Raw genomic sequence first — 288,358 nt, forward strand, 5'->3', positions numbered from 1 at the left:
TGAAAACACACAACTAAAATTTTTTTCAGAAAATTATTCTCCCTAGAGTACAGCTGACAGAGTAGTTAATTCTTATACAGCTGATAGCCAGATCTTCCCATGCAAAATCTTACATCACAGAGCTGACATTTTCATGGGGGCAAGACTGTGAAACCTGTTATTTACTTTCTTCTCCCTTCCACCATACTGTGATTACTGACTATTTCAGGTGTGAGGAAAACTCCATTCTCCGTTTGTCTGAGCTCTTCTGTGTCCCATGAAAATAAATAGGGCAGTCATGCAGTTCAGTAGCTTGTTACAATTTACAAACCAATTTCTTGTTTGTATTTTAAATCCCTCTCCAAGACTCCAGTGTTGTGGAACAGCTGGCAATATACAGTGGCCATCTGCACTACCTTCATCTTTTGAGAATTCAAATTGATTTTCTTCAGCCTAGCATGCGGAGTTAAGGGGTGCTCATTGCCTGATGATGTGCATTCATACCATCCAATGTATCTGGAAAGATTATTTTAGTACGAGACCATCAGGATGAACAAACTGCACTGTGGCAGATGAACTCTGGAATCAAGCTGCTTTTGCCCCTTATGTGCAGGGTAAAAGTTTTATCCATGTTTCAAGGCTTTGAATATAGAACATTTCTAGAGCTGTATATGTGAAACATAGCCCAATGCCACTGATCCACTTTGCTGATTGATGGCACTTATCCTCAGAGACACAATAGAGTATGTTCATATAGTCAGCAAGGATTTCTAGGACTTGCACAAAACACTTTCAATATAACAGGTGCTGATATAATTCAAATGAGAAGTAAAAATGGGTATGATGCAGACAGACAGTGGTGCATAGAAGTCACACACAGATCTGAAAAGGGAAATATTGATTAATGTGTCTTCTCAAGAGCGACTTAACTAAACTAAGCAAAACTATGGAATATTCAGAATAGTCTTTCATCTTCATTATTTTATAGTAAGTAATTTTTAGACCTACAGGGCATTGCTTTACTTTGCTTGATTTATGAAGACTCATCCAGCAAAATATTTTATCATGTTCCTAACTTCAAACTTCATGAGTTCTATTAAGTTTACTGGAATGACTCACATAGTTAAATACATACTCAGAGATTTGAAGGAGCTTAACGTAAATGTTAAGTGTAGTGACAAAACTGCTCAGGATAAATAAATCCAAAGGATAAGCTGATACGCATTAAATAATAGAGCAAAAATATATGAACTCTGCACCAAAAAATATTTCAAACATCAAAAAGTATATCCCACTCATACAAAGGATATGTGAGACAATGGAAAACAACAGAAAATATGAAAAGGATTAGCATGTAGTTTAACTTATTTTCCAGATTAATTATGTTAATAGAAAAGTTCAATAAAGTGAAGGTGCACATTTCACAGAAGTTTATACTAAAGAATTTTATTTACATTTATTTAAAAATTGATATAACTTAACTTGTCATACTTCACAATGTGATAATACATTTACTTCTAAAAGGGAATAATACACCATTTAGAAATTTTTCTTTGGAATGTAAATACTCTGTCATTGCAATAGTCTAACTGAAGTGATATTTGTTACACAAACTGTACAGTGTCAAATTTAATTAAATGTTTGCTTGCTAGATTTCCTAAAAAAAGATAGGAAAATTGCCTAAATCAGCTGAAATTATAGTGTTCTGTAAAATGTGAGACAATGTGATTTAAATGTATTTTTCCCTTTCAGTTCTCAAAGACATATGGCCATTAATAAAGTTTTGTGGTTTAGATATATAATTTAAATCTCTTAAAAAGTACATAGTGTACTAGAGTTAAACAAAAAGAGAAACCCCACATTATGTTAAAGCCATGCAAGATTTTGGAAACTGGAGGTAAATAAAAAAATCATTTTAGGAAGCAGCTCCAGGAATCTGGTTAATTGTTTGGTGACTTGTTCACAAATATATGATAACATGCATGAGAAGAGACATTTATTATCACAGCACTATAGAAAGGACTGGTAGGGTGTCCTAGACTTTCCAAAGGAAAATGAAAGTATCAATAGTTTAATATTAGAATTTTAGTAGGTCTATTGTAGTCCAGAAGTTTTTGCTAAGGAACTTGAAGATGAGATGGCAATAACCATCATAGAGAATAAATACCCTTATGTAAAATTTGCACTGCGTATGATCTAATTCATAAGTAGAGATATAAAGTATTTCTTTACAAGGTGCTATAAGAGGAGGACTCATCTGGGCTCTAAATCTGTGAAATGTGATGTGGGTAGACATAAATGTATTATGTGCTTAAAAAACCTCTACACAAACAAAAGCTTTCACCAGTCCAGTTTTTTAGCTGGTGGATCTACCTTTCATAACACAAGAAAGCTGCTGTTGTTTCTGAAATCCTTGTAAGTAAGCCTGTTTTTTTATATATTTTTGTATATGTATCTACATTTCTTGAGTGCTGTGAAACAAATCACAGTAGAAGTCAATGCTTGCTCCCAGATGCTGTTTGTAAAAAAAAAAAAAAAACCACAAAAAAAAAGTAAAAAAAAAAGTAAAGAAAATAAAAGTAAAAAAAGAAAAAAAAAAAAGTACCTTACAATCCAGACTCTTACCTCAAAAAAAAAAAAACCTCAAAAGAAAAAAATCCCATTAACCTATACACTATTGTCCATTTCCTAACTCTTGTTCCAGCTATTTTCTATTTACACTGCTGTAGGCTAATGTAAGCCTCAGTGACTCCCTTCTTCTTCCAGGACTGTCCTTTTATATATAAAACATTCTGTCTTCTGTATAGCTTCCATAGCTTATAGGATCCACAGCTGTGCCTCTCATCACAGCCAGAGTAGCAACAAAGGTTTTCTGAGATTGTCTGTACTATCTCTTTCTTATGAATAGTACATTTCTGGTCTTGGAAATGATTTCTGAATCAAAGATATCCTAAAGCTTTTCCTCTTCTTCCTGCACTTTGGGCATGATATATTTGATAAGGCCAGAGAGGTAAAGAGAAATTTTAACACAAAATTTTTGTCTTTAAACTGTAAACCTCTTCTTATACATTGTCTCTTTCTCCCATGCCTTTATCTTATTGCCATGCTCTTTCTCTGTTTAATGTTTTGGTTGTATGCTTTCTCCCCCCTCATTTCACTCCACTGTAGCAGTAACGATTATCTCAAGCAATAACCCACTCCCTGCAGCAACGAATAAGGTCAGCTTTAGTAACTTCTCAGATTTTTCCCTCCCCTTTACACTTGGAAATATGAATTATGGTACTGTGCAACAAAAATCAAGCCCAAACTCCAGTGGTAAGGATTCATTTCCCTAATTTAACTTTCCTGTAGAGGAAAGAAGGGAAGCAGCATGGTCTGCAGTCTCTTTAGAAGTGACTGGGAAGATCAGGAATATCAAATCTATTGCTTCCAGAAACAGCACAACTCTTCCACTGAGAGAAGAACACTGGGTCAAAATATGAAAAAGCAGTGGCCCTTTTTTTAGATGTTTTTTAACATTTTTTTTATGACTAATTTTGGACATCTCGTAATTTTTTAATTCAGTTTTGACAAATGAGTGAAGACTGAATAATCATTTCAAGCTCTCCTTCTGGGGGAGTTAAAGTGGAACCTGTAGTTAGAAGTGGGAACAATTTTCAGAGGGAAAATAATACTAATGTTAATGATGCATTTTAGAAATACGATGTAAAAAGTCATGGACCATGACATGCTTTTTGCACAAACTTCTAATGAACATTTAAAGACTAACCCAAAGACATGGAATTTGTCAGCATTTCCTATTCTCTTTACCAGTGTTTGAATCCACCCTGGTGTACTGGCTCCTTCTGCCATAAACAGAGATACACATGCAAACAGAGAGTTCACTGTCACCTTCTATTTGAGAAGCACAAAATTTAAACCTAGGTTACTGCTTTTCTCCTTTCCAATGGTGTTTTTAAAAAGAGTCAGGAAAAGAAAGTTCCATGGATATAAAGACATCAAAATTATTCATCTCCACCTGCTTTCTATCCATTTCTCTAAGTTACTATTAGGCCTAGGGAGAAGTCTGTTTTTTCACTTAAAAAAATAAAATCCAGCTTTCATCTGTATTTCTATTGCATATTGTTGCAACATGGCTGATCTGGATTTACTGCCTACACACCACTGTCCTACCCACTCCTATGCAGATCAAAATAACCACTGCCTTTCTGTCTGTCTGTTCAAGGTTACTGTAATGCTGTGTCTCATTCACCCTGGGAAGCACAGACCTGAAAAGCATTCTGGCTGTTGTCTTTGCAACTTCAAACTGCTGCAGGAGGCCCTCCCACCTAACATGCATACATGTCCCCACATCTTGTTCAGGTCCACTGTAGCATGGGATATACTATCACAGGTGCTTCTTCTACTAATATATAGATACCCTATTTCCTCTGTCATCAGGGGCTCCCAATCTCCCAAAGATCACACAAAAAACCAGAAAGGCATGCCACTGTAAAAGAAATCAGATTCTTAATTTACCTAGGATGAATGAGAATGTCACCCATGAGCTATAGGTACAATATTCTGTTATTATAGGGGGTTTTAATAGTTGGATTTACACTAGTTAACATTTTAGGTCTTTTTTTTCTTTCAAATTTGTACAAGTAAATAAATACATTAATAGACAGGGACAAATAATGAGCTCAGTGACTACTTTTCTATTTTCAAAAAATGAAAAATGTAACAGGATAGACTGGTTCACATATTTATTTTATGGCATTTTAAATACATTCACTGAATGATAAAACTTATGAAAACTTAAAAGTTAGTAAGAAGTTTATAGTCCAAAAACTTTCACTGTTCATTCTAGTAAGTCAGACTAAAATTGATATTTACCTCTGTGTGTTTTCCTTCTTATATAACTTCTGTTTTCACAAAGTAAATAATCTTCCTCTTTTGCAGAAGTTTCCCCTTAGATACAGTTCCAGGAAGTTACACAGGAAAGAGCCTGATAAAGAGACAGCTAAATCCTTTCCATTATCTATTCTTTTGTTATTTGGGAAGCAAGGAGGAGGCTAAGGGGACAACTGAAGCTCATCTGAAGAAGTAATAGCGGGTGGGAGTTAAGGAGCAGGATTTTACTTTCACTAACTGCTGTAGTGTTTGGATTAAGAAAACTGAGTAAACATCATCTATAAAGAAAACAATGATGCATTTTTTCAGAATAGTTCTGAAAAATATGCTTAGAAATAAGTTATTGTGTTAGAACACAGATCTCTCAGTGGTGAAGAATGACTGTATGCAAGCTCCCGAAATACCATAAAGCACAGAAAACAAAATGTCTTGCCTTTAGGAATGCTTCTGTAATGCTGAAGTGCTAGTCTTCATTGCACTCTAGATGATGCTGGAAGCTGAACTTCTCCCTCACAGGTCTCTCAAACAAGGAGGTATACATGTGATTAAAAGGCATCTTTACTTCTCAGATCAAGTCATGCATTAAATGAACTTGATTAAGCCAAAGGCCAAGTTTTTTAATATAAATTACTCTCAGTGCTTAAACATTTGAGAATTTGAGACACTGGAAGAGCTGGACAGTCCTTAAAAAGGTCAACTCCTCTTAAAGATTTAAGTTTTCCCAAAACTGAGGGAAACTTTCTGATTTCAACTGATTTATTTTTTCCGAGGTAAGTAGGCTAGGATTAATTGTGGTTATTTGACTCTCATCAGACCAGACATACAATATATGCTTTTACCTTGGCTTTTTTGAAACTTTCCTGGTCTTGGCCTGTATAAGAAATGTACTGGTTAAAGACCAAATAATACATTCAAATTCAAACAACATAATCTAAAAGTCAGTTAAAAGTTTCAGAGAAGACCCTATTTTACAGAGAGCTTGTATTAAATTCTAGTCTCACTACGGAGTGTGTTCAATCAACACAATGTTTATAATGGATTTCTTTTCACTATACTTTCTATTTATCTTTTATTGTCATTAGATTTTCCCAGATTGGACTAATTCAAGTCTGAATAAAATGGCTAGGAGTAATTTTTCTTGCTTGTCACTTGAGATTTAGCAGAACCTACATTACTGATAGTTCTATATAACTTGCTTTTGTACAGAAATTAAGAGGTTTTTTTAGGCATTACACAGCTAGCTACTGTCTGGCTACTGTGGATATTGCTGAAATCGTAGCATGGCATCAAGGAGCTCAGTGCAAACAAACCACCCAAATACTCACCCTGCTTTTTGCCAGTTCTGTGCAAGGCTATGCTGTTAGCAGAACTGACACTACCCAATTTAAAGATACAGAGGTTTTGTTCACATTGGAGACATCACCACAAGACCTTTTACATGACTGCGTAATTGCCAGGTGGCTTGTAAACTGGTACAGTTTAAACATAAACATACAGTCTATGCTTATTCTGGCAAGGTACAAAGGAATTTGAGTCATGTAATATGCTTTTACAGTAGATGAGAAGCAGCACACTAATTTTAACTTTACTAATGTTGATGTAGAAATAAAACTTATAGTTCTTTAAAATTGGATTTTCTTAACATAAGTAGTGCATTTATATGCAGTATCTGTTGTTTCCAAAAACATTTTTTGAAATAAAACTCTAGTACAGTGTGCGAGGACAAAAAAATGAAACCCAAATTAAAGCTATTACCATATGGTGAATTTAGACATGAGTAAGGAAATTCATACTAACAAAAAAATCTATCAAAAATATACAGAAAACCTAAAGATTTCTCATCATTACCCTACATCTTTCTCTAAACATTAGAAAGTTTCCTGCTTGATTATTCTTGAAATGAGTTCTGATATGTTTCTTATTTTATGTATCACATTTATTTATGGTTATATGGTAGTACCAGATGAAAATGCTAAGACCAAATGAAAGAAGTACAGGAGAGATTTCAAACTGACTGTGTTAATTACATGCTGTAAAAGTTCTAGCTTTGCAAGAAAAAGCAATTTCCAACTTCCAAAACCTTGCTATTATTTCCATAAAAGAAAAAAATCCAAGGAAAATAAAAAATCTTAAAGTTGCAGTGTACTGCTTTTGAATAATGTTATCTACAATTATAAGACAGGCAGTCCATTAAATAGAAAAAAGATTTGTTTTACATAAAGCAAGGGAGTACAAAAGCACAGCTTTTGTAATTTTGGTAATATTGCAGTTTTACAAACATATTGCATAGTATGTGTAAGAAAATAGTTCCCATCTTTTTTATATATTTATATACACAAGAAAATCATTAACATGAAGGTTACAAAACAAAAATGGTTAGCAGACCTTTACTGAGTACTGATTGAAACAATATGACACTCAAACTTCAATCCAACTTACATATGCATTACAGTGAATCAGCTTATAACAATTCCATAGTTTAATGTTTGGTTTTAATTTTTTTTATTTAGACAATGATTTAGAATCTAAAATAACCCATTAAAAAATACATGGTGTTAGCAACCGAATATCTTAAACATCCTTCATTAAATCCTTCTAGACATTTATGGCTGTATCTTCAATCCATACTTAATAGCCCTCTGCGCCTAAAATGGTTTAAAGTGATTTCCATTATCCAGTCAAGCCACTGTTTTGCTTGCAAAACAGTATAACTTCAGTTGAAACAAGCAATGTCTTGGCACATTTTGGAACACATACTCTTTCATTTTCTTAGGAATACCAAAAGATCTTCATATGCATGAACAGTAATGTAATTGCACCACTGACAAAAAATTTAAACCCTGGAAAAAAGTGAACAAACTACAGCTCAAAATGCTGCACAAATCTAAACTATGTTACAATTTCATGTTGTAATTACAACTTGTCATCTCTTCATTCCAACAGAATTAGTAGAAGCAGCAGTGTCATAGTGTTAGATATAATAGAAGTGTCAGTCTTTGGTCTTATCACTTAACCAATGAATGAACTGCAATACAAAACCATACAGCTAACAGTGCTCAGAGAGGCTGGCTGATGCTTTTATTTTTCTTTTTTTAAACAAGAAAGAGACAGTATCCTATAATATGACATAGATATTTTTACAGAAGATAAATCTTTTGTATATATTAAATACATGTAGCTAATAAGATCTTTTCATACATTTCATTGTTGTCAGAAGGATAGCCCTGAAGAAGTCAAATGGCTGCAATACTGTCTTGGTGGTTTGTTTCCATACAAACATTCTAGTACAAAAAGAAGCTTTATTTGATACATGTATTCATATACTATAAAAAACCTCAGAGAAATATTTTAGCCACTGTTCGGTGTTTTATTTTTTTTCTTTAAATTGCACTAGTATTAATGCTTAAAGATATCCTAAGGTCTTCAATCTTTCCCTGTGATTGTCACAACAGTGATTTGTTAATGGGAAACTCTTGCCTTAACCAGAATAAAAAGTGACATCTCTTTTCTGAAATACACAATCAAAATATTCGGTCAGATAAGCACTCTGCCTAGAGAAACATTAGCTGGGGCTTAATCATCACCTGAATATTAGATATTATAAATGGCCAACAAAGACAGAAATAACTTGGGAGACAGGGCCAGGAAGGTGACAAAAAGGATCTGAAAATTTCCTATGGCTTTGCACACAATGACCTCAGTATTATAAAACCAGCACTGAAATAGCACAGCTATGGCTCCATGTTTTAATATGGTATTTGTGCTGAGATCTAGTTTCCTTTCATCAGAAATGATCTTGTGGGATTAGGCCATTTTTCTGATATTTTGGGGGCGTACTATAAGCAGAAGAGCTCGACTATTGATGTTTTCACTACTGCCAGTTCCAAACATTCAAAACCACTGGGTGTGTTTCTCCTTCCACTCAGGAATGATGACACTGCTTACAGTTTATTGGTGTTTTATTTTTTTACTCTGTAAATGCATTGAAATCACTTTTCCAATACTCTCTGAAATCATGTGGGCTAGAAATATTCTTTAAAATAAAAACTGAGATTTTCCCCTTCTTACAGTTTTTAATGGATTTAAAGTAAAACATCAATATTATGAAACTCACCAGAATATTGAGACATTATGAGAAATCATAATGATATCTCATAGGTTGCTGAAGCTCTCAAATACTCTCTACTTCAGACTGAAGGGACTCCAAGCACGAAAATCCTGACAGTGCAGAGCTATGTGGATTTACTGGCTTGGTTTTGTTGAGTCCAATGTGTCATTTGCACCTCTACCCTGAGTTTTCTTCACACAAAGTGGTGGTAAATTATTCCAGCCTTGTTGTTAAAATGAAGCTAGTAACAAAAGATTTTTTTTTTTTACCTGCCCATTCCCACCTAAGTTTGTGTAAAATTTATAAAGGTTGGGTCTTTCTATCCAGTGGGCGGAAACCTTTTTTGTATGTATTACAGGTAAGCAATTGCATAAGGTAAAGAGAAAACAAATAAGAAATTCTCAGTGTAAAATTCATGACAAAGTATCTGAGCGATCCATTGGGTTCATTTGAGGAGAACAGAAAAAAATCTTAGTCTACTTTTGTGCAATTTGTAAGAAGCCACAATTTAATTCACCAAATAGATTAGTCACTATAATCTGTTTGTTCATCTTTTAAGCAACCAGTGTATGTAGGTGTGCACAGATAATGAATAGATATAGGTGTGTCCTCATACAGATCTATATACTTTTCCTCCTGAAATACTATTTATCCACGTGACTTTCACACTACCATTCTATTACTTGTGTGCATAAGAAAAAAACATCTATTTCCCTACAGTTTTAAGGGTATTGTATGGCTACACTTTCTAATGTTTCATTATCACCTTCTTTCTCATTTGTATCTCTTTCTGTCTCTCTTACTAAAAATCCTCAGGCTTCTAATATATTTTCTTTCAATATTTTTTAATATATTTTCTTTCCAAGTGAAAGAATAAAATTCTCAAAGAAACAAGAATTCAGCTGTTAACAGCCTTCTTTTGAAGAGATAAAATAATCAATTTAAAATTTGCATTTAACTGGTAGAAAGAGCAAATATAGAAATCTTGGTGTGGGGTGAAATTCACACCTCTGAAGAGGGCCAGTAGAAAGGCAAGCAACCAGTTAAGCCACGGGCACTTTTTGTGCTGGTCTTCTGCATAGGAGTGAATTTCACCTGAAACGAAAACAAAATAAACCTTATTAGGTGCTAATACAGTACAAAGGTAATCACAGTATTAGTTTGCTCATTTTATTTTTTTTCTCTAAGAAAAAAAATAGGATAGAAATACCCACCTTGCACTGTCTGCCCTGGCTTTAGAGTTACCTTGCAAAAGCTCTCATTACATTGGTGATCTTACATTCAGAAGCCTCTAAAGTTACATGCCAGGTGATGTAATTTAAAGGATAGAATTAAAAAGCACACTTACCTCATGTAATCAAGCCATCTTCCACAATAGGAAACATTTTTATACTGTTTTACATTCCTGGGTTCTGCAAGTTTCAAGATACTCTTGTTAATCAATGTTGCGATAAAGTTACTAGCAGCATACCAAAGTATTTTTTATAAGATTTCAATTACCAACCAAGCCAAACAAGTATGAACATTGATACAAGAAAGAAATCCCACATCAAACTTGTCAAAAAAGGAAGCCAATAGTGAGATCTGAGTGCAAATGGGGCTGCATAATTTAAACACAGACCTGATAAAGTCAATGTAATATCAATGCACTTTTTACTATTGAATGTAATTTCATATGTGTTTTTATATATATTACTATTTGAAAAACTTAGCAGCAGATGGTGAACAAAAGAGAGTAATAAACATGAATGTCATACCAGTCGTTAGTGCATTGCTTCTCAGCATTACACATTACATTAGTACTAACGTTTGTACTGTGTTGAAATGGCAGCAGTTAGACACAGCTAGAAAATGGACAAGGTGTACCTTTGAAGATTTTATCTTGGTTTTGCATTTGCCAATTATAAATACCTTTTGAAGAGCAATACACTGATCAACAAACATATCATCATTATTTCCCTCTTTACCCTGTTCTTTTCCAGAAACTGTATGTTCTACGTAATCACTTCACATGCAGTAGCCACAAAAATACTATATAAGGCCATTCAGATCCGACAAACAACAGCAGATGTCTTTTTAACTTTGAAAGGTAATATTGCTGAGCACTTCCAAAATTTACCTAGTGTACAAAACCCTAGACTTAGTAGACAAAGAGTAACAACACACTTTTAAAGAAACCAAACTCAGGGAGGGATTCTGTCTCTTTTTGTGTTAAAAACCATTTACTGAATTTAATTGTTTAGTAAAGCAAGCATCACACAATGCTTCAAAATTTTAAAATTCAGGGATAAAAGTTTACATCCAAAAAGATGAATGGAAAATTGTGCTTTCAGACAGTAAAGTTATTTATCGTACAGGGGGAACCAATTCATCTCACCATCGGATTCTGGGCAAAATTATGTACTGTATATATATATATATATGCAGTTCATATCCAGGTCCTGCAAAAATCTAAAACTATGTGCTTCACTTCATGTAGCAAAGGCACCTGTGTTATTCTCCCTTTTGGACAAAAGGTGATATTATGTTCCAGGTTTCCTGATGAAGAATACATTGATTTCTGAATATCTCACTCCCATCTCTACGTTGAGTGGCAACACAAACCACGAGAGAAGGCAGCGCTGTATTCCTGCTTACACGGGAAGAAGTTGCTCTGCAGGCCGTTTGAAGCGTCGAACTTGTCACATGGGAAACCGAGCAGAACTGTGAAGCAGAGGGGTAGTAACAAAAGGCTATTCTGGTGTGAGGATAAATTGGAGTCTTTCTAGCTCCACAAGCAGATGTTGCTACTGGATTGACATGTGGAGCCTGCTCCTGCTGGGGACAGGTAAAGTTTACCATTGGGACAGACGCAGAGCTCATAGATAGTCTGGCGAGGAGCTGAAGAGCTGGGTGAGGAGGAGGAAGAAAAGGAACCCACTGGTAGATTTCCCAGGCGGATTGTATCTGCATTTAAAAATATCTACAAGAAGGGAAAGAAAAAAAAAAAAAAGTAGTAAATTTCTTTCAGCATTGTGGCATATTTTACAGAAGTGTTTTGAGGCAGTCATGAGTTTTTTTAGAAATATATGAAAAAATTTAGAATTATTTTATTAGAAGTATTAGAAAGATTATTAGAAATATTATAAATATATATTAGAAAGAACTATTTTTAGAAATAAACTAACTGTAAACATTTCTTGTTATTCAACTCTGTAGTTTTATACCCATTAATACTCATTACTACAGTATATGCAAATACTTCACCCAACACGTTTATTCAGATCCAAGCAGTGTCGTACAAAACCATTTTGACAATATTCCTGAATAGGCTGAATTTTCACTTGTACATTTTATTCATTCATGGCAGTAGCATATCCTTTCTCTGGAAGAATTCATATTTTAATAAGTGTGAAATGATATTAAAGCACATTCCCCAGTGTGTTCCTGTAAGCAGCTGGAAATATGTACTGAACTGTGCTAAACTGTAGGGGCTTAACAATAGCTACATCCAGAGAATATTTAAGTAAGGGTACAGAGTCATACGCACAAAATAAAGAGCTTATTTGACCTAAATTAAGAAGAGAAAATATTTCAGGTTAAAGTCTTATTAAGAAGGTCATCAAACTATTCCCATTTGTTTCTGAACATTGAATGTGATTAAAAAATATTGGGTTTTTTTTTTTAATCTCCTTCCATTGGAAATAGTATGAGTCGGTATGAAACTGTAGATACTGGTAGTGTTCATGAATCTGTATTGAGTTCTGCAATATATATACTTATGTTACATTTTCAGGGTGTTGAATAAACAATGTCATGAAAATAGGTAACTAAAGCAGGAAATATTCATGTCTTTCACTGGCACAAACAAACAAGTCCCCAGCTGCTTAGAATTTATTTTTAATTTATGGAAGGAGTAAATGAAAGCCAAAGTAAGATCAGTCATTACCTCAGGTGCAGACTAGGAACTTCTAGAAGACAGGTATCAAATCAAAATGGCTTTAAGCCCTGCAGATAGCAGTCCGAAGCTTAGGAAAAGGTGAGTTCTTAAATACTTGCTAGTGTTTTTTATAAGGTATTGAAAATCAACAAAGCCAGCTTGACACCATTACATAACAACGTTGGCAGTTCTCTGTAAAGAACCTGGGGAGATATGGCAGGTATTGCTTTTTTCTACAGGAGACAAGTATTATTTTAAAATAAAGTCAGCGGTATATGGCAGAAAAGCAGCACAGAAGCACTACTAAGCCTCTTCTGGAGACAAGTGGAGGAGAACAGGCTCAGAAAAAATTAAGACTGGATAAAATCCCATATTGATGCACAGTCATGTTACCATTCACAGCAGAAGTATTGTAAATGACTGGGATCACCAAAGGAAATACAGGCTGAAAACCCCAAACAATATAACTACCCATCATTGTGAGTTCTCCAGCTCCCAGAGAAAGATATTGTCATTGGTGGGAACTTACACCAAAAGGGACAGAAAGGGAGAATCTCAGAGGCACAGGCAACAACTCCATGGCACAACGCCTGTTATAATTCACATCCTGACTGATAGAGAAATTGATTACAAAACTAAAATGCAGCAAATTATTACATTTGTTCTGCAAATTATATGACAAAGGAATGATGTATTTACAGACACATACATGCATTGCTGCTTTAAAAGTCCAGTATCATAGACCTGAAATAATTAGGAGTCAAAATCCCCACGGAAATAATTTAGATGGAACAAATGTGGATGGTGTTGGGAACAATTTAATAATGTGCTGCTAGAATTACAACTGAAAAAAAGTAAAAACATTCCAGCTAGGAGTAACTATAGCAAGAATAATAAGAAAACAAAATAACAGGGGAAAAAAAGAATTTGATAGCAAATAGAAGCTAAGAATTGGTAAAATGTAGGAAGGAAACAAAGGACATAATCATCAGTCAGTGGAGTGATGAGTAATAAAAAGCACTCTTTCACTTCTCCTATCAAGAATAAAAGAAATGTTAACAAGTCCACTATTATTGTAGCACTGGTGGAGTTATCAATAGTATTGCAAAAAAATCCAGTAGCATTCAACAGTGTAAGCTCTATGTAACTGTAAGTCTACCTTTTATACTAAATAGTGCTCAGCACAGTTCTGTACTTGGAGAAAGATCAAGTATTGATGTCAGAACATGACTGTGATAAAATACTTTCAATTTCAACAGTCACTCAACAGGATATTAAACAGCAGCCAATAATGTCTTATAACCAGCAGCTCTTGATAACTATTAATGAATAGATCTCAAAAAAAAAAATCTGAGTAACCTTTTGGACTTTTAATACTGATATTTAGTAAATCCTGATATACTTGGAATTTCAAAGATAAGAAAAATACTATTTCTATTTTTACAGAAGCAGGAGATATTAGACTATTATATATGTGATAATAAAACACACTTCAGTGTAGAAGACATACATGTAAGAAAATCCAACAGCAGTGCAAGATTAGCCATTTGTACTTTTGACAGATTGTGTGACTGGCCATTTTAACAGTTTAACTGCAGTGGTGATGGGGAAGGATCATGAGAAATCTGTAAATCAAAATTAAATGGGTTCTAAAAGACAAGTCTTGATTCAAACAAGAATTAACTCAGAAAAAATCAGAGGCCATATGTGTCAGAGATCAGGCTAGATTAAAATCTCTTGAACTTTAATATCTTTTTTCTAGGAGCTCAATATTTTTATGTGTTTGCTTACATCAGGACAGATACGCTTCTGCAACTCCTCATTGCAGATGTTCTGTAGTGTACTGCTCTAAGACCAGTGGACCTTAGTCCAGTGTGCATTAAAATACAATGTAGCTCAGATATTTTGCTCATTAAATTAAACGATCTTTTTAAGCATATCTGTACATGCTTTTCCATTGGTGCTTACAAATTTCACACTGTGATATAGATCAATTCAGGTTTTTCTGGTGTCATAATCCTGAGCAGTACCTATGAGGTCCTGTTCCAGCACACATCCCAGAACACCTGGTGAGTAATGTAGATACCAGTGTATGGTGTCTGAGAAAAACTGAAGTGGCTTCTTGTGAGGGTGTATCTGCTGTGGTGAGTCTAACAAGCTCTATGCCTTTGCAGAAAATTGGGAAGGCTGTGCAATTTAACCAGACTCCTATAGATAATCCCTGGGGAAGCCTGAGATGAAGAGGATTAATAAAGATGGCTTAAAGCTAGCATTGAAATCTACTGTGTACTTATGCTGTCAAGGTTATAAATAAAAGACTAAATTCACAGATGCAACATTGCTATTTATTAGTTAAGCAGGGGTCCAAATATATCATCGTAGTAGCCCAGTACATAAGGAATTTCAGAGGAACATAGTCCATATTTGAAGATATAACCTCTCCCCTCCTATCATCTATTAATAATCAAAATTCATGTTGAAAAGTCCTCTAACATCAGTAAAACTTAAACTACTTACCATTTTATGCCTGATGTTATGTGTTTAAAGAGAAAGAAATAAGTTGCAATACAACAAACCGAACAGTATTATGTTCCCAGGGAACACTGTTGCTAGATGACAGAGTTAATGGAAGTGCCTGTATACATGGTCTTTCTCTACTCTTTTGTGCTGTGAAAGGTGTGAGATAAGCCATTTAATACTTCATACGCATCAAGGCCATGCAAGCCAGTCATGCTCTTTCTGAGTCTCACATCTCAGCAGATAAATAGGCAATGATAAAAACAAAACTTTCATCCATTCTTGAAACATTGTAGGAGACTGACTGAGATTACAAAATGGAAAAGGCATCAGCTACTCAGAGAAATGCTATTTCACAGAGAACAGGGCACTGAGCAGCATCATTCCCTCTAAATACTTAAGGTTTAGAAATCCTAGATGACTGCTTTGTCTTGTGCGTCTTAGTGCTGAGAAAAATATATTAGCCCTATAATATTTAAAAGTAGACCTGATTTCTGACTAATTAAAGTAGCAAATGGAATCAGCGTGTAGGGCATGTGATAGGAATGGAAAAATTGTACTACTTTTACATACATTTTTTGCTAACGGAGATGTGCAAGTCATCTGCTCATCAGACCGTGTTGTTAATCTGAACAGTGAGAGGGAAAGGGAGAGTAAGGCAAGCCAGAAAATATAGATTATCTGTACCAAAGAACTAAATTGAAGGAGAGAACTTTCAATGGGAAAGATATAGGCCTGAGATAAAAATCAAATATTCCTACAAGCCATTTCATACAGAAATATGAACCTGCCATGTATAAAAGTTCTCCACTGGGTCCTTGACTAAGTCTTCTCAAAAGAGGAGATCATAGGCTAAGTTGATAAAGCCAAATGAAAGAGTTAGGATTTATAAACATTGAATAATTTTCTGTATTCATGTACATTTGATTAGGCAGGTAATTCTACAGACTGCAAAGGCACATTTCAGGGTTAATGTAGATCAGAAATGGCAGAAAACTGAAGGAAATGTAGAAGAAAAGAAGGAAAACTGAAAGGGTGGTGTTCATGAACCAGTATGAGAAGATAGCGTAATGACATCTCACTAGATAAACCTTTTGGATTCCCTTAGGCTCTTCAGAATCAATCTGAATTATAACAATGCAAGATTTTGTCTAGTCTTTTTGCTCTTCTGCATATGCTATCATAAGCACACATACAAAGAGGATTACACAGATTGGGTAACTAGACTCAAGTATATAACTTTCATATGCTGGTATGTTTTAACATTCAAGGTGAAGTTGAATTATAGGACATATTGCAGTACTTTGGTTCATGTGGGCCATTTGTTCTAACAGTTATCTGTGCTTTTGACATTTATTTTAAAAACATTCCCCTAAACTAGCTTTCATTAAATCTGAAAAGCGGTTCTGAGAAAAATAAAAAAAAAATCATAATGGAAAATTAAAATATTAAATTGATAGCATATCTATTGTAAAATCAAAACATATGCCAGCACAATGTCTGGAACAATATCTGTCATAATGATTAATAGTATTGAGGAACACTTAAACAGTGAAATGCATGTGATGAGTAGGATGAAACTGATTATATTCAGAGAAGACCAAAAGATCTAATACAACTTGTGTATTGAAAATGTATTCTCTACAGGAGTAGGATCAACTGACCACAAGACAAATGAGACTTTTAGGCCATAGAGTGGTCTGCTGTAGTGAATGTTCTTTTTCTAAAGAGTATACCCGATATGCCTGGACAGAGCCACCCTGGCAAATTTCTTCTTTTGTTAACATCGCTCCTACTCCCACCTCCATGTTTTGCCTGGAACCACTGACAACAGAAAGTGATTTGAAAAACATATATATATGTTAAATAGAACATTGTACATTAGTGAAGTGAACAGTTCCTGCCTGAATGGGAAAATTTATGTTTTGATTCTTCAGTATTGAAGTGGTGTTTATGAGAGGCATGTTTCATTGTAAGTACACATTTTTGTAAATTCTTGTTAAATAAACACAAGCATGTATTGTGACTTCTTAGTTATAACGCCAGTGAAATTTTTATGGGTGGCTACTGAAGCTAAAATTTTCTGGTATATATATTTTTTCTATTAAGGAAATAATTTTCAGGGATGATCAAATGGGATTGCTGTGAACATTGACCAGCAGAGGTTTACAATCTCCAGTGCTTATGAAATGACAATGGTAGTCTCATAAACAAGAATTCCCAGAATCAAATTCTACATAATATTAGAAGTCTTTGCAAACTCATTCAATCAGGGGACAGATGTGATTTCTTTGTGATTGCTGTACACGACCCAGAAAGAGAAATGTATTTGGAATATTTTTGCTTAGCCTACTGAGTACAAAAACTTATTACTTGATTGCCATTCAAGTCAGAACTAGATTAAAATGTGTTATTAATGGAAAAAATATTTTATTTATATAATAAATTATTCATTGTCACTTCTTTTTCTAATAAAATGGCTTATGGTGTTGGTCTTCAGGATTTGCCCATAAACAGTTCAAAGATGGGCGATGTCAGTTAAAACATTTTGCTTTTGTAGTTTGGGAACACTGTATTTTGGTTGTAGACTTCTACATAAAGTGGTTTTTACTACAAATTAACTTACACATTAATAACTGTTTTAAGTTGACATTGAAAGGTTTTGTCTAAAAATACCATGGTATTTTAATAATTTTATATATCTGTCAAAATATCTTAAGAGAATTATTGAAACAAATAATTTAAAAAATACATAAAAATTTCCCTTCATTTCCACTAATCTCTTTCCTCCCAGACAACAGTGACAAGTCAACTGGTGTTCTGCTGTTCGAGGATGCCAATTAAACTGAGACCAGTGTGAAAAGAGTAGGCTTATTTTACTGTTAATAATTAAAGGATACAACCAAGTAATACAGAAAATAAGCAACAAGAAAAAATACAGAATAGTACACTTAATTATTACTACATATAGTTAATTAGAGAAAATAAGAATAAACAAGGTAATGCACCTAATCATTACTACACGATGGGGAGAATAGTGATTAAGAAAGATACATCACCACTTGCATATGTTACCAACATCCAGATCCACAGTGACTGGGGAGCCCTGGCTGCAGCGAAGATTTGGAGAGCCTTTCCCTGCAAGTGGGAAGTCCTACGCGATGTGTCCATCCATAGGTGAGGCATCCAAAGTCGCAGCAAGAGGGTCCAGCCTTATATACCAAAAATCAGCAAGTCAGAATGACTTGCACTTTCCTTTGAGTGGAAACATCTGGTTTCATCCTCCTGTTGGATTCCACCCAAAGCCTGGCCAGGGCTCGGTGGGAAGAACCAAGGGAGTTTCTAACAAGGCCAAACACTTGGGTTCTCAGCCTTGAACAAGGCTAAATGAGGGAAGTTGGATACATTCTCATGACATTTAATCCTCACTGCTGATTATATTTTGCCTAAGCTAGTGAGCATACATATTTCATTAATGATCAGATACTAATAATAAATGCTAATGATAATACAGATTTTACTAATTAACAGATACTAATAATGTTTGGTTGTGAGGTTCATCTAGAGGTCAACTTTGTTTCAGGGCCTATTATTCAGGCCCTAGCACTACAACTGGTTAATATCATGAAAAATGGCTGTGAAAACAAAATGCACCACACATTTGTTAGACTATTTTTGGTGAATAAACAGTGAATCTTTGAGCTCTAGAGCTCATTTTGTATTGAACTCACTTCATCCATATCAAACATTTTAATTTTTTCTTGCAAATTTTTAATCTCAGACAAACATAACTCATCTGAATTGAACTCTAGGAAATATTGTTGCCTTTGATCAGCCATTCCTCTGTAGTCATGGCAAGCAGCTTGCAGAACAAGGTAATTCCATTTCAGTGTATTTAGATAATTTAAAAAATCCCTTTTTTTTTTTTTTTTCTGTTTCAGAATAAAAACCATCCACAAAAACCCCACCAAAACCAAAGCTTTAAAATGATACTGTAGGTTGGGTTTACAAGTGAAGATTACTCCAGTTTTCGTAAGTATTAGTCTCCGTGTTAAATGCATCTCCTGGATTTAGAGAGAGAACCAGATAGGATTATACATCAAATGTTAGTACTATATTCATTTGTTAGTCTCTACAAAATAATATTTGGTGTCTGCTTCATAAACTGTGTTGTGCTAAAATGATAAATATAAACTTGGTCTCTAGCCTGCTACACTGATTTTGAGTAAATATTGTCTGATAAAGAGTATTGCTCATTTTTAATGTGACAGCTATAAGTGTCACCAAGGGATCAGCCTCATTATGCCAGAAACAACCAAATATAGTCTACAAATGATTCTATGAAGGAGTGTAATTTGGCAAGGAAATACAAGGGCATAAAGAAGTAAATAGGAAAAAGGTCACAGAGTGACTAATAGAAATAAGTTTGTGAAACTGAGAAGCCTCTGTGCATCTTTCTCCTTTAAAGTCTAAAGACCTTACTTGGTCTTTGATTGTCAATGGGATGCAATGCAAGTGCAGAGTCTAGTTTAGATAGAAGCTTCTTGCAAAAGTACACAGCAGCTGCACAAGACTCAGGAGCTGAGGCTAGTTAGCAGCCTTCTCCTTCAAAGGGTGATGTATTGCCAAAACCATTAAAATTAGTTGTTAGATCAATGAGTGGACAACATCAAATAATCCTTTAAGCTTGTTCTCATGATATGATAATGTGTTTCAGGTTCGATTCTAACATTTTTATGCTTAGCAAAATCTAGTATCTACAGAATTCAAAATTGATCTGTACTTTTGCATTGTCTTTTTATGTGAAAGAAGCAGTAGTCAACTAGCATTTGTGCTGAATTTCAAGACAAGAAATGTTATCTTTCTTCTTAGGTGAGCCAATAGATTCAGCTAGAGCCTAGAGCTTCATATTTCATTTTCCTTGTAAACGATTGCTGCTTCAAACCATTGGTTATGGTTTATTTATAGAATAATACATAGTTCACAATTAAATGCCAAGCTATAATTGAATCAAAGGATTCTGCTGATGTCTCCACTCACAAGGGTACAGCTCAAGAGCTTTATAAAGGGCAGCAGAATCTGAGTCTAATTTACAGCCCCCAGTATTCAGTCCGGGATCATGCATTATAATGCTTAATAGGGCTAAAAGGATTATTATAATACTGCAGTAAATAAAAAGAAAATGTATCAAACAGCAGAATTCAGAATGCTTGCAGAGGTTTTCAGTTTATGATATAGAGATTATACTGCATCAGAAATAAGGCTAGAGTAAAAGTATTTCATAAACACATTTATGTTCCTAAAAAAAATATTCTGAAGTTATTCTTAAATAAAAGGAAAATATATGTTTCATAGATTAATCCACAGTAAATTAATAATGTTCTGCTGCATGGATATAACTGGTTCATTCCAGAAGCCACATAGCTACTTTCTGGCATAACAGGGTAATAATTATGCTATAGAAGGAAAATATTAACTCACATAACTTTGATGATTTTTTGAATAAGCTTACAAACATTAAAAAGTTAAATTTAGTTAACTAGTGTGAGAATAATACAAAAATCTTGTATATTTTCTAGTATAAAAAAATGTCCTAGCACAAAAATGGTTCATAGATCCAGTTCACAAAGACAACATTCTTTTATTCGCGAAAGAAACGACTGACAAAGCATATATTTTTAGGCTAAAATGAAGATTATTTTTTAACATTGATTGTTTTGTTTTAGAAAGTGTTTTCTTAAAAATGAGTAATGATAATCCCTTCACACTTTTTTCAGTGCTGTCTGTTAAATTGTGATGTATCTGTTGGGCTGTAAGTAAGGACACCAATCAATATGTTGTTATGTAGACATTTTATCCATGAGATGTCTATCCTGGTTCCTCATACCAGGCTGTAATTAGTCCAGAAATTCCCTGTATGACTTCCAAAGTGTTTCTGCATTTTTCTCTGACCCTCTCCAGTGTAAGATATAAAATAGAGAACTATAAAGGTATTGGTCATACCTCAGGATGGAATTTCTCTGTGGATTTGGGGTACAGTTCTTTACAGATCTTACTGGAATTGCAAGTATTCAAGGGGTAATTAGACAATTTGAACTTTGTTGGATGTATGTTTATAAACAGCTCCTTGGGAAAGGGTGGGAAAAGGTTGGTAGCTTGTTTTCTGATAACTGTCAGTCTAACATCTACATGGGAAATCACAGATGTGTAAAGTCTAACTTAACATGTAGAAGAATATGATGATTTTTAATATGAAGTGAGGCAAAGTCTACTTCACACTGGCATTTTTTTCCTACAAAGCATACTGAATTAAATCCCAATTCTGAATAATACATAATATAGTCATGATAACTTTTCTGGGGTTCCCATTCTCAAAGTTCAACTGAGGTTATAGGACATTATTTCCAAAACTACCTTCTCAATAAGTTGTAGTAAATACTTAAGAAAAATTAGAATTCATGCAATAAAGTCATAGTGTTGATATAGACAAAATTTCCTGATGAATCCACGGATTAAATATTTGTAAAAAGCACCACAGAGATATACAATACTAAACGAAGACATTATAGATACAACCATTGCTTCAGGGATCATGGGGGATTGAGGTAAGGTAACAGTCTCTTTGTTGTTTGGTTTTGGGTTTTGTTGGTGTTTTGTTTTTTTTTTTTTTTTTTTTTTTTTTTAAATTTTCATTTGAGTATTACTTTTTCCCTCTGGCAATATCATGAAGGGAAAGAATTTTATGTGAAAAATTTATGTTAACAAATGGAGGAAACATACTAGATTGGGCCAGGTAGGGATTTATGGAAAGGAAGCAGGAAAGGTTACAGGAAGCTATGGCCCCTGCAATAAAAATACCCACAGAAAGAACAAGGGTGAGGGATGATGATATTTACTATTAAAGAGGATTAGATTGTCCTTCATGCTATCTCAGCAACTTTAGGAAACAGTAACAAAGACTTCATATATAGCGAGGTGGTAAGTAAAGAGAGACCGTGGGAAGAGCTGGCTTTTGGAGAAACTCAGAAATAAGATGGGGCATGTGGTATATAAATATTTGAGGCTCTGAATTAGGAAAATATTGTGCTTTAATTATGTAGGTCAGATACTTGCTTCAGTATCTGCTTCAGTATCTTGCTTCAGTAGAAAAATGTTATCAAAGTAGGCCTTTGATGCAGTATATTGGCCAAAAATATTCCTGTCTGCATTGCAATACAAAGAGTGTGCATTGCAGGGGATTATCTGTCACAGATGTGAATGCTGGTTTTGTTTGTTGTCATTTATTTGGCTAGTTTGTAAAGTATCAGGAAACATTTGGTAGAAAATACACTATACATAAAGAGCACCATTCCCAATTAGATATTTACATTAAACAACTGGTTTTCCAAAAATGCTGTAACCTGGCAAGTCCCACTGAGAGCAATTTGAAAATCTATCAGTTTCTCCAAAGTGCCTAATAGAAATCTGAGCACTTGCACAAGTTTTTTTAATGTTCTATAATTTTAAGGATTGAAGATGAAAGGACTCTCATACCAGTAATCTTTCATGCATTTCTGCAATACATGGATTGCCTACCAAACCAGTGACCCAATTTAAATTCATTTTCATGAGTTCGCACAGGTATACACATGAAGAATCTATACCAAAATCTTTTTATGTCAAGCTGATCACTGAAACAAGATACTGATGAAACCATACAGTGAACATACCATTGAAGTACTCTGTCACTCTTACAGAGATAATGACAGTTCAGGGAAATAAACCACATGTAGAGCAAATTTGTTAAACCTCTTCATCATGGTTTAATGAAGTATTAATCCAAATTAATCCAAATTTCTCTTAGTTTGTCAGATTAATCCAAAGTAATCCAAAGTAATTTTCTATCACTTAGCTGTCTGTCCCACAGATGTACTGAAGGACTGGGTAGCATTTCCCTTGACTCTTAGATTAAAAATAATTTAACTTTTTTTTCAGTGTGAATGAAACCTAGTGATTCAAATATCTGAAAAAAAGAAAATAAGTATTAATAATTGAGCAAGATAAACCAAAATTACTTTAAAGGCAGACGCAAAACACTTCTTGTGACGTTTACCTTGCTGCTGAATAAATTATCCTCACATTGTTTGCGTTATGCTGGGCAGAGCTTACCTCCCCTTCTGTGGACTGTAAGTGCAGTTCTTTCCTACAGGTAGCCTTTAAGTCTCCTGCAGCTGCATTGACTTGCACTCCCCTGGGTGCTTCCATCACCAAAGATCTAGTAGGAGATTCAAGTCTGAAAGACAAAAACAATCACTGAGAAAAAATGCACTGAAACAAACCACCAAAACTCACCCATCCCCAAAACCCACATTGCATGTAGATATACATGCATTTTGAAAGATAAAGAAGTAAAAATTAGTTATACATGTGCTTCTCTAACTACTCTATGGCCTCGAGAAGAAAAAAAATAAAGTATACGTTTAAGTATTCTCATTTAAGACAGCATTTAAGCATATACTGATATAAGCTTGTCTGCTTAGTGATGCTTTCTGGAATTAGTACCTAATTTACTTGATTGTACTAATACTGAAATATAAGTACTTAAGAATCCACACGTCTCTGTGAGCGCTTCTGTAATGACAGGTTAATAACTAAAGTTTGCTTAGTGACCTATGACAAATATTCAACTAATTAAAAAGAAAACAAAATGCTTAAAAAGTTTTAAATAATGATGTAAAACTGATTAGAATGACTTTGCCTTTATAGGCTCATCCTTATTTTGGGTAGGTATAACAGCATTATGTATGAAGAGAGGAAAAGAAAATCTATCTGTATTATTGTGGGGGTTTTGCATGCCTTTTCTGTTCTGCAAAATGCTCATTATAATCTTTAACCCTGTTATAATAGGGTTAAGACACGTATCATTGTGTCTTGGTATCTTTCCTCAAAGCAACTATTCTTCTACTGCCAGTTCTTCTATTTCTCTTTATCCTATACTCAAGATCCTCCATCAACCTTAATGCAGAACTATGATACTTTCTTAACTATGTTATCTCATAGTATTTTACAGGTTCCTCTTGAAAGGGAAGTACTAAAGCAATGATTTCATAGAAGTCATGCTCACACACTGAATAGGAAAGATGATTGGATGAAAACTGTATGGAACTAGGAAACAAAAATTTGGATTCTGGTTATGTTCAGCTGTAGACTTATTGCATAGCCCCATTAAGAGGGAGACAAATCTTTTAATCTATTTCTATTCCAATAATACAATGACAGAACACAGTTCCTCTTTACCTGAACAAAGGTTTTTTGTAAAATGAAATATATTAATGATAGAAATGTCTAGAATGAGTAGCTTGAAGAAAACATTGTATTTCCCTCTTCAACAAATTGTATTTTGCGTGTTAGGTCACATCCATCCAAAAATATAATGAGGTACTAGATGTATAAAGGAAAAAATAGTCTGACAAAGAATTTGCTACAAAAAAGCCAAATGAAAGATCTGTCAAGCAATGGAACAAGAGAATTCCAGTGTATTTCAATGATTGGATTTTTAAGTGTACAGAATAGTGATGGATTATCATTTTGAAACTAAAATGCCACATTTGCATGCAAAGTAAGTAAGTCACTGAGATGGTGTCTGTGAAATATTTGTTTGTTACATGTCACTGACACTCAATAGGGAAAGGGGGAAAAAAAAAAAAGCAATTATTTGGCAACACAAAAAGAAACTTAAAAAAGCAGGTGTCCAGATAGAGGATAACACTCTTTTTATATAGGTAGTTACCTATATAAAAAAAGCATACATGGGTTACATACAGATAGGAGCAGTAGAAAAATCTGTGTTTCTGTTAGTGCTAAACCATTTTCTTTCATGTTTTTGACACTCTGTAGGAAGCAGTTAAGAATGTTCTGCAGTTCTTTGTACCAGGGAAAAATCTAAATATCATGAATTATTTAATCATATACATCAGTGCTTTTCAGGTGGTGGTTTGCAAACTTCTAATGGCTATAACAGCAGAAAAGAAGCTTCCAAGACCTTTTAGAAACCATATATAGCTTATAAATTAGGTTTTCCAAAGTATTCTGTGGCCTTAATTAGGCCTTGAATTGAAAAGGAAACTCAACTGCATAAATGTTTGGTGACTGGATACTTCCATTCCATATTTTTCAGCAGCATATTTTTGCGATTTATAACCTACTTTCCAGGAATATTAATGTTTCTCAGTGGTTTCAACTGCCATTTCATAATCATGAAGACAAAAGTGCCCTTAACTACATTTATTGCATCAAATTGATGGGTATTACCAAAGTCACAAATACTTCTGGTTTCATAGCATCAAAACCACACTCAGACCTGACAAAATTTTCAGCAGGTGTACAATAAAAATCTATTTAGGAATATCTTTCTAGAAACTATGATTTTGTTTAAAGAGTAATATTTTTTTTTTCCCCAAACACATGAGACAGTGTATAGCTCAGAGTTGCTTCATCTAGCTTCATCATGGTTTTTCATGAACTACATTAACATAAATGATTTCTAGTTTGTCTAGAATAAAGACATTTGGGCAACTAATCTCTGAACTTCAGAAGAAGTTGTTAATATCAGGCTTCTACACACTGTGGAGAAGAAATTTCTTTTTCAGACAACAGACCTTTTTTAGCAGTTTCCTGAAATCAAATAAGGTGATAGAAATGTCAATGAATTGTAGATGACCAGCAGAGTAATATTTAAAACGTCACCCATCTATTAGTAAAATTGAATGCCTAAATCTGTTTTACAGTTACTAATTTACTTCTCTTCTTATTATTCTTTGGATGATCTACATCTGAAAAATGACTTAGCTATGCAATCTGCAGCATGTTACTGGAAATGTAAAAGTCTGTATACATATAGAGATTATCTTCTCAATGTTCTGAGATAAATTAAGTTTGATATGCAGCCGCTTTATAATATTTCTTCATCATATTTCTGAAAGCTTTAATCTCTACTATAAACTTATTGTAATAGTCCACATAGTAATCTTCATCCCTCCAAGGAAAAGTGCATTATTACAATAACATATTAAGAAATTGCTTTCCTTTCAGATTTACTGATAGCCTGTCACAGTGGCATTTACATCTATAGGTGAATCCTATTCATATAATTTCATTTTTCTTCCCCAAACAACAAAAAGCTATGATGCAGAAGATAACTACTGCTATTATTAGACAGAAAATACAATACTGTATGAAAGACAAAGAGGCTTTTAAAAAGAGGCTTTTAATTAATATAATCTGTCAATTCACTATATGTGATGCAGACAGATGATCTATCCGGAGAAGGGCTTCTTTCTTTTCAATTATCAATGGTTAATTTGTGAAAAAAGATACATTTCAGAGGATCAAAGCTATATGAATTTGAGTTGAATTCATTAAGGAATTATTGCCAAAAAGGAAACATTTCAAATATCTTGAATATGTTGCTTTGAAGGTATTAAAATATTTCTCATCAGAAATGCAGAAACATTTATTTTTCTTTTCATATTTTCTGTTTACAAGCTGACCTAGATTGTATTAGAGAAAAATAATTTAAAAAATGAACCAGAAGGTTTTATTTTGGGTTTTAAGAAATATTTTAGATTTATCTCTTGCATATCCCTCATACTCACATGGGATATAATTTATCTGTGTTAATTTTGCTCTGTTGGCTAGCAGAAGGTATTTCTTAAAAGAGAAGGAAATAGAAGACTCCCCTGTGCAGATGTGAATAATTTATTTGCTTCATGTCTATTTAAGCACTGGATCCAACCCATGCTACTTAGTAAAACCACTGATATGAACCTCTATTAAGGTGGAATTTGTATTCAAAACAGGGGATTAAAAAATATATTGTTGACTAGAGATCGCACATGTAAAGCAGATACTCATTTCCCCATTACTGGCATCTCTATACCTGGGAGTCAAGAAATACTTCAATACTTCAAGTATTTAACTTTATATATGATGGTCTTGCCAGCATACATTGTTGAGGCTTTTTTCAGGTAGTATAGGAATCCTGTGATTAAAAAAAGAATTTTTGCAAATATAAACCCAATGATAAACCTACACATTGACTTGGTAACATTTTTGCAGCTTTCTATAGATTAAAATAATTGTGACATCGATCTTGTTGCCTGTAGGTAAAGAGTTGTGGCAGACTGGGGCTGTAGAGAGCAAATGAATGCACCAAGCATCTCTCTATCCTTCTTCCTATTTCTTCCTTGTAAACTAGCACTCTCAACTCCAAAACCCCATAGAACACAGGGCCTTCCTCTTCCACAAGTGAAATAATTTTGTCCCAAATTAGAATTAAGTATTTAAAAAAATAAAAAAGAAAATGTTTTTTTCCAGAAACTTCAAACAATTTTAAATATATATTCTTTCCATTTATATTATTATGAAAAGAACAGCTGGCTTCCCCGATGCTCAAGGAAACTGTTTTCAAGAGTCCTCCAGTTACATCAAGAGTCCTTAAAGGAGTCCACTGAACACTGATGGTTCTAGATAAAATTGGGGTTTCCATTCAGTCCATTTCCTGTAAGTCAGGCTGAAAACTCCAGTAGAATCCATAAAGAATAATCAGGGTCTTCTATGATCATGGTGACAAAAAACCTGGAAGCCTTTTTTTAAGATATTGTATCTATTCAGACATAGGATTCTTTATTACTTGCATTTAATATCACATTGGGAATGAAAATAAAATTACTATTCACTATTTTCAATCTCATATTATTTACAAGATTATACATGCACTTTTTGACATTTATGTAAAAGTGACCAAAAATCTCTTTTTGACACATTTACATGTGCATCTCTGCACATGTGCATCTCTAAGATGCATATGAATCATTGACAGAATAGTTATTTTTTCTGAAGCTTGTTGTATTCTTATACGTTTAACCAAATGCTTATATTTTCAGGATGAAATAATTTTTTTAATTGAAATGCAAGAGTAAATGTGCAGGCCTCATGAATCCTTAATATTGTTCACTGATCATCAGCTATCCTTTATCAAAAAGCAAAATTCTCATATATTCATGGGAAGCTCTCTGATTCATATGGGAACATAACCTTTAAGGGCACAATATGGTTCTCTATTTTGTGACTTCCCAATGAGAGTCTTAAGTAAGAGAAAGTTAAATAAATGTTTTATGGAATAGGTAATGGCCTAAACCAGTAAATATTAACATGACTTCCCCCCCCCCCCCCCCCCCCCCCCCCAATATCCAATTTTGCAACTCATGGGCAACATATTTAAATAAAGAGGAAACTTTGTTGACTTAAATCAGAACAGTAGAATGGCATTCAGTATATCATTTCATGTTATGCCCATGCTCTGCATGTCACTGACTTTGGCATGTATCAGCACACCCTTATTATAACTCCTGAAGTTCTCATTAACCCAGAAACCACCTCACTGAGCTCAAATCTGAGTTCTAATTGCCCTGTACATGCCACTGGTTTCAGTTCAGTGGGTCTGCATTATCACAGAGACACCTGAAACAACTGAATATTTTAATGCTATTTGACACAGATGATAAATCAGAAAAGCAATTTCCCCACACAGGGAAATAAAGGATCCCTTCTGACAATATAAAAAATATTAGCTACTGATGAGGAAAAGTTTTTCCGTTATGTTATTAAAGGACTAGAACAAGTGAAGAAGCATCAAGAAAAGGTGAGGAGTGCTGGAGAGAGCAAATGTTTAAAGCAAGAGCTTTACAAAATAAGCAGGTGATGTGAGGAAGATTAAAGAGAACTTAATGCATGACTGTTTCTTAGAGCGGGTGAGCACAGCCAGAAGAGCTAAAGACAGGGAAAATATCAAAATCAGGAATAATATTAAGAACATAACAAACCAAAAACCTAACTGAAATCTCAGGTAGTAAAAAAATCATGCATTCTAGAATGTAAAGTCCACTAAAACTCAAACCTTTGAAAATCAAGAAAATTAGTAGAAATGTAAGGTTTAGAATGTGAGCTTTCATTTCTTAGAGAAATACCACAACACGCTTGAAGTCTAAACTTTCAGGCTGTGAGACAAAGATCTGCATATGAGACAATCCAAAATAGTCTCTTAAGGAAAGGTACAGGAAAATGATTCCTCATAACCCTGATATCTTATCGCTACCCGTATTCCACCCAAAACACGTTCCTCTTCCCATAACTTTCTTTACTTTTGTTCTGACCTCAAACCCCTTCTACATGTGCCCTGCCACTCTGCTAAACATCCTTACATGAAATTTATTTTCTTTCCAGAAATAGCTCCATTACCTGAGTTGTCTTTCAGAATATATTTTCTTAAAATAGGAATCTATCTTGTCAGACAGAGATTGAGGCGACATGCCCACAGAAAATGCTCAAGTGGCTGTCAAGAGTAAGATTTGTACATAAAGTGTCTGGGGGAGGCTGAAGAGCCAAACTGGGCTCTTTGAACAACTGGAAACACATTAGAACTGGTTGACATAAGATCTCAGTTTTGAAAACCATTAGCTTCCTGTGATTAGGAAGTGACAGTCCAGACCACCTGTAATCTTCTAATTTGTTTCCCTAAAGGGCCTTAAGCTGATATTATATTTTAGCTGAGATAAACTTCGACATAGTTTTGATCCACATCTTGAGGAAACTGCATCTCATGTGGAAAATTGTTCTGCTGAAATTCCTTTGACAGGTGTGCTTCAACCTCTGCAGATGAAGCATAGCATAGAGCTTGGAATATAATCTCCAGTGGTTTGGACTTGGACTGTATCTAAACAGTCTAAGAAGAAAACAGCCCATCCAAAAAAAAACAACCCAAAACCCAGAAAAAGTTTGGTGAGTTTACTTTCAGTAGTACCTTTGTTGGGGCAAGCACCATTTTGGAAAGAATGAGAGTTTTTTTACTGTCTGCAATACAAAATAGAGTGGCAGACTATGAAGAAGTCAAATAGCTTTTTTGTTTCTTTTTGGCAGTGAATTCTATCTTGAAATACAACCGAGGATAGAATGAAAATTGCAGGATAAGACATGTAAAATCATTAATTTTTCTCTATTGATTATGCTATCTCTGGAGTTCTCTGTATAATTGTAGATATAAGCAATAGGAGCTGTTTGGTGGACTGTGGAACTAATAGTTTTATAAACACATGTAGTCATCCACCACACAGCCTCCATCCTCTGGACCTCCATTTTCTTGTAACCAGCCTGCACAATCTTCAGATCCTTTGTTTGGCTCCAACATGGTACCCAAACCATACTCTCTGCACCCACAACCACAACACTCCTAGAAACTCCACGTTCTCCGTGTACGATAACCATGAGTTGACCATGAAGTGAGGTATGTCAGAAGTTGAATGTAGTCTGAAGCCATGTGTATACAAATGGGTAAACTGACAGCAGCAAATACTAATAATACTAGCTGATCTTCTGTTAGCATCTCTAGTCAGGCATTGGTTTGCAGAAAACGCATAGAAACTTAAGGATGTTTTGCCCTTCTATCAAACATGGATGAAACTGCCTAGCTGCTTCACAAATTATCAGGGAGATGAGGGAAAAGAATACATAGATAGACAGCAAAATTAAGAAGCCTTGTTTGCTTGGGAAAGTGGCTAAAGATTGGCATAGAAAATGGAGATATTCCTGGGGAGGGGAAAAAGAACAACTAGAGTGAAAAAATCTCTGGGGAGAAATTTAGTATAAGGAAAGAATAAGGAAATTAAATGTTGCTCAAATGAAAAAAATATAAATAGCAATTTTTATTATTGCAGTAGTAAGCTTATTCACTTAAAATCAGAAGAAAGACAGGAAAAAATATTATGGAAGTTACAGCAGCATCACTTGGCTTTAATGATGTATAGTACAAGTTTTATGGACTGTTTCATCAGAAAAACTACAGCAAAAAGGAGTATGCAGGTATGGTAGAAAAAGACTGTATTTGGTTAGAGTCCAAAGCATTTCAGAAATGAGTTCTGGTGTCACTAACATCAGCCCCTAGTCATAGACTATTGTTCAATTTCTATTAAAAAATTAGTCAAACACTTCTACCTGGAATATCTCTGAAAATGAAATAACTTGGCATTTACTTTTGTATCTAGTTCTAGGCCGGAACTATGTGGAACTAAAATTTCTTGAACACACAGCACCAGCTTGGGTGTGAAAGTGGTGTAACAGCCCTGGGGCAACCTCAGATGTAACAAGCCTTGCTGGAGCCAAGAGCACGAAGCAGGGCCCCACTGAAACCCTGAGCATCTCCTCCTGGGACTCAGCACCTCTGCCAGTCACAGCTGCTGTTAGACCTGAGTGGGCTTCATATAAAGAAAGATCCTCAGCTGCCTTCACACTAATCTGCAGAGTGTGAAGTTTCCTTGTCTTTCATTAACTCAGCACTGTGCAGATGCTTTCTATTGCTCCAAGATTTATATGGGGTTTGAGATAGGATTCCTAGGATATTACATTTACATCCATAACCATGTTAGCCTGAGACAGCTATGCTTGGAGCCCGTATGTGTGCTCCTGAAACCATGGTATGGCATAATCATAAAGCAAACATAATCCAGTTGCTGATAATAAAGAATTTTAGTTGTTCCCGTTGTTCCTTTTGAAAGGCTATTCTAGAACCTCTTGCATCCGAGAGGCAGAATGCTAATTTCTATTTCACCCAATATTCACCATCATACTGTTGAGTTTCACAGTACTTTTATTCTAGTACTCAAGATCTGATTGCCAGTGCTTCCAAACCTGTGTACCTCTTTCTAGCACAAAGAGAGTTATTAAAATTGAAATAAGATCCATCCTGAAGAAACTCTCCTTGCAATTTCCCTCCAGGCTGAAGGAGGGATTTGAACAATACATGCTTATTACGTACTACTTAAAATTTCTTTATATACACTCTTCTCTGCCTTTTATTTTTCATTAAATATAGCACTATATCAAATACTTTATTTGAACTCCAGATGGGCGATCTACCTGTTTTCTGTTTCCTAGAAGAACAGGTTATCTTATCAAGGGAAAAACATTTCTTTGGATTGGCACAGTCTATCTACCTTCTATTTCATCCCAATTTTTACTTATCTTCAAGCCCTTAATAATTCTTTTCTTTAATGAATCTTTCAAAATAATATTGTAAAGCATTGTGTACTAGTGAGTTCAGACTAAAGGGTCTAACATACTAGATTACTCTTTTAATCCATTTTTTTCATCCATTTCACTAGAAGTGCTACTTTTACCAAACCATCAGTCTCACAGTGTCTGTTTTCCAGTTTGAAAGCTTTATTATAAATTTTGGTTATTTGACCTTATTTTCACATTTAGTTCAGTCACATATCAGGGATAGAGATTATCTAGTCCCCTAAATTAATGACACGAAACTCAATGAATTTTGCTATCTATTGGGATAGCAATACCTTTTCCTTCCTATCTCACTTCCTACTAGAGCCTTTTCCCCTCTACAGTGTCAAATATAATCACCATCACTGAACACTAAAGCAAATTATTCTTTCAGTTTAAGAGCCATACCTAGTTACCTTTTGTTCCCACTGTGTCCTATCTGAATAATAATTATAACCTTTTATTACTGACTTTCTTCAATGTCTTTTTTTTTTTTTTAAATATATATATGTAAAAAAAGAAGTTTGACTTTTGGCAATTTTTCAAATTTGTACTACACCTATCTCTATTTTTGTATTAACATGTATGTTAAAAAAAAAAAACAACCACATTTTCAACAGCTAGGGATAAGACTAAGCAGTTTCTTTCAATACACAAGCCCAAACAGTGAAATAACTATTTAAACACCAAAGAGAAATTCTGAAAACATAAATAGTAAATATTTCCACTTTATTAAAAAAGAATGCTGAGAAAGTAACTAGAACTTGACATCATTAAAACAACATGGGAAGGAAGCTGGTTTTTTTTAATCTACTGCATCTTCTCCTCTTTGATGAGGTTTGGTTTATTATTTGATTTCTGGGTAAAATAGATGAACAGAGTCCCAGTGCTTTTTTACTCTCAGCCTGCTCAGAAGACTTACAAGTTAATGTCAAAATTCCTTTCTGATGCCTTCTCTGGCTCCAGGCTTTTATAGAATAGATATTTTGCACTATTAGTAAACCATCCCTTAAATGCCAGAAAAGATCAGACAACTCTGAGTGAAACAGACCCCTTGTGCAAGATATGTGCATTTTTAATTCTTATCAGAGATAAAGTAGGATCCGAGCAGCTTGGGTCGTTCCTTGCTGCTTCATCAATTTTCAACTCATTACACCCAGCATTAGCTTGCAGGATTAGCTGATAGTCAATGGTATGCAAGGCTTGACATAGAGGAGAAAAAACCCTATTAAATTTGATCATGCAGTAATCCCCAGAGAACAACAATAAATTAATTTACCCCCTTATTAAGGAGGTTATTGAGGGCAAAGCTATCTGCATTTAACTACTGTCTGCCTCTTTTGCGCATGGATATTTCCTATTAGCGCACCATGTTTTAATGCACTATTAGCCTAAAACAAATATTTGGGGACCTATTATATTGGTAGTTTAGTTTTCCTAACTGTGTTCCTGCGAGAAAAAGTAGCGAGAGAAATATGAAGATTAAATTATTAAGATATAATTCATTTTCCCGATTCTAAGGCATGATTCTTTTATGCCGCTTATCCCAGCTAATGAAAGTCAGATTTAATTAGTTTTTTGAATTTGACACAAAAGGGCTTACCAGCTTTCACAAAAGATTGTAGAAAAACATTTTCTGAAAGCAAAACCTCACTATCTATTATTTGAAAACGTAAGACAGGAGAAGGATGTGACCAAAGTGGTTAGGCAAATAGGAAGGAATTATTTTAAATCTCAACTGAATTTTATTTTTACACAACACATTTTTAATAGCAAATATTACAGATGTTTCTCTGTCTGAAGACCTCAAGATCTGGTTATAGAACAAAGAGAAGCTGAAGCAAACTTTAGGTATGTGACACTAATATGAGTTTGACTTTTTCTTTTTGGCTCCTTGTCCAGAATACATTGAGCTAAAATCCCAGGACATTTGGGATACACTATGAGTCTTGTGACTATCAAAATCTTAGTCCAAATTTTATAGTTCAGTTTCATTCCCAGTAATCAAGGTGGTCAGAATTCCGCTTTTCAAATTCAGTAGTGAATTGTGTTACATATCCAAGGTTGTGAACAGTTTTCCAGTATCTTTTTTAAAAAAATAAATAAATATGGGTATTATTTAAATATACTCTTGATGCCTGAGCTTTATTACTTGACCACAAATACATATTCCAACATGAAAAATATGGGATCATTTATATTTTAATTAACAAGTCTTTTATCTTTCAGCCCTGTATACAAGTATTTACTTGCTGACAAACTAATCACCCGTGTCCACTGAAAAAATGAACTTTAATGTCAACTCAGCAAACTCTCCACTCTCCCATGTTTCTGTTAATTTCAAAAGTCCCAAGGCACAGGGATGCAACATTTGGAAAAATACATTATTTTAGGACTGCCAGTATGGCCTACTAGACACTTTGGTTAAGTTTATACTAAAACATTAAAAGTGCTAGGACCCAGGCCGGACCACTGGAACTCAATCATCTATGCAGCTCAATAGTCATATCTGAGAGTCAATCGAGAGTCAGTTACGACTCTCCCAAACAATTTGCAGGTGCTATTTGGAGGGTAGTATGAGTGAAAGACCATTTCCACGTGGCATTTAGGATGCAACTATTCTGTTTTAGAGGATAAAATGATTTTACAATATCAATGTAGTTGTATCAGTTGGGCCTGAGGCTAGAAAATGGGTTCTGGTATTTGTTTTGTTTCTGTGACAGAGGTAGCTTCTGAAGCCACAGGGAAATGTCATATTAGGGTTGGTGACCTGTTTGTTTGGGTGTATCTGGCAATCATCTAAATGAAAAATCACTGCTTTCTGACAACATTTTTAAAATAGAAAAAAAAAAAAAAGCCAATTTATTTTTTGGGAAAATGAATGCAGGGCTTGGACTTAAAAAACACAACAGTTTTGTTTTAACTCATTTGAAGTAAGATTAAAAGGCATATGGTAACTGGAATTTTTAAAGGGATGTATATGGTCTGAGTGTCTAACTGTATTTTGCTGTCAGAAAATATCACACAAAACCACAATTTATAGTTCTTTCAAGCTACAATGTTAAAAAGGGTCTGCAGGTTACCTTCCAGAAAGACTCATGCCAAAAGCCAAGAAATCTGTCTTAATAGCAGTTGTCATCATTTTCAAAACATTAAAATGACTTGAGAGTTTTGAAAAATATCACTGAATTCTAGCTAATATATAGGAGCACATGTGTACAAAAACTTGAAAAACACAATATAAACTGAATATATTAAGAATAAAATCACTTACACATAAGCTAATGCTGCTTGAACAAACAGCAAGGGTTTCCATTTCACCAATTTTTTTAATAAAATTTTGGTTAAATTCATTATTAATGAGAAGGCAGAAAGTTGAATTAGTGAAAATTCTCACTAATTTAAGTCCACTTTGGAAAAATGAGCTGAAGGAACAGTGGATTTGGAAAACATTAAGCAACAATGAACACCATGGTAATGAATAAAGCCAAAAGACAGGAGAGGTGAATGCCTGATATGTAAGTTTCACAAGCAACATGAGGGGATTTTAGTGAAATTAATCCTGAAGACACTGTTTTATCTGGTTTCATCTGTTTTACCCTATATTTGCATTCTGTTATTATTTAATTATTAGAAAGTAGACAAAATAGTGTTTCCACATTCTTTTGAGTGGGACAAGTTCCACCCTCTTACTCAAATTTTTGGGCCCCTGAAAAAAGAACAGATTATGTTTCCACTTTGATTTATGTTGAACTCCCTTTGATTATAAACCATACATCTTGGTGGTCATCACTAATAAACACCTTTACAGCTACTCTCAACAAAGGACTGACAGGAGTCTTGGCAGGGGATAGGGAATTTTAAGATAAAAATCTAATGAGTAGGATCCTCTGCAAGACTCCAAACCAATACACTACCTTAAAATGTTTAGTGTAAATAATCAAACACAATCATTTTCTTCTTACACCCCACATACAATGGTCAAACTTGTGCACATGGGCAGCTTCCTGCACATGATTTCTGCATTGTCATTACTGATCAATGATTCTAAATGCTTCTGCAAATACAGGGAAGGGCACTTAACAATGCTTCATTGTAAACACTGCTGGGTAGGTAAAGGGATAGATATATAATGTTTAGGAATCATAGTAGAATTTAAGCAAAGTCTATACTGTTTCTCACCAGTTCTATTGAGAGAAACACAAGGAAGGACCTTTTACTTTCTGTGATTGTTACATATTCTCATCAGTCATCCTTATAAATTATAGATTAGTATTTAGTGCTGCACATACATGCACTTCAGGAAAAAGCTTTCACTATAAACCTTTCTAAATATTCTCTTTCTCAGTCTATAGATGCTTTAGTAAGTTTTAGACTTGATCTTTTATTACTTACTCGTTTCTCCACTTTTGTTACTATGTACAGAAAACTTTAGATTTTTACATTTACAAATGCAATCTCACTTGGTAATGAAATTTTGAAGGGTGTGTGTAGTATTTAAAAACCCCAACAACCCAGAAACACCACTTGAAATAAAAACCTGGGACTGTTTACTTTAACTTGACTTACACATTCTGTAACAGCTCATAAAAAAATAAAGATCTGGATCTGATGCTATTAAACAGTACTCTACTCATTTGACCTTAAAAATGCTTGACTGTTCCAATCTCTGGGTAAAATATACTTCTCAAAGATTCTGCTACAGGAGGCAAGTCACTTATAAAAAGTAATGTATTTAACATTTTGTGTGATAGAATTTTGTGGAGTTTTTTTGACTAGTTAGAACAAATTGGAGTCTACCAGTGTTTTGGATATATATGAGTCATTAAGTAGGCAGTATATATTATTATACAGATATTTGCTTTTAATCAAGACTTAATTATTTTTGAGAGTACTTGATTTTAAAACAACTTTTTGAACAACACCTACTTGAGGTCTTGGGAAGGTTCTGCTCTGATATGGGGTGTCTCCACAGAGTGCCCAAACACTGCCCCTTCCGTGCCTAAAATACATAAATAAAATACAGTACAATTACTTTGGAAAATAAAAACACATTGAAATGTATGACCACAAACTGACATTTTTAGGACAAAAAATATCTGATTGAATCCTTTATTAATGATTATCAGTGTTTCTTCATATTTATGTTTGCATTTCTATATAAAAATCTGGACCGATATCATGTGAAACTTTAGAGTTCTGCTTATCAGTAGATGAATTTCACATACAATGTGAAAACACTTACAGATCCAGACTTTTCATCACTGACTTGCCTGAATGCTCACTTCAACACTTTAGAGATGGATTGTTCTACAGATAAGGAAAAGAATATCATAGGTTTGTTTGACAAAAACACATTTTAGAAATGTCTACAATTTTTTTGCATGATGCTCTTTTTAAGTAAATTGAGATGCCAAGCCTTCAAAAGTTTTGAAATAACAGTCTGTCACCTGAAGTTGCTAGCCTGAATCTCAATAACTGACAGCTTCAGAGTTTCCTTCCATCAGACCTTTCTCATTGAAAACTCCTGTTCTCAAAGAAATTAGACTTATCTGGAATGTCCTTTGGTTTTAGTGTTGTTAGTGGATGCTCATGTATCTCGTACTGGGCACTCAAAATCAAGGTAAAGAAAATGGGTAACTATTTCCTAAAACTGAATTGATTCTCTATTGAATTTTTATTTCTATAACTAAGTCCAAGTTGCATATGATAATTCCACATTTTGAAATACATGACCAAGATTTTTCATTGAACATCTCCTTTTATATTTACAGTAGCTTTGTAAGAAGTGCTCAATAGAACAGAGGCATCACACTAATTGTTACAATATTTTAAATTCAATAAGGTATTTTCAATTATTTAAATATTTTATTTAAATATTTCACAAGCATTTTCAGAAATTTTGGCTGTTAATGGAGATAAATATTTAGATATTTTTGCAGTTAACCAATAACATTTAGTAAATGATCTTACCGGGATTTGAAAGCAGAATGAGGCTATAGAATGTTTAATTGATAATACCATTTTCCAGAGTTAAAGAGAAAATGTCCTGAGCAAGAAGTCAAAAAGGTCTAATTAAACTAAATTACTGTCAAAAATTCATCCTTGTTAGTAATCTTCTAAACTCCACTTTCATTTTAAAACAAAACAGACACACATGCCCTGTCTCCCCCCACTTCATTGTAAAATACTCTACTGGTATGGAGTATCCAAGAGAGGAAGAGAGGATTTCTGAGAGTAATGAAGTAAAGTCCTAGTTTTTTATCTCTAGAAACCTATAAGCTTTATAAATATCTTGGCAAAGCATACTGAAAAGAAATTCATTACAACCCCTGCTTTAAAGATCTCTCAAAAAAACAACCAAATCCCCTTTCTAGAATCAAAATTTGCTGAGTGTTATGGAGAACCACAAGAAGGAAAAACCAGCATATCTTTTTACCTAAAAGTATTCACAGAAGTGCTGTGCATTGCAAGTCTGCTACCTTTAAGGGACAGGAATAGCCTGTAAGAGTCTCTATAGCCACGCTTTCTATCACTCAAAATAAATCTCACTCCCATTTATAATGGCATGCAAGAAATTTTATGGGAGCTGAATATCAGAAATCAAAGAGTGCACTTCCAGATCCTGTTCATCTTTCATCAGCAAAATTAAATACTTGCAAGGCCAAGGCTTTTCTGTATTTTTGAAGGTGGCAATGGGATATGAAGACGTAAATAACTGAGCAGGATGCAGTATTCCCAGTCTTTACTTATGAGAAGACCACAGCTGGAATGTTTGAAAGATGCAAAGATGTCTAAAACATCACTGTAGTATGGGTCAGACACTAAATCAATCAGAAGTGCCAAAGATGATATCAGGCAAAGACTAGTAATGAAAGATAAATGACAGCTGGTTCTAAGCCAGCATTAGTATTTCCTCACTTTCAGCAGCATTTGTTTAAAAGATGAGGTGGTGTTTCTCCCCTAACAAGATAGCAATTTGGAAAGAAAGACCTAGTTTGTCCAAGTAGACTGAAAATCCAGGCAGGTAGCATTAAGGATAAACTGATATAATTAAAGAAAATATAACTCAAAATAAACCAAACATGCTCCTTTTGCTATTTGAAGATATAATCCCATATGTATTTTTCTTCTCATACAGCCTCAAAAGGGAAAGTTCTTGTGGTTTTATCCTCAATAAATACGTTATCAACAAGATCAACAATATCTCCAGTTCCTTTTATTTTATACTGGAAGAAAAGCAGGCACTAACAACTATCTTGTTTTTACTAAGAAAGGTGAAAAAGATCAGCCAGCCGGTATTTACTGATGTGTTTCCACCAGTTAAAAAGCAAGATCAAGAAAAATGGAAAGGGATTGTACAGCAAATAAAAGACATGGATCAGCATTACTTAAAACTACAGAACAGAATGAAAACTATAGGAAAGTATGCTGTATTTTTTAATGTCCTGTATGTAAATCTGTAGTGCTTTGATGAGAAGTTAGATCATGTAGTTCAGTACTGTTTGAGAAACGGCACTACAAACATACCTTTCTATGAATAATAAATATAACTATAAATCAGAATTCAAAGTGAATAGCATGATTTTTTTAATGAAAGAAATATACTTTAGGTATTTATTAATTTACAATGTTAAACCACTTATTTCTTACAGAAATAAGACAAGGATTTATTAACTGTATTCCCCGACTTACAGAATCATAACTAAAAGCTACTTTGGGTGAAATTCTAGAGAGATGAATGAATACAAAAAAAGAATAAAAAGAAAAGACTTGAGCCTTCAAGCCCTTTCAAGTACAGCCCAAATGGAAGTAGTTAGGAAACTGAATTCAAAGGAACATGAGTTAGAATGGATAGCTATAAAAAGTGAACCTTTCAGAGGAAATAAAAGAGCATGAAGTATGTACAAAAGATGTAAAATCAAAACCGTAAGTGTAACTGAATAAAATTACTCCCACCTCCAGCTTCCAGTGGAAGAGAATGAGTTAAGTAAAGACTTTGCTAAGAAAGAAGCACCTATGAAGGCAAACTACTGGTCAAAGAATACCAGTTGCTATAGAAATTGCTGCAGAAAATACCGTGAGGCAAAAAGGCCAAAACTACAGTTCTGTATTTATAGAGAAACCTCTTTATGCATAACAGATTTATAAACACTAGACCTTTAAAACATACTTCTTTGACCCAGACCAAATCAAAGTGACACTTTTGTTACAAGAAAAACTAGTCACACGTTCCTGCTTAAACTGAATATTCAGAATTCAGAGACCAGTGTAAACCACTCATTTCTGCTCAATTTACTCGTTCCTGAAATTTAGCCTTTGTGAAATTACATTTCATAAAAACAGTGGAAGTACAATTTTGATATTTGGTGCCAGATTTTATTTGCTTACGTATGTGCTTGCTGAGGAAATTTTGTCATTTATTTACCAGCAAGTAATTATTTTGTAATTTATGATTTAGCTCACACATCAACACTGGTACCTTTCAGTGACTTAATAACCGACTAACATGAAAAGTTCAGCACCTGAGCATATTGATTAGTAGAGCTAATTTTTTGTGAAAAGAGTGCCAGCTGAAGAGTTGATGAGACAATAATCAAAAAGTAATAAATTATATTGGTGCGAAAAATGAGCCAAATATCAGCATTACTCCCCTCCTTCACCTCATTCTGGTAAGCAAATCACCTCAAATGTACTGACAATGGAATTATGTAGCATTTTGATGTATACAAATTATATGGCATTGCAGCATCACAGGTGCAACTGAATCTTACTGCCTTGATCTTTCTCTAGGTTTTTCAGAAATGTCAAGTAACAATATGATGAAATACTAAGATTATGCAAGTATTAGAATGTAATGCCAATTTGTCCTCCGAATTAGAAAGTTTAAAGAAGAGTTTGTAAAATATTTATCATTTTTACAGCTTGCAATTTTACTTGTTCCAATTTCATTGTTAAGTTAAAGCAGCTACAGTTCTCACAGAGAAATATGAGTAATTAATCAAGATTGCTTTACCACTGAAGAGACCTTGAAAACATAGACTTTATGTTTTAAAAGTTTCATTGTAATTTAAAAAAAAAAAAAATCCTTAATTCTTTTACCATGTGTACATAGCTAAAATTTAAAAGTGCTAGTGTGAGATGAGTTAGCTGTTGTTCAACACTAAGACCTTGCAAGAGCTGATCACTGCCAGACTGAAAAAAACCCAGAAATATTCAACTAAGCACATCAATGATCATAAAAAGACCACAGAAAATGTTTCCTGCTTCTTTTTAAAAGCCCAGTTATTATAATTTATCTTGGGCTGATTAGAAACCCAAAGGAGTCAGAATGCAGATTCTGGACCACATGTTGATTGCACAGCTCTTCAAGACTCAATTTTAATAAATGTCTTGAAACGTAATTTAGCTAAGTAGTTGCATTAAAAAAGCATGATGTAACTGGATTTTTACTATGGAGGTGTACATAATTAAAATGAAAGTAAGTAGGTTATTTTATGGAAACATGATTGGCATGATTGCTGGGATTTCAATCTTGCTGAGTCCCACAGCAGCAAAACTGTCTATTGTTAAATAGTGACATTTTCAGGTATGATAATGATGTGGCCATACTGGAGGTATATTATCAGTAGGAAACTGTAGTATGGCCTAACTAGATGCAGCTGTTCTCTTGTAAACTAAAGCATGAGCATTGAAGTAATCAGATTTATTAAAAAGTAAATTCTAAAATGAATGACTTGGATTCATTACTCAAGGCCCTTGAACATGACTAATGTTTGATGCATATTTTCTGTACGACAACCTTACTAAAACAAGACTTCTACTAACCCTTTCATTTAGATAAGAAGAATGAGTTTCCCAATAAATTAAAATTCATCATCTTCAGTGTGATGAATTTTGATCAAAGCAAATTACGACTCCAGGAAATACTTGCAAAATTGCAAGTCAGTATTTATCTTCCTAAATATCATCTTAACTTTTATTAACTAAAAACATTTGAAACATTGCTTCCTAATGGTGGGCAGTTAAGACACCTCTTGTCTTGCAATGAAAATGAAACTGGATTATGCCTATGTGTTCAGCTGCTCATCCACATACTTGTTTGAAGGTTCATATCCAAAATCTATGTTTGGCCACCACTTGGTTTACTCTGCTGAAAAAGTGAATCTATTCAAATACGATTTGAACTGAGCATAGTAGTAACATAATTCAATTAATAATTGGAAATGACTATTCTAAATGCTATTTCTGGAATTAAAAAAGTCAATATATTTAAATGAAACTGCTGAGAAGTCACATTAAAATTGAATATTCAAAACATGAATGAAATTGAAAAATATATAAGGGGTTTACAAAGAACAAGTTTGAAAAAATAATAATTTTCATAACATCTTTTAGTTTTTTCCCCTATGATATATGACAGATGGAGATATACATGACAACAAAAATGATTAACTACAACCATTTTCTGCTTGAATTGATACAGTCTCCTTGAAAAGTTACAACAGCAGATATATGAATAGATTTAAAGCTTACATTTAGATTTCACAGTAAATAACTCCTAAAAATAAAAAATAATCTTTGTATATCTATATATGAGAGTCTGGATTTGTATTTTTCTTAAAATGTTGTAAATGATTCTGGGTTCACAATACTGGAACACAGAGCAAAAATTGTCCTTGTCTACATTCAAATAATTGAATTTTAATGGAATTATTTTTGTATTTAATAAATCAAAAAGACTGTATTTTCACTGTGTTGTAGAAGATAATCTTAGGATTTGGAACACTCAGGCTTATGTTCTAATGAATAGTTAAACATTACAAAACAGAATTGCTGTTTCCTTGATGAAAAATGAATGAATCAATGAATGAGAGGACTATCAAACAACAGTCAGTAATTTCATAACCAGGGGACTCACCTGGGATGTAAAAGAATGGGACATGAACTTGGATATCCCGAGTACAAAATGAAGTCTTTAAATTCAAAGCTAATTAAATTACCTTATAATTTTATCTTGATTTTTACTAAGAGCAAAAGGATCATGTATTTGTACAGAATATTGTAAAAATACTGGAAAAATAGAATCTGAAGGGGGAAAATGTGAGAGTGAGAAAATTGTTTCTCACCTAGTTTCAAGAACAATCAGCAATAATTCCCCACTCTGAAGCTTTCTGAAAATTCTATAATGTACTATTGCCCACCTACAAACCTAGCCAGGAACGTCTATCCAATTTTCTTCAGAAAGCTCTAAAACAAAAGAATTAATGATTAGTTTTTGATAAAAGAAAAAGGCATTTGCCTTCAGTTAAGACATTCCATAAATAAATGGTTTGATTTTGAAAAGTCAAAAGCCCAGAGGAATTTATCAGGAGGTCCTCTATTGAGTCTAGACATATCACTAGTTGCCTAAATTATGAATACAGATCATTTATATTTTGTCCATAGCCAAAAAAAGAGAAATTAGCATCTCTAGAGGTTAGTTAACTACTGATACTGGTCAAAAACTAGAGTAAAAATGCACACAACCTAAGCACCTTGAAGATTTGCCTTCAGTATATGGTCAGCAGCTGACGAGTGAATTTTATCTAAATTGGAAAAGCTTGTTTGGAAATCTCACTTTAACTATATTAGAAGTCATCTAATTTACCCTTAGCATTAAAACTGATTCCTAGGATGCCTTATATATGTTTTAGTGCCCAGTTCTTTATGCCATATGTAAATGTGCATTTATTTCTGTTCTCTACTTTGCCATTACTACAGCATACTGAAAATTTGTTATGATTATGTGATAACTACTGCTGCATTCTTACAATTTAGTAAATTGTTTTATTTCTGCTAAAGGAAGCCACAAAGCAGCAGGACTATTATCCAGATTTTTGAAATAGCTCTACTTTAGCATTTTTACTGTATAGGGATTAGCATGCCATTGATAAATTATAAACAAATATTTAGATAAGTGTATTTGTGCACCCTGTAGAGGGCACTAATACACATATAAAAAGTCCATCATATGTAAGTATATAGTATGTACTTTGAAAGTCACTGTAAAAATGCCTTCAAATACTTTTGAATTCATGAAAAACCGAAAATGTGAGAAGAATCCACACATGTATTTCTACAATGCTGAAATGGAGATATGTTGATATAATGCATTTTGGTGCTTATTAGACCAAAATGAAAAAAAATGCTAGTATCTCCAATTATTGAAAGTCTTTTTTTTTTTTTTTTCAGATACGAGAAATAAAATGAAGCTATATCAGCTGCTCACAAGGTTGTTAAAAACTTTATATTTGATATTACCACTAGTTATCTTGATTATCACCTATTATGACTGTCTTTATTCCTGCTCTTTGTTAATGTTCTGGTTTTCTCTCTAGAAGTAAATTACACAGATGAATACAGCACATTCAAACCTGGCATTACCGCAATGCGAAAGGGCAAATGACTTAACTTAGATAAGTCTTTACTGCAGTTTTAAATGGAAATTCTGCAGCCGTGAGAGAGAGGGTGAATGTGAAACAGTAATTTTGTCACTTAATATTCTCACCTTCAAGTCAGCATAGCAGTGAAGCAAGCCTTTTAATTTAGCAACAAAATGGAAGCAGGTGTATTTCAAATCAGTTAACTGCAATGACTGTAAACTACCAATGGTCATGCTAGCAAATGTGTGCCTATGTGTGATCTGTAGTAATCACAGGAAAGACAGCATATTTTCTGCAGGAAAGGACAAGATACTAAAGCATACTGCAGTATGCTAAAATTAGCCAAAATACACATATTTTGCCAAAGACTCAGATGTTTTTGCAGGCAAGAACAAGAGAGTTGCCACATACCTTGTAGAGGCTGTGGGAAGCAGGTTTATGGCAGTAATTTACTGCTAGATCTGCCACTCCATTTTCAAGACAGGACTGAGCTGGTCACAGAGTAATTTATCAGTGCCAGCCTCAATATTCCCTTCCATGTCACCAAGGAGCAGTATCAGGACTCAGATTACAACCACAATTCAGATTACCTGGCAAACCTTGTAACAGCCCAGCTCTGCTGAGAGTCTTGTGGCATAACCCTAGTCTATTCTTTGCTCTTTTACTGCTTGTGGTTCAGGAAAGACTCAAAAATCACACTCTCGTCACTGCTGCAATACACCTATCATAAATTCACTGTAAGACTTTTTAAGTTTAAGCACTTTTCATTGCCTTGTTACATAGCAAGGCATGTCTGCTTAAATTAGTAAAACGGGTTTTACTTCTGCATGAAAATTTGGTGTGATCAGCTGGCAGAGAAACTTGTTGTTCATGTCCTCTTAGACATTAAACTATGTTATGTTCAGGCACTTTCAGAACAGAATACGAACACCAGGCACCAGGATTAACATGTCTAGGGAACAGAACATCATAGAATTTGACAGTCATTGTGACATAAATTATTTTGCTTTACCATTTTTAAATTAAAATTACAGAAAGAATCCAACCTTTCAGCTTTCACTGGAGAGAACCTTACTTGCAAAGACCCCTATTCTTATATTCTTAAACCTTCCAAAGGAATTTATTTCTGTTAGATTCAATCTTCCTTGTCCTTTAGTCTCCCTCTGGCCTCCAGACATCTTATCACTGTAAGTAATAAGTTCGGTTTATTTCAGCAGGATATTCCTTCTGCTCCTTTCCCTGGTTTGTATTAAAAGTTCCTTTTACTATCTATACTAATTTTTCCCATTAATGTTTTGCCAAAATAAAATTGTTTTGAGTTATTGTTAGTTTTGCTGTCATGAAGAGAAAAAAAAGTATTTTTATTAAAACCTCAAATTCAGAAACTCTAATTGGTCTTTTGCTTTCATCCTAAATCTAAATATAAACCAGGGAGGCAAGGCCAAGAATGACAGTGAGAAGAAAAAAAATTGCAACTATAAAAAGCCTGAAAACAGTCCTGACAGCTAAAACATGAAACAAAATTGTTGATAAATACTCTTTCTGCACAGTATGCTTTATCTATTGCATTTTCTCTGCTTCCACACTGAGAGTGTAAAAACACATTAAAAAAGCAGTCCATCATTTGGTAATGCTGCTAAGATAAAAATAGCAAAAATAATACAAGTGGTTTGCTTGATATGAAAATAAGTATTTTTTAAAAAGGTATTTCCCTTTGATGTTTAATGAGAAAAGACTTTCAGACGTAACTACCAATCCCACCTCATGCTTTTGACCATAAATCGGGAAAGGAATTTTTCAAGGGAAGCTAACATTTGACTGCTGCCAGTATTTTGCTTTGTTGATCTTGGATACATCTTGTGTCTTAGCATGATATGCAGGTACTTTGAAAGCTTTACATCTGCTGCATCTAGACCTTTGACCACCATAACATACTTGCTTTGCAGAAAGTGATGCAGAAAAAGGACACGAAAAAGCACTTTTCCTAGCTACACGGTAAGTGGTGTAACCTAAAGTACTTTCTGTCACTTCTGTCACGCTTTATGTACCAGATTGCTTTAGAATGATGATGACTTAAGGGGAAAGTCTCCACTTGAGCTAAATGACATTTTGGCATTTGTAAAGGAATAAGGCTGCCTGAAAGAAGTGAAAAGCATTTGTGTGTGCATGTATGCATGCATCTGTGTGCTTAGATCTATACTCTAGCTGTCTAGCATGCTCACAAAATGTCTTTCAAATGTTTTACAAACCTGCTATCTAGTAGCTTCAATGAAAACCCAGATACTTGCTAAAGACCAGTTACCATAAAACTGAATTCTAATGCTTTCTAAGTAGGAACAGCTAGATAAACATATCTCACTATACCCATTTCTGATATTAGTGTTGACAGGATCTATACAAGTGTGCTTCAATTATCAAAACAGTAAAATTTATGGTATGCATATTCACTTCAGTTTATCTATGAATGTAACATAAAACATCAGGAAACATTGACATCTGGGTTTTAGTGTAGGTTACTAACTATGGTATGATGATTTCTGAAAGGAGAGGTCTCTAGTTGCTTTACCTTGCTGAGCTCATTCATCCTGTCCCTTCTTGTGAAGAGGTGTGGTTATTCATGCAGCTTTCTCATCTTCCCCTCACGGTACAGAATCTTACTTAAAGTGAAACTGAAAATATGTACCAGAAGTAACTAACTTCTAAAACAGAAGTATGGGAATACACTATGCAAAGAGGAACTGTACACAGAAGGAAATAAAGGACAAGAGAATGGTCCCTTTTTATGGCCAAAGCCAAAATTTTTTAATTTTCTCTCCAGTAAGATGAAAGGGTAGCTGTATAGTGTTATTTCAGAATGTCAGCGTGGTTAACCATGGATGCTTTAGTTTGCCAAGATATGATCAAAATCAGCCACATTTATTGTGTGTTCTTCCATTCATACAGTTCTAGTGCCATTTTGTGAATTAATCCTGTGAAGTGTTTTGTAGTGCTGCTCTTTTTTTCAAAATACTGCAGTTTGGCACTAACTTTGCTCAGTATCATACCTAGGAATGCCCACCTCATCAAAACACACAGTTTGGACCAGTATACTTGATTGTGACAGCATTTATTCAAACAGGAACCAAGAAGTCTGCATTCCTAGATTAGCACTTATTTCCTAGGTTTGGAATGGAATATCCCAAAACTCTGTATCTTGGTTCAATTAAACCAAAAATAGTTAATAAGACCTGACAGGAGATCATTCAAAGAAAAAATATATAATATTAAATGCACAGTGTATTATGCACAATTGTACAGTATGAAATAATAATGTAAAAAAAGAATAAATTAATACTTCTGGAAAAAATAATAAAAATTAGAAATGACAGTCAATGAAACTAATGAGAATTACTTTTAGAAATGTATCAAGCATAAGTATATGCTAGTGAAAGTAGATTAATTGAAAAGCAGAGAAGGAAAGTGAAAAGATAAATTTTCCCCAAGGAATTTAAATACGAAATAAGAAGAGGTCCTTGTTAAATTATTTATAAATTAATAAATGGGGATGCTAATTAGTGCAGAAGGAAAACCAAGTAACTCAATAAAATCTCAGACATAGTCCAAGATCCAAAGAATTATTTATTACTCCAGTCTTGCAGAGTTCCTTATTGTATGCTTTAGCTTCAGTGGTACAACTCACAGGACCAAAATTCAAGCACGTATTTAAATGCTTTGTAGGATTACTGCCAGAATGCTTAGCTATTGGCCTGGCAAATTGAAACCCAAAGGATGGGCAATGTAGCTCTGAAAAATGTAAAAGAGCTCAAACCAATGAGGAAACTAAAATGACAAGTCAAGGGTGAGAAAAAATTTATATTTTAATAATCTATATAATTCATAGCTGCTTTTAAAAAACTTTGGTGAACTTAAGCATCAATTCAGTTTATTCATTTAGGAATCATTCTTGCTCCTATACAATTAAAAGGCAAACCTTACACTGATTTCAAGCTCCAGGCTACTAGTTCCAGTTGATGGGGTCTGGCAAGGATGGAGAAGAAGCATCATCTGTTTTATATTAGCTTTCAGTAAATTTTCTATAGAATGAATTTACTGACAAGCTTGTTTGCTATCACAATGTTTTGAAAATGAGTATGGCAAAATAAATCTTGGCATTTTAGTTACAAGTTTGGTGCAGGCCACTAAATTCCAAGGATTAAGTATATCCAGTAATGAAACAAACATACTTCTGATGTATGTCAAAAAAGCTTTGATTTCACAAGTCACAAAAAAGTAATCATGATCAAATCACCATCACAAATTATTTACTGAAATTCTAACAATTAAATACAAGAGAAATGCAATTTATTCACAGATGCTTTACAACTTTACTTCTTTAGCTGCTTTACTTCTACAGTGGAAGTGCTTAACATAGCTTTTGAAAAATGTATTAGTTCTGTTCTTAGAAAGTTGTCTGAGTCTGGTGATATTCATACATTTGGAGAGGCTAGGCTGTCAGGGCCCCTTAGATCAGTCCTATGACTATGAAATTACTGTCCCTGTCATGTTCAATTTATCTGGACTTAAATAACCAGGTGACACCCAAATTTAGGAATTAAAGTCTAAGAAAGATGTAAGAGGAAGAAATAAGTTAATTCCTTAAAGAAAGAGATTAGCTAGGGTCTGAAGAAATTCAGAGGGATTCACCAAGAAGGATGCTTACTCTGATCTGGGAAGCCCATTTGAAAAGCTTCAGGGATTGCTCACAACAGATGACAGAGAAGGAGAGGGTGGTCTACAGAGGATATATTTCTAAGCCAGGAATATCTGACCAGGTGTAAACCCAGTATCACATAGCTGCTGAGAGTCAAGGCAAATTCAGTCAGACTAGGATCCACACCAATGCAATTAACAGTTTCAAGACCACCCATGCTAGTTTGTATCTAGTTAGATTTCAAGAGGAAAACTTGTTTGCATCCACATACAGTATGCTATTTAGACTTACCCTGAGATTCTTGTCTGATGATCAGATCTCAGAAAAAGTAGGCTTCCCCATGGAGAAGTGCCTGCTTGGGAAAACTGGTTTGGCTGGTACATGGAAGAATTTTGAATAGGAGTAGTAGTACATAATGAAGTTCTACTCTATCTGAAAGACTTGTTCTCATTTTAATGACAGGTCTGCCAAGAAACAAAAATATTAATGGGGTAAAGTGCTAAAGTTGTTGACAAATCACTAGTTGACAGAAATGGTCAACCTGTGACTAGTCAACAGCCATGCGGAAGGGATGAGAACTCTGAAGGACTTCCCTGAAACAAGCCAGAGCAAAGGTGTTAAGTGTATGTGAAGAAGTGCAGACAGTAGAGCTGGCAAATGGCTTGTCTGTCTCTGAAAGCACATGCTGAAAGGCAGCAGGGAAAGCCAAGAAAGTAGGTGCTGGTTCTATGGCTGTACAAACAGTACTTGCTGGACCTTGGCTGGGGATGCATGACCTTCCTTCTATAAGCAGAGGAGTATTTCACTTCTCTCATAATGCCACATTGTGTTATGACTTGCTCAGGATTTATGGAGAAACTACAGTGTACCTCTGCTTAATGAAAAATCTTAAGAAAGGAATAAAATTATTTGCTATTGTTTTTCTTTTACTTTGTAAAAAAGAGAAAAGGAAGTTTACACTTAGCTTGAACAGAAACACTTTTGTACAAATGTCAAAATGAGAGTTTTGTAACTGATAAATTTAATGAATGATTAGTTAGAGATACAAATGTAGAGCTAGGTGCAAATGCATATACTGATCTCTGTTTCTGGTCATGCTACCCACCTGTTTTTTCATACTAAACACTGTATTATAGCTAAAAAAACCCCTCAAGGAATATAAATAAAACTACAATGAAGAGGACTGTATCTAACACATGGTAGCAAGAATTATTCTAGTGTAAATTTCTGCCAGAATTCTGACTCTTCTATCTGTGTTGCATGTAGAAGAACAGTAGTATATTGATATACTGGCACCTTCTATACATTATTGAAACTTGATTGACCTTGAATTGTCTGTAATCTCCATCTAGTCTTGCTAAGTGTTTTACAATAAAACCTCATATAATCTACTAATTTCACATTTTCTACAAGGTCTTAGTAAATAATATGCACTTTACATTTATCAACTTTAAATGATTCTCCGACAACAATATTCTTTTTCTTTATGGAAAGAAACTTGTAAATTCTGGTATAAATTCAAGTGTCAGGTAGGATTCCTTTAGTGACTGATTGTTCTGATAAATAAAGCTCAAAAAGCCCAAAATATTAGTTACTCATAAAGTATTAAAATACAATCATAAATAATATGAAGCATTTAAAAGTATTTAAAATAATAAACAATTCTATGTTAATAATACAGCTACATGTGACATTTAAAATAAAATTAATATAGAGAAGGCTTCTCTTAAAAAAGCAGAAACTTATGAGAAATGTGCCTGCCTATAATAGTGACAGCTGCAAAGAGTAGGACATTACTCCTAAGGTTAGAAAGAACAAATTTATTGAGTTTATATTAGTTAGCTTGTGACTAGAGATAAAAAGAAAATATCTGATCTCCTCTAAGGCTCACTTCTTGCTGTGATCATTAAGTTCAAAACCAAATCAGGATCAACCAGCTCATCTTCAACAGATAGTTGAAGATGTACATTCTCTACAGCCAAACAATTCCAGTGTTTCACTATTCTTTCCATTAAAAATTCTTGGTTTTCTTTTTTTTTTTTTTTTTATTTATTTTAAATTGACAGAGCATCCCTTGTTTTTCAACAGGCTGTTTCTCAAGGCCTCAAAACTTATATCATATTCCCTTTGATATTTTTTTCTTCAAGCTAAACAGCACCATTTTTTTCTCTCTTCCCTCAGAGATCATGCTTCTGGACAACTAATCAGTCTTGTGACTCTGGATTCTATCCAGTTGTTTACTGAACAATTGTACACCAAACTGGACTAAGAACTTTGGAGAGGACCTTGACAGTGTTGAATAGAGCAGAAGATCTGCAGGCTATTTTACTTTCTTTTATCACATGATGCTCTTCAACTCGTGATCCAAAATCCTTCCTAACTTCTTCTGAGTACTCCTCTGAGTCTTATGAATTCTTTGAGGTTTTAAAATTGATCTCTGAAAGTCAATTTGATTTTGTTTTGCTGTCTTTCCATGTAACTTTCAATCAGGGGATGTTCTTATTACATGGTGATTGCCCTCTCTCAGATTTCCTTCCACCTTCACATTCTCAGTTCCTCCCCACTGATCAGCAATGCTCCTTACATTACTTTTGCAACAGTGTGTCATCCTTATAATCTATAAATCTTTAGTACAGTCTGCATCTTGATCTTTTTTGTTTTCCTAACAGATGTCTGTCTCTGTAGTTAAAAGAAACAAGAGGCCCCCAAACATTCCAAAATGTCACCAGGCCCTGTGCATTAGATGAATCTTTTTGTTTATAAAAAGCTTCATGTGTATAATCTTTCTTGATTGGTGGTAAACATTGCCACATAGATTCTTTGCCCTTTCATCAGTACCCATGAAGTATAAATTGATTTGCATTTTGAATCTTAGAGCAGTTATACATTCTGCATCCATTTCTGCCTGGATATTGAGGTTTTTTGCTTCATTCTCTTTTTACGAGATGATTCTTACCACATATATTCATTTATTTTATAGAATATATGTTGATTTTTGCCACTCTTCCTTCTAGAATTTACAGAATTCTGAATTAAACATTTCCTATCTACACTTCTACACTTCTTAATCTTCATACACACATACTTCTGTACTTTCTGAACCTTGAGCAAAGCCACATTGTTATATACTTTTAATTCAAATACGAAGGCAATGATGATACATTGATGATATTTTTCTAGAGCCAAAATGATGGCTTATTACGTTTGTGTCTTGGCGTGCTGAATTTAATGCTGTCAGACACTTTGAAATATAAACTTGTGTGGGAGTGTCAGCCCTGCACAGCTGTGGGAGATTCAATATATTAAGAGGCAAATTGACATCGGCCTGTGAGCTCTGCGCAGGCCCGGAGAAGGAGCAAGGCTTTGATGAGAAACAGGCCTTAGAAGAGAGATAAGAAACTGCCAGGCTGTGCTAAGGTGGCAGGGAAAAACAACGGACAGCTGCAACGCTGAGCTGTGGAAAAGTACGGAACTGTCTGATGGGAGAGAGGGTTGATGGCTGTCTAGTTGCTGATTTGCTTTACCGAGGTAAAGAGCTTTAATGAGGATATAAGTATGTATTATTGTAAGGAATAAAGAGAATAAAGGAAATAAACAGCCCCTGCCCTGCAGAAAGAAAGAAGAACACTTTAACTCGTGATTTTGGCCGCTACAACTGGTGACCCCGACGTGCAAATTATTTTGGTCGCTACAAACTTGTCATTAGCCACAATGAGGACAGGAATTTAAATTCACAACGTAGGCTGAAGGCTGCAGGCCATATATTCGTGGGTGATATAATTTTTTTTTCTAGAGTTGCTTCCTGTGGGTGAAATTATTCCTAGCTTATAGGAGTCTGCTATGAATAAGCTTTGAGATGTATTTCAGGGCAGAAATGATTTGAATCTATGTTTTCTACAGCTTTGACTGCATACCTGCTTTATAAATAGATCTACAGATAACAGTAAAGTCCAAGATGTTACTGGTGTAAATCTGCTAACTTTTCCTCTGAGTAAAGCTTTGTTTCAAACTGTGACTGCCATGAAATCAAACAGTACCTTCCTGTAAGGATTTCTGCATTTATTCTTTCTGCTACTTTCTACCTTAATTCAGTGTTGATGTCTTCCAGTTCGTTCACAGGAGTTTTGAAAGTGTGATGTATGTCATGACATATTCTTCTATAAGCTCACCATGGCTAATAAATGGCTACTAAATACATTAGCTTGTACTGCAAGTTGGGTAAAAAATTTGCCTTAAGACCAGATAAAAATAAAAAAGCCAATTTATAGTGGTTTCAGGTAGGATTCAGAGAAAACAAAGTGCAGGTCTGACGTATTACATGGCTCAGAGAAAGAGATACATCTGTATATGGTTTGGGAAAAGTCGGATGACTACAATATTTCCTAAAAATGTACTAGTATTTGTTCTACTCTGAAGGCTTTACAAATTGAAATCCAAATGATCTCATCTTCTAGCATCTAATGAGAATACTGTTCCAGGACAAAGCAAGATATTTTTGGCCTGTAGTATCATCATTATAGGATGAGTAATTGGAGCTGAATACTCTTTTCATTCAACCTAAATCCTATAGTGCTTTGCAGCCTGACCCTTATCTCCAACATTAGAATTTTGTTTCCAGGCAGAAATAAATCACAAGCAACTATTTTAAGACAAAAAAAGAAAATGGGGGTGCTGGAGCACCTTTATGATTCACCTTTCCCTCCTGTGAATAGCTACATCTTAAAAATAGATATGGGTCTGACTGCTGTAATTTAAATGTGCATTTTCAAAACTACCAAAGCCTGAAGACATGTGAGTGTCAGGCTTAGCTCAGGTTTTAAAGTTAGAATTTTACTACAAAATCTGAACCCAATTCATATCCAGTTTCTGCATGAAAACCTGAATGTTTAGTGTGTGTTTTTTGAACAAGCTGGTTTGGTTTGATTTAAGAATTACCTCAGCTTACTAATAATGGGGCAATTTTCCACTGGGCTTTGACCCTTACATAGGCCATATGGATTTGACTGGTATCATGCAATTCAGACCCTTCAAAACTAGAACTACTTTAAATTACATCATCCTTCAATAGGGAATGTAACATATCATTTGGAATATGATGCAGATATTGGCAGGTTTTCCTTAAAAGTATTAATTCTTACATTGGTCACAAATTCAATAACTTAATCTTGGTGTCAAAGGTTTAACCTGAAAACCAGATTCAATCTGGAAGTTAGATTCAGTCTCTGGATCCATACTGCCCTGTACCAGTACAGAGCAAACAGTCTCTTCACTAACTTTGGGAAGCTGCTGGCTGTGCCGCTCAGACAAGTACAGAATCAGCTCAAAAACATAAGCCCTATTTAACAGAATTAAAGAGCTTACAGCCCAGAAGGAAAGGATTAAAATCTGTTTTCTCTTATAACTGATATAATGAAATAAGGAAAAAAAATATGGAAGGAGAGGCATTCAGAAAGCATAGATTGTAGAAAGGTTGACTCTCTAGGTAGAGGGTGATTTTCCTCTACCTAAACATCAAAATAGTGTCATTTTGCTGGTTTTTTTTCCCCTTCTTTTTCCTTCCTCCTGCCTGAGTATATGCTGGCTCCTTCTATGTCTCTGTCTATAGAACAGCTTTGTTGAGTATTTTTCAGTGGAATGGCTGTAAGAAATTGAACATATTTTCCTGGGCTGGCAGAACCACTTGCATGTTTCTCTGCTTTTGTGTCTATTCCCATTTCAGAAAAGCTTTTCTCAAGGCTTATTTCTCTTTACATACATTCCTAAGACCAATCATTCTGTTCCTTGGCATGCTTTTGTTCATGTCAAAAATCAAAATCTTTCTTTTTCAAACAAACAGTTACTATCCTTAGGTCAATGCAGTCCTCCCACAATCTACAGTCACCTGCAGGCTGATGTAAGTACACACTGCTTGCAATCTGGGCTGACTGGATGCATTCTACCCTTAACTAGAAGATATAAACCTATTTGTGCAATGTCCCGGATAAGAAATTTATTTGTTTAGTTTCACCACTTTTAGCCTGCCTATAAAACTTCTAGTTTGTAGACAGCTTGGAACTCACATATATATGCTTGTAATCAGCTCTATAGTTGTACCTCAAGAGTAATGCTCTGACAGGTTGCTCTGTTGCCAAGTGGTTAGACTCCTGCAATAATATTATCTTTCAGTCAGAGCTCTCATACAGACAAGTCTGACATAGAGTGCTTTCTTAAGATCTAAAGCTTATCAGAAACCTTATTCACCCAGTACATTTTGGGGTACATATTATGTAGTCACTACTGAGGAAACACAGGAATTCTATATATGTAATGCATTTTTGTTACTGACAGAAGATGATAAAAGAATTCTGGTTCATTCAGTGTTCAGGGTACTGAGTCTGGCATATCTACTTAAAGGTTTAACTTTTTATTACAACATCAAATACTGTAGTTTTACGAAGCCAAATTATGTGACCACAGCAAGTCAGCTTAAAGTGATTAAGTGCTTCCCTTCATCTTCTGCCACTTCACTCTCCAAACTCCATCTGTCCTGAATGACAATCCACCAACTGAACGTGTCAAATCCAAGATATTTTCTTTCCCATTCATACTGAAATTCCTATTCAGTCTCTGAAGGCACTAGAAATACACCTACTGTAATAACATCATACATCAAATAATCATTTATTCTTCCATGTTTCAGTACTTGTTATAAATATTTTATTTTTACTTTTCCAACTTAATTTGCAATTCACATATATTTCCTCATATTTCTGTCATATTTCCTTTTTATAGCCATAAGCCATATTTCTATTTTATCATTTCCTTTTAACTACTCTGGAAGACCTTTCTATATTTCAATTACCTGCAGACTCACAGTCCTACAGCATAATCTTAAAATCAAAACTGAGGTACTGATGCACTCCTCTGCATGTTAATTCTGGATATTATTAGAATATTATTAGAATATAAGTATGCAGGTATCTTCTGAAGTTTCCTTGATACATAAGGGCTCTCATCTTTCCTCTAGTGAAGTAAATGGCTTTGATCAAAGCCATACTGAACCCACTATAAGCATTTACTTTAGTGTAATGAAAAAGATACTTTCAGCCCTTCACAGATTTTTTCCTGACACTGTTCTGGAGTCAAAGTAGATTTGACCTACACATCCTGCTATTAATCTGAGAAAGTTTTCATTAAACTGAAGTATGCTAACTCCTCTTCTTCTCTGACTTCTGTCTTTCTACATAACTTTGCTCATAGGAGGTCATAATGATCTGCAAAATTTTTGTGCCTCTTCTTTTTGTTTCTCCTACTACTGCTAGCAACCATGCACAAGCCTTATTACAATTGCAAATCCCATGATGAGATCTATTATTATGTTTGAAATATGGAAACAAAGTGATCTTCAGCTAATTATATCAGCTCACACAATACAGACATGGAGCTCCATATATCTGAAAAGTTTTGTGTTTCAATAAATTATGGAAGCAGTTGGACTGTAAAGAACTATTACAAAAATCTTGGTAAAACATTAACTGACAAGTTTTTAATTAGCTTCTCATTTATTTTTAGAAGAAACGTATGACTGTTAACATATTAATTATCATTATAACAAATCCAGAAAGGACTTCAGGTCCTGTGCTAAAACAGATTATACTACTCAGACATGCAGCAATAAGGTATGAAAGAAAATAAGCCAGCAGTTAAGAAAGTATTAGGAAAAAAAAGAAATTAGTTCTTCATAAAGGTGAGTAATATTTTCCAAACAATCTAGACTGGGTTATTTAGCAAAAGTGATACAGCTTATTTGCTGCATCTAGAAAACATAATTGGATTGGACTGCAGAACAGCAATGGCTTTTGATGGAAGACCTATGTGGTTTAATTTGCAAATCCATTTTTGCCTTGCCTTTTTTTAAATACATTAATAAAAAAGCCATATATGCAAGTACAACTGATATAGAAGAAGGTATCTAAGCCTGTAACAAATCAAGTTATGCTATTGTTTTTATGACTCTTGGAAGAAGGATCAGAGATAAAATCATGGTTAAATAAAGAACACTATAGCCAAATCTGAATGAAGAATATAGATCAGAAGAACATGTAAGAGACAATATAAGAATTAAATTTCAATCTCTTCTCCTTCAAAACTCATAGAGAGAAATAATCTTTTCAAAAAAGAAAAATGTTTGTATAATTTGGTAAAACATTGTGAGTTTAATGGAAAAAAAAAAGGGTTTCTGATAATGGCTTTTTAGCCTTAACTGAGCAAACCACCTCAAAAGTCAGAAGAGAAAAAAAACTGTCACATTGTTCAAAAAATAGGTGTTTTGATTAGAATATAACTAGACAACCTCCACTTTGCTTAGTACTTCTTAGACAGCTGCTAACTACAAGTTTGGTTCAAGAAAAAAGAGGAAGACAAACTGTACTAACAGAGACGTACAGTGAATGTTCTTATAGAAAACATTACAACCTTCTTTCATAGCAGTGTCTCAGAAAAATGTATATTGAGCTAGGCCTTCTTAATCTGTTTTCTCAAAAGTCAGGATAAAGCTTGAGTCAGGATATATGCTTATGCTGTCACCCATAAGTGTGACCAATACAGTGTTTTCAAGTTCTGCTACAAGAATACCTTAGAGAGATTGTATTGCAATTAAAAGAAATATGAAATAAAAGCATAGGGCAGAAAACTTTGTATTAAGATTTAAATAACAGAAGTAAAAGTCAGACAGATATTCTTGCTCTGTAACTGCAGAGGGAGTGAAGAAGACTCCACGATACTATAGATGCTGCCTATTCATTGGGACAGGGTGAATATAATATGGAGAAGAGTTTAACCATGTGCAGAGAGGAACCTGTGAGCCCACCAGAAACTCAGTTCTTTATTCTTACTTGTTTCCCAGCATTTTGGCGGTATGTTTACTTCATCATACTTTTCTCTTCCCTTCCTACAAACGTCTATGATACATGTTAAACTTGGTGGTAGGAAGCATCCCTGCACAGAGGGCAATAGGCAGCTGCAATTCTAAGAGCTCTGTCTAACAAATCAAAGGTTGAATCTTTTTTTCTTCTTTCCTTCAATGATAAAGTAGAAAAGAGCTAACATAGTTAAAAGAAAAAGCAACAGTAATGATGGAAAGAAGAATAAGAAGTCTAAATTAAATCAGCTAACTGCCTAATTTTAGAGACTCTTAATAGGGAAATATATAGCTGCAATGTCTCTAAAACAAAAGTACTACTTCTGACTCCATATTTTTCTTATCTGGAAAATACATTGATATCTGGATTACTAGCCTGTTTCTACTATACTTTTCTCCCTGGAATAGGCTGCCTATATAAAAATTTACAATAAAAATGCTACAAAAAAATCAATGGGAAGCTGTAAACTTAATCTTTCAAGTTTTTACTGATCAAGAATTTATTATACTGCTTTACAATAGATAGCTTTTTTAAGCTGTTCATTAGGAAAGTATTCTTCTGAATTGAGAAAAAAATCATATAAAATAAATCTCACGTTATCCTAGTGGTTTATAGATGCCCATGAAACGGGCACGCTTTAGAAAATTAATTAAATTACCAAAATGCATCATTTATTGGACCCATTCAGAGTGAACTGTTTCCAAATGGACACTATTCATAGCTAAGCGAGAAAAGAAAATCAGGTTTTCATTGTAGTACTACACTTAAATGACTACATTTGAGAGTTTCATCTCCAAATAAGCACAGCTTATTTTTGCTTTTTGATATTAATTTTCTGTTTTCTCTGTTCTTCCGTAACTCCTTTCTTATATTCACCCCAAGGCACCATGATTATCAAAACACAGCCTTGAGAAAAACACACTAAAAAAAATTTCTAGTTGATGTTTGACATCATGATGCTTTGCCAGGTTTCATCAGTCATATCATGTCATATAGAGTAATGCAGTCTGATTGATGCAACTCACAGGGACTCATCACCTTTCATGTGTTTGCTGAAGAATGTAAAGGTATCACCCAATCTTTGGACAGAATTCAAAGTGCTACTAAATGAAAGAAAGATTTTGCTATTTTATCTTTCCATGAAGACAGAATTATTTTTTTTACCCCGTTGGATATTTTTTTATTTTAAAATACTTTTCTTGAGATTGCATGGATCATACAACTTTTAGTCTCCATTGGGAAATCTATGTTAAATTATTTCAGCTTTAGACTGAAGTCAAAATAAAGCATAGATGTCTCATTATAGCTTTATTATTTGGCTGCAGATTAGTACCTATGCTGCAAAAAGGGTTAGGGTTACAGAAATTGGGATATGAGGTTATTCTGTCTAAGCCTTTCAGAAATGGTCATTCATTTAGAAATGTAATACTCTTCCATTCATTCTGTGGGATAATATTCTTCTTCTCTAACATGATGATGGAAGAGTTAATCTAAAGGGGGCCCTAGGGATTTAAAGCATAAAATTTTGAAATTAGCTTTTTATAGCCTCATTATAAGATAGTTTACTAATGAAATCTGATTTCAAGACACAATGATTATCCAGAGATTAGAAAGAATGATCCCAACTTCATTAAATTACTTTTGAATAAACACAAAAGAAGACAATTTTCAAGTGATTTTTGAAAGTAAATTACTCTTTCAAATTACAATTACAAAGTACCTTAACATGATTTTCTAAAGAAACTTCCCAAAGTGTTGGACACTAGGCTATTTAAGGGAACACAATTTGTAATTAACTTCATGACCTAAATGATAACACTCGGAACCTGATAAATCTTCCAACATGCATATTTTCTTTGTGATATTTAAATGATGCCTACATCTTTCTTTTTGTGTGTGTGTGTGTGCAAGGAATTAAAGTCAATGTTTTTATTGTTTTAACCCTAAAATATTTTTTTGAGTTCAATGAAAGAATTTCTTTGAAAACTCAGTCCTAATTCTTGTTTATTTTTCATTTTAGCCACAGAAGGAAAATCAATTACTTGTACAAACAACTCTAGTAGTGAAATATTCTGGTAGGACTCAACAGATATACAGTAATCCCCAAAATTTAGATGATTATGTCAAAGCAGCATTAACTTAGGTTTTCATAGCCTTTAGGGTTGTGTTTGTTTTTTTTTTCTTTTTTTTAAATTTAGTCAGGAGAGCTTAATATAAATACAAATACAGTCAGGTGTATTTCTAGAATTAAGGAGAAAATCCTGTTCTTTTCACAAGGAACAATCATATATACCATGCTAAGCATCGCTGAATAAATTTTCATTAGTTGTTCTGCTTTCTATACCACTGATGTCAACAGGTGCTGTGGGAACTCAAGCGACTTCGAAGTTAAAGCCAGTTGAGCACTGCTTTGCTTTTGAAGTAATAAAAAAAATTACCATGACATCTACAATTTGTGATTACATTTCTTAATGGCAGGAAATTTAATCCTCAGTGTCATTTGTAAGATGTTTTAATTTTTAACTTATGATAGATACTTTGAAATCTCCTCTGTTGAGATTTCTCTGATGTTTAAGATTAACTTTCTCGGTATTTAATAATTCAGATCAATTTTGAATTTTACCAGGATTCAATATGATTCTCTTTTTTCTTCTTTTATCATTCCAGTTATTGTCTTAGGTTTTACTGTGGTAAAATTCTTGTACAACTACTACCTATGAAGAATTGCTGCTGACTCAACAGAACACTGATGTCTCCCTCTCCTAATCCCAAATTTGGTAAACAGATACAATTTAGGGTATTATACTGGTTAGAGCAACTTCACTAAACTGCGTGCTTTTAAAAGCCTTTCCTTTTGGTTTAGCAGTATTAAAACACATTGCTTGGCTAGAGAAGATAGACAGAGATCAGATAGGAATGAAAGGGGAAGAAAAATTATCCCTCATGTACTGTCAAGCAACAGTCTCAAGGCTTATGAAGAAAGTTCAGTCATAGCTCAACTCTAGACATCCTGGATCTATTTTAATGATATATCTGGCATTACACAGAAGTAGAACTACCTAATATTTTTTCTAAAAGGTCTAAAGTTGCTAATAAGGGATTTCTTAGTTTCACAGACCAGTAAGGGATATCTTATCATAACCACCATAAACCAGAACCATCTTATACTTTCTACACAATTGAACTTCGAAACCAGTAGGTTGATTTCAAGATCTGTAAAGCAGGCATCCCCAGATACAGACTGACCTAAAGCTAAACACCCCAACTGGTGAAGAAATTCAAGTTTTGTATCTTATTCTAGATTATGAGTGGATACCTCAAATCCAGCCTAAATTCAGGTAAGATTTTATTAATCAGCCAAAGTTAAAGCATTTATCTAAAACAAACTTAGGTAACCTTTTTTTCTACTTACTACACTTCAAATGAGCCTCCTAAAGTAAAGCAGAATACCTACCCTTAATTCACATGGAAGTTAGACTTGATACTTTGTATGCAGAAAAAACTAAGGCCATAGTATAGAAAAATAGTTTTTATCATTGTGAAGGGGCGTTACTAAACAAGTGGCACAGGTACTATGAAACAATGCTTAATGGTAACATATAAAAGCCAATCACTGTGCAAAGGGTGACTTGTACCATACATAGTTGGTCTTGCAGAGTTTAAATTCAAATCTGCCTTTAGAGGAATTGATTTTTAGATGAAGCAGTATCTTTTGGTTGGTCAAGCAATCACTGATGATGAGAAGACTTCTTACTCTCTAGTGAATGAAAAAGTTGTAGAAGACTGATTAATTATTACTAAGGGTATTATTTTTTTTTTTTTTTTAATTTACATCCTGTTAGAAACCTTCTTATTACTGTACCTGTTACTTTTAGTCTGTCAGCTCCAATGACAATCTCATCTTCATCTGCAGAAAACAATACTTTTCCACCTCCACTCGCCCTCACTTCAAATCTCTTACACTGGGCCTCCACAGCATCAGCTCCTGAAATCAAGGAAGTGAATGTTTCATCTAAAATATTTTGTAAGAATAAAATTCATCAGCAGCATGCATGGAATATCCAAAACATATCGAAAACATGAGGTTTTTATAAAATACTTTCTTCAAGCCTGGTAGGTAACTTGTATTATAAAATACTGTTAAATTAATTTACAGAATAAGTATTTCACTATTGCATATCAGAATTTAAAGTAACTATGAAAAACATCTATTTCAGTGTTATGTGCAGAAGTCAACACAAGAATTTAGAATATAATTAAACTCTGAGATCTTTAAATGCCAATTCAGACAGTGCTTTCTGGGGTTTGCTCAGTTTAAATTGCAATTTCTTGCCAATGGAAAAAAAGATAACATATGAGCCTGTTCCATAAAGACCAACAAATCAACACAGCAGAAAAGGGTATTTTTCTTTCAGTTCTACTGCAAACTTGAACAGTGGAATAACAAAAAAACCCACAACAAAGCAAAAATAATGAACTGAGATATCACAATTTCTCTCATATTCTATGAAACAAAACTCCCAGGTGTTTCAAAGCTTCAAAACTCAAAATAATTCTGAAATCAAACAGACCTATGGAATTGTATCAGTGCAAAAAAAAAAATGTTTGCAGATACCAAAACTCTGTTAAGTTTACTATGCTCTTCCATTTACAGGTCTTACCGTTATTCAGTGTTTGGTCCTCTGAATAGTTTCTGAAATTTTTTATTTTATTAATAAATAAAAGCAAAACTTTAGTTCTGAAAATGGTGCTGAAAAGCAATGAACCTCATATAACACAACCAGCTGTAAGGGAATAATTATCTGACAATTTTCTCATTGATCCCTAATTAAATTTCTGATGTACACTTGGAATGACCCATCAATCTATATGGGTAAAAATTATGGGGAAGGCATTATGGACAAAGAAATCCATACATGCAATTTCAGTTTATGTATCTGGTTTATAGGTTTGTAAAAAAACCACCTGCTTCCATTATGTGGAAGTTTTCAGTTTAATATACAAAAGCATATTATCAAAGTATATAATAAGAAATATAAAAGCTGTGATAACTAATTTTGGATGAGGAATTGTCATAGCAGTCCTTAATTTCCAAAATCAGCTATAACATCAAAACAATAATTCTTCTTACCTTGAGATGAATTTATATTTGTACTGTGAACAATTTCTGGTTATTTTTAATTCATGAATGTAAAAATAAAATTAAAAGGAATTATAAAAATATCTGTGATGTCCCATTCTCTTGAAGCTAGACATGTTTATTCTGTTGTAAAAGTGTAAAATGGTATTTTCTTCCTTTCTCTGTACTGTTGAACTTTATTTTAAACGTGATAATCAGGTGGTTGGCTTTGTTTTGAAAAATACTAAATTTTTGTAAAGACAGACAGGGACAGATCTCAGATAACCTAATGTTAGCCATGGGATAATTGCTACATCTCACAAACATTTCAGGATGCTCACTAATACAAGGTATAACAAAGTCTAATTGTCTATCAGGATAAATGTAATCACAATTATATTCACACATAGCTGTCTTACTGAATTCACCCATTACTCTTAAATATTTTCCAAAGGTCAGTGGTGGTATCCTTGACAGTGCTGCCCCCAGGCACATCTGAATTATTTGTTTAAAATGCTAGCATTTAGCTAGCGATGCATGCTAGGAATACAGTTGGGTAGGATACTCCATTCTTCTGACATTCTTCTGACTCCTGTTAAATTTGTATTTATATTTATTTGTTATATGAATGCTTATTTTATGAAGCCCAGTGAGATGTAGGCTTTAGCAGGCCTCTGGTGAGTTCAACAGACTGTTGTGTATCAATCCAGTGGCAGAAACACAAGAGAAAATTAGAAAGTCAATTTATCAATTTTTTCAATTTTATTTCTTAGTTCACAAATACATTAAGCTTATATGTTGTTTTGTAAAACAATTCCATTACAAAATAAATCATACTTTTGTTGACTATATCTAGTTACTCTATGAAATTAGGATGACCACATGACTCAGATTACTGTAAGAATTGTAAAAAAACAGATGATATTACTATTTAATTCATTTGGAAGAGGGAAAAAATATGATAAATTATAGACTGGCTTAAAATACTTGCAGAAATTATAGATGACTTTTTATAGATGACTTTAAGGCCAGGTTGGATAGAACTTTGAGCAACCTGACTAGTGGAAGGTATCCCTGCCCATGGCAGGGGGGTTGGAACTAGATAAGTGTCCCTTCCAACCCAAACCATTCTACGATTCTATTCTGTGATTCTATGATTATGTGATCCACTGATAATTTACACACAGCTGTGACTCAATGCTCAAAATGGTATATGATAGTCATGAGCAAACATTGTTCATAATAATAAAACCAAGGTGTAACCCTCTTTAGATAGCACTGCACAAAAATGTTCATTCTAGAATGTTTCTCATGGTTCAGAACAGGAAGACCTACAGAGGCTAAAAAGATCAGTGGTCTCTTGTTGAACATAAGTGCTTCCAGAAACATTGTGGTTTGAAGGAAGATGTCTGAGATAACATCAAAGTTGTTGCTAAAATTATTGATGACAAAATAAGTGGTACAATTCATATTTGAAATAAGAATTCATGCTGTTATTGAGCCATTTCATTATAGTTGGAAGAACAATTGTGTCCTCTCTGTATACCATTTATATTTTACCACTGTGTTTTCTGGAGCGGAAAAAAACAGGTCTGTTACTAAGTTGTTTAGGTGGCCATAATAAAATCATACACTGAAAGGTTCAAAATCAAATAGCCTTACTATGGTAAACAGAATCCATTTAAATTTTATATAAGCTTTTTACAGTGTCTATTTTTTACTCATTGATATATGGTTTTTTACTGCTTCTGCTGATATTTTTTCTGAATTGAAAAAAATTCTGATGCTATCAAAACATTCCATTTTGATACACTTTTGAAATAGTGTTTACTTTTGATTTGGAAATGTTTGCTCTTAATTTTGAAATATTTAATAGGCATACAATTAAAAGGCACTAATTTAATGCAAAACTTATAAAAGCCATATTAAAATTGACCTAAAATGTATTCTTTTGAGGAAAAAATGGAACCAATCATTTTTCCTGTTTTAGTCACAAGTTTGATTTCAAATTCTCAAAGCCCTTCTGGAATTGTATATTTATTTTTCTTCTCAAGTCTAGTTTTCAATCATTTTGTAAATTTAAGACCTATCTTAGAATAGAATGTATTAAACTTCATGATGGTTGCATTTTGAATTATTATTGGAAAACATAGGTAAGAATTCTGTTGTAGAAGTAAATGCCAGTTAACAAGAAATATGAATTGTATGTTAAAACAATAAGCTCATGGTTTCAGTTTGCTTAACAACTACCATAATATTCTATGTGAAACTCACGCATAGCAGAACATTTTATCAAAAAATAGCAGTAATAGACTACCCCAATAATCAAGAAGATCACACACTTTTAAACACCACTATATACAAAGCATGGTATTCTTATTTCCCCCATTTTGCAGAAGGATAAGATGGGGCACAAGACATAAGGGTACCACCAGTCCCTAAAATGCAGACAGTTCCTACCGGTAAGTGCATACTGGTGCTCAGTATATGATCCCCCTGTATGTGCACAGACCTGGTGTGGCATCACCAGGACTGGTGTACCTGCCGCGGACCCTGCCTCAGTGCTTGCATTTCTTTTGGAGGGAAACTGCAGCAAGGAGAGGAGGAAGAGCCCTTGAGTCTCACCTTCAGCAGTCAGAGAGCATACTTCAGTCGAGTTTTGGGGAAACAATCTGAGGACAAAAAGTGGAAAATCCCTCCAACATCTAGATAAAGGTCAGTCAGGATATTTGTGCTGTAACAAGTAATAAACCTAATTAGACAGTACATTCTGCTTTACATGAAGCATTGTCTGGAGAGTTGTTTGCAAAAATAACATGTGCATATTTATTGAGACAGGTAATGAGAACATAACAAAGGGTTCAAACTTTTTAGTAGGGCCTGTTGTGGTAGGACAAGAGGTAATGGTTTTAAACTAAAAGAGAGTAGATTTAGACTCGATGTAAGGAAGACATTTTTTACAATGAAGGTGGTGAAACGCTGGAACAGGTTTCCCAGAGAGATGGTAGGTGCCCCATCCCTGGAAACATTCAAGGTCAGGTTGGATGGGGCTCTGAGCAACCTGATCTAGTGGAAGATGTCCTTGCTCATGGCAGGAGGTGTTGGACCAGATGACCTTTAAAGGTCCCTTCCAACCCAAACTACGATTCTATGAAAACCAAAACACTCCACTCAACTGATTAGGAAAAAAAAACCCACAAAAAAACCAAAGCCAGTGTTTATTGTCATGACCCAGGAGACTTGTTTTTTAACAGCGATGGGTTGCAAAGCAAGAAGTCCACCACAGGATGCTGCCTGCCTGACAACAGCAGCAACATCCTGCACGGACAGGAAAGCAAAGCTGAAAAACAATGGAAGGCTGGACCTGTCCTTGTCCTGCAACCATAGTTATGGGTCAGGAAACCAAAGGATAAACACAAATAACTTATTACTAACTAGTTTCATCTTTATTTAAGAGCTGATGATTTCTCAGCTGCCTAAAAGTGGCATTATAAGTATTGTGAGGCTGTTAATTTACACACATGAAAGTTGTTAGCTCTGTAAAAAGGGATTAACAGAAAACATGAGAAATCAAAGAGAAAAAAGACCTGCCACATTCTTTCTCATTATATATCACTGCAAGTGACAGCCCATGTTTCAATAACTGCTTTTTAAAACTTGCAATGTATTTACAATAGTATAGCTTTTCATGAAGAACAACTTACAGAACAATGATCTGGAATTTCTACAAAGAAATGCATATATTTTAGATGCTCAGCATTTGGGCTTCCTCAGCATCATGTTTTATAAAAGTACACCTAGAATTCAGCTAGTCCAAAATATCATTACAGGATATAACTCTACATTTTTATGCTAAAAGAAATGGGTTTTTACTTTATGTTGCACTCAGGACTTAACAGTGCATCACTTAGTATTATTCACTTATTGCTGAAACAGTGGTTAGTGTATTCAAGCCACTTGAGAGATCACTTACAAAACGTAATACATGTTAAGTTTGTCTCTGACATAGAACCAGATGTGAATATTATGAAAATGGTTTTGAAAAGTTAAACTGCCTACAGAGTAATCAATGCTATCAAAATGGAATTCTGTTTCATTACATCTTAATTTCCCAGTTGAAATAAGAGTAAGCACTTGCATGTGCAATGTATTTGTGTATTATCTTAGCTGTAATGCAAACTGCTGTGTTCCAAAAGCACTCTACATACACACAGTCTGAATCTTTAATAGCACTACTAACAAAAATGTTGAATTAGAATATTGTGCATGAACAAAGCAAATTTTAAAAAATTTTTAGCTCAAATTTGTAGAGCAATCACACTACCCACTATGCTTATTTTCAGCAAATCGGATCTGCTTGAGTAAAGCATACTTCAGTCCAGAGCAAACATGCAAGAAAATCTATCTTGCAAACTCTGTTTGGAAAGGTAATTTCTAACAAAGACATGGTTATCTGAAAAGCTTTCTAGCTGTGCCACTTTATAGTATACTAACCTACTTCACACTAGAGATGCAGTCAGCTTCTTAATAGCTTTAATTAGGATCGGGGGATGTCACTGGCAAACTCTCTTGTCATTTTGTGTCCAGGAAAATTATTTACTTATAAATTCAGATGTATAATACTGAATTAAATTATTAGGTTTCTGTGAAATTCCATTCATTTAAAGTATATAGATGAAAAATGTACACTTCATATTCATCCACACATTGCATATAATAGTGGTTTATAACGCATGCTAGTTGCACAGCAGTTGCATAATCAAAACTATCATTAAATCAGCTATGTTAAAACTGGTACAAAGCATAAAATTATTCATTTTAGCTATAGTGAAGATGTGTTAAATGAAAATGTTAGGCAGTACATACAATATGGATACAGAAAATTATAGCACTGTAACCCAGACTAACACTAATAAAGATTAAATTTCAAGACAAGAAGTGTGTCTTTTGAATTTATGCCATGTGTAGTTTGACTTACTTATTAAGTAATACGATAACAACAACCATGAAGAATGTATTCTTTCAACATTTTGCTTTTTAAAGTCAATGATGCCTTGTACTACTTTATTATTATTCAGGAAAAAAATTATAACCACTACTTGGAATTATAATAAATATTACCAAGAACTCACCAGTCTTCCAAGGTTTAGATATGATTATAAAGATACAATTTTAAAGATGGAAGGGTAAACACTCCATTTACCAAATATGATTTAATGTTGATCAGGTAAAAAACTTGATTTGTATAACACTGTAATCATATGATAGAAGTGTAAACTGTCGGTGGTTGTTACTATGATACGAGATCAAATTTTCTGTATGTGATGCATAGGTAGTTTGGGTGGGGATTTTTTTGACATTACTACATCACTTATTGCTGTGGAAATTCCTGCTCATCCTGGGTAGCATATAGCAGGTTTTTTCACTGTTTGGAGAGCATTACAGTCATTATGGCTTGCTGTCCAGTTCATATTTCCCCTACCAGCATATTGATTCTGTGGTTATGCATATTTTGCTTTATAATGATGATTTTTGCTGTTGAAATGGACCTTCAGGTTTGAGGTCTTTTTTTTTTTTCCCTGAGTATTCCTGAGCAAGGGAGTTAATCTCCCTTCCAATTTTCTATAAAATGATATAATAGAGGTAATAATGCTTTCATGATACTTGTGAACATAAGAAGTTATGTAGAAAGTCATTACTGCTGGTAGGAAAACTGAAAGTCATAATTTCCCTAATAGCAACACTTTCCACCCAAACATTACTTCAGACAGTTTTAGAATTTTGGGAATATCTAATACTGCTCATTACTCATTTAGCACACAAAATATGCTTGGGACTTTAACCCTATATATTAAGAAGATCATATGTTCTTTTATTCTTTGCAATAAAGTGCTCCAGTCCCACTTTTATCAACAACAATGAAAGTAACAGAAACATTAAAACCAGGGTGAAGCTAACTTTTGTTTTGCTTTGTCTTCTGGTCTGTTTCCAGCCATCTATAATGCATTGCCATTCATTCTCAACTTACTGAAACATAAGTTGAAACTGAGATGCATGAAGAATAGTAAATATCAACAATACTAACTACACAAGAAGTTACATTTTTTCTCTTCTGTTGATAAATTTTGTGTGCTTATATCAGATGTAGATGAACACTAGCAGTTGTGTCTTTTTCTAAATCACCTTCCATGTCCACCTGGCAGACAACAAATTCAGACATAGAAATAGATAACAAATCAACCACTTTAAATATAGGGCCTAGAATTCAAAGGGAATTACCATGAATTTATGATCTTTGTTAATGACAAACATAATGAAATTCAATGTACTATCTCCTGATTCTTTAATGAAAAATGGGTTATTTAAACATTTATTAAATGCAGGGTATTTTTGGATGACAAAGTTACTTTTCTGAGAATGTGTTGATGCTTCTGAGAATGGAGATAAAAGAGATACAGCATTTTTAATAAAGACTCAACATCCAGCCAGGTCTAAAATCGGTATTTGTGAAATATATACCTAGAGAAAGTTTTGTTAATATTCATAGAAATGTTAGATATTATTTTGGCCACCAGAGGTCTCAGAAAATTTTCAGTGAATGTAAATGCAATAATGCAAATGAAGGACTCATACCAACTGAATAGAAGCATTGAGGAATTTGAATAAAGAGTGCTTGCAGCTGAGAGCGAGACATCTACACAAGTAAACATTCACGTCAGAATGTATTCTGTGTTCTGTTTACTGAGGAAGGGAAGGGACCATCTTCTTTCTATCAAAAAAGGGTGAAAGTAGCAGTTAAAAGAAACCCTATCTGGGTCCATCAATAGATGATGGCAACGCTATGGAGATGTCAGAAAGCTACTACTTTTAGGAGAGGTTGACCTTTAAGATGTCCTGGTCTAAATGATTACCTTCTTAAACAAGGGAAACTGGAGCAAGTGCTAGACCACAAGAAGCAGTGCATGTATTTGTTACCTTTTTTAGCATCAGACTACAGTGAATAATACCAGTTGTCAACATAAATTATTAGCATAGGGATAAGCCACACATTTATATAAAAGAAATATATATGAACAAAGAAAATTAAGTAGCACCATCCGAATCAGACAAAAGGTATGGTGGTAGCATGACTCTTCCTTCTTCATGATCTATAGACGCACTGCTATCCATAACAGATTAGTGTTATTACAGGTTTAGGACTCGGTCAAATGGAAGCTCACATGAAAATTCTGCCCTTCTGGGCAGATTTTACTTCTAGGAACTTTGTGAAAAGACACACCTAAGATATTGACTGTCACCTTTGCAATGGATAGAACACATCCTTCCCTCAGTGTGCCTTCTTGGTGCATCTTGATGGTGGAACCCCAGGTGTGAAAATATACATGAAAGTTGTCTAAAAGTTGCAGTAGACAGCACTCTTTATGCTACTTCTATACAAGGCCACAACTGCACAAGAGCAAACCTGTGCTTTTCCTCCTACTATCCCTGTCACATGGCATTTTCTATTGGAGACTTTCAAAAATTACATGTCTACATCAGACCTTTGGTCTGATATGATACAGCTGTGCACAGGTTTCAGAAGCTATGAGCAATACATATAGATGAATGAAAGTAAAACGTGTTTCCTGAAAGTTCCTTGAGCTTTAAGTTAAAGCACAATTATTTTGCTTCTATAATGGCTAAAAGCATGTGCATTTTCTGCTCCTGTGGCTCAGATGACAGGTTGTAGTTTTGGCTATAGTATCTTAATCACTTATACGGGTCCTTAGATAAGAAAGCTAAGCAATCCAAAGGAAGATATGCCAGGCACCAGACTTCAGACTGTATGTTTTGCTCTATTTATAATCTCATTCTTCAGTTTATTCAAAACATGAGCTAGATGGTTGAATTGAGGCTTGTGGCAAGTATAATGAGTTTCCTATCTGACTGATTTTTCTCACAATACTATAAATATATTATAAGCATAGGTAAATAATATATAATATAAAGATATTTAAAATAAATAGCAATACATAGAAATGGCTAAATTTAAAATTAAATTATTAAATTAAATATATTTAAATGTAAAGTAAATAATAAAGAGAATAAACTATAGATAAATATATATTATTTTTTATTACCAACCTTATTGCATTATCTTACCCATGGATGTTTTCCTCTATTGTCCAGGTATCTTTCTTTGTGACATCAGTAAATAGTCACACTATGTTAAATTCTTCTTATATCTGCCTTTATCAACTTAGCTTTCACTGACAAGCTCAAATGTCCAGCTCATGCAAATGAATTATAACTCTAATGTATTTTGGAGTACACCAAAGAGTGAATGGGAATAGAAAATTTATCAATTTTTCTTCCTCATGATGAATGCAACCTGAGTAGTACTAAATCCTAAGAGAATTTTCCAAGTTTTCAGCATTATCCTCAACCCTGGAATTTTTAGCTTTCTGTGATGTAATTGGTTTTTATGACTGAAATAATTTCAAAGGTGATCATCTACCTTTTGGAAGCTGAGGCTTACTAAAGAAGTCTGTGCATTACTTTTCCATACAAAATCAGTGCGAAAGTTTCCATTGTCTTTGTTAGCTGAGTTAGGCTGTAAAGTTACTGTTACATTGTTTGGCCACTACATGTTTTATGAAAATCCAAAGTTGCCTGCTAAGTAACTGAAGTATATTATTTACAGTATATTCCACTGAAAAGAAATTCGAGTTAAAAAACCACAGAACAATACAGAGTATGAGATACCTTAATGAACAGAACATTCTAATCAAATAGCAAGAGCACACACAAGACAGTAAGGGGAGTATGAAATTTCTTCATTACATAGATGAAACTCAGAGACAAAACAGGAATGTTGCATTTCTCCTTGGGAAATATAACATCTTGCAGATCATAAGGGCACTCATTCCTCTCTCAAAAAGTTTCTATTTATCATTATATAGTTCCTTTAGGTCAGACTTTTAGTCTGACTTTTCTATTGAATGTTCTAAAAATTTCCCAGAAATTCTACTGAAAAATCACTTATCTGTAAATCTCTACAACCTTGCTTTTTTCTTTTCTTAAAAACAGATCTGATGTTTGACCTGTGCGCATCCTTTGAGACCTTACCTCTCATCCATGTACTCTCTAAAATAATTGCTAATAGTACATGTACCTTTCTGCTGCCTGCTTTATCATTCTTAGGTAAACTGGACTGGAACTGAAATTGAATGAAGTGAATTGCATTCATGTCACTTAATGGTTCGTTACTTTTTCCCTTCCTGATTTTACCCTGTGACCTTTTTTACTAACTGTTATATATCTTGCTTTGTGAAGATTTAAAAAGAAAAGCATTTCAGTTCTGCCTTTCTTACTGGTAATATACTCTGTAGGCATTAGATAGAGAAAATCTGAAATTTGTTTCTACTCTGTAGGTATTTTGAAAATTTTTGGTGGTTTGTTAATATAAATTAAAAGTTAACTTAAATATTTTTACCTGTATCCTTTATATACACTTATTATTCAGAGATTAGTTTTCAATCTTCCTTTTTTTTCCTCCCCCCACCCCCCCCACCCCCCCCACCCCCTTTATTAAAGAGATACAAGTTATTTTTCCAGATGCTTTGGCAGTTTTCCATGGACTTCAACTATAACCTGTTGTAACTACAAAATATTGTATAATATTATTCACAATGTATTGAATTAGACCATTAAAAGGTTTCTGAATGCAAATTAAACTTTTCAGATAAATAATTGAATTAACCACATTTTGAGAGAAGGAGACTGAAACAAAAGATACAAGCTACCAGAGTACTTGGAAGCTTTCTTGGAAAAGGAATATTAAAAAAAAAAAAAAAAGGCTTAAATTTTTATAAAATGAACTCAACACTGACAGCTATAACATAGGGAGGACTAGAAAATCTATTTTTCCAAAGTGACTGTTTGTCATATTATTTGTTTTAGATAGAGAGTACAAATATGCTGAAGTTATCTATGCAAAAGGTGTTAGCACTTCATATAATCATGCTTTATCTGAGAAAGATTTATTGAAAGGATGTACAAAATATTAAGATACATAGGATTCATCTACAAAAAGGTTACCACTGGGTACTACTGGGTAGTAAAACAAGAGTAAAAAATTATACCCTGTTGACCAGAAAATAATAACTTTAAAACCTTCTGCTACTTGATAGATCAGTGAACTACATTTACAGATTGCTGAAAGAACTAGCATCCATTATCATGATAAGGACAAGATGATGACGACTTAGGAGCTCTCAGGATTTTTATATTATCCATTTAGGAAATTACTTGTCTCCTTGCCCTTGACAGTGGGACAAGGGCCAGGAAAGCTGCAGAAGCAGGCTAAAAGCAGATTTGGGCTCTTAGCTTCTGAAAGTGTCTCTTCTGATTAATGTTGTCAATAGAGTTCATTGTTGACTTGTAACGCAGAAGACACAATTCAATTCACAAATGAAGACATCCACCTCAGATTTCTACCCTGCTGACACTTAAGTTTTGTGTCTTTATCTGTGATTTGAATCACTCTCAAATTGTCTACCTTTCAAATACACCACTTAGGCTATATTGATGCCCTTGGGAGTAGGATTTTCTGGTAATGGAAAAGTTTTAGTATCATGGAGAAATCTGAAGTGTCCTCAAAGGAATGTATGATCTTGTATCCGGAAAGAAGTCTAACCTAGATGCAGAAGGATGTATAAATTCAGAAGTAAGATCTGCAGCATAGGTGGAATTTTTGTCCGGACTCGTTGAAAGATTTTGCTTCAGCAGTATGACAAGCCAATTAGAATCACTTCATCACAGAGAAAAATAGATGTGGTAAATTAGCATCTGGTTCCATATATAAATTCCACACAGAAAAGAAGTTAAAACCAAACAAAAATGCCCCAAACAAACCAAACCCCAAACCAACAAATGAATACCCAGAAAAGACCAAACTAGACACAAAAGATTAGCAAATTTCCCTTTCCTTCTTAAAAGACAGGTGAACGTCAGAACCATGTTGTCATCGTCTCCATTCCAGAAGCAAAATGGGTAGGAATCTTTTAGTGTTTGATAACTTTAAGTTGATAAAGAGTCCAGGTGCCTTGGTAATACATACAAGAGAAGAAAAACAAAAGAGCTTGTCCAAAGAAAACATCTCTCAAAAATATCACAAAAAGATACTCATGAAGTTTTGGGACTCTAATGTTGCAATAACATATTTTAAAGGAAATGTAGTGCTTAATTTTGATTTGGAAAAAATGTTCATTTTGTATTATTTTGATCTCTAACTGATGTTAGTGATTCAGTGAGTGACAACTATTCCCAGTGACTAATTAATTTCAGATTTATGGAATGCTTTTCTTAACAGGAAGAAATCTAGTCAAAATTTTAAAATATTCAGCTAATCATTAATTCAGTGCCATCTGTTCATAATTCAGCTGCAGCTGCAATATTTATCACCCTAAGAATAACATAAGGAAAAAGAAGATATTTTCAGAGATATATTTATATATTATAGAAATCAATATTAAATATACCTTTAAATGGCCTGTACATACTCGTGCTTGAGACAAATTACATCAAGACAGTTCTGCCCATCTACAAATGACACAATTAAACATCTCTAGTATTGGCATATTATGGAATTTGAAACTCCATACTCATCTTAGAGATCATATATATTATGATATAGAGGTAAAATAATTAAAAGGCAAATAAACATAATTATCTTGATAAATAAGCACCTCAAACCAGCTGTGTTCTAGTTATTATTAACTAGTATTTTCCATTGTGTTATTAAAGTTTTAGTGTTGTACATTGAAATTGGTTTTGGAAATGCATATTTTTACAGGACTCAGACAAAGCAGTGCAATAAATAGAAAGTAAACTTTAATATTAGTGTGTTTTTAAAAACACATAATAATTGTAACATAACAGTGAGATGCAATTTTTGATAGTCTAAAGACATGTAAGAGGAAATTCTAGAAAATATGAGGGTTTTATTTATTTGTTAATACTAGTCATCTAATAGGTACAAACTAGAACTTGTGATCTAAGAGGTTCATGATCTTGTATGGACAAATAATTTTCATGGGCAAACAGACAAATGTTTCCAAGCCTGACTATCCACCTGCAAAAATCTCTTTCACACATGGAAACAGCCTAATTTCCCATAGCTGGCTTAGTAAGATAACTGAAAGAACTTGGACTTTTTAAAGACAATTTAGCTGACTAAAGACCCTTAAGTCTACAATCATATTAGTTTTCACCCATATTTTTGAAAAATCTCTTTGCTGTCACTTCAACATCTTTAATAGCAGCAGCATGGTCTTGAGTTTCTTCTTCCAAGTGTTTTCTGTAGCTCTGAAGTAAGTAGAACATCAGAAAGATCTCACTGCTCTTCTTTCTCCTTTTTTCTTTTTTAATTACATTTTTGTATTTAATTAAAAAATGGCTTTTCTATTTGCCCTTATTTTGTCCTTCAACTAAGCCACTCCTATTAAAATAATATATTCTTACCAATATTAATGAGGTGTCTGAACATCAGGGAAAAAAAAAAGGGTAAAAATAAAATCTTAATGTCCTGTCAGGGACTTTCTAAAGGTCCAGATGCTGTAGGTAATTTAATAATGCTTAGCACCCAGCAGCAGCCTTGTGAACATCACAATGCATGCATAGCACCTGTTTTTGCAGTTAAACGAAGTATTAGCAGTTGATAAAGCTAAAGAATTAGAACCATCTTTTGAAGATGTACGCTGTATTCCTCAAAACCTACTTAAATACCTCTGAATAATGTCTATTTCTTTGACTTTTGGGATCTCTCTCCTGCAAAAGGAAATTACTTCTCTTTCCCTGCCCTGAATATTTGAGTAGTAATTATGCTGTCTGTATTGGCCAACAGCGTGTGGGTAACAACAGCAGGACAGATGGCAATGGATTAATGTTTAAACACTAACACTTCTGTACCACCATGCAAACCACTAATGACCTCTTCCCACTCAGACTACTTCTACAGTTAAATCCAGTCACTGCTCATAGTTCCATGTTCTCTGGTATGATACAGGGAAAAAAAAATAATAAATTTTAATATTGAGGATAAAATATTTAAGAACTGAAACAAAATATCCTTTTTCTTAGATTTCAGTGCCAATTTTCTAGAAACAGTGGAAACATCCAAACATGCATTTAAAATACAATGAGGTAAAATAAAAAGTCTATAAAGCAGAAAAGTAAGCGGAGGACTGATGTACCACTGGCAAAATAGCTGTTGATAATTGAAATCTACTTCAGCATATGTCCAGTCTCACTACAGATACTCTGGAGTCAAAGTTAGCTTTGAGATGAAATACTAAGGCACTGAGCTGAGGCTCATACCAAGTGTATGGGACACCCCTCTGCACAGGGTCACCACTGCACTCTCACTCCCCCTCCACAATCACTGTCTGGAAAACACTGATTTAGTGTTTCCTTTCATCCTTTTCCCATCATCTCTAAAGTGACAGTGGATACAGAATATTAACTATTGTCCTCTCATGAGAAAAGAGGTCTGTGGCTGCTGGTTTTCCAAAGGTTATACTGCAGGAAAAGTCAGCATGCGTCCAGTCCTTTGCGTGCCCAGCTGTTCCTGCCAGCACCAACTGTCAGCAGCTGGGACCTGAGGCTTCACTTGAAGACTGGCTTCCAGCAGGCTGCCTGAGGAAGACCTGCTACTTGTCCCTCTTCCTCCCCCCCACAGTTTTAGTCTGTACCTCTTTGAAAGAACTATAGCGTATCTCAAGTTGGAAGGGACCCATAGGGATTTTTGAGTCCAACTCCCTGCTCCTCTCAGGACTACCTAAAACTAAAACATATGACTGAGAGCACCGTCCAGGCCCTTCTTGATCTCTGACAGGCTTGGTGCTGTGACCACTTCCCTGGAGAACCATGTTCTAGTGACCAACCACTTTCTTGGTGAAGAACCTTTTCCTAAAGCTTAATCTGAACTTCCAGTGACACAGCTTCATACCCTTTCCATGTGTAAAAGAAGAAACGTCCAATTTCATAACAGCAGCTCAATGAAAATTAAAATTTATAGTGAATATATACAAGAAAATTGGAGTGGTTGCAGAAGAAAACAGGAAGCACACTGCACAATAGCTGCATACGGGTTGGAGGACTTCTAAAGTTCAAACTCAAGAATGCATATTCTGACTTTGAAAAGTCATCTTTTCCTCCATGTGCTTGTCCTTTCCAAACCAGTTCTAGATTATGGAAAGAAAAATACATCAAAAACCAGGTACTGGACCTCAAATTCCTTCCAAATATAGATGATGAATGAACTTAGAAAAAGAGAGAGAAATTAACCTGCATGTATTTTGTCTATGCTATAAATATTATAGACAGAAGTATCAGACTCGTTATAAAAATAAAAAGTATGTTTTTCTTTTTGTCTGTCAGTTACAGAGAGCAAAAGGTGCTCTCCACATTAGATCAATACAACTTCAGACATGAACTAACACAAGCTGTACATTGTATCCAAGGTAGAAATAGTCTTCCTGAGCTCAGACTGAGGGAAAGAAAAAGAAAAGAAGAAAAATTGGATCAGGACTCAAATGTTGAAAAATTTGGAGTCTGAAGAAGACAGAAAGAAATAAAAAAAGAGACTGCAGAAATAAGAGGAAGAGATCTCAAGACCCCAGCTCTGGAAGTACTGACGCAGTGGTTAAATAATTTAACAAAAAGTCATTATTTTTAAGATTCAAAGAAGATTATGTATATCATGCCAGTGAGGATGATAAAACTTAAAGCAAGAAATCTTATATCCACAGCACAGACCTTCTTTGCTACACTGTTTAGAACCAACAATGCACAAGCACTCTCACCCCTGAAATAACCATGCACAAACTGCACATAATTTAGTTATTGTCCTACTGTTACTTGCATTTGTGTTTATTTATGGGGGAATTTTTAATTCTGGACATATCAGCTGACATGATATGCTCTTGTATTTCAGGAAGGAGGTTTCAGGTTAAATAATGGCCATACATATCAGAAAGAATTACCACTTGGTCCTAATAAGTGACAGAGAAATAGCTTATTACTCTTTATTTTTATAGCATGGTTGTCATGTGGCAGTTCGCAAGAGAGATGTAAGATATATTTTACATCACAGGGTATTTCAAATATTAAACAGCAATGTAGTGTTACGTCTGCACATAACATATAATGAGAGTATCATAAAGATATGAAAGTTCTCGCTTAAAAATTGAAAACATACCTAAATGATTAAAAGCAATCTGAAGTACTTGTGTAAAGTACTTCAAAAAGATCTTGTTAGCCAAGCACAAAGTGGATTACAAATGTTTGATGATACCAAGTATATTCAATAGTTTTAGGAGTTAATGATGTAATAGATGTATAAAAAAGTATTATTTTTCAGTACAATTAATGCAAGGGTTAGTCAGAAGAGCCACTGCTGAATGTCAAATGTACATATGCAGATTAACACAGAGAATGATGCAACTAATCTACAAGCGTAAGTAAAAACTAGAAAAGAGTTGTTTGCAACTGTTCTTTACTAGTCCATTAACTATTACTGCCTCTTGATGCTGAATCAAATCAAGAGGATTTCTATTATTGGAAGATGACTGAAACAGAGGATTGCAGGATGAATATGGATGAATTTCAAATAAATAACATTTAAAAGGCTACTTTGGCAGACCCATCAAAGTGCCGGCAGAGGTTAAAGTTTTGACCGGTTTTCAGAGTTTCACTTTTTCCTAATATCGCACTTCAAGATAACTAATTAATAGGAGTAGATTCTCATGATAGCTTATCCAAAGTCATTAAGAATATATCTGAATATATTTTACATGAGCTTCTATTGCAGAACCTGTTATACGCAGATGGTTTGTAAAAAAGACTTTTCCAGGGACTAGAAAGACAGAAACAGAGGCAACGTCACATTGCACTGTAAATTATGAGAAGGGATGAGTCTCACATTCCAGCTGGACATTTCAACTGTTATAAGCAACATGGCTTACTTTCTGACTGCCTCTTGGCTCATCTCGCGCACTTTGCCAGGAGGAGACATAAAGCCATATGGCCTCTCAGGCACTGCTCCATTGTACCTTCTGTAGAGATTCCTGAAGCTGAAAGAGATCCTTTAACTCTGCAGTTAAGTAAAAGGTAGCTAACCCGTACTGAAAAAAAGGCAAGATTTTCTCACATTTACCTCTGTTTAAAAGATCTGACAATGGATTTGTACCACAGAGTAGCACATAAGCTGTATTTTCACCTCCTGATAAACTGTTTATATTCCTATACTTGGAAAAAGTGTTTAGCTGGCTATAAAACTTTGGTAAGAAACATTATACTGTAAAACTAGTATACTCAGAATGTGTAATATTTTGTTGTGTAGGTTATCTAAATATTTTCTGAATCGACAAGTAACTGACTTAGAACAAGAGAAAACATTAGACAACTGAGTAATTTTCAACAGAAAATTCCATTTAAGGTGCAAACACATCTGAAAAATTGTAAGTGATGTAAGTAATTGAGCACAGAAATTACAGATTCTGTGTTCCTTTTTTTTTTGGATTAGAAAAGGAAGAGGGAGTGAATTAACTATGTTAAAAACCTTTAAAAAGGTTTAACTATGTAAAAAACCTTTAAACCTTTAAAACAATAAGAAGAGCCAGATTAATGATAAAATGCTCCAAAGGAAGATTTTAAGCTATTGCATATTCATTCTGAAGGTCAGTATGAAATAATCTTGTTTGTACATCACTGCAAAAGTTGGACTTCTAATTCATCTAGCTATGGTAGAAGTGAATTGCCTGCATTTCTGATTTCCGTACTTTAAAGTGGTTTTAAGGACCAGAATTGGGGTTTCCTCAGTCTGTATTTCAGTCAAGGAATACAAATTCAGAGAATGCTGAGAAATGGATAACTCATTTACCTGACTGTTTTTGCAACATGTCTTTTTAGCAATATTCCTAATCCTGCTGCACCACAGTGGTTACATAAGCAATTGCTTTAATATGAAAATTCAACTAGCAAAATGTTTAATATATTTTAGATTTTTGAAATTTCACTATAGTTTGGGACTACAGTTAGGCAAACTTCCCTATAAGGGAAAGGAGAAAGGCTTTATTTTACATGTTCCTGACAATTAAGTACTGATCAATATTTGCCCAGTCGAAGGGTAGAAACAGCTAACAACAGATTGTAAAACAACATCATCCTTTCTCTCCCTAGCACCCTAGTATCGACAATACAAGAATAACCATACAAATAAGAGAGGGGTTGAGCTCTTTTGTTCCTTTTTCCTAATGTGAGAAAAGGGCATATGTGTAAGACCACTCTGAAACTACCCTCTTCCTGCAACACTTAGGAGAAAAGACCTTACATTTCAGACTACTATGTATGCAAAGAAGATTAAAAAATATAGAAATATTTCTCGTCCATTGTTACTTAAGCATGTTATTATGTCCATTGTCTTAATTGATACTTATTTCCAGTTCACAATAATCTTAAATAAGTAAATGTCCAACAATAGATATCAAAGATTTAGAGCCGCATGTGCACACATATTATTACAAGTTCTACCACAGTTAATTCTAAACACAAGAATGCTTGAAATGTCTCTTGCTTCAGATCTTCTTTGATATCTAGATATTGCAAAGGGAACATCACAGGCAACATTTAGGTAATGAGTACTTTGATCACCTCCGAAATGAAGGTGTAGCAGGATGTGTTATCTGGTAAGGTATCTGTAGGTACAGGCACAGGCGATTAGCATATGTGATATAGGCAAGAATGATGAATAGGACTATTTCCACTCCCACAAGGTTATATACCTGTAGTTTCTAATGGCCAATAGTTTCTGCACTATACCCTATGTACTCTTGGTGGAATACAGCAAGTAAGCAAGCACATTTTTAAGAAAATATCTTGAATACACAAAACAAATTTTCTGGCAAATAAATGGAAAGTGTCATCAAGTTTGACAGGTTATTTCAGTAGCTATATCTTTTAGTACTCTTATCAGTCTTTACCAGTGCTATAACTGAAAATTATACATCTGCCTGCTATTTTCAAAAAGTAATTGCAAAATTGTGATATAACTTTCATTGGTATTCAAATAATTTTTCTCAATTTGCATGGCTCTAGAGATCTCAGTGAGTAGAGCTGCAAGTTCAGGAGCTCTTTAAAGGTGTGACCTGTACAGTTCCAGACCTCTGTGAGAGTTATGACACTGTCTTAAAGAGCCCAAAGCTTAGCAAAAATGAAGTACACATTGTTGCATGTTTCAGATATCCCCAAGGATCTTTATGAATGGAAAAGGTCAAGCACTAGCAGAAATACCTGTCAGAAGCAATTATTGCAGCAAGAAAAAAGGAAGGAGAAAAACCCTCATGAATAAACGAGAAAGTTGGTGAAGTAATAATCAGATCTGAAGATGAAGTTACAGTAAGTACAAACATGGGTTTCAAATGTCTCCTTTCAGCCATATTTAATTTTGATCCCTTTAGCACTGTCAGCCTAATGTCCTCCACTCAAAACCAGGCAGATGAACGTATGATCTGTGCAGACAGAATGGAGACCACAGACTTCTGACTTGAGGTGAGCAACTATTGTGCATTTCTAAGATTGGCAGAAAAGAAGTAGATCTTTCTCCATATAGTTTTAAACTATGCAAACATTGACTAAACAGAGAGAAAAGGTTGTGTCAAGGTAATTTAGTAGAATGCATAATGCAAAGTGTATTGCTAAGTAATGGTTGGGAGGGGAGAGATATGATTACTTGCTCTTATCCAGCTTAGATCTATTGATTTTTGTATGGTCATCTTTACATCTTTATTTTATAGATACACTTCATGTCTGTGCTACGTCTGCTCTGTTGGTCTTAAATGGCATGTCTAAAAACTGAAGGCTGTGGAGTGCTTTTGGAGATGCAGATACAAACTTGGCAGTTTCCCAATCATATGTCATAAGTAGACTGGAGCACGAGCATTTCTAGCTCAGTTGGTATAGATCCCAACAGGAAGCATTGCTACACTTGTGATTTTCTCTCCGTACAGTTTTCAGTGTCAGTATAAATATATTGTACTGTAATAATGGATGCACCCTTGTTATTGTAAGACCTAGAGTCATGACTTGACTTTACACCACTTAAACATGTAACCACTGAATCATCCAGTACTCTTCACTATCTTTTTTATATATATATACTTTTTCTTCACTCCTCCTAGATTAAGGTATGTTCCAAGATGTTTTAATGATGCACTTTACAGAAATATTTTGTCTTCCATAGTCACTCACAGAACTGAATACGTTATCAAGAGTTTCACTGTAGTTTTTCCATCTCCCTGGGTGATCATATAGCCTTCTTCTGGCCCCACTCCCACTTCTTTATATTAATCTATCTTCCAGTTACAGTTTTAATTAGATGTTCTTAAGGCTGTGTTGGTCTTCTGTGGCACAATTCCAAATACCACAGAAAGAATTTTCAGTTGTTCTAAAATTTGACATGACCAGCAATTTGAATGTCAAAGACAAGAGACCAGCCTATTTGTTGCCTTGTAACATTACTTATGTCCTGTGAAATACAGATAAAATGCCAATGATATCACATGTATAGGAAGTGCATTTTCATTCACCTGAATGCATAGGCATCCTTCTTTCTTTTCAGAATGCTCCTGCCATGCATATAAATTTGTAGTGTTTAAAAAAAATTATTACTAAACTTTTTAAATAAGTTAACAGATAAGAACATTTCAAATTTGTTAACTAGATATTTTTTTCCCCAAGGCATAATAATTTACTCTATTTGTAGTTTAAAAATATTTCTCCTCACTGTTTCATCCACCATTTATTTTCATCCATTTCATTGGGCAACCACACACACATAGCTGCTTCAGCATGAAGCACCAGTGAAGGGACAAAGACCATTTGTGAAGGAGGCAAGGACTTTCCAGAGCATATTTACTGCTAATAGGAAGAAATATTTTCTGATGTCAACAAACCTGGTATAGAAAGTCCCCTCCCCTTCTCCCAGCAGATGTTTCCATGTTTTTACCTAGACAAAAATCACAAATTTCTCTGCTCTACCTTACGCAACAAAAATTTTTAGAAGGGAGGGCAGGAATAATACATTTTGAATTTTAGGTGCCTGTTCATTTCTTTGATTTCTGATAGTATAATGTTCAGGTCTTTACTGATTGTACTGGTAGCTATGAGTGCCTCTACTAAGTAAGAAATATCAAATAATAAATAAGAAAATAAGGAATATTTTAATATGCATTCAATACTGTATGAGGAATTTATAAAAAATAAAGAAGCAGATTTTCATATTAATATTAGAAAGAATAAAGACCGTGTAGACATTCTGAAAAAGAAAAGGAAGATAAAGAATACAATATTGCAATTTAGCAAGCTTCCACTCTGCACCAGCTGCACACCAAGAATCTTACAGGTATTCACTGCAATGATGGTGACATAAGAACACATGTTTTCTTCAGGCCTTTATGTTTTTAGAATATTAACCTCTAGTGTGATGCCTTTAAATAGGTCAGTATCAATACACTCACATACATTTTCAGTGATGGATTCACTCAGCAGGAATGGTGTCAGCAATCAAAATATCATAGCTATTTCAGCCAATGTGAATGTTTGCCATGGGCAACTCACCTTTTAGCAATTACCAGCTGAAGTGGAAAGTTTTAATAATACAGCTACTAGATGAAACAGAACTGTGTTCCATAAACACACTGGGCAAGTACAATATGGCTAGAACAGGTGTTAGCTTAATTTTCCTCATCTGTATCTGCTAGCAAGTCTGGTTACCTTTGCACACTCATTTGACGTGGTCATTCAGGGAAATCAGTGCAGATGGTATGTCACTTGCCAAAGATTTTTGACAACTTGAAGCCTCTGTCTCCAGCCAGTATGAAAGCTCAGTGTCAATTACAACTAGAGTTTAACTTGAAAGTGTTTGTGAGTATATCCTCAGCACATGAGGAAAAAGAGTGGAAAAAACACAGCTTAATTCAGAAGTAAAGTGAAAAAAATGAAAAGACGTAGAGTTTAAGGGCCGTCTCTTCAGATTTATATATACATTAGTATCTTATATGTTTGTGTATTTTTCATCCCATTCCCAGTCAATATATGTTGTTTTATAAGAGATCTAGAACATTACTTTGTACAGACTTTTTTGGCCAATATTCTTAAAAAGCACTGAATATCTTCACTACTATTCTAGTACTGAAAATATAGAAAAATATTACTTCATATTTACTAACACAGTAAGTATGATTTGTGTTAAAAACACAGTATAACATGGTAAACTTAATAAAAGCAGGGAAAATATATGAAAAGAGGAACAGATAAGTAAAATAATTTTATTGTCATTTCATTTAGAACTTTGATTTGCAATATTTTATACTTTGCAAAGTATCAGACACCATTTTAATGAATGACTGGCAGTATGATAACTTTCCGTTTAAATTTTGGAGTGACTAGGAAAGCATTTGGATTTTTGTTTTGTTCTGGTTTTTTTACATGTTACTCCTACTGTTTTCAATATATGCTGATATAAATACATTGCAAGAGTACTGGGGACAAATCAATTCCCACTGATATAATGGAAGACTGACAGAACTTGTAAGAAAATGATGGTTATTTTCCCACTGAAATTGTTGTTGAAACATGTTTTGCTGAGTGGGGTATTTTTGGTTTGTTTTGTTATAGCTGTCTCAAAAATAATAATTTTTTATTAAGCTTTTTTAACTATTTTGAGACACTTCTACTCTCTCTACCTTTAGCTAATGCTGAATCACTTTCTTATGATCCATTGTATGCATTGTTTTTCATTTGGGTATGGTGATGAGATTTTTTTTCCTGACTATTCAGCAGTGTTTTATCTTTAATGGTAATTAATGAAGCCTATTCATAAAGCTAAACTGATAGACATAACAGTCAATAAAGAACACTCACCTACTGTCAGTTGTCCAGTTAACTGTCCCATGTGATTTCTTGCATTCACTGTTACATTTCTGTCAGACTGTAACACCAGTGGGCTATCCTGGGAAACATGTATAAGACAATAAATGAGAGAACAAAAAACTGAGGTAGAATTAAGTTAAAACTACATATAAACATGCATGCTGAAAGGGGAGTTCTGTCAAATATAATAGCTTTTTTAATAATTTCATAAAGTATTTTACAAGTCAATTTTTTATATAAAAGAATAACAATACTATTTTAAGCTTAAAACCTTGTGCATAGAGTCCCTGCTTTAGAAATCAAAGTTGAAATTAATTTATATAAATTGGGCTTTATTTCCTGAGGATATTACAAAGTTGAAAATTCAAACAGCCTTAACGCAAACCTGTTTCATTAGCTTTTTCCATATATTGCTAACATACTTTTCTAACTACCTAACCAACACTATATTGCATTATTATTCTGTATAACCTATAGTATTTGGATTGCACTTACTAAAACTTTAAAAGCACAGCTATGCATTTCTTTGAAGGTGAAAGGTATCATCATTCTCAAAAAGCAAAGAAAGAGAGCACTGAAAGGAGGTCATATAACAGACACCCCTGACCCACTACTATTAGTGATCAAGCAGATGTAACATGAAGACAAATATTGTATGATGTTAAATATGGTCTTAACATTTTTGGAGTCAGTTTGTAGCATCACTACATTGCTATCAGCATCTTACTAGGTTTAAGCTTTTGAGGAATGTTTACATATATACATGTAGGCTTATCCTGCATCCAAAGCTAGTTTAAAGAATATCAGAAATGAAGCCAGAATTGAATTTTGTTTCTTGAAGAATGAGGAGCCAGATCCACTCCTCCAGGGGAAGGAGAGATGCATGGGAAAGGGGAAGAACTTCAACAGAGAGCCATGAGAAACCCAACCTAAAAAAAAAAAAGAAAAAGAACTTACTGATCATGCTCTCATTGGAGGGGGGTGAGTGCATGAGAGAAGGGAAAATTATGCTGGTGGTTGCTGTGGCAGAGAGGAACTTTCGTCCCTGGAATCACCTGATACCACACTGTTCTTCCCCTGAAGCTTGAAGTGACACCATGGGTATATCAATGTTTCTGGCAGTTTGCTAGCACTTACCTATGCTTAGGTAAGTTTAGCCAAAACCAGTAAGACACCTGACAGAAATAGATGGGAAGGTGCCTTAGGTAGGAATCACTAAGGGCTAGGAAAATATTTCTGAAAATTATATACTCATTTTATTCTTAGATTCTTCCCTGAACATCCACTATTGGTTATTCCTGGATCGAGCATACTAGGTTAGATAGACTTCTTGTGTGTGTGTGTGTGTGTGTATGTGTGACATATATGGGTTCTTCCTGTTCTTGAAAGTTTTTTAAGAAGAGAAGGGAAGGAGTTAAGGAACCATATATAAAGATTTAATTTTACCTGAATCGTGCATTAGGCTTGCACTTAAATTTTCTATACCTTACAACCTTTTCCTTTGAATCCAGGGCTTTCCTCTGCAAGAAACACTCTTCCTAGTTGTTTTCACTATGATTATTAACTGTAAATGATGCTCAGTTCCCTGGGAAGTCTGAAATTATTCTGAGCTAATTTCTAAGAGTTCAGGTGTGTTTCATCTCTCACTGGACCACGCTATGACCTTTCTAACATCCTGCCAATTAGCTCTGCATCACAAATCTGGCAGATGAAAGTCACTGTTTGGCTTGTCCATCTTTCTAGATAAAAAGCTATAATTATCAGTGAGACACTGTGTTCAATGTGACTGGTTTGAGCTAAACATGTGATGTAATCAAGGGAGCTTCTGGCAACAAAAGCAGCTGCTAAGGACCTTTTCCTCAACACTTGATTTGATTTCTACTTTCCTTATAGTCCTTTGAAGATCATTAGTCCAGGCAACTGCTGCTCTGGGAAAGAGAGCTGTCCTGACAGACAGCTGCATGGCCAAAGTATATTTTTAAGGAGTCCTTTTCACTTTTGCTTAGTTGGTATTTGGAGAAGAGTCTTCTCAGTAGAATAATCTCAACCTTAGCAAGGGAGGGTACTGCCATGCCTATTTTTGCCTGCTCAGCTAAGGGTTTGGTAATTTACACTTCCAAACACTGTTCATAGTTCAATCTGAAGGTTTCTTTCCTTTCACCTTAGGAAAATACTTAACAAGATCCTCAGGCTAAAATCTGTCTCTCAGGTTTCTTGTGCTGAGGCTCTAATTGTAAATGAAGACCTTGGGTATCAAATTCTCAGGTACAGGATGATGAAAGTTTAGGTACCAAGCCTTCTTTCTTCTCCTTTCCTTGTCTTATTTAAAAGATAAAAAGAGGGATGAAGAAGTTAAGAACTTAAAACTATATTCGCTTAGTTCCTGAATGTCAGATATAGAGCTGCAAGCTTAAATTCTGGACCAAAGAAAAGCCAGTGGCAAAACTACTATCAATTTAACCACTCTGGCATTTTATCTACCCTGTTTACCTGTACTTCTGTTTTCCACAGAAAGTGCCTAAAGGCAAAGGTTCAAGGAATTCAAAGGTAGTCTACTCAGAGGAGCTAGCAACTCAGAGAAGACTTAGCTGAAATCAGTGGAATTATAGATCTGTAAGATGACTACAAAGTGAGATGAGTGTTAGTCATCTGAATACAAGTATATCTACAACATAAAAATGTTGGATAATTTTCTCTTTGGATCAACAGATCTGCTACTCTTTTGATGGGAACCTCAGCTTGCAATTTAATAGACTTGATAATCCACAAAATACTTTACATTCAGATTTCAGAGGGAGATAGAAGTATGTCACCACACTGTTTTCCTGGAAATTTGAAATTTAAAAAAATGTTTTGATGAATACATAAACACAAAGAATAAATAAAAGTTGCATGATTAAGCTCTCCATATACCGTGAAAGTATTTGGAAGTACAGATCTGTTCTGAAGTCAGACAAACCTAGGAACAAGTGTAGTTACTTTCTTGATATAATTTTCTAGGCTGATGTCACCCAACAGCTGAAAAACTATAAAAAAAATCAGTTTGGTATATTAGTAAATAATTTTTGTATATTTACTTAATGCAGAAGGCTTTAGGTTATACCTGACAAAAAAACCACACATTAGAAAAGGGGCAAAGTTCTATTACTTTTGTTGCTGACATTATGCAGCTATATATCAGATTTTCCCTTTAGAGGTGAACGTAAAGAACATTTTCCCTTGCACGTAATAAAGTAACATAGTGTTATTTTTCCCTTGCATGTAATGAAGTAATGTAGTACTATAAAATGAGCTCCGTGTATTTCTGTACCTCAATGTTATGAATATCAGGAGCAGACATGCTCCATATTTAGAATATAATTATATACATGCAGTGTAAAAGTTATCATGAACAACTCCAAGGAACATCCTTGAAGTTCCTCATCACCTAATATTATTTCTTGACACTGAGTTAATTTGAGTGCATGAGAAAAAGAAATAAAAAGGTAGGTCTCTCTTGTTCATCCCAAACTTTCTAACCCTGGAAAAGGCCATGTCATATTGCAACCCCTGTCCCCTGAGTTCAGAAGCTGTTCTTGCTGCCTGAACTTGCAGTACAGGACACTTGAACACAGAGTTTCCTGAGGTACGGGAAACAGATCACTTTCAGATTGCCAGTATTATTTGGTCTTGGAACACAGTAATCCCTAAAACCCAATACTACAATCTGAAATTTATATTATGAAATTATTTATATTGTGAAAAGTGCACGCACAAAAATTGTAACTGGAAAATTTTTCCTCCCCCTTTCTTGCATGGAAATTCAGCTCTTTCTCTCCTGTTTCTTCATTTTGTATAACATACATACAACCATGGCTTCTTTCTCACTTCTTATGATTCTAACTTGAACTGCAAGAATGTGTGATGAATTAAACACAGCAGTTAGTGTGCTATATGAATTTGCTCGGAGATTACCTCTATTTGTTAAGCATTTACAAGAATAGTTTCATGGATACAGCAAAGCCAGTGAAAAATCTTTAAGTGGAATAAATCATACTGTTCATGTGATGATTTTGTAAGTATTCTTCATGCACACCAATGGCAGCCAGTTCCTTAATGGAAAGCTGCTCTCCTTCAGCTATACTGCCCATTTACAGGACAATTGAAAACATGCTTTGCAAACATGTGAAAAAACAAAAAGAACAAAGAATTTCAGATAGTGGGACTATGTTAATTTTAATTTGTCTGGAAATGATTTCTGAACTCATGTTAATAGGGAACACTTTTCAGCTGTGCAAAATAAAATAACTGAATCTCATGTCTTGAAAATGTCTATTTTCTTTTTAAGCCAAACCTTTTAAAAGAAAACATCTGAGGCGAAAGATTTTATTTGGGGAATGTAACTTTCTGTATTTTTCCCCCATCTTTAATGAATCACATGTATCAGAGTAAGAACTTTTCACCTCAAATATAATTTCTTCTGACTTAAATTCTGTACTGACGTATAATCTTTTATATCTGATGCATGACACATTGACACAGAAATGTCTTTGATGTTACTAATTTGTTAATAATTTCTTTAAAAATGGATATAATTTTATATGAAGCGTAGTAGGCTCTATATACACTGCATTAACAAAACACTTGAACTTCTATTTCTACACTGCTATGTAAAATGTGATCTTCAAAAAAGAGGTGGTAACTTATTTGTGATGCTATTTCAGAAATTATGCTGTAGGTAACAAAAAGCAGCATAGTAAGAACATTCGTACAGTTACATAGAGGTTTTAATAATAACAACATGCTAATAACTAAAAATACTGTAGAGGGATGCTCTCAGGGCCATGAGGACACCACTAGCCCTTACTGGCACTGCCCAATGTCCCCAGGGCCTTCCACACCCTTGGGGGTCCCATTTCAGTTCAGACCCATTTGATCCCCTCCTGGCAGGCTTGTCCTGCTTGGGTCTCCCCACTCCTTAGGGAGCAGTCAGCCCTCACTGCTCCCTGGCAAATATGAGGATCTCAGGAACTAGCTGATGCTCATGATACTCTATGAGATGACTCCTGTTGTAAGACCCAAAGTGTTACAACTTCAGAATTTTCAGTCACTTATAGTCACTTTGCAACTGGGATTCATAAAGGGAAAAATACACAAATTAATTTAGGGGATATTTTCAAAAAGCTTTCTTGAATCTGAATCCAGTTATAAATAGAATGGAAATTTTGGGGGAAAAAAAGGTTGGGTTGTGGGTTTTTTTTAGAGTAAGGATCACAGTGCAGTACTAATAACTATCTTTTATTTTTAGAATTAAATGAGAAGATTACTGTAAGTATATGAAAGACCGATAGATTGCTTTATAGTCATTTTACTAAAAAACATTCTGCATGAGCAAGCATCACAAAACTCTAATTTTTACAGATAATTCAATTATTTTTAACATATTTTGGACAAATGTCATGCCTTTTGTACACCATTCAAATAAGGAATCCCAGCTAATTATCTCAGTTTTGAAGAGTATTCCAAAATGCACCCTTTAAATTAGAAACAGTTTAAATGAAGCAATTTGATTCCAGTTTAATACAACATTAATTTAGTCTAGGTAAGATGGTACACTATATAATTAAATATAATACCAGGCTTATGCTCAGAACATAGTTAATTATGATTACACCACCCACTTTGACACTCTTAGGAAGAGTAGCAATATGTATACCATAACTTATAGTGCAAGCATTAACTCTCTTATGATTTGATTCCTGTGCTTAGGCAAGCACAGCACTTCAGGTTTCTGGACCTCCCCACAGTGTCATATGGAAGTAAAAAGTAATGCAATAAGTAGGCAGGATTCTGTCTGCCACCTCTATCTGTTGACAGTTTGTGAAAGGATGTAAAGTTATATACTACGCTGTTATTTGAGCCCATCCCCAGCATGGGCAGGTAATATAGTTACAGCAGGACTTTTACTTACAGGACTCTTCTAACAAATCTACCCTGATAAACGAGTGACTAGTGATAAACAGAATGACCATTGTATTTCCAAGGTACTTTTGCATTTAATAAAAAATTTTTTAAAAAAATCAGTATTAGACTTCGGTTTCCTGAGAAACTCAACATGACATTCCCCACATCCAAGCACACAGTGGCCATGCATCACAAGACTTTAACAAAGACAAGGAATGTGTTTCCCCACTGCTGCATAGCACCACAATCTGTCTATTGCTTTAGAGGCTCATACTGTGGGTGACAGTGATCAACTCTGGTCAATGACCCAGACAGAAGCACCAACGACGCATGAGTTATTTGACCACACCATAGCAGCAAAATGGGAACTGAAAGAAACAGAAAATACTCAGTCCTCTAGTCAGCTCAGAAGCCCAAGGGAGTCAAAGACCAACTGAGTAGTTTTGAAATAACTACATGGACAACTGCAGCACAGGCAAACGAGGGATAACAGGCGTGAAGAGTGCCTTGGAGGAATTAAGTGAAAAATATTTGGAAGGAGAATATGGAGGACACAGTGTCAGTCAAGAGGGGTAGAAAGCAGAGCAAAGAAGTTGTGAGAGGATGGAGAGAGCATTTCGTAGATGTTTACCCATTGTCCAGAACCAGAACATCAGCACATTTCTTAGCAACCTTCCTTGCAAATGGTGAGGTAATAATGGAGGTGGAAGAAAAAGTTCCAGGGACTCAAAAAACACACATCTGTAAGGCTAGGAGTCTCAGAGCCAACCTTTCTATCATTAACTTTATGATTAGCACTAACAAACATGAAGGAACTTGAACAAGGAAAGATTTAGAAGAAACAGACCTACAAATGCCAGCAATTGCTGAGTACTTTTGAGTACTTAAAAAGATTGAAGTCTCTGTTAAAACTGTTGGAAGCTTGTCAGAACTTGGGAGTGTCAAAATAAAGAAAAATATTCTTCATTAGAATATTCCCAAGATATTCTTTCCAAGAATATTTTCAATATTCTTATCTATCAATATTTATCAATATTCAGTATTTCCAATAATATTCTCAAGAATATTCCCAAGAATCTTCCCAAGATGTCAGAACAGTAGTGTCCCCAATACAGGGGTACTTCAAATAGGGAAAAGTGAATAATTTATTGTGCAAGTTATTTCTGGACAATTCTGAGATGAGAAGAGAATATACAGATTGATCCAATTAAATTAGATACTTTACATATATTTTATTTTTCTGCTTTCCCTAAATAAAGTTCCATATTAGATTTTAGTGTTCTTTGTTCTGCCCAATTGTTCTTTCTAACCTGAGAGTTACAATTTAATCCCTAATAATTACACTCAGAATCAGGAAACTGTCTGCAAACTCACAATAAACATCTTTGGAATTTTGTTTTAAGGAAACATTCCACATATCTTAAAAGTTTGACCAGATGTTACTGAAAATCAGTATTTCTTTTCCCACATTTTTGCACATTAGGAGGTTTGGAAAGTATTCAAGTAAACTATTAGGTCAATGCATTTCATTCGTCCATGATAACACTGATTTACAAATAATTATCATCAAATTCAAGCAGAAGAAAAATAATTAATCAACTTTTTTATGTAACACACTGGTAAAATGAGTAGCAGATTGATTTTATGTCAAAACCAATTTGGTAAAAATACCCCAAATACTGATGTAGAGCCATATTTTCAGTCAGATACAAACTATTTTTCTGAATCAAGGAGAGAAATATACCTCACTTCATTGACTCACCAAAGAAATGAAAAGCTGTGGAAGACAGGTAAACAAAGCACAAGGAAATAGTTTGAAAAAAAATATACCCTAGTTGATGCTGAAAGAAATCTCATACTTGAGATTATTGACAAGGTTCCAAGAAACATACTTTCTAGACAACTCTTGTTCATCAAAGGATGTTATCTCAGTTCCCGACTTCTGCTCTGTTTCCATGTCAGCCGCCTTATATGCTAAAGGCAATCACAGATATCATCCACCTTCATGACACAGCAAATCTGAACCCAAACGTGGTTACACCTACCGAAATAGTATAGGTGTAGCGAATGAGAATCATACGCAGTACTCTGGAGAGCCACATGAACTGGTAAAGCTGCACAGTGATCATGGCTATAATCTCCAGATAGAAACAACCTCCTTGTTTTACTTCCTCGTAAAATGCACCATGAAATTTTTATTACAGCAGAATTCAGTCATGCATAGAAATATATACTGATAAAGCAGAAGTGGATATTTAAATAGCAGACAAAAGATGTGACTTTTCTAGAATTGATTTAAACATCAAACAACATTTCAAATGGACTTTAGATATAAACATCACAACTAAAAATAAAACAAGCCTACAAATGTACTTGGAGGAAGCTTGTTAAACACCCAAAGCTCGCTCTTTAGTCATTAAGCTTGTGACACAACAAGTGAAATTGTGTATTACTGAGCTGCAAAGCCCCTGGAAAACTTTAATTAGGACAGATGTAGAAAAACGATACAAGTCTTAAAATCTGAAGCCAAAACATTAAGGGTGGAATCACTATACTTCACTCCTTTCAAACCATCATTTCTTGCGGTGTGGTATATCAGTTATTGAATGGATTTTTGCCATTAAAGTTAAGCCCAACTGTAATCTAACAGTCCATTATGCTATTTTAAATCTTGGAAAGCAGTCTTTCAGTTCCTGTTTGTGTGCAGGCTTCAACTATGATATACCATTACAGTGACGAGACTGTGTTTCTCATGCCTTTTTAACTTAAAGTGCTAAAACTTGTAATGTAGCAGCAATTAACTCCAAGAGGTTGAAGACATTACAGGAAAATTTATACAAATCAAAATATATTCATAGATTTAAAAGTAATTTCCCACCATTCCCTACTGAGGGACCATTTCTCTACAGAATTTGAATTGCATTTATTTTAGACTGACTAGCTGAGAGAAAAAAAAAAAAACAAAAAACATGCTGTAGTCAGTGATCTGATAACCTGGATACGCATAAATCTTTTACCACATTCCCAGTTTCTGAGATGTTTATGACACAGAAAGTGTCAACCCCTGTTCACTTGATGCATATTAGGAAATATATATCAATTTTACACGTTGATAAATGAAAAAACAATAAAATGAAGAAATAGCCAGAATAAACTTATTCCATTATGTTTATCTAATCCTATGGAAAATCTGGCATAAAAGCTCTGAAAAATGTGAACTCTCCAGCATATCAATAGGTTCTGGGTTCCACTTTTGTGGTACCTCGCAGACATCCAGCAAAGGACTATATGGAAATAATATTTCCATCACCAGCTTTTATTTCACTATGTTTTCTATGACAGATCTTTTTAAATTCTAAAGATGAAGAAGGATAAACAAATTCTAAAGAAAGGTTAAGGTACAAAATTGAATTTCAGAACTACAAAAATCACAGCAGAAATCTGGAATTAATAGTAGAGTTCAGATAAAGCAACAAAGACTAGTTATTAATAAAAAGTATTAAAAAGTCTAGTGCATATTAAAATTAATGTGTTAAAAATATAATATACAAACATAAGGCAAGACTAGTCATTAATTTTAAAGATGTTTAGTTTGAAGGTTTATTTTAGGTGAGTATTAAGTTTATTCTTTTATGGAAAGTTAAGGTGGTGGCAACCTATATGATTAAATGCCACTAGTATTAGCAGCAGCTTCAATAGCAAAAGTCAGAAATGCTTATCTGTATTTTTTATTTCTTCACATAGCTTAGTTTCTAAAATGCTGATATTTCCTGAGAAGCCTTCCTTTAAGAAGAATCACTCATTGCTGGATCCTAATTACCTTGGCAATGCTTTCTGCACTGCTAGTTCTCTCTACTGTTCCTGTATTAAATGACCAGAAGCACACAAATCTCAAATGAACTCTGAAACACCCTACTGAAAAGAAGGGATATTATTATTGTTACTTTACTATGCCTTCCCCTGCGTGCATCCACTGCTTATTATATCAATTGTTAGATGCTTTCAGGCTTCATTATTGCACTTGCTTAATGCAATCAGTATCAATTCCATGGATGTTTAGCATGAGGTATAATGAGGCTTTGATCAAGGCACCAAAAAGAATGACAGTAAGAATGGCAATTACAGGAATTACAGATAATCCACTGATTAGCTTTAGTAATGCTTATAATGAAAAGCATACTTAAGTTTCCAGAAAACATCCTGATCATGATAGCCCAAGGCTGAGGACTTCAACATTTATGGCAAAGGTCTCACCATGTATTTTATCAGTTGCTAAGCACAGGAATTCAGTCCAAAAATGTCTTTGCAGCATTTCATTCATGAAAGTAACATCTGTGGGGTTACTGAGAAAATTCACTTTTGGGTGTCTAACTAGAAGAGTCAGATATCTTTTCACATTCTCTGGCTTTAAGAGAGGAGGAGAAACTAATTTTTAAGTCTTCTGTTTTAATCATAGAACCATAACTTAGACCTTTCCATACTTCCTGAAGTCAATCCCAGTCTTCTTTTCAGGACCAAAAGTATTTGGATCGAAGAAGTCTCCTATCTTCTCATAAGAAAGGATCAATCTCCTTATTTATTATCATTTTCCTTGGTCATTAAGCTTTCCTAGGCGATATTGCACCTGTAAAACCTCTTCTTCCTCCTCCTTTCTCTACTACACACCATTCCCAATTTTATGATTACGGCTGCTCTGAATCTCCCAGAAGAAACGACATCTTCTGGCAACTTTTCCTCCCACCCTAGGGAGTAGAGTGTGGTTATCTCATATTGAGAGACAAGAATAAAATCCTCTATTAACAAAGATAGCTGACATAAAAAGGAATTCAGATGCTTCATATCTATTCAGTTGGTACATTCTCCTCAATTTTTGAATAGGTATGTGAACAGCTAACAAATAAGACAGAATAGTCTTTGATTTCCAGTTCTCCAGGCAGAACCACTATAAAATCTTAAACTGAATTATTATTTTTTAATAAAGTATATATCTTTTATCACCATAAATTATGAAGAATTAATAAAAAAACCTACATTATCTTGAACACAACAGATACAAGATAGTATTTCATGATTAAAAAAACCCAAACATCCCCTACACATCATGCATTTACCTTTAATTCTGACATACCAACAACAGCTAGAAAGTGACCTTGAAAAGTATTACCTCAGGTTTTGCTGTTGTATGTTCTTTAACCTTGAAAAATATTTAATAAGAAGCTTTGCCATTAGTATGACACAAACTTGGCCAATATCTGAGCTCAGAATTTGTTTCATGTCTCCCCTAAAACTTATAATCTCTGGAAAACAGATATTCATCCCCACCTTTATTGTAGGACATGACTTAGTGGTTCAATAAATTACCTTTCTGTTTGAAAATTTGCTTTGAGACTTGCCAATCGCAGACTAAAACAAGTCACCAGCCCTGTTCTGAAGGTCAAAACTGAGGAACTAAAATTCTGTAGAGAGGATTATTGTTCAGGGAAAGAGACAGCATATGCCCCTCAGAGAAGTATATTATTTTCCAGTGGGAACAGTACTAGTGTCGACTTTGCAGTTGTAGATAACTGACATCTTTTAATATCACAGATCTCTTCCAAAGGATATAATTAACAATTTATCTTTCTTTTTTACTCTCTAGCTATTCAGAATTTATTTCTGCTTATGTAACTGGCTAACTTTTCCATATCACTTTTACACTGCAGATATTAAAATATTGAAGAAAATTTGCCTCCACTGGACAGAGACAACAAATACAGTTCCATGACTTTGCAGTTTTTCACAGATGACATTTAGATTAAAACATCATGAGAAAAACTATGGACCTGGATCACTTGTGCATCCTGCAAAATTAATCAGTAAAGTTCTAAAGACTGAATTTCTCTTAAATTCAAGATCATAGAGCAATATGGGAAATTAAAAATGGTTGTACTTCCTTAGCAACAGTGCTAAATTGCCAAAAATATCTCATTCAGGCTTGCATTAGTCTTTGAGTACTTCTCATACTTCTGCATAAGGAACACAATGCACATGGCATACCAAAACATTAAGAATTCTTTCTGCATATTTATCTTCATTACTGGCACAATAGTGGTTTTAATATTTTATGTTGTGTTCCTGGCAACTAGTCAAACTCTCCTAAATGTAAAGGGATGACCAAACAGTTTCAGGTAATTCTGTACCAGAATAAAACAGTAATTGTCACTACAAAACATTATACTTAAGTTTCCATTATAATCTGATTAATATTCTTCTACAACCTCATTAAAATATCTGTAAAATATTTCCAGTGCACTTTAGTTATATTCAGTGAAACTTTATTTTTTTTTCCCCACATTTATCCTGAAGGGTAGTGAAAAAAAGTTCTGGTTTGTGTTTTGACCTCTGACTTTTGAACAAAGGTAATTACCAAAATACAGGCTTGGTTCATGCTTCTCACAGAATGCTTCCTCTAAAGAATAAAGTCTTTGGTTTAGAACTGTCAAAGTGTTTGAATATATGAAAATTATGCCAAAGTTGTCCAAATGTACTCTAAAAGCTGTATATGCAACATTATAATAAATTAAAATATTTAACAGTGAATGTTTTCACTAAGATCTTCAGGACCTTAATCCTTGAATCTTGTCACCCATTCCAGGATTGTGGAGCTTTATGCTCATTAAAAATCAATGTGACTTTAAACATTTTATCCTTAAATTCAATCCTACAATTAAAATAAAATCAAGAAAATTTGTCTTGAGAATTTAGCTGATATTGAACTAAGTAAAGATATTGTTCAATCTACTAATTCACATTTTGAAACATATTAAAATTAGTAAAATTCCTACTCTTAGTATTGTAATTAAATTAATGTATCTTCCTATTTGATTCTAAAAGGCAATAAAAAAAATTTACTAGTTTGTCATAGTTTCAGTTTTAGTTTTGTTAAGCTGCTTTTAACATTAAAACAAACAAACAAAAATAATCTATCAGTTGATCTACATTTTCAGAGCTAATTAAACCAAGACTCAGACAAAATCTTTCCTCTCAGTAACAGACTTTTATGGAATATTTCGTGTAGGGAAGTGGCTTAGTGACTTTTTAACAAAGATTACTGAGCAAATGACAAGTCTCAAGAATTTTAAGGACAAAATATACTCCAAGGAAAGTGCTATAGAGATAATAATAAAGATTGAAGTACCCCTCAGAAGCTTAAAGATAATTAAAAACATGAAAAAATTGTACTGAAAATGATTCAGAACTTTTTTATTTATTCAGCTGAAATATAAAAATAATAAAGGAAACAAAACCAGAAAGACATGGCCTCAGAACTGAAATAAAAGCCATGTATATCTCCTGGCATTTGTTTCAATGATGTAAGACTGCATTTTCAGCTTCTCCAACCCAAATAACAGCAATGAAAGAAATAGTGTTTTATCTTCTCTTAGGATGTACTTTTGCATTATCTTTTCCTTCAGAGCAAAGAAAAACCTTGCATTAGTTCTACCTCTAGCCTTCATCCCACCACTCAAATGATCTGGCTTACCAAAAAAAACCCCAACAGACAATGACAAAAAAATAGAATTTAAATAATTTACTTAGAAAATTTAATTGTTTCCTAAAATACAGCTCGACTAAAACCATTGAATTGATAGTAAGAGGGAAGTCCTGCAGTATAGGATAGGGTTGACCAACTAGGACTAGCAAAGAGTAAAGACTTCTCAAACTATATTTGAGAATAGAGATATATTTCTCTGTCAAAGGATCTAACATGAAACTGTGCTGCAAATCTTCCAATATTTACATCATTTCTGTCCAAGTGATTTATGGCAAAGTGGGAGAAACTCGATCATGACGTTTCTTTGTTCAGAATGTGACCACACGTTCATTTGTCTCATTCGTTAATGATTTAAACGAACTTCAGATAGTAAGTACTCAAAGTAGCAGAGATCAACAAAATAATTGATTTGAAGGGTTCCAGTTTCCCTTCAGATAACAACATACAATGTTAATTTAAACCAATGATAATTTTGTAGTTTTGTATCGGAGTGACATTTATAGTTAAGTCCTTATAGACTGTATAAAATAAAATTTATTTTTGCACGACACTGTAACTAGTGAACTGCAAAGACTTTTGGGCTGTCTAAACTGCAGCGCAGTCTTTACAAGGCAAACTGTTCTGTCAGTCAAACTCAGTCCTGTTGGACTTCAATATGTTTGTAACTGCCTCTTAATTGGTAACTGGCTGCGTGATAATTCCTCCCCTGAAGAGCATATTTCTTTTGTTTTCACTTTATCCATTTTGCCATGGGGGATTATGCAGATGGTTAGCACCCTGAGTACATGAGATTAAATGGCTTTCCACTTTATTGCCTGGCAAAGTCAAATTTTGTAACCAGTTCTCACTCTACAGTTAAATATTCTTTCTTGTAAAAAATTTACAAAGCATCTCTTTGAAACAACTGGTTTGCCATCACTAGCAAAGTTTAACTCTTTTAAAGAGAATCCTAGCTAATTGACACAAATATAGCATTTCAATTTTTTCTTTTAATCATCCTTGCTGTTGTATTGTGTCAGTGCCATAGGGGTGGGGGAGGAAGGTTAAATGCATTATTTCAAGAATACAAGAAAATGTTCTCTGCTTACATGTCTATCTAAAAATCAATTTCAGCTAATTTTAGCTATATTTCTGCTAACTTATAACCTTTACATAAGAAAATCGGAATTGTTCAATTTTCATCCTCTGAAAATGCTATATTTATATTATATTTTGAATTTATTAATCTTTTATCCAGGGTGGTAACATTTCAGTGAGTGATGGAAGATATCCTTCTATGTATAGATGATATAATGGATGGATCAGCTTGCACCAGGAGACCTTTGAATGAAAACATATATAATCATGTATATAGCTTGAAAATTATTTTTGTTCCCCTAATAGCCTGGCAATAAATCTACAAAATATTCTCCAACATGATCTTGATACCTTGAAAAAATTATGTTCTTACTCAATTATTATCTTATTCAATAACTCCAGTAACTGTGCTAACAGTAATGAAATGCAATGTTTTGCTTTCATTTAATCAAAAATAATAAAAAAAAAAAAGTAGAACTATGCATCAGATGTGGGAAATCCACACCAGAATTAGTTTTGCTTCATCTTGATAATATTTGCTAGTAGACTTTTCTTCCAACCAATACAATTACAAATGCCATGATGAAACACAGTTGCATTTCCCAATTTCCTGAACTTGAATTTAATCTTACTTGTTTTTTGCACAGCCATCAGCTAATAATCCTGACTCAGCCAAAGGCTTTGAATGCTAGTCATCTATCAGTTTCTCTTTTGAGGGCCTATCATAAAACTGTATTTTAGCAGTGTGCTCTTTCTAGATCAGCACTTATGAAGTATCAAACATCCTGAGGGAAAAGGAAGAATTCTAGCTGGGAACAATTCTACCCTGAGTCAGCATTCATGTGGCTTATTGTGAGAAAAGCTCAGGCAAAATTTTTTAAAGAGAATGCAAAAGGCAAGAAAAAACATAACCATAACCTACATTATCATCCATATTTTCATGTCTCATAAATTATGCAAAATGAATTCTAGCAGCAGAAGTACAATACTAGTCAAAGTTTATGTAGAAAGAAATTGAGATTGTCAAAACCTATGATATTCCCACTGTGTCATATGAGACAGAGTTACATACTGGTTTCGTTTTGACACAAAATCAGGAAGGAGACATTCAATTTCATTATCTTTATCTACAATTCCTTTTGTATGTTATATTAATAAAAGAAAATGAATATCTCATTTCAAAAACAGGAAGGCTGTATTTTCAAAACAGCACCCTGCCAACAAAAGGTTCCCCAAACAGAAAATTCCCAGCAGTCAAAATAAAAAGAAATTAAATGCTCTCCCACATAATTCTCTCTCCAGTTGTTGTGATATGATGCTCCTTTTAAATGCCCCAGCTAATTCCTGAACAGTCAGGGACAGACATACAGCTTTTAATCTTGCCATCTCTCAGCATCCCTTTGGGAATATAAACCCTTTTTATGTCATGTGTAAGCAATAAGGTAGGTGCTCTACATGGCAGGCCTCATAGCCCTGGCTCTCTTTCCAAGGTATCATTAAAAGCAGCCACTTCTTCGCTGGCCCAGGCATCTGGATTTCTTACTGCTGGAGGGTGAGCAAGGAGGGGCAGATGCAGTTCATCTGGCTTTCATGCCAGTGTGAAGTCAGGAATGGAGAATACCAAAACCCAAGAGCTGGGACGTACTCCGCATCCCGCAGTACATTTCTCTATCAGCTTTTTCTCCTGACAGGCTGAGCTGTAAGGTTGCACTGCATGTTGCAAGGGCAGATTCCCAAATTTGTTCCAGACTCCCATGGAATTTCTTCCCAATTTGACTCCAAAGGAAGCATATGATTTATACAGCTTGATATCTTTTGCACCAGGGTTCTAAAAAGGCTAAGTCAAATACTCTGTCCATTTTTACTCCCTTAATCATTCATTCAGGTGCCTAAGCTACAATTCCCATGAGGCGGACAGAGATCTTGCCAAGGGAATTCATCATCAAGGTGAAGTCCTTCATGGTCGTGGAAGTCCCCTTCTCCTTAGCCAAAAATGATGCATTGTCTAAGGTGATTTTCTCTAGTTCATTCAGCATTTAAATCAATTCTCTACCACCAGTTCAGTATCAACACTTAAGAAATGTTATCCTAAGGTAAGGGTAAAGAAGCAAAAACCAAATTCATGTTCCAGATGAAGTTTGCTGCAAGAGAGACAGAACACAGTACCAAATTATCAAACGTTATCCACTACACAAATATATTTCCCAGGTTGTAATAGTTTTTCCCCCCTTTGTTTTTTTTCTTAACACAGAAGATTGAAGGCTTTTTCTTCACTCTGCCATACATGGGTCAGACATCACTTTCATGTTTTTTTCACTAACTGCGGGCCTACACTCAAAAGAATTCACTTCCAGTGTTGCCAGATCCTAACACAGATTTTATTAGATATGAATGCAAGAGGCTTATTCTGAGATGATTTTAAAACAGATTTCCACAGGAGAAGAGGATTGAAATCTAACCCATGTAGACAGTTTACCACCTCCTGCACAACTGTCTTGTATAAACTGTTTCAGCCTTTGCTTTAACTTTGTAAGATGCCATAAATGCCACGGCTTCCTTTTAAGGTTGAAATATCTCTGTCTTTTATTGTCTTATATCTTATTTTCTCTAATGCATTGTAAACTATGTCTACCGGTACTCTTTTATTAATATAGATTTATTTGGACTCCTTCAATTCTACCATGTTACCAGTGATTCCTGATATCTGGAGGCTCTTCTAAAGCCATAACTCACAGGAATGATGGAATTTCTTCAAGTGTTGTAGTAGAATGATAAATAGAATGGAAATTTCTTAGTATTTAAAAGTAAATTCAAGTTTTCCACAATGTGATGAATTCTGAAGTTCCCTTACAGAAATGTAAGTAATCAGTTTTGTAGTGTTAATTACAATGGATTACTAAAATTTAATTTAATTTTCAACTTTAGATTGCTTGAATGAGAAGTCCAGTCACCAAGTGATAGACTGCTAATAACTTAAAATGTTTTCCTAGGTCTTTCATTCAGTTCCTGACATAGATTAGATCACAATATATTTTATCATCTCTGAAAGTGGAAAAAAAGCGCTGGCTTTGCTTTGCTGATGTTAGAGATTAGTCAGTCAGTAGTCAACTTACAAAAATTTCATACAGATATTTCATTAACCAGAGGTTATTTTGTGCTCAAGTATTACACAGCAATTCTGATGGATGTAAATAGCTAATACCAAATGTAGAAAGACTGCTGCTAGAGATGACATAGAATTCCTTATGTTGATTCAGGTACAGTGGTCTTGTGTGTACACAGGATCACTATGCAAGGTATTTCTGATGGTGTCTTCTTACTACAAAATGGCCTTTCAGTATCTGTATGCAGCAGTAATCTATCTGTACTATCTACGTTTCATTCTAGTCTTCTTCTAGTTGAGCTGGGTGCTGGATCTGAGAGACCCTTCTTCTGTACCACTAACTGATTCTTGTATTTTCAACACAAATATGTGTTCTATACCTTTTGTTGCCTAAAAACCTTAAATTACCTTAAATTTCTTCATTCATTAATTCAGAAAAGTGGCAGTATTATTTCTAGTTCATTACTGAGGTTAAAAAACAGGTTTGTTTTAAATAATAATAAATAAAAATTAGCAGGGAATACAGGTGTGGCATTAGGAACTAATCTGTGAAACACTGATTTGGGGGAAGAAACCTGGATTCATACCCATTTTAATCATGAAAGGAGTTAAAACTTCAAATATTAACTCAGTGAATGACCAACACTTTAGCAAATTAACAAATGACCATATTTTAGCTCATTTAGCATTTTCAGGCAACAATAAGGAGAGAACACAAATTTGTGTTTGAAACCATGGGTGTCTTGCATTTGAGAAAAAGAACAGGTCGAATAAGGCTGTAAACACAGATACATGGACTTAAAGGAAATCAAAACAAATCCCAGAATTTTTGACAACTTCTCCCATAGCCTTTTTGGCCAGATCCATACTGCGTATAAGAATCATTTCAACAAGGACAAATAAAAGTGTCCATCTATTCTGGCAGTGTTTCAGGATCTTACAATTCCCATAGGTGGCACAGTGCATAGGAAGGACCCCTTTGGACCTCTCTGAAACAGGCTCTTCCCTTTGTCCAGCCACTGACTAACCTAGGATACATGTAAAACATAATGGCCAAGTACAAGGAACTCTGTCTCATTCCTGAAGTAACGAAAATTGTTTACAATTGTTTTCATTTTGCTAGGTGTCAGGGCTCGCAAAAATGTCTCCGAATTATTCAAATCATTTCATTACTGAGAGTGAGATAATAAAGAATTCTATTTCAGACCAGTGTCCCTGAGCTGCCATTGCTCCAGCTGTTCCGTATGCCCACTTGTACATGGATTTTGAAAGGTTAAGACAAAATTGTATGGCATAATGACAATTCATATTTATTCTAATTGCCACAATTTAGTAGAAAATTACTTTGGCCTATAAATCACTTTCAAGCATTCTTTCTCAAGACAAAGCCAGGCTTCATCACAAGGCCAGTTGTAAGGGATTGTTTGTTCTTTAAACCTACAAACTTTGGACTTATAAAAAACAAAATGTCATTGTCAGTGTAAGAGTCTTTTAGAAGAGTAAGATAAGTTGATCTGTCCAACAAAGAAAACACAAAAATAACATTGAATTCTTCAATTCCTATGATTCGTATCTGTTTTCACTTTCAAGAACTTGTTTCATTCTATACCTATTGAAATGAAACAATACACGTATTTCACATCTGTAACACACACGATTGTCTAATTTGGGACTCAAAATTGATATTTTTACATCGTGAAATATTATCAGAAAGAACAGATTATATGGCAATTCAATTTCTTTTATCAGCTAAAGAATGGAAGTAATTTTCTCTATGGCCGATCTGTTCAGAAATTTATTTTAAATGTTGTGTCCTGATTCTCCTACCTCGCTTCTCTTCCCTTAAAGAAAGGCCATAAAACCCCTAAAGTAAACAAAGTGTTCCTTTCTGTTGTACTAACGAGTACATTGAAACTACACTGGTTGTCCTGTCACTTAATTTTTAAATCATTGAGTTTATGAGTCATTATTGTCTAATATGTCAAAACCATTTCAAGGGGGTTTAATGCTCATGTATCTTGTATATACCATAAATTGAATGTCTCTTTGGGTTCTCTCTGGGTTATGCAATAAATATGTAAACTGAAATGTTACGAATTCCTAACCTGTAGTCCACAGACTTTTTTTTTTTCTTTTATCAGGTGTGACACTGCTCCAGAGAGATTAAAAAAAAAAAAAAAGATCTGAAAAAGCCCATTTTCTTAACATTTCAGTCCCTGAAAAGTCTTTTTCATTTTTCATCCAGGGTTGTTCGTTTTTAACAGGTATTCTTGGACTTCTCCTCGCTGCTCAAATCTCTAAAGTATAACTAGCTAAAGGTAGTTTTTTCATTTGCTCCTAGCTTATTATTTGTAAGATCTCCTGTTAGGCTGAGACCTTCCCAAAACAATTCTGGCATTTATGATATCGTTGTTGAATTAAATTTGCTCTACGGGGTCCTGAAGCTGAAACCACAATAGCAGATTGCATCTTCCCTTCCTTTTATCCTCAAGGTACATATTGCATTAATTTTAAATTGGTTTACTCTCATCTTCTGAGCACAATACATGGTATTGTTGTAAAACTGTGAAGTTCTATATAATCTGGAGACCAAAATTAAATATTACATAGGGTTTCTCTTCCTGTTTGTCATGACAACATTACGTATCACGAAGGATATCCAAGAGCAATAGTGCATCTGTAAGCCGAAAGTTATTAAGAAGGAAAGTCATTTCTCTTAGTCTAAAATTAAGTAATCTATCTTTCAGTATGATGTAGACCACAGAGCCTTAAACCAGTAACTTCTGCATTGATTTCTCTTCTGCAGCTCTCAGGCAAACCACCATGCTCTTTCCCAACTAACCATAATTAATTATGTGTATTAAAATATCAATACAGGCCAAGATTTCTGAAAGAACTAATTTCATATATAAGAAAACTAAATACAGGCAAAGTTGAAATTCAGAAGATTTATTTATGAAGAGCAACCTTAGTTACATGAGTAGCAACATGTAACATTCTCATACATATTCAAGGATTTGTAAGTTAGTGATAAACTCTAAGTGGCTATCAGGTGAGAGAATCTATGGCTGTTAAGTTGAATACCTCTACCACAAATAGCTTGATGGTAAAATTCTCAAATAAGGAAAACTCCCCCTTGCATTTAACAAGATTGCTGTATTCAGAGAAACTGTAAAAGATCTCTAGATCAGTTTTACAGTTGAAATTAATTCTTGATGTAACTTCAAGTTTCAATATACTAACTACAGGTACCACATATTCACATCATTTTCAATGTCTTTAGGAAGAGAACACATTTCAGGAAATATAGAACTGAAAGTACCAAAGTAATGCAGAGAAGAAAAACAATCTGTATCCTTCCCTGGCATTTCAGAATATACTTACTAAGAACTAAGAGCTGATATTGCCTTAGCTTAGCATTTACTGTACATATTAACATTTAAAGAGCTATCAAGAATTAAGTATCACCATTGTTATTATTATTTGATGAGGACAGGGCATAGACTGAATTTTACTGCTAAGGCTGTTGCCTTCCCTGTTATTCTAGTCTCTTGAATTACATAAAACCCTTCAATCTGTTAAATGACTCCATTCTATATCACAGATTTGCCAACCTCTACAAGGACAGGGTCTGGTTGTTTTCCAAACAAGCCTGAATATCCTCACAGAAAAACACATGGACAGATGGCTTTCTTCCCTGCTGATGTTACATTAGAATGTAACATGCTTGGAGGGAAATTCTGTCAACATCTCTTGTGTTATATTTTTGCCTAATTTATTTTGAAATATTATCTAATGTGGTAAAGTTCATTAATACATTTTATATTAGTGTCCAATATAATGTTATTTGATTGATAAAGAATGTTCTACATATCTCTTTATCTTCCTCTGGGGAAAACAAAGCATGCAACAATCTACCAAGTAAAAAACTCCAGAGGAACACAATTTTTATAAATATTTCTTAATCTATTTTCTTTGATTTAGTTCACTTAGAATAAACATCCTCCCCCCCGCCCCCCCCCCAATACTTAGATGGTATTGAAGGACTGCACCCTTGAAACAGTTTTAGCAACCCCAAGTTGATGATCGAGAGTAATCAGCATGGATTTATGAAGAAGGAATTTCTGACCAAACTGACAGCCTTCTACAATGAAATGACTAACTTGATGAATGAGGAGAGACCAGTGGATGTTGTTTAGCCTAAAGCTTTTGACCCTGTCTCCCATGACATCCTCATAGAAAAACTGGTGGTCTATATAAAATGACAATTAAGTGGACTAAAAACTGGCTAAACACCTTTGTTCAAAAAGTTGTGATCAGTGGCACAAAGCCCAGCTGGAGGCCAGTCCCCTAGGGGTATACCTCAGGGATCTATAATGGGGTCAATAGTGTTTAATCCCTTCAATAATGACCTGGACAATAGCACAGACTTCATCCTCATAAATTTTGCATATGACACAAAACTCAGAGGAGCGGTTGATATGCCTAATGGTTGTGCTGTCATTCAGAGGGACATCAACAGGCAAAGAAGGTCAACAGCTTCCTGAGCTGCATTAGGAAGAGCATCACCAGCATGTCAAAGGAGGGAGCTTCCTTTCTTCTTTGTGAGAACCATCTGGAGTGCTAGGACTAGTTCTGGGCTCCCCAATATAAGAAAGACATCAACATACTGGAGCAAGTCCAGCAAAGAGCCACAAAGATGATGAAAGAATTGGAGCATTTGTCATAAGAAAGGATGCTGAGAGAGCTGGGACTGTTCAGCCTGCAGGAGAGAAGGCTCAGGGCAAAGGATCTTAGTAATGTCTATAATTACCTGATGAGAGGGAGTAAGAAGATTAAGCCAGAGTTTTCTTAGTGGTGCCCAGTGACAGGAAAAGAGGAAGTTGGTGCAAACTGAGGTAGAAGAAATTCCATTTAGACATGAAAAAAATATGGTCTGAGCATGGTCAAGCACTGCAACAGGTTGTCCAGAGAGCTTTTGGAGTCTCCATCCCTGAAAATATTCAAAACCTGACTGGACTCAGTCCTGGACAACTTGCTCTAGATGACCCTGTTTTGGGCAGGGAAGTTGGACCAGATGACCACCAGAGGAACATTCCAGCTGCAGTGATTATGTGATTCTATGAATATAGACAGGAGTGCTAGTAAGTTCTGTTCCTTAGGTCCCCACGTGACTCCCGATAACGCTGATAACATTTTGTTTCCTCAGAAGCAAATTAATGACTGTTACGATAAAAATCAATCCAGATCAAGAAGAATTCATGTATTTGTTCATGCCTTTTCTTGAAACCTGATATCTCACCATACCTCAGTGAGAAGCTCTTCAAAAACATACCCCTTAGAACCTTACATGATCTCCAGGTGGCAAACATGGACATAAGTTTTCCTTCAGAACTGCATTAGAGACTCTCAGACAGTATATATCAGTGTAAAAAGACCCATGGATTAAACTGACATTTACAACTGCACTCAGTAAGAACATTCAGGTTGTTCTTGAACTTGATAATGTTCACAGAAACAGACAGCATCTTACTTGGTCCAGTTAAACATATATTTTACTTGTAACAGTTGTAGGGTGAAAAAGTACTTTGACAAAACTTAACTCTCCTTTTCTGAAGAATAAAACAGACTGGTAATTTAGAATCGTATCACCTATATTGTCATGCTGTCATCTAAATCAATTGACAAGAGTGCATTATTTATTAAAAGGAATAAATTAACTAATATTAAAAGTATTAATTTAGTGTAGCTTAGCCATTTGTTCTAATGTTTCTCGGTTTTAAATATCAGTACCTTAATGCTATATCTGGGTCTTCCTGAAGAAGTTTAAGTAGATTTATTTACCAAAGACTCCTCTGAAATAATATTAATTTCTTGGCACCAGTAGCAAATATTCAAAAGATATTCCCCATTCAAGAACAGGGAAACAGTGAGACTAACCTGAAGTGGAAATCAATTATTTGATTTTCAAAATACCTTTGTCTCTTCATTCTTTTCATTCTGTGGGCTACACGAAAATTTCCAGTCTTGCTTCAAATCAGGTATGCTTTAGTTGTGCAGACTGACTGATTGAGGAGATACATTACTGCACTCACTATGTATGTCACCAAGAAGGAGCAAATGAACACTTCTATGAGCAGTCATCCAGTGACATGGAAACTTTTATACACAGGCCAACAACAAAGTAATTTCTTGCTTTCAGCATGGTATAAAAAGAGAGACTTTTTTGAAGTAAAAATCCATGGAGAAATCCATGCCAAATTAGTCCTGCAAAATCTGAATCAGTGACCTACAGCAAATAGCACAAATAAGAGAATCTTTAAGTCAGTACAGAGAGACCAGATTGCTACAGGTTGTTACCAAAATCACTGGGGTAACTAAGGTAGCTTCAGGACATATTCCTACCTACCATATGTTTTCACTGCAGATACAAAGCACAGAATTTTGTCTTAGGTATCTTTTTCAAAACATTGATTCAAATACAAAAAAATGCACTGTTCGTATTTAAATATATCCTCCTATCATAACATATGAAACCCAAACTATATATCACATAAACTTTGAGTCATTATTGCAAAAACACTTATGCAGGATTTGATGCAACTATGTTTCCAGCAGGAATTTATTTGGGCTTTTACTCTTGCTGAGAAATCTCTATGATTTTTACAGAAGGGAACAGAGGCAGAAAGACTGGAACCAAAACTGACATCATGGAGAGTAAGGAAAGATAACAGGGTGTGAAAGACTGGCTATGTTCAGGTATTTTTGTAATTTTTTTTTAAGGCAAATCAACTATCCTACATCTGTCAAGGAAATTGTTTATTTGTTTTTAATTGATTTGTTTGTATGCTGCTGATTTATAAGCAGTGATAAGCCACCAAGAATTACCATGAAAGCAAGAACTAAAAGAAATGGAGGGAAAGTCACTGGTTCTAAAGGAGCCAGGTGTGGTTTCTATAGGAATAGTTAGAGAATAAAATAGAGTTCTCTTCTTAAATTGGTACCAAACACATTAAAAAAAAAAAAAAATCATTCAATCCTTGTCAATCTGTGTTCAAATTCATCTAAGGATTTAAAAGTGAGGTCCAAAAAAAGCACCAAGGTGTCTCATATGAGGGCTGATTTGAAATAAAACCTATCCTACAAAAATCTATTTAATCCACTCTGGTACCTCAGGTACCTTCAGTGCTTTCCTTTTTTAAAAAAAAATACTTAGGTGTTAAAATTTTTGGTCCTGTCCGTATATAAAAGTAACACTGTCTTGTTTGAACTGAATTATCTAACTACTTCTGTCCTGACAAAAAAAAATTTGTTAACTACTTGTGATGATTCCTAGTATCAACCCACAAATACAGCACTGAGACCAGATGTATTGATTTTGTCACTGCTGCCACCCAGTTTTTTTACAGTTGTTTAATAGCTACAGCATTTGCCCAAGAAGTAGGAGGTATGGTCTAATTCCCTTTTCAGCCCGAGAGAATTCAAATGTCTCTCTCTCTCTTACCCATCAACTGTGCCAACCAGGCTATGAGCAAGAAGATAATGACAGTTCTGTTCCACTCTAAAATAAAAGAAAATCATGCTTCATTGTGGGAGGATAGGAATTGTAATTTTATAACCTAATAATTAGAATGATTTCCAAGTTCCATTGTGTCACATCCTCAAGCCTCCAGCTGGAACATCTATGGCAAGTCCAACACAATCTCATAAAAATACTATGCAGACAAACAATATTTAAGCACCAGACACTTCAGAAAATACCAAACTCCTTTCTCCTTCCAAAACCAAGCCTGATGTGCAGTACTGATGGCTTTTGACTTCCACTAGAGGCACGGTTGCTGCATACGCTTAAGACTGGCCTTCTAGCCTCATCTGAAAAAAAACCTGAAACAAGATTTTAAAAGGTTTACTAATTTATTTAAAGATTTTTTTATTTCATCTTAAATAAACACAAAAAATGAACGTTTGTATTTTTATCAATATTTTCTTCAGTTAATTGATATATGCCTAACAATAAATATTTAAGGTCTAACATTGAGAGCAGAACTTCTTTTGTTGTTGGTTATACCTAACCTCTCTGATATTTAATTTAGGTGTTCTAATGCATGCATACAAAATTATAATTAGTAATATCATAGAATCATAGAATGGCTTGGGTTGGAAGGGACATTTAAAGGTCATCTAGTCCAACCCCTCTGCAATGAACAGGGACATATTCCACTAGATCAGGTTGCTCAGAGCCCCATCCAACCTGTTTCCAGGGATAGGGAATCTTCCACCTCTCTGGGCAACCTGCTCCAGTGTTTCACCACTGTGATCAGAAAAAATTTCTTCCTTATACCTGAATCTACCATCTTTTAGTTTAAAACCATTACCCTTTGTCCTATCACAACAGGCTCTACTAAAAAGTCTGTTCCCATCTTTCTTATAAGCCCCCTTTAATTATTAAAAAAGCCACAACAATATCTCCCTGAAGCCTTCTCTTCTCCAGGCTGAAAAAACCCAAATCTCTCAGCCTTAGATATCAATTAATATGCCTATTAACTGCACTGCTGATATTGATTTGAAAATAGCAAAGACTGAAAAGTGTCTCTGAAAGTCATGGCCACGTGCTATGACCAACCGTAAGCTTGGTAGCCATACGATTTAAAGCTTGCTACTACAAATATCTATAATGAACTACCACTTCAAGTTCTGCTCTCTGGGAAAAAAAACAAAACAAAACAAAACAAACAAAAAACCATTGGAGTTCAGATTATAAAATAATATAAAATAAAGATTCAGAGCACTTGGATTTCTGTTCCTATTACTTTGCCTGACAACATTAATGTATAAATACCTTCAAAAAAATCTGTTTTGAGTAAAGAAAAAGTTAATAAAGCAAAAAAACAGACCAATGTAAAAAACATGGTTACATTAGTACAAACTAGCAGACCCAGAAATCTCAACTACAATTTTATATTATAGTCCACTGCAAAACCAGTAATTGAATTTATCTGAAACACAGGAAATTGTAGGAATGCACAAGTATGTTGTCATCCGTTTCAATCCCTTTACAACACAAAACCGAATAAAAAATTTATTTTGTTCCAAATTTATTATTTTTCTTTATAATTTAGTTATTTGTTACTATTATTTATTTATTCAATCTCAGATTTCTATATTTTTGAGAAATAATGAATCCAGTTATCAGTCGTACTCACTAACCTTCTGTTGGATAAAACTGAGAAGTATTATTTAACTGAAGCCCTGGAAATGAAACAGTGTGGTCCACTATGAGTTTACTGTCTGGCTGCATTGCAAAATCAGAGCAACCATGAGTGGATGCTCTTAGGAAGAAACCAGGAAGCACTTTTATGGCCATAGACTGAATAAACTGCCTCCTCGAAACATGTGCTCACACTGATATAGAAGACAAAGTAAACATGCTTATGCTGCAAGTATCCAATAATCTTCAGATACTGTGGTGATCAGTCCAGTAGAGACAAATTTTCCTTTCTATTTATTTAATCAAATAAAAGGCTGAAAACGGGGAAAAGCAAAGATATGTTGGTTTCATGTTTCTCTTTCTTACCATCTATTCAAAAAGAATTAATGTTTCATTGAGGGCATTTGTGGGTTTGCTCTATGGCTTGGGATCTCATCCAATAGATGTGTGCACTGACCTGGAGGGACAGTGTTTCGCAAATATGTTATTGTGATGTCTGTTCAGTCTTTATCTTTACTTCTAAGACAAGCTTAAGTAACCACTGTAGCAGTGTTTATGGATTACGAATAACATAAGATTGAAATATTGATGAGTCCAATCCTTCAAGGGCTGAGACTCGCAGAAAAATTACCTTGGAGGACTTCCCTAAGATTTTTGTTATGTGCAGCCAGATGGAACATGTCTACAGTATAAAGCAGATCTCTTGAAAGCTGTTTAAGCGATGAATGATGATGGAGCACCACAGGGTACGAAAGCTTGCTTCACAGAGGTCTCTGCAACTCCCTAAAAGAAGTCAGTTTAGTAGATTTCTATGTCTATACTTTGCAAGCAGAGAAGAGAATTCAAAAAAGAAAACTGAAGAGAAAGAAGAACTGAAATGAAGACCACTATGGACATTACATCATTATCTCTCCCTGAGCCTAATTTCAAGCTTCAGATGTTTAACCTCATATTCTTTCTCTTTTTATAAAAGAATTATATTTATTTAAAGGCTGCAGCCTTAATCTACATAACCATTTCTTCTTAGTTACTGTATCTAGGAAAGCATATTTCAATTCTCAGCAGACTTCTATCTGAATCAGTGCACATTTTCCAAACTATAATGACTCAGTGTAAATGTCCATAGGTTTCTGAGAATCACAGTTTACTGTATGTTTTACCCAGCCAATATTTAAAACTGTGATCAACATGTAAATTATATAACAGTATCATCCCTACTGTTCTTGGTCATCATAGCACATCCTCTCATTTTGAGGAGCAGACAGATGAAAGTCATAATTAAAATTGCAGTAAACCACACAAAATGCACTTCCAGTTCTGGGGAAATAGGGTGTACACACACATCCAAATAAGCTTATGAGTTTAGCAATGTTTGTTAGACATATATTATCTTTATTTTGAGCTCAAAACATCAAGACATCTAGCCAGGCTTGACTACATAATATTCTAAATTCCCTGGGAAGCACTCCCATTAGCAGATGTTCTTCCATGAAGGATGTGAACACAAGGTGTGCAAATCACCTGTGAGTTAATCATATATTTTTGTGGTATTAGCAGGCAGTTGAGAAAGGATAGGCAACTTGGGAAATCTCTACTACAGTCTTTCCTGTTTTGAAAATGCTCAGAAAAAAACAGAGGGAGCACTCTAAACATGTGACACTTTGTAAAAATTGTCCCAGGGAAGGGAAGAAGCAGCTGCTAGATTACAAAAACAGCATTCTTATTTGGTTGTTTGATGAGAGAAAATATCTGAAACTTATGATACACAATTTCTTTTGAAATTAGTAAGAACTAGATATTATAGAAATACAGAATTAGAATCCAAAAATATCATTCAGAGGAGAGGTTGCCCTGGCTGGGAATGAATTCTGCCACAAGAATGGATGGTACTAGAAGATGTGACATAACAGAAGGCAGAGGACCTCTGACCTCTAAAACACATTCTCTCTAACATAACGTCAAATAGAACCAAATATTCTAGAGTCTATATAGCAGTTATGCTACTGCTGTCATCAAATTACCAGAAAACACACTGACATACAGTTCTTGCTGTCTGTGTCTACTGGCAGGTCTATAGAGAGGTCAAAAGCTTATTACATGTGTCATTTAATCCTTTTGCTCAAGTGGCAGAAATTGAACTGAGAATCTAAGATTTATCCCTGAGAATGACCTTGCTAAATTAGGTATGATTTTGTATAATAAAATTCACAGAACCCTTTTCTCATTTTGCTTTTTTGTTTGTTTGCTTGTTTAACTTGGAAATCAAACTAAAGTAAAATAGTGTTAACATAGAAAAGTCAAGAAATTACAAAATTGCCAAATTATCATGGCTTGTGCAAGTTTAAACCATCTTTTTTATTTTTGCACTCTACTACAACAGTCATTCATGAAATGATTCCCTACTTTTTCTCCTATAGGTGTTATTCTTATGAAGTCTATATGTAATGTATGAAAACCATAATAGAAGACATGTAGGGTCCAAGCTTAATTTCTTAATGGTGAAGAATGGTGAAGGTGACCAGAGGAGGATAAAACACCCTTAGAACTCTGGATTCACTACATGCATCTGACGTTGTTTTCTGTTTACATTTTGGAGTTAAAGGTTAAACAATGATTTTTGGACCTTTTCAATATTCCAGGTTTTTAATGTATTTTCCTCCTCCAGATTCACACTTAGATTGATGTACCAGAAAAGTCTGTCTGGATTCTAAATACATTTGCCAAAAGAATAAGAAGCTCACATATGAATAACGTTGTTTGTATCCAAGGATCTATACCCTCCTTTCTGTTCCCCCTCCGTCAAATAAAACCTGCTAGCTGTTGATTTTGTTTCAGATAACACTCAACATTAAATTACTAAGGACCTAGGTAGAGTTCAGCACAATGAGATTGTATTATTGGGTAAAGACTCCTGATTACAATTGCACTTTAGTGCAGCAGGTGAAATCTCACCGCAGCTTATTTTATAATTAAGAATAACCTTTGTTGAATTAAATATGAAAATATAAATTAAAATCAGAACGGCTCTTTTGAATTATTAGGCTGATGAATATTTTAGGGTATCAGTGGACTTTCAGCTTTTCAATTTATAAACTTTTTTTGTCAATAAATCAATTACATTATAGAAGTTGTCAAAAAGTTGGAGATTGGAGCTGTTGGCTAACAGATAGCTGAGTTTATCTCCACTGATGGAGACACATCTGGAATGCTTCAACAGAAACATTTAGTCAAGATAAGCCATCAACAGAAAAAATAACTGACAATTTAAAGTGTTGGTATTACTGTCTGTAGACTTTAGAGTTAATACCTTGACTTCTGTTTTAATTTCACTGTGTCAAAGCTCTGATAAAAACTCAGCATATACAGGAATCTCATTTTAAAGATTTTAAAATAATATTATTAACTAAAACCATTTAAAATTAAACTAGTGATTTGAAAGTACCCATTTCTGACAGGAGCTAAATTAGATAGATGAGAGTTTTGTTGTTGAATTAAGTGGAAGTAGGATCAAGACTATAATGCATACTATACTGAAAGAAAGTTAGGGCTTCTCTTTACATTCTGTTCTAATACATTAACAAGAGATAGCTAATAAAGCAGTGTCAACAAATTTAAAACTATTAAGTTGGGGCGGGGGGGGGCTCTTGCGTGGGGAGAGTGTTTGGGGTTTTTTTACATAACAAATAATTGACCTAAAAGAATTACTAGGGATACACAGCAGTCTATGTGGTTTAAGAAAGGATTAGAGATTATCACAAGGAAACAGAACACCTACTGCTATAATAGATAATACATATTAAAAAAAAAAACAGAACAAGCTATCTAAATCTTCATATTGCAGGTTCTGAATCAGTCAATAAGTGGCAGAAATTGGGAAGACTGAAGGAGCATAATAATTAAAGATGACACACACTTCTGTGATTCACTCTCAAGGTTTCTGTAGTGGACAATTCCTGAGAAAAAACTAGAACAACGAATCTGTTACTAACATTAACTACAATGGTAATTGTTGTGCTCAAGGGCATTGCCAGTAAATATTATGATAATTAACTTTTTTTTGGCATCTTCCATCTGACATTTTAAGTTAAGACTGAAAAAAATAATTTACCCAGATCTTACATCTATGGAAAATTACTAATTTTAATTTACAAAGAAGGAAGCAATCTTAATCTATTATGGAGTTAGCTCAAAATTTTAGTACTTAATAGCAGTTGTATTTTGACCAAAATCTAAGCCTTATTCTTGTTTTCTCCAGAGCCCTCCTTATTCTAAAATCCATGAGAAATTACATATGTACTTGAAAAAGAGTGCTGTAGGTTTATACTACTACTTACAAAAAGAAAAAAAATCCCGCAATCAAACAAACCCTCCCCAAATCCCATCCCCTTCCCCCCCCCCCCCCCCCAATACCAGAGGGTTTTTTTTCCTCAATATCTTGCTATTTTTAGTCACAAAATGAAAAACAGATATGACTGAATAAAAATAAAACTCGTAGAAGATAAACCGTAACTAAGAATATTTTCTAATTCCTTCCTACCTGGGCATGCAAACATAAGCATAGTTAAATTCTTCATGTCCTTACAAGTTAGAAAATCCAGTTGGTCTTGCTAGCAACATGATATATTTACTAGCAATAAATGTATTTCACTGAAACCTAGACTCAGATTATTTAAATCTGTCAGGATTTGTATTGGGACTGAACAATGAAATATTTTCACTATATATTTAAACTGAATCCTTGCTTTGTTCAAGTCAAATCAAGTGCCCAGAGATTTTAACAAAAGTACAATTAGCTATTTTATATAGTCAATACAGAAAAAAGCAAGGTCTTTATTTGACAAGATTTTCAACATATTTATCTGCCCCACTGACAGCAACACCTCAGGTTTGCTATACTTTTTTTAAAACCACTGCTATTTAAATTTGGTCCATTTGCTGGTTTATTTCAATTCAATTAATGGCTTTCAGCTGGTGTAAAACTAATAGCTCAAGGTTGGCACATGATTTCCTTTTCTTTTAATTCCCTTTTCAGTGTGTCCTAATGGGGTAGGTAAGGGAAGAAATCACTATGAACGATGACTAGAAATTCCTGTAAGATTGTAAAGGTAGGACTTTCTGAGAAAAATGCACAATTGACACAAGAGGAGAGTAGCAGTGAGAGATACCTGAAGTTTGAGAGATGACCACTCAGTACTGTGGCTCTGAAAAGAGATGAGACATGGAGCACAAATAATTAATTTTTCATGAAAAAACAACATGCTTCTATTGTAATTAAATATCTCAACTAATTATATTAACCTTCATGGAAAATTTGCTTTCATAACCTGATCCACAAAAGTCACTCAGAAATATAAAAATAATTTTAGATTGATCATTTTGTTTCACTTACACTGTATGCACAGTGGGAAATCAAACTTAAGATACTTCTGGTACTGAATGAGCCTTCACATTTTAAAATACAAATTATATTGGACATTTTGTGTCCAACATTGTATCTGCTTGAAATGGCATGGATGTTATTTCACTGTCACATTGGCCTGTATGCCAATACAATTATGCTTTTTGTTGAGAATAATAATGGGAAGAGAAAATTTCCCAGACCCTGTCTTCTCCTCTAAGGAACAATATGCATGCCTGCACTACAAATTGGATCATTTAAAAAAAAAAAGATGAAAATTTTCCAACAATTAAAAAAAAAGCAATTGTGGTGGTCCACATTAAAAAAGCCACATCTAAAATTGTAGACATGGGTTCTCAGAGCCAGGAAAACATGGCCAACCTCAAGGTGAGTGTGGATCCAAAGGCCAGTCAACAATCAGCTGTAGCATCCTCAAGTAAAAGGTGAGAGGAAGAGACTAACCCATCTAACACAGTCCTTTATCTTTCAAACTAAAATTTGCACCTACATCAGAAAGAACTATCTGATAAGTTCTACAATTCCAAAACACAAAATTAAGTTCAAAAGAACAAATACTTTTTCACTTCCTTCTGAACCTGGCACCATGCATCTACTGCCAGGCAAAATGGTCAAAGTTCTAACACTTTCTGTAATCTGCAATTCTAAGTTGTCCAAGCTCTCTAAGAAAGTGCCTTTCATTCCTTCAATTTTCCTTGATTTCCTCAATTAAGAGGTGCCTGGAAACAAACTAGTTAGAAATTGTTACATAAAATTAGATGAAATTTTGAAAGAGAAAGAATTTTTAAAATCAAAACCAGAAAAATATCCTTTCCAGAAAAAACATCAGCTTAGTGACCACAGTCCTCTTGACATAAGTAATCCTGGCTACAATCAGAGACTTGAACATTAACCTCCTACAGCTCTATGTCTGGGATGAAGATCACTTTATTTTACACACACACGGAAGTAAATGCACAGAGAGTCAGAAAGTTTTAGATTAATTCTTGCAAAGGATAAAGATCAATTCTCATGAAAGATAGATAAAAAATAGCATTTCATAGAGAGGGGAAGGCAATACATAAGTGTTCTGGCTTCAGTAAGTCAATGACACCTTCAGTTGCTCAGAACCTGGTACACTTTCCATATTGTCTTTATGATCAAACTTTATTCACTTTTGAAAGGGAACAAGCAAGAGAAGCTGTAGGAAACATCAGGCCTGTGAAAATGTTATAGGATATGATGTTGCATTTCTAATACATTTTTGTAAGAAATACGGTATTATGATGCTATAAATATGTTTGATGAGAGTGAGAGCTTACTTGCACTATTGTGGAAGGAAACATTTGAGACAAGCAAGATGAATTAAGACTTCCTGGTTTTCTATCTTACCTTGACAGTTGCTGCTTACTTTCATATTCTCTATTTCTAGTGTTAGTGCTCCTGCCCCCAAAGCACCTCAAAGGATGAATACATTTGCTAGAAACTATTAATAATAAAACTGCTTAGCCTTCTTTCCCAATCAGGTGAAACCTAATTATTAGTTTCATCTTTTAATGGGGACACTGTCTTGGCAGCCTCATTAGCAAAACTGTTTAGTAAAGCAATAAAATAATGCCAGGCTCTACCCTTTATAGCTTCTGATTAGAAAAAGCATCACATCTCATGAGCAATTTATAGCTCATCAGTCTCAAAACACACAGGAAATAAATTATAAGGATGAGCTTAGAGCGAAGCCTTTAAGCTTGATCTTCAAGACAGGAAACAATAATTGTAATAGTAACCGAAGTCTCTAAACATTAATAGATTATCTCAGCATGCTTGATATAGAATACTCCATACAAATACAATACCTGTACTTTGTATTAATACCACCATGCCCTGATGTTCTTATTTGCTTACATTGTCTAACAGCACACACAATCTTTTAAAGTATCTAGCTGTATAACCTTCTGTGAGACAGGAAAGTGCTAGCAGCCCTGTTTTGCAAACAAGAAATTGAGGCGCAAAGGCCATTTTGTCTGAAATCCCAGGAAAAGCTACTGGCCTTTAGAAATAAAAAGTGATCCTGGTTCTGCTTCTGCTAACCTTTGTACCCATCATAGTACAAAAATGAATGGCATAAAGATAATAAAAGTTTAAATTCTAAGCATTTCTATATCTCCTAGAAATGGTACCCTCTGGTCTCAAAAGCGGTGTAAAACATGAAGGTGCCAAGAGGCAAGATATTCTTTGGAATGATCTTTTACCTTATCTCAGTCTAAATAAGGTGTATTTGTTTACTGCCAAAGTGTCTTACCAACTTTACTCTTAATTCTTGCTTTAAGGCAGAAGACCAAAACATACAAAGGTTAGGCAGATACTTGTTGACTTTCCCAGCTTTATACAATACTGACTTATTTTTTATTAACACAGTTTTATTCACAATTTATGACAAAATCACATGGAATTTAGAATAGCATTTCTGTTTGTTAAAAAACAAAACAAGGTAGTAAAACATTGAATTACCAAAGATTCTTCCAAGATACTGAAAGAAGATTGATTAAAACTTGCTAAGTTAGAGGCCTAGCACACATAAGTATGCAGATATAACATATGTAAGGTCTACTGTTTAGGAGGAGCCGTGTGAAAAAAAAATTGCTCAAATAAAAACGTTATGTCCATCAAAAAAAAGGATTCACCACCAAAAATTAAATGAATCAGGTGGATTATCTCATGACTAGAGTGAAAATTTAAAAAAAATAATTCTCAAGACATTATGATCCTGAGACATTCAAGCGATTTGTACAATAAATTATAAAACGTGTTTCTTAAACATACGCTAGACACCTGAAGATTCAAAGAGGCTGAATAAAAGAGGAAACAAACAAAAATGGATTAAATCCTTTAGCAAAGAAAAACTGCACTGCAAAGCAAAGGTATCTCTATGACAATTTGTCAAAAACTATATATGCATCTAGGTCTATGCATAGAACTGTGGATTCTAATTCTATAGAGATTCCCTGCCCACTGAAACTTACTTAAAATAATTTTTCATCTGTACAGGATAAGCAAAATAGGATTACAAGCAAGAAGAATAGATATTCAAAGTCTGAGATAATTAAGAGGTTTAAGAAATTAATGAACTTTTAGAGGTAAAAACTAAAAAAAAAACCTAAAAAAAAAAAAATGTTTATTCTCAGGATAATGATTTCTCAGTTACATTTATGGTTTGGAAATTTCAGTCTTTAGAGATTTATCACTTTTACTTTATTTTAATCATAGAGTTCTATCCAAAGTGTGAGAGAGTGCATTTTCCAGATCATAGCTGAAGACATTAATTAAGCCTTCTGCTGAAATCTCCAGGTGGGCTGGTAAATTAGCAGAACCCTTGGCTTCATTTTAAGGAAAGGAAGGAAAAGAAGTGGAATAGCTTGATTAGTAGAAGTGAGAATTTGTTATACCTACAGCAACATGATCCAATTAGAACAGACTTTTACAATGAAATTTGTGGTACTGAGGACCTAACATTAATACTATTTGTGTTTGTGAGGTTATACTTTAGCTTATTCCAGCTTAGTTTTGCAGAAAAGGAATCCAGTTTTCATGCTGCCAGACAATGTGTGTACCAAAGGACAGTATTTGGAGAGGATCAGGAGAGGCACTTCAAAAGCACACTCCTGTTGAAAACTGAAATGCTAAATGTGACAATATGGATCAGAGGAGATTCTGTTTTAAAGAACTAGAATCACATTTGAAAAGGACTGCAAGATGAACATGATTTTCTGAGAAAGTATACCCAGTTACTGGGAAATGAGTCATTCACTTGCAATTTATCTTGAAGAACAAATGTTAAATTGATCTATACAAATAAATAAGTCATTAAAATATTTGGTTTAATTTTAAAATTATTATTAAATGACTGTAGCAAAACTATTAAAATCACAAATCTGCAGAACATCAAAATAATGGTAAAGTGTCTATTGACCTTCATACAATTAAGGGAAACATTCATATGCTTAATATTTTTTAGTTATTTGATCTAAGAGTAGTATGCTTTAAGGGATAAGTAATGCAACAGCAAAGTTTTTGTACATGAAGTGGAATTTGACCCAAGTGTTCAATTAAATGTTTCTCACTTCACACAGAAACCCATATAGAAGAAAACGGTAATCTCAGACAGTCTGAAGCAAGTGTCTCTATGTACCTCATAAAGGATAATTTCATAACTGTGTTAAGAGAGCTGAAGGGCTTGGGCCTCTTTTGCCTGGGCAAGAGTGTTTTTTCAGGCTATTGAGGCATGTGTTAGATTCTAGCTTGGACTCATCCACAGTTGAGGCTTGGTTTATGTTTATTTACTCTACTTGCTGTATTCCAAGTTTAAACTTGGTTTATTCAATGGAAAGAAATTTAGCAGGAAGGCTATATTACACTGGATGCATCTGCAACTCCTTTTCAATTATGCAGCACACCTTGTGATCCTGGCCCAAATGTCATGCATACCAGTTATCTGTAGTCTATGTCCTTAGGTGGTTCCTATGTAGAAACTGACGTACATGGGAAATAAGGAGGTGGTTGGCACCCACCTGGTTCTCATTGCACTAAGAGATAGGCACATGTGCAAAATAAACAGTCCCTGAACTGAAAACTGGGTTGAGAGATTTAATAATATGGATGTACATAGATACTATCTTTCGAGTGCTAAACTCAAGGTCAAAAACAGATGTATGCCTGTTACAGAAATACTCACATGCAACAACGCGTTCTTTGTAGAATGTCTCATTAGATACTGATTTATACTAGAATTCACGCATAAGGCATTTGTGCCATGCTCACTTCCAATATTTTGATTGGCAATTACACCAAATTGCTGAAATCCACAGATAAAAACCCAGACTAATAAAAAACTGCAAACCTTAGAAAGGTACAGAACAAATAGCCAGAAATCCTAACACCAACGCTATTTGTAGTTAAGAACAGTTTTATATGCTCTTCCAAATCTGTGAAGAGAAATTGATAAACGCCTTAAAATGCTAAGACCGAAGTATGAAGTTAAGAAAAACTGTAGTCTTCAGTTGGGAGAACATAAACATGGCTTTTTGCATACTCTACTGACAATATTTCAGACACTCATATTAATTTTCTCTGTTTTGTGTGTGAAAACTTTTGAAGCGTTTCAAGTTATTTCTTTTCAACTAATGGGAGAAACAATTTTGATCAGGTAAGTAGCATAGCTAAGTATAAACACTGTTTTTTCCCCCAACATACCTGTCTTTTCCATATACTTACCTGAATTTTTCTCTAGCATTCAATCATCATCATTAAATATAAGATAAAGAAGCACCACTTCATCCTTGCATCAGCTGCTTTCAGGTAATCCCAGCACCTATCTGTGCAGCATAGGAGTTATACCAATTCATATGTTAACACATAATTTTTGTCATTTTCATAAGAACAAAATTATATTGCCCTTATTCATGCCGAAAAATCAATTAAGCTACTCCAAAAATTAATATACTATTCATTATGATCCACAGTGTTTCAAAAAACTACTGCGTGCTAGTGGAGTATATCTCTTAAGAGAAGCAGCACCTGCATCTTAAAAGAACACATTGTAGTATCCCAGACCTAAATAATGATAATGATGTTTTGACTAAAATATTTTTTAAATCAAATTTTCTGCTTGTAGAATGTACAGTAGTTGCTCCTGCAAAAAGCTGATCCACTTTCTGCATTTTCTGTGCCAGTATTTTCGCTCAGCTTGTCAGGAGAGTTAACCGACATTCCAAAATGCCTACACTTTATTAAAGTAACAACACAACTACGAAGCACTTTCTTTCTGGGATTTTGTAGTTACTTAGTTTATTCAGAAAGAGAGACCACATATTTATAGAAAGATTCTGATCTGGTGGACACCAATGGAGAAACCCAGAGACAAAAATAAACTTTGCCCAAACCTTATATTTATATACTGATCCTACAAGAGGGAAAAAAAATCTTTCTAGCCATTCCATACTCTTAGTCTCAACTTCAGTTTTCCTTTCTACTAAAAATGATTATGGCATCTTTCATGTAAATCGTTAATGGAGTGCCAAGTTTAGTATCAACACAGACTTCACTTTTACTAATGAGAACTATGTACAATAACATTGTATTTTCAAAAATTACTCAGGCTCCAGACCAAAGGAAAATTCACCATCACCAACCTACACCCATGCTACTGCAATTACCACTTACACTTGCATAGACTTCAGCAAGAGTATATACTGTAGTAGCTGGTGCAGAATTATGCATGACAGATTGCCGCCCTAAATTAAACTTTGTGAACTACAGTTACTTTATTTGCAGAGCAACTGATTCGAATTCAGCTAAAGATACAAATAAGCCTCTGGCTGAAGCCCAATAGCCAACTTTACTGTAAATCCCCAGCTGTTGTGCAGTCATAGTGCTGAAACCATAATTACCAATTCCAGTACAGGATGCTAACTTGTTCAGCTGCTTCCATTATAAGACTTCTGCTTTCCTTGAGAGTTTTCATTATCCCAATCCCACCCATGATTTCTAACATCTATAGTCTGAAGTTCTTGTAGTGTTTATTTCCAAATTAATTTAAAAAAAAAAAAAAAATAAAATAATCTTACCCTTACTGTATGTTTATGAGACACAAATAAGACAACACGCAGCAATGCACTAGTTTACTGTTTTAAGGTTTTCTTTTTTAATTTGAAGTCTTTATATAGCTTGGACATTTCTCCTTGAAAAACTTACACAGTTACCACCTTAATTTTCTTGAAGTTTAATTCTAAGCTTTTTTTTAAAAAAGCCTCATAGCAAATCATCAGAGCCTGATCAACACTGAGCTTTTAAAGTCTAACTTAATATAGAAACAGTTCCTGTGTCTACAGGTTAGAGTGCATATTGCTGCAATAGCAGGGTTTAAAATGTAACATAGACAACACTATGCTCACATTTTTATTACAGGTTATTACAAAGAGGATTGCACAGAATGATGTCCAAATATTAAGTAGGTGGCCTTGCACAGCTATAACAAAGAAGAGGTACAAAAACAACAACAAAAAAAGATAAATAAACTTGGTCACCACTTAAAAACATCTAGAAACTATTTTTTCAAGAACACAAGAGACACTGGGTGTTTGATTCGCTTGAAGAACTACATTACATCATGTATTAATTTGGTAAAAGGAGATAACCCATAAAGATATTAACTGGAATTTAGTTGGGACAGATCCTTAAATAGAGGAAGCTCTGGATACTTTCAAGCAGACCATAGAGTTTTTTTGAAACAGCTTTTGATAATATCTTATGATGTAACAAATGGGAACAACAGAACTTTTTGGTCACCTGCAAATGAGTAGAGTATGTTGATATCAAAAGCATATATTGTACTAAGAAATAAACTTTTACTGTCTTCTGAAAGTTTCTCATTTCCTTAGCTTCACATAAAACAAGAAGATTCTTAATGGGAAAATAATGTTTCACATTTCATACAAATGTTTCATGGAAAAAATGGAATATGGAAAATTTTAATGCTTATCTACAAAACCCACCAGAAATTACACTTGAGAAAGGACAGTATAATTAGATCCAAAGTTAGAAAGAGGAAGAAAGCATAGAATACATTAATTTGATCAAGCTCTGATCTATTTTTGATTTTATCTGTAGAATGCATGGTATTTCAGGCTACTTGTTAAAAATTAGAAGTTACAATTTTCAGGTAATTTTTTATTTGAAATTTTTAATAAAATGAGTTCAAAGGAAGTCACTAATACACTTGGTAATGAAAAGAATATAAATTGGCTTTGCGCAATCATTTTATGAGGATGTTCTTCAGAACAGCAAGGCTTTCAACTAACATTAGTGTTACTTATCACTCTTGGATGCACGTCAGTGTCAAAATATGGTCCTTGTAACGGAATAATCAATGCTTCCATTTTATTTCTCCAAATAATAAATTTGAAACTGCTTTGGAGTAACAATGTTAGCAAAGCTTCAAGAGCATAATCTGTAAAATGATGAAATGCAGTGCTTACTTATTTTGCATCTAAAAAGGAGAATGATTTTTATGGAGGGATTGAATTAGCCACATATTGAAGATATATAAGCAAAAAATGTAACTGATATGTTTCTTGCACAGCCTCAAAAAGCAAAAAGGATAGTTTTTATTCTAAAATACATTACTTGTTGTGCCTACAAATATTTTAGTAATTCACGCTACTTTATTAAAATGCTTGTAGCACTTGTATCTATTTACCTTCTCTACCTTATTTTAACTTGATACTTCCTCATTACAGGTAATGTTGCTTCCTAAAATTGATGAAAGTTCAGCAGGTTTCCTGAGAAATTGATCTGGCAGCACAAAAAAAAAATGAAATTTTGAAGTCATTGAGGGTGGGATTTCAGAACTATATAAAGGAGATTGAAGTTTAAGTCACAGTATTAGATGGATGGGAAACTCCTTTAAGGAATAGCAAAAAATAAACAAAAACATACTCTGTAAAAGCATTTTCAAAGCAACAAATTTCATTGCTGATGACAAGTGTTTCTGAAACTAAAGGTTTATTTCTTACGACAATAAAGGCTGTATAGTATAAACTCAAAAACCATGCTTGCTATCTGGAATAAAAGGCTTCAGTTCTTAAGACTGATCAGTAATTTTAAAGTGTTATGCATAAATATGCAAGTTGCATATGAACTCCTATATAAAAAAAATGAAAAATGAATGAATGTTCAGCATTCATATGAAGCAGCAAAATCCAACTCGTTTCTTACTTAATAGCAAGAAATACAAAGTTCATTTCAAACAGGAGATGGACAGTATTATAAATGCAATCCTTATGATATTTGTTTGTGGTAGTCAGCTATCAGAGGCTGTGAAAGAACAAGCGATTTGTCCCTTTAAGAGAGCAATGGTGTCCTAATCAGGGACTGTCAAAACAGATGTGATGATTACACTATATCTTATTCTGTGAATTTCACACCAGGGAGTCAGGGTAAGATTCATTCTTATTTTTTCATCTTAAACTTTAGAATATTAATTAATTTTCTATATTATCGTGTAAGACACCAAACTATGTGCAGTGTCCCACAAAATATGGTGTTTCTCAACAGTTAGAATGCAATTTTCTTTCATTGCTTAGAATTTTTTTCTTCCTGATACAGTACAGAAATGCTAAGAACAATAACAGGAAAAAAAGCTCCAGCCCTTAGTCTAATACAGGTCTGATAAATTACATAAATAGGTAGAAGAATTATTTTTTCTAAACTGTCTCATCAGACTCTGGAAGTAAGCTTCTATAACTTTACCGCAAATGTCATTAAAAGAAAAATTTCTTCAGAAGTTCTATTTGACCACTCACATCTCCTTTAGCCTAACAAGCAGATTTTGGGTTTGAACTTTATTGGTATTTATTTTTGCAGATTATGAATGATTTATCTACTTTATATAATTTGATTACAAATTATTTTTAAAGTGAGAAACATCATGCAGAATACAAAGTATACCGAAACCAAGTAAAAGAGGACTGTAATAATTCTGTTTCATTTCAAGATAAGAAATTTTTTCTGTATCTAATGGGTAAAACTAGTTTTGTAAATCAACTTGCGCTTCTAGAAATTATTCAACATTCAAACTTTAGGACACCAACTTCTATTTCAGAATGAATACTTTGAAAATCTTTCTTATATTAATTTTCAAAGCGTTATCTTTGAAGTTCTGATTTGATTATTACCCTTGATACTTTTGAGATTTATCTGATATAAAACAGGAACAGAAAAAAGAGTGTTATTATTAATGAGTTGGAAATAATTAAAACTCTGAACAGTTAAAACTACAAAGCTTTCATCTTTTTTCTTGTTCTCTTTTGCTTCTAGAAATTACTTGTTTGTAGACTCCTCCTCCTAGTTTTGTATAATATGCAAACTTACTGAGAGTGTACTGTGCAGGTCCCAGTCATTAATGAAGAAATTAAATACTGTTGGCCTCAGTACTGACTGCATGAGTATACCACTAGTGTCTGTCCTTCAGCTAAGCTTCATGCCAGTGGTCACAATCCTTTGAACCCAGCAGTTTTTAGCCAGTTTTCAGTCCACCTCACTGTCCTTTTAATGTGTACATCATCAGTTTGTCTAAGAGCATGTGATGGGAGACTGGGTCAAAAGCCTTGTTAAAGGCGAGAGTAACAATATTAGCTGTCCTTATCCACCAAGCTAGACACTTTGTTGTAGATGGCTGTCAGGTTGGTCAGGCATGATCTCTCCTTCAGAAACCCATGCTAACAACTCCCAACAGCATACTACATTAATATTCTTTTCTGTTATAATTTTGCTACATGAATACTCTTTTCCACTGAGTCTTTGGATATGAAGTAGATCTTCTAACTTAACAAACATGTTGTTTACAATGTATTTTTTTAAATTTTTCTCTGCCTACCAAAGGCCTTGCACTAAGCATTGTAAGTAATACATTCTAAATTATCTCAGCAGCCCTTAAGCCAGGGATAACAGACTAGCAGTATTTTGGGGAGATAAAATTATGCTATGAACTTTGTGCTTAATGGTTTACATGGATATCTCCCCCCAACAACTCCCATTTTTTCCCCTCAGTTTTATCTGTGCATCCATAGCTCTAAGGTTTCTACAGAGGAGCAAAAATTAAGTTCTACCTTAAGTTTATAAAATGGGATGCAAAGGATAAATGTTGTTCTCCATGAAGGAACATGAGTAAATTCCTGCATGAAGAGAAAAAGGAAAACAGATATTTTTCTCCTTTTAAAGTCACTTGCAAGTCATCTGCTTTTACATTCCTGCTTTGGACCAGATTTCTATGGAAATATTCATAATTTTTCTTCATTTTTAACATACAGGATTTCTTTTAAGTAATTGCTTAGCCTTTGTAAATTGCAACTACATAATTTTAAAGTTATTCAGGAAAAAAAAAAAAAAAAGGTCATTCTTCAGCTTAAGAAGTTAAACCAGCTCAAACCAAATTGACTTTGAATGAGTATTAGGATCAGACACAAGACATGATGAACATCAAACTGAAATATCACATGGTTTCCTTGAAATTTGCCCCAGTGGAACACAGATTTATTACATGAATGAAGTACTTGGAAAACTGAAAATTCAGTGATACCAAAACCAACAACAAACCGCAGAAAAACCTTTGCTACTTCATTAACTTTCCCACATCCTTCTGAAGAAGCATTCCCAAATCAAATTTAGTTCCTCAAGCTGGTGTAAAATTGGGTGGATATGGGCCACTCATGACTTTATTCATGAGCGTAATCAACCAAAGTAAAAGGCTTGGGTAATATTAACTCAGAATTTTCAGTATAAAAAGCAGAGATCCTCCTTGACTGAACAACAAGCCACAGTAATAATAAGAGGAGTACAGGTTGACATGAAAAAATGATGTGTTCAGAAGATAGAGTTGTTCAGCTGGATGACCCCCAGACAGGTTTCAGTGAAGTATAGCAAATCAAGAACAAAATCAAGAATCATGAAATTCTTATCAGCTATCAGTGAAAAGCAAGCATAGTCAACTCAATTTCAGAGTGGCAGCCCCTACAGAGACCACCAACAAAGAGTGACTTGTCCTGTGGCAAAGCTTATGATTAGGAAAACCTTATATCTTGTTCATAGCCAATAAAGTGACACTGGGCTTTCAGTACATTGGAATTACATCATGTTGAGAGCCAAAATGACTTAGGGAGTCCTTTATGCCATAATAATGACTTTATTCTCAGTGACAGGTGAGTGGTCCCAAGGGCAAGGCTGAAGAGTAGGGATCAGAAAAAAGAACTGGGGAGCATTTCAGATTTTATCTGAGAAGGTTGTGACATGTAGCTGCAGGAACAAGCATTGCACTTCACACTGAACAGTAAAGGTGACAGATTCTTAGGCGCCTTTGTGATTTTTCTGATAGTACAAAAAAGGTGAGCAATGAGATCTCCCAGTTGGAGTTTCTCTGATACCTGTATACCTCAGTAGTGGTACGACTGCAGGACTCTCAAGCAGAAAAGAGAGTGGTTATAGCAAACAACTTGACCTTGAACTTTTAGAAGAATATGTTTCAGGAAAGGGTGGGGGAACAAGTTCCCAGAATCAACAAAGACTTGCAGGACCTTACAAGAGATTATGAACATCTTGCAAGAAGATAAGACTTTGGAAACTACAGCCCAGTCAGTCTCATTTCAGTTCCTAGGAAGATTATGGAGGGATCCCCTCTGAAAATCACTGCAAAGTAGATGAAAGAAAAGAAGGAAAATGAATAAAAATGATTGTGGGTTTATTAAGGGCACCTGATTTGGTGCTTGTATAATGAGAAGACTGGCTCAATGGACAAGGGCAGCGATTGTCCTTCCTCAACTTCAGAAAGGCTTTTGATGTGTTCTCCTATGTTGGTTCTTTATAACCCTATCACAGAGAGAAGCTTAACAAAGGCATTCTCTCAGAAAAAAGAATTTGGGGTTCTCAGAAAGGCATCTAAGGCCCAAATATAAACCTAAATATGTGCAATGTGCTCGCTGGAATTGACAAAGGTTAATTCTATGTTTATGATTATACACACTTAGAGAGACAGTGAAGAAATATTGTAAAATTGTTTTTGTCAAGATTGATTCAGGTTTGGAAATAAAACAAAGTAAAATAAAACTTTCTAAATATTTATATGGATATTCAGTCTCCAGAGTGAAAAACTGGAGAGAAGAAATACCTGAAAGAAGTTCTGCTTTGAAACCTACCTACAATTTCTTAGTTCTCATACAACTGTATATTTCCAAATACAAGATATACAGAAAATTTTCAGTTTCCTGTGTGCAGTTACAAGTTTATATGTATTCAGTGCTTCTTGTTTTCTAGACCTTTTTCTAATGACTTTTAACTAAATCATTAAATTTTGTGTTCTCTAAGGATATCTCTGGAAAACACATGCTCTCTAAGTTCAGAGCATACACTCTCAACCTTGTTAATTGTACAGAAAAAACAAAGCAATTCCCCCTAGTTTAAGGGACAATGAGTTACTTATCTTCAATGGAAACAATTTAACAAAGTGAAAACTTTATTTCCTTCAACCCTTAAGTATTGTATGTGTGAACGAAAAAGATCAATACAGCCAAGAATATATTCTCAATAAAACACCATGAACTGCTTTTATTGTTATATTACAAACTAAGAAAACTGTACCTTGATTGTTTCCATTCACATATGCAGTAGTATGGATGCAGTAGTAGGGTAATAAAGAAATTTAATTCAGAAGAACTGAAATATTGTAATAATTCAGATTATTGTATTATGTGTTATTTGATTTCATACATCTTATTAAGGATACACCACGAATAATGTAGTTTGCATGGTTTCGTTGCATCATATCAATGCAAATGATATAAACATGGCAAATATAACACTGTCTAGATTGAATTTACTGCTTTCAGATTAGCATTTTGGTCAAAAGTATACAACTAGACCAGACATAGTCAAAATTAAATTCTCAGTAAAATTCAATACATAGAGTATGTGTACCCTTGTTTCAGGGATATAAAGATGTCAATTCAGGAACAAATAAGCCCTTATCTGCTCAGGCTCTGATGTATCAGTTCAGATTCTGATATGCAGTTAAGTCATTTGTTGAAAATACAGAAGTATCTTTTTTGTGTAAACATGCAATTTTGGGTAGGAACCTGTGCTTCTGCGGACACCACTAATTGAACAGTAGCAAGGACAAAGCAAGAGGAGCAAAGTTAGGGAAACAGCACCCTCTGAACAGCCTTCTTATTCACACAACTTCTACAGACAAAATGGGAATGAATATTCAGTTTACCCAAGACCTGGATTTTTCATTACTACTTTTTGATAGAAATTGAATATTGACAGAAGAAAATATCACTAGAAGTTTTGGGGCTTTTTTTAAGAATTCATGCATTTGTTCTCTGACAACATATTTTAGCATTTGCTTTTAATATTCAGGGTTTTAATGAAGTAATCACAAGATAAAAGGCAATTTTTCAACCTTTATTGAAAGTTCAATACATCTCTTTTGGTAAAGGCAGTTTAAGGTCTGCATTTAACCTTGAATAAATTATCTTATTTGGGGATCCAGGTATGCTGCAGGTAAAAGTGGTGATTTCAGCATCTGTAAGCATATGTAAAATAGCAAACATAGCCACACTTCACATTTGAATTGCGCCAGCAGAGAGCTCATTTTAGCCTACTCAACAGACTGCCTGGGACTGTTATCAGAAGTGGTTCACTATCAGACTCAGAGGTGAATCCTGTGCTATCAGTGAACTTGTTTATCAGCTCCAGATCTAGCTAACTAAAAGATAGCTCCAGCATATGCACAAGAACTCCACTCATGCCTCTTGGCTGTAATAGAGCACACCTGCTTCTGTCCCCTGTTGCTAATACCATTAGTCTTCCCACTTAACTCTGCTCTGTGCTGACTAATAGAAAAGCAGTGATACCTTGACCTGCAGGGCTGACTGCCCTACAGGGAGGCCTCCTAGAGGCTATTCTGCAAACCACATGTAGATGCCACACACCTGGGGAAACACCATGCAAAGACATTAGGCCGTAAAACTTAATACAGCTCCAAACAGTTTTTCCATCATTCCCTCATGACATTCATGTTTGCGTACACCTCAAATTACTGAAACTTTAGCACGACAACCACTGAGCAACTTGGCAAGAGACTGGAATGTGAACCTAGTTCACAAACACTGCAAGAGAAGAACCAAGTCTATATACATACCACTTCATCTAGGTAACAAGTGTTTTAACGTTAATAGATATAAGTAGACCTGCAACACCAAAACTATTTTAGCTGAAATACTTTGTCCTGTTAATGACTAACTCTATCTCTTTTCTTCTGCTGGTTTTAGGGCACTTACTGACAGGTCTATCTGTTTTTCATGAGTGTCACAGGATTAGTGTGACCTTGTATTAGGCTACTGGTAGACTTTGCAGCCTGTTCCTTTAAAGTAGTTACATTTACGTGCATTTTTTTCCAAGATTTGTTGGCATCTTTGAGTGAAATTAGGACCCTACTTGAGTGTCTCATTAATCTCACTTGAAACAAAACTTTCCATGTTTACTTTAACAGAGCCAGTGTTCTGCAATATGAAGCCCTGTGCAAGCAAATATCCCAAATCATAACTCTCACACACAGTAACAGGACATGGAACAACAATAGACACCATCCATCCACAGAAAGGAACTGAGAAAAATGCACAAACCATGACTAATATTCCACAACTTCTAAGAAAAAGTATGCTCCCTGAGAGATTATTCAGCCTGGAAATTTCACACCAATTTCATAAAGTCTACATATTGGAATAGTCATACTAAAGAGGTGCATGCTTTAGGCATGATTTTAAATGGAGTTGTTGTCCTAGATATTAAAGTCCAACAGAACACTTAAAATATTTATATATAGATAAAAGACAAAATATTCTAGTTAACTTAAATATTAGAAATTTACAGAAACTACTTTAGAGGTGCCCACACCTTTCCATGGCAAGGTGGTATACAAAAAAATAAACCCACAGTCAAAATTCCCTTTTGTAGATGCCTTTCCAATTTTAGAAGGCAGAATCTGGCCTTATTGATTTACTCTTGGTAGCAGTGTTCGGTACTTAAATGGTCCTTTATGTACATATGCGTTGACTATTGTGTTGTTTCCCCCCTCAAACTTCTGATCAATATCAAAGCTATGATATTTACATTTATTTAGAAGTAATGCATAACTGCACGTTATCAGATTTATCTTAGCTATTTATTAACATTTTTTGTTACTATTATAAAAGAAAGATTATGAACAAGATTTTGTAACAAATTGTACATATAATGAGTTGAAAAGTAAAAATCTGTTCAATAAAGTGATTAAAATTCAACATTGTTGGGGAATATACTTAAATATTACAAAATTCTTTATTACCTAGGACAATATTGCTACTCTGTTAAATGTTGAAAAAATGTTAGTTTTACAGAAAAAGAGCACAAAGAGACTACCTCACATATTTATTAACACAAGAGTGAACTAATTAAGAGAAATGGGAAACTGTCATGATCTCATTTATGAATGTACTTGGTACTTTTGTTATATACACGGGAGACAGATTTCAACAGACAGAATTTTCCGCAGAGGCATTTAGAGTAAACATACGTTTTATTCCTGTCAACTTTTGCAGTATGCATATTAAAATTCTTCACAGATGGTTGACTGAAAACCACTGTAACATTCCTCTCTGATCATAGGTCATCACTTGCATGGTAAAAAGAACTTAAGAGATTTTTAGTATTTCAAAATATTTTTTTAAATTCATCAATGACGTTAATCTAAACAACATGACTGAATCAAAATGAATGTGTTAAAATGAGCTACACTGAATTTCTGAATACATATCTTGATTTTCTTTTTTCCTCTGTAACAACCTGCTCCTATATGATAAAACAATTACATTTAAATGACATTAAAAATGCTTTGCTTTGAAAAATTAAATCCAAGAGACATTACTCAGTTTAGCAAGATTGCCTGTACTGAGGAAAAACAAAACAAAACAAAACATCACATTAGCTAATACCAAAAAGAACTTAAGCATATACAAACCCATTCCTTATTTCACTGCATTTTGCACATATCACCAATCTTGTTTTTCTGGAGTTCACATCAAATGAAGAGTCAAATGTTCCATTCCCAGTGCTGAGGTCATTTGAAGTATAAATATAAATGCTTAGAATCTCCTTTCTTTAGGATAAGACATTTCTTTTAAGTGGCAAGCAAGGTTTCAGAAAAAAAAAAAATCATTTTTGACATGAAGGAAGTTTTCACTGTTAAGGTATTCTCAAAGCAAACCTCTACTAATTGCTAGCTTGAAAGGTGTAAGAATTAAACTTTGCAGTCTGAGACTGAAGAGATTAATTTACATTAGCTGTAAATTAAGAAAAAAAGATGAAAACCACCTACCTTTCGGGAATGGATTTCTTTCACGTAGAGTGGAAGTAGAAATTCAGATATTCCTTCAAGTCGTATTCCTTTTTTAGTGACTCTCAAATTTCCCATTCCATCCTACAATCAATAATATATATATATTCACTTTAGGAAATAACCTTATCCAGAACAAGCTGAAAAGAACACAGTAGCTGGCCTAATACCTAAAAATAATGAGTGCTGTTCCACTGTCCCCAACTCTCCTGATGATCTTGGACAAGAGCTAGATGGGAGGATTTATATACAAAACCTAGAATTGAGGTATTTAACTATGCAGCTTGATGGTGAACTGCATACATTATTCCTTGGCTACACCTAATGCAGGGATAGAAATGTAAATAACAATTATTCCTTCACTGTAGAGGTGAAGTTAGATCTTCAAGTACAACTGCCAAGTCAAACAATTAGTTAATTATCCCTAAAATATGTATATAACATTTGGTAAAGCAATCTAGTATTTCTATGTAGTGAAATATTAGAAAAAAAGATTATGTCATTGTTATGTCTTGAATCAACTGGTTTTGCTTTTCCCAACAACTAAAATACATAGGAGAATATCCTATAGGAAGAAAGAAAAAGGTTTTTTTATTAGTAGTTGCTCATCACTACTAAAAGCATATTGCTGGTGAAAGAACTTCAGAAATGCTGAGGGTTATTTTTGTTTATTTGTTTTAGTTTACGTGAATAGAAATAGGAAAAGGGCCATTGTAAAAATCTGGATGAAACAAGCAAACCAAATGATTCAATGTTCAATAAAATAAGCATAGAAAGTGGCATAAGAAGGCTTTGGCTGTATTTTTACAAGAAAAACAATGAAACCTGATTCATACTTAAGAGACAGAATCATTTTGCACACTGACTTTTTATCCCTGGATGCTTGCTACTGCATTCCTGACAGAAGATAATTCTTCACTGAACAGCCAGTGGAATTTAACTTGATCTATTTAAGTACAAAATTAGCAAATTTAACCTAATTGTGATTAAATGTTTTGAAGCCATTGCTGATTCTAGTGTAGCAGAACAGGGAGAACTTGCATTTCTGCTCTGTTGGCTGAATTGTGACACTGAATTAAACATTATACTTATCTAAAGATAGTGTAGCCACAATACTGCTATAGCTATTTCCTTTCTAAGAATAAACAATGATGCCAATATGGCAGATATTTGATATTTGACACCACTGCATCCACATCTGAAGCAACTGTGAAAATATTAATTCTTTAAGACAACTAAAAGAATTAGATTTTATACAATGTAATTCAACAGGTATCATTTCCCAAACACAAGGATATAGTGATAGCTTTCCACACCATGACAGATTTGCAAAGAACATGCCGTTGGGAATCATGCCTTCACATGTCAGTTATAGGATTAGAAGCCTAGATGCCTATGACTACAAAACCAGAAACTACCAGAGTCAGAAAATAAATATAATTGCTTTCCAAAGCAGAGAAAACATGGAATAACAAAAGCTATTGCTAAAGGCTATCTGTAGTATGGAATATACTTGTTAAAGTAATATGGCACCAAGAGAAACTTACAGACTCTGTAATAGTTCATATAATGTTTAGCAAAACTTGTAACTGATTACATAAAGCCAAGAACTGCCTTTTTGTTAGAATTATTTGTATTCAAACTATGTGTTTTGGTTTAACTTGGGGAGGCAACTGGGCACCACACAGCTGCTCGCTCATTCCCCCTCCCAGTGGGATGAGGGAGAGAATCAAAAGAGTGAAAGTGAGAAAACTCGTGGCTTGAGATAAAGACAGTTTCGCAGGTAAAGCAAAAGCTGCTCACGCCAGCAAAGCAAAATGAGGAATTCATTCCCCACTTCCTATCGGCAGGCAGGTGTTCATCTCCAGGAAAGCAGGGCTCTATCACACATAATGGGCACTTGGGAAGACAAACGTCATAACTCTGAACACCCCCACCTTCCTTCTTCTTTCCCCAGTGTTATGTGCTGAGCATGATGTCATATGGTGTGGAATATCCCTTTGGTCAGTTGGGGTCAGCTGTCCCAGCTGTGTCCCCTCCCAACTTCTTGTGCACCCCCAGCCCACTCGCTAGTGGACTGGTGTGAGAAGCAGAAAAGGCCTTGACTCTGTGTAAACACTGCTCAGCAGTAACTAAAACCTCCCTGTATTATCAACGTTGTTTTCAGCCCAAATTTGGAACATAGCCCCATACCAGTTAGCATGAAGAAAATTAACTCTATCCCAGCCAAAACCAGTACAGTATGAAGCTGAATTATTAAATAATGCTTCTTAAAGAAGTAATGATATATTTTTAAATAATTTTCTGAAATCAAGACATGAAATGTCTCTACAAATCATTGCACATATAAAACCTCAGGCATTTGTAGATTTTCTAACAAAGAATGCAATATGAGGCAGTGGTGCTTATTTTTTGAAAGAAAGTAAGATAAAGAAATTCAACTTTGCTTTTCAATGTGAAATCTGCATTAATACCCATTAATTCTCAATTTCAGCAATCCCATTTTTCTATATATGCTACAGTAATAGCACATAAATTCATCATAGGAAAGAATAACCTGAGAAAAGACCATGCTGGTTTTGGCAGTGAATAAATATTCAACAAGAATTAGGTACCTATTTATTGATTTGGATATAATCACATTTTCTAACTGAAAATGTAAATTCAATATGTTGTTTTATCTGCTTCTGTGGAATGTTTATAACTGACAGGCACAAAATAATATTCACAATAAAACTGGGAAAAAAAAAAAAAAAAAAGTAAAAAAATACAAAGTCAAATTTCCAGAAAACTGAAAATGTTGAAATCAAGGTTGCCTAGGAGAACTCCATCTGTTCCATCTTGCATGTCTGTGTATGATAAAGTCTATAATTATATGCAATATTTACCCTCCTAAATCCCAGCTAATTCCACACAAGGTTGGCACTACTCTTAATTGGCAGCTACTCACTATTTTGATTTCACCTCATTATTTTCTTTGCTCTGCATTTATTGTAGCCTGTTAAAACCCTGCTTTGAAGACAGTTCTGTCAGTTTCCCTCTTGGCTTCCATTCTCATAAGTGTTTATTACTGAAGTTACACAGTTCTTCATGACTGTTAATTAATTTTCAAAATACTTTCAGTGGCTTTATATCACGTGATACTGTTTTTACGCTACTGAAATAGAACTGAAGAACAGAAATTAAGTTGTTCACTAATTTTTGGTACTTATCATATTTTCTCTGCTTATTTTCAGCAGTGGGAAGTTAATTTGCATAGCAAGTTTAAACTGCCAGAGTCTCAGAAACAAACAATAGAGCCTGCAGCATCCATACAGACTTTCTCTTTTCAGAGTGACATTTCTAAGCCCTCATTCTTCAGTTCTTCAGCAGTGAGCTACCCATCTAACAGAGTCCAACAGTTTGAATGCAGACAGACTTTGGACAGACAGGAGCACTCTAATTTCAGCAAAATTACATTATTCAATGTGAGAATATAGACACTACATTCTGGAGCATAAGCCACAAATGGTGTTACAAGATATAAAACTGAAATAGGGTGCTGTGACCTTAACTGTTTGATAAATGCAATAATCTTCCAGAAAGTAAATTCCTGAAGTGTGTAATGACTAATATGAAATAAAATTGAATAGTAAACTAAAAAAAATAGTCAAACATATACTACAATGTGCTTAATGAGGTTCTCCCCATTCAAAGAATCACTGTTCCATATCTTTTCTGCATCAATAACTCCCCCTCCAGTTTAAGGAGGGGTTGGAATAAGAAGTTTCTTGCTTCACTGGGTTTTCAGAAGTAATGTAACTTGGTTAAAAAGTTATTAGGATTGAAAAGTTTAATTAGAGGAAGGTCCAGTCTTCTTTGTTCATTTAATGCACTTATGACCATGAAGATCAGTTTAAATTTGGGGCTCCCCCAAAAAGATGAAAATTAATATAAAAGAATTTAAAACAGAACCACAGAAGAAGTCTATCTGAAAACATACTTGCATCTTCCTGTAGATGTGATTTTGATGTAACATTATAATTCATATTAGGCATTCCTTCTGCTAATTTTCCAAATAAACTGTCTAAATTACTTTAGGCTTTCCAGGCAAGGAATACTCAGATTATCATTAGTGTGATTTGATTTCATTCAAGTGCAAATATATACTTGAATGAACTATTCCAGTACTTTCTTACAGTAAGTAAATGCTAAGTTCACATAATGGGACTGGCTGGGATGGAGTTAGATTTCTTCATAGCAGCCTATATGGTGTTGTGCTTTGGATTTTTGTCTAAAACAGTGCTCATAACACACCGAAGCTTTGACTACTGCTGAACTGTGCTTGCACAGCATCAAGCTTTTCTCTTTTTTCCCTGCTCTGCCCCCCAGTACTTAGAGTGGGGATAGGCAAGGAGTTGGGAGGGGACACAGCCAAAACAACTGACCCTAATTGGCCAAAGGGATATTCCATACCTGTAACATGACGCTCAGCAATAAAAAGTGGTGGCAGAGGAAGAAGTAGGGGTGAGAATGGGAATTGTCTGTCAAGGTAGCCACTGCTTGGAGACTGACTGAGCATCAGTCTGTTAGTGGTAGGTGGTGAGTGATTGTCTTTGCATCACTTTATTTCCTTTTTATGAATATTTAATATTTATGATTATTCTCAGATTGTTATTCTATGTATAACTTTCCATTTTTCCCATACAAGAAGATAAAACAAAGTAACAGTGACCCTGCCTCAGTTGTTTTGTTCTTTTCCCTATCTACGACACTAAGAAAACCCAACCCCTCATCTTTACACCCATAAATATATCTACCTTACAGATATTACTAAAATCAATAAAATCATCATTATAAATATTTTATGGCATTCTTAGATTACATTACATTTCAGTTATGAGCATTAGAAATTCAAACAAGCAGCTATTAAAACCTTAAATAGGAAAACTAAACATTTATTTTATGCTGTCGCTTGTTTTATAACTGCAGCAACCTAGGATTAGTTTTACTGAGTTTGAACACTACATTAAAGTCAATGAAGTCCCAAACTATACATATTTCTTTTAAATCTCTGATAAGGTGAGTATAAATTTGAATCAGAGCATATGACATTGAGAACTTTTTCAAGCTTTGACCTGTATATAAATGGGCAGAGATTAATGTTCTCGGATGGTCCTGTAAATGGTATATAAGATAGTCTGAAGTTAATTCACACTGTATATAAACAGAGAGGATGATCTTTCAAAAGATTAAGTTCTTGACAATGTGTTGAAAATTCTACAAGGGTGTACCATGTTCTATTTTTGCTCAACAAACTATCAAAGCAGCATGTTTTATGATAACTACAATTAGCAAAGCATATAATAGAACTATGAGTATTTCTCAACAAGCCAGGAGATTTGTTAAAACCACAATCTATCCTAACTAGTCCTGGACCACACATATTGCTATATAATGAAATGTGGTTGTGCTATACTTTCTTTTTTTTAAAAAAAAATTTAATTATTTAAACACTAAAGCATTCTGAAGAACAATTACATAAGGAATTCTATAGAAATTGTTGATAAACCAGAAGTGTGCAAGGACAAGGTTAGCAATCCACATGATAGCCAGCTCTCTGTGCCATACATGACAAGAACAGGGGACCTAGGACAGGATTCGCAGTACTGGCTTGGAAGAGCTTTAAGCTACAGAAAGGGTGGGTTTGAAGCCAAGCTGTGAACTATTTCAATTGGAAAGAACATTTCTTCTGGAGGACAGTAACTAATTCTTACAACTCACTCAGCATAGATGAAATAAAACCTCTTTGCATGAGACTTGGATCAAATCCATATCTTTAATATTATAGAGGCCTGCAAATCTATGGTTAGTACTGCTATGTGAAAGATGTGGAAGTGGAGAAAACACCTACAAGTCCTACTTAAGATCACAGAATTAAAAATTCCTTGGTCTGGAGAGAAGTAGGACAGTATGATACAGCAGTTCAGGAAGTAAAACTCTCATTAAGTGAGTTGAAAACAGAGTTCTGCTAGATCCTCCAATAATTTGTCATGCATCTCACAAAGTGGGCAAGGCAGCAAATGACCCTGTTAATGCAAGCTTTTTCCTTAGGATCATATACTTGAACTTACATCCACAAGCATAGCGAAAACTAAACCGAAGTGTTGGTTAATCTGAATTGACTAAAATAGGAATAAATAAGATTTTGTATTTAATTCTTGCACGGTGTTTTTCCTGTTTTCCTTAATAAAATACACCAAATATGTGTTGCATTACAGCAGGAACAGCAAAGTAGTTGGTAGGCCAGGAAATCCATTACTATCAATAATATTCAAGTTTTTAAAAAGTTCTGCTGTTAGATGTGAGATTTTGCTTGTTTTCTGAGTATTTATTTAAACTCAGCCTCTGTCTCCAAAAGCTCACATTCTGAAAAGGGCTGCACAAAACATGGAAGGGAAAGAAAAAATTAAAAAAAAAATAAAATAGAGCATTTAAACAAAGTGCCTAAACACAGTGTTCTATAAATTAATAAGCATTCACTGCCTGTAGCCTTGTAGGCATCATAGCAGATCTAAACATGAAAAGGAATGTGGATGATGTGGTTGCAGTGCTATGAAAGAGCACAAACGAAACATCTGTAAGTCTACAAAGATGCTATGCAAAAGGAAAAAAAAAAGAAGGTATCAGAAGAAAGGTGGCTGAAGCAATAAAGCAATGGTGAATAGTCAAGATAGAAGAAGAATACTGAATTTGATATGATGGCACAAAAAGCAGATAATGCAGAGGCACAGTGATGGGTACAATTAGGAAGATGAAAGACATTAGCAGCTACATTGATAAAATGGGAGAGATATGCAAAAGGTTGTGAGGAAGATGACAAGTGAAATTATTTGTATTGTGTTCACACATACAAAAAGCTGGATTTCATAAAACAGAGTTGGAGGATAATTTCAGCTGGAGAAAAATGGTACTTGGACATTGTTATGGATGTACAATTGAAAGAAAAAACATAGGTAGCTACAGTCCTGCATAAACAAAAGGGTAGTTGAAGTGCTAAGGCTTGGACAACAGGCCCAAGCCTGAGTTGACCTATAGATGAATCCTGTATATTTTATAACTGATAACCATTGTGCTAGGTTATAACAAACCACCTATGCTGCTGTAAAAAGTGCTAAAGTGCTGAAGTATTGAAGCCTGAACAGGCCCTGAGCCGAAGCTGCTAACTTAGTATGTAATCATTAATAAAGTATGTATGCTCACTAGTGAAAGATGCAACTTAGAATATAATCAGTAGTGAGGATTAAATGCTGAGAGAATGTATCCAACTTTCCTGGCTCAGCCTTGGTCAAGGCTGAGAACCCAACTATTTGGTCTTGTTAGAAACTCCCTTGGTTCTTCCCCCCAAGCCCTGGCCAGGCTTTGGGTGGAATCCAACAGGAGGATGAAACCAGATGTTTCCGCTCAAAACAAAGATGCCAGCTATTCTGGCTTGCTGATTTTTGATATATAAGGCTGGACCCGCTTGCAGTGACTTTGGAAGCCTCACCTACGGGTGGACACACCGCGTAGGATTTCCGACTTGCCGGGAAACGCTCTCCAAATCCTCGCTGTAACCGGGGCTCGTCAGCATTTGCAGATCTGGATGATAGTAATGTATGCAAGTGGTGATGTATCTTTCTTAATCACTAATCTCTCTCATGTAGTAATGATTTGATGCATTACCCTGAATTCTCCTATTTGTTTGCTTTAAGTGCATTATTGTGTCTTTTCTTACTGCATGTTTTGTGTATTACTCTGTTACATTATTCAGTTATCACCAGTAAAATATGCCTACTCTTTTGACTCTGGTGTCTGAGTTTAATTGGTATCCTTAATCAGCAAAACAGTAGTGGTATCAGCAATGAAAACAGTGTTATTTTCCCAGATTACCAGGAAATATAACTGAATTTCTGTAGCCAAAAATAAAGGTAAAATGATAGAAAAATATCCAGGAAAACACATTGGAATGGCAAAAATCTGGATTGATGGAAACATCTGCCTTAATCCATCTGCTGAAAATAATAGCTGACACTGTAGATATCAGGGAAAAACTGGGGAAGAAATTACTAGAGTACAGTGCAGCAACGTTTAAAGGGATACAGACTAAGGAAAAAGATAACCTGTGGAAATTCAGTACTGACAACAAGATTTTGAGTGGAAAAGTTGTTAAAAAGAAAAAAAAGTCAGACTACTCTCCAAACTAAATGGAATTAGAATACCCTGTATATATTCTGTCCTTTAGAATGTTTTTTGAATGTGTGGAGCACAGCCTGGCTTCTTCAATTACAAAAGTAATCTTGAAATGAAAATAAAAGTCTATATTTGCATATATTAACAGAAAATATGTACCTATCCAGACCAGACAATAAGATCAAATGCATCTTTTATGCTTAAAAGTTTTATTTTATTTGCTGGTCTGTGTAGATATGTTATTTTTCATTCACATATAGATGTGTCCTTTAACGTCAAGTGAAAAAAGCAGAATTCTATGTAATCTGTTCTCATAAACTGTTATTCATAGAACTCTTATATTTACTATTACTGGTTTGGGTTTTTTTTTACAATAAATTATAATTTGTATGTTCTTAAAACAAACATATTTAATAAATTAGGAAAAATATAGAACCTAACTATGCAATTCTTCTCCCCCCAAATATCCAACATTCAGGAATTTAAACAACAAAGACAAGATTTTCAGACCCATTGAACACCTGAAATTCCTACTTCATGGTGAGAAGGATACGAAGTCTAGACCAAATAGTATAGAAATGAGCAATCTTATACCTAACATCTCAAACTTTTGGGCATGAAACTAAAAATTTTCTTTATTTGGATGCATCTTCTCTGCTCTACTATTTTATTCAATGTTCTGTTGAATTCTATTATTCAATTAATGTGTCATCAGACTAACAAAAAATAATTTCTATCCCAATGCAGCCTCTTACAATCAATATTTAATGAGTCAGAAAATGCAGAACACTCCTTACAACTCCATACTTCATGCAGGTGGAATGGAAGTATAAAACAGAGTCAGTGAATGGTAAATTTTCTTCTCTGTAATCGGCAGCAAAATTATTAAGCAAGAGCTAGTGAAGGGTTTCTGGTCTATGTAGGGTCACAGTTACAGGACACCAGGAACTAGGTAAAGATAGGCAAAAAGACTGGAAACAGAAAACACAGACAGATGAGGTGATAAGGTAAAGAAGGTCTGTCCCTCGTCCAAAGGTAAACATTGAAAAGTGGTAAATCCAGTAGGGTTATTCCTGTACTCAAACTGGTTACAGAAGGTGATCAAGTAATTTTTTTAATAGACTTCCAGTCTGGAAAACAAATTTAATATGTAACTATTTCAATATGAGCTGAATATTTCAACACTTGGAATTTATTGAGTGCTAAAAACAAACAAACAAACAAAAGTAAGTAAATCAAGCAATGCAATTATGTCAGCAAATGTAAAAACAACTGAAGGGGGACCCAAGAGCAAGGTGGAAGAACATCCCCACCATCAACTCCATACTGCTCCTGGACAAACATGATAATGACTCATGTAACTGTACACAGAAAAGGTGAACCTAACACCAGAGAAAGGACTGGATAGCAGAAGATTGTGTATATTGCTTTTAATTCTATTATTATTGGGAGAAAGCTGTAATAATTGCATGTTTTAGGTGATAAGTGCTAGTATTACTGTAACTGGATTAATAACACTATTTTAGTAAGACTGTTAATTTTTTAATTAGACTAATAATAACTTATTGGGTGTGGGTGTGTTTATTTAGTCTACATAAATTGCACAGGTTATTTGATCTGCTTCCCTGCCTTTGAGGCTTGGTTGTGATTTCGACACGACAATTTGAAGATAATTTAGTCATGTTGAAAATTTAATCACACGTTATCCTTGTATTTTATTTTCCAAATAAGTAGTTGCCTGACTTCCGAGAGAACAATGAAAAACTGCAGATTGCTAGCATACTGTTATTGGAGAACAATAAACAAATATGCTGTGTACCAAAGGAGTCACCTTTGTTGATAAATCTATAAGAAATATTTATCTATAACAAACAATAAGAAGTTTGTACAGTCCCACTGCTTGTTCTGTATGCATAAGGCTTAATTAAACTGTTACAGCAGAGGTTCTGCTGTTTCTCTAGAAATATCTACGAACAATTTTGAGGACCTACCCTTCTCATGTATTCTAGTCCTTGCACTGAACTAATGCTAGATTACTTAGATTTTGAGAAGTAAAAAGATTTGAGTGGAGATGCCCTGTAATTCATTCAGTCATATACACAAAACAAGTTGCGTTAGTGCAATTACATTTGGTGGGTTTTTTGTGTTTGCACCTTGTTCTTTCAATAAGCCAATTCAACCAAATTTTCAACTCTTGTGCTAAACTCTTCTATATGCTTGTGCCATTTCTGCTTAAAAATACTTCAAAACCATTTCAGAAGAAATTAGCTAATCAGAAGGAAAGAATAATCATGTAAGATAACTGAACTTACACAATGAGGCAGTTCCTCAAAATCGATATATTTTCATTTATAAGAATAGAGTTTATTATAGAAAATAAGATTTTTACTAACAATTTCAACCTTATTCCACATGAAAAAAAGCTGTGATAAAATATTCACCCATCCCTAGTACATATTTAACTCAAGTTTCATCTCACATTTCTACTATGGTTTCCAAGCAATTCAGTACTGGGCATTACAAGAACAGAAAATTTGGGGCAACAAAAAAGCATGTTCTAAACAAGCACCAATAACCTTTCCAGCAGCATTTATTTCCATTCAAAAATGATAAAGCATGTCTTGAACTGAGTGGTGGGCTTAGTTGAGAGGTTCTTCAAAAGACTACTATTCTCTTGCACTACAGCAAAATCAGCTATCTTTAGCTTCTCCTGACATAATGGTTTGGTTTTCATTTGTTCTTTTCCTTAAAGGCAGATTCTGTATCTTCTTTGGGCAGTTTAGTATATTCCCTGAACTATCTTTATGGTTAGAAATATTTTCTTCATTCATAACCTGAACCTACAATGCTATAATGCAATTGCTTTACTTCTCTTTGTCCTTCAGGTACATTATTGCTTAGACTAAATAATCATAGTTCATTGTCTTTCCTTGTACATAGTTTTCCACCTTAATGTTTCCCATTGCTCCTTGTCTGCCTTCAGTTCTTCCACATCTCTCTAAAAAGCAGAATAAAATAAAGTAAAAAAAAAAAAGAACAAGCACAACTTGTGAATGCTTACCATAGCTAAGCAGAGAAGAATTACCTCACTTGTTTATTCCAGCATATCTGCTTTTTGCAATACTGTTCTCTTACTGATTTATGATATGCTTAGAATCCGATACTTGTTATCAGAACAAATGAATTTAAAGATTGGGTTCCACAAACTGGCTGGAAAGTAGCTGCTCCTTTGTGTGCTCATTAGAGTACTTACCCTGTAAGTACCTGATAGGCCCAACTTTTGTTTTCCTCCTTAGTCTGACACAACTAGAATCTATTGACAACTTTTATAACCACATTACTCTAATGATTGCTCTCTTCTCACTAACAATTAATTTTGCATAAATAATGAAAATTTTTTTGGGAAAAAAAAAAAAGTAATTTCCCATCAGTAACCAATCAGTACCAAGATTCTTTGTCTCAAGAGATCTTTTAATATTACCAGAAAATCCATGCTATTCTATCAAAAAAGACTGAAGACCATTTTAAGACAAACCTTGCAAGTTAGGACTCATCTGCAGATTTGAGCCCTAGATTTAAAATATTTCTTGATTTAGATTGCAGAATCCAAAGAAATAGGATTCTGGAACAGCAGGTGAATAAGAATAGTTAGGGAAGCCATCTACAAAGTTTTAAGATACAATTTATCAATTTTATGAGGATTAATTCAACTCAGGGTTGCTTAGGATAACAACTAGGCAAAATGACCCAAATGGTCCTTTCTTACCTTGTGTTTTCTTAATATTTTACATTTGTGTATTAAGGCAAATGTACCTTCCTAAATATTTTCTTAGCGCAACCTTGTATTTGTTACAGAGGAAGGCTTAAATTACAATAATCTCATGAGTCATACCACAGAGGTACTGAAGTATGTACAGTCAAGTACATCCTTCAGTAACTCCCTGAATTGGCACTTATAAAGTGTGCTTTCCTTATAACAAAACAAATATCATTAAGTAGGAGCTATTACACTGCTTCTTTGATCATACTGTAGCAAAAAGCATTAAAGAAATCAATTTTCAAGACAGTGTAAGGAACCTATTACTGTCAAAACTGAAAGTGATTATTTTACTGTGAGGAAAAAGTATTGTGTCAAACTTGGTAGTTACAGAATTTTACTTTTCAAGAAGTGTGACTATCTAACACTTCAGTCTTTATAGAATCTAAGTTTATACACATTATTTAGTATTCCAGTACAAACACTGCACGTTTTTCAAAACAGCTACCGCACATCTTTCAATAAGCAACACCTTGCTCTGTTGATACACTCAATAAAATAAATGTGACTAAGAGCAAAGTAGCTTGCTGCAGAGATCCATCTCTTGCTATCAGGGCAAAGGAAACGAAAATATAAGAAATGCCACAAAGTTGCTTGACAATAACTCCTTTTTTATCTAACAGCCTGTTCAATAGAACACTCATCTCCTAACTGATAGCTTCAAGTTCCTTCTCTGCAGTCCAAAGGGATTAAAAATCATAACCTTCACTTTTTTTGAGGAGTGTTATAACCACAATGATCAAGAGACCTACCTAATCATCTTGCAGATAGCTCAGCATAGCAAAAGACTTCGAGAAGTTATCAGTTACATTGGCGAAGGGAAGAAGTCTTGTAAAGGGGATAATTTCAAGAGAAATCTTAAAAGCAAATTTACTGCATCATTTTGAGGGATGATAGTGTGTTCTCACATATCACAAACTTCCTATGGTATGCTAAACTCCTGATCACTGAAGGACAATGAAAACTATGTATTTGTGAATCAACAGTTCAGTATCTCACTGACTTTTGTAACAGGGCAATTGAAGAGACTGATTGGAGACAGGAGTTTTAGAAAGCACAGTTTAGTATCACAATTCAGCCCTTTAAAAGCACAGCATCAGGATCATCTCTGTCATCAAATCTTTCTCAGTCCACATCTCTGAGGATGCAGGTGGATACCAGGTGACTACTTGCAGTTGTGTCCTCACAGAAATCCTGGAGGGGAATTCTTCAATCCAGGTTCTGTGCTCAAACTGGGGAATGCAGACATACACATTTCTAAAAGCAGAAACCAGAAATGAAATAATCCCTGCAAATATTCTTTAGGAAACTGGTAGAAGGTCCATAAGCAAAGTGGTAAAGCAGAGAAGGCCATATGATCCAAAAGCATATCAATAAGATGCTAGGCATGAGGACCTCCAGTGAAAAAGTAGTTGACGAGTTACAAAGGAATGCAAGGATAGCAGACACAGAGGATGAATTGCACACTCTCCAGAGAACCAGCTAATTAGAGAAGTAGCCAGTGGTCCAATCCCCAATAGCAAAAGAGGAACCCATCCCAGTGCTAGCAAAAAAGAAGCTATACATCCTTAACACCAAGAATCATGAGTCTGACTAGATTTGAGACTCACCAGCCATCCCATTATTACTTCATTCTGCTCATTTGTAATTACAGTAATAGTATAACAATCTGCAGAGATGAGGAGATGGAAGAATTCAAATTCATGTAGTACATCTTGCTGAGGAAGACCAGTAAGGGAGCATGGACGAATACACTTGTTCTGTGGTTCAGACCAAAAGGGAGAAAGAACTGCCAAGTGACTGCAAAGGATGGTTAAAAATTTTTAAGAAAAACATAGCCACTTTGGGATTTCCCTCCCAGACCAGAAGAACCAAGTAGATGATGTATCTGTGAAGTGTAAACCAGAGCACAGACCTCAGTGATAACATAGGCTACTGATTAACATCCTTTGTGAATGCAGCAGGAGACAGACTGAAGAGGAAGCTCCTGAAATGCTTTCACGAAAAGCATAATAAGGGTAGGGGCTTCTTAACACCTGCTTCTAATTAACAGAGAAGAAACAGCTAAGAATGTGAAGATTAAGTGGCAACCTAGTTGAGACTGGTCACAGAATTGGACAATTGAGATTGGACAGAATTCTCCAAAATTAGATTAGAAGAAAAATAACTCAAACTGAAAGCAATGTATTTCAAGAAAGTAAACCTCAGCAAAAGGGTTCTTAGAGAAGATTTCCTGAGAGACTAGCATAAGGTGATAAAGGAATTATAGTGAAATGGTAGCTCCTTAATGAACCAGTTTACCCAAAGGAGTAGAGAGTTTTCTGATAGATACTGAAAAAGATTGACATTTTTGATATTTTTTAATTCTTTTTAAATTTCTCCTTTAGTCAAAAGGTCAACATAAATTGGTTCTCTGTTTTAATTGAGGCACCAGTGATAAAGGATTAAGATCCTGCAGAGAAAGGTTGAATGCATTTACGAATACTTGTACAAGCTAGGTATTTTCAAGCCAGCTGAGTAAAATGAACTTCATCCTGAGGTACCCAAAATCTGCAAACCATAAATTATTAGCTAAAATGTGTCTACAACAGTGACATAGCTCAGAGCAGTAGAGTGCAGCGATCCCTTGTTTCCCCACTTACTCCATGTTGGCTCAGACTGTGGGGCAGTTTTTCTGCATGTGAAGGGGATTCCTTTTGGATGAAATTAAATCAGAAGATCTGTTCAAAGTGCAGCAACAGTCTCTAAAAGGAACAGAAAGGTCTCAATCAATGTGTGATCTGCAGCACAAGCAAGTCCCGCAGCAAGTACCAAGTGCACATGCACTGACAGAATGCTCTCAAACCACAGAGATCTCCTGTGTTCTTCTTGTACCACTTAAAAGGCTAAAGGTCTTGAGGTCAGTAAGCAGCTCACACAGATGCTCTCAGCTCCTAGCTAAGGGCATTCCTGTATATTGCACCAAGACCTTCCGTGATTCAATATACTTTTTCTTCCTTCAATTGTTGTATTCCTTTTCAGTTTTTTCCTGGATTGCTTGTCTCGCCTGCCTCTTTTCTTTAATTAATATATTAATTCTCCTTTTCCATCTTTCCTTCCCGATCAACTTCTTTGGTTTCTTAGAAGATTCAATAAATTGCAGTCATAGTGCCAGATCATGGTCAAGGGTCTCAGCTATGCCCCCTTGCATCTGTAAGTTCTGTGTCTACTGTCAGTCATCCCCAGGACTTTGCAATTTCATCTGTCCAAACTCCGAACTCTGAATATCCTCTCTCATTCACCCTGCCTCTTCCTCATACAAATGAACAACTGAGAGGGTGGAAGTCATTGCTGTTGTGGTGTCCACTTGATGATTTGCCCCTGCCACAAGATTTAAGACACCATTTCTTCTATTCTGAACCTCTGTCAGGCCAGTACCCAAATTCAGAATCAGGAAGCACCAGGCACTATGTGTTACATCTAAGCGAAGAACAAAAATAAGACTTGCTTCTGTGAAAAATGGCATGAGAACACCCATGTGCTTCTGTCATCTCCACTAAATGGATGAATGGATGCTCTGTCACTTGCTGAAGCAACAGTGAGAAGCCTACACACCTGAAAGCAAGAGTTTGTAGAATAGCTTTCTTTTGGTTATCTTTAAGCAACATGTGCAACAGGGATGTTTGGTCCAGGGGACCAGATTAATCATACAGTAAGTGAATATGCATACCTATAGTCTAGCTTTAGGGTCCTTGGTACAAATTGCTTTTTTCTACTGATCTATTCATATTGCACCACATTAGTTTTTGCTGTGTGGCTCACAATTACACAGCCTGTGAGCACTCATAAAGGATGGATGAGAGCAAACTGTAAAGGTGAAAACTAGAAAGGCAGATTTGGTATTTCTCTCTTAAAAGGAAAAACAGTGGCAGTAAAGATCAACTTACCTTGAACTCTTTCAAAAATACCATGAGCTCTATACCAGAATAGATAATGAAACAAGCTATTTGTAGGAAGCTGGAAGATGCCCATGAAATCGAGATGCAAAGTAATGAAAAAGCCAGTTAACAGGATAAGAATGAAACAATGAACAATGCAAATAAGCATTAAATAATAATTAAAAAGACCTACAAGGAAGGACTGAACTTGAACAGTTCAGACTGGAGATGAGGAAATTAAGGAGGCCCACAATAATAATCTTGAAGTATGAAAACCCTTTCTTCATGCCCACTGATAAGTAAACAATAAAGAGTGAACATAAAACAAGCAAACTAAGAATTGAGTAGGTATTAGTAGAACATTTTGACTCTAAGAACTGGACCAGAAAGATTTTGCATGGTTGTACAATATCCATCTGTAAAGATTTTTAAGAACATTTTGGACACAAATGTCCAGTTTAAGCTATGTTGTAGCCGAGGGTGAAACAGGTAGTTTTTGAAAATCTTCCTGCCATTCTGTCTATAATTATTTTTAGATATCCATACAGAGACTATTAAACACCGCATGTGTCTTCACAAGGTGCAGAATTGGATTATTGCCTCATCTTTGTGGAAGAAATCCTTGTACAAAATGCATTTAAAGCTCTTTTAAGCCCACTTTATAACACTGCAAATATCTAAGCCACACAACTAAAGAAAAATCAAAAGACACAGTAGAATACATTGAAATTTATACTCTTATTATTTTTTGTAAAATATACTTTTCCCATGTTTACTGTATTTACTGTATTTTACCAGGTTTATTTCTAGACAAATGGAAATAAGAAAGCTCTTTTCAAACAACACTTTCCAGAAGTCCAAGTGCATCATATCTTCATATTTTCCCAGACAGCTTTTAACCAAAAAAGAGAAAATTAATAAGGAAGAAGGAAGATATTAAGGGATGCAAAATCCAAATAGAAACATTATATTTAACATATGATCTCAATTTCAACAATTATTGCTGATTTTATTAATCAGCAAAATTTATGGACACTTAATTGGCTTAGTCCTATGCAACTGTTTCAACTGTTTCAGAATTATAATAATATTACTGTCTTGATCAGCAGTAAACACTAACAAAGTTTTACTGGATTGCAAGAAAACCAAGTACCTGTTTGTAGTCTTAATGACTAACATAATCCATATGCGTGGGGGGCTTTTTGTGGCAGGAGTAATGGAACAAGCATAATTTCTTACTGCGCAGACAGTAAGGCAGTTTTGAGAATACTACATGAGGTGTTCTGTAGTGTTATTAAACATGCAGTAAATTATTCACATCAACATTTTCATATATTCATTTACTCATGTTCTTGATCAATCACAGGAAAGGGATGAGCAGGGTCCTTGTTTAGATATAGGATGGAAGATAAAGGAAAGAACATCCTGAAAACTGGGCTGACAACAGACTGAAAACAGTAAAGATGAGTTGGGATGTGGTGACTCTCCAGGCAGTGGTGACAGGCTTTACTGACAAATTCAGTTAAGCAGCTGCAGCACAGTCTATCGAGAGAACATGGATTCAGAATAAGTGTCAGTTTTAGCAAGAAAATTGGGTTCTATAATGATAAAACAAAACGTACAAAAATATGTCTGTGAGCACAGACTCTTAAAGAGGTCAAAGAAAGAAGACAGGAGAGATTTAAAGGAGGAGATTTTATGGCTAAACCACTCCTGTTAGTGCAGACAGGACATGCTATAGAATCTGAAGAAGGAAAATAGCAGCAGAATTTCTCTTTTCACCTTAAAAGAGAGGTAACTCATTCCATATGCTGAGAGGGGCTTCGGAATGAAGAAAGAGAAGGCTGAGGTGGGCTGGGGAAGACAACAACTAACTGATTTGACTCTGCATTTCTTGGAGAAAAATGTTTTGGAAATTTTATTCTTTGCATACTCTTTCCTTAATGTGAACCACCATACATTTCCTTTAATCTATCATCGTCCTTCACTAGAGTACACAGTTTAGTCACCTGTTTTGTCAATTTTTTTATTTATTTAGTTTTTAATCACTGTGAAAGAAACTCAGCCTTTTACAAGGATGTTAGACTAAATGCTGTTACAGTAATTTCTAACTGTGTGTTCTGTGTAAAGAGGTTTCCTGAAGGCTTGAAAAATGTATACTAAGAAAATCAAAGGTATAGAGGGAGAAAAAGAAAAAAGCAGAAAAAAAAATGTAATAAATTAATCCCAAATCTTTAAAGTCTTAAATATGTGATCTTCACTATCTGCAACATGAGGGCATTTTGTTCTACTAAACAAAAGAAACTTTAAAAATTATTTTACAGTGAATCTGGCACTTGCTGAAACTCTAGGTAAGTAAGTACTCTGTATCTAATGATTTACTAAAGAAAAATATAAAATGGAGAGAAATATATGTCAAATCGCTTTTGAAGTGTCTAAATCTCAGCCTTTCATACCTATTTTTCAAGGCATATCAACTTAGGTATATCTTAAAAGAAGCAGCACTCATAGGTATATTTTTTCAAGGCTATCTTAGTTCTATCTTGGTTCAGAGGAAAAATACTTCTTCAGTATCATATGCACAGACTTAAGCAGAAAGAAAAGATCCTTAACAGCCTACAATCTCTACAGCTTTGAAATGTTCAACAAATATTCATTCATTGGGTTGTTTCCTTTCACTTACAAGTGTCATGAAATTGCTGAATTTCACTACTAGAAGCATTCTGCATGATCACCAGTAAGAGAGACTCATCTGAGATGCAATAGCCACATTTTGGTAATGCAATTTTGACTGTATTTTCAGTAGGAAAGAAAGATGCAGGATGAGAAAAGGAAATAATATATTAAAAATATTAAAGGAAGAAGTTCTTCACCTTTAACTCCATCACGTGTTTAAGAGCAGAAGAAATGATAAATTATCCCCAAACACACATGATAAGCAGGAACTGTATCTGATGCCCTATGAAGACAATTGGAATCCTTCTTTTGATTATATTTATAGTTCAGAAGCTATTTGTATTTATGCAGAGAATCAAAAATTTTGTTTTTCTGTGATGATGAAACAATCATTTTTGGGACATGCAGGTTTTTGGACTGCTGCATTTGCAATGCATATGAAAATATGCTTGCATAATAGGTCATCAGCAAGTTGTTGATGGAAAAGGAAGAAGGAAAAAAAGGGGACAAAAAAAAATTTCAATATAACCATTCTCTTTTGGTAGCTCTACTTCCAAATTAAGTGCATTTAGACAGAGTCAATTTTTCAAGAAGGTTAAATAACTAGCAATAAACTCTTTCTCCAAATTAAGAGTCAGTAGAAAGCAGGAAAAAAAAATAAAATTATGTGAGTCATCTGCATGCAAACCCCATTGTACTGTAATTGCGTATTTTGTGCTTTATACCAAAAATTCCATGTAAATTACAGCAAATAATTCACTTTTTTTTTTCCAAAAGTAAAAAAGAATGCAATGCAAGTACATAAATTTAAGATTTCTACTGCTGTCCTGTAAGCAGTACAGACAATCTAATGGTTATTTCTACCTCCCTCTGCTGTCTTATTTTCCCTACCTAGTGTTTTGAAAAACAGCACCAGTAGTTCATATCTTCACTAGTGATAAAATAACTTTCTCATGCACTTCTGTGACACAGGGAATACTTTGAGATTCATTATTAGAGTAGTAAAAACCTATAGAACAAGTCTAACTTAAACTACAAGATCAAGAGATCACATTTTTTTAAAGCACCATTTTTATTTAATCTCTAAACATTAAAATTTATTTCTGATCTAACTCTATTGTATTTGTTTGAAATCCATTTTGAAAACTGTATCCAAGTAGGGCGTCTGGGAAATTAAACCACATAACAAAGGTAATTCTCTACAAATTAGAACCAAGACGTTTATAACAAAAAAAGAAAATGTTGTTCGGTGACATGGCTAACAGCTTAGATGTTTGAATAAATGGCCCTGTCATGGACAAAAATGCTTCTGCAGAATACTGGACAATATGTGTGTACTATGATAATTTTCAAACAAGGTACTGAGTTTAAGTTGTCTTTTCTGCCCTCAAATGTTCTCATAATCAAAAAGGAGCATGACTGACTACTGCTAATCCTTCAAACTATTGAAGGAAAAATACACATAAAATTGTACAATTACTAGTCAATCCATTAATATCTAAAATAAAAGACTTATTTACACTTATATCTACATAGGCAGAACTTCATTAGATGCTGATATGGCATTTATAGTATATATGAGCAGTATTTTCCTTGATGTTAAGTGGTTTTCCAGTTGTTTCCTCAAATTTTATTTACATAAAAATGGTTTAAAAAAATCATGTTCTTAATAGAGCATTTTACTGCCTAAACATCAGTAAACTACTATACCTCAGGCAGCATTTTTAAAACAGTCTTTAAACTGATTTTATAACTCACAGCAGTGATATTACAGCTGTGTTTTGAGAGTTGTTTCTGTTTTAGGTGTGAAGAACTTTAATTTCTGAAAGTTCTTCTGTTTTTCCAGCTATTTAAGTTGGTCTCATTAAAAGCAATACTCCTTCTTATAAAGTTAGCCTTTTTTATAATTTATGGCAGTTTATGCAATTTCACTGTTTCACAACTGAAAAAGTGAGACCAGTGGGATTATGGCTAATCCTTTTATACATCAGCAGAAGACTCATCCATGTTACCTGGATAGTAGAGTCAGGTTACACAAAGGTTATCTCTGAAGAACTGGAAAACTGCATTTCTGCTCTAAGTTTGGTCAGTGTAATTTAACCAAGCAACATGGTCTTATACCTATTGCTTTGTTCATACGTAAGACAAAACCTCATGATTTAGTTTGGCAATTTGACAGCAAAAATTATATCTTCACTGATTCATACTGAGTGTCTTAATTTCTGGCTATGGATCAGCTAGTCAGAGTTTTTACTCTAGGCAAATCTCAGCATTGGTCATTCAGGCAGTCTTAAGAAACATACTCTCTTTTAAAGAAGAAAATTAACTTACGTTTTTAGGTACACACATGTAGACTAAAAATATATATTAGCCAACACCTTTGTAGTTCCCTTATTCATTCCATTCTTGTTAAGAAGTGCAGAATAGAATATTTCATTTGGAAGGAACCTACAATGATCATCTAGTCCAACAGACTGACCAGTTCAGGGCTGACCAAGTTAAAGCATATTATTAAAGGCATTATCCAAATGCCTATTCAAAGCTGACAGGCTTGGGACATCGACCACCTCTCTAAGAAGCCTGTTCCAGTGTTTGACCACCCTCTCAGTAAAGAAGGACTTCCTAACAACCAGTCTAAACATCCCCTGGTGCAGCTTTGAACCATTCCCGTGTATCCTATCACCGGATACCAGGTAGAAGAGATCAGCACCTCCCTTTCCACTTCCCCTCCTCAGAAAGCAGTAGGTTGCAAGGAGGATGCCCCTTCATCTCCTTTTCTCCAAACTAGACAAGCCCAAAGTCCTTAGTCACTCCTCATAGGACATTCCTTCCAGCCCTTTCACCAGCTTTGTCACTGTCCTCTGGATGCATTCAAGGACCTTCACATCCTTCTTAAATTGTGAGGGCCAGAACTGTACACAATATACTAAAGGAGAACCCTCACCAGTGATGAATATGGTGAGATAATCATCTCTTTAGGCTGGCTGGTTATGCTGTGTTTGATGCACCCCCGGATGCAGTTTGCCCTCTGGGCTGTCAGGGCACACTGCTGACATATTAAGTTGTAAACTGACTTTACCTGATGCCAGATGGAAATTAATTTCTGGCTGCATGAGCCTGAAGTTTTACTATCTGAGTGAATGTAAATCCATTCATAAACATGAGTTTCTACCTTTCTGCAATCATACATTCTCAAAACATACCAGACGGTAGTAGTGTCATGAAATACAGGAATCTTTTTATAGTGGTATGCGTTTTTATCAGGAGACTTCCCTGAATTCTAGTGCGAACAATCTGTTTGATTATGTTCTTTTAATAGAAAACTTAAGTGAAACCCCAGAGAGCACAAACTCAGTTGTGGGTAGTCTATCATTGCACGCACTGAAAAATGAAGATATCCATTGATGCAAAAGTCTGTCAGATGGTGGACACATACTGGGGTAATAAAAATGTATTAAGATTATGCCATAGTCAGACAGAATGCAGCTGTCAAATAACAGCAAGAATTAAACACAGGAAAGGGCACGAAGCTTTCATTGTGTCTAACATTTGATCTGCCTGGCATGTATACATACCAACTAATGTATATACCTGGAAATTAGGTCTAGAAAACATGGAAACTTAGAAGTGTATCTTGGATTACAGAACACATTTTCATGCAGTATCAGTAGTGATGCATGTATTTCTTCAGTCAATTAAGAAAGCAATAGAAACACAGAATCATCACATTTAGATGGCACCTCTGGGGTTTGTGGCTCAGAGCAGCGTCAGCTAGAGTAGCTTACTCGGGACACTGCCCGGTCAGGCTTTGACTGCCTCCAAGGACAGGGACTCTGCAATCTCCTAACTGATCAACCTTACAGGAAAACAGGTTTTTTAGGTGCACTTCACGTAAGTTTAAAAGCTAAGGTGTTTGTCTCAATTCTTTACATAAGAAAAACAGTAAGAGAGCAGAACATATTGTCAGCAACTGAGACGCAAACCTGGAATATGCAGAGCTAACATGAAGAAATGGAGAGGCTCCCAGTACCTACGGTGAGGGAAATCTTGGGTCAGGTGAAGGTACTGAGATTTCTGCCACCAATTTTACCATAGTCAGTATTTCAGAAGATATATGCAATATAATTTTCGATATCTGCCTTTTAATGTCCAAACAATGTTGTTGTTTTACAATAAAGTTGAATAAATGTGACAAAGGATGAGATCTGGTGCTTTTTTTTCCTCTCTAGCCACCCTGCCCCCCACTCCCCAGTGAATATCAAACATATAATGGCAACCTGGTCAAATTTGAAACTTATTTCAAATTTCATATTGATATAATAAAAGTCCAGGAGTTAATAAAATTCTCACAGAGAAATGGAGACCATAAAGCACTTGAGTTGATTCCTTCAGCAATTCAATTTTATTTAGTTATCCTTACACTGAGCTTGCCTGAAACTTTGTTTGAAGTTTTTCTCCCAGATAGATATTGATTGTTGATGTCATGATACCAAGAAATAGATAAGTCATTATTTCTGTTGGTAATATCTTCCACTGCATCATGCACTCATCTAAAAATATCCATGCAAATATGGTACACAGTATTTCTTAACTGGTCTGATAAATACTATATGCAGACTTAAAAGCATCCTAACCCTACATTCCTAACCCTATCTTTATAAATCCAAAGTTTGCAAACATTCAGAACCATGTTAGTCTGTATCTTCAGCATAAACAATTACATAATAATGAGAGAAGGGGGAGGAAAAATATGTTGCTAACCTCAAATCTCCCAACCGAAGTATTCTACCTGTGAGCTCTTGATTTTCAATGCCATAAAGAGCTTAAAGAGCTCAGCTATATCAAGATCTTAGACAATTTTAGAAAGGCAAATCCCATTCACCATTTCCAGAATGTATTTTCAGACTTTTTTCATTTTTCATTAACTAGTCTCATAAGCATAACTCTGACAGATACGGTCACAGAATGTTGAATATCTGCACTATAATACAGCACCCACTCTAGGAAGACAGACTGCATTAGCTCGAGTGTCTTACACTACAAACAAGTTTTTTTGTTATCTAAGAATCCACAGTACATTTCAAGAAGGTATTTAAAAATTATGTGATGAATTAATGCTGCCACTGAAGCATATTAGGAGAAAAAAAATCCAAATGAGACAACAAAACAAATTTTAACATGTAATAAATAAAAGACTACATTCAAACAAGCAAAACTACCAGAATCCTGACTGCTGTTTTGCCTTTTAATCTCTAACATGCACTCTGTTTTACCACATTTCTCAAAAAAATCTGATGTCATCTTCTCTACAGATTCTGAGATGAAATATATGCATTACCATTCTCAGATTAGAGTCTATGTTTACATGTGTAAGAAGTTAGATCAAAGCATGAGTAATAAAAAAGAATATTAATAGGTATACATTATATGTCAAACATTTTCTTCTTCTACATTGGTATATCATACAGCTTCCAGCTTTAAATAATTAAAAATTGTTGGCAGGTCCATCTGGTTCATTATTCCCCTTGGCACGGGCTAGATTTATCGCATAGGTCTGGAATTGATTATATGTTGTTTTGTTAGATTAATTTAATTGTGTATTGGCATCAGTATATGTCAAATTAATCGCTTTTTAATGACAGTACATACTAATGATTAACAAGAAATACTGAGGAGGGGTGAAGGCATGGCTTTAGAATGATTAATATGACAAGTTTTAAAATATTACTATACATAAAACTGACACACACACACACAAAAGCAGAATGAAACTAGCTTTGTCTCCCTCTTCCTTCCACCCTGGGAATAAAAGGGGAACAATAAAGTGTAGAAATAATGTTTGCTTATATTATATCAATTCTGTAAGCACCCTGCATAACCCCATTTTTCTCAAAATGTATTTAACTGAAAATGAGACAAAAACTTTAAAAAAAGAGTGAATACCACATCACTATGATATTACATCTACAAACAAAACACACACAAAACAATTCTCATCTGTCCCGATCCAATGTCAGGGGAGGTTTCGATATGTTTCCAAGAGCAAGATTAAGACACAAATGAGGTCAAATGCCATACACCCAAAACAGTTTTTATTATTAAAAGTGAAGAGGGGTAATGATAGGACAGAATGGAAGGAAAAGACAGAAATGAAGCAAGTGTCCAGAATAGAGTTTCAAGAATAGTCATTACCATGGATCCAGCAGCATCCCGTTGGTCCTCAGTCTTCAGTCCTTCAGTGGTGGGTGCCCACACAGCAAAGATCTCTGTCATCTTTTAAGTTCATCTTATCAGCTGATTTGCATACTAGACAAAGAGAGGCAGGTATTCCACAAACTCATTTCCACGAGAGATGAGGGAAAAGGTGGAGCAGGGGTTCTGCGCATACATTGAGGGGGAATGGGGTGCACCACCCATTGTCCAATTGAATCGGTGGTTATGCTCACCCTGCCCACCTTTGTTTTTGCCTCAGTTCCCATAGATCTGCTGACTTCATGCTTCTTGAGCAATCATCCGGCTTCTGGGGCAAAAATGATCACCTCCTATCAGTTCTTATCACCTCCTCACTGGTGAAGTCGCAAAGTTGTTTGCAAGGCATGCACGGCATCTGCAGCACTGCACACAATGGAGCCAGTGATCAGCGGTCTTTGTGCTTGATGAGAAACACCTGGTTTCACTCTGTCCACATTTCCCCCTCTTTGAGGCTTATCCAAGAAGTTTGTCAATACAACTACAAGGGAGTGAGAGAGTGTGTCCTGTGATACCCTCCTGCTTTCTCGGGTGACATTCTTTAGACTAACTACAAAGGCCACAGCTGGTCCTTGATGAATGTTCAAGGCATTACTTACACCACCACATGACTCAAAGCACACACACAAGCAAGCTTTGAGACAATCATTTGACATTTCAGTCTCTCATATCATCCCGCTTCAAGTTTTTTAACTTGAGACAGTCTTAGCTAAATTCTAGCTGCAAAGCAGGCCAGAAGCATATTACATTCCCCCACAAACACCACAATCTAAAAAAAAAAAGTTAAAAAGAATTTTTAAAAAAGTAAAAAAAGTTTTCTTGTTTTTAAAATACTGCATTTTTTTTAAAAAAAAAAGTCCTTAAGCCATTTGCATCAGAAGTTAAAAAAACTAATTTGATTGAAAATTTATTGAGATAAAACCATTTAGAGGGGAAAAAATGACTATATTTTTCAAGATAGTTAGAGCAATAAGATTAAAAGGAGTTTTTCCCAAACCTCTGTCAATGCCAAAAATAAGTAATATACATTTTACTTATATACAAATATCTAATGTCATGTAGTCAAGTATTTAGTTTCATCAACTGAAACACAACGTTTCTCCATAGCCTTATTAAAGATGTGATTACAAAATAACTGATTAAAAAAAAAAAAATCCATAACTCCTCGGATCCTGAAAATTAGTATAAAAAATGGATTTTGATGAGTTAAGTCTTTATTTCTCTCCCTTATTTACCTGTGCATGATTCTCAGCTGCTAGTGCATCCCCCCTCAATCCTGTCATTTCATTCCTGTAACTGTCTTTCCATTGAGCTGTAACTTAGGAGACCCATTGCTTGTTACATCTTACCGCATAGCTGACCTGCTTTTCATTCTTCATTTTTATTTAGCGATGACCTTGATAGAGATTAAATTTACTGGGTTTCAAAAACTCTGTGTGGATTGACTTTGGCTATATTCGAGGCCTCTTACATGTAAGGGTGTCCATAAGGCTTTGCACTCATATTTCTCCTTACTGTGATAGACAGTAAACTGTTTGTTCATCAAATTCCATTGAAGATACTGGGAGCTCGTGACATGTTATTCCATAAACTATGTTGGCCTAAGCTTAATCTTAACTATTACACTGTGTAACGACTAACTGACTGTAAGTGCTTATCTAAGTTGAAATGCTGAAGCAAGGACTCCTACTAGGCAAAAGACTGAAAAGAGGGAGAAAGGGAAGAAGGACAAAGGGGAGAAAGACAAAGGGAAGAAGAAGAAGAAAAAAAAAAGGGGGTAGTGTCTATATTCTGTAAGATATAAACAAAGACTTTGTGAGCCACTCTCAGGAAAGTAGGAAATACGAGAAGCTGGTGACGTGAGGAAGACCCGGATGGAGCGACCCCCTAGCTGTAAAGTGCGCAGACGCAGGATACACCTCTCAGAGAGACCCGATAACGGAAGGCGGAGGATATAAAAAGACGGACCCTCGGGAAGTGGGTGCGCGCCGTTGGTGGAGCAGGGACTCCCCGGCCGCCCAGCGCTGTTTTGCTTATTGCCGCTTGCTAAAATAAATAATTGAAATTTAATTTGTCCTAACTTGCATCATTTTGGCAAGATAGTTTATAACACTTACTATTTTTGGAGATAAGCCATGAGTGTTTTTTTGTTGTTGTTGTTGTCGTTGTTGTGAAATAGCCTTTATTTCTACCTATACCAGAAATGAGACTCATATTATGTTCCTTTCAAAAGTAATCATTAAAAACCTCTACACATTCCATGGTAGTTCTCTATTAACTCCATCATAACATTTTCTTCTATATTATTGCATGTTTTGAAAATTTTGTTAGAGGTAGATTATTTTTGATTGATGTTTAATAGCAGCTTAAAATATAGAGCATTCTGTAACAATTATATAACTTATAGAGCATTCTATAACAATTAACATGAACACTGAGCTATATTTAACTTCCAGTCTCCCTAGGAAAACACTTCAGTCACTTTATGCAGACAATAAGGACAGAAGATAATTTCAGTGTGACTAATAATACTTCTGAGTCATATATGCTTGAAGAAATGGCTCATTAAACTCAACAGCCTGCATGTAGAAAGTGCCCATACTCTACATAGTCAGCAAGAGACTTCTGTATGGAAATGCGTACGTATGCAGACAATGGCAAATGTTACTTTAGAAAAGGCTTTTGACACCACCTCCCACCAAGCTCACCCATGGAACCTGAGGAAGCATGAAATGCAAGAACAAACCACTAGTTGGGTAAGAAAAGGCTGGGCCACTAAATACATAAGGTAGTAGTCAAAGGTTTGCTATACAGATATCAGCCAGTCCCAAGCAGAGTGCCCCAAGCATCAGTAAGTTTGTCAATAGCACACCCTGGGAAACTGCCCTCAGGGACAAGAGAGCAGAACAGACCTGGCAGATCTTTAAGGATGCTTTCCATAAAGCACAAGAGCTCTCAATCCCCATGTGTAAGAAGTCAGGAGAGGACAGCAAGAGACAGGCACAGATGAGTCAAGACCTGCTGGTCAAACTAAAGGACAAGAAGGAAATTCACAGGCAGTGGAAGCAGGGACAGGTATCCAGGGAAGAGCATAGGGACGCTGTCCAGTTGTGTAGGGATGGGGTCAGGAAGGCCAAGGCACAGCGGGAGCTGAACTTGGCAAGGGATGCAAAGAATAATAAGAAGAGCAACTACAGGTATGTCAGCCAGAAAAGAAAGGTCAAAGAATGTGTACCCCTTCAATGAACACAACTAGCAAACTGGTAACAATAGACAGGGATAAGTCTGAGGTACTCAACAACTTTTTGCTTACATCTTCACTGGCAACCTCTCTTCCCACACCCTTCGAGTGGGCAGACCACAAGAAGGGGACTGCAGGAGCAAAGTCCTTCCTACAGGTTCATGACCACCTGAGGAACCTGAACATACATAAATCTATGGGACCTGATGAGATGCATCTAGGAGTCCTGAAAGAATTGGCTGACATAATTCCCAGGTCACTCTCCATATTTGAAAAGTCATGGCAGTCAGGTGAAATCCCTGATGACTGGAAAAAGGGAAACATTGCACCCATTTTTCAAAAGGGTAGAAAGAAGAACCCTGGGAACTACCAACATGTCAGCCTCACCTCTGTGTCTGGGAAGATCATGGAACAAATCTTCCTAGAAGCTATGCTAAGGCACATGGAGGACAGGGAAGTGATTCAAGACAGCCAACATGGCTTCACCAAAGGCAAATCTTGCCTGACCAACCTAGTGGCCTTCTATTATGGGGTGGCTACATCAGTGGGCAAGAGAAGAGCTACAAATGTCATGTATCTGGAATTCTGTAAGGTCTTTGACATGGTCCCCCACAACATCCTCCACTCTAAATTGGAGAGATATGGATTTGATGGATGGGCCATTTGATGGATAAGGAATTGGCTGGATGGTCACATCCAGAGAGTAGTGGTCAACGGATCAATATCTGGATGGAGAGCAGTGACGAGTGGTGTCCCTCAGGGGTCTATATTGGGATCAGTACTGTTTAGCATCTTCATCAATGACACAGACAGTGGGATCGAGTGCACCCTCAGCAAATTTGCAGATGACACCATGCTAAATAGTGCAGTTGACACACCTGAGGGACAGGATGACATTCAGTGGGACCTGGACAAGCTCAAAAAGTGGGCCCATCTGAACCTTATGAGGTTCAACAAGGCCAAGTTCAAGGCGCTGCACATGGGTTGGGGCAACGCCCAGAATTAATACAGGCTGGGAGATGAAGGGATTGAGAGCAGCCCTGCAGAGAAGGACTTGGGGGTACTGGTGGATGAAAAGCTGGACATGAGCCAACAATGTGTGATTGCAGACCAGAAAGCCAACTGCATCCTGGGCTGCATCAAAAGAAATGTGGCCAACAGGTGGAGGGAGGTGATTCCACCCCTCTACTCTGCTCTGGTGAGACCTCACCTGGAGTATTGTGTCCAGCTCTGGAGTCTTCAGACCTGGAAAGACATGGACCTGTTGGAGCAGGTCCAGAGGAGGTCCACAAAGATAATCAGAGGAATGGAACTCCTCTCATGTGAGGAAAGGCTGAGAGAGTTGGGATTGTTCAGTCTGGAGAAGAGAAGGCTCTGGGGAGACCTTAATGCAGCTTTTTGGTACTTAAAGGGGGCTTATAAGAAAGATGGGGACAGAGTTTTTAGCAGGGCCTGTAGTGACAGGACAAGGGGTAATGGTTTTAAACTAAAATAATGTAGATTCAGACTAGATATGAGGAAGATATTTTTTACAATGGCAGTGGCGAAACACTGAAGCAGGTTGCCCAGAGAGGTGGTTGATGCCTCATTCCTGGAAACAGTCAAGGTCAGGTTGGATGAGGTTTTTGAGCAACCTTACCTAGTTGAAGATGTCCCTGCTCATGGCAGGGGGCCTGGGCTAGATGACCTTTAAAGGTCCCTTCCAACCCAAACCATTCTATGATTCTATAATAAGTCCTACACTATTTAAAACTTTTTTCAAAAGCTGGATGAGGAGAGAGAACACACCCAGAGCAAATCATCAGGTGATGTTAAATGGAAAGGATAATAAGTGAGGAGCTGATAATACTGAACAGCAGAGCTTCAGTCCTAAAGGACCTTAGGAAACGTGAGGACAGGGACAACAAAAATCTCACAGTTTATACCGAGACATGCATAGTCATGCATTTGGGATGAGTAACGACATGCATGCGTACAGGCTGGTAAACAACTAGCTGAGTACCAGCCCTGCTGAAAAGCATCTGAGGGTTACAGCAGATGCCAGGTTGAATATGAGACAACAGCATGCTTTCAATGAGACTAAAGTAAATTGCACATGGTGCAGTAATAAGAGGCACACCAGCAGACTGAAGGAAGTTTCTAGCTCCTTCGGCTTGGCCCTGATGAAGCCACATCTGGAATACATGGCCAGTTCTGCATCCACCCCTGACTCAGCTCAAGAGTGATGTTTAAAACTAATGAAAGTCCTGTGCAGGGCTGCTAAAATGGCCAGGATCCCAGGGCACAGGACTTACAAGATGATGTTGAGGGAGCTGGAGCTGTTTAGTCTGGTAAAGAGGTGGCTGAAGGGAGATATAAGACAGATTTTAACTATGTGGGGAACATTTACAAAGATGTGGAGCCTCAGTAATGGCAATGTAACCAAGATTCATCACCACAGATTGCAGCCTGCAAGCCTCAGACTGAACATTAGGAAAATCTATTTTCCTAGGAGGGGAGGACAGTGTGTAGCATGATGCTGAGAAACACTGTAGAAGCTCCATCCTTGGAAGTTGTCAGGACGCCAGCTGAATCTGCTCTGGTATTTGTGACACTTTACACAGGAGGCTGGGATAGAGGACTTCCAGACATTCATTCTACCAATATTCCTGTGAGTCTTTGTAACTAAAAAATTCTGCTGGAATTATCTATACATATTTACTGCTACAGAAGAAGTATAAGCTTTTGAAAAGTGTTGCTTCCTGTAAGATAAAATAATGTAGAAATGGAACAAAAATGACTAAAGAAATTAAAGCCTTGCATATAAAAACCAAGCTTGAAAAAATGAAATTATTTAGAGATGATATGAATAAGATGGAACACAGCAAAAAGATAAAATACAGCTAGGAGTAGAGCAGAAAAAAAGTGAGTGCCACAGATAGCTGTCTTATGTGAAAAGAGAGGAGCAAAAATAAAATTACAACTTGGAAAAAAAAAAAGTCTATCTACACAACTAAATTGTAGAACTCCATGCCACAATTCAACATTAAATCCCTGTGATTCAAATTGTAAACCTATCATTAAGTAATAGAAATTTGTAGGGGGAAAAAGACAACAACTGGGGTTTCAGTAACTGAGCATTCACTAACAGGCTTTCTGAAATACTTCCTGTGACAGTACTGGCCACTGCCAGTATGTAGGACAAGACAGTTCACTGGTGTACCTGGAGAAGGCTTTGAGCAGTGAAAACGCTCACACACACACAAGACAGGTTTGAAGCAGCTTCTACCTTTTAAAAGGTTGACAACATTGATGTACCTATGTGACGAGACCCTGGAGTCTGATCTTTCATTTTTTTCTGTAATAGTAAATCAAATGATGATACAATTTATTCTACTATGCCTTTTGAAGACTAGCTATTAGAATTATGCACTCTTAGCTCCAAAACAATACATTATTACCGGCAAGTGCTATTTATCATTTCAGATGTTAAATTCTTAGTGGTATTAATTATTTATAAGGCAAAGCCAACTCAACTCTTAAAATGTAAAATAAGGATACAAAGTGTCCTTTGATGGATATCCTTTGAAATTTAAAAGTGTCATAAATCTTCCAGTTGGGTATCTTTCCAGTTTAAACCCATCAAATTATATGATCTTATCGGAAATGCTGTGGATTGTTCAGTTTAAGTAAACTACCTATACAGTAGCTGATTCAACATGCTTTGCATCAAGATTAGATATTTGCAATTTACAGAGAGCATATTCTATGAGTAACTTTATAATCCTAGTTTTGGAGTTCACTTTGCAGCAGATAGGAATAACCACCCCCTGTGGTGGACACTTTTGCAGTGAACAGCACACTATGCTTGCAAGTATAGTCAAGACAAAAAAAAAAAAAAAAAAAAAAAAAAAAGTAGTGTTTTCCATCAAGATGACAAGGCATCAAAATTCTCTTCATAGATATAGGAGTGACATTACTTTAATTAAAAATGATTGGTTTCATAAGCTATTTGACATTCCAAACCATGATAGATAGAGACTGAAAAAAATTAAAATCAGTCTGGCTGGTACATTAGGCCAGGTGTCAGGTTAAAGTTTAAATAATTCTAGAGGATGTTCTCCTCTTTAAATAAGCAGAAGTATAATCAGGCAAAAAAAAATTCTATCTAGTAATTAACATCTAGCTTTAGCAGCTATAATAATTTAGAATATAATATTTTTAAAACAAGAAATTCTAGGGAAAAAAAGAACCCAAATTTATATGAAGACTATTAAAATGATTATGTTATTATCTGATATTTATATACATTATATATTATTACATTGTACTTCTGTAAATATACATGATCATCTTTTTTTAAAACTAACTTCTAAATGCCCTTTTATTTTCTGGTTAGAAATAACTACAGAATCAAAATTATGTGAACAAAGTCTGAATCAGGGGCAAATAAATGCACCCAAGCATCCTACAAAATCTAACGGTAACACTGCATAATGTAACCCATCAGGTTTCATGGGAAGGGGGAATCAAATCAGGAAATAAGATGATCATGAACTATCTTATACGAAAAGAATGTTATTTCAGAGATTTCGTTGGAGGCAGAGGACTAGTGCAAGACTCGAATCACACAGTCATTACAACATGATGGTTGTACATTCCCTTTATGTAACATGTCTGATTCTTCAGTATTAGGCATTATAAGGAGTCATGTTATGCAAAGCAGGTCCTTAAATTATGTCACCTAAGAGATTACAGTGTAAGGATTTGTAGCTATAATTTCAGCTGAAGACTGGCATCAGCAGTTGGTATTTGGAGAAATTCACTCCCTTCTACCTGAAGGCAAGGGATAAAATTTTCCCCGAATGACACTACAGCTTTTTTTAATGGGGCTATGGTTATAAGAAAATTAAGGCAATAAAAAACAATTAAAGACAATAAAGGTTTTCACAATAAAGGATTTCAACAGACTACTGAGAGCTCTGGGAATTCAAATTGCTAATTTCTCAATTAAAAAGTAAAACTTTCAGGGATGGCATAGTCAGTATATTTACAGAAGTATAGGTAGATATTTTTTTCCCTTGTCAAAAGACTTCATACCAGCCTTTCATAAAGACTTCTAATGACATTCACTTTCTTGATGAGATGGAGAGTTATCTCAGAGCCTTCAATAAGTGAGACTGTACATTTAAGGAACAAATAAATACCCTCCTTAATATGACGAATAAATTGATCTCCTTAAGTATTTAATTTTAAAACTCATTTTCAAACCACTGCACATGTACACAGTTGTGCCTTAAAGTTCTTTTCAGTTTATTGTTATTCTTTTGGGAGCAAAAATACAAGGAATGTTCCAGTATTCCTCCTGGGGCACCAACCCCAAATTAAAATCAAAGTCAGTTTGTGTGTGTGAGGGATAAGGTTTTTTTATCTGTTTATCAGTTTTTTTACTAGTTTTTGGATGTGAAGAGTTGGGGTGTTTGTTCTGTTTTTTTTTTGGGGGGGGGGGCGGGGGGGTGGTGTGTTTCTAAATACGTTCAATGATAGCACCAAGTCTCTTGACCTGCTAAATCAGGTTATCCATTATGATTTAAGTCTTTTCTAAAGGCTTTCCTTCAAGATAACATCCTTCAACAGGTGGACAGTCAATGGGTTTTGTCTATAGCTGAATAACTTTCATTTAAGGTTGATTTCGGTTTTGGTTGTTTGTTTTAACATAGGATTTATTTGAATGATCTGTATCATGTTATAATATACCATTAGCAATTTGTCATCCTCAATTTTCACATGTTTATGTTGTGGCCTATGAGCAGTTATCACCTTTCAGTAATACCTCTGGCATCAACTCCAGGTCACTGATAAAAATATCGACTATTAAATCACCTGAGAGATTATGACATCCATTTATGATCCAAGACTGACAAGACAGTTTTTAAACTTGTAAATGCATGTCTTACTATCTCGTTTTTATTCAATAAGAAGGTTATATTGAATAAGATATAAGAAGGGTAATACAAAATTATGTCAAGAGCCTTAAAATGCATTGATTACCTCTACTACTTTATCAAACAGTATGTAGTCTAACTGATAAAGGCTGTAAAACAGATGCATGTATAGTTAAATTTTGTCTTAAATACTAATTCCAATAGAGACACAATATTCTTAGAACCTATGGTCAGAATGTAGCTTAGGTCTGCGGATGCAGCAAAGACAACATAAAGCTTAAAAGTTAATTCTTTTGCAGAAATGTAAGTGTCCAGGCACGCAGAGGTAGAGCCCTAGCATTTACATAGTCTGTTATGAATGCTAAATGCCTGGCCAGAGAATAACTGCAGTAATGCCTTCGTGAAGCCTCTTTTGGGGTTTCCTTACAGCACCAGACCCACCATGAACATGAAGGAGGAGAAGATGCTGTGCTTGACTGAGTGCAGGGATAATTAGAGTGGCCCAAACAAGAAGGAAGAGAACATCATCTAACACATATCTGAGTATGTGCATAGCATAACTCTCATGCAAAATCAAAATAAAAGTCTCTCTTTCTGTACTGAAGCGACTTTAAGAGACAAACACAGTATTTCCACTTTTATTCTATCTTCTCAAAAGGAGAAAAGTTCAATAATATTTGCTAAAATTTTCTTTACAGGAAAAATTTGAAATATAGAAAGGATTTTTAATTAGAAAATTTGCAGTGTTATTCCGGTGCTTTGAGAAAATTATATACTGTAAAACACTAGATTAATTATTTTTGAGCTGGATAGCAATTACATTGTGTACTGTTTGTATTATATCACTGTAAGTTGCCTGAAGCACGGAAACTGCAAACACTGATCACTTACACTAGTTTCCAACATTTTCTTTTTTATGTTAAATGCCCATGTTAATTCATCACAAAATGAAGAGGCAAAAGCTTCAAACAACAGTATGATATAAATACATATAAAACCCCAGAAACTGATATATATAAAAAAGATGGATGGAAACCAGGAATCCCTACCTAATGGAAATGTGACATTTTGGAATGTTCCCTTTTATGAAAAAAAAAAAAAAAAATTAAGAGCTTTTAAAGGTCCCTCCCAACATTTTTGCCACTTTTTATTATTATTATAAGTGTTAGTCTTTCCCATAGCAGGGACTAGAGTGAAAGACCACATCACTCTCAAATAGCTGATATTTCTGTAGGTGAAGGACTTATCAGTAATGTGTGATATGAGATACCCTGGAGGGTAGAATCTTGTTCTAACACTATCTCACACCCCAACAGATAAAAATAATGTGTCATAACAGCTAAACTAAAGATGTAATCTCTGTGTGGTCCAGTGATCTCCAATAGTTCCAGCTGAATAGTCCATACAGCTTGTTACAAGTACAGAGAAGGGCTGAACACAAGGACTCCTCTGCTCAGATCATAGGGCTACTGCACATACACAGTCCAGTAAATTCAAAATGAACAGGAGATCCAATCCTTCCCTTGGAGGGACAGAGAGGTGCAAGTTGTAGAAATTGCTTGGACACTATTTTCTGGCAATTCCCAGAAAATGTGTATGTTAGAAGTGGACTAATGTGACCAGACAGATTTATTCAGCTCACAACTTCCTTCTGAAATGCCCATGAAGAAGGTGGTCACTAGCAAGCATTGCAGGCTGGATGTATTGCTTTGATCAACTCTTAATATGTCAGAGAGTCAGAAAGGTTCAATCAGAAAAATTAAACACACACAACCCAAAAGATAGAAACATGTCTGAATAATAACAACAAACCCCAACACATTCACCTATGGGTGCAAGAGGGTTTTGTTTAAAAACACAGCTTTATCAAAACAAAGTAAAAAATCCACTCCAAAAGTCCTGAAACTACTCCACAAAATCCAAATCAGAATGATAGGATTAACATTATAATATTCTTATGAAAAGTTTCAAGAACTCAAGAACTGCTGTACTGAGTCAGACCAAAAGTCTGTCCAGCAGCACACCATGTCCTGCCAGCTGTCAGAAGCATTTGATTAGGAAAAGAATAACAGGACTAGAACAGAATGACATTTTCCCAGGTCTAAAGACTCTGAGGTGAGACCTTGATCACTTGATCTCCAACAGATATATCTTCTATTAGTTGTCTAGACTTTCCTTAATCTATTTATACATTTGCCCAGCTGGGACCTTCACAGTTCAAATGTTTTTAAAAGTAATTTGAAGTAATGTGTTTAATGTTTCTGCTAATTTTATAGCTTCTTATCTCTTCTTCCATGTTTGAGAGCCATTTTTCATAAGGAAGCTATTCCATGCTATGATCCATTTCTGCAATATTTCACTCTTAAGATGCAATGAGACGAACTTCATGGCATATTTGCAGTAGGAATTTGGGTATAGATGGATGAAGGAGGATAAATTCCAAACCCATCATTTCTTATCTGACTAAGCACTGACCTCAAGTTTTCAGAAGTTCTAAACACATAACTTGTTATAAATATAGATAGTATACTTGAGGAATACTACGTTCACAGTGAGTGGAAAGCAAAAGACCTTCCATTGTAGAAGAAGACTGGCTTGTTTTCATTCTTAATAAGAATAACTTTATTCAGATAATGGAAGTAGTGGCTGGAATATTACTTTATGAATTACTGTTCATTTCCACAGTTAGCTAGACAATGCAAAACTTTAGGACGCTTTTGGACTATTTCCATCTCCTTCATATAGTAAATAAACATTTAAAGCTCTGAAGGATTTAAGCACCTTCCTTGTTTTTCTGCACATGTGGAGCTTGGGAATCTTTTCCTTTATCTGATGTTGAAGAGTTCAGCAAAGGAACTTGCTCCTCACACAGTGAAGGAGCATATACAGGTTTGAAACTTTAAATGTACCTATATAATATCCTCTGTCTTGTAAACAAACATTCTCACCCCATGAATACAGTGTTTAGTTTTCAAATATTAGAGGTCATGACATTGGGGACACTTCATAAAAAGAGGAAAAAGTTTAAATTAGTCAAGGAATTAAAATAAATATAGTCTCAACAAATGTGCTTACAATTACAAAACAAATTCATCCTACTCTGTTTGAATTTATTATGAAATAACTTATTAAATATAATTAAAAACTACATTTTTCCTTAGTAAGGGACAGATACCTGCAGACTACAGCTAAATTATTTTGCAGACAGTAACAAAAGAATGATACCCCCATTTAGTAAAACACTTCAAAGGGAAAATATTTTCTATTCCTGAGTTCACCTAATAATCTTCAGAAAAATATTAGTCATTGTGACACTGAAAGAGCTAGGAAAATAATCTCAGTGCTTAGCTTTTTTCATAATTAAACTTTATAAAAATTACATTTTGCAGCCATTCCAACATTCAGAGGGAGTGAATTACCCAGGGCACCAAGAGGGGAAGAAGGAAAAAGAGACAATAAGAAGCAAATGCATGTTATACTGATTTTTTTTCTTTTTACAGTGGCCATATGTAATGCTACGTTAAGTCTGAGGAATCTCGCAGACAACTAAATTAAAACCTACTGCAGTCATTAAAAAAAGCATGGCATATTTTGTTTTAACATTCTAGATCTAAATGAAGGATGATTATAGAATATACCTTGTTACAAAGGTGTGCACATCTTCAGAAAAAAGATAACATTGCTGAAGTTACCAATATTCTTTAGAAAAGCAGCACCCTGATTTTATGGATCGTCTGCAATGCCTGTTCCAGAACAAACAGATCCAGTATCACCCAATATATAGAGGCCTTGAGGACAGACAGTGTCACAGTTCAGCACAATCCTTCAAGTCCTGGGAAAATCAAGTTCTCACAGAAAATATGTAAGTTGGGGCATCACAAAAGTTATTGGAAACATTTTGCTTTGCAAGCAAGTAAGTTTTCATCACTACAGTCTCACAATGATTTTGATGTGGGAAATCTGTTTTAATTAGTTTGTTATATATTCGTTACATTTCAAACAATTTTGTCCCACAGATTCTGTTTTTCTGTAACAGTTATAAAATTTCTGCTATGTTTTCACTCCTTTCCTGGGACATATTCAATTCTGTTTCCCACCATAACAAGCTTCACACTCTGTGTAACACACTCACCTGTTTCCAGTGAGCACCGACTCCTGGGCTGAGAAGACCAGTGAAAGCTTGAAAAGTATTGCCACAGAACAAGCAGCTACACATTTATTTAATTGAGAAGTTACCACCTACTTTCTGTTTGTTTGGGGTTTTTTCCCCCTCACAAAACTTAAACATTACTGGGAGAGAACAGCTAGTCAGACTGCTGGAACATTTAATATTAGTGAGAAGCAAATAATTTGAGAAGCGAATATTCTATGTGCCTGTGCCGCTACTCATCCGAGACAAGGCACTTACACTCTGCAAATAGCCCTTAAGCCCTCTGTCCAAGACAAAAGTTGAGGTTACTTAAATGTTTGGTGTAAGGGTCTCAGAGAAAATGCACAAATTCCTTTTTTTCAGGAGAACTGTGGATTGTATACATATGTATATAAAAAAGTGAAATAAAGTGTGCCTTTGACAGGTAGTTGCATACTACTACTGATGGTAACACTTAAAATATTAACCTATTTTACCTTTGCTTTCTCTTTATTTAAAATTATGTTGCTTAGCTGATTTATTCATATTTTTAAGTTTCAATAGATAGAGGAAATGATCTCAAAAAAAAAAAAAAAAAATATGGCTGACTACCACCTAATATCCTTGAATCCCTGGATATCACAGGTAGAGAAGTCAAACATAGTGACTGCTATCTTTGCCTCAGCTTGGTTTCTTTCTTATTATCACAGCACCAGAAAACACAACTGCTTTGACCAAATGACGCTTAGCAACTATTTTAACATTACCTTCACAGAAAACATAAAAATAATACACCCAAATAGGAGAATAATTTGGCTTACCACTGGAGTGGTTAGGATGGTATAGAGTGAAACAGCAGACAACCAGATAATGCGACTTTCTAAGCTACAGAAGATATTGTTCTGTTTAATGATCCTCAACAGAGTTTTCTATGAGTTCCTTGTAGTTTTTTGCAAATCTGTATCTGTTATACCTGAGTTATTATAAAGTAAAAAAAAAAATAAAAACACCCCAACCACCAAACCAAAACCCACACATATCTGTCTACATTGTCACCTAAAATGCACCACACTCCACTTATTGGCAGTTCTTGGCTTGGGAATCATGAAGTCCATCCCTGCTAGAACTTTATAACTCAGTAAAACATTCCTGGGAGTGTGTTCTCTATTGCACTGTGACCACTAGCACAACTAAGGATTAGACTAATTCTGGCAAAATAATAACTGATGAAGCAAGACAGTAAGGAGATTAAAACGTGCAGAAATCATCCAAAGAAAGAAAAACTTTAAAAAAACTAACTTCCCACTCATGGCTTTATGAAAATGCTTTTTCTTTCACACAAAGTAGACAGTATAGTTTCATCATGCTTATGGATTATGAACACACTGATTTTTTCACTCTACAGAGTACCTGACTGTCTCTTCTGCGTAGAGTTGAAAGTGTGGACCCCTATCTTCTGAAAGTAGCCACTGAAGTGAAACTACACGTTCCACATGAACTATCATGGTATCAGTTTTTGCTGTTTCTTAATGAAATTGTTAACTCTATTTCCCAAGCAAATGTTTAGTATTTGTGCCCTTAAAAATACATACATATGTATGTCTTCAAATCCCCATTAAAACATTTTCAGTAATAGTATTCTGAGAGTAGAAGAATGTATGTCTAAGCATAGACTTATGCAACTAACCTGTTTAAATGCTTCAAAACTGATTTTGCTTCTTCCATGACTGCAGTAATATACTACATTTGATTTATTACTTGCATTTCAACAGTGCCTAAGAGTTTACCTGGTAAAAATCCAGTTGTACTTAGTGTTGTACAAAGAAAATAAAAACAACCCTTATCTATAACATAAAGCTCATAATTTAATAAATCATAGGCATTGAATAATGAACATTACTGCAAGAAATGAGTAATAGAAAAATATGGAAGCATTAGGAAGAAGGTGAATTTACATATACAGAAGAATTATTCATACATAGATGTTTTATGGACATTAATTTAAATATTCAAATAAACAAAACTATTTACTAAGCATACTATAACAACAATCCCTGAAGTTTCTATGTTATTCAGCATCTGCCAGCTGTTTTCTATGCACTGTAGCAGGAAGCAGTCCCTACCACAGGGTAAGGGATTTTCTACTGCACTGCAGGACAGTGCTGTTGCAGGTAGAGAATCCCAGGAGGGGAGGAATACACACAGACTGTCATTAGCAGTGGTGGAAAAAACTGGCAGTTATTCATACAGAACTTCATTTAAAATGTGATAATGTTCCAAATAAACTCCTAATTAACTACCTAAAAGCTAATGTCACTGCTACTGAAATCAAGTTACTACTATTTCTATGTTCACAGCCAGGCACAGTAACGGGAAGCAAGGTGATACCTGATACTGCTTATACAAGAAGGATGACTTATGCAGGACTGCAAAAGTACTAGAATTATGTGTTTGAGGGAACGAAGAAATGATGCAATAGCAAAAAAAAAAAAAAAAAAAAAAATCACATGGGGTGTTGGGATCACAGTAGTTGATCAAAAACATATTTCAATGGATATGAAGTTTTTCGGCAGAGTTGCGGAACATGTAGATCCAATGGTTGAAAAATGAGACTTGGCCCAATTCAGAATTTTGTGTGTCTTAGATGCTCTAAGTAACAAATTCTAGAAAATGCTGGAATGGTGGGGAAATGTAAGATATTAACAGAAGCCATATAGAAACAGAGAACAATTTAAAGGAATGCCACAATTCTTTGGATAGAGAGGGAAACAGATGAGACAGAGATACTGATTTTGCAGTCTCTTCCACCCCTTCTTGCAGTCAGTGGAACTGTTACCACTTTCTGGGAGAAAGCCTACACACATTTTGCTTGCTCTGCATAAGTATATGTAGGTCTATAAAATTCACACTTAATACATCAGGGAGATGTGTACAAGAGGGGAAGGAAAGAAGGAAGGAAGAGTAGGAGAAAAATACAATTATTCCTACCATTGTACTTCAGAGCTCACATAGACTCTTCAGGAGAGGTAGGGCTTTTCTCTTAACTATTTCTGCTCACTAAGTCCCTCTTGTATTAAGTTGTACATTCATTTTTAACCTCTACATAGTTGCCCTCAGAGAAGTGCATTGTCTTTTTAGATGATCAATTATAGTTTGTACAGATTACTCTAGGTTACAGTTCCAGTTTTTCATACATCCATACCTCCATTTATTATTCATGCTACCTGAGAAGCAATCATTATTAACTTTAAACCATTTGTTAAACCTTTTCGTATTCCATCCACCTTCAACATTTATCACCTCTTCTCCTCATACATCCAAACTCCTCGGCGAAGTGCAGTCCTCTGAAACATTACTTCGACTTTCTCAGTGACTCAGCCACTTGATAATTAGCAAAGTCCCTACCAAGATTGATCACCTAGAGTCTAATTAAATAGTCAGTGTGAACATTTCCTGATTACATTCAACTGCATTATGCAAAACTAACACCGAGCCCATACACCTATTCTTCACTTGAGCAATTTGTACCAGCAGTCCTCTCTTTTATAGCTTTCCTTCATCCTAGCTTCACTTTCTAAAGTTTGTTATAAAAAGATTACTATTTTTCATAATTCTGATACTTAAAATATTTAAATGTAATCCTTCTGCAGAATAAAATAACAAATAGAGAGAACAATGGCTGCACACTAGAACACCCCCTCCTTCAAAATCAGTGAGCCTTAGGAGGATCACTGGCAGATTTCCCTATTATGTAGAGGGCCACCATGCTGTCACTCCTCAGCTACTTGCAAACCACAGACTAGTGCATAAATCAATACTCCACACAAATTAATTCATATAAAGAAAAGAAAATAAAACACCAAAAAAACCCAAACCCACACACTGATTTTTCTATCTCTTCACAACATTGTTGATCATAGTGGCCATGAAACCGTAGAAGTACCCCTAAATCCAGAATTCAAGAATTTAACTTTCCTATTCTTTTTCCAAAAATCCTAGTAAAATCAGTTTTCTTCTTCAGAAAGTAAGAACATTTGAAATTCAGAGATACTACCCTAGCGAACTTTTTACAATGCCCACATCAAATCCACAGATACGATGCTTTGAAAAATGAAAGGGTACTGTAGAGACAAAAAGATCTAAAACCAAGAAGAAAAATAAAGGTTAGAAAGCTCCTGTTTGCATTACTTTTTCATCCTAGTGTTCAGCTTCAAGGAAATTTTAGATTCATACAAGGTAAGCAAGACCAAATTAAGGGTTAATTATTTCAATAAGGAATGCCTACTTACAAATTAATTTCAAAAGAAAGAATCCATAACTATGAGTTAAGAAATCCTCACAAGGAAAATATTTGTCTTCTCCCCCAGAAACAAAGAAAAGGCACCCAGGCACTGCTGTTCTTATCTGTATTTCTTCTTTCAGATATGGTTAGTACAAGAGTTAAACCTTGGTTGCTCAGATGACCTACCAATATAAAATTAACCTATATTATACTGTGTAAGAGAACAAAAAGCTTGTAATTCTTCCTTCCTTCTTGAAAAGCAGCAGGAGTAATCTAGTCTGTAGTTATTTATCACAGTTCATACAGAAAAGTCACTAAAGTATTGGGAAAAGGACCCAGGTAGCTTTTTCATTAGAGTTAATTCTAAACAAAAATGAGATTATGGCAATATATACTGTTTTAATGAAATGGAATGACTTTGTGCATATTGTGCATAACAGATATTTCTCTTCTGATGATTTTTTCTTGGACACCTTTTTAGGTTCTGGCTTTAGAGTCATAGACACTTATTTAAATACCTAGCAATTGCTTTCCCTAGAATCAGGCTGGTATGCTCCACCTTCATAACCATTCCTCCAAATCCATTTCACCCCACTCCTCCTAGAGCCACAGGATGTTTACACACTGTCCTGGTTTGAGTGAGTTGAGAGGTTTTTGGTAGCAGGGGAGGGGGCTAGAGGAGTGGCCCCTGTGAGAAGCTTCTCGAAGCTCCCCTGGCTCCAAGTGAGACCTGCCTCTGGCCAAGGCTGAGGCAATTAGCAATGGTGGCTGTGCCTCTGTGATAATGTATTTAAGAAGGGGAACCTGGGAAGAGAACATCTGTGTGAACACTGAGGTCAGCAGAAGAAAGGAGGAGAAGGCGGGGGGGAGGATGTATGCTGGAGCAGAGACTCCCTTGTATCCCATGGTCAGACAGGAGGGCCACCCCCCCACACGCCCCCCCCCCCCCAGCTGTCCACAGTGGAGCAGATGTCGATTCACAGCCTGTGGGGGCCCCACGCTGAGCCAGGCGGCTGCGCCCAAAGAAGGCCAGGACCATGTGGAAAGAAGGCTCTGCTATTGTAGTTCAGCGCTGGGAGGATTGCAACATGCAGGGGTGACCCACAGGTCTGTGCGAGTGACTCATGTCAGAGAGAGTTTGTGGAGGACTGTCTCCTGTGAGAGGGGGACCACGCTGGAACAGGGGAGGAATGCCAGGAGTTCCCCCCACCCCAAGGTGGAAGAAGCAGCAGGACTGACTGCACCCCCCAGTCCCTGCCCCCTGTGCCACAGAGGGGGAAGCAGTAGAGATATCGGGAGCAAAGCTGAGCCCAGGAAGAAGGGAGGGATGGGGAAAGTTTTTCAAGATGGGGTAATGTTTCTTACGGTCCTACTCTGTTATGTGTTGTTAGTGTCTCTTAAATTTTATGGGTTTTTTTAACTCCCCTAATGAACTTGTCTTTTGTCTGTGCCTTGAAGGATGAGATCATCCCTCCCTGTCCTTATCTCAAGTTCCTGGTCTTTTGCTTTCCTCCTTCCCAGCACTGGGTGGGAAGGGGGGAGTGAGCAGTTGCGTGGTGCTCAGTTGCCCTCTGAGCTCATCCATGATAGACATGTAGAAACAAACATTACCTCCAACAAAATTTTGTTGTCACAAATTAAAAATTAATGCCTGAACACTGCATGGTATCTAGATATCTGTATATTTAAAAGATGATATTTTATACTTTGTGAACACTTAGATCCAGTTTTAAATGAAAATATTGAAAGTTAAAAAAATAAACAAAAAACCCTTCAAACAATCAAAACCAAACCAAGCAAAAAAAAACCCCCCAAACTCTTGTTGCTCTTAAGTCGTCTATGCTTTAAGCACTGTTCTACAAGATAATGCAAGCAGGGGTGTGTAATATAACAGAGAGTATAGGAGAAGGATGCACTTCACACCTTGATTTCAAGAAACATCTTAGTATAAATGTTCTATCAGCCAGAAAATAAGTAAGTTTAGAGAATAACCGAGGAGCATCTAAATGAATTACTGTTGTAAATGCCCAAAGCATCAGACAGTATCTTTTATCAACACTATTAAATGGGCCTTTACGGTATATCTTACAGTACAATAGAAGGTGAATTTGAAAGGTATTTTCAATTTGGGAAACAAACAGGCTTCATAATTTAATCCCTAGATAAAGTAGAACAAACAAGGTTTCCTGTCAATAACTGCAACTATGCTAAAACCTTCCTTAACACTAATTTTGCAACAGAAATACAATATTGCAAACACAACATTAAAAAGACTTAATTACAAGTCATATGTAATGGTAACTTCACACTCTAAGCTCAACCATCATATAAAGATGGAGAAGCAAAAAGAAACATCAGAGTCATCACAAGATTTATAACACAGTAAATTGTGGACATTAAAGCCAGCTACTTCTACAATGCTAATGGTTTCAGGTTTTTATACTACCTGAAGTAGTTTCATTCTTTTTAACTTGAAGTTAACTGTTCTTGCTTTTCTCTTTTACTCTGTATCAGATTAAACAGCCTTTTCTCATTTATGAAAGTTAGCAAACAAATTGTAGCAAATAATTCTGAATGAAGAGGCATTGTATATCTGCCTATGATTACAAAAACAATATTTTAGGAAAGTACCATGAAAAAAAAAAAAAATCAAGATTTTACCTAATTTGAAAAACAGTACATTCATAGCAGCTCAGTGAAGGTGTTTCCAAGAATGCCTATCAGTGATTTCTGCACAAAATTTGATGCCTGTCAAGGAGAAACAAAACCTTTCAGCTGCATTTATGCTTGCTTAGTTCCCAAGGGCATTTTTAGGCCTCCCTAATTAAGGCAATGCTTTACTAGTGCTCCTGCAGTTGCAGTTAATTGGCAATCACTAACAGCAGGGTTCTGATGAGGATTTACTTTGTTAAAGTAGAAAAAAACAACCCAAAACCAAAAACCTGTTTTCTTCTTTTATTTCTCTAAGCCTAACACTACAAACAATGGTAATGAATTCCAATTTAGCTTAGATTCTACTAGGCGAGTGACTCTATCAGTCAGTTACATGAAAGAACCCAGCCATCAAAACAGGGATTTCTCATAGCTGCAAAATGTTGGATTTTAACAGTAAATGTTCAATTTTAAACAACAGATATATATTGTTTTACAAATACTGATAATACAGAGAAAAAAAAAAAAAAAGAAAAAATCACAGTAGACAATTTATTCTACCTGAAAACATAAAGATGTGTTAAATGTTACATATGAGATAATATTTATATATGTAATGTGATGTTGCCTGGTCCTTGTAAACATCAAGTAACTGTTATACAAAGTGGGGATCCAAGTGGCACCAGCTAGGTCCTCCATGTCTCTCTGCTTAGAGAAACAGTTCAGAGAGGAGAGCTACCAGCAGTGGATGAGGACTGAAGCAAGGACTAATTGAGAGAACTCAACTCATACAAGTCAATGGGACCCAAAGGGCTGAATCTGCGGGTGCTGAGAAAACTGACATGTACCTGCAAGGCCCCTCTCTATCATCTTTGAAAAGTCATGGAGATTGGAGAAGGTCCCCAACTGGATAAAGATAAATGTTGCACCCATCATCAAAAGAGACCAAAAGGATGTGGATGAGTGGATAACTATGTGAGTAAAAGTGGGCTGGATAATTAGACTCACAGGGTAGTGCTTAATGGTCAACCCCTATCTGGAGACTGGTGACAAGTGGAGTACCACAGGGGCCTCTTGTGTGTAGTATTTTTATCAATGACTTGGAGGAGGCAGTAAAGATGGGCCATCAAAACATTTTACTAAGATAAAATTAATCTGATTCAGTCTTAAAGCTGGAAAAGTTCTGAAATTCTGTGTCTACAATTCGTATGTGTATATATATGTGTGTGTCTTTATGTGTACATACTCACCTAAAACACTAATGATTTCAAATTAGTGTCTTTCAGGTGTTCTCTTACAGTAGCTACCCCAAGAAAAAGCTACCTAATGAAAAGTTTAATCATGTTGAATTCAGCTACGATGAAACACCATTGGACTTCTAAGTCTTCTGCTGAGGAGCTGGAAAATGTAACAGTTCTTTTTCCTTCTACATAACTCTGTTAAAACACCTATAAAACTGGAATATTACATTTTGTTGTTATGAAAAAGGATTAAAATAATTAAAAGGTATTTACTGAAGTCTTTTGTGTAGAATTTCTTGTACACTTTTACAGGTCGTATATGAACATTGCTGTACAGTACTCTTCCTTTCCATTTTTGTTATGAACACTCCTTCAAGCTTTACCATATTAACTGCAAGAAATAATCACTCAATGAGCAGAAAAATTTCATGTTGCCTTTCTGGTTGGTCATTACTAATAAATTCAGTTTTAATATCAAATGTAAATATTTCAGTCAGTAGCTTATAAACACAGGAAATATAAAAGGAATCTTACTTCTTCACATCTTCAACTACAAAGTTTTGAACAGCTACATCTGCATACTAGGTATACAATAGTCATTACAACATCTTGAACATTAAATAAGCATAATGCAAGATGAATTATAGGAAATTAAAATACTATGGAGAATTTATCCATTCATAAATAATGAAGTAAAAAAGACATACAGCTATTAAATAGTTTTTCTGGAAATAATTCTCCTAGCTTCACTTTGTAAAAATATATATACTTTATACAAAATATGGACACTATCAGATGGGCACCTATGCTACATACCTACCTTTAATTACAACCATTACCCTTTAAACAGCTCAGGTGAATTAGGCAGATTATCATCCTGCATCAAATAAAAGGCCAAGAAATCAATGATAGACATAATTTTTGTAAGCCCTTACTCAGAAGCCATTCAACAAAATTGTTTCCTACAGTAGCAGGTGAACAAATAACCTAACTAAACTACTTCCTTTTTAAGTTGTTGGGTTTTGGTTTTGTTTGGGTTTGTTTTTTTTTTTTCTGTGACTCAAAATGCAACCAGCAGAAGAGTAAGGTATGAATTTAGAGCATGTAGTTTATGACTTTTGTAAAGCTTAGTAACACAGTTGATAATAAATCTAACATTTCTTATTTCATTAGAAGTGCAACAATTAGTTTCTCAAAATAGATCACTGCATATTAGGCTTTCACTATTTTAATTACACAAAGCACTTTTTAGACTCAAATATTTGGCCACAGGTTTCAAATTGAGAATATTTCACTACTGAGCCATTGTTAGGGAAACAAATGGAATTACAGAATTATTCATAACTGATATTACCTGTCACAAAATATGCTTTTACAGTGAAGTTGTAAGTGAATTGACTGTGGCTGGACACAAGGTGCCCACCAAAGCTACTCTATCGCTCCCCTCCTCAGCTGGACAGGGGAGAGAACATACAATGAAAGGCTCGTGGGTCAAGATAAAGACAGGGAGATCAACTCAGCAATCACCATGATGGGCAAAATAGACTCAACTTGGGGGAGTTAATTTATTACCAATCAAATCACAGTAGCGTAATGAGAAATAAACCTAAATCTTAAAAACACCTTTCTCCCACACCTCCCTTCTTCCTGGGCTTTACTACTGATTTCTCTACCTCCTCTCCCCCAGCAGTGCAGGGGGATGGGGATGAGGGTTGTGGTCAGTTCATCATGTTTCTACTGCTCCTTCCTCATCAGGGGGAGAACTCCTCAAACTCTTCCCCTGCTCCAGTGTGGGGTCTCTCCCACTGGAGACAGTCTTCCATGAACTTCTCCAACATGAGTCCTTCCCACAGGCTACAGTTTTTCACAAACTGCTCCAGCGTGGATCCCTTCCATGGTCTTCAGTTGGACATATGCTCAACCATGGACCTCCATGGACTGCAGGGGACAGCCTGCCTCACCATGGTCTGCACCATGGGCTGCAGGAGAATCTCTGCTCTGGCACCTGGAGGACCTCCTCCCCCTCCTTCTTCACTGACCTTGGTGTCTGCAGAGGTGTTTTTCTCACATATTCCCACTCCTCTCTTCTTCGGCTGCTGTGCGCAGGTTTTTTCCCCCTTCTTAAATACCACAGAGAAGTATACCTATGGTCACTGATGAGCTCAGACTTGGACAGCAGTGGGTCCGTCTTGAAGCCAGCTGGCATTGGCTCTATTGCACACAGGGGAAGCTTCTAGCAGCTTGTTACAGAAGCCACACCTGTAGCACCCCCTACTACAAAAACCTTGCCACATAAACTCAATACAGAAGTAAAAATACTTTAAGATGGGAAACTAGTTTCTGCAAAACATTCATCTCAAAAGTGAAAACTTTCTTCTGAAAATTCATCATTGAACAGAGAGATAGGCACCTGCCAAGTTTTGGAAGCTAAAATATGGGCTCTTCTTTATATGAAATTCAAAGTGTAAAGGTCAACAGAAACTCGAGAAGAAATACATTGATAAATTGAAGAGAAAGTTTAGAGAAGTAACAAACTATTAAAAGACTAGAAAAAATACTGCAAAACCTTAAAAGACTAGAAAAAGTATTGCAAAACCTTTTATTTTGAAAAATTTAAGGAGCTCCATCTTTAAGTTACAGACAGGAGTCAAAGTTAAGGGGGTACAATCTGAAAGAAGACACCTATTATGTGGAAGAAAAATTCCATAATGATCTTGTTCCAGTACCTAGGAACTAAATATAAAAGCGAGCTACAATATAGATAAAATGGATGTACTTCCTTGTCATATATTACATAGGAAGTTAGACTAAATGACCACCATAGATCCTTTACCGAGTGATGAATTCATTCCTCCTCATCCTTTCTTTTGATTTTTTTTTAAAATTACAGTACTGCTTAGAGAAGCTAATCACATTAGAGTGATTATGATAGGTGCTACACAGACATAAAAAACAACACTATTTTTGATGTTTGCAAATTAACACAACAGGAAATAAAGATTACAATGAAGTAGCAGTGAAATATCTCTTTACTGACTGGTTAAACAGAGCTATCTTGGCTGACAGCCACTTTAGGGAGCTGAGAACAACTATACCTTCTAAGCAATAACGCTATTTTTGTGTAGGTTCATTTATGGAAAGAGTGCTATAAAATAGCCAAATTCATATATTGTGTATAATTAAACCTCTCTGAAGGATAAGTTGAAGAGTAGATGAACAAAAGAGGCACTGTTTATTGGATCTTTCTGACCAAAATGGAAACTCTATGTGGTCAGAATTTAGCAATTCTGATCTTTTAAAAACAGAACACAGATAAGACATTGCAAAAGAAATACAGTGAGAACAAAAGTGTGGTTTCTTGGCAACAAATTGCAAAGAATATTGACGGGGTGCAGTTTTACAAACAGGACCTACAGCTGTTCTGTACATAAATAACATGCATATTAAATTGTTTGCCCCTATTTTCTGATCTACATGATGCTAAACCGATGAATAGTCTACAAACTTGTTAGATAAAATCAATCAAGAATGTTCACTGCATATCTTATTTTAAATAATTACTGCACAATCACTTGTTGGGTTCAGAGACTGATCACAGTACATAAAGGAAGAAATAGGAAGCAAATATGTTTGTACTATCAAATACAGATTTCTAATTAAAGCCAACAAATCTATGTAACTCACAAGCAAAGCTTAGATTCCAAAATAGATTAACCCCACGTACATACATATGTTGTATACAAAAAAGTAGCATTTAAAAACTTTTAGCTATATCTTGAACTAAAATCTTGAACTTAAAAGTCTTTAATAAGTATCTCAGGTGCTCCTGGTAACAGCAGTAAAACTGTGAAATGTAAAGACAGAAAAATAGGAGAAAATAGGGAAACGTCTACATCTACACTGCTAGAAGGGCTAGGAAGTTAGTGCAAGAGCTGGACCACCAACTGTCCACATTGAGTAACTCTTAGCACACCTCCTGGAACAGTTTTGCCCAAGTTTTCCACTCAAGTACACGAGCAGGATGACAGGGGAGAGCACACACACACCCCATGGACCACTGTTGTATGCAGCATGTACAAGCCTGAATTAGATTTGCATCCTCCTGTTATGCAACATGTTTCAGCAGTCAAGGAAACTCTGCACCCTCAAACTCAAAATGACTGCCTTATACATTAGGGTATGCAACTGCCTCACTTTTATACTATGCAAAAAGTATGTACATTATTTCAGACAACTTAAACTAAAACCTAAAAATAGTAATTGCATTTTTGAACAAGAGGGGACCATATGGGATCCAGAGGGGAGGCAAGCCAAATGTTAGGTAGTATAGATGTAGCTAATCTATGCTACTCGGCCTTTAGGACAGTGGTCATTTTCAATATTCTTTAACTCAGCAGTAAACACATAGCCAACAATGACAGGATAGTAGTAACACATTACTATAAGATGTTGAAACAATAAGATGTTCAGGAAAAAAAAAAAAGTTTTATCATTTGTATAATTTTAAGACACCAATCCATCAGTTGAAACAATGGCAAAATGTAGCTTCATTCTGTCACTTATAAAGAAGGAGAATATACGTAATTCCTTCCCTACACTCACACCTTAAGCTGAACCTCCTTGATCTGGAGACTTATTCAATGAACATCATTTCTTTAGCAATGATGCTGTGGCAAAAATGTCTCAAAGCAACCATCACCTTTTTTATGATTACTCCTGCCAAGTCATAGTCACAGGAGTTTGATTCCCTTTCTATACACAAAATCAGGTTCAGTTAGCATAGTTTTCTGGTGAACGCTTTCACAAAAAAAACTCCAAACAAACAAACCAACCTCAAAAAACCAACCATGAATAACCATGGACAATATGATGCTATGACAGCAGTTATTTTTCCTTTATTTTCCCCAGACAACGAAAAATGTTCTCTGAGAACATTTATTACAGATGCAAACAGTATTTTAGAATGACAGCTTCAGTGTAGCTTTAGGAAATAGGTAGATTTACTCTCCCCTAAGTTCAGGGCATCTTGAAAAGGCATCACAGAAAATTTAACAAGCAGCACCCAAACTCATAAAATAAAAGTTCAAAATACCCATCCAATATACATATGCTAATATTTTTTGTTATTTTCAAGCGACACTTTTGCAAATCACTGATTTTGTATAAAACATGAGATACCCTGATCCTATAATTGTGAATACAGTATCCTCCCCAAAAAGCGTGGCTGATGTTCCTAACAGAAAAGTCTATGTTGTCAGAAAGCAGTATGACAGCTTATTTTACTTGAATTTTTAGAAGCTGAATTTAATCTAAGCAGTAGTAGATGAATCCTATTGTAGTTAACAAAGACAAGTCCTTTGGAAGGGATTTTTAAGTACCAGTGGCTGTGGCTACTCCTTTTAAATGGATTCAGTGAACATCCAAGAATTTTAAACAGTGGAGCTCTGTTTAGATATTCACTACTCAACTATCCCCCCCCCAAAAAAAAAAATTTAAAAAACCCCAATTACAAACATCAGTTGAAAAACAAAATCAATAGTAACATGGTACTTACGATAATCTACTCATTATCCAGAAAAATGAAACACTAAGACCAATGTTATGACTAATTGAGTTGTTGCACTGCTCAGTGCTTTTTGCCAAATCTCCCCTTACCACAGTTAAACTGGACAATTGGAATGCAAATTGAATGATCAGCTTACAAAAGCTGTACAAGGAAGCATTAAGCAAAGCAAATCAATATGGGTGAAATGAGAGAAAACGACTTCATTTGTGAAGAAGAGCATTCCTAAAAGCAGGGGTAGAAGGTCAAGGAGTGTAGAGTCATAGACAGCTATTTCTTGCATTCTGCAACAGCCTATAGATTTTGTCTGCTCCCTATTGGTCGACAAATCCTCTGGATACGTTCTTATATTTGGATGCATTTCTGATCTGCTTAGTTTAACCTCAATTCCTTTAAAGCCATAACAATGACAAGTATCTGCTGCACTAAAGGAATGGGATAAGAATTGGATCAGAGCTGAAGTGGAAGTCTATCTCCTTTGTCTCACAAGTGACACAAGGACCCCTGTTTCCTTTAGATGGAGGGTTAAAACGAGCGTTTTATTTCCATTCTTCATATTTGACTTGCTGTTGCTGTTTCTTTCTCCTTTTGTGGAAATGTGTTGAAATAAAACCAGTTGAAGCCAATTGAAGTGTAGGATAGTGCTGGTTCTGGGGCATCTGTTCACCCTTGCTGTTGGCCAAGAGTATCTGGCCTCTTCGTTGTGCCATTAGCACTTCTTGCAGGTTGTGCTGCTCTTTGCTAGATTTGAGAACTAAACTGGTTGAAGGTAAAACATTCCTTCTGTGTGACCATGGAGCTAGAAGTTTCAAGAAGTCTGTATATATTACATAGTTTAATAGGTTTCAGCTGTGCAATAACAAAGTACGCACTAGCATTAATTGGTGCAATCAAGTACACAAAAATACTTGTATAACTAGATATTGGGCAAAGTGATCAAGTAGAAAATAACTTTAACTGAGTTAATGCTGCCAATTGTCTTGCATGTATCTCATGAGGTTTCACGGTGTTACTGATAGACTCAGGTTCCCTTCAAGGAACCCTGGGGTTTTAGCTGATGAGGCAAATGAGAAACATAGGACAAAGTCTCAAACTACTCTTCCAAGCTGTGCCTCAGGCTGCCACTGTGAGATTGAGTAGTACAAGAACTTCTTGTGTCTCATTTCATATGTAAAATGAGGAGAATAATATTTTTGTATTTCCACAATAATCTTTCTTTTGTTAGGAACCTGATAGTGCTTTTCAGAAAGAAGCCTTTTTTGTTGTTGTTGTTGTTGAAATGGAAAAAAGTGAGGCATTTCCACGCAGTATTTTTGTGCTAAACATGTTTATTTACAATAAGTATGTTCACCTGTGTTACACTGAAAGATCCTGTAAGGGCAAAACAGGTACGGGCATACAGACACATACTCTCCTTAGCACCCTGGTGTTTCTTATCTTCTCTGCAGCCTAAGTATGGAAATCCATACAAAAACTTGAAATGCATACACATCACTTCTCTATTTCTTCATTAGACTCCCATTTTCCAGTCCTAAATTGGGCTATTTTATTGTTGCCAATTTGTTTTGTCTGATTAGAATAGCAGGATTTATCCCCTTTATATCAGTACATATGAGAGGTAAGTAAATTTCGTGAAGATCATGTCCCATTATAAACAGAATAGTGTAACACTATTAATTTTCTATTTCACTTTTTTTGTAGTTTCTAGCAGCATTATCCAAAAGAACAAGTATGCAAATTGTGCATTATTCCCTTTTACAATGAAGAAATGCTGAAGAAGAATCACAGAAACACAGAACGGTTTGGGTTGGAAGGGACCTTTAAAAATTATTTAGTTCCAACCTCCTGCCATGGGCAGCGGCATCTTTTACTAGACCAGATTGCTCAGTGCCCCATCCAGCTTGACCCTGAACACTTCCAGGGAGAGGGCAGCCACAGTTTCTCTGGGTAACCTGTTCCAGTGTCTCACCACCTTCATAGCAAAGAATCTCTTCTTTATACCCAATTTAAATCCACCCTCTTTCAGTTTAAAACCATTACTCCTTGTCCTATCACTATAGGCACTGGTAGAAAGCCTCTCTTCATCTTTCTTATATGCCCCCATTAAGTATTGAAAAACATTAAGAAAAAAATTAAGAAACAATTAAGAATTTAAGAAAATAATTTAAAATCATTAAGAAAAACATTAAGACAGCATAGAGAGAGGCCCATCCCTGTTATATGGTGAAAACATGTTAGTATAAACGTGGTCATTTGGAGGAGAACTATATCTTAAATAATCTTATCTTCATTATTCAAAACCATGAAGTTGTTACTATATAATCAGTTCTTTCATGCAAGTGAGTATTTTAAATTACTAGTGGCCATAAAGCACAATCTTGCTTACTTTTAAATAACTGTAATTATATTCTGGATTTCAGACCCTATGCACCACTTAGTATTATTTCAGTATCAATTTACGTAAGCTGTATGTATTAATTTTCAATACATTTAGGAAATTCCTAGTGCTCTACATTACAGCATAAGATATAACCTCACAGAAAAAACAAACTTTTTAAAAATACTTGACCCAGTGCAACACACAGCACAAATGAGAGACAGATATATGTACTGTGAAGTCAAATAGATATATGAATTATTTCGATTGCTTCTGGGATGTGCAATTACATAAACTTACAATAAGCAGACATTTGGATAAGACCGAGGTAATCGAGTATGTTTATTAACAGAAAACCAATCACAAATAAAGCTGTAAAAGTTGTTATTGCATTTATGCCTGGACCTTTTCCATGAGTTATTATAGAGAAGTACCTCAACTACTTATTATGAGCAAACACTTCTTTCTGTGAAACGGAGGCACGAGAAATCCTACTTTGAAGCTGAATTTGGGCTTTAACCTGGGAGTTCTAAAATTGGGATCTGTGTACCTTGAGTTGTCAAGCTCCTTCTGGGATTTTTAAGAGTCAGAAAAAATCATAAGTAAAACTGTGGTTCCAGGAACGCTAATATTGAGACTATCATCTCATTCTATGATTCTATGATTTAAGAATTTCATCCCCAGACCTCAAGAGTAGATTATTGCTTAACTTGATAATAAGATGTCACACTTGTTTTAAGAAAGAAACAAAGAAGTTTGAATTCCCTGCATGCACAACATCTCTTTTGCCCATGACAATCCATGTGGACAAATCCAACCTATCAATGAAAGTGTTCAGAAGTGGAAGATACAGATCTTCATTGCCTTTTTGCAAAGGTTTCCATACACATCTACGTGCTGTATGACCCACTTGTCAGGCCGTATCCCACCCTCCAGTAATATCTAAACAACATCAATTGCACAATCTGTTTTAGAAGAGCTCTGATGTGGTGCATACAGACAACTGTAGGCAGCCTTTGCTTGGACTGCTAGTGTGGATGCCCTTAGCATCTTCAGAGTGTCTTACCAAAGTTTAATATTGGTTTTCCATTATTTTTTACACTGTCAAACACCAACAAATGGATTCTATTTTTTTTCCTACAAAAAAAGTAATGATATTTAGTTTTCACTCTGATGTGAAAAGATGACTAGTTGCAGAGCTTCATCTTACTATCACAGAAAAAGGTGCTTTGTTTTCATCTAGATCAAGGTCTTGATACAAAAGGACATATTTGATAACTGTTCTTCATACTAAATTTCTACACCTCAAATTTCACTCAAAACAGTTGTGCTTTATATTCCTTATCAATACTAATTTTCTAAACTTCCTGAAGGCCTACATAAGCCTAGGGAACAACTCTGGGGGTGAATTTAAAATTATAGTTTTAGTTCAGGCGTGAATCTGCTGAAGATTATCTCCAGATCGTTCACACTTATGCTGCTTAATTCTCAAAGCACATGAAAACCAGAGTATTTTCTAGGGAAACTACTAAAGTGCTCTAACCACTAATGGGTATTCAGTCCATGGGAAATACGATTCATGACAATAAAAGCATGCTTCACATTTTACTGCTTCCACCCCAAAACTTCTAACTTTATGAAGCAGATCAAGAGTTAATCAGTTTTATTAACAAGAAAATGCATCCTAAAAGGAGCCTTTCTCATGAGCAGTTTGATATCTATGATGATATAAACCAAGAGGAGCTCAGTAGGTTGAGCAGAAATCAACAAGAAAGGCAGCCACATACCCAGATGCTACTGCTGCTGCAGGAAAGCGTATTTTTTTAGTTCTCCATCTGGAGTCTACTGCTGCCAAGCACGTCTTGTGAGTAGTCAGTGGTACTGAATCCATTGCTGAGGCACATTACTTAAGATGGCAAAGGATTACACAAAGCCACTTCTATAGTACCAGCAAGAAAGACTAACTGAAATTATCAAATGTGTCAATTCAATCTGGAGAAGTCAGTTAAAAACTTTCCATATCCAAAAGTGAAGCCTATGCTTTAAAGTTTGGGCTAAGCTTGTCAAAAATGCAATACTACTACTTAGATGAACAATGGAATATTTTTGTCAATGTTCTTTTGGTTTTTGGTTTTTGTTTTCTTTTCAAGTATGGCCTATTTACATTATCAATACACAGCTTTGGTATGTGGTTGCATATCAGATGCTAATGTTTTAGACTATAAAAGGATGCAAATAAAACAACAGAGTCAAATTATACCATAGTGTCTTTATTCTGTTCCCTTTTGCTGTTTCATTTCTAGTTTACATGAGCGCTAATCTGTATGAATTGAGTCAACCATCAAAAGCAACTAAAATATAATTCATACAGTCATCAGACTATTCCATTAGTCATAATTCAACTAAGCTCAAAATCATATTCATAAAAATCTTAGATTTCTCAAGCATAATCATTATGAAAATAATTTAGATGCCACAATCAGATAGGACTGTAAAAGCCTGATTTTTAAGCCTTAAAACATTATCTAAGGAGAGACATGTGCAAACAATAAGATTCTGTTTCAAGCTCATTTTATTTTTCTTAAACTGAATACTTTTTTACTTGCTGAGACAGGAACATGAGTTGTGACTGAAAACAGGGCAATACAACCAGAAGAGATATCCCTACTCATAAAGTCCACTCCCTGACTTTCATTGAGCAGTAACATTATTCACTCAGTAAGGTCTCTGATTTTATCATCCTTTCAATGCCAGGTGCTGGCTTTATCGAAGAACAGCCAGAAAAGTGTAGCATCATGAATATTCACACGCATGCTGTGGGAATATTGATGGAAAGGCAATGTGGAAAATCACATCTACACTAGAGTGCAGTTAGCAAGTAAATAAATAAATAAATAGTGTTCTTGGCAGCGGAAAAGAGTCATTATTTTTCTAAACTGTAAATGACTACATGCTTGTCATAAGGGGCAGTGTGTGTTACTACTTCCAAGGGCAGACAGACTTTGATTTAGACAGTAATTAATTGCTAGTTTCCATTAAGAATCAAGATTACTTCTCCAGTATAATCTTAGACTGCAATGCACAGGTTATGGGATGGAAAAGGCACAACCTATTTGTACATCACAGTTGGTCCAGGTTCTGCTGGTCCTGGACACTCCTGGTTGCACCACCATGCCTTGTCTGACATGATCAGTGGGTGAATGCCAAGACTCCACTCACCCTTTTCCCCCATTCCTGTCTAATCACATGAAAGAAACAGATACAGATAATCTTGTGAGTCTCCAGTCTCAGATTCCTGTATTATCTTGTCATGTACGGCAATTTGTAGTTAAGTCCTGGCCAAACAATGAAGTCTTTCAAACATTGAAGGTCTGTGCATCAGTGTGATATGGCTAATACATTTAAATAGTTATTTTCTGTAGTGGATTTTGATGTGTGAATGCAGTTAAATACATCCGCAAAAAAATGTAGCAGTCCAGAATACACACTGAAATAGTGATGTAAATTAAGTACATCTCTATCAACAAAAATTATTTGGATTTCAGATTACTTTTTTACTTTAGATGCTTGAAGAAGAAGGCAGGAATACATTTGAAAAGTTTTCAAAAATTCCTAAAGACCAAAGAAATTAATCAGCTATACACTGATGAAAAATATCATGAGCTTTTATTTCTCACATTTTGAATTTGAGTGAAGCTTTTTATTTCAGGTTAAGATTCTTTTTTCTTAATTCAGTGTGGATATTTATTATCCCTCTACAAATAATTCAGAATGTTATTGATGCTTTGATGTATCATGAGAGGTGGAGGGGTCAGCACCATCAGCAGTGACCCTAGAGCATGCTTGAACTGAGAAAAACTTGGTAAGATACTGCTACTGGTATAACCTACTAGAGAATTAATACATTATGTAGAACTTCCCGTAGTGAATTTAGAAAATATAATCAACATTTTCTAAGGCTTTCTGTACTCCCACATGAAATGAAAATGTGTATTTCCATACTCTACTACCATAACATCATTTTCAAAATAGGCTTAGAATATTCATATCCACTACCATTTTGTCAAAGACAGCTTTACACTAGATTAACCTCCAACGATTTGAACATGCTTCTTTATCTCAATAACAATAGAGCTTTGGATAGGCATTGCTTTGTTGCAAATAAAGCTATGAAGCTAAAGATCATCAAGCTCCTTGATACAGTTTGTCTGTGCTAGGAAGAATGGAATTTAAGTTTTCTTTCCTGTATAACTGTATCAATCACCAGTACCATTCAGGAAGGAAAGAACACAGCATTGTACAAAGGTCATTAGACTAGAACCTGAACAAGTTTTCTGCCCTTTTCCAGACCTCTTAAAATAAGCATCATTATTCATTTCAAAGAACGTAAAAAAAAAGAGCTTTGCTCCCTCCAAACAGGTTTCTACCTAACTGTAGAAAACTTCATTGTATTCCTTCATGAAAAGATTTTCTAATGAACACTACATAGCTTTTCAGAACACATACATATGCTGCAAGTTGGGGCAAAAATTATTTTTTGATACTTCATTGCTTAGGCTGTTTTCTACTGATGTGACTTCTAGCAAGTTTTAGAAAGAAAATACAGAAAAGTCCAACTGTATATGCAAATACATGTTCTGAGTCACTGAATAGCAGAATTTGCTGGGGTTGTGCGAGCACCCTACAAGAAGGCATAAAAAGTTTTTTAGTCTTCATGGTTTCACAATTGTAAACACGTTGATGGTGAGGATATAGAAGAGAACGGATTCTAAAAATGAGTCATAAGCTTTACTCTAAAGTACTCAGAAATTATGTCTTGCAGGATATCTACTTTTTTTCCTGATATGTCATTGTTAATTCCCATTTAGGTGACAGCTGAAAAATATTCTTGGTGGGAGGCAGGTTTCAACTCAGTAGTCAAATGAAAATATCTGATCTAACCACAGAACCAAGATATATTATTTGACACGCTGCTGCCTTGCAGACTGAAGACTGAGTTATCAGCCTGTTACTAAGAGGGGCAAAAGATATTGCCTCTAATCTGTACCACTAAGGTTAGAAATTTTGGGGCAAGTAATAGACGTCTAAAAACAAATAGAATGTTCAGTTGATTGTAGTTTCTTTGTTATTAAATAGGTCCCCTTCTGAAGGGCCACATATGGCCATAGGCAGGCACACACACTAGATTTGGCTTTCTTCTACTGATAAAATTAAGGAATGGCCTGGTAGCAGTAGAGGGCAGGATCTGTGCTGTGGTGTATTAAGGTGAGTTCACATTAAACATTCACATTCAGCTAATATAAGTATTTTGGGACCCCTGAAATAATTCTATTAAGCCCAGCCATGGAACCTGATCAACTTCCATTTCATTACAGTAACATAATAGGACTGAACGTATCCATTCTTCATATGTGTCCTGCCATGTATAATTTGAAAGACAATGGATGCTTTGGCTCATTCAGGTGGACTTCTGGGATTCCCTTATGGAGAAACATGAGATAGGACTGCAGCAGAATTCTGTCCCTGTGAAACAGCTTGAAGTTGTCCTAGTTTCGGCCAGGATGGAGTTAACTTTCCTTGAGCTAAGAGGGAGCACAGCTAGAGGGCTGGGTCCTGATCGATCACTGGACTAATTCATACCATGTGATGTCATGCTCGGTGTATATGGGGGGGGGGGGCGGGCTCTGGCGTGCGGCTTTAGGTTTTCCCAGGTTGGCATGATGGGACTTTCCTGGTGCGGTCAGGTCGCTGCTGTGGGGGGCGGTCATCGCGCTCGGTAGCCACAGCTGCATTTTACCCATTTTTTTGGACTCACTATTGTTACTGTTGTTCTCTTGTTATATTTAGTAAATTCTTTCTTTTTATTCAACCTACGAATTTTCTTCTTTTTGTCCCTCCCCTATTTCACTGGGGAGGGGGGAGGTGAACAGCTGGCCATGTGGCGTCTGGCTGCCGGCTGAGTTCAAACCTCAGCAGAAGAGTATATCATAAGGTATAAATTCACCAACACACTACCAAACTCTTTAGGACAAATAAAGAAAAAATAAAAGAATGTCTTGCAAACAAAAACCCACAATGGACAGACAATGGTTTGAGACAACAGCTTGGAAGTATGGTGTTCAGACTTCTTATAGGGGGAATATTAGTAATTCCAGATACTTCAGGAGCTTTCATACCAGGAAGTGTAAGAACGTGGCCATGAGCAAGCAGCTGTGGGACCAATAGTATATGAGGCAACTTCACTTCCACATGCAGACTGTGTGATTTGGTGATACGTTATGTTTGAAATTTTGTTTCAGCAAGGAGCTGTGCGGCAGCCAATCCTGATCTAAGTTATTTTTGGGATACATACTGATATTTGTTGCCTTTCATATTGAAATGTTTCAGAGGCTGCTTTTATGATAGACTTCTGTAGTCATTTACATCGAGATACTGTGCATCTATTCACGAAGTCTTTGCTATTTGACAGAGGGCATGGCACTAAAAGGTTACATCACATTTTCAAGATACTATATCCCAACTTAAGCATTCCCTTGCTGAGAGGTGATTACTGAACTTCCCAGATTGGGACTTCCTTTTAATTTGGGACTTTGATTTAATTTCAGGGTCTAGACAAAAAGAAACCAGAAACAAAAAAGGATTAATTAAAGTAAAAGCAAAACAAATAAGATGGTTATAAATAAACATACATGCTTTAGTTACGTGTCTGAATAACATCTAACTCTTCTGCAAACCAATGGGATTTCAAAGATATTCACAATGATTAAGAACTAGCAAGGAACTGTAAAGTTGCGAGATACTGGAAAACATACTAACACATGTAATATCTGTAATATCTACTTTCTGCTGCTGAGTTATAAATGACATCACTTTGAAAAGTGTTCATCAGAGAAATATCAAATGAATTCATGTTGATATGTGTTAATACTATCAACATGAGGAAAATTAATCCTAAAGTATTCTCAGGACACACACACATACATGAAGAATATTGTGGAAAATACTTAGCCCACAGATAACAACAAAATGAGAAGGGAGATGATCTAAGAAATAAAAGGAAAGATTTCACAGAACAACTGTTTATTTAACCTGTGCTGAGTGCTCTCCATGCTTGGATGACAGTGGTGTGGCAGGAAACAACACGGAGAGCAGCACTGAGCTTAAACATTTGGGATTCAAGTCCCACCTATAGGTTACTGAGTCATACTTTGTATTTTCTTGCTCTGTACTGTCTCATTTGAGAAGATAGTGGTATATTCTTTCAGCACTGTCATAGCTGGCTTTCTTGGTCTTCGTTTTCATATAAGGAAGAAAAGGAAGTTAAGATTGGACTGTTTGAAATAAGATGACATGAATGTAACTGACTGAAGCATGACTGCAGGATTTTAGTTTCCATGCTCCTATGTATCCACTTAGTAAAGCAGGTAAGGCATTGTTCAGGAATAAACATGTTATAGATTCTAGATTGAACACAACAAACCTATCTCTAAACATGGTTATTTGCTCTGAAATCTTTTCCATTACCCCATTAATTGTGAGCAGCAATTTTTCTTTCTAGTCTAAGATATACATGCAAAATCTGAGAAAACACAATTCCTTCATGTTCTAGACTTAAAACAAGGCATGAAATCTCTGCTTAAAATCCCGCAAATTTTGTCATATTGCAAAGTCTTCTCCCTGCCACTATTGCTGTGATATTTTATAGAAAGAGAAAGCAGAAGTATCAAGGTCAGTAGAAATGAACTTTACATTTCTTCTCTAAAATACTCTGACTTTGTTTCAAAAATTCAGTTTCTTGAAAATTCAATTTCTGGAAATGGAAAAAAAATGAGGTTTTGAAAAATTCTTTGCACTTGATTAAAATGTGATGCCTTTGTGTTTAAAAACAACAAAAAACTCACCCATGGGTCTTTCAATTAGTCCTTCCTTTTGCCACAGTTGATGGATATTTCTGTCTATCATACGAAGATAGAGTCTATAGGGAGATAGATTATCAGTCTCTTTTTTACTTCTCTACTACACTAGGAGATGAAATGATAGATCAGTCACATCTAGTTTTCTGCTGTGTTATAATTGACAGTATCTTTGAGACCTCTAGGAAAACAATTTTTATAAATATGTTAATCCATTTTATTCTGTCCACTCTTTATTTTACTAATATTTTACCTGTATCTTTATCAGGAATATAATTCAAGATCCGCATTTTTCATTGTTTTACTACAGGGATTTAACAAGAGTGAAACACAATATGACAGACAAAGGATGCTCTCTAAAGTTTGAAAACACAATTACCCTGCCAGTGGTAACTGTGCAACCTATTCTTTTGGTTGGAACTCCATCCTATGTCACATTTTATGAAGTCTTAATATATCTTCTCACTCTCACACAATAAAGTTCAAAGCAAAAGATTTCTTCCTGCAGTGAGGGAAGTCCCATAAAAGGAAGTGGAATTCTCAGAAATGTACAGGTCCTACAGAATTATTTGAAAGGAATTGGCCATATTTTTCCTTTTTTTCTTGTGTTCCCCTATTTTAATAATGTCACTGCAAACATCAGGAATTCAAAAATTAATTTAAAATACTAAATCCAGTAAGCATCCAAATTCTTCAACAACTATATAAAAGGAAAGCAACTAAACATAATTAAAATCAGTCATATACTGTGCGCTAATTACTGCCAGAAAAGGAAGAAAAAATAAAATCCAAGGAATAAAATCTACTAAACTGAGGATCTAGGTATAGGTGTAGGAAACTGTCTTTGAGGGATTTTTTTTTAATTACATTCCCCTCCCTAGCCATTACCTGAAGTAATTTCAAGTTACCTTGAAAGTATGTCCCCTTTAAAGATAATAGCCAGGGCTTAATGAAGTAAGATTTTTATTCACTTATTTAGAATACCAAATCTGTCTGTAGAGTCTAAAGAAAATGTTAATGACAAATGAAAGAACAATTTTGTGTTAATTCTTCCAATGTAATCTTATGCTTGCAATTTATAGAGTAGGTTAACTATATCTTTCTTCCTAGGATTTATATGGCTCTACGGCATCAGTTATGATGAGAAATACAATACTAATTATAAATAATTCCAGCATGAAACACATTTCCAATTCACAATATTAAAATGACCAAATATTGACTTGTACCAAATCAATTTTATTTCCAGCTCTGTATATAATAAACTACTAGAAAACAGGTTGTGTAAATTTTCTACATAAGAATAAATTTGGATGATCTACAGATGTTGTCAATCAGCCTAAATGGAAACCTAACTTTTTGAAACCTTTTCTATTCAACATTGAAAATAGAGATCCACAAGCAAGAACAAAAGTTGTTACAGACTCAGGTGAAATATAGGTCAATTTTGTGCAAACAGATACATAGTTTTCCCAGGCGTTCAGTAAAAACTATTGAGCTGCACCATCTGTACGCCACCAACATAATCAGGAATCTCTGCACACTGCTCTTCAGCTGTATACCATGGTAGCAATGCTGGTGGTGGGCCACATAGATCCACACTCCTCACCCTATCTAAGAAAGCATTAGAACAACTATCTAGCACATCCCAGGTGAGTTCTCTGGTAGCTGCTCTGATGGGCACTTAGGATCATTTGCTTCCATCTAGTTTGGAAATCTAGAATTTAGAAATTCAACCCTTAACATGACAAAATTGTCAGAATTTATGCATTTATTCAAAAACATTTCACACACACACACACAAATTTAAAAAAATCTTGATGAAATCTGGATGATAGAGAAAATTAATATTCTAAGAAGGTCTTGTTCAGAATTTTTCAACCAGTTGAATAACACCAGTGTTGCCTTGAAATATTATAGAGAATTTCTGCTTAAAGCAATACTACAATGTATATTCTCCCTTAAGAATACTGAATAATCAGTATTTAAAGAGAATTTCTAAGTAGCTGATACATTTGCATGACTTTAATGTCTAAAACCATCTAATCTGAGATATATCACCACATATAATGACATAGCAAACATTCCTCCTACATCAATCTTCAGTGCAGTGCACAGAGACTGAAATATTTATATTGCTTCCATTGATTTCTATAAAATGCCACAGAACCTAGTTTCTGTCATAACTTGTATATGCTTTTATCTTGCTAGATTTGTTCAGTTCAATGACTAATATTATGCAGATACCAAATATTTTTTATCTTTTATGATCCTTTAGCAGCCACATGAATCTCTGTAGGGTGATACTGCAAATTGTTAGCTGTATTCAAGATTGTTTGGTAGGAAAAAAGACTAAGTTAGGGTCATTCATTCAAGACTGAGGTATTTTTTCCATTAATTTGTTCTCCTCTGGTCTGAGCACAAGATGCTTTTATTCTACCTGAAATCCAAACCAGATCTTTGTCTGCAATTTGTTTTTAATATTTCTCTTAGGTGCTTGATGTGATAATTGCAACAGCCACAAAAATAGTCTCCCATATAAAAACACACACACACAAACATTAGCTTTTTCACAATTTTAACAAGTGTGGTTTACCCAGGAGTAATGAGGTGAATTGCATTGGCATTGCAAAGACAGCATCATATTACTGCAGTTAAACTAATGATCAAAACCACTGAGCTGATAAAAACCTGGGCCATCTGTTTCATGCTAAAGCAACTTTAACAAGATGAACATTTTCCTATTGCTTATGGATTTATTGCACAATCTTTACTCAATTCTTTGATTGGTAGTCTGAATTACAATAACCTACACTACTACACCCAAACCACTGTTTTATAAATCTGCAATTCCCACTTAACCTATTTGTACTGATGTCATCTGAGTAACTATCATAAAACTTCTACTATAGATAGATAGATAGATTAAATATTAAGTTGGTTTGTAGTGGTGGATCACACTTTCTGTCTTTTGGTCAGGGTGACTAGAATTTACTGCACTATTGACTTGGCATTAAAATAGCACTGCAGTTTAGACTAATGAGTTTCAATTTTGGGATTATCAACAGAGAAACCTATAAGGAAGAGAGAAAAGGTTCTTATTTAGGGCAGGATTCTATACTTTCAGATACAGTAAGTCTGCAAGTATCCTTTTGTTTCTTCCCCTAGCATTTGCACTAGAATTGTGTGCTAGTGTAGTGTTTGCGAAGGTAAAGAACGTACAGGATGGCTTTTATATATTTCTGTAAGAATAAGGAATAATCAAGCCTGGAAATACTAATTTCTAGCCTTTGTGGTTTTTTTCTTTTTATATCTTTTACAGAGTCATGTTTTCCCTGTTAACAATACTAGCTGGAAATTTTCCAATTCTAGTTGGAAAAGAAAGCTATGTACTAGAATTTTACTTATATAATTGATTATAATATATTTATTTATCATTTCTACTTTTTTGGTACAATTAAGTTTCAATCTCACTAGCATGTCATTTTATTTATTTATTTATTTTGCTCATGATTAAAACAGTCAATGATATTTTCCACAACTCACTGACAAAGACTGCGGTCGATTCTCTTTTCCAGGTGGAGCCCTGACCCAAATACTCATAAATATTTGTAGTCTTGGTGGCTTTGTACAAGTTACCATATACGAGATATTCTTCTTTAAAGTCAGAAAATAACTCATTGCTCTGAAATAAGGGGAAGAGACTGTTCCATTACAATAAACTTTTATGGCACAAAATATAATATGAAGAATTATCTTAACATTTTAATAAACTTTAAAATATGTGTAATAATGCTTAATAACAATTCCTCTTAGAAAATATAGCAAGGACTGAAGCAGTATCATCTTCACTGTTTTGAAATACAGTTGTTATCAGAGAAAAGAGGATACATGAGTTACTCCAGGGTGGTGAGAAATAGGAGTCTTTGGTAAGACAGGAACTGTGAGATCTAGTGGGGATTTTGGGGGGTGATGAGAGAAGTCTCCAAAGATGCCTTTGCTCTCCTGCTCAGCAGTTACACTTTGTTCCCTCTCCTTATAGTCTGCCTTATTCCTCTCAGACTGTTTCCCTCAAATATGGAGTGGAAAGAGGTAGGTTACTCATTCCAAGAAGGACAAAGTCCAGGAGAGATAAGGAGAGAGGCAGGCTGTCCCTAAGACTGATAGAAGATCTAGGACAAGCTGCTCCTGCTACCATCAGGTGAAAGAAGTTATAGCAAAGTTAGATCTCCCACAAACACACAGATACAGACACTCAGGCATCCCTTCCACACCCCAGCAGCAGGAGAGGTAAGGGAAAGTAGGGGAAAGTGATGATTTATTCTGATGACAAAGACAGCATGCTGATTAACAGGATTTTTTTTCTATTTATGAGACCACCACCATAATGGTGTTTTCCATAAAGGTTAAGATTTATGGTTTGGAGCATCACAGGGGACTATTCCAAATCATTCTGTGAACTCTCTTCCTCTCTTCTAGGGATGAATCCATTCTGCTATTTCCTTCTCCCCTGAAACTGTTCTAAATTATTCTATCACCACTTACATTCTATTTTTGAGATGTTTCTAATGAACAACACAAGACATGCATTAGTCTAAAAATAATCTATGGCAGACACAGCTGCACTCACTGGGAATGAGTGGAGAAGCAGCATGCAGCAACATGGCAGTTCTCCCAGTCATGTAACCCTGAGAGTGGGCACTGCATCTGGCAATGGTCTTAGAGCTTTAGTTATCCCTTCTCCCAGTGAATTTACCTCGGTGTTGCTACTATCCCATATATCGCATTCTGTAAAGGTAATGATTGCTACATAATTAAGCCATGACACTTAAATAACACAAAGTTGATGCTGTGAGTTTCTGAAATTTGGCCCATGATATATAAGTTGATTTCTCTAGCAGTATTATTGAATGTGCACTATCCTACCAGCTCACTGCATCTCTAGTAACAGAGTCCTGCATCACTATAAAATTATCCTGAAACAGGATTATCTACTACATTATTTTTAAAGTAATACCTCAGCAGACAATGATCAAATTTTAAAATATGTTTGTAGCTTCATATAACACAAGTTTGATTTATATCATCAAGCTTTTGTGCTGCACAAGCAGTTAAGCATAGGTGACTTCTTTTAAAACAAGAAACACCTTTTCTAATTTTGGTTTTATGATGTACCTTATTAAAATACTAGCAATAAACCAACACAGTTAATATTATATGGAAACAAACCTTTGTCTGAAATGAAAATGATCTGCACAAAAATAGTTAGAGAAACAAGGCACAGACAGTTATTTACATTGCCCACTGCAGGAGTCTTAGCTAGCTAAGGCAGTTAAAGAGACACACTATTAAGATACAAAAGTTATTTCATGTGATATGCTTTCTTCTATGATCTAATCAAACCTAATGCCCTGTATATTTTAGGGCTAAATTTCACATTAAGATATTATCAAAGTAAGTGACCACGGGCTTCAATTTCAACTCATAATAAATATGAACAGTGTATCAGTTGCATTTACTGTCCCTTTTTTGACCTTTAGACCATAAAACAGTTGTTCTTCCAAATCTGTTTTATGTAAGTTTTATGTTCTCTTTGCATCTGAATGTACTCAATTAAATTTAATGAAAATACATATTTTTTCATATTGGTGGTGGAAATCTTTATGAACAGACTTGAAAAGCATTTTCCTTTACCATTAACATCTAATATATGGCTATTGAAAAACAAAACAAAACATCCAGCAGATAAAGATCCCTATTTTTTTTACTAGAATGACCTCTCAGTAGATTTCTGTCTCTCACTGTAACCAGTATTGCTGATACTTTCAAAGTAAAAAGTCAGTGACCTATCATTTTTTTTAAGGGTTTTTTGTGAATGATTGACTAACCCTTAATTTATCAAAACTACAATGATTCCAGAGAAATCCAAAGTGCTATAAAAATTATTGCTGAAATGTTTCCAGACTTAGAACTTTTTTACATTCTAGTTGATTCTTCCTTTCCTGTTGATTCTTCATTTGCCCGAATGTCTTTGTATTTTGAATACAAGATATGAATGCTTTGGCTTCCTATATACTTTACTAGTATATGGACTATATCATGTGATATCAATCAATCTAAAGTTTTATTGTACTTATTGCCTAAAAAAATAATTGAGCCTATATAGGAAAATGTTGCTGTTCATCTGCTGTATTTCTGGTAATTAATTTCAATTGCAGATGTTCCATGGTCCACTCATTCTCCCCAAACTGAGTTTCAATCCTAATACCAAGGGGCTTCCCTGAGGCTACTTTATTAACTAATAATTACCAAGCAGCACAGAGGCATTAATAATTAACATATTACTTTACTTCTCATTTATTTGTAATCTATTCCTCCAATCCCAGCTCCTGTGGAGGGGAAATTTAAATGTATCTCATTAAAATGTCAAAAGGTAACAGTATGCACAATTTATTCCATTGCAAAGCAAACAGTGTTTTCTCTGCTGAAAGATTTAATATTAGATTTGTGTTTTAATATTCTAAATAGATTGTGTTAAACTCATTTGTAGCTGATATTATTTAATATTCCAACTAAAGGACAAAGAGGACAAAAAGGTGATATTTAGCAAATCACACCTGATTGAAGTAACTGTTTCTATACGCAAATGACTGGTTCTGTAGATGGAAGAGGAGAGCAGATGATGTAATTTATCTTGATCTTAGCAGTCTCCCACTGTATCTGGTAGCCAAACAAAGGACATATGGACTGGATGAGTGAACCGTAAAATTGGCGGAAAATTAGCCAAACCATCAGTACCACAGGAACAGTCAAGGGAAAAACTTAAGAGGAGCAACACAGCAACACTGATAAGCAATGCCATATGACTAAGTAGCACAACACTTCACATGGCATCAAAATCAATTGATTCCAAACTTTTTGTCTAGTAGCCATTACACTGAAACTCTAATATTCTGCTATTATTCACATAGACATAGGATGTGTCAGAGTCCAGTGCTAAACACTGCCTGAACAGACATGTGAAGGAGTTCTGTACTTGCTCTTTCCTTAGGCCTAGGCTGTGCTAATGTACCTTCGGAGTCATGCAGTGACACTATTAATTTGGACAGTATAATCAAGCCTTGTACTTTATTAGTTTAGATCTATGTAAATAAGCATCTGAGTCTATAGAAAGTAGTGGCATATAGAGAGAGATTTATAAATTGTCATATGCTTGTTATTATGTGCAATTTATGACCTGTACATAATTTTTAATCTACTTAGTAGACATTCAGTCCTTCTGAAAGGAAAATAAAAATGAAAATTGTCATTGACAAGCAAGAACTTTTTCAAATGTACAGCAAAATAAAAAGAGTACTTGGATTTTAATAGGATAAAAGAGGCCATCTTACCCAGTTGGATTTTACATCCTGCTACATTTTGATTAATATTATTATCACAGAATCACACAGAATCACAGAATCAACTAGGTTGGAAAGGACCTTGAAGATCATCTAGTCCAACCATTAACCTAACATTGACAGTTCCCAACTACACCATATCTCTCAGCGCTATGTCAACCCAACTCTTAAACACCTCCAGGGATGGGGACTCCACCACCTCCCTGGGCAGCCCATTCCACTGCCTAATAACCCGTTCTGTAAAGAAATACTTCCTGACATCTACTCTAAACCTTCCCTGGCACAACTTGAGGCCATTCCCTCTTGTCCTATCGCTTGTTACTTGGTTAAAGAGGCTCATCCCCAGCTCTCTGCAACCTCCTTTCAGGTAGCTGTAGAGGGCGATGAGGTCTCCCCTCAGCCTCCTCTTCTCCAGACTAAACAACCCCAGTTCCCTCAGCCGCTCCTCGTACGACATGTGCTCCAGACCTTTCACCACCTTCGTTGCCCTTCTCTGGACACGCTCGAGTAATTCAATATCCTTTTTGTAGTGAGGGGCCCAAAACTGAACACAGGAATCGAGGTGCGGCCTCACCAGTGCCGAGTACAGGGGCAAGATCATTTCCCTGTCCCTGCTGGCCACGCTATTTCTGATACAGGCCAGGATGCCATTGGCCTTCTTGGCCACCTGGACACACTGCTGGCTCATGTTCAGCCGGCTGTCAATCAACACCCCCAGGTCCCTCTCTGACTGGCAGCTCTCCAGCCACTCCTCCCCAAGCCTGTAGCGCTGCTGGGGGTTGTTGTGCCCGAAGTGCAGCACCCGGCATTTGGCCTTATTGAACCTCATACAGTTGGCCTTAGCCCATCGCTCCAGCCTGTCCAGATCTCTCTGCAGAGCCTCCCTACCCTCAAGCAGATCAACACTCCCACCCAACTGGGTGTCCTCTGCAAACTTACTGAGGGTGCACTCGATCACCTCGTCTAGATCATCAATAAAGATGTTGAACAGAAGTGGCCCCAAAACCGAGCCCTGGGGGACACCACTCGTGACCGGCTGCCAACTGGATTTAACTCCATTCACCACAACTCTTTGGGCCCGGCCATCCAGCCAGTTTTTTACCCAGCAAAGTGTGTGCCCATCCAAGCTATGAGCAGCCAGTTTCGCCAGGAGAATGCTGTGGGAAACACTGTCAAAGGCCTTGCTAAAGTCAAGGTAAACAACATCCACAGCCTTTCCCTCATCCAATAAGCAGGTCACTCTGTTGTAGAAGGAGATCAGGTTTGTCAAGCAGGACCTGCCTTTCATAAACCCATGCTGACTGGGCCTGATCATCTGGTTGTCCCGCATGTGTTGTATGATGGTACTCTGGATGAGCTGCTCCATCAGCTTCCCGGGCACCGAAGTCAAGCTGACAGGCCTGTAATTTCCCAGATCATCCTTCCGACCCTTCTTATAGATGGGCATCACATTGGCCAATTTCTAATCTGTCGGGATCTCCCCGGTCAGCCAGGACTGCTGGTAAATGATGGAAAGTGGCTTGGCGAGCACCCCAGCCAGCTCTTTCAGCACCCTCAGGTGTATCCCATCCGGTCCCATAGACTTGTGTGTATCTATGTGATGTAGCAGGTCACTGACTCTCTCCTGGATTGCGGGGGTTCGTTCTCCCAGTCTCTATCATCTGGCTGAGGGGGCTGGATTCCCTCAGTACAACTAGTCTTGTTATTAAAGACTGAGGCAAAGAAGGCATTAAGCACCTCAGCCTTCCCCTCATCACTTGCTACCAAGTTTCCTTCAGCATCTAGCAGGGGATGGAGGCTCTCCCTGGTCTTTCTTTTGTTATTGACATACTTATAGAAACATTTCTTGTTATCTTTGATTGCTGAAGCCAGATTAATTTCCAGCTGGGCTTTGGACCTCCTGATTTCTGCCCTGCGTAGCCTCACAGCCTCTTTGTAATCATTGTGAGTGGCTAGCCCCTTCCTCCAAAGGCTTTAAACTTTCCTTTTCTCCTTGAGTTGCAGCCAAAGCTCCCTGTTCAGCCAGGGTGGTCTTCTCCTCTTAGAGCACCTGGGGACTGCCTGCTCCTGTGCCATTAACACTTCCTTCTTAAAGAGTGCCCAGCCTTCCTGGACCCCTATACCCTTCAGGACCATCTCCCAAGGGATCCTGTCAAGCAGGTGCCTAAACAAGACAAAGTCAGCCCTTTGGAAGTCCAGGATGTCAGTCCTGCTTAGCCCTTTCCTGGCCTCTCTAAGAATAGAGAACTCTATTATTTCATGATCGCTGTGCCCTAGTCAGCTTCCAACCACCACATCATCCACCAGTCCTTCTCTGTTCACAAGGAGGAGATCTAGCAGGGCACCTTCTCTGGTTGGTTCTCTCACCAGCTGTGTTAGGAAGTTGTCCCCCACACATTCCAGGAATCTTCGGGACTGGTCACGCTCTGCTGTGTTGTATTTCCAGCAGATGTCTGGGAAGTTGAAGTCCCCCACAAGAACAAGGGCAAGCGATTGAGCACTTTGTGAATGTTCAGAAAAATTCATCAATAGATCAAGGATGTTGATGAGAGAAGTCTGCAAAGAGCTCACACAGAACTTGAAAAATTGCAATGGCCTTTAAATTACAGCAAACACTTCCTACTTTTTAGCTTTAACCCTTACTTTCATGTTACAGTTTAAATGTAGGCAGAGAAAGGGTGAACCAGAGTAAAGAAAAATGAGTAATACTCAAATACACAGCATATAGTCACTGAGCAAATTATATATAATATTTTTGAATCAACTGCTGCTTAGGCACAGCATATGACTCTAATTATAAATTCTTTTCATTCATATAAGATGTTAAATTTTAGGGATGTAAGTGTACAGTTCTCAATGAATCATGGTAATCACTTCTAGGTGGACATGGACATGGCCTCTCAAACTGTTAAAAAGCACTGAGAATGTTAGATATTTCTGCATCAAAAGAAGTAACCACACACTGTGTGGTTCTCTGTACGGCACTTATTATTTTACCGTGCCTTGTATCGCTATTTATAACTGTTTAATTAGCAGCTAAATTTCCAACCTTATTAGACAATTTCTGCATAAATTGTATATGCTGAAAAACTGTTACAGCAAAATCATTAAAAAAATGAAGCTTGAATCTTCGGGTATCCTAAGATATACCCTATTTCCTTATATCCAGGTATTCAAAAATTTTAGGATCAAATCTTATCATCCTTTTCACTGTTTACTGATGCAGTTTCCACCCGATTTAATAGAAGAATTTCAACTAAAACATTTAGGTTAAAGTCCCTTCCTTTTGATCTTCCAACTTAACTTACATTTAGAGCTTATAGTACTGAATTCTAATAATATAAAAGCTAAAAAATCCCATGAAAGACATTGGAGTAAATTACAAATACCACAGAAAGTTTCAGAATACATTCTTTAATTCAGTATAGATTTTTGCAGAGCTTCCAGAAAGCACAAAAGCACAGTTCCATAAATCTGCATGAAGGTAACATTACAGCACTCAAAGAAATATATCCTATTACCACCATGTATAAAGAAGCCACTAATCTGTTATTCATGATAACACTATAAATGTCTGTGGGGAAACATTTCTTTTGGCATATGGAAATGCAATGTTATATCAAAAAAATTAAAGTAAATAATTTTCAATTCATGTTACATTACTGAATCATTTTTAGCTTCTGAAGAAATTTCCCGACTGTGTTCTGTCTCTATCAATTATTGACTGACAAATGCATGTTCCGTTGCTTTGCACAGTTTACTATTTCTTATACTACTGAACCTATGCAGACTTTTGAGTACAAGCATGTTCTTTTATAAAAAGTTATGGATCCTACTTCAGAGATTCCATTTCAGAGTAGTGCCAAACTGAAGGAAGGCCCCTGAAGAGAGACCATACCCGCCCCACTCCCTTTGCTCTGAAGGCATCTGAAGAGACACCCAGACCCACCCCACTTTCTCCCTTTGCAGACTCATAATTCCTTGCTGTTCGTAGGGAAACAGAGCACCCTTAATCTTCTCTTAAAGGGTTAATTTCAAGTGAATGCGTAGGCCTGGGTGGATAGAAGGATGCCAGATAGAGCAGAATCCTATGAAGGGACTTCTTCACACTAAATCCCATAAAAAATACTGCTCCTTCTGAAGCAGAATTAGTGTCCTAAAACAGTTTTCAGAGTTGCAAAAGAGCAGTGTAATTTCTCACAATAGCCTGAAAAAAGGAAGCTGCAGCGTGGTAACATGGTGGCTTTGAAACCTTACTGCTAGCAGAGAACAAGCTATTAATTTTTCCCTCAGTGCTGTCTTACCTACCAAGTATCTGTAGCACAAGCAGTTGAGATTTTAACACATCAGAAAGTACTCTATTTCATTTTTAGAACCTGTGTGTTAAGTGACATAAATGTTCAGTCCATACATTAAAGGTATTTCTTCCTCAAGCAGCATAATTCATATGTGCTTTTACAGAAATAATATTTGGCAAAATTAAGTGATATGATATATACATATATATCATATACCTGTATGATACCTATTTAACTGCTGAGGGTTTGGGCACGATTAGAACTGACTTTGTTTCAGAAATTGTTTTATCTATCCACCACTCAAACAACCATACTGTATCTCAGTAATAGTTTATTGTATTGGTATTTTTCATCATTTGCAATTATCCTCTCATATGAGAGTACCAAATACATCTAGTAATATGCTAATATTTTTCAAATTATCTTAGAATTCATTGTAGTAGGCCTGTCCTATCTAGTTCCAACTGCTATGAAGTTATCTCAAGATTTGTTTTCATCTCTACTACTTCAGTTCTAAAGCAGATAATAAAACCAATATTTTATTAATGTCTACTTATACCCAGAAGCAAGATAATTGAAGAGTTGGTGCATCTGATTTTCCCTTACTTGTCTACAGTAAAGTAATCACTTCTTTGGCAAGTGTTCCTGAGTTCAGAACTGTGTTGCCAATAGGTTCCTGTGGCAGACTCTTGTGGGGTTTTCATATAAATGAGAACACCTTAACACACCATAGGGAAGGCAAGATGCCTAATGAAATACATGGTGTTAAATTCTGTCCTTCTAAATGTGCATTCTATCCTTATTAACTTGCAAATGATATTACTTAATACCAGTTACAGGAGATGTGAACTGGCTATTCAGTATTGCCAAAATGAAGATTCTGAGTTTTGTAAAACTGACAGAGGTATGAATAAAAGCTGAGGCCAAGGACTTTCTGTAAAGCTTCTATTAAGTTTTCAATGGTTTATTTTACCCCTACTTTTAAAATATATGTCCTCTGAACAAAGACATAAATTGCCCACCATAGAAGCACTGAATGTAATCATGAGATCTCTTCACGTAGCTGTGATGGCCACAGACAAACCCTGTCATCTATCCACAATTCCGTATTACTACTTGAACCAAGGGAGCACAAAAAACACCCATTAAGGTCTCTGTCAGACTCTACAAAATCAAACGGGAGGCAGTGGAAGAGGAGCTCATGAGAGCCGGGAGACACCCATAATAGGAGACAGCCTGGGCAATAGTAGCTGCATGCAGCACTGACTTACACTGCCTCAAGATATGATCTCACAGCATGAAATCTGCAGCAGCAGCTGTTGTTTCAGTTCCTTCTATTATTCTTTCCCACCCCTTTACCATGAGGAAAATGAACTGGCAGGAGAAATATATATATATATATAAAAATTTATACACATACAATAGTGGAAATATATTATTTTCCTTATAGTTCCTTACAGTTCCTGATTCTGTGCCTCAATGCAAAAAAGAACAAAATATTGACATCAGAAGAACTGCACAGCTGGTGTATTGTGTTGAAGGAACAGAAATGTGTAGTGGGAGAGAGGAGAGAATATGTGAAAATGGTATTGCTGCTGAAAATATCCTGTCCTGGCACTGGGGTACAAAGCAGAACCTACATTATTCCTTGTTTTAAAATCAAGAGAACAACAGAGGTTTACAAGTGCCTAAGAAGGTATGACTCCATCCAGCCTCAGGCTGCAGTCCTGACAGAAAAGTGACCTGATATAATAACTCATGACAGCTGAAAGGGAGTTCTGACACTGTCCTCCCATCCCAACTGCCAGTGTTCCTCAGATGCCATGGCAAGCCAAATGAACTCATTACGCTGGTAAGAGAACATGAGAGAAGAGCTGGAGTGGTCATTTTTGCAGGACTGTGTTCACATAGCCAAGTGAGCACTTGATGAGTAAATAATTTTGATCAAGGCAGTCTCTTCACCTACATACCAGTTTAAAAATATTTCATATTGGACATGCTTTCCCAGTGAACAAAATATTTTAACCTTGCCTGTAGTTCACTATTGTGAAAGAAAAGGTGGATTGGTTTGTTTTTTAAGATATAGCTGGGGACTATCTTTTTGTTTGAGTGCATACAGTCATTAGCAGGTCATGAACTGAGAGCCATTGCCACTACCAGAATAGACTATATATAGATAATTCACAAAGCAGCAACTAAAAATTGCAAGCAATTTTAGATGCAGGATAGCTGATTAAAAAAAAACAAATAAAATAAATCAGAGATCATTTCAGAGCTGAGGATTTACTTTTGGGAGCTTTTCTGTGGTTGAAACTACAGGAAACAATTAAAAATTCTCGTTCAGAAAACTGTGAAACTGAATTATATGTTCCATTGATGTAATCCCAAGAAGTGTATCCCATTAACTCAGATACACTATTTGTCATTGTTCAGGTAACTGCAAAATTTTCAAGTAATAAACTTTTCCAATTAAAATACTAATTCACAAGATACCTCCCCATGATTACTAGAAAATGTATCAGCTGTCCTGACTTCTAACTTAGAAAGTTTTCTTCAGAAATTCTGGAATGCATGATCAAATGCATTGAAGCTGCTACATTACCTCCTTTGAACTTTGTTGCTTACATCCCATAATTGCATTGTCAGTGCCAGACTACTGGATAGTTCTTAAAAATAATGAAAAGATTATTTTTGTTTCGGTGGGGAACAAGAAAAGCTTATAAAAAGTTCAAAATATTTTACTCTATTCCTCATTTATTGAAACCCATTTTTATCTGTCTAGACATTTATCAGCATTTCAAAAAGAAGTTTCACATCGTATTTCACATCCTTTCCTGCTTGTAATCACTTCAGTGCACTGATTTTATGACTACCCAGAAAACAGTTTCCATAGCAGCAGAGATGAGTCCACAACTCAGTGAGGTTTCTGTTTAATACAATTATGTAATACATCTTTATTCCTGCATTCCTTGCTGACACCTTCTAAATGCTCTTCTAGTCTTCTGACAGTCTCAACTTTCCATTCTTTTATGGTAATCTCATTAATCTCTGGGTTTTCTCGCTTTGAACTTAATGCCTGGAAAATAAATTTGGGTATTCTTGCTCACAAGGAATCAGAAAAGAGCACGTCAAGTTACAGTACACTGTCAAAAACAATACACAAAAATAGAAAAATATAAAATCAAACTTACTCATTTAACTAAATTATTGTTAATATAAGAGGGATGTGAATTAAACACCATTTGTTTATGCGCTGGAACGTAAGACTAATTTTTTTCATCTAGTGAGACAGAGTGGTAATGACATAGAGGGACTTCTGTGAACGTGATGTGATGTGAAATCCAAAGAAAAAGCCTAAATCTGTTCTTATAAAAGTGATTCTGCTTTTCACAAACCTCATTTTCTTAGATCTTACTCTAAGTGACCCTCAGAGGACTACTGGTTGGTTGTAGTTCAGCAAGAACCAGGTTCAAAGGAATACAGGCAGCCTGAAGTGGTAACTTTCCTGGCTGCTCACCTGCATCCCTCAGCCATAGCTCACCTCTGTCAGCCATACTCCCCTGTAAACTGTATCACTGGCTAGGGTGGGTTTGGGTTTTTCTAATGGGTTATTTCAGTCATCTAGTGATATAAAAATTCAACTGCAATGGCTTAAAAGGGTGATGACTACAAAGTTTGGACACGAATTTCACAAGACACTTGCTACCAAATCTCTTATCTTGTGGCACTCCTCTGTGTTTACACCCTGATAATTTGTCAGTATCAATAGACTGACATAGATTGTGTGAAGTGTAGATCATCATCTCACCACTTTTCCCTCGTGACATATGAAAAATATCAGAAGTAACTAGCTGGAAAGCAGAAGGCAAAGATACAGGAAAAAGTAATACCGATTATTAGCCCAATTGGTATAGTTAAAAGGATAAATTCACACACTGAACTGAACTCACACTGAAAAAGAAGCAAATACAAATTGAGTACAATTGCTTTGACACTAACTTAATTATGTTAATCAGGTAGATAATGTGAGAGACAAGTATGGTTAGCACCCATGGAGCGGAAGAGATATTAGCAAGGGAATAAGCTTTGAAGGAACAGCAAGAGAGAGAAAGGTAGTTATTACCTGTGGAATATTAAGGGTGATCTGAGAGAGAGGTGTGAGGAAAATTATAACGTGCCATAAACCCAGTATTTCAACTGAGTTCATCCTTGCTATATCATTTAGTGCTGCTAGTTTTAGTTCCAAGATTTATTTGTTGAAGATATTTTGCAAGTTTCCCTTTAGAATTAGGACTCAGAAATGAGTTCAGAAATTGATCAACTATTTTGAGACAAATGTTTTCCCACTGTTCACTGAGACTTTCTTGTCTACATGAATTTGTTTAGAAACATAGAGATTATATGATTTTATTTGATAAGCAAACCTTCCCTGTGATAACTGTACAATGTATTTTACGTTCTCTAATACATGTGTAAGAATGGCAGTAATTATACAATATTCTCCCTGCAAAATGGGAAAATATATTTTTCTTATCAAAAAATTTCCTTTCTTCCATTAGAAAAATTAACAGATATTTTGCAGTGTATCTTTAGCCAACTGACTGTTTAAGGACAAGGTATGTCATAATCCATAGTGTAAAAAATGAATTTGAGATTGAGCCACCAAAAGTACCTGTCATCGTGCCACTTCAACATAAAAAAAGTGGGGCATATAAACAGCAAACACTGAGTGATTTGAATTAAGAACAGAACAGCTTTTCCTGATAAATATTTTTTTTTGACTTAACACGTTTGTATTGCTGACAACTATTTCACAAGAGGACGCTCTAGTAAATTTTGAAACCACTGAGTAAACGTAATTTTTTTACCAAGTAGATTACTTGTGCTCCTCTAATCACAGTGTTAAAGGGCACTATGAGAACGGAGTGCCTCAAATCACCTGATTTTCAATGTCCTCAAATCCAAGACATAAATATTTGGGCAAAAAATAAGAAAAATAGCCTGTGTAACATGCTTAATATGCATCCAATTTCCCATTACTAGAAAGGATTTTTTCATCACCATGCTCATACATCCCCATAATGTGTTATTAAAGTACAGAGTCAAAAGTGCCAAACCAGTTCCGTTAACAAAAAGATCAATCAGGTCATGTTCTGTGGATGTATCACAATCTAAAAGGATTAATCAGATTCAAAGAGGAGAGATCTGCTGCCTCCTATAGGGCTGCAGCAATGCATCCCCCCCCCCGCCGCGAGGAACGCAACATGCACCAGCCAGACTGCAGAAGTCTCTAAAACTTGGCCCACTTTCGACTGGAGTCAGATCAAATAACACCCCGAGGTCCCTTCCAACCTAAATTATTCCAAAGCTATGAGACTGCATGAATCTATGACTTCTTAGTGTGCACTCTTCTTCTACTCAATTTTATAAAAGATGTAAATGAATTTGCCTTTATTATGTTTATAGTAGTAATATAACAGGTTTAGATATCAGATACATCTTCTGCCAGCAACCAAGGCCTGCCAGCTTCTATGACTATAAAATCATACTATATGAGGACTTTTTCTTCTGTTTCCAACTGCCTCAACACCTGGAATCACTTGATTCCTTCAGTTTTCAGTAAAATATAAAAATGTTACAGAAAAGATCTTGAAACCACTTATATTAAAGACTCATAAAACAGAAAATAAATTTTAAAAAAGCCCAAGGTGCTGAGGGTAGGTTTCTATCACCATGTGAAATGGCCAGGAATATACAAGACATCATCACTGATACATGATACAGGACCTGCATGGTGTGTGTCACCTTGAAAAAATAAAAGGCCACCAAGAATAACCTGGAATGGTATGCAACACCTAAATTATAAAAGGCCACCAAGGTTAATCTAGAATGCCAAAATGGTACCCAACACCTAAAATGCTCCCTATGTATACTGTTGTTACTAATACATAGGCCTTACTCATGATTATTTTTTCTTGTATTTGCAATAAAGTTATAATTTTCACACAATTAGGTACCAGAGCAATGCCATGGTAATCCTTACTTGACAAAATAAAGACTTCAGTAGAAAGTATACAACACAGTAGCTCAAGAGCTAAGGAGAGAAAATGGTTTTACCCTTTCCAGCAAATATTCAATATACATCCAAAACAATCATACTGCATCACACTTTTTAAAATGATTATCATAAATGAAATCAGCAGGCACGAAATCAGCCATCTATCATAAAAAATTAATACTAAACAGGAGTTAGCCTTTTATGACATTCCATTATATTTACTACATTGGATTTTACAGAAGAATTTTTATTGTCCTATGTGTATTCTTTTTTATTACCTAATTTGATTTTTCTTTGTTTATACAATTGTTAAACTTAATGTTTGTCACCACATACAAGTTTTTACCCTTCTTGAGACAGAGAGGTTGACTGAATCCTTTGCAAAAGGTAACAGTCACTTCCTAAATGCAAGTTTTCCCAGTCCAGAACAAACTTTTTTTTCCCCTCATGTCATTCATTCCTAGAGCTTGTTTCAAGAAAAGCGATCAAACAATCTCTATCAGATTTATTCAGATTGCATTAATCTGCTGTGTAATCTATTTATCTTTATTATTTAGTACATTTTACTTACATTGAAAATACATTCAGCAGACATGTTTATTGACTCAGCTGTAATATTATTTCAACAGATTATTTCTCAATCAAGAAAAACCCTATTACTGAGTCTGAGCAGCTCTGTCACTACATGGAGTTACATATTTATCCATGTGAAATTATATCTGCAGTTGTGATATTCCACACTCTGATGTGTTTAATTCACCTGTAGTTTCTCATAATCCCCACAGTTCCTACTGACATGAAATGGAAACCATCATCTACTCACTGATTACTATTCCATATAGTTAAGACAGAACATACAGAGTAGTAACACTTCACTGAGTAATGGCTGACAATTTCTCTCAGACTACCACAGTGAAAATCAACTCTCAACTTCAGGAAAGATAGCAAAGAGTTTTACTTCCTACTCTTGCATTTCAGTATTTTGGTCTATTATCCTGAAGAAAATATTTAGTAAGACAGTGCAAAAGCCAAAGAAGCTATGGGAGGAAGGAGAAGCATACGATGTACTGTTGTAAACAAACAGACAAAACCCTCATCTGAAAAATCACTCCTGAATTTTTTTCCTCAAGCATGTTGAAATTTTGTCAATCTGCTTTTCAGAAAAATCAAATCAAGTAATAACAATCTCTCCCAATTCCAGCACCACTGCCACAGATCTCTTTTCAGCCAAGGCACAGCACCTTGATTCCAGCTCACCTTTCTGACCTAACCTTCTGATGCTGGGGCAGATAATTATGATTACTTTCAATTGCAATATTGTCCTACAGAAAATGTCTGGAGTACATATATCTGAGCATGTCTCTCTTTCTCCCACTCTCAGACATATCCTCCTGTCAACATATGTTTAACAATCAGTGGAAATTTAATTTGGCCAATCTGCAGTATCTCAGTACCTTTATGATACTGAAACCCCTCATTTCTCCCTACTTAATGAAGACTGCATCATGATGGTATTTCAAGTTAGAAATTAAAAAAAACACCCACCCCCACTCCTGCAAACAAGTATGAATCCCTAGTTTTCCTTTTCAGGCTTGCCCAGAGTTTAACTCATTAAATTGCATCGTGGTTGGGGGTGGGGGAAGAGAGTCTCAAATACCTACACACATCCCAATAAACAAAGTCTCAAAAAATTGGAGCACATTTAAAGTATTTTTTTTACTTAAGCTTTTAACTTGAGGATTATCCAAAATAAAAAATGAGAAAGACTACATATATTTCAACTTAACCTAATATTTAGAAGATGGGTAATCCACTGAGACTCTGCCAAGACCTATGGGAGACAGTTGTTCAATCAATCCCTATTTGACCACAGACTGTCTTGCCGTGACCTGTAGCACTAAGCCTTTCTCTGTCTTTCACCTCGAAAATGGAGGTGTCAGAACTCTCCTCACTTGCATGAGTTCTATGACACAAAATATCTTAAGGGCAGTCAAGATACAGATATTTAGAATGAACATTCATTAAGGTAAGTAAACCCTTCTCTGAAGCTGTTAACAACAGGGAAGGGGGCTGGTTGTGTTTTCTTCCCTACTTTCTCTCTGGAAATCCTCAGTGTATCCCAATTTATATAATTCATTGACACTAGAAGGATCAGTGTCTTTTTTTTTTTTCTTGAAAGAATTTACTCCTGAGTCCCAGTTGTATTACTGCTTCAGAGAAATGACAAGGGGTTCTGCGAGCAAAGGGAAGTCAAGAAATCTAATATATACAGTGATGATGGAACAATGTTAATGAAGAAAATATAAAACCAAATAATTCTTTAAGTATTGGACTGGTAGTCCCATGTATCCTGCAGCATGTGTCTCACTGGTGATTGATTTTGGTGTTAAGGGAGAGATGAGCTGTGACTGGAGCTCTTCCATGTTGTTCAAACATATAGAAGAAGTACTCTCTCCAAAGTGAGAGTACTTTCCTATCTAATGTAAGAACTGTCAAGTAAAGCCTTCCCTTTACTTGAGATATTTATAGGATCTCTTTTGTCTGTAGAGCTCCTATTTTCACACAGTCTTCAGGAATTTACTGTTTTTTGTGAATACTCCTTGGAATTGGTCAACCAGTTTCACAGTTATAAACACAGAAATATATTCCCTATAATATATAATCAGTACCTTTGTTTCATAGCAATCAGTACTGCAAATATGGACTTAATGAGCACACATTGTATATACAAAAAACATCAGATATTTCATTCACTTTATAGGTTAAAGACTTGTCTTATTTGACAGGCTTTCCTTGCTTGCTCAATATATGATTAGCTCCGAAAGTCCAAACAAAAGATTGCCCACAGCAGTAATGTTTTAATCTGTTTACAAACAAAATAAAATGTTATTAAAATTGGAAAATAAAAGAATTGAAAGCTAACACCACTGGCCTTATTATTCATCTATTACCTCCTTTGCTTCTCAAGAGTTTCCATTCCCCTGGTGGCCTGCTTCCATCCGAGGTTGCTGCTCTGGATAACTGGGTAACTGGATTGACAGCCCAAGAGGTCTTTTCACCTAGCTCATGGGGTTAACTGGAATATCACAATATTAACAACAAACACAGTTCTGTAGACAACTCCTGCTGTTTCCTTTCCGTGCTGCTTTATAGCATAATAAATACTATATGTCCTTGAATGCCATAGAGCACTATGAATAAATCACCTTTGTAAGGAAAGCCTAGGATCAAAGCTGTCATTTTACAACACTGCAAATACCTTCCCCAGTTCTATCATCATCTACCATCACAAATAGGTTTTTCCTACAACAGTACTAAGAATATTTTGAAAGATTTTTTTAAAGTAATAAATAATGACATTTTCTATAAAATTGCCCAGCACTAGATGTTCATTACATTGATTTCTTTTTGACAATAACTGTTCAGGAAAATTGTTGCATTTGCTTATGTTTTTTATTATATCCTGTGCTATTTGACATGCTGTTCTAGATTACATCTTTATTAGGGTTTTTTTAGCTTGTTAGGAAATTAATAAGATTTTCTATCTAGATTTTTCAGGCAATGAATATTTCTATGTCATTGTAATGGCATCTATATGTAAAAGCTTATCACTTCAGAAAATAAAAGCAAGCTCTTTTAATCAATTGAAGGTGAATACATTCTAGAGTTTATGACAAAAGAATCAAACAATAACAGGCTTCATAATATGTGCTTGGGTAATAAAAACCTGTTGTATTCCATTGCTCTTAAAAAGCAAAAATCATATTTTAGAATACTGCCATCAAATAGAATCATATTGTTCATATTAAGAAAGAATGTGGTCCAAACCAACAGATATTTCCTGTGAATACTTTGTCTCCTTTTATGAGTATAGTAGTCTGGGATGACTAACACTACTTTGAAGATCTCAGTCACAGTTTTAGAAAAAAATGAAATGAAACACAGTATCTTAGGCAATTGTTTCCTCTTTCCTTTAAATTCTCAATATCAAAAGTAGTTTTCTGGTCCAGATTCTGAGTTCAGTTCTGATTCTTACAGAGCTGGATAAAGTCTTAATCTCATAACCTGTAATTTTATAAATGCAGGTAGAATTTGGATTGTTTGATTTGACACTTTGAAAACCCAAATTTTCATGTTGATATTGATTATAATATTGTACCTTATCACAACAAGTAGCATGGGACTTTACAGAAGAAAGCCACAGTCATATTTATGAGCCAGCTGAAACCTCCACTGAAGCATGAACTTTGGTATTCATGTGCTATTTATAAATAACTTGTAGCACTATCTGGAGGGAGGAGAGGGGGTGATCAAGGAACACTGAAGGATGGTTTGCCCTCTTGGAAGTGTTTTCCAGTTCACAAATTACACCACTTTTCAAAGCATGTTATTTTTCCCTTTTCCTCCTGTATTTTTCCTGATATTTCAGGACCCAAGAAAGCTAAATTTTGTGAAGCCAGGGATTAGAGCCAAATTTGTCTGCCTTCTATTCCACCATGGGTGATGGTGTTAAACGTTTGTTGTTCTTCCCCAGTTCTGTCTATTGCCTCTTAACACATCATTATCACTTAGCACTCAAAATCTCCGAACCTTGAATCTGTAACATGGGAGAGCACTGGGGAAGCACTACTACACACTTGCTCTGGTCTACATTCTTTCCTATATGTGCACTATTTGCTGTTGTAGGATATAAGATACTAAACTTGGGTCTGATATGTGTTAAACATCATCAAGTAATTTATCCCAACAATGTTAGTTTTAGTGAACACAGGTTTTGAATAGTTGTCTGCCAACTACCTTAAATCACTTTCTCCATATGTATGGCAAAAGTGCATGCAAGAAAGCAGCTAGAGACAAATGTCTCTGCTAGATTCTAAAACACACTGCGTTTGATTAAGTAAAAGTATTTAAATGTTAAAATCAGCATGTAAATTATTACAGAATCACAGAACTGTCTAGGTTGGAAAAGACCTTGAAGATCATCTAGTCCAACCATCAACCCAACATTAACAGTTCCCAACTACACCGTATCTCTAAGCGCTATGTCAACCCTACTCTTAGGCAGCCCATTCCAACGCCTAACAATCTATTCTGTAAAGAAATGCTTCCTAATATCTAGGCTAGACCTTCCCTGGCACAACTTGAGGCCATTACCTCTTGTTCTATCGCTTATTATTTGGTAAAAGAGACTCATCCCCAGCTCTCTGCAACCTCCTTTCAGGTAGTTGTAGAGGGCAATGAGGTCTCCCCTCAGCCTCCTCTTCTCCAGACTAAACAACCCCAGTTCCCTCAGCCGCTCCTCGTACGACATGTGCTCCAGACCCTTCACCAGTTTCGTTGCCCTTCTTTGGACATGCTCGAGTAATTCAATGTCCTTTTTGTAGTGAGGGGCCCAAAACTGAACACAGGAATCGAGGTGCGGCCTCACCAGTGCCGAGTACAGGGGCAAGATCCCTTCCCTGTCCCTGCTGGCCACGCTATTTCTGATGGAAGCCAGGATGCCACTGGCCTTCTTGGCCACCTGGGCACACTGCTGGCTCATGTTCAGCCGGCTGTCAATCAACACCCCCAGGTCCCTCTCTGACTGGCAGCTCTCCAGTCACTCCTCCCCAAGCCTGTAGCGCTGCTGGGGGTTGTTGTGCCCGAAGTGCAGCACCCGGCATTTGGCCTTATTGAACCTCATACAGTTGGCCTTAGCCCATCGCTCCAGCCTGTCCAGGTCTCTCTGCAGAGCCTCCCTACCCTCAAGCAGATCAACACTCCCACCCAACTGGGTGTCATCTAAAAATTTACTGAGGGTGCACTCGATCACCTCATCTAGATCATCAATAAAGATGTTAAACAGGAGTGGCCCCAAAACCGAGCCCTGGGGGACACCACTCGTTGTTATTTAAGTTTTAAATGAAAATTGGATCTTTATTTGCATGAATCATTATTTTTCCTATGCAATTAAAAAAAAAATATAGTGCTTCAGGTAATAAATGCAATTCTAGCTAATTCTAGCAATTTATTTTTGTATATCCTTTCCTAAACTGTGCATTACAAGTTGTTTAGTTGAAATTAATTCTCAATGGTAAGCGTAACCTGCAATAATAGTTTCTACCCTGAATAATCAAATGAATAGAGGAATAAATTACTACAGATTATACAACACATCTTAAAAAGCAGCAAAATTATACAACAACTAGCATTTCAGGTGTTCTCTACTGAGCCTTAGATTTTATTTAAATCCATGATCATCAGACACTGGCTGAAATGTAAGACACACACCTGATTTGAGCCATCAACCTACATGTCCATTATTCCTGTTGACTGACATTTCAGAAATCCTTTGACCTCACACAGAATACCAGGGGTCAGCTTGCATGAGCAGCATGAAATCAGATGTGCCATATTGTTCAGCATCTGTTCCTAACTTCACACATATGTTTCCCTGGAAAACACAAGGGCTGACAGCATTGATAATTTTATGCTAATCCATCAACCTTTACCTATGTTTTGTCTTACCAATTATTCTCCTTAAAGCTTGTTTAGCTAGCAGTAACTGGTTAATGAACCTCAGGTCAACACCTAGAAACTGTCAACATAATTTGTATTGAAGAGATTATATTTTCTTCTTTCCTTCCTTTTCCTTCCTTTTCTTCCTTTTAAATCTCTCATTTTGAAGACTCAGCCTACATTTTCCTTTTTGTTCTGCCTTACTATCAGCCTGAAACCACTTCTTACTAAAGACCTTTCTCTCTTGATACTGTAATTTTTATAGTATCATTACAGAGTTTAGAGACAGTTTTATCGTAAGTAATAAATATTTCTAAAATCATTCAGGCATCCAGCAATTGTGTTTATTTTATGTCACCATCACATCATGAAAGATCATAATGGTTAGGGGCCAAATGCATTTCTAAATTAATATAGAATTTATAGCCCTTCATTAATTGCGCAAAGTAATAAAGAAACAACTAATGAATAGCTTCTAGATATTTCAAGCACTTTTAGCATACTTAAATATTTCAAGAATCTTTTAAACCTATAAATCATATAAAAATGAATGTGCCATGTATTTTATGCTTCTCTGCTAACACATACATGTGGGCATCTATAGTAGTACTGTGAAAACTCACAGTCACATAAATAACATATTACTGTATTGCTAAATATGCTAGAATTTATCTTACAGTGATATGACAGGTACTCATAACTGATTAGAATAGACTTGTATTTCCTCTAGCAGAGACTTTCAGAGAAAGTTGAACCAAGTTCCTATTTCCAATGAAAGATAATAAAGTATATTTAGTATAGTTCTGTGTGAATAAAATGCCAGAACCATTTAAAGCACCCTGTTTTAGGTACATTTCAGCATACGTCTCTGTGCTAGTAAAACCTGACATAGTCCTACATTAGATACTTTGAAAGAATAAGGGATACAGTTACTGGTTTTGTCCTGCTTTTAATGTCTTTTTTTTTCTCTCTCTTTTTTTTTCCTTTTCTATTGCTTGTTCTTTCCTACAATTTTTTTCTTGACTCTTATTTCCTTTTACTTTCCTTTCCAAAACTATGTATTAAAAAAGCTTGTTTCCATAACTAAGTTGATTACTATCAGAAATGCTTTTTTAATTACAGTGTTTATTTAATTAAATACAGTGTATGACTAAAGAGCATGACAAAATCCATGAGATAAAATCAAGAATCAAGTACTTTTTGAAAGCCACCAAGGCTACTTGTTACCAATATTCCAGTTAAGCACTTAATCTTTCAAGAATCAACCTTCTTAATAAACAAAAATCCTTTTTCTACCTTTCCAAAGGACAAGCTCTTTTCACTCAAACAGCATGAAACAGCAAACAAAGACATAAGATACATAAGAATTAATAAATGCCCCCCAGATCAAATCATACTCTATCACTACATTGCAATCAAGCATCTTGCATTTATTCCCTCTAATACTGAGAGGAATATACTAGCTGCCAAAAAACACAGGTACTTTAAGTGATCCAGTGGGTCATATATTACTTCAGTTGTAAAATTCTAGTAACATATATTCATGTTGATTTCATTATCTAGTTTTTAATATTTGAGTGGGTTTTCCAATAACTTCCATTTTAAAGTAATAAATCATTAATATTCACAGCTAGGTAACTGTAAAGAATGCTAAAAATCAAACTGATTTTCATAGTCCTTGTCCAATGATTTACTCAGAAGACTAGAATGCTTCTTTGCAGTATATCATAACTGTTAGGGCTGTCACCATTTTAATTTTTGTGGTCTAAAAAGTATGTCTTGTTTTTAATTTTAAAACCTATTGCTGTCTCAGGCTATTACATCTATTAGGCAAGAATCCTTTTTTATATGAAACATAATTTTTTTTTCTTTATTTCAACTTTTCAATCTCATAATTCTTTTTCAATCTCATAATTTTTACCACATTAGGTTAGTCCTTTCTTCTCCCTTTGAATTTCTTCTTCCCTCTCCAATACATGCCTTTCCTGAGCACACTTCCATTTTGCAGCATGTAGGAACTCAAATGTATACAACAGATTCGGAAGTTTAGTCATATGAATAGTCCCACTAACATAAAACTAGAGTTAAACAATTTTATTTCTTGAAGTTTCTGTCCTCATGCTCATCACTACCATATGACTACATTCGAGTAACACACAAAGTAGTATCAGTACATGTCCTTAACACTGATAACCACATGTCAACGGGTCATATTAAGACTATGGATTGGGGAAAAATAGGAAAACAGTTAATACTTAGAAAAGTGGAAAAAAAGGAAAAATAGTTAATATTATTATGACATTACCTGAAGATTCAAGAAATATTCCTGACTCGTGTACTTTTAAGAATTTGATAGACCTTAGAAGGTTGTTGCTATACTGGCATACAGATTTGTTTTGCTTTCCAAGGAAATGAATCTAATAAATAACAGGAGAAAGCCAAAACACTTAATATAAATATCTCTTTTGTCAACTGAAAAAAAAAACCAAAACAACCCATTGAAAATATGCAAGTCTTTTCTGCTTTCACTTTACATTAATTTTAGATTGGAAAGTTTGTTTTGCCTTTTATACTGAGTATTTTTTACTTTCTAGGTAGTTTTGGAAAATGACCACCTCATATCTCAGCAATACCGACACCATAACTTTATACTGCTGTATGCGGATCAGAGGTGGTTGTATTTTTCATTTCCTTTGGTTGACAGCTGAATAAAAACTACCATTCTATAAAAAAATTAATGGAGGTTTTTTTTCAAGTATTGGTAGTTTCAAAGTGAACTATGGAAAATATTCTAGTATTCTGTGATGGTGCTCTATTTCAAAGACATTAATCAACTCCAACCACACAGGCAAAGTCAACTAAAATTCTCATGATATCATGTTTCTATAGCTAAATCTTAAATCATATTCAAATCAGAATGTATGGACAAGCTTCTGGAAATCCTGGCTTGTACGTTGACTTAATCAAGATCAGAGGGCGAACAACAGATCAATATTAAAATGCAGCCAACATAAGAAAGACTGTCTATGATTCACGTGTGTACCTGTATGTTTTATACACACATATGAAAACACAATGGTCACACATGCACACACCCCAGAATGTAACAGAACCATATTAAATTCTAAAAAGACAGAGATAGCTGAACCACACTTTTGCTTCTATAACTTGTAATAAACAGCAATTAAGAAAGAAAAAAGGTAAATCCAAGTGATCTGAGCATAGTTTCTTCTTCCTTGCAGATTTTACAGAGGAATGGAGATAGACTTGAGAATAAGCACAGAAATTAATCTAGGTATATGGATAATTTTTTTAGCAATTTGAAGTGGGTTTAATCCATTTTAGTAAACTGAAAACAAATTATTTATAAAAGAACATCTATAAAATTTTGCTTGACAGATTTATACAACTGTAACAATGCATTGCCCAGGGTATTATCTGAAGCCAAAGACAGAAATTGTGAATCAACTGAGTGACATTTTCTAGTCAAGACAGTATATTAGAGATTTTGAAGTTTTTTTCAGAGGTTATACAACCAATACAAACATAATTATATTTGTAAAACTGAAGGAAAAATCTCTTCAAAATTCTAACAAAATATCCTAAACAGATTCATATACTCTTATTTCAATAACTTGAATAGTTCTTTTTACCATCTCTCTGAATTTGCCTTCATCTGTTTGTAAAATTATATGAAGGCAGACATTGCTTGGAAATAATTTAGTACACTAAATCACACTTTTATGGCAGAGAGCATTAATTTAGGGATCCAAATCCAGTATTTAGTTTGATAAGATATCTCAGTTTAGTTATGTTCTGCTGTGCTACAACAATGCGACTCAGCATACCACTTAAGTTTTCTTTCCCATTTTTGGGAGAAAGTAAAGATTCAAAATAATTTCTAATTTCATACAGAATTGGGGATTGGGACTAAAATGCTTCGTTCTCTTGCCAAAATGTGATCCTTAAATTCTTAATTATACTGCACACTGCAATGTACTGTAATACACTATACAAACTGTTGGTTTATCAATATAATGTGTAAACTGAGAACCACATCCTCAGCACTACTTTCATAAAAAACATATGAATGGCCATTCTGGGTGAGACAAAACGTCAACCTAGTCCAATATCTCATTTCCAAAAGCAGCAAACAAGGATATTCAGATAAACGCAATTTGGGGTAAGTTTCTTGCCCTTCAGCAATTTTCATAGCCTTTGGTACATTTTTCTTCTATGTTTTTGACTAATCAGTTCTTAAACATCTATAAATTTTTAGCATCCACATAATGTGGTGAAGTGCTCCATAGATGAACTACAGATGATGCTCCCAGAGTAGCATTTTTCTTTTCCCCAACTCTTCACAACTTCTCTCCAGTCAAGTGACTAACCACCACAGCATGTTCCTTGTGCAGGCTAAGTGGCTATGTCTTCTCTGTAGCTGATGTTCACCCTGCCTCTCCACTTTATGGACACTTTCTTCTAACTGCCTTATTTCCCTGGACTCCCTCTGGAGTTACTACCTATAATTGTGGCATTTTCACTAAATGAAAAGGAAGCTGGAAGATTTGTGTCACTCATGTACACCTTTAGTGTACAGTTATTGATCTTCACTATCCTGCCCAGGCACACAAATGTGTTTGCACACTTCAGTACTACACCTCCACGAGAATCAGTACTTTCAGCATCATGCTTTGAGGCTTCAGACCTGCACAAGTCATATACTGTTCTTCGTCACCCTTTACAGCATAGTGTGTGTTTATACTACACCTATTATTTTCCAGAGTCCACCCAGCATACTGTGCATATTACACACAAAAAATACTGTGAGGATCCTAATGTTCAAAAAGGAAATATTTCACATATAATGAATCCAGAAGGGTATTTTTACAAGACCAACAGGCAAAAAGCTGTGCAGCATAGTGTTTTTAAAAAAACATATGTATCAAGATTGACATACAATTACTTTTGAAAACCAAGCCATTAACTGCTAACCTGAAACTTGTCTTTTTTAGACTGTGTGTCTAAGAAAATACCAAGTGTTATAGCATACAGAAGTACCTCACAGAATTATGAAAAATAAATACTTCTAATTACTTTCTGAGTACACTACAGGTAGTCAGAGATTTTAATGCCCAGTAAGCTACAAAGCTATCAAGAAGTTTTTACTTTTTCTCTGTAATACAGGCAGATTGCTTGATGTAAAATTATTCTTTAGGGATATCTTTTTTGTGTCAATAAATTATTTGCACATTTGAGCTTATTAAATGTTGAGCAATACTCTAATAAACAATTTCGGTTAACTAGGACAGAGTATTGAAATATTTATATGACTGTATTAGTCAGATGGACTCCTTAGGTCTTCAGTCAACGAATACTAGTACCCTGCCAGAATATTTCAACTGATCTTATACCTTTGAGAATCTGTGATTATACTGTATCATATGGTTTAATGTACATTTTCATTGAAAGAATGGTTTAGGAATGTTTTAAATTCCAAAACCATCTTCCCCCTTACAAACTTATTCAATCAAAAATTCTTATCAGGTGTTTTGTTGTACTCTTGTTTTACATAAGTGACTCAGGTTTCACTGGAACCTTAGGGTATCTGAAGTCACTTTATTCACACACAACATGAATCCAAAATCCATAAATATTTCCCATCAGACTACAAAAATTATTTTAATTTGTACAGTAATAAAAACCATCATCTGCCATTGAATTTTATTTTCTTGACAGTGAGCTACAGATTACAGCTTTATTAAATCTTAAAACAGGAGTATAACAGTCCTTTGACAGTTAGGTCAAAGCTCAGATAACATTCATAACACAGTTCATATTAAGAACTAGAGATCAGAACACTCCTGTTAAAAATCAGAAGTGGTTTGAGGGTTTAGAGAAAACATATTCCCTAAAACTTTCATATCTGCCACAGACTCTGTGTTGCCATACTCTTTGCCTTTGCTGTCCAACAGATCCTGCTTAGGTACCACAAAAGTGAGTGTTAACCTTCTGTAACCATGACAAAGGGATTTCCCTGGGAGCATCCTGTAGGTAGGGTTTCTTTAGAGGAAAGAGTGACTTCAAAGGGCTGTGGCAATGGTGTAAATCAAGGACAATTATAGAAAGAGCTAAACTTTATTTACCTAATTTATAATTGTTTACCTAATTCATCTGTTTGACTTGAATACCAAATTTGCTCACTTACATCATTAATGCAAAAAAAACCCAAACTCCAAAAGAACCAAACCAAACAAAAAAAACTGATCAGAGATTACTTGATTACCTGGACATAGATAGTTCTCCCATTCAGATCTTTCTTTACAAGGGTCTACCCTGATGGGCCCAATAAAAATATAAAATGAAGAGGCTATCATAACTTACTTCTCAAGACGGAAAACAGATCTACACCTACAAAAAGATCCCATTGCATTCTTTTTAAGAAACTCTACAGAATCATTCTATTTCCTCTTATTAGGATTCTTCAGTATAGTCAGGGAAAATTAAAACATACTGTGAGGTTTTATTCTCTGTATGTTTCCACAGTGTTACTATCTTTACATCCAAATGCAGTAACAAAGGCTAAGGATGCAAGATTGTTCTCTACTGCACTCTTTTCTTTTAGGCTTTAATTCTTTCCATCTCTAGCCCCCATTGATCACTTCAACAGAACTGTTTTATGAAATGGCAGAAATGGAACCAGTTAATTTTAAATATTATGGAGTAGCAATATAGCCTTCATAACGGAAATAATGACAATACCCACTAAAATGTATTTTTACTTAAGTAATCTTCCCAAAACACATAACAGTAATATGATCTCTGAGCCCAGTGATTGAAATGGAAATAGCAAAGCAAGGTTCATCTATCTTTCAGGTTCTTTCCATTACAACTTTATGGCAAAAGTGCCATAAATATGTGGTTGTTAACTCACACTAGATTCTAGCTCGAGTAATTCTATACCACCTTTTAATTTTAAAATTTTATGCCTCTTACTTTTATTAATTAATTAGTTTCTCTTTAAGCATTCTAATTGATCTATATTAAAAATTACACTCAAGATAATGATAATCAATAAAATAATTCAAAAGCTAGTTGTTAAGTCATTAAGTGATTTAAATCACTTTGAAAATCACTTATAAAATTTAAAACTAAGAGCAAGATAATGCAGAACTAAGCATAAAAATCAACCCTCTCCCTTTATAATTAGCTTTTTAATTATAGAAGGGACAAAACCAACATGAAACCATCAGGAAATGAAAATGTAAACAGTTCACATCCCTCTCAAGAAAAAATAAATTTTGGATGTGTATATACACATAAACTTATATCAATCAGCCCTAAGAAAAAATCCACAGGCAAATTTCTTTTTATTATTAACTGTTCACATCATACATTTTTCTTTTAAATTAACTACTGTAAAAATGAACAAGTTCTTTAATAGTTACCATCATCATTTGGTAAATAAATTAAAATGTTAAGAGTATGTGCTTGAACATATAACGTGACAAAAATTTCAAACAAAAGTGTGTTTTGAATTGCATGTTCATCCAATAGAGCTAACATAGATTTTTGTCTACTAATTCTATGCAGCATGCTCAGACCCAGACAGATCACTTAAATGAGTTGTATATTCCTGAAGACAACGAAGAAAATGAGAAAGGGCTCCATCTTTATAAAAAATGCCATAAAAGCATGATTTGAAGATGACCAAGAATAAATTTTTTAAAATTTCTCTCTATCTATACATCTACCTTCATCTACCTTCAGTATTAAAATATCATCTCTACTGAGCAGAGGAGAACAGGATAGCAATTTTGATTTTCATTCTATGAAACGAACTCTCTTTCCTTTTTCAATTTGTTCCATCACAGTAAGAGACGAATTAGTCAATCAAAATTAATATATATATTAATTCATACTGTATTTTTATTGTATTTGTTGAAACAGACAGAAATCTGTACCCTACTGCACATTCTGGCTTTTATAAACCTGATCTTTGAAGATAATATGAAAAATAAACCCAGTAACTAGAAATTTTTGCTTGGGAAATCATTTCTTGGTATTGTTCTACTGTGTAGACAGATTTCAATGGGGTCAGAAGAAAGGAATATCTATAACTAAAACCAATTCTGTGCACCATAAAAACACACATTTCATTATTAGAGGTGTTAAAACATGTATCTGATTTTTTTTTTTTTTTTTTTGGTAAGATGAAATAGACTCAAAACTTTCAAGATCTTACAGGACACCCTGCACAATTTGTTTTACTTAACTGAATGGCACAGTAAAAAAATTTGCCCTGAGTCTCTGAGGGTGGATGCTCGACTGAATATGTTACTGACATGATGGACACTGATGTGACAGAAAGGGTATGCACCATCTTGCCTGCAATAACGAATCATTAGACAAGCTCCATTGGACCAGGCTTTTCCAGAAAAGGCAGCAAAATTTATATTACAATCAAGAGCTTTAGGACCGTGTAATAATGTTGACTTCTATTTGGTGGTGGTTCCACTATTTTTACATTGCCTCCGGCAATATAATTTATATTCTGCTTGTATTAGATTTCTGGATTTTTATTCCTCAATTGTATCTAGCAGTATAGTAAAATATGACTGTTAGACATAAACAAGATATACCATCAGTGTTGCATCTTTTGGGTAAAGGTCTTCACATTTTTTTCTCCTCATCCCCTGCAGGCCACATGAATGTTTTATTCACATTTTTGATTTAAAAAAAAGTTCTGGCTGCTGTATTATTCCTGCTTAAAACATTTGATTTCATCATTTAATCCTGACTAGGATTCCAACCACACGTCTAATATCCTGATTTATAACAAAGATACATGTAAGATACATATCACTACATATTCTATCTTATCTTTCTATTTCTTTTTTATTATAATTTCTAGATGTATTACATCTAATTTAGGCTAGATTGACACAAGTACATTCTGCCTCTGTACACTGACTTGTATTGATTTCGAGATGGAAGATTTGTACAAATCAAAGCAGGATTCCAAGCACAAACTGTAATTTCTTATTGTACTTTATACCCATATAAGTCATCCCAATAACAGAAGGGAAGAAACCATGACACATTTCATTATTCATACAGATTGTTGGTGCCTTTCAGTAACTAAAGTTTCTTCAGGTGGTTTGATATCTTTCTAATTACTGCTAAATAACATTACAAAACAATACTGCTTGGCCTGAACTAAAATTAACTTGGTCTGCTTTAGTTGTCCTATTTGAGACAAACATGTTGATGCATTAGCCTTCTTTTCTTTTCATGTAATGAGTTTCTGTTTATTATTTTCTTGAACCCTAATATACAAAATTAAGTTTTTCTCTTCTTCTTTTTTCCCTATTAAAAATGACTGCATGTCAACAACTCTCTTCAAACACCTGTGATTCAAGTTATGCAGTTGGACAAATCTAAGTGTCAGAGCTGGCTTACTGGAGAAACCTTTAAGAATTCAAAATTATCTATGCATAATATTCTCTTGAAAATCTCACTTTCCACAGACATTAATGTCATGCTAGAATACACATGGAAAGCAAACACAGTTAAAAGCCAATAATGGAAATTAAGTTAATTCAATTTTCATGAAAGCAAATATTTGAAAAAAAATTCTGAGATACTTGTTTCAGCCTATTTACACAGTGAATGATTAAGAATAAGCTGTCTAGCAAACATTGTTCACTCAGCTAAAACTTATTATTACTGTTTAATAGAAGATAAACATCCACAAACTGAAAATAAATATATATATTCATTGTCATCTACCCTATCACATGAAGTTGTTGTTGCCCTCTTCTATAGCTTCTATAGCCACACTCATTATTCTTTTTGAATTTTAAAACTCTTATAAGAGATTTCATGAGTAATAGTTTAATGCACATCAGAATCACTGCAGTGAATGATGGAAGAAGATGTAGCCATCTGCATTTTTTTTGAAACATGGGGCGAGCTACCTGTGGCCTGTAGGACTGCTGACACGGGATGAAGGTACAAGTTATGAATCTGTGTCCCCTAGGCTGTTTCTAAATCAGTCCTGACACTTCATGATAAATCTCAAGCAATAAGACAAATGAGCAAGCAGTGACCTTGTACAGGCAAATAACTCTTTATGTTCTCAATGCATCTCTACAAAGTAAACATTGTTTATAGGCAGTTTTCCCTAAGCATTCAAGTTCTGGATACTACAGTACAATTTTCCAAAAACACTGCAAGGTCAGGTTGAAATTGTTTAAACTACCGTATAAATAGATTTTTGTTTTCTACAGTGAATTAAATCACATTTTTACAAGGTTAAGTAGGGTGCAAAGTATTTATTCCCTTTTTCTGTTGGGAACTTTGCTAGTATTCTGCCATTAAATCTGAATGACCAAACAAATATAAAAATGTTAAATTAACTTTATTCCATTTTTTCTTCATCAGAGATAATTTGTAACAATAAACACCAAAATGTACAGATACATATCTCAAGAATGAAAAAAAATATTTAAAATCCGCATTCAGCCATCCAGAATCAATAATGTAACGTGCACATCAAATCAAAGCAATTCATGTTTGCTAAGAAGTGCTATTTAATGGCACTGTTTTAAACTTCCTACTTTTTACTTGAAGATGCCTTTCCATGAGATGCCTAGCACTATAAAATAGCTAACCAAATATGTGTAACAGTGGCTTGACTGTTTGTGCAAACTTGCTGTGTATGTAACAAAGAGGAAATTGCAACCTTAATTTCAGGTTAGTTGCCCTTCCACAGTGACATGACAGATTTTAACTTTTTCCCTTTCATTGGGAAAAGAATGGAAAAAGAAAAAAAAAAAAAGGAGGTAACAGACATTTACAGAAATTAATTACATTACATAAAACATTAATTACTATACAGTCAAGTAAACCTACACTGTACTTGCACTGACAGATTGATTACACACACACACACCCCCCAAGTGCTAGGAAAGAAGGTATACAATACAAGAGGTACATATACAAAATGAGATAAAAAGTGATTTAGCAGAATGGTATTAGAAATACTTAAAATGAATTCTTCATCGTACTCAAGACATCAACTATGTGACGCACCTCAAAAGACATTAAGAACAAATCAGTTCATTCCTACCCACTGTACTTCAAATGAAAGAGGACACAAGTTTTACAAAATACCCTCCAGCTCCATAAAGTCGTGCTTTTACATGAATCTTAACAAATGGGATAAAAAAGTACAAGTAAAATTAACTTGTAGCACGATTTTTTTGCTGACATGCTATGAGCAAGTTTTTGAATCATGCATGGAGCTGACAGGTTAATTCAAGAAGCTTAAGTTCCTGTTTTCCAGTGTAACATAAAAAGGAGATGAGAACATAGCCAATTACATAAATAAGACTCTGTGCATGTGTGTGTGTGCGTGCGCAAGTGCACCCGTGTATGGTTTTCTAGTACTCATTTTATCTGGCTGACAATTTTCTAAACATTTTCTCAATGGAACTATAAATCTGAGCAGAAAATATTCTTGAGGAATATACAGCTATTTCACAGGAATTTTCAATAAAATTTGTTACAAGGATATCTACTGTTTGAGACTAAAAGATAGAAAAATAGAGGTCATGTATCTGTTAGAAAGGAACATCAGAAATCAGAAGGACTAATAGCCTATAAGTAGGACACTTACCTGGGACATGATCTATATTGGAGACTGCATGAATTTGAACCTTGGTCTCTGATATCTTGTCTAAGTCTCTTAATCATTAATAATTAATGATATTGCCTGCTCTGGACTGGATCTTTCTCACTACAAAAAACAAACAAAAAGGAAACAAAAGCTTTCTTGCATTCATCCCAAAATGGGACAGGTTCTTGAAAACCAAAATATTGAGGGTGTAGAGAAATAGTTTTCTATCTAGTCAAGAGATAACAAATTTTGAAAATGAGACCATTTACAGTTTAAAATAAATTATTGACAATAAATGATTGCCATTGAAATAAATGAAATCTGTAGATGTGACAGAACATAGTTATTAAATATTCAGCAACTACTACTCTTAAATTGTAATAATATTTATTCAAAACCTAGTAACAAACTGCAGCCTTTGTAAAATGAAAGAAGTTGTCTGTTTGCCAAACAACCACATTATTTTTGAGTAGAGATAAGTACAGCTATTACACAATTTCATAAATTTCAAATGCCAATCTGCTACAAATTGGACATGTCTCAATAAAAATTAGTTAAGAAATTGAAAAGAGCTTTTTCTTAGTTCTACTTGAAACTGTGTTACCTGCCATGGGCAAATACTATATTCATCTCATAGATCAACAGAATCAACTGAACTGATAACAGAAAAAATACTGTTTTGAACATCAAATAAAGAGATCTAGGTAATCAAAGAGTCTTAGAAACCTGACAGCTCATATCATTGTCATGCTTTTTGAGAAATGGATAATGAGTATAACATCATAGTATCACAAATAAATTATTTTTTTAATCTGCAGTATGTCAAGACAGTTTGCTATAAGTCTAGATAAAAGTGTTGAACACAGTTGCTTTAGTTGTACCACTAAAACCTTAAGTATCAAATTATAGTTTTAATGGACAAATTGTATTTTTTAAAAAAATATTTTTTCCATATTGGATATTAAGATCAGATGTGTGTGCGTGTGCATGTCCCAACAACCCAAAAAGTTAAAAATTTGAAAGAATTTCTCATTCTTGCAGAACAACCAAAACTCAGGAAAATATATTTGTGTTTACTGATCTCTGTAAGTAATGTTAATAAAATATTATCATTCAGATTTAGATTTTTGCAGATCCAAAAGATTCTAACTCCAAAAGTCAAACTCCTAAAGGAATATAGGGACAATCTATAAAGATGCAGTGAGGAGTTAATGGTTGTGTGTATCCGTGTTATTATATATATGTTGTCACATAAAAAGAAATCATATTTAGTTGGCACATGTATCTTCTGGCAGACATTCAACCATCTTGCAAACTCCCTGCTGTCCAAACAATATGAAGTTGGAGCAGGGCCGCCAGCAACCTGAGTATGTTCAACTGTGAGCATGAAGCATGTGAATTCTAGCCAGGAAATTCAAACTGCTGTTCATGCTCTGTTTATGTCTGAAGCCAAATTGAAGTTCAAGTTCCCTTGAGAAATAACTGTCTCAACCCAGATGATAAGTTGTCTTATCCCCGATCTTAAAAGAAATTCCCATGGTACTACTGGCAAGAGGAGTTTAACATGTATCAATACAGAAAGCATTGTGCCATGACAGCAGTCAAAACTGACTACAACACTGCCAGTAACTACAGCAAGAGAAAATATCTGATTTGGGTGACTGCATTCTTAGAGGGGTAACAAAGTAAGTCTTGATTCCTAAAGGGAAAGCAGAATATGGAGACACACAAAATCAAATGTACAACCAAAACCAGTAAAACAATTTGGTGCTGATACATCCTAGGATATGTGGCTGAGTCACAGGCCAACCCAAAAGAGATCCTAAGAACTAAAGGGGTTCACATTTGCATTTTTCCTACCATTAACAATTTTTTCATCTTTTGTAAACTCTAAACTTCAACGTAATGTAATAAGCAACAGAATAATGTAATATCAAGTAAATTCCAATATCAATGCTAGTTGTGTACATAATAGAAAATGTATAAATGCACTGATATTAAATGCCTCCCCCACCAAGAGGGGGACTTAGGTTTCTCTGCTGGTTGCCCCAGGTCACTTCACAATATAACTCCACAGCAGTAAGAATACTTTGAATTTCTATTTTAAATCTGTAATTTGAAATACCTGCAGAAAACCTTTCAGTCACAGATTTCTACACTGGTATTTGTTTAGTGACAAAAATGTAAGGTAAATCTCTTTTACGGAGTAAGTAATCAGACTGACAGACTGTCAATATACTTCACTTGTTAACAGCTATATGAAGAATAAATTATATAAAATTATAGGTCTATTGAGGTTAGAATAAGGATGATACAAGATAAAAGTTAGATCAGAGAATAATGTTTAAGTGATTAAGTATTTAAAGAAAATGTAAGCTAATCACCTATGCTATGGACCATACAAATACATGATGACAAGAATGCAGGCACAGTAAAAAATATTTCTTTCCTTTCTATCCTTTAAAAAATGGCAAGGTTAGCACAAGGAAAGGAAATTATAAATGTTCCATAAAACTCAAGTCTCCTAGGTCTATTATTTTTATATTGACAAAAGCTACAGATTTTAGTTCCCAGCTTTTTCCAAGATGTTTTGCATGTCTCCTTTGAAGATCAGGCTTAAGAGACATGAAGAAAGTTGAGTTCATTCTTGAAGACAGCAGTTGCTTACTTTTCAGGAAAGCATTTCATACAATAGATGAAGTCTGAAGTTCAAGCATGTGATTCAGAGACTTTGATGGTTCCATTAGGGGACAATATATCATAGATGCTGTCAAATTATTTTATCCTTACCACTCAGGACAGAGTAGATTCACTTGATGTGTGCAAGACAACAAAGAGTTTTATTCCAATGACGAGTTTAGCCTGGGGATTATTTCAGGGCTAAATTATTGGCAGAGCATTTTGTTCAAGGTCAGATCTTCCTCTAATATAGCCTCCTCCTGAACGGTTACTTTCCACATAAACCCTGCATAACATGGTGTGCTATGGCTACATGCATCTATAAGTGGAAAAGTTTAGGGATTTCTTTGTTCTGAATTTCTTACATGCTTTCACATGTATCTTTCTAAACAGATGATCGAACAGTGGGGTAACAGATCCTGACTAGACACTAGAGAGTAACACCAAGCTACCAGTGGGGGAATATCTTTCAAAAAATGTATTACTACATCTCTGACTCCTCCATCTAATATTCCTTCAGCTACACAGATGCTAATTATCTTCAGTTTTGCTTGTCTAATACATGTTATATCAGGGCAATTATTTGTAACTTGTATTTACCGTTCAAATTTCTGTCTTACATTGTACACTGGAAGAAGAGATTGCATACCTGAAAGTTTCTCTATCTTTCCCAGCTATACTACTTAATCTGATAAAAGTACACTTGCATTACTTGCCTGTACTTAAGTTTTTACACAACTGCAAATAAACTATATTTCCTTTTAATTACTTCTTTGATGAGCTATTTAATATTCATCCTTAAGGACAATTTACTTAATTGCTTGTCTTACTATGAGATGAATGGCCTTACAGGAGACCCTGCTTCTTCTCTCTGTGCATAAAAAGAGCATGGGATAGATTCAGAATGTGAATTTTACATGCAAGGTCATTATATTCAGAAAACTTTTCCAACTGGAAAATCTATAAATTGAACTCAGAAACGTTTTTATTGTGCCAATTGGCCAGTGGCTGCAGCTGTACAGTTAAAAATAGAAAGTGAACAGCTAATAGAAATTAACACTGATGCGATTGTCAGCCAGCAATGACAAACCCATGCCCTAGCTTTTCATGACCCCTTGAAGTGGTGAAATTACTATTATTTTTATAAAAAGCTCAACATTGGCTTATGCTAAAACAGCAAATAGTTTAAAATAATGTCAAAATATCAAAGCAGTCCAATTTCAACAATTATTTTGTCATGGCTAGATTATACATATATAAGTGCACATGGAAGAAATTCACAGTTATTGAATTCTTTAAATACGTGAAGTTTAGGTTCATAAACTAAATTATTTTACTTTCAGACAGCTGTCACTAAGAATGTGACTCCTTCAGACTTGATACAATTTCCCACTGGTGCTCAAATGTGCATGTGTGGACATAAGCAAGAAGATTTTACAGAACTTTTTTTATGGGAATCTTCCAGCAATCAGTTTTTAAACCCATACAGACACTGATGTGAATACTAACTAGTCCAAGTAGAAGACTACCATTCCATGAATCTGCAGAAGAAAACTGGTGTTCTTCAGTGTATAATTAACAAAACGGATTGGAACATGATCCAAAGTAACAGTGCTTATAAAAGCAGAAGAAATACTGACAGACTTTTTTCATTCTTTCAGCTTTAAGTTATATGACATGTCTACAGCTATTACATGTAGCTTTATAATATTAAGTAACCTACCGTCATGTCATTTAATTACTATATTTTTTAACAGTTTCTTTGTAAAACAAATGTGCACACTTTAAGATATACAGTTTCAGGTCATAAACCACAGTTTTATGCCTACGGATTCTATTTTCTGCAAGTTTAACCACAGATCATTCCATAAATTTATATAAAAGTTGGATGACAAAAACAAAGCAGTCCTGAAACAGTACATTTCATTAAACAAAAGCATGAAATATTTTGCCGTTAAAAGAATAATGGTTAATAATTTGATGTCAATAGGGATATAGTATATATAAATTTGAGTAAAAATGATCTGGTGGTGGTATGATTATTAAATAAAATGCTTCTGTTATTCTTTTGAAGTACAAAATCCTTTGGAAACAGTAATTTTTACAGATTGATCATAACAAACCATTAAGTAGGAATTTTCATTTCTGAGGTAGTTAAGGGCTATTTGATATTCCAAAATGAACAGCATTCCCAAACATATGCAGTTTTTCTGGGGGCTTTTCATTCGAAAGAGAAATGATATCCAAATTGCTTACTGGTATATATGACTATGGTAAATGTGAATATACAAAATTAATTTTAATTCTGTAACAGAAGGGTTAAAGATTAACTCACACTAGTTAGTGGCATACCATTTATATGTATTTATAACAAATTCAGAATTATTAAAGATGCACATAAACTTTGTGATTTCTGAATTGTTGTAATGAAATAATGAGTTTATGAATCAAGTGCATAACATTTCAAACACTATTTTTGTAAAATTATTAAGCCAGTATTTGCATAATTATTTCATATAGATACATCTCTCAAGCTACTGATTCAAGGTCTTCAATCCACTAACTAGTAAACACAACTGCTGAAACAATCTCGTTGTTTCCTGCACTAGAGTCCTGCACTGATTTAGTGATTCCACATAAACCTTTAACTTTCTAACTGTGACACACAGGAAAAAAAAATTTCAAAATATCTTTTCTGGTTTTTTTTTAAACAGATTGTATGTTCAAACAGTAAGAGTTTTAAACTGGATAGTGTTATACTAGCTTGTAGCGTGGAAGGTCAAACACTGCCTAGATATGGAAGCAGTAGTTCCAAATTTTTATTGGAATGCAATCTTCTGCACAGAGAAAAATTCTGTGCTTTTTGAAACATCTTCTTAACCTATTTAAATTTCCATGCTTAATTCTCCTCTGGAATAACAGCAGACCATTTTACTCAAGTCAATAGGTATGCCAAAATATGCTTCTAATGCAAACAGCAAAAGCATATCTGGATGTCCTGTTTTGCAAACACATTATGCTAAAAAAAAAAAAAAAAAAAGAAGCAAATCCCCCCCCCCCCAGTTTCTAACAAACTCTTCAGTACCTTAATATTAAAGTCATACAGTTGTCAAAATATGAATCCAATATATTCATCCACTAGTGGCAACTCAGAAATAGCAATGTATTTGCACAATACATCTCACCAGGCATCTATCTCAGATAACCCTATGCATTACAGAGCATTAGCAGATATAGAACAATTTTAGATATATGTTTAATGCTGGTTTTGTTGGCTGTTTTTTATATCCAATAAACTAATGGAGAACAGAAATGTCCTACAACCCTAGGAATTAGAAATGTATTACTAGATATATCAAAATATGGCTTATGAAGGTCAAAATCCAGAGAAAGACTACACTGATCCTAGCAGAAGCACTGCTATTTTAAACTGTGGAGTGTTCTACATTTTCTTTTGGTATACAAAAAGACTCTACTCCACTGTCAACTACTGAGAACTTCTACCACCTTTGTCCAAACACAGCTTTGGGAACAGCTGGAGAGATGCTGTTCAGTTTTCACTGAGCACAGATGTTCTTTCGGGTGTACATCTGAAATACATACTCAGTAACACTTTGCTGCTTAAAGATTCCAGATGGAGGCTGTCTCATAAAAGCCTGTGGCTTTTATACCCACCTACCCACTCTTATCAACAACAAAACAGCCACTCTAAGTAAAACAGAGTTCAAATGCTCAGTAAACTCTAAAAAAATACTAAGAAAAACATAAACTCAAAAAGCCACACTAAGTTGACCTAACTAACCCAGCTTCCTCCTAAAAGAATTATCATACAGAACAGACATAGTAAACTTCTCCTGATTACTATCAATGGTGACAAGCAACCAAGAAATGCTTGGGGCAGTCACCATGATGTTTTTGGTTGGGCAAACAAAAAACTCTAAGATCCAGATATATTTTCAGCAGATATGATTAATGAAAAATATCTGAATAGATAGGGCACAGATCCACTCACTGCAGAATATACACAAAAAGTATAAATATCTGATGTAACACTCAAAGAAGTATGTATGATTTTTAATCCAAGATTACAAGATTTGTATGCAACATGGTAAAAGAAAGAGAACTAAAACTGCAAGTAATTATTTCAAGAAACAGGATACACAAAGTTACTGTGATACTTACCACTGTGAAATTCATAACCTTCAAAATCCATACTGTCATTGCTAAGTTAACAATCATGGTAACCAACAGCAGAAGGACAAAGAAGTATAAGCACCTCTTTCGCCATCCATAAATCCCTACTGGGTAAAACTGAGGATGTTCAGTCCTTGGAAGGCTGTTCTGTTGTGTAGCTAATATATACTGCTCTCGTGTCATCTGGAAAAGAAAAATGTAAATGTAAGTAAGCAAATAAGAGGTCTGTTTTTCAGAGATTTTATTATCCGAAGATTACCCAAGAATGTATAGAACATCAGTTTCTATGGGCACAAAAGAGATGCATTCATTCAGTGTAAACATCTTTATTTTTACTAGGTATTTAGTAATAAACTGGTGGTTTTCATTAATTTAGAGTAAACCTTTGGTTTGATATTTCAAATTGTATTTACATTTCAAATTTATTAGCATAAACTGTAAAAAATATCAATGTAATTCATGTATGTATATTACATTCTATTTCTGAAGATTGTTTTATTGCCCTTTACGAGGTCATTCAGGAAAATTTGGTTTGGAGAAAAAAAACATCTAACTTTTTTTGTACTGGTTTTGGCTTAGCTAAAGGTAATTTTCTTCATAGTAGCTTGTAACTAAAACCAGTACACTCTTTCATACAAATAGAAAAATCTATTATTTCTAGAAATGCATTTGTCATAATATCACTCCTTTATTATACTTAATAAATTAACTTAATAATTTACACCATTATACATACACCCATACTTTACACAAAAGTATGCCATTGTGTATACTGTATTTTACACAAAAAGAAAATGAAAACCCTTCAAAACTTTAATTTTGCCCTTTAGGAGATACGGATACTACCACCATCTGTTGTTTTCTTGACCTGGTTTAAGTTGTTCTAGCATACGAGCAAGCAGTAACTGTTTGCAAACTGCTTAAAGAAGTTATCATCAATTCTTCTTTAAGAGCAAAAAGGTTCATGGCATTTCATAAGAAACCCATTTAACATTTTTTACATCCTTAACTTTCTTTTACAGATATGTATATTCATATCCAGCTGTCACACTGCCTTTACACTGGAAGGTAATAACTTTTATCCATGATTTAAAAATAAAATTAAAGCAATTTCATTCTTTTTATGTAAAAGTTCTTCCTGAAACATGGCCAGTAAAAAAAAAAAAAAAAAGATTGGTTTAATAGGCTTTGTGCTCAGGAGGAGGAAGAAACCCTCAAACACAAAACAAATACCCAAACCAATCAAAAACGCAACAAACTTATAAACCACATAGGATGATAAGTTTTATGCTTAGAACTGCCTTTCTTTTCACTAAAAGTAAAAAATGCACAAAGATGTGTCAGTTGATTCAATTAGAAGGAAAAAAAAGATCAAATCCATTTGAGAGTCTCAAACAAATGTTGATTTCATAAGATTTTAAAAATGTAAAGCTGAAAAACATTTATGTAAACATCTGTATTGCTAGATATTTATCCAAATCAAAACTCTTGAGGTTTTACCATGCACTTGCTAGTGAATGAGATATTAATGGCATAAATTAATTCACTGTGAATAATTACATACACAAGTCATACAATACACATCCATACTATGACAAAAATACTTACATCATTGAAATAAGTCAAAACAAAAATAATGAATTTATAAAAAAGGTTTTAAATAAGCTAGTAAACAGGTATTTTGTAATTTTTATTCTTTTCAATCAGAATTGCTTCTCTTGGCACATAATTTCAATTAAAGGTAATGTTTAGCAGTTTATTTATGTAGTAATCTTTTACAAACAATTTCCCTTAACAACGTTTCTCAGTCCTTCCAGAGGACAGTGTCACCAGGTTTCAAAACCTTAGACCACCCCCTTATATCCTGGCAGTATTCATCCTAGCTGTGTCTGAATTCCTTATGAATTCAGAAACTGAATGCACAGAAGTGTTAATCATCTTCCTCCTTATAATAAGTTTCCACACATTTATTTAGCCAGCCATTCTAAAAAAAATGCAATGCATGATTACATATTGAGATTTAAAGTAATCAGTATTTTTTACACCATTTCCATTGTTTTGTGACCTTAGTTTATATATTACTTGCAAAACAATTATTACCATTAAAAATAGTTGAAAGTCAACTTCCAGATTGTGAGAATGCCAGAAGTAGCACTGCCGCTAAAACTATGAATGTGGCACCATGAAACATGCATTTGCAACACAATCATTCAGTACAATTACATTTTATTCCATCACGACAGCCAGGCATCAGTCAGTTCCCTCAGTGTATAGTGCTCAACTGAGTGAGGCTTGGTGATGCAAGTTGTCCTCTTGCAGCCCGTGGAGGCCCACAGTGGAGCAGACATCCACCTGAAGCCTGTGAAGGACCCCATACTGGAGCAGGTGGATGTGCCAGAGCCCATGACCCCGCAAAGAGCCTGTGCTGGAAGAGGCTCCTGGCAGGACCTCTGACTCCATGGAGAGGAGACCACACTGGAGAAGTCAATTTTCTGGCAGAACCTGTGGCTCCACAGGAGGACCGACGCTGGATCAGTTTGTTCCTGAATGACTGCACGCCATGGAAAGGACCCACACTGGAGCAGTTCACAAAGAATTGTAGCCCATTGGAAGGACCCAATTTGGAGAAGTTTGTGAAGATGAAGAAGACTACAGGAGAACACAACTGATGAACTTGTGGATCCAAGACTGGTGTTACCATCAGGGCTTTAGATTTTTCAATCATGGGTTAGTATATAGGATGCCAGTCCTTCTGGCATCAGATGGGATACACCTGCCCCAGAGGGGGAAAAGGATCTTGGGGCAGGAGTTAGCTGGATGTATCGAGAGAGCTTTAAATTAGATTTGAAGGGAGAAGGGGGCAAAACATGAACTCATCTGAAGTGCATTTATACGAATGCACACAGCATGGGTAACAAACAGGAGGATCTTGAAGCCATGATGAAACAGGAAAATTACGATGTAGTGGCTATTACAGAAACATGGTGGGATGTCTCCCATGACTGGAGTGCACCAGTTGATGGCTACAAGCTCTTTAGGAGAGATAGACAAGGAAGGAGAGGTGGTGGGGTGGCGCTGCATGTTAGGGACTGTTATGATTGCTTTGAGTACAAGTGTAGTGAAGACAGGGTGGAGTGTCTTTGTGTTAGAATCAGGGGGAAGACCAACAGGGCAGATGTTGTAGTAGGAGTCTACTATAGGCCTCCCAACCAGGACAGAGAGGTGGATGAAATATTCTATAGGCACTTAGGAGAAATCTCACGATCGCTTGCCCTTGTTCTTGTGGGAGTCTTTAACTTTGCAGACATCTGCTGGAAATACAACACCGCAGAGCTGGACCAGTCCCAGAGATTCCTGGAATGTGTGGCAGATAACTTCCTGACACAGCTGGCGAGTGAACCGACCAGAGAAGGTGCCCTGCTGGATCTCCTCTTAGTGAACAGAGAAGGACTGGTGGATGATGTGGCAGTTGGAAGCTGACTAGGGCACAGCGATCATGAAATAAATTCTCTATTAGAGAGGCCAGGAGAGGGAGCAGCAGAACTGACATCCTGGACTTCCAAAGGGCTGACTTTGTCTTGTTTAGGCACCTGCCCTTGGGAGTTGATCCTGAAGGGTATAGGGGTCCAGGAAGGCTGGGCACTCTTTAAGAAGGAAGTGTTAATGGCTCAGGAGCAGGCGGTCCCCAGGTGCTGTAAGAGAAGCCGCTGGCAGGGAAGACCACCCTGGCTAAACAGGGAGCTTTGGCTGCCACTCAGGGAGAAAAGGAGAGTTTACGGCCTTTGGAAGAAGGGGCTAGCCACTCACAATGATTACAAAGAGGCTGTGAGGCTATGCAGGGTGGAAATCGGGAGGTCTAAAGCCCAGCTAGAAATTAATCTGGCTTCAGCAATCAAGGACAACAAGAAATGTTTCTATAAGCTTGTCAACAGCAAAAGAAAGACCAGGGAGAGCCTCCATCCCCTGCTAGACGCAGGAGGAAACATGGTAACAAGTAACGAGGAGAAGGCTGAGGTACTTAATGTCTTCTTTGCCTCAGTCTTTAATAACAAGACTAGTTGCACTGAGGGAATCCAGCCTCCTCAGCCAGAAGACAGAGACTGGGAAAACGTCCTCCCCACATTCCAGGAGGAGACAGTCAGTGACCTTCTACATCACATAGACACTCACAAGTCTATGGGACCGGATGGGATACACCCGAGGGTGCTGAGGGAGCTGGCTGGGGTGCTCGCCAAGCCACTTTCCATCATTTACCAGCAGTCCTGGCTGACCGGGGAGATCCCGACAGATTGGAAACTGGCAAATGTGACACCCATGTATAAGAAGGGTTGGAAGGATGATCTGGGAAATTACAGGCCTGTCAGCTTACAGGCCTTGGTGCTTGGGAAGCTGATGGAGCAGCTCATCCTGAGCAGCATCACACAACACATGTGGGGCAACCAGATGATCAGGCCCAGTCAGCATGGGTTTATGAAAGGCAGGTCCTGCTTGACAAACCTGATCTTCTACGACAGGGCAACCTGTTTATTGGATGAGGGAAAGGCTGTAGATGTTGTTTACCTTGACTTTAGTAAGGCCTTTGACACCGTTTCCCACAGCATTCTCCTGGCGAAACTGGCTGCTCGTGGCTTGGATAGGCACACGCTTCGCTGGGTAAAGAACTGGCTGGACAGCCGGGCCCAAAGAGTTGTGGTGAATGGAGTTAAATCCAGTTGGCAGCCGGTCATGAGTGGTGTCCCCCAGGGCTCGATTTTGGGGCCACTCCTGTTTAACATCTTTATTGATGATCTAGATGAGGGGATTGAGTGCACCCTCAGTAAGTTTGCAGATGACACCAAGTTGGGTGGGAGTGTTGATCTGCTCGAGGGTAGGGAGGCTCTGCAGAGAGGTCTCGACAGGCTGGATTGCTGGACTAAGGCCAACCATATCAGTTTCAATAAGGCCAATCCTGGAATCTCCACCCCTGGAGGTGTTTAAGAGTTGGGTTGACATAGCGCTTAGGGATATGGTGTAGTTGAGAACTGTCAGTGTTAGAAGACAATGATCTTCAAGGTCTTTTCCAACCTATATGATTCTGTGATTCTGTGATATACATAATAAACAGGCCCAAAGAATTTGCCATTTGTTATAAATATGAAAATATTGTCATTTTGTCTTTAGTTCTTAGGGTTATTAATCTTGCCAGTTATAGTTATTGGCAGTGCTTTCAGTACCAATTTGTATACTTGTATAAAATATCATCAGCTGATTTTGAAACTATTGAAAACTAAAAAAAATCCTAGTTTGTCTGGTAATTAGTACCTGGAGATGTTAGAATTAGAGACAATAACCACATAAATGCTTGATAAGTATCTCCATTTATTATCATGTTTTTATCACCAGTAACTGAAAAGATAGTAGACCATATCTACTTCAGATATGTCTTTTTAACTGAGGAGGAACTGCTGTGAGGTCTGTGTTTTTATAAATCATTAAAAGGCAAAGAAATTCCAGAACACTAGAAGGACAATGCGCACGTGCACCTGCCTGATGAAAATAGGGCTTCTTGGCTGATGAAGTGTAATGGCTATTGATTTTCTTTTTCTGTGCCCTTGTTCTCACGGTACTTGTGGACCTTGACCAATGGGAGCCAATACTGACAACAGATCAGATTCGGCTTGGGTATAAATGGAGTCCCTTGGAGGAACCATTCTGAGCTACTCCCCTCCTGGAGCAGTGCGCTGTGGTCCAGGACTCTCCCCTTGGATTGGGATGCTGCCCAAGGAAACTCCTTGAGGTTTCTATGGGTTGGGATGCTGCCCTAAGAGGTTTCTCAAGGTTGAGTGTCCTCAATTTTATTAGGCTACTGACACAGCATTTTTGGGTTGTCGTTAAACCCTATGAAGTTTGTGGGATAGTTTTTTTCTCCTCTTACGGATATTCGAATCTGCCATTGTATGTTTGGAGAGTGCTAGATGGTTGTGTTGGAGATAATTTTTTTTTAATTTATTGGTTGTTGCTTGCTTATTTGAGAGCCTCCACAACAGAGAAGTTAATAAAGTATTTTTTTAAAAGTGACTTGCATGAGCCTTGCCAAACCATGCAATATGACAGAACATTGTTCAAAAAACTGGTCATCAAAAAATCTGACAAGTTTTTGCCAAGAATCCTGATTGAAAAAGTGCACATATACTTTATATATAAAAATACATACACACAGGTATTTATGTGTAAATATGTATATAAGGAGATCATAGAAATACATACAAATATATACACAAATTCTTGATGACTGAACTGCTATTTCATCCTATTGAACTTTCAGAATATGTTATAAAAATATATATTCTAAAGTCAGTGACTGACAGATCTTATTGATGAAGTATTATTAAATGGACATTTAAAAAAAATGTGACTGCAGTATAACCTTAATGCTATTCCATTATTGTGGTCTTGTAAATATGAAATGACTGGAGACAACATTTCAAGATGAGACAAGAATTAATGTTTGAAAATTTACCTGGGTTTCTGACATTAGGATGCCTGAGGGTCTCAAACCAAAAAAAAAAAAAAAAAATTAAGTCACAGAAGTGCTCCATTAGGTATTTGAAAGGTTTCAGTGTTGGCATCTTAAACTGGTAAACTCCATGGTGCACACATACATATATACACAGTCATAAGCAACCCAGAGCCACACGCTAAAGAAATTAAAAATAACTCCTGTGCTCTGATAATGAATGAGATTTCTAATTCAAATCCAAAGTAATATGGGATCCATTATTCAGTAACTACAAAGAGATTAAATGAGTTCTTAGACTGCACAGAACAACTATCATAAACAAAATAAAGGAAAATATCATAACACTGTAAACTATTTAGTCATGTCACAACTGTACCTGAACATATTTTTCAATTTTTAATGTTAAGTTTTGGCTACTCCTACACTTTATGATCTTTTTCAGTACCGTGAAAAATATGATTGTTCATACCCACTAGGCACAGGTGAATCTGAGTAAGCACACAGCATGAAATCTAGATCACAATCAAACCTATGACCTTTAAACTGTTGACATGTACTATTGGAACAGATAACTTAGACATAAAAGTAATTAAAGAATGGAGCAGGGACATTTTACATTTTCAAAGTTTATTTTAGTCTGGGAAAATCAGAGGTAAAAAAAAAAATAGAGGTAAATTTTCAAAGCAGAAAAATGAAAGAGAAGACAATGAGCAAATGAACTAAATCTAGAGGGTGAGATTGTTGGTATAATTCCTGAAGTTAGGGTAGCAATCTACTTAAACAAAAACTGTTTAGAACATGATTATGCCTTGCAAATAATTCTCTAGATAAACATCAATTTGTCTTTATGGCTAATGGCTCTTTTCTAAGTGCCACAAAAGAAGAATCAGATTCAAACTAAGGAATTAAATAAAAGGATCATTGTTCTTAATTAACTTAGTCAAACAGGAGAAGAAATCCAATATTTGCTCTTAACGTCTGGGGAGGCAATTTAACTTCCAGCTTACTGATTTTCTGAAAAGGAAATGATATTATTTTGTGTATTTTGAAGACAAAAATAGGATTTTTAGTTCTGGAGAAGTTCTACATAGACTCTAAGCCTATGTCAATTCCATTCATCCTACATTTTTAAAAAAGCTGTGCAAGAATACAAGTAAATGTGTTAAAAGGTAGATTCTTTACGTGTTAAAAGGTAGATTCTTTACTATTTTCCACCAAAAAATGCCACGTGGTAAATGCTACATTTAGATACAATAATCTTAAATGGTAGGGGTGGGGTGCCCTATAGTAACACCATCGCAGTAAGGTAATTCAAAAATTCTTGAAGTGTGGTTGACTGAATAAAACCCAAGATTAATGCAGTAGCTTCTCCATGACACACTAAGGAGCCCTTAGGAAGATAACCTCTCTGCATGTGCACCCAGCTGCTAAAAGAGGTGGAAGGCTAAACTGGGTGCAATACCTCTGATCAAAGCACAAGATGCTTTAAGAAATGAAGATGACTACAGAAGAGTATGATTAGACTTAACAGAAACAGCAGAAGTTATCAGAGGGCTTTTGCATAGGCTGATATGGCTTCTGGATGTTTGAAAATCAGGCGATCTAATAAAAAACTAGTATCTCTGGGGGTGGGGGAAGGTAGGAGGGAACAAAGGAACTTCATAAATGATCTGCCAGGATAACTACAATTTCCTTCAGATCTAAAACAAAAATTCTCTCATGGTTACGTCTGGGATTCCAGTGTTTTTCCTATCCCAAATCTATGTCTCAGTCCGGGACTCCAGTGTTTTTCCTATCTCAAATCTATGTCTCAAGCAAGCAAAGCTCTTTACAGCAAACAAGATCTGTGTCAGCATCATCATATGTGTGAAGAATGGAAGCTCAGGGAGGGAAAGAAACTCGTCTACAGATAATGAGCAAACTAAAGAAAAACTGAAGAACTGAATTACTTAAGTCTCATTCCTTTTTGCCTGACTTCCATTTGCCATTGCTTTCAAAGTTTTTTTCTGGTCTGGCAGCAATACAAGTTTGGGAGAATTACAATGAAAGTTGGTGAAAAGTTAATTTTTCTGGTTCATGTTTTCTCCCAATTTCTTTTTAGCTTTCTGAGAAGCTCAAGTTGAAGGTCTCAAGAGTTCCACAATCCCTGCAGCAAACGCTGTAACTCAGATTGCTTAGAGACCCACAGCACTCTCTAATCTTACCCAGACTTTCTGCTAGCTTCGGTTAATATATTTCATTTGACAGTCCTTGCTATTAACCATGCTTTCATACTCCTACCTTTGAGAAAAATATTATTCAGTAACAGATTTTTTTTGAAGTGGTTAATAAAGCCTGCCTGCATTCCCAAGGGTGTAGAACAGAAAAACCAACTGAGTATGTCTGAAACATCAATACAATGATTAAGTGGTTTGAAATTTTTAATGAAGAGTGCTCTTATTGCAAGCATGTCGATTCATTGGAATTTATCCATTTGAACAAACTCCCAATAAAATGGAGATGGATGCCACCAGACATTCACTCATGCCTTGGGGGAACAGGAAAAACTTTTTTTTTTTTTTTAAGAACCTCTAACATTTTTTAGAACATTCAACATTTAGAACTTCAACAGAAAGAATTTGTTTGATATATTTATATATGAAACAAAAATAAAAACATTATTTCTTTCCATGACTATTCTTTTGAGAATTCAATTTTTTATGATGTTTTTTATTAAAAAGTAACTACCAACATAGGTATATCAAGACTTAAATATGAAAATAACCTCAATGGTGATAGAAATACACTTGTTGGAACAATTTTATAAAGGCTATATTATAAATGGAAAATGTGTATTTAAAGCTACAAGCAATTTTCAAGTCTGACAAAATATTATCACAGCAAATAGTTAGCTATATTCAAAAAACCTAAGACATCAACATCTAATTTGACAGATACAAATTTGAAACTCTTTATCACTCACATCATGAAACAGATAAGCCAAAAAACAATATGATTTTTGTTACCTCAGGTATTGTAATTGTAGCCTGGCACATGACACTGCTTCTAGACATTTTCATTACTGATTGATTCTCTATGTATTATTTTCTTAATTCACAGACAGAATGAAAAACATAAAGGAATTTTAAAATATGAAAATATAGTATGACAACATCTAGACCCAATAATGATTTGGTTTGCAGGGAACATATTACCAATCAGATGAGCTGCAGAGATGAAGAGATAGAAGAAAACCCATAGCTAGCAGGGAAAATTCTTCACACCAGCATTTAGAGAAAAAAAAAATCAAAAAGCAATCTGCTCATAACTAGTAATAGCTCAGGACATCACATAGATGATTTACCAGAACCAGCTAGCTCTCTCCACTCGCCCTGTCAGTAACAGCCTCTGGCCAGCAGCTCATGCTGTGGACAGCTCTCTTTTCGTATGACACTACAGCCAGTCATTCATTTTGCTTCCATTCTACGCAGTATGTGGCATAATTAAGCTTACAGTTGAAATGTTATTTTACTGTTTTCTTTATAGACTTTATCTGGAAGTTTATCATGCATACTTACTACCTTACACCCCAACCTTGATTCTAAAATCAAGAGTGGGAATCAAATCATTAAGAAGTTCATTACAACAATAAATATGAAGATGGCAAGCAAGTGGCTTGTATCTCTTGAAAAGACCTTATGAATAAAAGGACGGATTCTCTTAGAAAGCTTTTAAAATGCCAAACAACTATATACAAAGCTCTTGATGTCACTTCCAGCATGTGTTGAAGTAGCTAAATTATTTCTTCTCTTCTGCAACAGTTTGGTACTCTACAATTGATTTCCAAAAATAATAGAAAAATATCATATCATATTGAGCTAGTGGGGATCATATTAACTACTGTGAATAGAATGACAAGGTAGTAGAGCTGCATTCTAAGCAAATCAAATATTGGAAGGAGAAAGCAGCTCCCTCTGAAAAACACCTTATCTGGGTTACACTTGACACCTGCAGTCTTCTCCTTCTGGTATTAGCCATTCAAGCCTTTCTAAAGGCAACCAAAAGCATGTCAGCAACTGACCCTGGTATAAATTTTCATTGGGCCACAAATTGTTGGCCAGATGTGATAAAAGTCACATCACTCCATTGTACATTACTAGCAACAGAAATCAGTATAAATCCTTATTGCCCTGATGGACAATATTACACTGGTCAGATTTTTTTTTTTTTTTTCTGTTTAGGATAATCAGGATCAATCACTATTAAAACTGCTACAGTAACTCAAAAACATTTGGAGAGTGTGGTCATTCTGAGACTCACATTAAGGTATGTCATAGAATTGCAGAATGCTTGAGGTCGGAAAGCATCTCTAGAGGTCTAGTCCAACCTGTACTCAAGCAGAGCCACCTAGAGCAGGTTGCTCCGGACCACGACTAACTGGCTTTTGAATACTTCCAAGGATGGAGAGTACAGCCTCTGTGGGCAGCCTGTGCCAGTGCTCAGTCCCCCTCACCATAAAAAAGTGTTTTCTGATATTCAGACAGAAACTCCTGTGTTTCAGTTGGTGTTGACTCTTGTCCTGTCATCAGGCACCACTGCAAAGAGTCTGGCTCTGACCTCTTTGCACCTTCCCTTCAGGTATCTGTACACATAGATAAGATCCCCCCGAACCTTCTCTTCAAGCTAAACAGTCCCAGCTCTCTCAGTCTTTCCTCCTAAGAGAGATGCTCCAGTCACGTAATCATTTTCATGCCACTTCACTGGACTCCCTCCAGTATGTGCATGTCTCTCTTGTACTGGAGAGCCCAGAACTGGACACAGTATGTAACGTGTGGCCTCACTGGTGCTGAATAGAGGGAAAGGATCACCTTCCTCAACCTGCTGGAAACACTCCTCCTGATGCAGCACAGTACATTGCTAGCCTTCTTTGTGGCAAGGGCACATTGCTGGCTCATGTCCTCTCTTCTATTGAAAAATAGTCCTACTTGGGATACAGACACAGACCACTTCTTTTTTAAAAAGCACTTAATCCTAAAATTAATCTTATCAGGTACTGATTACTGAGAAGAAAGTACTTAGAAGAAAGTAGTCCCTTAGTCAAGCTTTAGGGACAACTAAGATTTTGGAAAAATTTTATGCTCCATGTTTTATATTGGCTATAGCTAGGCCACATCCTAGTCAGTACCACATTACAGTGAAAGATTCAGGGGAGGGTTTTACTTGTTCAGTTTTCAACCTCCAACCTGAAAAACTTATTTCCAGATTGACTACATAGGGAGACCCAACTACTTCTACCAGGAAGAGGTGCCAAATTCAAGGGACTTCAAGATTCTAATCTGAGAGTTTGATGCTTTTTTGGTTCAGCCATGGATTTCATCCTGGCCACTTTCAGCAACGGAGGTACAACTGCACTCAAAACTCCAAAATCATGTTTCTTAAGCAACACATTTGGAAACCCCTTTACACCCCTAAAAATTTAAAGGAAAGAACATGCAAATACCTTCACCATCATGCTGCATATAAAGTCAGTTGATTACATAATTTATGTGTTTTGAAGTTTAATAATTCAGAATAATCTGTTTCTTCTTCTTGGCCACAAAGAACACTTTTGACATCAGTGTCAACAAGGCTTTTGTCAGTGTGTCTTTACTGACAATTTAGTTGGCTTTATGTTGTCAATTAGAATTCCATTTTTTTGCTAAGTCAATACAATTAGATTACTACAGAGACTTCATTACAGCCACAGGCAGGACAGCAGCTGAGGTACACAATTTTCTCCCTATGATGCCAATAGTCACTAAACAGTTATTGGGAAAATTGTCTATAAAAGGACAAGAAATATTTACATCTTGAATATTGTTCTCCAATAAAATTATCACTTCACAAAAATGCATACCAGTGAGCTGATACTAATACCATTATTACTTAGTGAGAACATTTATGGCTGTTCTGTGTTTAACATATTTAATTGTAATGTTCAATGCACAATGAAGTTCACAGCATGTTAACAAGAATAAATAATCATATAATGAATAGAATTATATTTTTCCCACTATTTAGTGACTTGTTTCTAAACAATAATGTGCTATATGGAATTCTTCAGGAAGCTGGATTCAAACACATCTCAGGCTATGATGTTTCCTAGTAATATGCTTAAGTTACATTTTCAATAACTAGAACAACTTCAGTATCCTTTCAGTGTATTTTTTTAAAGAAGCTTTGGTTTCAATAGCTTACTCATTACTTTGCTTTACTCAGCTTTATAATCATCTAAACTTGCATGTTGTGTTTTAGAATAACTTTCAAGCTGTTCTATCTATCTAAACTGCCAATGTAGGATATTATAAGGACAACCTTAATTAAACTATGTGGGATCACAGAAGCAGTCTAGCAGCACCACACAAGATTCAGTATAGCTGAGTTGCCTTAGAGAAAAGCAGATACCCGAGGAGACAAGTAGGTGATGAGTAGACTGCTGAAAGAGCAGCATACAGCCCTGGCACCCATTACAGCTCTCTGGAATTTATCTCAAATAATCCTACTACTAGATAAAAAGATTAAATTTGTCTTACTGAAGAAATTCTAGAAGTCTATTAAAATAGCAACAAACCCAGGAAACACACAGTAAATAATCAGCTTTCTGTTTAAAAAACACCACTTTTCTTTTAATCCTAGTAGCCCTTCATCCCTGTTGCTCTACTTTATCTCAATAAAGTAAGGCATGTCCACAAGCACTGTGACCAGCACTTTACAACTTCTGCTCAGCTCCCTCTCTTAAGGCCACTGAGAAGATAAGATGGAGAATGTCTTTGCTAAGGATACTCCATCAGGAGAAAAGCTGGTAACCACATCAGTGGAAGACAGCAGGACCAGTATTTCAGTAGCTTTACACAAACTGGCACTAGCTTTCCTCTGTGAGTGATACATTTGGTTAACTCAGTTCTAGTAGAGGGTGGCATAGAAAAGTGTAATCTTCAAGAGTCAGGAAAGAAGTTTTAAGAGTGGCAGATTCACCGAAGGAAACTCAGCTGGACTGGAAGAAACAAGTAGAATGAACACTTGAATTATGAGAGGAAAGGGCCTCTTTAACTAGTTTGTTAACCTGTAGGTTGAAGTCTAAAAGTCATGTGGTGGGGTAATCATGTAGTCCACAATCAAAGAACAGGAAAGAGATGGAAAATGTGAACCAAATAATGGATTATTCAAATGAAGAACAGGCTTTTAAGTCCTGTTCCTTTTCCTCTTATTTGCACACATCTATAGTGCAACTCTGGTGTATGGCTGGGAAAAAAATGCTTGTAGATCCAAAGCCACAAGCATGTCTCTTCTGGCCTAACACATACACCTCTCAATTCAAATTAAAAATACATGGACCAGATATTAAAGAGTACAGAATAAGCCACACTGAGTAAGTTCTATGATATGAAGAACAGAAGTATGCCTTAAAAAGACAATGATTACATTTTGGGTTTGACTTGTAGTTGTTGAGCTTCTTCTGTGATGTAAGTAGGCAACAATACCATGTCCCAAAGTGACACTGAGCTTTAAATTTACCAGTTTAATCTTAATGTGAATTTGATGACCTCATATTCAATATGAATCAGATTCCCATCCTTTCAGAAGATTTTTTAATTGATAGTAATTATAATGATATCAATACGCAAACAAAAGTCTTGGACTTACAAGAACATAAGCATGGATCAAATCTTACTGCTATCCACAGCTCTAAAAATATAACCTATATTTCACCTGTCTGCCTGATACAGTACAGCCAGAAAATAGCAGAATTCATCTTATTAGAAGAAGATAGATCACACTGCCAGAATTAGATTTCAAAAATGCACTTATATATAGAATCTCTCATTTTATAGAACCTACCAACATGGGGTGCTGCTCCAGTCTAAAAGAACAAAATTTAAAAATTAAACACCAGGTGCATTTTACCATGGGATAAATATTAAGATCTTGGTTACTACCATTGTGTTGAGACAGCACTCATGAACAACCCAATACTTAAAATACTCAGAGTATTTTAATGAAATTGGATTGATGGAAATTGTTTGAGAAAGAACTGGAAAATAAATACAGATTTCAGTTGTTATTCTATAATTTGACCGTGTATTTCAGATACCATAAAGCAATGGAAAACACCTGAGTTATTTGTGCAGACACCAGGAATTTATGATTAAATTACAGCCCCATTGTTTAAGTTTACCTGTTTTTAATTTAATATGATATATAAGACCAAGTCCATAGATTGCTTCCCTTTTTGTCTTCAGCATTTCCTCCCTTACACTAAGCTCCCTCATATTTCTTGTTACTAATGGATGTAACTGCTCCCTGTGATCAGTAGTCTCATAATTTATAAATGTGGTTTCACAGTGATGGCCTGTACCTGTGCCTGCCTCTTTATATACAACTATCATGGCATTTTAATACTGTAACAAAAGTCTTCTCATCTTTCCAGTGCCCACATGACCAATGACATCTCACAAAAAAATCCCATACCAACAGATGCTGAACATGAAGTGCCATATGTAAAACTTTCAAGTGAGAGTAACCTTCAGAATCATCTTCCTCAATGATGTGAAAAAAACATTTCAAATACAACAGTGGAGTAATATTTGCTTTTTTATTACATGAGATTTGGAATTATTGTTTGCTGTACTTTTAAAACTAGCTTTAATAACTAAATGATTCTGTTTTATGTTTTAAAAAATGAAAGAACTTCAACTTGCTTTTCAGATTTTAGTTGATATTTTGGAAAGAAACCTAACAGGTATGTTTGAAATCTCCTAAATTATTTAAGATCCCAAGGTAAAAAATACTTTGACAATATTTTCAAAACCTATTTTAAATGTGGTTGACAGTATTAAAGGCATAATATTCCTTTGAAAAAGGAGATCTAAACTCCTAAATCACCTTGGCAAAATTTTCACCTTAGAATTTTTTTTCATCAAAAATGGGAGCACATGTTTTATTTTATTCTTATAATTATCTCCAAATTTTCACTTTCTCCATTCCATCTCTGTTTGCATTTTCTCTTTCCAGTAAATGCATGCAGACATACATTCATCCCCTAACAGTCAATTTGTTCAGATTTAGCAGGATACAAAGCACTGAGGATGGAAGCTCAACCACACAACAGTTGTTTCCTTATTGAACGGAGATTCCAAGAACTTGCTACTAATGAAGACATTTAATATGTAATGATTAAATGTCACATTTCTGCCAGGCATATTAACTTGCTACATTGGCAGTACTGAGCTAATTATTTTTCCTTTTTTTTTTTAAAAAAAAAAAAAAAAGCAATCAAAAGGACAGTGCCAATATCATCAGTTAAACAAGAGAACTATCTCAAATAATTTCTGGGGTTAAAATCTCCAATCCTTTCAAGCACTGTGGGAAATCTAGAGAGATTCAGGTGGTCATCTATGTCTCATCTTTACTGCATTCAACTATGTTCAATTCTTTACTGAAGGGAACTGGGCTAAATCTTTTGGTAATCTAATGCAGCTGGAGGTTTTTCCCGACTTTCCTTAAATGAGTTATGAAATTAAATGAGACACCCTACATATAATGTGTTCTCCCTGCTGTGAAAAGAGAAAAGAATCAATAGAACTTGATGAAGAGAAGACTGATTAGAATTGAACAAACAAAGACTTCTTTCTATACTATAAGAGACTGAAGGAAGATCCAGTGCCTACATCATTTTATTTTCTAAGATACTTGTAAGCACTTGTTGGAAAAGTTGGAAGAAAATATAACTGTTCATCTCTGGAACTATATTGAGCCAGCTTTATGAATTGACAGTGTGCAGCTGCCTGTCCCTGCAAGAAGCTAGGGTCAGCAAAATGGAAAACTGACAAACATGAAATACTGGATTTGTTGGAGACTGTGTACTCAGATGTCATTACTCAGTATGATTCTTGTGAACAGGATATTCAAGGGAGATTAGGTACAGCAAAGAAAGACAGAGAAACTCCTTAATGATCTGAAATAAGAAAGGCTGGAAAACATTCTTGAAGACGATAGTGTGGAGACAGCTGTAAAAAGACAGAACAATGAGCAGATGTCCTCCAGAAGTCTGTTTTAGCCCTACAGGTGATTCAGACTGGAATTTATAACTACTTAGATATCCATGAACAAGGGGGGAAAGCCTACTTAATGGTCTCTGAGGAAGATTGGCATGGTCCAATCAGTATAGTTCTGCAAAGTAAGAATGTATGAAAACAAAAGAAAAAAAAACACTAAAAGAAGAAGGGACAGAACTGTGGCTCAAGAAGCAACAAATTTTGCAGTAAACAAAGAACTGGGAGAGAAGTCAAGCATTCACTGTTAAAATTAGCAAAAGTAAGCTAATTCTCAGTGTATTTTGGGAAGGCAGCTAGCGTATCAGCAGAAAACACCTTTGCATACCCTAGAAACTGGCTGTGACTGTCAAAAAGCAACTCTTACTGAGTACCATCTAGGAAATTCATGAAACTTCCAGAGTCAGCAAAAATCCTCAGCAACACAACAACAACAACAACAACAACAACAACAAAAAGCAGAGATTATTTCTTCTACTACCCTATCACACTTATCGAGAAGTGAAAGCCTCCACAGTTTCCTTTAGATAAAGTCTGACAGATTAGTAAACAATGTATGTTATTCTTCAGAGTTAATTTGGTTAGTGTAAGCTCATCAGTAATTAAGAGTCATTAATGAACACTCTCACCAGCATCTCAACATGAATGATAAACTTTGTGGTAGAGAAAAGATGCTGGAAGTACAATGGAACCAGAAAAGAATCTCCCATTTGATCAGCTTCCTATAGTTCACCCATGTTTGTATCAATGACTCAAGCCTTCTGATTAGAAACATTCAGAATAGTTCCTGTCTTACTTGTAGTGATTAATGATGTATAAAGGCCAAGTTTGCAAAAATCCAATTCAGCTTACTGAAATTCTTTCTCTATATTGTATCTTTAATAAGGAATATTCTCTACAAAGAATTCCTAGATTCTATATTTCTGATCAATAGACTTACTGATAGTTGACAGTAAAGTCTGAAAATACAGCTTCTAACACTTGAGAAAATTCCTACTGCATTGATGCATTTTTCCTCAGCAACACTCATTTTTGATAGATGCATCCTACTTCTTGGTTTATTCTCTTCTCTTTATGCAAACTTCTGGTGATGCAGCCTTTGAAGACTTCCTGCTTCCAGACATTAATGGACTTAGGATCTTGACTTAAGAAGCTAGGGCCATTCCACAGTAAACTCCAGCTCTATGGAAAGCTAACTCCTTGCTAACTTCAGCATATTATTGAGGCAGTTATGCCTTTATAGAAAATGACCTCATCATTGCCCTAACACTAGCCATTCCTTTAACTCCCGACATTCCTGTCAAGCTCTTCCCCATCTGTCAAAGCAACAGGGAACCTACCATTTTTAGGGTTCCAAAGCTTTCCACTCCTTGCAACAACAACAAAAACAACATAATAATAATAAACACACTGTAAATAATAAATGCTTATACTTATTTTCTTGACTTGGCTTCTTTATTTATCTGAAATAATTTAGGGATTCTGATCACAATCCTCTTAGAAATTAAATATCCCTCTCTTTGTCCCTCCACTCCTAGCTGTGACTTCTTCAGAGCAAGACATCTTTTTCTTTGTCATGGATTCATTTCAAGAATATTATAAGCAACACCAGTTGCAGACACCTAGTTCCTCAGGCAAGTGAGTCACACATAAACAGTATTTTTCTACTGGAACAAGTAGTGGGTAATTATTTTACAGTGTGAATAAATGAATGTCTTCCTAAGTCTAGATGTACTGTGTGACAGACTACATGACATACTATGTGACATCCAGAACACAGAGACTTAATAAAACAGACTGATTCTCCACCATACATTTGTTCAGATTAACCGAACCGGATGTTTGACAAATGCCATGCAGCCAGCCCATGTATATCTGTGTTGTTAAGAGAACTGCTTTCCTGGAGAGCAGAAAAGGTACTTGGGAGCTGCAGAAATAAATAAATCTGTCTTCATTATGAGTTCTGTAAAATATTATGGATTTAACAGTTAATGTGAGAAATCTCATTGTAATATTTGGTGATCCTATAATTTGCTGTTGGATTATGGCCACCATTTCTTATTCATGACCTGTGGTCCCATGGAACATGACTTAAAGCAGCATTGTTCACAAAAGCAATCTCCTTCTGCTTAATTTCTAAAATGCCTACCAAAATTGCTTTCTTGTTTCAGCCTCCCATCTCTTCAAGTAAACCATGATCAGGCTTAAAAACTATTTTGGTTTTTATTTACTTCTTCTGGTATTCAGATTCAAAAAGATTAATTTCTTGGACACATAATCAGCATTTTGTCAAGCAGGATTACATGCAACTAGAGAACCAGCATCCTCACTATCTAATTGCAAAAACTACTGGAGGCTATCACAAACCATATCGTACTGTAAATCTTAAAAGCCACATCTCTTTAATCTTGGCTTTTCTAGCACAATTAAATAATAAAAATGTAGTATTTAATAACAAACTCTAAAACATTCCATTATCCTCCTTGTAGAAAGATAGAAATAAAAAATATTAGCCAAATAATGCATTACGGGAAGGTACACTGATAACTGTGAAAACCACAGTCCAAACCATTTAAATATATGCTATAGTATTTTATATGTATCAAAGTTCTTAATAAACTAATTTAATTTCTTGAAGACAGTAGTTAACAATGACGAATCTGGAACATGCAGAAGCATTACTCCAATCTTATCACTTTGCTGATGCTGTGAAAATTGCTGTTCTTCATACAATAGTTAAGCACTAATAATTAATAGACACAGCTTTTATACAGCGGTTACATGAGGAAGCTCCTATTACCTAAACAAAAAATTAAAGTGGTACTACAGTTTTGGGATCAGAGTGAATAAGCAGATAGATTTTTTTTAAGATTTAGAACAGATAATTTTAACATTTAGTACTATATAAATACAGAAAAGAAGTTGGCAAGCAAAATCTCACTGACTAATCAATGAAGCCTTGATTTTATTTGGTTGGGATTTTTTGATGCATGACATAAGTACATGGTTGGAGACAAGAATCTATTTGGTGAACATCAATCTATTGTACAATCTTACACAACAGTAAGCCTCCAAATGAGTAATCACTATGATTCTGAATTCCTGGTTTGGTTTTTGTTTTCAATTTATAACTCATGAGAGATGATGAAAAATAGTTCCTATGAAGTAAGGTAAAAGAATAGTTAACAGAGACTGAAGAAATAGAAATCAAGCATAGGAAATATACATATCAGGGAATTATGGGAATTACCTAAACATGTATACTGAGCTTTTCATTAAGAACAGTGGAGGAGGCATATGAAAGTAAGCAGCAACAACCAAATACTTGATAAATTTAGGGGGAGTTGTTTAGCAGAAATGTTGGTCAACAAATCAGGATCCTTTCAGAAAGTATTTATTAACTGAAGAAAAAGAGATAAAATGTAAACACTTCACATATCTGTTCCAACTGTTTCAAAGAATAATTTGCTTTCTAGTGAAATGCAAAATGGAAAATAATAACCTAAAAAATAACAGAACTAAGAACAATATGCAAACATGGTCTCACAGAACATTTATACTAGTGGTCATAAATGTTTTGCAAAACTAATTTCCAGTGGATTAACTATGACATAATATAAGGATATTTTGCTGAAGTGATTAATGAATTACCTGATTGGATGCAGCAATTGTGAGTCTCTTTCTACTTAATATTTTCATTAAAAACTTCAGAGAATGGGTACAGAGCACCACTTATTCACACAAATGCCAGTGAACATAAAGAAATTGTGTTCCCAGAACTTTAAAAATTCTTGTATTATGAATGCTAAAATAATCATACAGCAATTTTTTATTTCAAAATGCAAGCCGGTTCTCAGAAACGAACTGAGAATAAAAAGACAGTTGTTAATTGGGAAAATCAATTTCAGAAATCATCAAAGAAACCAGGAGAAGTGAGATGGGTGGTAAACAGGAAAAAAGGTAAGCGGAGCCAAGAGGGTTTGGCACAGAAATGAATAGCAATCAATTTCAGAATTCATAGTCAGAAGTATCGTATTGTAGAGGAGGGTAATAACAGTATTTCTACACCTCAGAGAAGACAGAGCTTCAAATATTGTATTTTTGATACCTCACAAAGAAAAAAGTAGAAAACCAACTGGACTGACAAAAAAAAAAAATTATTTATCTTCGGCTTCTAAAGTGAGTATTAAGAGTCAATCACTCAATTTCTTCACACATATTCTGGCTAGTGGAAGTACAGCAGTTACCATACTCTGTTTCCAAATTCTCTAGAAGAGTTTCACCTCACATGCTCATGACTGGAAACTGCTACTGGAGTAGTGAAGCATTGCACAGCTACTTGCTAGGCTGTATGATGAAGCACAATTCCTCCTCAGACTGTCATAGTGTATGTAAAGCTTCCTTTGAGCTTTACTAAAATAGTGTAGACTTCTTCCCATCTGAAGCCTCTATCCCTATAACCAGGCGCAAGGTCTTCAGTCACCTCTGACCTCTTCCACATTTATTCACAAAGCACATGTTCAACTATCAATGGCTTTATTTCTTTTCACTAAGACACCTTAGGAAACTGTAATAAAATATTGACAATAAGTACTACAAATGCACATGTGATAAAGAGAAATGTCAGATCCAACGTACTGTTTTTCCCTAAGCCTACAATGCCATTCATTATCAGAAAGGCAATATTGTGCTGTTCATGTGTAAACTTATATGTACGACTAGGCTGGAAAAATAATGCCCATCTTTTCAGGACTGTATGACTGGATAAGAGTTTTTATTTATTTATTTGAAACACTGGAGGAGAGTGGGTAATCAAGCCCTTTTGGAATTATAAAGCCTAAAATGCAATTAATTTTCTTACAAGATCTAAAGATATCAAAAATTGATATCTTCTTTTTAACTCAAGTGACAGGTTTACTACTTTGTTTTAGAACAATATGCCTGGCTTTTGCTGTCAGTAAATATTTCAACCCAAAATTTTTAGTGATGTTATGGCCTGCTAAATTAAATAAAATCTATGTGTATTATATTACACTAGTCCCATTTTCATATATCTAGACTGAAATCAAACATTTATAGTGCATAAATCAATGTAGCAGACAAAAAACCCCCAGAGTAACTGCTATCATTCATAATACGTTTCCCTCAGAGAGCTTAGATTGATCTTCCTGTTTATGTAAGAAGCATCTCATTTTATCATACAGGCTCTTAAATTTCAGACAGACCAAAAAAATGAAACTGTTAATTTTTTCCTTGAGCCCTCGATACAGGAAGATACTTCACCTAGTGATACAAAAATTTTTCTTCTGGGCTCTTCACTGTTTGTATCACACAGAAGAATGTGAATTAGTGCAACTTAAGCTTATATCCATTTAATGATGAGCAGCATTGTTCCTGAGAAAGGCTAACTGGTCTGATTTAATATGGATAAAAGTTTAAAAGAAAAAAAAAATCTAAAAAATATTTATGCTTAAAGGAGACATTTATCGCATCCTTTAATCATATTCAATTATGAAGTATCTATTGCCAAAAGGAAACAAAGCACTACTTTACCATACTAGAAAATAGCACTGAAATACTCTACTCTCTGAAGCACTCACAAAATTGGTTAGCAAGTATCTTTTACCCCTACTTTGTGTCTTATGCATTCAGTCTACAGAGTCATTCTTGCCTTAAAAGTCAAGTTTCTGGGACATCATCTCATGATATCTGTGGAAAATGTTTTCAAAACAATCTGGCATGTATACAACTAAAAGTGGGGCCTCTGTCCTAGAGAGGGAATGAATTTAATATTGTAGTTTAAATTTGTCAGGTGTTATCAGCATACTCAGATTATTTGACTCCTCGTAAACCCAGTTCTGTGTAAAGATAAAGATAACATTCTTATCTAAGAAATTCCTTTTTTTGAGCAGGAATTTTCCTTTCTATTCTTTTCATGATGAGGCAGATTTTTCAAGGTGTAAGAATTACTATCTGCAAAAGTATATTTATATTTACTTTCTATTTGTTGGTAAAGATTTCCTGCTGCAACTTTATGAACTGTTTGTTCATTTGAATCATTTATCATATTATTTCCTCAAGACTGGTGATGGAGCCTTGCAACAGAAAAGAACTGAAAGGCACTAAAGGCATCTCCAGCTTATGACTATTTGGAATAAACAGAGGAATCAAGTCCCCCACTGTATCATTATTTCAGCTAGACAGAGACCTTTATGTCCTGACTCCACCCTTTTCTAAAAGACTTATTTCAAAACCAGTGGGAAAAAAAAAAGGAAAATAACAATGGGTATTTAGGATATATGCCTAAATATACACATAAACTCAGTTAATACTGAAAGCAACAAGCCACTGTGAAGTCCTACACAAATGGCATATTTCACTTAGTCATCCAAGTTGCGAGTTCCAGCGAATGTAGCAGAAAGACTGTAATTAAACTCCCAGACATTGCTATGGATGCAATCCTTGTATGCTACTTATGCACTCCTTGCCAGTCCAAATGAGAGGGAGAAAAAAAAGAAAACACATATTTCTGTGTAGAAAAGAAAGAAACCACTTGCTTAGCCTGCCTAATTCTACCTATAGCATCACACACAGGAAAATCCTCCACTGCGTATTTTCTTAACTCCACAATGCAGAAAAAGTAAAATACACTTTAGTTGTATTTCAATTACTGTGCCATAAAATGAGTTATGTATGCTATAAAAGTAACAACACTGAACAGAAAGAAAAAGGAGGGGGAAAACCCCCCCAAAAACCAACATAAAAGCAGCACACCAAGGAGCTTATTTATGACAATTAGGAAACATTAAAAGTAAGAAAAGAAGCAAGCTGTTTCTACTGCAAGAGTGACAGAACATGTCTTTACTGTCTGTTAAAGAGATGCCTGAACTTAATATCAATATTCAATAGTGTTCTGGTATCATTCTCTACAGTCAATAGTGCTCTTATGACACACTGGCAACTGATTTTTGACCTGTTCGTGTGCTGTTGAAGTTTTGATGTCAGACTACATTTTAGTAAGATATAGTTATATATACATGTCTCTATAAAACATGTAGGAAGCACAATTATGGTATAAATTCAGAAGCCTCTACTAGCAATATTTCACTAGAAAATAAAGTTTTTGTAGATATTCATAGTCTGTTCATGATTCAGGGGGATAATGTTATGAATAGATGGATTCACAAGGGAGCTGTTAAGACCTATCATAGTTTTAATCAGTATAAAACTCAGTTTTCATATTTGATTAATTGTTTTAAACAAAGAGCACATCCAAATAAAAATTTCTGAGGTTAATTAGCTCACAACCTATGGATTTCTATCTTCTTCATATAAATTTGAAACTGACACAAGTACCTCTCAAAAGCATGACTACAATGGTATTACTGTGAACGTCTCCATCCTACACTATTTAAAACTGTTCCTTGTAGGCATTTCTTCTGAGTTTATAACTAATGACTTGTTGCTGTTTGAAAAGTAGATACATTATCAATATTTTTATACGATAATTAAGTGTTATAGCACCTTAAAATATTATCACATTGTTGAAAAAATATTTTTTTCTTTTAATACATATGATCTTGAAATAAAATTTTTAAAGTTTTTAAATATCAGAAAGTATAGTTTACATTTATAAAACCTGCCGGTCTCCACACTGTTCAAGTTTGATGCAACAACTGCCAGGTTAAGACTAAAAATGTCCTTCTGATCCAGGGATATTTAGAAATAATTAAATTGGACAAGCAGAAGATCAGTCTCAATACATATTACAGGCAGGAGGACAGGAAGATCCTTAAGCTCCTAAGCACGCCCAGTCCATCCCTTCTCAGTCACGTAATTGTTCTGATCACTGTTGTCATTTGGACAAACCTATCAACTTATCTCTAGAAAAACAAGGAAGCATTAAAAACAAGAAGGCAAGGAGAAGAACAGGAGAGAACAATGTGCCCAAAATTAATTAAGTAGTTGTCACATTTGATTTAGGATACATCTAACTGTGATAAGGTCTGCCAACCACAAATACAGTTTAAAATGGCCTGGAAGTGAAAATCTAATCTCCATCTGTAGTCCTGTTTCAGAGACATCAGAATATCTGCTTTTTCGAAAATATGATTTTGCATGAAATCTTCCAAATTTAGTGATCAGACCTCTTCAAAGTACGAGTACATGTTTTAATAAATACTATTTATTTAAAAATCAAACAAACAAATTGTTTCAGAAATAAGTACAGTTTCATTCATCATAAAGGAATGTACTCACCAGAGAATACATTCATCTTCCTATGTGGAAACAAAACCTGATAAAATCTCTACTAAGCTAAATTGAACTGAGGAAATGGTAGAATTGTATTAATAATTAATTTTGAAACTACCAGCTGTAGTATGTATAATAAAGTAGGTTCCATTATTAATTGATCTTTTTCCAAAATATGCAGTATGTCAGAATTATCCTGAATATAAATTTGTCATTTAAAAAAACAGGACAATAACATTATGTTAATCTTCACTTTAAATTATCTGGTCTTCCATATTAAAAGATACAACATCAAGTTATTGTAGGAAAAAATAGATAGAAACTTGAATAGCAGTAGATGAAGTTTTTAAAAAACAATTAATTAAACTGATCTTTGTTCACATAGTCTTCAAAGATTTTTGGTATCACCTTCCTGACAAGGGAACAAGAGTCCTTTATACTGTCTGAAATGAGTGAAGGGAGAAGAACTAAAAAAAAAAAAAAAAAAAAGGAAAACCAGAAGGAATTTGACCCTAATTCTCAACACGCTTTTACAATAGTAGCCTCTGCTTCTTATTTCAAAGGAGAAATCTGCGGACAGCTTTTCATTCTTTGGGTAAACCCTTCAACAGCAGCACAATCTTCCCTATAAAGTTCAGTGCAAGTGAGTGTCCCATATTTTAAAAGTTTTCTTCCTTCTGGAACATCTGGAAACACCATATCAAAAATACACATGCTAAATTAAGTACATAGAATTTGCCCACAAAACACAGTGATGAGACATGGTGCAGTGCTACTGCACTCATTTTCTTCAATCCTGATACGTGGCATTCATATATTTGTATTTGAAGGTAAAGAGTTACACTTGTACAATAGGTTACCCGCAGAGACATCACTGGAAGAAATTAATAATGCCCCATTTTACCAGAAGCTCAAAGCACTGCTTCTTAAAAAGACAAAGAAAATAATCCGATTCTAGCACACAATTTGGCAAAACTAAAAATGCACAGGACTTAAAAATTTCAGTTTGGAGTTCCTTACAGGGACATCTAGAATCACTGTGTGATGGCATTTTCTTCAAGGCTTTAAGATGAACGGTGTTGGTTTGTTTTATTTTCTGTTTATTTCCTATGTTAAAATCCATCTTTTTTGAAAATATTCCTCTCTTTTCAGTCATTAGAGTGATTTTGTTCTGGAGCTAATTTATTCTCACATTTATTTTTAACCACATCTTAATTTCGTTATTTTCTTTGTGAGCTACGGTCCTAGCTCTTTTGGAAGCTGATGTTAATTCCTATCCCTTTTTATTTCTTGTAGGAAGATTTCAAAGTGGGAGCTTTGTTTGTTTTTGAATTAAACTACACTGTGAAGTAATTTTCTTAGATAAATGTGTGAACGAGAACCTAGTGCCTGAAGTCACAAAAGAATGCAGAGTTACTCTTAGTCATACAGATTGCTAATGCTATGTGCTTGGGTGTGTGTGTGTTTGGTTTTTTGGGTTTTTTTAAATAATTACTGGGAAATCTAATAAAGTTGATTAGGAAATAGGTCCTTATTTTCAACTGAAACTTTATCCAAAATAGTGTTGTTTGTCATTTGATGGTCCAATTAAGGGACTTCAGAATTTCAAGCAGTATTTTTAGGAAGGGCTGTATCCATTTTCCTGTTATGCGGTGCGTAATACATTCCAAATATTTCTTCCTTCCATCCAAGTCTCTCTTAAGTTACCTTCAAAGAGAGACTTGAAAGGTAATGCATTTCTTTCTAGCCATATTAGTATTTGCTTTCTTGAATTATTGTGTTGCATTGTATTTGACAGCCAAATTACCTCTTGTCATTAGTTATGACAAACTCTTTTAATTTATGCTCTGTTTTCATTCTGCTAATGTTTCAGACAGATGTACAAGGCTTTATGAAGCTATACACCAGGTGCTGCATAAAGAAAAATTAAATCATTTATTATTTCTTCTACCTCATCTTTTGTATAACTTGTAGCTTTAAATAGAAATATGAAATGGTATTTACAAGTATTTTGCCCCTCTATGCCCTGTACTTTCTCCCTAATATGATCACAATTTAAAAAAATAACCAGCACATGGCTCTGGTTTTCCACTTAACAGATCTCTACTGTCCTACAAAACTGTATTTGTCAATGGGAGTGTCTAGCTAATTAGCACATATATTAACATATTAAAGTTTTAAATAGAGACATATTACTTCTCCTTGAAACATCAAAAGCTTGCCATGGACAGAACCATTGCTAATGTGCAGGGTACCCCCTTGAAGATTAGGCTTACATGAGACGTTTTAAAATATCTGAAAGAACAGCATTTATCCAAAGAGCTTTTTAAAATTATCAAATATTAAAATTCTCTTTATTAAATAACTATTAATTTTGCCATTATTAATTCCAGAATTACCATTATTTAATTACTAACCACTAATCTTACAAAGCTTTGAATCTTAATATAGAATTACAATGAATCCATCACCACAAGGAAGAGTCATGTTCTCTGCATTTTTTTTCCTTCATTAAACAACTACTTTAAGAAAACAAAGTTTGAAATTTAAAATCTGCAGTTCAACTTTCACCAAAAAGCACTGAAGTTACTTGACACTTTCCATTAACAAATCAGTCATTTCCTCGTACTTTCCAAAATAACCAACACTCACTGAAATTCACTAGATGAATTAGAAAGACAACAGAAAGAAGGGAGTGAAATGTGTTGACATACAAACCTTTTACCTATGAAATAAAAGCAAGCAGAAAGCTACATATAGACCGACACACTCAGTTAGAAGGAAAGTACATAACACAGCTCTATCTCCAACTTTAAAATGTGCAACATGAGAAAAAAAATTTCCCTGAGCAGTAGTTCAATCTGAAGCTAATCAGTACTGGAGTGCCACTCAAAACAACCTATTTCACCAATCTAACCTAAGTTGTCCATCTGACAAGGGTGAGTTCAACTCTTCAAAAAGAACTCTTGGAACTATATATTTGAGCTTATTCACCAACGACAAAACTTGTTTTTTATTATAATTATCCTTCTAGACTATCTCTCACAAACATGGCCACATGCAACAGATGGAAAAGAATCTGGCAGTATTCCATAATGTGTTTTGTGTCTTAATAGAAGCTCTGAATAGCCATGTATGATATGCTGTTTGGAAGCCAGCTAAGCCCATGCATAACCAGAAGTGGAATTCAAGATCATTAACACCACTGGAAAATAAAACAAAAGCTATTTTTATACCTATACTTCAGAGTGTCACCTGTTAAGGTACATGCAAAGTAGAACCAGTCTAGAGAGATCAAAACTGAACTCAAACCGGCTGGCCAGAACACTCCAGTCAACTCATTTTTATCATGAGCAATCCAGGAATTATAATGGCATGGCAGAACTGTTTTCAAATCTAGATTCCTGTGATTATCAAACATTCATCAAGAAAGCTAAACAATGCAAAGACATTACATCCACTGTGAAGTAAAAAACTTGATGGTGAACTATGAATATACAAGTCTGAAATCCAGACACAATCTATTATGACATTTATACACACACACCCCACAAAAAGAAAACTGGTGTACACAGCATTATGGTAAAATATCTGACAGCAAAGAATTGCTTAATTAAGAATCCTAGCTATGCTAACTATATTAACAACTACACCTATGAAGAAAAAGTTCTGGAGATTCACATCTATTATCAACTGGGATATAAGAGAAAAATAGTTTTTAACTGTTTATGAACATATTTAAACATCTACACATGGAGCAACTTCATCCTGATTAGCATTATGATTTGAAAAACTAAGACTGCTTTTGATGATCACCATGACTAGATGCCATCTGATGTTTTTCACAAATCATAGAGATTATAGATAATTGCAATATCTAGCAAATGCTTAAAAGACGAATAAGGTAGGAGCCTCATTAATTAAAGGAGATTTCTTGGTTTATCATAAAACAGTGGATAGAAATTCCAACTCCAGCATGTCCAAAGCTGTTTAGTATTTGTGCAGAATCACACATATTTTATCCTAACATGCCTCACATGGAATTGTTTTTCGATTAATGCTGCTTAAATGATGTCCTGGAAGATAACAAGGCACTATATATAGTCCTAACATTGAGGCAAAATTTGGTGCAAAAAAACCCAAAGACGACTATCAGAGATTCAAAGGACACTGTCTTATAATTCAGTCCCAATTCAGTCCTTATAATGTCCCAATTCAGTTTATTCTATTTTCTGGATCTTACATTTTGTATATTTAAGATTGGATCTTGCATCTAACTGTTGCTCGCATTTTTCCTTTAACTATTCCACCTATTATACATATGTACACACACTGATATCCCTATATTTTGGTAATACTCACCAATAGCCTTAGGATAAGGTGATATCTTCAATTTTATCAGATTTTTCTTAGTTACTCTTTGTGAAAATATCTAAAGGTGCAACTGGCATTTTGACAAAACCACGGTCACAGACTTTTAGCAAGCAAACAGAAAAAATAAATATGGGAAACATTGAAACAGTCAGTTCTCCATCACCTCATCCCGCAAAAAAAAGGTGTTTAACTGCTTAACAGTGTCTGTGCAGACTATTAGATCAATAAGTAAGTTAGGTGTTAGTAAGTCACCTGGACTGGGTAGCATTCACCCCAGAGTACCAACTGGAAGCTGCGCAACTGCTGGCAATGGTCTGAAATGTCACTGCAAAAAGCTAAGGCAGCAGCAGAGCAGCATCAGTGCAACCTGAGTCTGTAAAGGAGGCTAAATTCTTTCCAAACAAGCAATTCAAAGAACTACAGACCACTGAGCCTGACTTCATTCCTGGCAATCACTTCAGACTCTGCGATAGAGAATAATGTCACTGAGTACATTGACAAACACAGTCTGCTGGAAGGAGCCAGCACAGTTTCTGCACAGCAAAATCCTGGCTCAGAGACCTGCTGAATGACTAGGAAGGTATCAGTAAGCACATGGTCAGGGGAACCAGTGGGCCAAAATTACTTCGATTTTCAAAAAGGTGCTAACAAGCTTCCACAGAAAAATGAGTTAGAAAAACTAAGCAGCTGTTGGATGGAGGCAAAGATTTTGGTTAAGACTGATACTGGTTTCATTCAGTGACTTCATCAGCGCTTTGCAGAAGGCAGTACACTGTGCAGTCTGTATCTGCAGATGATATTAAGATGTTCTGGGTAGTGGTATAACTCCAGAAGACTTTGCCAGATCAAGCAATTGGGCAACATGTTGGCAGCTGATCTTCAGAGTGGATAACTGTAAGGTAATATACCTAGGGAAATTGATCTAAGCCATGCCTTCATAACCGTGAACTCTGATCTAAGAGCTAAAATGAAGGAAAGGGATCTAGGGGTCATTAGCGATGTTTCTCTAAAATTATCAGCTCAACAGCAGCCATAATAAGCCAATAAAATGCTGGGAATGCTTTAGGAAGGGTATTGAGAATGTAGTGTTGTTTTGACCTTCATTAATGCTTCTTTACAGCCTGCTGTTTGACTAGGATTTGCTATGTAAATATAAAACAACAGCTGTTTTAAAGTAAATCATGACATACTTCCACATTAAGTTCTTTAGGTTGACTCCACAGAGGAAACAGTAAGTTCAAAAAAACCATATTCATCACAGCAGTAAAACAGATGTCAACTCTCTAACATTTAGCTAGTCTGAAGAATACATCTACTGCTTCCTTAAAGTAACTTTCTTTTTGTTATTAATACCATTCAGTTTTACCTTTTTACCAAAAAAAGGCAAACTGTCCAATATTTGGTAATGGATAATTTAACTAATATAAATTTGCAAGAATTACAGTGTCAGATGTCTTCAGAGGAAAATAACTGTGACATGATTTAACGTGCCCAAAGAAATAATTTCCATTAGTAAAAAGATGAAGTCAAATATCATAACTGCTATCCAATTTTCTGAAATACCTAAAAAGCTGTTTAAAGGAACATAACTACTGTAATAAGTGAGATAAGTAGTAATATTACAAGGACAGTAACCAAAGAAAGAGATAAACTCCTGTGCATATGGAATAAACCCATCTAAAATAGTGGAAAAGTTATTGTTGGATGAAACAAGTGAAAAAGGGTCTCTTACTAACAGTCAACATAAGAATCATTAATATTCATTAATTTTATGTTAGAGTCATCTTGTTACTGTTTAGTTTTACACAGATTTCTGGAGGCAAATGTTGAAGGTATTGTACAAAATTGATGACAACAAGACAAATTTGAAGAGGAAAAAGGTATTGGATATACTATATATATACACACTTATATATCACATTAATACTGAAATATTTTATGGGAAAATTGTTTCAGATTGGTATACAGAAGTAAAGCCTTCTTCCCCACAACTAAAAATTGCTTACATCATTTAATATAACCTCAGCCTGACACTGACATTACTTTTATTGTATTCCAGCACGTCAGTTATGTAACAGTCCCATATTAAAGAACACAACAGTGTCTAAATATACAGAATCCTGAAAAGATTTGTAAACACGCTTAAATGGCATTCATTTTCTGTACTTTAATATCAATACATGTGTAGAGAATCAGGGCACAAATCAGCAGAAATAGTTCAATTCTAAACTTTATCATTAATCTATTATATCCCTTTGTTTTCTGTTTTCTAAATAGGTCTTAATCTACATCAGGACCTTCCTTCTCATCCTATGGATAATAATTTACCTCAGTTTCTCCATCTGGCAAGACTTATTGCTGCATGACTTTTGCAAATCCATGTTGACTAAAAACTACTAAGAAATTCTCCTCCACATACTTAGCAAATTCTTCAAAAATTCTAATGGATTTTATGCATCAGCTCCTTTATCCATCAGTTCTTTTTCCTGATTTTTTTTCATTATGACACTATTTCTATTTTTTATTATAATTTCTACTGATGTATTTAAAGTTCTAAAAAGAAAAATTTAAAATCTGTTACTCTAATAGTCACAGATTTCTGTAAGTAGATTCTCTAGCTTTGTTTTTCCTACCTCAGTTCTTGGTAGGGGTTAGCACTCTACGGTCTTTTTTAAAAATCTGTGCCGTATTTCCCACTTTCTCATCCTCTGATACAGAGGCATCTTCAAGCAAGAGTCTATATGTGATGGTCAATCTCATTGCTGTGTTGCTTAATCATTCTTAAGGAAAGACTAAATAGTTTGCTACAGTTGATTTTGTCAATTTTGTCTTCTATCAACAGTTTCTGATTTGAAACAGATTTTCTACCATGCTGTGAGAAAAGGTGGATCCACAGAGAAGATGGATGCAAAAATATCACTTAATCTTTCTTCCATGACCTTATCTTTCAAAGGCTTTGCCTTCTTGATCATGTGTTGCTCCTACAATAAAAGATCTTCTATTTCTGATACCATCAGAAAAATAAAAGGATTTATAATTAGATTTTATAATGTGTCATTTTAAAATATATATCATCATCTTCAATCCCCCTATCCTAAACCTCCCTATATACTCTGTACTTCTGAATTACAGTTATCCCCAACTATCTTCCTTCCACCAAATTTGTGCCAGTTAGGTCATTATTCTCAGAAAAAAAGACAGTATTTCTCTTCCCACATTGATTTTGTCCACACTTGCAACTGAAACACTTTTGTCTTTTTCTTTTCTCTCTGCCACCAGCTTGTTTGGGACTCTCACTCTCCTGGCTGTTCCTTGCCATTTCACCCTTTAATTTTGCCACTACCTATCGATTGCTTGAAGAAACAGAACTTATATGGGAGTTGATTTCTAAAGCATTATCCTCAACCTCTTGCTGTTTCACATGTATTATTTCCTACTGCTTTCATTAAGAAGCCCTATAAATAACCATTTAAATTAACCTGAATGTAATTTAGTTCAATTTACCTAAGTATTAAATGACTTTGGCTTTTGATGATTCTTCTTATCACTTCAGGAGCTCCCACAGCTTCAGAAATGATAACAATGTCCACTGGATGCAAACTGCTCTGTCCTGCACTATCCTGACAGCCACACATTAAGACTTTGCCCCTCCATCCAGTATTATGAACGTTTCCAGATAACCACCACCAAAGTCTGTCTTCATCTGCCTACCTCCTGTTCAAACTCTACCTCCAGAACTGCTCTTCATCCTTTCTTGTGTCCAGACAATACATGACCCTTTGATCCTCCACATCATCTTGTAATAGGTTTCCTTTTAAGAAATCTCATGAAGCCTGCCACATACACAGTATAAACAGTTGCATCCCATTCAACATGCAGCAATATTTCTCTCAACTGTTTAGCAAAGTCAAAATGACCAAAATAAATGCTATAAAAAGTATTACAGTTTAGATTACCAAGAAGATTAATATTTTAACCCAGTACAATATGTACAATACATTTGTAATGTCAACATTTACTGCAATAACACCATAAAATATAATGACAAATTAAATGCCTTGAAAGAACATCTATTTTCAAGAGGTTAGTAAAGTCTCCCAAGAATTAACATCATTTTGGAACACCTTAGATTCCAGAAGTAACCTGTTTCCTTTACAAAAAGAACTTTTGTATTATTCATTTATTATTATCAGTAAGAGCTCCAAAGCATTCTTCTTGCAGGGTTATCATATTCCAATTAATAAAATGCAAAACTCAAGATGTAGGTAGAATCCTACCCTAAATGTCTATTTTTGAGATAACACATCACCATGAAGATACTTATAGGGAAATAGCAATATATCTCCCAGCTTCAACACAACTTTTCACAACTGCCTGAGATGAAATGGACTGTACAGCAATCTGAGTAAACTTTTATAGGATTAAACTGACACATAGGCTGATCCTGGACTTCTCTCCTGCACCGGCAGACATTATATTCTATATCAAACATTTTTTTATCTTATTTTTTTAAAATTTTTATTCCCCACCCCTTCTTGGATGAAATGTAGACAGGTAATAAAGAAATTATATGTTACATTTCATATACTATATTTCAGACATGTTTGTTTTGCAGGAGAATAAAAAGTCTGAAATTTAAATATATTGTTTTCTTAATTAAGAATACTCACAATCCTTTAAATCACAGAAAATCAAAAAACCCTTATGCTTGCAGAAGCTTCTTCAGTGTCAAGTTTTGCCTCAATGCATATTATATCTGGAGTTATTCACCCTTCAAAATTCAATCATGAAATGGAAAAAAAAAAAATTACATGACATTTCATTATGTAACTGCTGCTGCAGTAGTAACAAAAAGCAAATAATACCGGAGAAAGAAACCAACAATGGATGTGAAATTCAAGAAAAGAAATCTGTGTGCATTTTGTTTCCCCATATTTTAGAAGTTGTTTAGCCATTTCAAAAGACAATGCACAAAATAATGCATGAATTTCTACATTTTTCAAAACAGCATAACCACTTTAAGAAGGTCCTTATTGTGAGAGACAAGAAACCAGGCCTGTGAGACACTAAGAAAAACAGCCTGAGAAAGCAAAAGTTGAGGCTGATGGAAGGAATGCCTCAAACACTCGCAAGACAAAACTATGAGTCACAGGGTGGATAGTGTGGAGGTCGAAGCTGATAAGGCTGCCCAAATAACACAAGATGCAGCTGGAGGAGGGAGCCCTGTGGAGACAGGACGGCTCTGCTCTGGTGCACCTGGACAAATTTCAAGGGCCATCTGTCCGGTGAATGACCTTTGCTTCATTATCCACGAAATGCATATTAAAGTTAACACCCCTCAATATGCTAACGAAGGCTAACATGATCATGCTAATTACATCATCCCATGAAACACCTTACCCCTCCCCGGACATGGGATACGTAGGTATGTGGGTTGACCTAGGGGACGGACCCAAGGAAAGTGTGTATAAATCAAGGGGGTGAAAGAAAGGAGGGGGACTGGAGAGTGCAGTGAAGCAAAGAAGACGGATGCAAGCGAAGAAGACGGATCCCTCCTGGAACCCTCGCTGGCGGGATCAGTGCAGAAACCCAGACCGGTGATCTGTATTTCCCCATTCCCTCTATCTCCCTCTTTTCCTTTTTTCCATTAAGAAATGCAAGGCATATTGTATTGCTTGCCACAACTTGCTATATACTTAGCCAGTTATCGTGTGTTCAATTAGTACATTGTGAGTAGTTAATAAATGTTTGGACTTTGAGACTTGTTGTCCGCTCCGTTGGGAATTTGCAAATCTGAGTCACTTGTCTCCCTCATCTGAGTGGGATGTGAGACTTACAGTCCTGACTAAATGGAGAACACAGGATTCAGCTATGACAGTACTAATTTCCTGAGAGGTGACCAAGTAGTTATACAAGCATAAGTGCTTATAACAAATACAAATGTTCATGTTTGTTTATACAATAAAAAGTTAATATATGCAGTATGTAAATATTTTGACTCAACTGAGTCAGCAACGAGTTTATTACAATCTTAGAAACAGCAACGTTTTCTAGAAAATTCAAGCTTTATTCAAATTACTTGCTGCATGTAAAGCTCCTCAAATACCTGGTGAAGAGTTCAATATAAAACTATAAAATAGGATGCTGGAAAATTTCAGGAATACATTAGCTGTAAAGCAGTGGCAAGAAACTCATCCACAAACATGAAATAAAGCTCTACTCTGTCAATGAATCTGAGAGAAATTCATCAGCACTCCTGGACATATGAACCATGTATTCAGATCTGATCCTATTAGCATTAGTGTTATTTGTAGCCTTGGATTATTCCAGGAGAAACATCAATTAAAGAGGAAGATTGCTTGAATTCTGAGGTCTAGGTCTTATTGAAATGTCAAGACACTTCGGACTAGTTTCAGGAATTACAAAAAAAAGCCAACCAACCAAATATACAAAAAAACCCCAACAAACACACCCTGAAAACCCCCTGTCCAAACACAGCAAAACATATACAAGCTACTTAGACTTTTTAAACTAAGGAATTATGCTGGTAACTAACATGAGATTTTACTATACTGAGAACTAAACTAATAAAAATTAGGCATAGAAATTTGACAGAGGAGAAAGGGATCTATTCTGTTTTTTCAGTCTTATCACCAACAAACTACAAGAATTAGCTTTAATTTAGAATTTTCTAGACTTGTTATATTTTACCACTATAAGCCTTTGAAAGGAACAGTTAGCCTTACATAAACAACATCACTTTTGGAATGCTATTTAAATTAATTTCATTTAAAAAAAATTAGATAAGAGGCAGTTGTGACTTTTACTTTGTATATTTGAAAAAAATTCCCTAAAGCCAAGCTGCATAAGCATATTGACAGAAACACTACAGTTGTGATGATAAGATTATGTGTAACTTAAAGTCCTGTGGGAATTATGTTTTTCCACTGTTTTCTATGTGTAAGTTTTTTTATGTCATTCACTGATACTTTTAATTTGGGTTTTGGTCTTCAGGGTAAGGAGCTTCTAAAAATGACATATTTCTCTTTCATAAAAATCATAGATTTCTGCTTAGATGAGAAATTTGCAAATCCTAAATGAAGAGAGGCAAACAGAAACTGTTTAAACTACCTTCAGCCACCCAGAGCTTTGACAGGCAGCACGCCAAGTATTCTGTAATAATACCCTTCATCACTTGAAAAATAATTATATATTATATTTCTTATATTGTACATAAAAAAAGATGAGCTATCCCTTTGAACCTAGAAACTCTCTTTTTCCCTAGCACTATTAGCACTAACACCACTAACTATTCCAGTTTCCTATTTTAACTTCTCCCTTATAAAACACATAATTTCTAGAAGAAGCATCTTCCACCTTCCCAAAGCCTTTCTAAATCACAAGGAATGACCAGTCACTCACTGCTGTGGTGGTGCAATTCCCCCCTGCCTCCTTGCTGGGCTGCTCAGTGTTTGGTGTGATTCTAACACCCCTCCTAAGCTACACACCATCCTAGGGTGGTATGGATTGCAAATGGCAGTGGACCAGAGCACTGAGGCACCTCCTTGATGTGCCTGGCTCCTGCTCTCTGTATCACCTGGGAGCAGTAATAACAGTCCATCACCTCCTGACAGCCTGGTATACCTGTACCTGGGATGTGGCTGAGGGAGGGCAATAACAGAACCACACACTCAACAAGTTCTGGGCCTGTGCAACTAGTGGGAAATACCAGAATATTTCATCACTTGAGTTGGGCTGGAGTGGAAAAGTACCTGACAGAAGTCAATTATCTTGGATCCTATAAATAGTGACCCTAAGTGAGATCCTTTGAGCATTCCTGGATCGCAGCAGGCCTGTGACCAGCCCCTCCCCTGTGTTGGGACGCCTCTCAGGTATCAACTCTTCAAGGTACCATCTGCCATCAAAGCCAACAAAGGTCCAGGGCAAAGTCGACCCCCCTCGAATCTCAGTTATCACCCATTGAGCTGATGCACTGTGAGTATTTACTCTAAACTCAAGAAGAGGGAAATTTTAACTGTAGGCTAGCCTCTCTTTCACCCACCTCTCTACCTACCGATATGTTTAGGTACACACAGTTGATTTCACAAGTGTGGGTACATACATATTTCACTGGATCCAAATACTTTTTTCTGCCCGTGTGTTTGTACATCTTGTGTTTATGAATATACATATATATATGTTGATTTAGGATAACTTAAATTAGTGTGAATCTTGTAATTTTCAAATCTGTAGTTAAGTTGCTATTTTAATCATAATGTATTTGACTGAATTATTTTGTAAATTCTTAAATTGGTTAATGATTTAGTCCTGATAGTCATTAATAAATCTTGATTTCTTTACCATGTTAATATTTCCATCCACAACAACTGCTCAGTCTCCAAATTAATACAACTAGAAGTGAATGAAGCAATTTTTTGCCTCGGTCTTCACCAGCAAGGGCTCCAGCTACACTGCCCACTGGGCGAAGGAAGAACTGCCTACTGTAGAAGATCAGGTTCAAGAACATCTAAGGAACTTGAAAGTGCGCAAGTACATGGGACCTGATGAGATGCATCCACAGATCCTGAGGGAACTGGCAGATGAAGTGGCTAAGCCACTATCCATCATAGTTGAGAAGTCGTGGCAGTCCGGTGAAGTTCCCGCTGACTAGAAAAGGGGAAACATAACCCCCATTTCTAAAAAGGGAAATAAAGAGGACACAGGGAACTACAGGACAGTAAGTCTCACCTCTGTGCCTGGATCATGGAACAGATCCTCCTGGAAACTATTCTTGAGCACATAGAGTATAAGAACATGACTGATGACAGCCAACATGGCTTCACTAAGGGCAAATCTGGTGGCCTTCACAAATTTGGTGGCCTTCTACGACAGGGTTACAGTGCTGGTGGATAATGGAAGAGCAACTGGCGTCATCTACCTGGACTGTGCAAAGTTTTTGACACTGTTCTGCATGACATCCTTGTCTCTAAATTGGAGAGACGTGGATCTGATGGATGGACTGCTCAGTGGATAAGGAATTGGCTGGATGGTTGCACTCAAAGAGTTGCGGTCAGCAGCTCAATGTTCAAGTGGAGAGCAGTGACAAGTGGCGTTCCTCAGGGCTCGGTATTGGGACCAGCGCTATTTCACATCATTGTTGGTGACATAGACAGTGGGTTTGAGTGCACCCTCAGCAAGTTTGCCAACAACACCAAGCTGTATGGTGCAGCCGACATGCTGGAGGGAAGGGATTTCATCCAGAGGGACCTGGACAGGCTAGAGAGGTGGACCCCCAAAAATGTCATGAAGTTCAACAAGGCCAAGTGCGAGGTCCTGCACATAGGTCAGGGAAATCCCAAACACAAATACAGGCTGGGCAACGGGTAGATTGAGAGCAACCCTTCAGAAAAGGACTTGGAAGTAGTAGTGGATGGAAAACTGAACATAAGCCAGCAAAGTGTGCTTGCAGCTCAGAAAGCCAACCGTATCCTGGGCTGTATCAAGAGAAGTATAGCGAACAGGTCAAGGTAGGTGATTCTCCCCCTCCCTTCCACTCTTCTGAGACCCCACCTGGAGTACTGCGTTCAGTTCTGGGGCCTCCAACATAAGAATGACATGGATCTGTTCAAGCGGGTCCAGGGGAGGGCCGCAAAGATGACCAGGGGGCTGGAGTACCTCCCCTGTGTGGACAGGCTGAGTGAGTTGGGGTTGTTCAGCCTGGAGAAGAGAAGGCTCTAGGGAGACCTTATAGTAGCCTACAAGAAAGCTGGAGAGGGACTTTGACAAGGGCATGTAGTGATAGGATGATGAGTAACAGTTTTAAACTGAAAGAGGGTAGATTTAGATTAGATATAAGGAAGAAATTCTTTACTGTGAGGGTGGTGAGACACTGGAACATGTTGTCCAGAGAAGTTGTGGCTGCCCCCTCCCTGGAAGTGTTCAAGGCCAGGTTGAACGAGGCTTTGAGCAACCGGGTCTAGTGGGAGGTGTCCCTGCCCATGACAGGGGGGTTGGAAATAGGTGATCTTTAAGATTCCTCCCAACATAAATCATTCTATGAGTCTATGATTCTATGAAATAAACATTATTTTTTCACCCCATTTCCATATATATTTCTTCATCTTATATATCAACAGGTAATGAGCAGAATATATCAATTCTATGCCAGCCTTTCTCTAAATAGCAGCAATGCCTCCGTTGCAAAAGCATAAAGAGAAAAAAGCATGCTACTGCTGACTAATCTTATAGCAAGAACAATGCAAAATCTTAGTATTTGCTGTGACTATGCCCTTATTGTTTCTTAAATCTGCACATAGCAGAACTAATATTGCAATGAGTGTTTTCCAGCCTTGAACATTTAATTTCTTGGAATTTATGAGAATAAATGATAATGACAATCAAAGCTGAAACTGAAAATTTATCAGTATTTGGGACAGTGAGGAATGTTTATTTCTTCATGGATGCAAGAGCTAGCAGCATGGTAAATTCCTTTTTCCTGTCACTAGACTCAATCTCCCTGTCCACAGCTACATGCAAGCATGACTTTGGCTATTGGATTGTGTTGATGGCTGCAGGTGTAAATAATTCAGGACAGATTTCAGAGCCCTTACAGGAAAAGCAAACACAAACCTGAAATTTATGTTTTTGGACATGTCAAAAGGTGAACAAAATACCAAGCAGTTATAATCTCCTGTAGCACATTACAATGAACTTGTTCAGCAAATAGAACCTGTTCTATTTAGTAACAACATCTGGAATGACTGAGTGATTATGTTTATTTCTATGCTAATAATAATCTCAGTAGAACCATTCCAAATTAATGGTGGACAACAATAAACTTTTTTACGTTATGTTTGCAATCTCAACAAATTTTTCCTGTTCAGCGTAGTTTTGATCTGTTTCCCCATCTTTTATTTCTCCCAAACATTATAATGCTTAATAATTCCTAAGAGGAACAATTTCTACTTGGTGCATTCATAATATAAACATATATCTGAATTTTAAGGTCTGTGGGGTGAGGAGGGTTATTTTTTGTGAGTGTTTGTGGTGCCAAGACCTCAGATTTATACTAACCATTCCCATACAGCAGACTTAAAATAGTCATAATAGGTGATGGCAAGAAAAAATAGAGAGCAAGACCAAGGTTATAATGATCATTCAAAAAACCAGTTTCTGTATGTAGCACAACCGTAAAATTAAGTTGATCCCTGCAAAACTTCCAGAGTTCAGTGGAGACATCATGACCTGTCTTCTTTATTTAAACCTTTGACTACTGTAAAAATCAAGCTTGCAATACTTCCAGACTACTTTGATAATAGTGAAAAACATGCTGCAAAACCCACTAGTAACAGAAAGGTAGTAAATATACTTAAATGTATAAATAAATATATCAGATTGAAAGAGTGTAAAAATTAAAGGGATAAAGCTCTAAAAAGATAAATTTTATATATGAAGGAGATAGGAGAAACAAAGGACAGGGAAACAGGACTAAAACATTATCTTAATAAATCTTTCTTGTTCAGAATAGTAAACATAATGTAGAGAATCCTATTGTTCGCCAAACCAGCTGAGTGTCTGAGAAGAACATGCAATCAAATACAAAAAAAAAAGCTTCTATGTTTTTTCCACTTAGACAAACATTTTGGTGATTTGCACCGTCTTGTTCATGTTTATCAAACAAATGAGCAGTGCTTGTAAACAACTGTCATAAGAATGAGATCTGTCTTAAGATTTTGTATGGAGTAGAAAATTTAACTAAAAAATAAACAAACTACCAGAGAAGGGCAAAACTTCCTAAAAGTTGTGAAATTTGGAACATTTTCACACCACAACTTCCCCATTCAAAGCAAAGAACACAGATTATGCAACACTTCATTACAAGAGTTCATCTGATGAATCAAAGTATACAGTTTCTTTTGTTGTGTTTCACTCAGTGTATGTTGGATGCAGACTTCCATGTATTTTTTACAGCAAATTCTTCCTATCTTGAGAAAGGGACTTGTCTGGATATCAGATTTATTAATTTATTGGAATCTTTATTTTTCTATAAAAATAATTTCCCCCTTTTAACTACTTGTCCTCCCACTAGCATTTCAAATTTCATAACTAAAATTTCATATCCATGTTCATAAATTAAGTATCAGCTAAACTTTACAGCTGAACTGCATAGGAAATGACACACAATTCCTTAAAATTTAAGAGAGTATTAACTTTGGAATCCTTGTTTAGCGATAATCTTATATAAAAAAATAACAAGAAACAAAATAATACCAGCTATGCTTTCAGAATCTTACTTCATATCTAGGTTAATTTATTTACTTAAGTAACTAGACTTCTTGGATGCTCAAGACATCAAAATAAAGCCTTCTGAGGCTGGCCTGTCATGTGGTGATTCCTATCACTGTTCATAAAATGGCATTGCCAAAAAATTACTGTAAAAGGAACAGACATCAAAGGGTGATATTTTAATGACATTCTGGGGAACACTGCCTTTCTGAAGCGATGTTTCTAGGTTTTGGGAGATGTCATTCAAAATTCCCATATGTCAGTTCTGGTCACATTCTGAATTTCAGGTTTCCCACCTCTAAAAATATACATTTTTCTTTTCCAAATAGCATTTCCATGCCACAGTCCCAGTACCTTACAAAGGAAAAACAAAAAGATTTACAAAATATTAAGACTATACAATGTCTCATATCAGTCCTTTTTGTGTAGCACCATAGATAATGCACTGAAACAAAAGATATAATCTTTCTGGGTATGGATGGCTGGCAGATTATCTCCATTACTCATCTATATACACCTGTTCTTCAGTGCTGGAGAAGACATGTGCCCCTGTGTAGTGTTTTGCATAGCATAGTTTGACTTTTATACTTGGAAAGTCAAGAGTTCTCTCTCACTCAAAGGAAAGCTCAATCAAGGTGGACAGTGATGGACAACGCTCTCTCACCTAACTCTCAGCTCTTTCTCTGGTTAGGAAGGGATACCTACTGTTTAGTGTACAAACTCCTAAATGCATTTTATTCATCATGTATCCCCTTTGTCATAATGCTATTTTGCAGGGATTTTAATTCCTTCTTTTTTTCACAATGAATTTTTAAAATATACTTCCTACTGCCTACCAGAATTACTGTAGCTCAGTAATTTTTAGGGTGGTGTGAAGAGACTACAAATTAGCCTGCTCTTTCAGTACTCTTTACTCATTGAGCGCTAAGTACTGTGCCAGCAAGAGCGGCACAAGGCTGAGGAATTCACATGAGACAAAAAAAACCCCAAACAAACAAACAAAAAACCGGCACCCCAGAAAAATAATCTAGGGTATTGCAAAAGCAGGAGAGGCTATGACAGAATAGACCAATTGGGAAGACTCATAGCTTAGATATCCAGCTGGGCTGCACAGCAGAAAGATAATATAAAAACATACAGCTATAAAAACTTAATAAAACATTTAATAAAAACATAATATAAGCAAATCAGGAAAAACAGGTAATTGTTGTTTCTTGAGTAATGTAGTACAATATAACAGGATCCCCTACAAGAAGAATATTTCAGTTCTACTACCCTGACCCACTGCACATTACATACAGTCTCTGAATACTACTACTCCTGCTCAATCTCATTAATTGCAAAGATCTGCAGAAATGAGGTTACACAAATCCAGTTTCATTTGTTCTAAATACAATCGTTGAGATAGATTTGAAATTCTAAGCACTAAAAGATTACTAAAGAATTCTTCCATAGTGGTGCTCATTTGCATAATTAAAAGCTGGTAATTCTTCATTCAGTGTTCATTTCCTTTACCTACTTGTAATATTATTCAGTTTTTTCAGCGTACATAATTAAAAGGCAAATTTACAATTTATAAATAAATAATACTAATCACCAACTATCTAGTTTAAAATATATCAATTACTACTGAATTTTCTGTTGCTTTCTATTGCAGAGTTAGCTGGATCCCCATCAATAAAGAAGAGCCAAGCTTAGTTCTCAGGGGAATTTAAGAGGTGAAAGGTGTCCTGTTATCCAAGACACAAGCACAAAGTTGTTCTGCTCCTGATTTGTGCTAATCAACAAGTAATGTAAGTATACTAAACAATATGTACAATAAGCAGGCAACCACATGATTACCTAGACCTTTTCAATATGTTTCCTGGGGGAAAAAAACACAACTTAAACAAACAAACAAAAAATAGCCCAGACCCACACATAGACACAGACACCAACTGTACTCAAATCTAAGTCAGCAGTGCAATTCAGTCATTTAAATGAGCTCTCAGACTGGCAGCCTATTTATCTAAAGCTTTCTCTATTATAGTAGCAAAAGATAAGCACCTTGACATGGTAAATCAGCTCTAAGTTGGGATGAACTGCCCTCTGGAAGTGTCACTCACTGTGAGTGACAGTACTGTGAGTGCTGTTTGTCCAGCAACAAAATATGAACCATTCAGAGAAACTAAGCTTCTCTCAGCACAGGCATCCTGTGATAAATGCCTGAAATTGTACTAATGAATCTGTACACTGGAATAAACCAAAACAGCAGAAAAAGACATTATTAGCCCTAATACACCTCAAAATATGTTTAGTAAATGAGATCTTCCTGAGTACTGAAGGAGCATACAAATATAATTTATACACAAATATATATTTACATATAAATATACTGTATGCACAATATACTGTACATAGTAAATGTATAGGAACAGTATATAGAATATAGGAGTAAATGAATAAGAAACACTGCAGTGTGACCATGACTTTGAATTCTTAGTCAGAAACTTACCAGCTGCTTTTCATTTAATCATATCTGAGATCATCACAAACCTTTTATATATGAATCAAATAACTTCAGGTGAAGTGAAAAAGGAGGGTTGCTTTCCCTCCACTGTCCCACTTCTTTGCAGCCATCATAAGGCAGGTGACACTCAGTGACAGCAACACCAGAACAGGTTCCCATATGATCTTACAAATTTGGGTATTTTCTCGGTTTTTCTGTAGACCTATGCAAACCTATTTATTTTTACACTTTGTTGGGAATCTCTACAGAACAGACTGTCACGACTTTCTATGACTTTAGCAAACAGTCTTTCTCAGACCTTTGTAACTGACACTTTCTACTATGATTATCTTTTGCTTTCCCTTCAACTGTATTGTATTCTGAATATTCCTGTTCTGTGCATTTCATTTCCTCTACTTCCATGTAAACTTTTCAACTCCTACTGTAAGCTTCTATTTTTATTATTTGCAACTCTCACTGATCACAGAATCAACTAGGTTGGAAAGGACCTTGAAGATCATCTAGTCCAACCATGTTTTCTTGCAGTTACTCCTCATTCAAACATTTTTTGAAAACACACTCATTTTGAATCACCTATCAATCAAGCCTGTAATAATTCAACACTGAAACTGCATTGCAAGACACAATGCAGAAATACATATTTTTATTACTGGATATGTTACAATGCAAATTCTCTCTAGGTGGTCATAATACAAATTATTCCATGAATCTGCGAAGCTTGTGTAAATGTAATTTGAGACTTCCTTCTCCTCACATCTCTCAGGCTCCATTTTGGAGCAGAAAGGGTCTGAGGATGATTTCACCAGCTAATACTGCTTTGCTGAACTGAGAAACAGAATAAATGAGGAGTGATGCAGTTAGAATAGAATATGCTAAAAAAGACCTTAGCTGGACTCAGGAGTATGGATTATACGGTTTACTGGCATAGTCTTTGAACACCCTGGCTTTCATCTATTAGCTTTCACTCAGTAACAGACATTAGGAATGTAGGAAACTGTTTTAAAGCTTTTTATTGTCTAATTAAGAGCTTGTGTTTAAATTCATGCTTCTAGGATCAATGTCTCAATCATTGGGTTATAGATAGGGCACAAGACTATAGATAGGGCACAAGGCTACAGCTATCTACATACTAGTAGTGTGGTTTCATATCTGCATAAAAGCTGTCTTTAACTACAATGACAAACAGGAATGCAGAAGGAAAGCAAACCAGCACAGGCTTGACTGAGAAGGCTTTTGTCATCCAGAGTACACAGTCAGTTTTCCTGCTTTGAGTGCCGTGAACTTACTGGCTTCTCTTAACAACAGCAGCGCTATTAAAATCAGTAAGTCTTGCCAAATTCTTCTAGGAAACGTGTATTTGGTGGGAACTGACAGTCCTTTAGCAGGTCAGGAATTTTAGTTTCCAAAAACAGATGAAAGCCCACAGAAATGCAGCCCTGCGATTCACCAACAGAAATGGTAGCTGTTGTAGCTTAAGGGGGTGAGGGAGTGGGGGGCAATTCTAGATGTAGCTTTTTACTACTAAAAGCATCCTAAAGTGCATCAGCAGATGAAGCTATTAAAAAGAGATGCTTATCCAAAAGATTTTCTAGAACTTCCACAGGATTTTCATTAGACATCTGAATAGAAGCTAAAACACTGAGGTTTTCCTGATAAGGTGATAAATTCTTTGTTCCTAGACTTTGAGCAATGAGAAATGAATTATATTACCACAACTGAAAAAAGCAGGGGTGAGCTGTAATTTGTTACTCTGCTGTTATGGAGTTTCCCTGTCTCATCTTGGTAGAACTGAAGAATAATGTCTGAACATAAGAAAACTAAATAGAAAACTAAATCAAAACCACATACCCTTCATTGTAAGCTACATATTTCTTTTTATGATTCTCATTCTTTTATTTGATGAACAGTATATATGATTCATAGGAGTCAGACTGAATATTGTTATAGTATCTACTACATTTTCCATAATTTCCATAATTCCATTCAGAATATGATATATTTTACGGATTTTGTTACTATTTTATAATTTCCTCCATCAGATAAACATGAACTGATCAATGAAATATAAACTGCAACCTGCTTTCTAGGTGCAAGCAATCATGTCCTACAACCCTTGCTTAAGCACAAGCAAACAGAAAGCTTTTGTAGTCCAGGAAACTAACATTTATGTATATGTTAATATAGACAGAACTACACACACTCAATTTCAAAACCTTGATTATGTATGTTAAAATCTTTATGAACACAACTCAAAAAAAATTATAACTGTCTTGTCTGAAACTAGACTGGAAGCATAAAATCATTAATTATGATATAAAAAAGACGAAGCATTTAAGAAATAGTAGCATGACAACTATTAAAGTGGTAAAAGGATATGAATCTCAGGAGCTATTGCAGAGGTGTTTAACACTTCACTGTTAAGTGAAATTTAAAAGTTTTAATGGGCATTGACACTTAAGAAAACTGTAAGAAACACTTCAAAACATTAATACGGATTCTGAAGATATGATGCAGACATGATATAATGCAGATGTGAAAGATTTGGGAATTCTGACAGGAGAGGGGCGAAAAATAAAAGGACAAATAAGATGAGTAAATTACATTGACATTAATGAGACAAAATTGTGGGAAAGCAGCTATCAGAGTAATCATGAAATCATTAAAGTGTAATAGAACATAAACATGTAATTTATTACAACAAACAGATTATATTTTATTCTGATGACACTTAATTCACCATATACAATTGAACTAACATTAAATATATTTAGGCTCTCCCACAGTTACGTATTAAGCAGCAGCTCCAAAGGAAACCCTGCCCTCCCACAAAAACAAATGTAGCTTGTACAACCATCCCACGCCATGTTCAGCGCCTGGCAGTGGATAGCCCCAGATCATCCATTGCGTATGTCTGCAAGGTGCCTTCCTCTCCTTCTCACTACAGGGAACATCGCAGGTGAACCCTGGCTTTGACTTCCAATGTCAATGGCACAACTATTAGTATTACAGCACCTAACTGCAGGGCAGTTGTGTCACACATGACATTATAATTTAAAGAAAACCCAGTAGATTCCTGTAGATGATCCATGATTTCAAAACCAGTACTTATCCGACTTACAGCACCTATAGCCAAGCACAAGTTTCCCTTTTGGTTTTCATGTTCATTTGTTAAAGAATGAGCAAACAGTAGTCTGAATTTACAGTGTGATGGGCAAAACTCCTTTCAGCAACATTTACAGACAGGCTGTTCTAGCAATCCCAGAAATAAATTGAGAATCACAGAAACAAATTACCAAATAAGTGTTATAATTCAAATATATTTCTCTGACTTATCAGTATAGAATTTCTATGGCTAATGCAGAGAGGATATGAAGTACCTTATTTCTGTGTAAGGATTATTCCTTTTATTTCCAATGTTTTGATGACAAAATTCTCTGTTCAAACTACTGTAAGAGTGCATTAACAATCACACTGACCTGTTTTTTCTGTTTATTATACATAGCCTTCCATCAGGAACACTGCACTACTGAAGTGGCACTCAGCAACGTAATTTTATCTGTTTTATTCAGTCTGTGATTAGGCTATACTCCTTTATTAAATGGAAGTTCTTTTAAAGTACAGATAGGGAACACAGAAAAAACATGTTATAAACTACACCAGATGTTAGGAAATAAAAGTGGCAGACACCAGACTTTGGACTGGACTAACAAAACACTAAATTGCACAAAATTACTTGCTCTAAAGTCCCCTTTAAGATTAAAACTTTGAAGAAAAACTATACATAAACACACAGACAGAAATAGGTGTCACAGCTGATGCAAATGAAAGCTTAAAATTAATGAAATTGTATTACAACAGATTATTTAACATTAATCATTAGAGTTACTGTAGGCAAGTATAAACTACAATTAAGAACTGATTACTAGAGATTTATTTCCATGCAAAACATACAACAGCCTGTATTAATCATAGCTATGAATATGAGTGTTTGTATAGTATTCCTCCCTAACAAATACACTTTTAAAGTTAAATAATTAATAACATAGGCTATCTCTGAAACTTAATCATAAAAAAGTAAAGCTACAAAACCCTAATTAAAGCAGGTCTGCCATTTTTTGACCACAAATGCCCCTACTTGTCTTCGTCTTTACCTTGCACCCCAAAGGTGAGGGTTTTTTTGATTACGGAATCCAGCTCTAGGTATTACTGTGAGTCACATTTGCAATGAGCTGACCTGTAATTAACCTCTTAAACCTCTTTGTAACACATTAAATCCTATACGGCGGATTAGAAGTCAAATCCTGGACTAATTTTTTCTTCGCTCAAATGAGTTAAATCAGTGTGAAAGTTCACAAGTAGAAGTAAATAGTAAATCATGATAATGAAGGTTCTAAAATTTTCACAACCAAAATGGTTAATCATAAAAGCAGAACTAATCAGTAATAACTTTCAGCAGCCTAAATAATTTAAAAATTAGTATACAAGGTATAAACTAGGAACATTCTTCAAACTTAAACA

At 35.3% G+C, this 288,358-nt stretch overlaps 1 protein-coding gene across 2 annotated transcripts; it reads right to left on the minus strand.

Annotated features, from left to right (window-relative positions):
- Positions 1 to 11,744: 11,744 nt before the first annotated feature.
- SGCZ (sarcoglycan zeta) lies at positions 11,745 to 240,033 on the minus strand. 2 transcript variants are annotated; one of them, XM_074821395.1, is made up of 7 exons: positions 239,839 to 240,033; positions 134,831 to 134,932; positions 85,602 to 85,689; positions 62,382 to 62,504; positions 37,434 to 37,506; positions 23,565 to 23,688; positions 11,745 to 11,942 (listed from the first exon to the last, which is right to left on the minus strand). In XM_074821395.1, the coding sequence occupies exons 1-7, from the start codon at positions 240,031 to 240,033 to the stop codon at positions 11,745 to 11,747; spliced, it is 903 nt and encodes a 300-aa protein (XP_074677496.1). The 2 variants fall into 2 exon arrangements, with proteins under 2 accessions (XP_074677496.1, XP_074677498.1); XM_074821397.1 differs by lacking the exon at positions 62,382 to 62,504.
- Between the last annotated feature and the right edge of the window lie 48,325 nt (positions 240,034 to 288,358).

This window comes from Strix aluco, chromosome 4, assembly GCF_031877795.1.
Source record: "Strix aluco isolate bStrAlu1 chromosome 4, bStrAlu1.hap1, whole genome shotgun sequence".
NCBI lineage: Eukaryota > Metazoa > Chordata > Aves > Strigiformes > Strigidae > Strix > Strix aluco.

Coding starts and splice junctions, on each gene's coding strand:
- SGCZ (XM_074821395.1), bottom strand. CDS start 240,033: ATGACACGAGAGCAGTATATATTAGCTACACAACAGAACAGCCTTCCA. Junction 134,933..239,838: donor AGGTTATGAATTTCACAGTG/GTAAGTATCACA, acceptor TATTGATTGTAG/GATGGAATGGGAAATTTGAG. Junction 11,943..23,564: donor TACAGTCCACAGAAGGGGAG/GTAAGCTCTGCC, acceptor CCCTTCTTGTAG/ATATTTTTAAATGCAGATAC.